Source organism: Sinohyriopsis cumingii, chromosome 5 (assembly GCF_028554795.1).
Source record: "Sinohyriopsis cumingii isolate HCF-2022 chromosome 5, ASM2855479v2, whole genome shotgun sequence".
Taxonomy (NCBI): Eukaryota; Metazoa; Mollusca; class Bivalvia; order Unionida; family Unionidae; genus Sinohyriopsis; species Sinohyriopsis cumingii.
This window is the reverse complement of record NC_142965.1, coordinates 121,764,070-122,050,116: the sequence shown is the minus strand read 5'-3', so window position 1 is coordinate 122,050,116 and position 286,047 is coordinate 121,764,070. Positions and strand designations below refer to the sequence as shown.

General features: G+C 36.5%; 5 protein-coding genes and 1 pseudogene across 11 annotated transcripts; all 6 read right to left on the bottom strand.

Moving 5' to 3' along the window:
- Nucleotides 1-54,103: 54,103 nt before the first annotated feature.
- On the bottom strand, nucleotides 54,104-68,755 carry LOC149800096 (protein timeless-like). Its single transcript, XM_089959664.1, has 3 exons — nucleotides 68,561-68,755; nucleotides 66,559-66,691; nucleotides 54,104-59,493 (listed from the first exon to the last, which is right to left on the bottom strand). The coding sequence occupies exons 1-3, from the start codon at nucleotides 68,751-68,753 to the stop codon at nucleotides 59,388-59,390; spliced, it is 432 nt and encodes a 143-aa protein (XP_089815790.1). The 5' UTR covers nucleotides 68,754-68,755; the 3' UTR covers nucleotides 54,104-59,387.
- A 1,656-nt stretch (nucleotides 68,756-70,411) lies between these two features.
- On the bottom strand, nucleotides 70,412-80,689 carry LOC149800095 (uncharacterized). The gene is made up of 6 exons (XM_089958351.1): nucleotides 80,504-80,689; nucleotides 77,011-77,212; nucleotides 75,569-75,640; nucleotides 73,720-73,879; nucleotides 72,637-72,693; nucleotides 70,412-70,497 (listed from the first exon to the last, which is right to left on the bottom strand). The coding sequence occupies exons 1-6, from the start codon at nucleotides 80,608-80,610 to the stop codon at nucleotides 70,412-70,414; spliced, it is 684 nt and encodes a 227-aa protein (XP_089814477.1). The 5' UTR covers nucleotides 80,611-80,689.
- Nucleotides 80,690-80,826: 137 nt separating this feature from the next.
- On the bottom strand, nucleotides 80,827-170,307 carry LOC149800094 (protein timeless homolog). The gene is made up of 15 exons (XM_089958350.1): nucleotides 170,208-170,307; nucleotides 141,887-141,978; nucleotides 138,715-138,776; nucleotides 132,143-132,311; nucleotides 128,419-128,555; nucleotides 122,583-122,643; nucleotides 117,227-117,280; nucleotides 114,170-114,612; nucleotides 109,038-109,107; nucleotides 105,861-105,970; nucleotides 98,100-98,213; nucleotides 96,173-96,279; nucleotides 89,968-90,160; nucleotides 84,695-84,890; nucleotides 80,827-80,946 (listed from the first exon to the last, which is right to left on the bottom strand). The coding sequence occupies exons 1-15, from the start codon at nucleotides 170,305-170,307 to the stop codon at nucleotides 80,827-80,829; spliced, it is 2,028 nt and encodes a 675-aa protein (XP_089814476.1).
- A 25,572-nt stretch (nucleotides 170,308-195,879) lies between these two features.
- On the bottom strand, nucleotides 195,880-219,003 carry LOC149800093 (toll-like receptor 2). The gene is made up of 2 exons (XM_089959663.1): nucleotides 218,823-219,003; nucleotides 195,880-203,002 (listed from the first exon to the last, which is right to left on the bottom strand). Exon 2 carries the CDS (start codon nucleotides 202,963-202,965, stop codon nucleotides 200,764-200,766), a length of 2,202 nt encoding a protein of 733 aa, XP_089815789.1. The 5' UTR covers nucleotides 202,966-203,002; nucleotides 218,823-219,003; the 3' UTR covers nucleotides 195,880-200,763.
- A 9,038-nt stretch (nucleotides 219,004-228,041) lies between these two features.
- On the bottom strand, nucleotides 228,042-236,954 carry LOC149800092 (toll-like receptor 2). Of its 6 annotated transcripts, XM_089959661.1 has the most exons (4): nucleotides 235,793-236,020; nucleotides 234,525-234,597; nucleotides 232,505-232,609; nucleotides 228,042-229,859 (listed from the first exon to the last, which is right to left on the bottom strand). In XM_089959661.1, the coding sequence occupies exon 4, from the start codon at nucleotides 229,174-229,176 to the stop codon at nucleotides 228,448-228,450; it is 729 nt and encodes a 242-aa protein (XP_089815787.1). In that variant the 5' UTR covers nucleotides 229,177-229,859; nucleotides 232,505-232,609; nucleotides 234,525-234,597; nucleotides 235,793-236,020; the 3' UTR covers nucleotides 228,042-228,447. The 6 variants fall into 6 exon arrangements, with proteins under 6 accessions (XP_089815787.1, XP_089815785.1, XP_089815788.1 ...); XM_089959659.1 differs by lacking the exon at nucleotides 235,793-236,020 and adding an exon at nucleotides 236,769-236,954 and having other exon boundaries at nucleotides 228,042-232,609; XM_089959662.1 differs by lacking the exons at nucleotides 234,525-234,597; nucleotides 235,793-236,020 and adding an exon at nucleotides 236,769-236,948.
- A 9,056-nt stretch (nucleotides 236,955-246,010) lies between these two features.
- Nucleotides 246,011-254,118, bottom strand: LOC149800091 (toll-like receptor 2; annotated as a pseudogene). The gene is made up of 2 exons (XR_016421319.1): nucleotides 253,813-254,118; nucleotides 246,011-250,629 (listed from the first exon to the last, which is right to left on the bottom strand). The product of XR_016421319.1 is annotated as a toll-like receptor 2 (transcript).
- Between the last annotated feature and the right edge of the window lie 31,929 nt (nucleotides 254,119-286,047).

Here is a 286,047-nt window from a genome sequence, read left to right as displayed (position 1 = left end):
TATGGATCGACATGTTAGGAACTACAGTTTTTGCCGTTGTATTGGCGTTATACACAGGTACATAGGTTAGAACATATACGGGTACTTGTCTCGTCCGTTCCTATCAGACAAACAGGATACAGGACAGTTTGCAAAACTTGATTTGGCAGAAAAACATAAAGGCTGAGAATATCCTCAATCGTGAGTACGTACGCTTGCTAATGCGTACATTAGTCCTACAATGTAAGACATAGCACATGTTGGTTTTGTGTTAGTACTATGTCTTACTATCTAAATAACGACCTTGTATAGCGTGTTCCGATGTCGTTGACATCGGAACGAGTAGTCAAATTTTCAAGAATATCTCATACGTTTGGCAACATATATCGACACTCTTCCAAAAAATTTATGTGTTATTAATATACTTACTGTGCTGTCTTTATCCTGGCGGAATGAAAATATGACACTAGCAAATGGACTCATTTTCATGTTCCGTTGACATACATTTGAATTTGTTGCAATGCGACGGTAGTCGAGGTATGCCGAAGTATGTTTAAGTAGGTTCATGTGGCGGACATATTTCAACTTAACCCGATTTCGGTATTCCCGGCTTTCATCGAATTTCCAGTCAACTGAAATGCAGGCCAACGAAACTTGAAAACAGGTCCATTTCTTTTGTGAGAATTTGAATTTATTAGAGAAAAGACACCAGGGTAAGTAAAGTTTGACAAAAACATTATAACTTTACGTAGTTGGAAATCGTTGTTTTTGGTTGCCAATTGTGTGTGATATTTCTGAACTTTGACTTTCGTTATACTGTTAGTCGACATTACACACGCTACACATCGCCGAGTCATACGAAAGGCTTATAAAAATGGTACAAACAGCTGCCTTGCTTGGCGATCAGCATTAAGAGGTTAGTGCAGACTGGTCGGCCTGGTGTCAGGATAATGTGACTGAGTGGGACATGATGCTGGATGTCTGCGGCATGATGTCCCAGTGCTAGACATCACTATAAACTACTGCATATCGTAGCGATATGACTAATAAATTGTTAAAGTTACGTTAAAAAGCCAAATTACATCACATCACAACACATTCAATGTCAGTGCAATGTTTTATTTCACAGTAAAGTGTAACCATAACCATCTGAATGCCTAGTTTCCTTTTAATGAAATTTTTTCCATCTCGTGGTATAGCATTGATACAGCGTACATACAATACATATTATATATATATATATATATATATATATATATATATATATATATATATATATATATATATATATATATATTGCAGAAATGTTGATAAAATTATAACTTTGTGGGAAGAAGACACATTCATAAGTAACTATGTTAAAATAAAAGTGTGTCAACGAGCTTCCTCACTCTTACAAGATATAATAAATTAAAAACCCCACGTCCTGATGTAATTACAAATAAATTCAATGAGCCGTTTCCCCCTAATTTGTGTCCTTCACGTAAAGTATGAGTAAATATGATACATATGGCTTTTGCGATAACAAAATTAGCTTCTCTCTTTGGCAAAATTAAAAATAAATAAAATTACCGGTTAAAAAGGCTGTTTCAGTTTGTGCAAATCTTTGATCTAATTGATGCACCAATTTACTGAAAAACTACCCTTCCTAATAGCGTACACAATGATGTCAAAGACCAATTTGCAACGTCATCCGGATAATTTGTCTATATTAGCAACTGTGAGATTGAAAATTACAAATCTTGTTACTCAAATTGTTGCAATTCAGTTGTCTGATATTATTTATTGATTTCAATTACCGGCCGATCCCATTAAAATGTATTTGACTAAATGACTTAATTAAGAAACGATCTTCTCAAGGTGTTATTTAAATTTTTCAAGAACTTACTGGTGTACTCGTTCGGAACTAATTTCATATCGTTCACCAAAAAGTAGAGAGTAGACGAACTGACTCCAGGGCTTAACGGCAGAAATGGAAGGGGGTGGGGGGCATTAATTGCATAATGCAGAGTAATCTTTATGTTTCAGAAATTTGTCAGTCCAGATTTTCATTTAGTTATTGTGTGTCACAACTGAAATGACTAATAAGGACATTATATAAGCTCTCCCTAGATAAATAAATAACGATACATTGGATATATTGTTGTTCGATCACTGCGATTCGGCACAGAGCTGGGATATTGTCATTGCTCCCGTGCGACAGTCTGTCCGTCTGTGGTAAAGAATGGCATCACTTCTCCTCCCATAATGCTTAGGGGATTTATTGTGATAAATTATGCTGAATACTTGGTTGATGTAAATGAACAAATATCGTTACTTGTTTCCGTCGGCCTCGTTAACGATATGTTTCTGAGAAGAAAAAAAGTCACAATAGAGGTTTCTGGAGAAATCAGATGTTTGGAAAAACCTGTCATCTCTTCTCCAATACTCAAAACAAAACTAAATTTAAACATTTCAGGCCTTTTAAATAGTAGAGTTAATGTGAGAAATATATTTTGTTGTCTTTTTTATCTTTCTCATGGTTTGGAAAATGTCTTGAAAATTATCAGAAAAGGAGCATTCTGGGAAGATTTAGGATTAATACGTCTCTTTTCTCCGTCTAGTGAGTTGCGTGAAGAATTTTATGATAAGCGTATAAATGAAAGATGTGCAATAACGTCATGCTTTTCTTTTCCGTCGAAGTTGGGCACACAATACTTTATTAAAACAATGTTTTCTTACAGGAACTTCATAAGGCAAAACAGTGGCTGGTGAAATAAGATTATATTTGATGTTGTATCTTTGTCATATATTTGGCAATTGTCTGCATACAAATGTCCAGAAAAATGAGACAAATGCTTGCTGTCATATATTGTCATACACGTCTGGAAGAGATGCATATAATGTACGTATTACATATCAGTAGATCTCTCTGTTCGGTGACTTTGTTTCTTAATTTCTTAAAACTTTGTCTAAAATGAGTTTTTTCTCCTCTTCAAAACACCAGTATTACGTGGAAGAAAACGTGTATGACTTTTTGTCGGCTACATAAGTACTTTATTTCAGTAAAGGAAAATCAACATGAAAAAAATGCGTGGAAATGCATTATGCATATTTTGTGGTTGCGTTTAATGAATATATCTTGTATGCAATTTATCGTTCTTAATGTTTACCAAGAATATTCACCAGATTTCCTATTCAGCATATCAACATTTGTTTTGTGTCACATTTAAATCAGTGTAGCATGCAAATAAAACACGTACATGCACAAATTGGTTTAAACATATTTTATTATTATCTATACAGTACATGAGACCTGAACAACAATTACCTCAGCAAGAAGAAGAAAACGATCTAAAACTAATTAATTTTAAAAATAAATTTAAGCCTGATGGTATTACAAAAATTATTAATTTAAACCACAAACAATTATTAGATACTGCTGCATCTGGCGGCTTTGCAACAAGAAAATATGTAAAATCTGGATATGTAAATGATTATTTGATAGACGACAATGTTTGGGTTAAGGATTTATATTCTATGCATAACAACATTCCCAACGATAAGGACCAACTTTTATTGATTTTGGACATGATTTAGACGTATAGAAAAGACAAGCAGAGGAGCGAGGAAAAGAAATGAAAGAGATAGACGAGAAAAACTAGCAGCACAAGTAAAACCTTTTTCTTCTTCCATCGTCAAACAAAAAAGAATGTACTATAAGTGGTTTTTCTGCTCAAGGAAGTGGAGTAGGAATTAGTCCTGACAGTGTTCTTGCCGATGTTGGCCGACTAGAAAGTCTGATCGAAGGAAAACATGTAGGAAATAATTATCCAGTAATTAATAATGAAATATCAGATATTTGCCGAAGATTGTGTACAGGCGGTGTTATGGATCGTACTATTTATCATTCTCTCATTAATGACTAAAGTCGTGCACGAGTATACAAGTAGCCGTTAATAGTTTTAAACAGATCTTAAAGTATAATGGTTGATATTTACGGAAGATCTTCTATCTGACACAAGAAATAAAGATGATATTGATTTGTCAAATTACGCGACTAAAGACTAACATGCCGATATTATGAACCTCTCTGGAGTTGACCGTGAGGAAGTTGTTATTTTTCAAGGTAAATAATGGTGGTTTAAAGACGGGTAATATTAAATGAATGAAATCATTTGTTGAGTTCTCGGTGCTGCTACGGATATCAATCCAGTATTTACTGACGGTGGTAAAATCAGTGACTCAAATACATCAATCGCAACTATTAGAAATGAAATTGCACAAAGTGTTGCAAATCGTTTACGATCTACTGGTGATACAACGACAGGTCAACTCAGCACGAATGGAAATGAAATAGTTGTTTTAAGAGATCCAACAGCTGATGAACATGCCGCAACAAAAATACGTAGACAATAACTATAATACAGTAGATACTAAAAAAAACCAAGCTGCTAGCTGAATATGACGTTCACGTTAACATGTCAAATCTTCGTAGAAATTTTCAAAAACTCATTAAAATCACAGGTGATTTTTGTTAAAAGTCCGTTGACTGATGACGTAAAATACGGCGATAGTAAAACAGCTATGTCAAACATTGAAACGATTAATACACGATTAGGTGTTATCAGAGATCCTAAATCATTTTTAGAGCTAATCACGATAGCAACGAGTAATATCGATGATATTAGAAGGAAAAAAAGAGATGTCATCAGTGGAATTCCTGATATCGTTACGAAATTTAATCTGATTAAAATTCCTCACAAACAGATTATCAACGTGGTATATACAGTGTCATCAGGATTATCAACATGGTCACATCAAAAATATAACACTATCAAACATACTGCAGAAGTCATTGGTGTGTAAAGGCTGTCCATGTTCAACGGTACAAAATTTAGTATATTTACCACGTATCCCTGGCGTCAGTCAAAGATAGTTTTTCTGGAACCGTGTCTATGGTGTTAAATAAAGAAGACGAAGAAACGTTTATGCTGTAATCATCTGATACAAACATTGACTGCAGTGACTTACTGGTGGTGTCTGAAATTTGTCGCTGAAGACCTCAATTAATTACTAAATAATTAAAATATAATGAGCATTCGAATCAACGTTCAACGTTTTAGATATAATCAAGCACGTGAATGGCAAATATAACTAAAAAATATCGTTGACGAATATACAGTAAAAATAAAAAGTATCGCAGACGTGTAGTTGTCGTTGACATAATTGTATATTTGGCGTCTGCTGTTAGTGCTGGAACCGGCATAGTATTAACAACAATTACACCATCGCAATTGATGGTACCAGCAGTTGTAACGGTTTATGTTTCAGCTGCAACAACAATTGCTGACCTTCTTAATGTTATTTCAAAAAAAATATGTACATGCATGAATGCAAATATGTATGATTATATAATAAAATTGCATCCAGCGTCGTTAGCATACTCCAGATTATCCTCGTTATTAGCAACAAGCCTTAGTAATATAAAAATGTCAGATTTTGAGTACAAAGAGATGATCAAAAGCTACATTGAAGCAATGACTGTGATAGAATCCACGCCTGATTTAAATAATAATAATACTAATAATAATAATAATAATAATAATAATAATAATAATAATAATAATAATAATGTCAAATCCGAACGAGTTACTACAACAGATTGCCGTTTATATAAATTCGTCAAAAACAACGATGATATCGATAAGCTTAGATAATCCAGAATGTAGTGCTAACTTTCCAACTGAAATTCCAGAAATAGAGCTAGCACAATTACGAGTATATTACAGCTGGCCTGATATCAGATCAAAATCATTATGTGAATTACAGGCGATTTCGCTTGTATTTGCAAATAGAAATAAAGTTGATCGAACTCCAGTTTGGCAAGTTGTCAGAAGTCCAACAGGTAATTATCAAATTGAACAAATCAACAATAAATTTTAGCGCAAGATAAAATCTAATTCCGAAAGAGAATCCAAAAGAGCGATTACAGTTCACGAACCAACTTTATCAGCCGCGACAGAAATATATCTGCAAAACAGATCTGATTGACGATTGATAAATATCTACAACATGATCTGTTTTAGGTTGGCCTGAAATAGCACCAGAACATCGTGGACAACCATAATCAAAGTTTAATGAATTCCTTACAGACAAAAATATATTTATAACAAATCCAAAATATCGAGAATTTTCGTGGTGATCTGTGGTAAGAGGGAGAACAAATTTCCCAGAGCATCTAGAATATATTGAAAACTATTTTGCTGCAACTGATGGCAAAAAGTTTTTTAAAAAATGTAGAACTGTATATGATATAGATCAAGAAAAACCTTTTACATATATCGGTAATTTTATAAAAACTTTTCCTGATGAAATTAAATTTGAACATGCACGCGTGCTTAACAATTTACAAAATGTATTTTCTAGCATTATGCAATATTATAGTAACGATGTAAAACAACAAATCATTGAAACAATACGACACTTAATAAAATTTTATCAGTCACTGAATATGTCAACTATCTTATTATTGAAGAAGTTATTTTTGATGAAAAAATAAGTCAAAAATACAGTACAGAAACAAGAAAAATAGATTATGATACTACACTAAAGCACGTATTTCTCACTGATTATAAAATAACTGATGAATTAGAATTATCAAAATTTGCAATACCAGAATTTAGAACTAACAAACTAGAAAAATCGGTCAACGATCTTATTAATGAAAACTTTCTAAACATTGTTGAGTCATGGAGAAAACTAGACCTATCAGCATCTCTTCTCAAATATAACGATGACCCGTACGGTGGCGGCAGACATACTTCACCAGGAATTGTAAATATCACACCAAGGATTGCAGTCAATCTTGTATGTGATGCAATTGATGGCAGTTATCAAATAGATCTTTAAACATCTAGTCAGGCTGAACAAGGACATATTTTATATACATTTACACCGCAAGTACCTCCTGGATATTTGATTGTACAAGAGCCTATTAATCCTGTTTTTCTGCGTTGTCATACTCCGTTATTATCAAGAATACATTTCAAACAAACTTAAAATCCAGACACATTAATTCATTTAAGAAATTAAAACTTGATTGTAAATCAAATTTACGTGCCTGCAGTAATTCAAAATCACAAATATTTTTTTCTAAATCAAGTTGAATCTTTATGACGTCTTTTTAATTTTGTAAATGCAGAAATAATATCATTAATAGTTTTGTAATCGATTATATAATACATATATTTAAATTATATTCCTCAACCAAGACGACATAATACAATTTTTTTAATATAACGCAAAACTCAAGATCTATATTATTAAATAAACATTCACTTACTTCTGTTCACTCCCAATGCATTTCCAGACTGACTGGGGAGAGTGATTCTGTTTCTTGTGTTCCTTCAACAATAAAAGTCTCAAAATTAATAAATAACCTTATATATATATATATATATATATATATATATATATATATATATATATATATATATATATATATATATATATATATATATATATATATATATATATATATATATATATATATATATATATATATATAATTCCACCAGTGAATAGAAGTCTCAGAATGAATAAATATTTGTCCTATCAATAATTAGTCTAACAATGAGAATAATGAAATAAAAATTAAATAAATAGTAATATAATGCGAGTAACAAGAAGCGAGTAAACTACACTGCCGGAGATAGCTTAACAGATTTATCTCCCTCCAACGAGACTGAAAAATTATCTTTCGTTTATATTTCTTAGAGAAAGCAGATCTGGCGATATTATTTGCGACGAGCTGAACCGAAGGCATGCAAAATATCAAAATATTTGCCAGCTGCATACATAGGTGAAAAATAAATTCTTCACCTGTCCCTGTATTTATAGATTTAACAACCCTTTTTGCAATTGTTTTTAAGCATACCAGTATTTTGAAATTTACAACTCTCGCTCTATGAAAGCTCGCAAGTTACACAAATCATTATTTTTCTTATCTGAATCAATATGATCGAACACAAGACCGTCTTCAATTACCCCCGAAAAAAAATCGTAAACAAATTTATGAAAGTAATATTTTTTCTTCCCATCAATACCAAACATTAGATAACCAGTATTAGTGACAAAACCGACTGTGTTTTCGACAGTTCCTGATTAAACCATCAAGGGATGCTTCATAATTCTTAATTATACAAATCTGGAAAAAACACAGAGATAAAGTGAAAAAAAACTAACCCAATTAGAGAAACTCTCGGTAAGTCAGCGTCTTTGGTTTGGCATTATTGACCTTTTCTCTCTACATATTTTTCGTATGATTTTTTTCTTCTTCAAAAATGACGTTTCAGCAAAAGGTCTGTTCACATCCTCTGCTGCTTTTAAAAAAGATAAAGAAAGAAAAAGAATGGGAGGGGGAGGGCGTAGACTTACATGGGATTCTGTAGCAGGTTTTGGAGGGCTTCATGCTAGTAGGTAGTCTTCCTTTGACGATTGGTAAAACCTTTTAGTATCTTTTGGAAAAGTCTGGAAGATTTCAAAGATGCGGGCATTTGTGTCACTTGATATCTCAGCTGATCCAAGCAGGTGTATAATAAGTCAAACAGAGATGAATAATTGGTTTAGGCATTACATATGTCTTAGTCTTTGTACTGTACATTTCTTACAAATAGAACTACAATGATAGGCATTCTCTAAATGCGCACATTGGCTAAGCTGTAATACAAACTGAAAATAAATCAATATTTAAATTTCAGCAGTTGTTTATTGTTGTTGTTTATTGTCATAGATTCTAATGATGATGATTTCGAAATGCATGTATGCTAATATAGAATGGCATTTTCTGGTGTAGGTGAAGTTTTACGTTTAAATATTCGATAATCTTTGTCATGTTTTATTGGATCCGGCAGTGTTGAAAACCCTTATTATGGTAGCTATATGGGAATTTCTGGAGATTTCTAATCTAGATTGTACTTGATGATAATTATGCCAGACCAGTGTCTTTATGATGCTCAGTAAAATGTAGAAATTCATTTTCGTACTCAAGCTCTGGATAACCTGAGCCTAACTTGTTGGAAACAAAAACTTTAACTTCGGTCTTTGAATGGTTAAAATTTACTTGCCATTTTTCGACTGTTGGTCCATTTTCAAGATCTGAATTTTCGATTTAATTGGTACTAGGAGTAATATAAGGAACTATTATCAGCAAATAGTCTTGGGACACGTTATCCACAATATTGTTGATATAAGATATAATAATTGACCAAGAACAGATCATTGGGGACTCCAGCAAACAATTACCTTTTTGTTCATTCAGAAGTATTAAAAAATACTTTGTGAAGTCGGCCGGAAAGAGAGTTGTTTAGCTACGTAATTAAATGAGAGACTATTGCACATGTTTTCAATTTAAGGAGCAGATCTTTACGTCAGATGTGAAAAAAAGACACCTAAACACAACACAATACTATGCACACATTCCAGTGTTTGTCTACAGCAGTGCAGATGCTATGGACGATAATTCAACTGAAATATGGTGGAAATGTAGGAAAAGAAAACCAGACTGATTTTTATAAATGAGATTTGCTGAATTGAAATGGTTGCAAATAAATTTAAATATAATTAGATCCATTATTTTCCCCGACACCGAGTAATAGGGCTGTAGTTTGAAGGATAGTTAAGATTACATTTGTTTTTAGAGTTGGCATGACACTGGCTTCTCTCAAAAATATTTGGAAACATTTGTTCTCTATAATTTATTCATTACGATGCGTAGAGGTCTGGCAATGTCTGAGAATGCATCTTTTAGCATTGGATGACTGATCTCATCAAGTCCACACATCTTTTGGTTGGTGTACATTTTATGATATATACATTATCTCGTTGTATAGTCGTTATTGCTGTTTATGTTTCATTCATCGTGTAAAATATTTGAGGTAGTTCGACGTTGGTATAATTAGCATTGGATATTGTAGTAAATACATTACTTAAACTTGCTTTTTCTCAATCAAAGATGGTATTAAAGTAGCTGAATGTTTTCTGATATGGATGTCATACAACTCCAACTAGCAGTTGAGCGAATTTTCTTGTAGCATAATTAAGCTATGTTTATTTATTAGACTTTCGTCCGAAAGCTAATTGTCATCATTAAGATATTAAACTAGATTTTGCCCCCCCCCCAAAAAAAAGTTCTAAAATGGGTCAAGACATTCAATGCCTTCTAATATAAACTTAAGCTAATGTTAATTATCAAAGAACGCTTCTTAGAAGCTGTTTTCTCGATAATACAGAGACTGTGAACACCGTATAATATAGGTTGGTTCCTTTTTGTTTACGAAAGCCATGTAGAATCCTTTCTTTAACTGACGGTGATTGGCTGAGGCAGGGCTCCGAGTAATATTTTTTATGCTACTGGAAACAACAGCGGAAGAACAACGATGACTGCTATTAGTGCCGCAATAGCCCCAATTCCTGAAACCTAAAGTTGCAAGAATGTTTCGATACTACAGTGACACAGCTGGGAATTTTGTTTCCTTCTCTCCGTGTGTTTAATATATATTAGCTACACTAAACAAATTCAACATAAATTGGTTCATCTACCACCAAACAAGTTGATGAGAGAAATGCGAGCCACTTGCATCATGCAACATATTTTATAAAAATAGGCGTGGTCTTATGTGCACATTCTTTTAAATAAATCAGGTTTGCTTATTTGCAAAAAGTTTGTAGCATTCATTTAGAGATTTTAAATCTGTTGCCACAAGATCGTTTCCTATTTCTTTCTCTGTGCTGTATATTTTGAAATAGTAGGCGCAAAATTACTATGTAATACAAGGGTATATTGCTTGCAAATACATTGAAAATCTAAGCAATTACAATCTTGTTGGTAGTTCACACCTTTGTTATATCGCTAAGAAAACAATTTGTAAACTAATGCATGATTACAACCTGAAACAATTATCCCGTCATTCGTGAGTGACATTAATGAAATTCCTCGCCAGCTGACATGGAGTGTAGCTAAAACCAACTCCAAGCAGACGGTATTGTAGTTTCTTGTACCTCAGTCCGGTGGAATATTGATTTTATTGATTTTCAAAATACCCAAAGCAGTGCTGTCTAGAAATTTTCTATTTTGATTTTAAATTTTTTAGCGTCTTATAGAGGACTTTAATACAAAACTAAACATAAAATTGTTTACAGGTCTTCCACACATATGCTGCTGCAACTGGAAGACCTCCGTAGAGTCATAGGGTTTGTGTCATCTATAATTCGTTTTCCACAATATTTGTGAACTTAAGGTCTTACCTATCAAAACCAGATCATTGTGCCCTTTTATTTTCCTCAAGTGAACGTTCGATCTGCAAAAGCAGACACCAATGACTTGCTTTTTAGTAGCTTGGTTATATTTGGAGCAAGTACTACGTCAGTAGTGAAAGGGGGCACTTTACGGACAATGGGAATTAGCATTACAGGGACCCCTGGGTCACTTTACGGACAATGGAAATTTAACATGGCGAAAAATCGTGGGGCACTTTACGGACAAGGGGAATTTAACATGGGAATAAATCGTGGGTCACTTTACGGACAAGGGGAATTTAACATGGGGAATAGAGTTTGGGCTTGTTTAGGGACAAGGGGAATTTAACATGGGATTTTTTTAAATTTAAAAATTTTAAAAAAAGGGGTAGGCAATTCAAAGGCTATCTCTTTTCGAGATATATGGGGGCCCTGAAAAGGGCCTTTGGGTTTTCTTCTTCTAATTTCTTCTTTTCCTCCACCAACTTCTTATTTTATCTCCAACACTCTTTCTCTTCTTTTTTTTCTCCTTCTCTTCTTTCTTCTCTTCCTCCTCTTCTTTCTTCCTCTTCTCATTTTCCTCTTCTTTTTCAATTTTTTCGTTCCATGTTCTTATTCTTATCTTTTCCTCTTCATCCTCCTTCTCCTCCTTTATTTCCTTCATCACACCACTAATCTTGTCCTTTGCTTTTCTTAAGTTGTTAATTTCCATCTTTACACGATGGGGACTATAGGAATAATGGTCTTCAACCAGTCTTATTAGCATTTGTTCCATTATTCCTAAGTTGTCTAAAACGTCTTGCAAGGTTTGTATTTTGTCCATTTGGTTTGACGCCATCTTCTTTTTATTCTTTGCAGAATGGTTTGAACGACGAGCACTGTGGGTTCTTATAGTGAAAGCGCGAACGTGAAGGAAAACATCCCCCTAAAAACATAAAATGGATCTTACCTAGATCATGACCCAACAACGCGCGGACGTGAAGGAAAACATCCCCACTTTTCTCATTTCATATAATATAACCCAAACTATACTCTCCACTTACGCTAAGAAACAATAAAGAAACCCATAATCTACTATTCACACAAACATACCTCAGCTCTTACTAACACAAACACACAAACACATACACTTCCACTATTAATAAAGAGTTAGTGTTTATTTTCACACTACTCTACTTACACACATTGGCAAATGGATCGTTATTTCTTTTCTAGAGTATTGGGTAGCCCTGAAAAGGGCTGTTTTGTTTGGAACTTCATGGACACCTGGTTAATGGTGGCACCTTCCAGGCCTGGCGCCACATACACATCTTATCCCCCAGTTACTTTTTACCTTTTGGGGGGAGAGAGCAGAGGCAGGATATGTCGCTTCAGAATCCCAATTTTCGCTCTCTGGGATTTTGAAATTTCTTCTCTCCTTTTCCTTCTCCTCTTCTTTGTATCTTCTTTCCTCTTCTTCTTCTTTATATCTTCTCTCCTCCTCTTCTTTGTTTCTTCTTTCCTCCTCTCTTATCCTTCCCTCCTCGACAATGGCTTCCGCGGCCAGTTCATTTAATATGCGCCTGGCATATTCCAGATGCACATGAAGCTCCAACAGTTTCTCAAGTCTCGTGTTCATTTTTTGGTGTTGATCAATCAACAAGGGTAGCTGGACTGCCGAACGAGTTTCAATTTATACTGAAAGCGCGGACGTGATGGAAAACATCCCCCTAATAACATAAAATTCATCTTACCTAGATCATGACCAAAAAACAACAACGCGCGGACCTAAAAGAAACACTCACTCACTTTTTTATGCTACCCATCACTATTGTAAATTTTTTTATAAATCACTTCAATAGACTATCCACATACCCAAATCAATCCAATCTAACCCCAAATATACACCTCTAACAGCCAAAAAAACAAACATCATTTTAATCTACTATGCATACCAACTTACTTGATTACTTACTAACACACAAACACACAATCCTATACACAAACACATTCCCTCACATTTTTTAATAAAGAGTTAGTGTTTATTTTCACACTACTCTACCTACACGCATTGGCAAATTGATCGTTATTTCTTTTCTAGAGTATTGGGTAGCCCTGAAAAGGGCTGTTTTTTTTGTTTTGCTATGGCATTCTTTTTTAGTTTCTAAGAATGCGATGTCCTCTGAGGATAGACTTTCTGGCGATAGGTCTGCTTCTTCGGAAAGAGAAGAAGAACTCTTTGGTGTCGATACGACAATCGACAAAGCCTCTGTCAGGTTCAGGTTGCTGCTGCTGCTGTTGTTGTTGTTGCTGCTGTTGCTGCTGTCTCTGAAGTCTGTACTTCTCTGTCCATTCTTCTTTTTCCCTGTTCATTTCTTCTCTGAAGAGCTCTTCTATCAGGTCTTCAGTGACTTTTAACATTCTCACATTCTCTATTTCTTCTGGCTTCGGTATCAGACTGTGTCTGACCCTATGCAAATTCACGTAGGCTTCGTTGAGCTTAGCTAGTTTGGAGCACATCTTCTTAGGAGGATGAGTCGACAATGGATGGTTAGACTGGGAACAAACCGGTTCTTAAAGTTAAAGCGCGGACGTGAAGGAAAACATCCCCCACACGGTTTTTTCGAGCCGCAACGTTCATGAGAGGGATAGTAAGAAATGAAAGAGCATCAATCCAACATTCTTATAGCTAAACAAACCACAAAAGCATTTTTTCAAAACACAACATTTTTTATTCAAAAATCACTTAACACTAAACAATAACATTTCTAACATTTTTTAACAATAATCCAACACTATAACATCAAACAATTTTTTTTCAAAACACAAACATTTTTATCTCAATTCACACTCTACTTTTGAACAGGGCTGACAACGTTGTGAATGAAATTGTGATTTCCACTGTTGGAAATCATTAGGCCATTGATGGACACTACGTTTCCTAGCTTGAGACAAAAGATAAGCATAATGGTCACAAAACCATCGATCTACTTTCACATCGTTTCTAGCAGAAGAACGAGGATCGAAATGAGTCACTAGATGTTCTAAGGAATAGCCCAGGCTGCGATGATGCAGAAAATACACACAATATTGTCCACACACCAAGGAATCTGTGCCTTGTAATTTCACGTTATTGAATCGGGTGGTTTGAGCATTTCTTCTCATAAAGTCGATGATATCGTCTTCCAAAGGGGGCAATCCGTACGAATCGAAATATTCCACACAGCCTTCTTGAGGAAAGTAGACGGCTACCCAGTGGGTTCCTGGGAGATGACTGTCGTCCGTGTTGATCACGTAAGCTTGATGGTCTTTAGGTTTGCGATGAGGGAGTTCATCTTTAGCACAGACGACAGGATTCCAAGAAGCCGTATACGAACTGTGGTTCAAAAGGTAATAAAGTTCCCAGGTATCCATTGATTTGTGTTTCTTTTCTTCTTCACAGGTAATAATACGTCGTCAATTCGATCCTGACTTTTTGCTTGAAAATGTCTGACGAATAAACGGTTATTCGTTCTGTTTCCTCACTCTGATTCAGGAGAGCTTCGATACGATGGATCTCTTGAGTGGTTAATGGTGGACAAGAATGTTCACGCAAGTCTTTATACCACTGGTGCAACACGTCTTTGTTCGAGATGAGGCTCCAAGCTTCGTCCAGATACTCGTCCAATTTTTCTTCTTGACTCAACATCAGGCATTTATCGTGTTGAATTTGACTGGGATGATCGTTTTGACATCCATAACAATTTTTCTTGATCAATTCCGTCATTTTGTCGACCAAGTGTTTGGCAAAACAGGAGACTAAATGGGCTTCTTGTTCTGGCCATCTCGACTTCATCATGACAACTTCTTCGTCTTTATCTTGAGATTCTTCTCCTTCCACGGTCTCCTCACATTCCATCTCCAAAGTTTCTCCACTAGGTAAAGAGGGATAACAGTCTTCCATGATTTCTAGTAATCTAGAATGACTTCTCTCAAACTGTTGATTTCTATGGTATTATCGAATTCTGCATACAGGATGACGTTCACTGTCTGTTTCAGTGTTTCTGCAAACTGAAGTTCCACACGAATCTGGCCAGATTTTATAGGGTGGAAATGTCCCTCGTCGCTGCCTTGGTCTGGAGTGAAATCGAAAGCCCACAAAGCATAGCCTTTTGCATAATCTTCATACTCAATGCCGTGACTGGTGTTGGTTCCTAACTGGCCGGTGGCTTCGTACAGGGACAAGTACGATCTCAAGTAATTTTTGTTGGCAAAGTCGGGTTCGAAAGGTCGGGTACACAAGGTCTTGCCATCCCGACTGACTTCGATTTTCTTCACGTTGAAGTGATGAAAGTGGAAAGGATTTTTAGCGATGGCTCCGTTGAAGGCTGAATTCTCGACCATACCAAGGATTAAACGCTTGGGTAGCTGTCCTTGAAACAGATGATCTTCGGTTATGGATTGCAGTCCACTGGGAATGGTGAACGTTTTCACTTCCACACGTCGTATGGGATACTTGGCGGTCGTTCTGCTCAATGTTTGACTGATTTCGTTACCCACTTTAGGTAACACTTCCACACGTCGTACGTAGAGCCTGGCTACCTCGATGTCAGTTTTGCAAGTGGTACTACCTATCAAATGGAAAGCGGCACTGCTACGATTCAGTCTCAGGCGAACATTCACCCCGTTTAGCAAATATTTCTCTTGCAACCACATGTCCAAATGCAAACGATCCATCAGTTCTAAACTTTTGTTTTCTATGATTCTCTTTCTTCGTTCTATAAATCCCTCATTGTTTTCTTTGGCTTTTGCATCAGTTTCGAAATTTTCAAACTGCTCTGCTTCGTCAGCTTCCCATAGCACACAGGCATTGAGATGAGTGTTCTTGGCGTCTATTCCGTACGTCAAGAGATTTTCCAGGTACGCTCGATAAGGGTAAGTATCCATGCTGCTGCTGACCAGTTTGTTGTTCAAGTACAAGTCCACTCCGCTAAACAAGGAATGCATGAAATTGTTGACGGGAGCTATTACCTCATCGCCATCTAGGATCGTATTATCCTCATCGACAACTTTGACTTTCAGGTACAAGTAACTGCTATTCAGATCGATGTAATCTTCGGGCTGTCCTTTGATTTCAAACTCGATGGGAGCTGAGGCTGTCAATGAGGAGACGGGATGAAATTCCACCCATTGGGATTCTTGCATCGTCATCATGGTGGGGGGCATGGCAAACAGATCCAGTTCCGTCTTGGAACAAGCGCAAGACTCTCGGTGCATCATTTTTTGTTGTTGCTGTGTCTCAATAATCGAAAACGTCTAAGTCTCGAACGGTTCTTCTTTTTTTGGCCTTTCTCGCTTGAAGTCTGGTGAAAGGGTGTTTTCTTCTTCGTCGTCTCTTTCTGCCTTGTCCTTGCTGAATGCTTGACTCGGTAGCGTGCAGGGCATTTATAGGTGTGTCTCGTCGACCCAAAATGTCTTTGCCCGTTTGCAGCAAGACATTTTTGCCAGCCCTCATGAAGGCTTCTTTAGGGTTTTGTTTGTCGATGATCACATTTTGGAGAAATTCTTTGCCTTGCGTCAGTGCCGCATCTTTCAAGGCGTGCAATCCGCGTGTCACCATCGGTTTCAACACCGGGGCCACCGAACGAAAGGCCGATTTTAACATGTCTCCTAAACCGTGTCCTCGCTGTCGAGCAACCCCTCGGTACACTGGATACATGACTTACTTACTTACGAGTCGTGAGAGAACCGTTTTCGAAAATGGAGTTTCACCGTGACTTTTCCTTTGGTGAATGGAATATTTTGTCCCAGATCTCCTTTTATAGCAATGTTGACTGTGTCCAAATAAGACTTGCTGACAGGCAAATAGTGAGGATGGACAAATTCGCGGTGGATGTGGTAAGTGTTTCCACCTTCCTCGTCAGTGACCGTGACAGAATTTACTTTGAAAGGAATGACACGCAGTAACGGTACGGAGGTGTGTCCCACCACGTTGTACTCCACCACATCGGAGTACACGAACATCAAATTCAGTCCTTGGTTCAGTTCTACCGGGAAACGAAAATACCTTGCAAAATGCATGTCGTTGTCAATCTCTGCCATTTTAATAATTTTTTTGGTCTGCTTATCCGTGACCATATTGAGGTCTCCACCCAAAATGTCATACAATTCAGGGCAAAATTTAATACGTATACTTCTTTCCTCACTTTCAAATTTGATGAGTAGACGGTGAGACTGTTTGTGGTACTCGATGGTGACACGTTTTTTTGCTGTGGTCAGAACTTTGTCAAAGGTTGCATAGAATTTGTCAGCGATGGCTTCCACCAGATGTTGACCACTAAAATAATGGCCTGAATTAATTTTAAAGTGATAAACGAAAAGAGGAGGAGAAGAGTCACTGCTGCGGGGTAATAGGTCCTTTGCAAGATGTGATTTATGTTGAGGACTGCCCGTTATCTGTTGCTGCAGTGCTGGGTCCAGAATTTCGACGTCAAAAGTGTTTTGAGTTTCAGTGATGTTTTTGATTTGTGTTGGGTGAATCATTTCTACTAAAGCCACTTCCCAATGGGCTTCGTGATCTAAGGGGATGGCTTGAGGTAATTTGGCCGTGTAACAGCACAACGTGTTGTGGGGAAACACCTCCATGGAACTGTCACTGGGTAAAGTTAAGTAAAATTGGTTTTGGTGACTCATAATTCCAGAGTTCTGTGGCTGTCCGAGGGGTTAGTGGACGTCAGAGGCGTGTCTCCGTCTAAAATGGGGTTCTGATTGTGGTTGTTGGAGTGGTGACTGACACTGGCGCTGGACACAACGTTCCCGTTCGAGGAGAATTTCAGGGAGGGATTAGGAAGCAGGTAACCGATGCAACTGCTCAATAAAATGGTCCACAATTGTTTGTCTCCTTGTTGCAAACTCAAATTGGCGATGGCTGCCCCGATGACACAATACACCACGAAGATTTGGCAGAAAAAGACGATTTGCGTTTTAGGCACACGTTCTCCACACCACACCCACAAGGGTTGTTTTTGTAAATCTTGCACAGAAGAACTAGGGGAAGAAGGACTGGTCGACGTAGCTGCGTCTGCTGCTGTGTGAAAGGGCATGATGGTCACTTCTTCTTTTTATAGTCGATGACTTGCGAAGCGTCGATCCAAGAATCGAAACTGGGTGGATATCCTTTCCAACGTACTTTGACTTCTTTGACACGTCGTTTGCCCACTTTACGGGTTCTGCGTTCGAGAATGCTTTCGATGTCGTACACGTCGTCTTCTTTTTTGGTGACACGTTGTAACTCGGGCAAATAAAACGTTCCTTTGAGCACTTCTCCGTTCATGTCTTCCAATTTATAGACGGTAGGATGACGGCCATGCACTCGTCCAGTGACGCGAAGCAATTCGGTCGTCCAGTTAGGTAAGTAACCTTTGTCGAAAGTGCGTTTGGTTTTGCCAATGCGCACCCAATCTCCTACGGTCAACTCTCCACTTTTCTTAGGGACAGCCCTCGTCGGGGACGTACCGAACAGGCGCTCAAACACCAGCACTTCGTTGTCGGGAGTCACGTCTTGCGGGGCACGTCCGATGCTTCGATGGTAAGATTGGTTGTACGCTTGCACCAGGTGCGGTAAGATGTCGATGTACTTCAGAGTGTGGTGATGCGTAAAATATTTCCACATGCGTTCTTTCAAAGTGCGTTGAAAACGTTCCACGATGCTGGCTTTGGTTTCGGGATTCTCGGTGGTAAAAAAATGAATGTCACGTTTCTTTAATTCTTTTTGGAAAGCTTGGTTCAGAAATTCGGTGCCTTTGTCCGTTTGCCATCGAAGAGGGTGACGACCGCTTTGTTTCAACACCCGTTGCAGGGCTCGCACTAACTCGCTGCTCGATTTGGAAGTCAAGGGCACGACCCAGGCAAATTTGGAAAAGACGTCAATGACACAAAACAAATATTTGTAGCCACGATTGTAGTTGGCCAAATGAGAGACATCGGCTAAATCGGCTTGCCATTGATGATCGATGCCTTCCACTCGGGTGCGACTTCTGGCAAACTTGCGTCGAATGGGTTTGTGTAAAGTGTAGGTAGCTTGTTCTTGTAACCATCGTTGCACTTGAGGTAAACGGAGACTTTTCAGTCGAGTTTTGGCAGCACGATACAATTTTTGAACTCCTGCGTAACCTGCAGGATGGGAGGGATCGTAGTAAATGCTGGCTAAGACTTTTTCCATTTTTTATTTTGTGTTGGCGTGTTAATAAGCCACCCACTCTTCGGTGATGCTACTTTGGGTGGGTCGAAAGGGTGGTTTGGAAACGGATTTACGTGTCCGATGGGCTACGGGAGTAGAAGTCGAAGGTAGTGGTGGTGGTGGCAATGGAATGACTTTGGTCTTCTTTTCTTTTTTCGCTTCTGGTTTCCCTTCTTTCTTTTTCACTTCTGTCGAAGGAGGCGTGGACATCATCTTTTTAACCCAAGCTTTCATTTCTTCTCGTTGGGGTGTAGGGGACGGGGTCAACAAGGATGCTGCAATCTTACTCGAAATGGGAGCTGCTGACGGTGTTTGAAACACTTCGCGCATCTCTTCTTCCTCAGGTCTTTGTGGGGTAGCATCTCTGGTGACCCTTGGGGATGGTAGTGGTGGTGGTAATGATGATGATGGTGCTGGACTTTTCATCAAGGTCTTAAAATCTTTCAGAGTGGGTAAAGCTGTTTCGTCTAAAACTTTCTGGTGAAAGAGTTGCAGTCGTTGCAAGAGTTGACCGTACTTTTGCGATTTTTCTGTTTCGGACAAATCTTGGCGATCCATCAAGGACTGCAATTCGTGTTGTAACTGGGACATCTCGCTCAAATGGGGATTGGGAGGTAAATGCGGGGTGCGTTGTTCTTGCCACCGATGGTATTCCATCCATCGTTTGTAAGGCACTAAAGCTAGTTTTCGTCCTTCCATGGGGTTGTCAGGGGTGAATTCTGAGATCTTGGGACTTCCGAAGGCCTTTTTATCTTGCTCCCATCAGTCCTCCCAACATGGTTCCCAAGACTCCTTTTAGTATGGGGCCTAACAAGAGAGGTAAAATGCCTCCACGTTGGACCAACATCTTCTTTTTTTGATCAATGGGAATTTTCTTTTGAACCATTTTCCGAAGAACGTGACGATGTTTGCCTAAGCATTGTTTCTGGTGTTTGGACAAAGGGATCGTGCCTTTCAAAACGTTCAAACAACATTCGCACACGGTATCGATGACCTCTTTGGAGGCCGTTTGAATGAGTTTTTTTCGTAGGGGTGGAGAAGCTTTGGACAGGACAGATAACAGGTCCCCATGTTTGGCTAAACGTGGTGGCAGTCCTTTCCTTTTTTTTCCTTGGGGTTTTCTGGAGGGTGACATTTTTGCTTGTGGGTTCCGGGACATTCACCGAACAGACACTAACGTCGATGACTTAACGCACACCCTTTTATCTTTTTTTTTTGGGACTATCGCTTTGTCATAAAGGTGACAATGTTTTTCCGAAAATCGCCAAGGAATCCTCCCCTTTGTTGGCGCCTCTTTTTCTTGGAACGACTGTGTCTTTTTTTAGGGTAACGTCGATGCTTGGCTAAGCGCTTTGTCGGATGACGCGTCTGCCTTTGTCTCTTTCTTTTGTGGCTTCTTGGAGGTGACATCTTTTACAAGTTCACTGATACCCCCGACTTGGTCACAGGTCTTTTTATACTGGAACGCGTCGCCACTGATTGTCTTTACGTTTTATCAGTTTGAGGACAGGCATGACACGTCGTGCAGGGGTACGTAACGGACTAAATCGAGCCAGTTCTTGTTTGGACAAATCCAGTAAACTTTGTAACATGCCCGATCTTTCTTGGACTTTGATTTTGGGAGAAGGTACTTTGTGAGCAGCAGCCACTGCCGCTAAATGGGAAGGTCCTGCCACTGGGGAAGTTCTTTTGGGGGTCATCAACGGAGAAGTTCTTGGTGTAATCAACGTCTCCAAGTACTCTTCAGTTCCTGGTGACATCAACGGAGAAGTGGACAAACGTGAGGCTGCCGGAGACGCTGTGGCAGGTCGTGGCTTGCGAGTGTAAGGTTGCGTCCTGGCCGAAGTGCCTCTCTTGCGACTAGTTTTCTTCTTCTGTGGACTTTTCTTTTTCTGGGGACTTTTTCTCTGTTTCTTTTTCTGGGGGCTTCTTTTCTTTTTCCGGGGTGATGGTGGTGGTGTCTGGTAAGAGGAGGGTCCTGCCACTGGAGAAGTTATTCTTCTTGGGGACCTGGTCTTTTTCTTTTTCTTCTTGGGGCTTCGTTGGACTTTTGTCTTGGGGATAACTTTGGGGGCATTAGGATCCCATCTTAAGAGTGAGCGAATGATGACCCCTCCTAGAGTACCGCTCCCTCCAGGTTTCAAAATGATTTGTTTTTTGGTTTGAGTGTCGATGCGGGGATCGGCCAGTTGGACCAAAGCGACTTTGTTTCGATCGAAAAAGCGTTGGGTTTGATGAGGAATCTGAATGATTCCTTGGAGTAATTGACGTGGCGTCACCGTGAACCATCGTAAGACTTCTTTGAGACTAGCTTCTAAGACACGGGCTCGTGTTTGTGGATCTTTTTCTCGACTGATGCCATACAAGGCACGAATCAATTTGACGGGAAGATGCGACTGAAGGGACGTCATGTTCACACTGTGTGAGACAGACGAAAAAGGGTCTGAGGTTTTTATAGATTTTTTTCATGGGGAGTGAAATGAAGTCGAGGACGGAGACGTGTACAGGACAGGCCCTCCGTCTTGGCACCAGTGGTGAAACAAGTGGGTACGAAATCGCAAATCCTCGGGGGTCGTAGGTTTCAAATCGACGAGTAAATAGGCGTGTGGCGTTTGAGTGGCATCGTCGTACGCCTGAGTCAGCCAAGGCGTTCCTAACTGTTTGGCTAAGACTTGCACTTGCGATTTATCTCGAGGGCTTTTAAACAAGACCACGTAATGCGCATTGAGACTGATGGTGCGATGGGCTTTACTTTGTTGAAACAAATTTTGGGTGATGTAAATGACACTGGCATTACGGTGATGCCCTTTGCGCGTGAACCACAGTTTAATTTCTTCTTCGTCTTCTCCTAACATGTCGTCGAAAATGACCAAATGGGTTTGACGGGAGTCAGAGACGATGCCGTCGTCTTCTTTAGGAATGCCTTCCACAAACACGATGGAATCGCCTTGACTTTCTCGCAAGAGGCTGTACGCCGATTGCCACTCTTTGTAACACCACACGATTCGTTTAGGGGGTCGATCGATCAAATGATGTTTATGTTCGATCAAACGTTTGACGAATTCGGTTTTGCCTGAACCGCTAGGTCCAGCAATGAGCATGTTAAAGGGATGGCGAAGATACAAAGCCTCCCAACTGGCACGATCTAAGTGTTCGTCGATGACTTTGACAGTAGAGGAAGAGGGAGCAGAGACAGTAGAGGTAGCCATGGTGTTAGAAATGTCACTTGTGACACGAAAACAAACAAGACAAGAGTTTATATACTTTTTCAGAACACGTTTATTGAATGTTTTTTATCAAACATGAATACGAAAGACAAAAATACATAAAAGCCAAAGGCTTAAGTACAAGAATAAGAGGCACATGATAACGATGAACGTGGAATAAACACAAGTGTCTGTACAACAATCACATGTTTTGGGTAATGTTCTAACTAGTTCAACAGGGGGTAAAGTCACACAAGTGTCCTCCCGAAAAGGTCTTTCAGGTCTGTCCACGACAGTCCTGTCTTGGGTGACGGGTTCTTCTGGCACCGTCACTAACACGGGTTGAAAAGTAACTTTTTTCCTTGAACAACTCTCGTGCATACTGGGCCACTTCTTGGGTCCAAGCCTCAAAATCCCATTCTTTCCAGGCACGGACATCTGTCCAATGGGGATGTAAGTCACAAGCTACACACACATCGTCATACACGTCTTGGGTAGCTAAAAGTTGACGAATCTTTTTTTCCTGTTGAGGTCGAGAAGTATCCAGATGAAAACGCAAGGCTTTGAGCAAAAGGAGTTTTTCGTGACCATTTAAGGCCATGGAGGTGGTAAGTACTGATCGTAAAGAGTCCACAAAGAATCGGCTGGTAAACGAAATCCCAAAAAACAAGTCACTAAGACACACACCACTTGTCGTCCCAAATTGAATGGATACAGTTCTTGTAATAATCGATGGTAATGATCCACGGTTTGAATATGGTCATTGAGTTCCTTCCACGGAATCTGTTGGATGACATGTGACATAAGTCGTGGCATGGCAGCCTGTTTTTATAGTCTCTTTGTTTCGGAAACAATACACGTACTTTCTAGCCAGAGATCTTCGTTCTCCAGTAGGGAATCTAAATCTTGCATACTGTAACCGAAACTTCAGAGTTCGTTTAGAAGTTTCCTCTTCCTCTAAGTAGATTCCACGTAAAATATGTTGATAATCCTTTAACTTCTCTTCCTCAATGTATTGCTGTAGGTGAATCTCGAAGTAACCAAAATAATGAACATTTCGATCATTCACTAACTCAAAGTGTTGAACAAGGTCTGACCACTGAAACAATTTCTGACGAATCAGTTCTCTTATACCATTCAGGTACCAGTGGTTAAAGATCTGGTGACGTAACGGATGCAATTGTTCTTTACGTTTGACTTGTATTTTCACCAGCTCTCGGTAAATGCGTTCTCTCAACTCCACAGGCAAAGCACGAATGTTCTCTAGCAAAGTATCCATGAATAGGTCATACTAAATCCTCTTTGGTCTGACACAAGAAATGTACTCTTTGCACAAACATGGTTTCACTTCAGTGTCGAATTTAAATCGTTGAGTCACTAATCTACACATTACAATTCGTTCAGAAGTTTCCTCTTTCACTAAGTTGACATTGTGTTCAAGATGTTGGTAATTCGTTAACTCTTCCTCTGGAATTCGATGCAGTACGTTTACAATGATGTAACTACAATCGTCCATACCAAACCAATCCTTTTTAAAACTAGAGGATCGTTGATCAATGTCTGTCCGATGGAACACTTTCAATTGAATCAATCCTTGTATAGCCTTCAGGTACCAGTGGTTCAAACACCGGTGACGTAACGGATGCAATTGTTCTTTACGTTTCACTTGTATTTTGACCAGTTCTCGATAAATACGTTCTCTCAACTCCACAGGCAAAGCACGAATGTTCTCTTGTAAAGTATCCATGAACAGATTATTATGGTAAGAAGTTACTTCAATGTCTCGGTCCCACTAAGGGTAAGTAATGACAATTCGGTGACCATCGAGCATGTTCTACGTAGGCCGAATCTTGCGGTTCCCAGTGGTGAAGTGACACACCGCAACTGAAGCACTTGACTTTATCTCCTTCGCCCAAGTAGAAAAATCCGGCTCTGGCTAATTCTTCGGGGGTCGGTCCTCCCAGATACTTTGGCCATTTTCCTTTGAACGATTGAAGACGATTTTCAAAGTCGCAGTATTCCGACAAACGCACAGGGAACGAATATTCGTCTTTCACAGGTTCGTTTCGATGAGGGTTGGGTGACAGGAACAGGAGTTTGCTCAGGGCTGGATGACATCCGTAGGGACGTAAACGTGAAGGTTGACATTCCCCTTTAAACCCGGTAAAATGTCTAAGAGGACGAGCGGCATCGCTTTCGCATCCCTCAGGTTTGACACGCACAGCATCACTTTCCATGACAGGGGCAGTGAGAACAAAGTTCCCATGATGCTTTACGGCATCGCTCAGGTCACAACGTACAGCATCGGTCCCATCGCAAGGCTCACAATCGCACTCGTCTGCAAACTCCGTTACGCAATTACAATGGTAACCACATGGACAATCGCAGTTTCCTTCCGGACATTTTCCGTCGCAATGCCTGGGTCTTATCCATCCAATATTAGTCACACTAGAGGAAGATACAACTTTTTTACAATCCCCAAACTGAAACGATGTCTTTTTCAAAGTATTCATCTTGTTCGCTCGGTCTTGGTAGTCACAATGAACTATCGATCTTGACCATAGCCCCCTTTTTATACTAGTCGCAATGCAGTCTCCAGCTTGTACATCTTTCCTTTTTTACGTTTTTTATGTCTTGTTTCGGAAGGTACCGTCTCTAAGGTACCGTCAACATTGTACCGTAGTGTGATGGGTGGAAAGGCCATAGAAAGGTAAGGGCAGTGCGGAGACCATCGAGTATGTTCCAGAATAGCTGAATCTTTATAGATACATAGATCCATTCGTAACTTCAGTCCGCAAGCAAAACACTGTACCTCGTATCTCAATCCTGACTCAGGTCCCAAGTAGACAAATCCTGTTCTAGCTAAAACATGCGAAGAAGGTAATCCTTCCCTATCCGTAGGCCATTTCTGAAACGTGTCCAATCGACGGGCACAATCACAATAGTCAGGTAAGAAGACTGGAAAATGGTAGGGTTTGAACTTGGAGTTCTCATCGGGTTTCTCACTCGATTCTTGCTGTGGCGAAGTCATCTTTCTGGTGGGGTAACTATCTTACAACCAATGTTTTATACCAACGTGTCCATACGGTAAGGTGAAATGATTGGGAAGTCGAACTCGCTTCTGGTACACGATTTGATAGACTTTTTCCAAGGGTCGACTGACGATGTGGTGAGTGGGTAAACGTACAATCTTGTTCGGTTGATAGGTGGTCACTTTAAAGTTTCCATCCTCTCCCGATTGCAAGGCTTCTTTCAATACCCCAAAGTTGACCACTCGACTGGTACGATAATTCAGAGTCAGTCCTTTCACTTTGCACGTCGTGTGCACTTCTCCTTGTTTGTCCCGGTATTCGTAGCCGTAATTTTTGGGACCGCCACTGACGAAACTTAGAATCTTGTCGTCGGGATGCTCGTCTGTCCAGGCTCCTAAACGGTCTCCTTCGATGTTAGGGTGATGTTGAATCGGGTGATGGATGTAAATGCAACTGTCCGTGTCAAAGTACAGGACGCGTTCTTCTAACAGTTCTAAAGCTTCGTACAATTTTAAGCGAGCATAGGCTGTCACGTAAGCCGCAATGATGACATTTCCAAAAGGGTCGTCTTGTACAAAGTCCAGATCTTCTTCGTAATTGACCAAGATCAAATTCTCTCGAACGACGTCCACGTGTTTCATGTATTTGGTTTTGTCGTGAATCATCTGGAAGTAGCGGGAAGGTTCTGTCAAATATTCCGTCTTGGGTAAACACGGTCGTTGTGCCATTTTACCCCACAAGCAATTTAACATCACTTTGGCAAACGATCGCCTGCCTTCGTTTTTCTCGATGTGGTCTAAAGTGATGCCTTCTTGTTCGTAGTATTTCTCTTTGAATTTTATTTGGTCTTCGGGAGTGTGACACCACGAAGGATAGCCGCTGGCTTCTTGCTTCAGTTTCAAAAAGGCATCCACGTAGTCGGCGAAAATGCCTTTCTGACTGGGGTCACCCTTGCGGTATTGTTGTGTCTTGGGAAAGTGGCAAATTTCGTACACTTCTAACAGTTGGTATCCCATGTCCAGAGCTTTGAACAATTCTACGCTGACCCACGTTCCCGTCAAGGCCCGTTCTTCTTGGGTGTGCTGACAAGGCTGATCTTGGTTGCACGTTTCGGCACAAGTACGGCACAAGGGAAACATTAGTTTGCCTTGACAATGGTGAGGTAAGACGGGATGGTATAGGTTCGTGGGAGGCAAAACTTTACACTTGATCAAGCCTTCGTATTGTCGAATGTTTTTCAGGTCGATGTGTTCAGTTAACAATTGCGGGTGCCCTACAGGAAAGCGACAATATTTGCACACGTAGGGATACAGCGAACACACGTCCAAGTATTTGATTTCTTCTCCTTTCTCTTCGTCGGCTTGGTACAGCAAACAGGTGGCATTGGTCCTTCCTCCGTACAAACTATCCCTCGGGTTCAGCGGGTCCATGAACTGGTAACTTTCCACGAGGCGTTTAAACTCGGGATCGGTTTTCATACGGTGATCGTACTCGTGTTCCCACATTTCCACCACTTGGTATCCTTGCTGTTCTAACTTTAGGCGTCGCTGACAAGTGTCCTGGTACAAGTCTTCCATGGTTCGTTGTAAAAACTGATTTTTAGTGCCACGGTCAGGGTAACAGACGGGACATCCGTGAAATAAGCAACCGTTAAACTCGTACACGATCTTGGGGTTTTCTAAGTCCCAGCCATCGACCGAATACGTTCCGATGGTCTTTTCGCCCCCTCCGTTGCGGGCATGCTGAATCCACTTGTCTTCCTTGTCGCACAAGTAATGTAACCAACGTAGGGCTTTGACCGAGTATTGACGCTTGACAAAGTGGGTCGTTTGAGGGCTAATGACAGCCACGGTGTTTTCAGGCATGAATCGTTGTCGATACACTAGGGAACACGCTTTGGCAATGGTGCAAGCTTCTTTCAAAGGATCCACCCCTCCGTGTTCCATGAACAGTTCTCGAAATTTTCCACAGCAACGCCGTAAAATGTCCACGTCGGAACGACAATACTTTAGCATTTCTTCCTGAAAGTCGAAAGGGTCCGATTCGTGAGCCTGGTACCAAGCGTAGAAAGCTTCTCGTTGTTCGGTACGCATGTTGTCGGGGTCGTAATAGTGAGCCTCAGGCAAATGGGGTAGAACGGCGTGTTGATTGGCTTCCGTATTGAAAAAGTGTGGAAAGTACCCTTTAGCCATTTCTGTCATTCCAAACGTTTTAGGCATTCGACTCAAAGGCATGGCCAAATAGCTCATCGAATCTTTAAACTGCACTTGTCCCACTTGCATGAAAATGATTTTGGCTCCGTTTAAAGTCACTTTAGGACGCTCGGTGCCTTGTTCCGTATAGTATCTGAGAAGAAACTGTCCATCGTATCCGGAGAAATTGTGAGCCATCACTGTGGCATGGCGATGACAATCTCGGTAACGTTCGATGTCCTCTTGGCTCCACGTCTTGTCGACGGGGTCTAAGACCCATTGGGCAAAATCGGCTAACGTGTTTGGTCCCCGAAAGATTTTTTCACGCCCTCCGGGAATCTTGCTACAGTGAGGGCAATGACTGAAGATAGGTTCTTGAATGCACTTCTCGCACGCTCGATGAGCCACGCAGAAATTAGGAATGTGAATGCCAGTCTCTTGCATGCATTCGAAATCGAAAAAGATGAAATTGCCTTTCTTCTTGTGACCGTCCTCTTTCTCTGGTGGGGGTTGGTATTTTTGCACGTAACATTCGTGTTCCAAGTCCACGATGTGGTGACAAATGTGACATTTTTTCTTTCCTGAACATACGTGTGCCTTGGTATTATTGGTACGTATGCCTTGTCCACACGTAGGGCACAATCTCAGGAGTTGACAAGCGCATTTCTTCTGTGAACCTTGCGTCTTCAAATGTTGTTGGTAACAGGTAGGGCTGACAAACGTGCGCAGACAAGTGGAACAAGGCACTGGTTCTTCGCTCAGACAGGGTTGAGAGGCCAAACATCCTGAGCATTTCCAACCACAATGTTTGTGTTGCTCTCGATTATTATAACCATAGTCACATTTCTCACAATAATAAGCATATCTCAGGAATCCAGTGATACTGGTAATGGTATCGAAATGGTCATCGTGATGATAAAGGTGAATGTATTTTCGGTCCTTAAAATCTTGGCCTCGAAACAAAAGAGGTCCGCGCACTTCTTGAGGGTGCACTTTCAAGGTGTAGCGTGGAGCTAGGGCATCTTGCAATTTTTGCATCTCAGGAATGCCACAGGGTGTGTCTTTGGGCAGTCCGGCTTGTTGTAACAGGAGTTCTGCTTCGTTTCGTTGTTTGGCTCGGTCGGAACGTTGAATAGTGTCCCAGGTTCTTTTCCATTCTACCGTGTCGTTCTTGTTGGCATAGGTTCGTCCCACCACGATGGCACGGGCTAAACACATCTGGTCATGAGGGTTGTTAATTCGGACGAGACTCTTTTTGGTGTTGCGAAGGTCGTCCACCAATAACATCTTTTTGCGTCCTGTCCCTTGAGGAGGAGAGACGTGGGTCATGTCCAGTGTGGCTTTACCATCGGTGATGTCAAACTGATCATTAGATTGTTGTACGTGTTGAATCTTGTCCATGACTTTGGAAGCAGTCAATTCTGCAGGGGTGCTAAACTCGATCCAAACAGGGGATTTCAAACCGTCGTGTTGTATGGAAAGTCTCAAGCGATCGTCTTCTTTGGGTTGACATTGTCGCTTGAGTGCAGTGAGCAAAGAATCCCACACCTCGGTGATGAACACTTCTGCTTTCTCTAACGGCACTTCAGCTTTGAAATCTTTAAACTTCACCGTGTATTTGTAAGCCGTGGTTCTAAATTTTCTAGAGGAGCGCTTTTCCGTCTCTCGAATGGAATAGTACTTTTCAGGGTTGACTAAGGGTGGTGAACTTGGTTTAGAGGGTTGGGATTCTGGTTCACTCATGTCCTCTTCAAAATCACTAGCATGAATTTGTGCCAAGATTTCAGCCCTGGTACGAGGCGATAGATCACGTTTCTGCCTCTTACTTTCTTCTTCTTTCTTCTCGAATGAATGGGATCGTTTCATCTTGAAAGCAAAAAGTCAAATGACTCAAGTTCAAACACCATAAACTACTTTATAGTCATAGCAGACCAGCGTATATAAAAGGGTGTGTGTCTTGTCCTTTCACTATTCATTTCACTCTCAAGCCGAGCACAACGATGGAAGAGACTAACCAGATGGAACGTTTCGTCAGAGCTTTGCGAGGGGTCATTAGAAAATTCTCTTCAGACCAGCCTACGGACTACTCTCCTTCCTTTAGAGATAAAAGTCAAGATACTTGCTATATCTGTCAGAAGAAAGGACATTGGTCTTCAGAGTGTCCAGACCGTCAAAAAAGAAAAAAAACAGGGGATAAAAAAGACAAAAGTCAAGATACCTGTTATTATTGTCAAGAAAAAGGACATTGGTCTCCAGATTGCCCAAAAAAGAAACAAGAGGAGTCAGAAGAAAAGAGGAATTCTTCAGAAGAAGAGAGGGATTCTTCTGAGGAAGAAAGAAGACAGGTGAAGAAAAAGAAACAGGAGCAAAAAAGAAGAAGGGAAGAAAGCAAGGAGGAAGAAGAAGAGGAAAAGAGTGTGACGGTGAAGAAATTCAAAAAACAGAGAGACTAAACAAGGAGGAAAAAGGGATCAATGAACTTTTTATTAAAGTGTTGTGTTGTGAATTGTGAATTGGATTGTAAAAAATGGAGAAAAGAATAAATGAATGATATAAGGTAAGAGTCTTTGAGTTTTGATTTTAAAATAAGAAGCTACACTCACGCACTCATACACAGACACGTACTATAAGGGTAAAATGGGTGAGTTATTTTTTTTTTTTTTTGAGTTATTGGCAAATTGAAATTGTATTTCTTTTCGAGAAATGTGGGTGGCCCTGAAAAGGGCCTTTTTTCTTTATGGTGTAGGGGTGAGTTTAAGCAATCAATTTTAACTGCCTTAAGCCTTTGCCACGGCCAAGGCCTACTTCTGGACTGCGTAATGATGATAATGATTGGGTTGAAATCACTAAGGGTGGTACGGTAGGCTTAGTCACAGGGTTGACATGTTTGGCTCGGGAAGGTCGTATTCTCTTCGGTCGTGATAAAGAAGTCTGATACATTTGTTTCAGACTTCTTAACTCCACTAAAATGTCCAACAGTACCGTGACCGTTTGATTTTCACCCTCTTGTTTCTTTGCTGCTACTTCTTCTTGCTGTTGTTTTTTTCTTACCTCTTCTTCTTGTTGCTGTTGTTGTAGGAGAAAAGCCTGTTCCGCTTCCTTTTGTCGTTGTATAAATTTCTCCAATTCTTCTTTCTGTCTCTGTCTAAAATTCTCCACTTGCGGTAATGAAGAAGGTAACGAAGGTTCCGGAACAAATTCTTGCGAGGAGAGAAAATCCACAAAATCCCAATTCACCTCTTCTGAAAGTAAGTCCGGGTTCCCTTGGGCGGTCTCCCCTGCTGGTGCACCCCACTGGATCGTTTTCTGAGTTTCCGTCATGTTGAATCACTATCGCATAGATTGACTGCACACAAGCGCTAGCGAATCTATATTGACTACGTGACGTCACAGACTGCTCTCTTCGGATTGGATGCGGACTGACTGAATTCTGTAACGCGTGTTCGGATTGGTGAATGAACTCAATCCGTTTCAATCCTTTCTGTCCCTATAAATAAGCGCCGTTCACTGCATTGATTCACCTATTCTCGGAGCCTCAACATGTGGACCGACGTTGAATCTTCAACCCTTGTGTCAACAATGATGTTCAGGACGGACATGCTCATGTATGTCCGATCCAAGTGGACCGTTGTCTACAGGACCAACAGCAGCCTGTGGATAAGAAGAGTCTATATAGAGAGACAAGGTTGCCTCAAGAGGACTCTGATGTATGGCCCTGCTGTAAGACGAAGTTTGAGGACAAGAAGATGTCGCAAATGCCCTTTATGTTAAGGGCATATTAACATAAACCAAAGGCCCTTTTCAGGGCCAGCCATATATCTCGAAAAGAGATAGTCTTTGAATTGCCTACCCCTTTTTTAAAAAAATTTTTAAAAAAAAAATCCCATGTTAAATTCCCCTTGTCCGTAGAGTGACCCACGATTTATCGCCATGTTAAATTTCCTTTGTCCGTAAAGTGACCCACGATTTATTCCCATGTTAAATTCCCCTTGTCCGTAAAGTGCCCCACGATTTTTCGCCATGTTAAATTTCCATTGTCCGTAAAGTGACCCAGGGGTCCCTGTAATGCTAATTCCCATTGTCCGTAAAGTGCCCCCTTTCACTACTTACGTCCTTATTTTGTCACATAACCATATGACCCTGTACCCGTCTGTCGTAAGGACCCTGTACCCGTCTGTCATAAGGATAGCTGGCTAATCGGACACAACGTAGGTATTATTTTTGTTTATCTCGTTAGATAGATATACAACAAATTGTATGCGTTTCTCTCAGTATAGAAAAGAACTCCAAGAATCCTGTAAGAAATTGCGTTGATGAGCCACACAGTGCATGCACTACATGATCGTTTTACCTGACGCCACAGTAACTATGTTTCAGCTGAACATCACATTTGTTTCGATGATATTTTCGTTACCAAGTCGGCACAACTTTCAATCATAATGATATTTCACTAATATTTATCTGAACGTGTATAGTGTGATCCACTGAAGTGATATAGTAGGTGCAATTGAAAGTTTGTCAAAATATACTGTAAATATCAACTATGATTATAACACGTCAGATGTAAAATAGTGATAAAGAAGTTTGAGGTAGGTCAGAAGAGAATAGAATCTACTCTCGTTCATTTTGGGAAGATTACGCAATTAAATGTGTTTTTTTATATCATCAAACTTCTGTAGTTGGAATTGGGTGAACATTAGTTCTAAATTCAAAGTAAAAAAAAGTAATTTTCATGGCTGTAAAAAATCTTTAAAAACTTGGATTATATAACTTTTCTATCAATACTACATGTACTTATTTATAAGACGAGCCCAACTGCAAACTGCACAGACCCAGATCTACCGTTGCATAATGCGCCGGCAGATCTGGATCTGTGTAGTTTGTAAGGAGAAATCAGTAGAACAAATAATATAGATCCTGACCTATTGACACATTAATGCTAGGGTAGATCGCGATCTGTGTTGTTTGTAGTCTGACTCGACCTATAAGCGAATAGAAAACAGTAATAGTTCTAATACGTATATCGATCATCTAATAACCGCGCTAGACGAAGTCGTAGGTTCACCATTTTGATTATTCAAACAACAAGGAATGAAAAGTTTAAATTTCCTACATCCATCAGAGCTCGTATCTCAATATACCATATATACTCGTTTATATGGGTCTGAACAGTTTGCAGTAGGACTCGACTTATAGGTAAGTGTATAGGTACAGATTTACATTTCATCTGCATATGAACATGATATTCATAACAATCTGATAACGTTTGTTCGACTTTATTTATCTTACTGTGGCTTAAAAACGACACATTTCCGACGGTTTCTTGAATATGACATGTCAAGGACAAACATAAATGGATAGGTTGATTAAATCGACCCATCGTGATATTTTAATTATATTTTAATTATATTTTAATACATCTTAGGGTATCAGTAGTTTTTAACAACAGTTTCGTTTTTTATATAGGCGTTAATGTTTATCATGGTCTAATGCAAAATTATGAAAACGTCATATGTGATAAATACATATCGGAAAATGTCATTCATAACGGAAAAATGTTCTGTGTTTTAACCCAACGTCTGATTTCTCTTCATTTTATAACGGGTAAAAATTGGATAGGATTAATGAGACTAAGCTGTGAGTCTTGTTCATGGAGTAGCTATGAAATAAGGCAACTTAAATGTTATGAATAACCAAAAGAGAGTTTTAAATAGGAGTAGGATTGTACCTGAATAAAAATGTGAGAACTAAAGGTTTAGCCTTGTATTTAAACATATAATAGAAAGACAAGTACAAAGATGAATGGACGGAACAATAAATTACATGCGTTCGTAGTCTAACATGAAAGTACATATGTTCGTAGTCTAAGAGTCTCGAAGTTAGCTTAGATTACACAAGCAATTTGACGAGAGAGATGCGTAAATTAAATCTTGTTCATTCCCGGCTCTGTGTAAAATGTTCTTTGTGGCTTTCAACATATGCTTCAGCAGTCATTAACATGGTTCTAAAGATGGTAATTCTGGAGAAGACACGGAGGCATCGGCAGCACATATGCTTTTAGCTGCTTATGTGTGCTAATCCTAAACGGACGACACTGAGAAATATAATGTTTGATCTCCTCACAGGACGCCATATTGAGCATTATAACTGACCTTAAGAATCAACCTATGAAGGTCTATCCGGATAGCTGGTAAGTATGCAGCCAGATAGCTTCTCTTTTTGCTGTAATCTTTTCTAACTGTACAAAGGTTAAACCTGATACCTTTAGTACTGATCTCCAGTGTCGGAAAGTTAGAAAGCCTCGAGGTCATGGCCTAGAGTAACTTTGAAAGATCCACGTCGTACTGTTGGTATCATCGCCTAATGGTCGACAGCACTTGTGTTCTTTCAGAAATGACCCTCCTTTTGTGCGTGAGTAGGCAGATGGAATCATCTAGATGCGACTGAAGGAGATGACTTTACGTCCTTTAAAGCCTTCTGCCTGGACCGTCGTTTAGCCACTTTGGATGGTTTCAATGCTTGCATGAGTGACTGCCTTGTAGCCTGTCTGAATATTTTTCGTGGAATATGCGTATGACTTTGAGTGCCCAGGAGCCGGTATGGGCTTTAAGTGACTAGAGGGTTGGAGTTGGTCGCTGCCCGACTGTTTTTTGCTCCCGTTCTTGGGCAGCCATTACTTCCTCTAGTATATTATTGTATTTGCTCTCTGTGATTTTCTCGTTCATGAGTAGAGCATTAATTCGCGATATGATAGACACGAATAGTAATCGTTAACCTATAGCCAGATGATGTCTCTAACTGGGATTTTGCGGACCCACCCCTACTCATCCTATGCCACCATTACCGCCAGGGGCCCACATAGGCCCATATTGGGTCCCAATGACTTGTAGTCTAGTGGGGATAGCAAATGTGATGCATGTTGGTGACAAAACTTCATTATACTAAAAGCTATAACAGATGTTCAGAACTTTTCAAATGCCCCTCATTTTAATTTGTTTCTGGAAGTTGGACATTCAAACGTAAATATTGTGCAACTACAGTTCTCATACTTTTCTTGCAAAATGACAAAGTCATATCCCAGAAATAATTGCTATAGAAGAAGATGGACATTTGACAATGATCAAATAAACAGTTGTAGCGATGAACTGGTTACTGAATGCATGATGTTTCAATTGCTGACACATGAGACTGATACTTCAGCTTCGTAACTAAAGTTATGCCAGAAATGTTTCGCTTTCTTCTCCTCCTCGTTTGCGTTGTATCAATTCTTAAATTACTAAAGATTATTCGCCATGTTTTGGTTTAGAATATGAACGTATGTAATTTCTTGTTCCGTCCATTCATCTCTTTCTATTCGATGTGTGAATAAAAGGCTAAGCCTTTAGTTCTCAAGTTTGAATGCAGTTACAGTCATACTCCTACCACCTATTCCTGAACAAGACGTGGACGATGTCACTGATGATATGCACAAATTGATCGCTATATTGTCAAACGAAACTCATTGGATCCGAAATAAAAGACGTTGGAATCAATGCACAGTAGTGGGATCTTCATTTGTGTTATCTCATGGCTTTTAGCAACTTCGAGGCGATTTGTCAATCACACAAGTAAACATTTCTGAGCTTGAGCCTGAGGAAAGTATGAATCTCGCGTAAAATGAAGAGGAACGAAAGTATTTAGAGAATCAGCTTGCCGATAAGGTCGAAAGTCACAGCAGAAGGTTTTATAGAGGTTAAACTTTAAACATAGGACAAAGTTGACAGCGATAAGGGAAACGTTTTCTCAGATTACTGTCGCAGACTTAAACCTAACATAAATAATAAAGGTTTATCATAGCACGATCGTGCTCGTGGTCACTGGAGAAGGTGCAGCTGATGTCACGCCAGCTGTAGTTCCTCCCCCCCCCCCCCGTACCGACCTCCCCCACTCCTCCTCCTTCGCCTGCAGCTGGCGGAAGAAAGGAGTTGATTAATAAGGCATTTACTTACCTGGTCATGTAGGATCCCCAATTTAATTCTTACTAAAACTGCAGAGTCGGCTGGAAACGTGCCAGTCCTGATTGTAGCTATGATTCTTGACTTTGTAGCTGTTGTCAAGCGAAGGGTGACACTCGTCTTATAACTATATAGGTATGAGGACTCGGGGAGGCGATGAGAAACTTTGTGCGTTCACACTATTTTTAACATCCATGGTTAAACCCTCGGCGATCAGAAGTTCAATGTTGTATTCTCCGTAGGTGCACCTACCGTAAAGTCGATAGGATATTGGTAATGAATTTGATGTTTCCTTGATGCGACATAATACAAGTGTCAATGCAGATGTTACCCTCAGAACAGGGACAACCCTTGGATATTACAAGGTTACAAGCAGTACAACCTTTCATGTTAAAGTTCTAGATGAACCAAACTCACGAGTTTCACATAAGATTGATACGAATCGTGTCGTCGCAACAGGTCTACTATGTTTCGGTTAAGTTGCTTGTCGAAGAAATATCCAAAGCAATTGAAACACGTCCTATAATTTTATATTATAACGTGTAATTATTTTTCTAGCGTGATATTTGAGGATAACCGCATAACTGAAAACATTTCGGTGATATCAAGGCCCAGCTCAAGACTGAGCTCAAGCAACGATGATGTAACGTCGTCCTCTTAGTACGAACGGGGGGGGGGGGTAATTGGATTTGGCTGGCGTTGTCTAGAGGATTACCTCCCTCGATATTATAGCCCAGTGGGAGTGGATCTATAGAATTTCAACAGAGAACTAAGCAAGACTAATGGGAAGAAATAATGCAATACGAGCCCCCTTAGACAACAGTAATATCAAAATTTAATCAACAACAATTAATATGAGCAACTCCGAATCAATCTAAAGTATGTCAACAGAATTTTATATCAGTGTCTAATATGGATTTATTTCATCATCATAACGAGTGGTGAAAAGAGCGCAATGTCCAGGACTGATTTCATCACCTTCCTCCCTTGACCATGTATCCATGTCTTCCTATTTCCTCGAGCCTTCCTATTCTCTACATTTCTCCCTTTCCTGGACTTCCTAGTCATTCATTCTGAACTCGTCACTCCTTTTTTCGGACTTCTGTGTTCCGACTGTCCCGTCTCTCCCCAGAAAGCTGTGCCTTAAAGGGCAAAATTACCCTTAAATCTCTACATGTAGCACTTTTTACAAGTACATAAATTCCCTCATTTACGTTACTCAGAAGCATAACAGCTATCCACACTGCATAAATTCTGAACTAATCCGACAGAGCATCAACCTCGCTTCACAATCACCAGCCATAATTAACACGTTAGCGGTATATCTAACGTTACCGTATCACTTTACCTACGCTACCACATGCTCGATTACTATTGCATACAATTCACACACTTCTAGCTCACAGCAATCCCTAACTTACAAGATTATTTAAACATTACAAAATCAGATATAAATTTGCGATTATCGTAAACTGACGATAATCAGTATCGTCCTGACAGACAAAGAAACTTTTTTCATATAACCCTATGAAATCCTAAACGTGTAAAGACTTGGATAGTATGCAATCTTCAATGCTATCAATGAACTTTGTAACTGTAAAATTAAATAGATAAATTACATAGCAACTCTAGCATTTACAGATTTCCATGAAATTGAATAAACTATACATAATATGCATCCTAGTCATATCAAACACATTTGCATACAAAACAAACAATCAAAAAAGAAGATTACGTGGAAAATTAAAATTGTTTTCCTTACTGCTGTTCTCTTTCAGAAATTGTGCGCCCTATCACTAAAACCTGTCTTTTCTTACAAGATAGCCACCTGGTCCCATATTCTTGTTTAACAAGGAAAGCACTGTTATTTTTAGACTTAATTGGAGACACTCTTCCTCTCTCAAGATTTCAGACTAAAGAATTTTGACTAAGATCGTCACTTTAAATTCCCATTACTTTCAATGTGTACTCCTTTATTTACTCTGCCCAAGCAGCAGTTCCTAAAATATCCCAAGATAATCATTTCTTTTGTCAGATTTAGACAGCCCAGAATATGTGAACTACGGTGCACATCAATTTCTTTTTGAAAATGATAATTTGACATGGGTTCCTACCAAGCGTTTATGGTTGGTAGCTCAGATGTTTACTTTTTAAGGACAGCGTTGCAATGCCCTGGTCAAATCTCACTTTGCTATAAATGCTAGCCTTTCAAGTTTTAACATTCAGAAGAGGGAGAAAAGAAGAAAGGTCGAATTGACCATTCACAAAGACCTTACTGGCTTAAATATGATAACATGTTAATGCTCCATGCATTCAACTTTAAGGTTCAATACAATTTAAAATTCGACACTTTAGAAGATGCTCTCTGCAAATGTATGTGTAGGCTGTTAACATGGTCTATAGTATGGTGGCATCGTCTAGCACTGTAGCCATATGTGCCGGTTACCACCCTGTAGACAGACCATCTCTCAATTCCTTTGGAAGGCATATCACTCATGTGTAAATTTCTCTCTGGTTGGATGATTAACCGCCTGTCGCCCAAGAGCCAAGGTTCATAAGCCCGGTCAAATTCGGGTCTTGACAGAAGGTAAGCTTAATTCTATCGCAGATTTGGTCTGGTGGGTCATGTGTGGATGTCTCCCTATCCGAGGATGAGTTCACTCTCATATTGGGCAACATGAAATACGACTCCTAAAAATATCATTACGGTCGGCCGCTAAAACGGCCGTATCGCGGTAGCCATTACAGAAAATGTGTTTTTCTTCTAGGGTCGATTTATGACTTCCGCTGATCTCATAAACTTAGGCGAGGGCACAGACTAAACGGTGTAATTTATTCTTCATCAGGCATTGGTTCATACTTTTCTGAGCTGAGAGCTCAGCTATCATATGAACCTTACAGAAGTTCGCTGGCTCTTTTAAGTTGGCCCGTTTCATGCAGGTGACTGAATCCATCTACATTGACCATAAAATTTTCTGAGAGACTAAAGTATTTCACGCAGTGTATCTATGGAAGAAGGAGGATGAGGAATGGAGTATCTCCATTGTGCAAGGTAGCCTTCTGTTTAGTCATACAGGGTAAGATCCGTATTTCCAAGACACGTCAGATTAATCGTATGGCCACTCGAAGAAACGTATCAAAATTATAGTGCAGTTCTATGTAATCCTCATTCCTCTCGCACACAAAGTAATTTCTTCGTTCCTTCATTTGCCTTCCACCTCGCTGTCTGCAGGAGCAGCGAGCTTTAGGCTAGTCGTGATGGCGGATATCCCATATTTAGGACACCTTCTATTTTGGTATACTGGTTATATTTGCAGGATAATCACGCATAGTTAGACCCAAACCTATCATTATATATGGCACTTGTTCTGCCGTTATTGGGTTAAAATCTATTGAGGTTCTTGCCCCCATACTCTTATAAAATCTGATAATTTCGTCATATACTGCCATGCTGCTCTTTCTGGACCAACCCCAGTCCCTTTCAAAGTTAATTCCTCTTAAGATTTGTTTTCTTAATATCAGGATGGAGGGGTGATCCTCTACGGAATGGTTATGTCTAAGGGTGTAGTCAAATCCCTTTAATCGGGTCTTAGTCAATAGTGCATGTATCATAGTCATATTGCCATATTTATACTTGTTCTGTACAAAATGGCATCCTTTTCGACATATATCACAGACCGATGCTGGCATTGAATGTCAGCTTCATTAGCATATTGTACAGATGCTGATGAGGAAAAGTGTTTTGGTATTGCATGGTCTATCATCTCTTCGACTGATGTTTTGATGATCCATCGCAACGCCACCTGTGCTATCATGACTGCCTTGACCCCCCGAACTGAATAACAGTGTAGTGGAGATAACAAGTGTGATCCAGGGTGGAGCCGAACCCCATTATACTACTACCGTTTTGTTTCTTTATTTGACCAGAATATATACTTATTGATATAATCAGACTATATGCTTATTACTATTATCAGAATATATACTTATTGCTATAATCAGACTATATACTTATTGTTATATTCATAGTAAATACTTATTGCTATATACATAGTATATACTTGCTTTGACCAGAATATATACTTATTGATATGATTAGAATATATACTTATTGCTATGATCAGAATATATACTTATTGTATGCTCATTTTTTCTCCGTTAACTTTATATTGTCAGAATCGTTCAATATTACCCGATACTGAACTCGCGTGCAAATGCACATATTGCATTCACGTGCATAAAGGAACTACTTCCTATTGTAAACAAACAATTGACGCAGACGCCAGCACTTTTGATTTGTAAACTAACGTTGTGGTTGTTTAAATTTGTTTCTGAATGAACTAAAACATATGTTTCGTGGACTGCCACATACCAGCTGCTTTGGCACATTCCGCGTTAAGTTTGTTGATACAATGTTTCGGATTTAGGCTAGCTACAGTATACAACAGACGCTAGAAAGAGTCCTCACAAATAATATACAAGTGACAAGTCATATACCGTCTTCTTTAGCGCGTGATAAAAATGGCCAAAAAACTATACTTACAGTTTTACATCCTGAATTTCCTCAAAATGTACTTTCTTAATTCTGCAAATCCTAATTACATGAGCCATGTCATAGGTCTCAATCTGGATTACACATTTCGAAATTGTACTGTAATTTCGATGATAAGTGCAATTACATCCTCCTTACTGCACTCAAAACGAAATAAGCATTAAATTCCATAGCGTTCTTTTGATAATTGCAATTGAAAGACTTGAAAAGTAGTTGCAGTGCGCATTCATTCACAATATGACTCCAAATTTCAATTTTAACTAGACACGCCATTTTCTTTCGAAAGTTATGTCGAGCGTGCGACTAAGTTCAAACTTATCTGGGCGGAGTTATGTGCGCAGTAATAATGTTGTTGTGTAATGATGAATATGCGCGTGTGTATTTAGTTTGGAATGCGGCATACATTCAGTTACTTTGTTTCGTTTAGTGTATTTTGTTAATATACTTAAGCATTAGATATATATAAAAAGGTTACTGCATTTGTATGGGAAAATATGAACTCGTTTTGTCGGATGGACATACTTCACTCCCAAGTTCGTGCAGTATTTCCATTCGAAAAACTCGTTCATATTTTTCCATACAAATGCATTAACCTATAATTATTGCTATAATTAGAATATATACTTATTGCTATAATCAAAAAAATACTTATTGCTATGCTTTTTCGAAGTAATTCGCGAGATTTACTTTAGAGTATATACTGATTGCTATAACCAGACTATATACTTACTGCTATGATCAGACTATATACTTACTGCTATAATCAGACTATATACGTATTGCTATTATCAGAATGTATAGTTATTGCTATTAGAATGTATACACATTGCTATAATCAAAATGTATACACATTGCTATAATCAGAATGTATACACATTGCTATAATCAAAATGTATACACATTGCTATAATCAAAATGTATACACATTGCTATAATCAAAATGTATACACATTGCTATAATCAGAATGTATACACATTGCCATAATCAGAATGTATACTCATTGCCATAATCAAAATGTATACACATTGCTATAATCAAAATGTATACACATTGCTATAATCAAAATGTATACACATTGCTATAATCAGAATGTATACACATTGCTATAATCAGAATGTATACTTATTGCTGTGATTTTGTAGTAATTTCCGAGATTTACAATCTTCTGTCACTTTATGCGTACATAAAATTGCAAAGTATTCCGATTCAGCGCTCTATATTAAAATATAACTCATATGTTCCAGAGGTAAGCTGCATCATTTTAATTATTGCACAATATTTTATCGAAAACATATCACACACTAATTTGTATTCACCGCTTGATATCACAATAATTTCCAAAATAAACGGTCGCGCTGTTATGCTTGGTGATTTTTGTCATTCCCGTTTATCAAATAAAAAATATTTTCAGTACCTGATTATTCAAATTCATCGTGCAGAGAGCGAGACAGATAAACAGACGGACCGAAGAATATATAGTACTCAGAATTACCAGCCATTATTTTCTGGTTTTATAACAATAAAGTTTTATATTTATTTTGCAGCCACAACATTAACACACGGATTACAAGTTTAATTTTATTACGTATTTTCTCAATTAATTCAATGCTAGAATGATTGTTAACGATCTTGAAGTTACTGTATGCGTCATAATAGTCTGATATTTCAATCCTTTTTTGAATTAGTACTACCCCATGGACATATATACCATAATTTGGTACTAAAGAGCGATAAGAGTATATATTTTGAACTAATTAATTTTATCTTTATTCATTCAATATATTGGATGCAAAATTATTGCTTGTTATAAATAATTTTTATATATCCTCGACCTTATCAACCCTTAGTTGGGTTCACAGATTAATATTCTCTATTCGATATAGCCCAAACTTGTTTTATGGTTTTTGAACTTCAAGATATAAACCAGTGTGTGTTGCTCTTTGATTATTGTAGAACCAGTCAAATGGGGCAGCATATTCAAGCTCACTGCAAATGAAGCTCATAATGACTACTTTCAGCAAACATATAAAACTGAGAAAAAAAATGTTTTTGGATCCACTCAACTTAAACAAAAATAGTCTGTTACCTCGAAAATTGGAAATTTAGACCAATTCTTCATGAAATAAATTAAGCAATTTATTTCAGTATTGTTTTATATTAGGTTCATGGACAACGAAATTCATAAGCTTGTGTTTTTTTTTGTATGTACAGACGAAAGCTCCACGCCATCACGTCTACAATTTCAGTCAACGTCACTTAGTTGTTCATTATAAAAAGAAAGCTTCGGGTCTGAAACTTGTACAGCCTTGATGAACGTGCCCACATCCGAATGGATATTTCCGGCGAAAACATACCAGACAAATTTGATATGAACACGTATCACGGATAAGTTTCTTGCCTAAGGACAAGGTAATTATTTTTAATCACCAGTGCTAAGTGGTGATGATCTGCCCACTTGGATATTAAAATTTGCCTAATCAGCGAAAACAATGGTAAAGCGGCACTTCTGTGGAGTTTTCCACCCTTGCCAAATAGGTGACCCAAGAAAAGCAACACGTTTCTAAAAATACATAAAATATAGTTTTTATTGCTGTTGTTTTTTGTTTATTGCTATTTCTTAGCACAGGATAGGGTATACATGGCGGCCAGTAAAGCTGGTGGAGGAAGAACCCGGGAAAATCCCGGTAAGAACCATCAACCCACGTGAAGTAACTAGCAGCTTTCTCATATTGGCCAAGACTGAGACTCGAACCCACAGGAACTGAAGTGAAGTGGCAGCGATCGGCAAAGACACGCGCTTTAGACTACTCGGTCACCCGGTGCCCCATTAAATATTTTATTAGCATGCGATTTATATATTCTACTTGACATTGTGAGTATAGGTATAGTTTTTGTAGTTGACTGTTTTCATGTTATATCTACCTGCTTTTTATCCTGATTCAAAGCTGTATAAAAGATGTTTACTAAAATTTAAGTTCTATGCCTGGCCATGCGTAAGAGTTACTTAAATTTTCATAATAGTTTTTCAGAATATATATTCAGTCAAAGATCAAGTGATTGATTGTATATAAAGAGATTAGGTAAACAATTGTTCATTCTTAGTTCATATCAGTAGTTCAGAATCTATTATCAGAGTTTATAGCTCTGTTCCAATATAATTTGAGAGGAATCATTGATTTGAATTATTCATTGGAATTACAAAGTACTCACTGACTGTTTTGACCAAATCACTAATTTTGGATTATTGTGAATTTGTTCAGAAACATTCTGGATTATATCATTGTGATACGCCAAGAGTATTTATACATCAAAACATTCAAGATTATTAGAATTCATTCAGAAAATTCTATACTTATGGACTTGTGAGAGAACATTTTCACTTATTGGGGATTTAAATGCAATGCTGTAACTGTCTTTTGACGTTTTACTTTGTATTCGTGGGGAATAATTTGTTTCTTGAATTTTACTCAAACTTGTTGGATTTGCTTCCTTCTTTTACTTTGTTTAAGACCATATAATCCAAACAATATTTTTATAAACAATGTATTTCATCAGCAAACAGAATTTAAGTTATGTGAAAGGAAGAGTTGCATGATCAGTTTGAGGCAAACAAATGCATTATGCTGGAAGAAAATTATAATAGAGACAACTTTGCACGTTATGTCACCAACAAAATATATGGTCGTTGGAAGAATCCATATGTAGCAATGAAAATCTTGTCGGCCTATGCAGAGAATAACGAAAGACATCAATCAAGCAGAGATCAGAGGTGCTCCACGAAATCACGTGGCGGTGTGTGATTAAGCAAGGTACGTGGAGACAACCATATCCCATGTTTGCTGCAAGATCATGTGTCTCGATACTGCGGCGCGGTTCGATTTTAATATTTTCTTTGATATCTCTGAAACGTATCGTCGATATTGAACAACAGAAACAAAATTGTTTAATCATTTGTATCGTTTCCTAGACATTTGGGTAGAAAATGATTTCATTATGCGAATAACGAATCCCAGGAGTGGGTGCGACATCAACAGTCAGTTTGGTGGATGATATCTCAGTTGACTCTTATTAATGCATATATTTTATCTTAAATCGCCGTTAAATTTTTCACGATGATGAAAATATGAATGTCCTATTCGTTTTGTTGCTGAAGCGTCCACATTTTTCTAATTAATCAAGCGGTATCATCATCTTAACTGATTATCTTACTTTTAAATGGCAGTTATCAAAATTCGAGTAAAAACTCTACTCTAGATTTACAAATTTACTGCTTCTGTCCTTTCAAGTGGCAGATCGAATGATTTTTACAACTTTACTTTTCGTTCTGCATTGCGTACAGCCTGCAGAATCTGCGATGGCATTGCACAGTTCGTCTAAATTCTCGTAAAATGCGATTACCCTGCCATCAACATCTCTAGACGCTATGTTTTCCGTATACAAAAGCAGGCATACATCACATGGTTGATAACGGCACGTGCAAACATTTGGGTACAATCTGTCATCAGCTTCTAAGCTAACAGCAGTAGTTGTAGTCTGTGTGCGCTGTTATAGTAAATGTTACATATATCATTTATGCGCATGTACTCATTTTAAATTAAATATCAATTGTTTTTTTTAAAATTTAACACTATTTTTTAAAAACCAAAATCTGTTCAATCCTGATTATCGAATACTATGCATCTTAATGTCATCAAGTAAATTACAGACGAAAATGATCGATCTCTGGTCTTTTACAATGAAGGTCATGAACTAAACTTTGGTCAAGAAAAGAGCATATCGAGTGGAATCGTAACAAAAAAGGGTAGTACAAATTTTTTTTATATTATCAATATGCGTAGCTTTTATTGTGACACCACTGCGCACGACATTCAATCCAGATTTTACTGAATCACACCTTTAGATTAATTTCGTCAAAAAATGTATACGTACTTTAACATTGATTTGGCCGTATGCACTTTTCGGGGCGTCTAAATAATAACCTTTATGTGGATGAAAAAGAATCCAAATGAAGTCAAGCAATATCGACACTTTTAAAATGGAACAGTTTGACTTCGACTATCGGTGTAAGAACAAATGTTTTAACATGAACATTATGTGTCCGAATGTTACGTTTACACAAGGCAACGATTTTCTCCTTCAAAATGTAGAAAATTGCTTCTTTATCACTGGCTTTCACACTTTCGAATAAAAACAGTGTCAGAAACTCGGTTGTATACTGATTTACAACATTTAGACGATATTTTTTTAAATCGTTGAGACTGGTCAACTTCCTGCTTTCACGGCAGCCAAATCTAGCATATTCCACAATTTAGTAGTCCACCAGCCAACTCCAAGCATCTGCATCGCTAAAACTATTCAAAATGGAAGTTTTCGATGCTGTGAAAGAACTTTTTAATGCGTTGCCGGTATCAGCAGTATATAGGCTAATGCAAATAGCAAAAAGAACTTTGGTTATTTATTTACTTATTACGTTTTCTCACAGGGATCTGGCAGCAGCCGAAGCCGATCAATAACCATACACATGATTTATATTCATATTCATGCAAAAAGCAATATTCACAAGAAATCAAAATTGATTAAGTAATGTGCACAAAATTATAAATAAGTAGAATGAAAAGATTTATTAATCTGCGGTAAGAAATGATGAGAAACACGATTGGAGAAGTGAAGTTGTTTATAGTATTTACCTTGTCATAACCCCAGCCGATTCAAAGTAAAGACTTACAAATACATGGTACTAACAGCTGACACGTCTGCGGCATGATGCCCTAATGCTAGACATCACTGTAACCTGCCACACTATAGACATTGTAGCGATATGACTGAAAAATTGTTAAAGCTACGTTAAAAATCCAGATCACGCACACACACACACTTGTCACAATCTTTCAGCATATTACACTATTTTTAAATGTCTTTTTTAACTTTAAAAGACTGGAGAAAATCATAAATGCGGATTAATTCTTGGTGTATTAGCCGACTCATCTCATTTTATACCGCCATTCTTAAGGATGCGGCTGTGTACGGTCTGGGTTACTTGTGCGCACTGCTCAACCCACAGATGCAACACGAAACAGCAAATTTGCTTACTGACCGAGTAACCATCTCAGTTTGAATTTCTCTAACGGGTAAATGAAATCGCAAAAAGCTAGTAGAACTGCCTTTTGAAAGGACAGAGACGCATATTTTGTAGTCTAGAATGACTTTATACCAAAATACCGATATCCGCATTTTGAACGCAAAATAATATTTTCAGATAATGATGACGATTTAATGGTTACAAAAATATAGATGCTTTATCAAAAAACGAAACTGCATCTTGTTTCGCTGCCATGCAAACTTTAGCACCATTGCATCCTGATAGTTCAACTGACGTTGTGAATGGTATGTGACATAATAAAGTAGCAAAAGTTAAATGGGATTTATTTACTGAGAACATAAAATGCTTTAATATTTTTTAAATCATTCCCGTGAAGCGAAAATTAGATTTTCAAGATAGAACATTATGTTTATATTTTCTTTATAAATTCAAAACCCCATAGGTATCAAATCATCGGACCGCTACTTTTACAGGACGGCAAGAGTAATCTGTAATGCTAAGGAAATAAATGGTGTCGTACATTCATTCCATACATTAGCTGCAATGAGTATCAATATTTTTCTTTTGTAAAGCCTTAAACTATACAAAAAGAAACTTTTCTGCACATTTGTTGATTTTAAAAGTGCTTTTGATAGTGTATGGAGAGTTGGATTATGGCATAAACAGTACTCGGGAAGCATCAAAGGGCAATGCTTTAATGCTATGTTCAACATTTATAATGATATCAAATCATGTGCCCTTGAAAGCAATGAATTTTTTTCCTTCATGTAAAAAAGGTGTAAGACAAGGGAAAAATTTATCTCAATTATTGTTCTTCTTATTCCCCAAATACTCTTTTTTACTAGTAAATGTGTGTAGATGATCCACTGTATCCTCCATGCAAACTTACTCTGTAAATATTTTAAACGTTATGTTACTTTTATACGTTAATGACAGTTATTTTTATACGTTAATGACAGTTATTTTTAAAAGCAAATGATAGTTACTTTTATACGCTAGTGACACTATACTTGTCGCATATAATCCTGCAGATATTCAATAGACTCCTGATATGTTTAGCAGATATCGCGATAATCGGAAACTTACAATAAATATCGAGAAAACATACATTATCATATTTGATTAAAAAAGAAGCAAACATATACATTTAAGGTATGCAATGCTGATATTGATGTTGTTGATGAATATCAGTATTTTGCCCTTATATTTCACAAATTTCACAGGAATGTAAAACTCATTAATGACACCAATAATCGTGTATTTGTAACTAATAAGGGTATTCATTTACTTAAAGGCGCATACACAATTCATATTTGCCTATTGATTGTCAGCTGAAACTGTCTGACCAAACCAATATACCGACTTTAACATATGCTTGCGAAATTTGGGGATTTATGAAATCTAATAATGTCGAAAAGTTCATCCTTCTTTCCTCAGAAGTATATTAAATGTCAGTAAATGTACCCCTCTATATATGGTATACGGCAAATTTGTTTCCTCTTTATTATCAACATTAAAAGTCGCATGATAAACTACTGGACAAGACTGGTTACTGGTTATGATGACAAAATATCTTATCGTGAGTGTTTTCTCTAATGCAAACACTTTGGTGACAAGTCCTATGACAAGAAATATTTACCTGAAGTAAAATCTATACTAGATTATGTTGGGTTAAGGTACGTATGGAGAAATAAATGTTTTGGGTCAGTTCAATGGTTAACAAATTAAGTACAACAACGATTAAAAATCAATACATAAAAACTTGGGCAGCTAACATCATACGTCATCTAAAGGTCCTAACTATAGTTTATCTAAACCTAGTTTGGATTTAGAAAGAAAAAAAATTATTTCTCATTACTAAATTAATATATCTAACAACTTAACTAAGCTTAGAAGTGCATATCATAGGTTTCCCATTGAAATTGGTAGATTGGCTAATATTCTCTGCAAGTCTCAAGAAATAGGGGATGACAATCTGATTAAAATCAGTCTCCACTGTCCTACGTGAAGTTATGACAGTGACCGCTAAGGGGTCATGTTCTGGTGACTTAAGTTATTACCATAATCACCAATTCAATCAGAAGTAGCTGAATACCTTCGTGTTTGGGGGACTAGCACTATGGCTGAATATTATCAGCGTGTGCCGAACGATTTGATTCACGAGTCATTTTTCTGAAAGCTGCTTTTTCATTGGCTAATTCAAAGGTCACAAGAACATGACCCAAAGCGGTCACTGTCAGATCTTCACGCAGGATAGTGGAGATATGATTTGAATCAGATTGTACGTGATGAATCTTGTTCTTATTTTCGCGAAGAAAGACAAAAATGTATACATCATTTTTACATCTCCAGGACTAATGTTTATAAATATAATCAATTAATAAATACATACAACGTACGACTATTAAAACTATTTGCAGGTTTTTAGATTGTGTTTTCCGAATTTTGTAATTCTTGTTAACCATTGTGTAATAACATCACACGCTATATTCATGTTATTTTTCTTACATAACTCGTATGTTGTAAACTTTACAAGCGGAGTGCAATAAAGTCTTGTCTTGTCTTGGCATTGTCTAAATCGATCTTATTAAGGAACATACAATACATCACCAGTCACCAACTACAACTGTTCACAGACAATTACTGTTTATTACTTTAATCTCAGTTCCAACTGGCCGCTAGCAATCTTCTCCCAGACAACGTGTGATCTGTTATAGTTAAAGTCATACAGGTCATGTAGGCGTTCAACACCGATTATTTCAGTAATGCGTGTCTTTTTTCAGATTGATTCTACATACTTTTACATGGCAATTATTCACTTTATTTGCATCATAATACAGTCATAATCGTTTGGAAGGCCATTATTTACACGCCCCGAGAAGTAACTTGTTTAAGTACGCGGACAGTTTAGGACGAGACCAGTCTAAAGGTGTGATCCAGTACAATCCGTATTGAATGTCGCGCACTGTGATGTCGGAATGAAAGCTACGTATTTTAGTGATCAAATTCACACTACCGTATATTGTGACAATTAGATTCGACGTGCACTTTTCTTGATCCAGTTTAGTACATGGCCACCACTGTAAAAGTCCAAAGTGATCGATAATTTTCGTCTGGAAGTTTGATAACAGTTAAGATGCATATCATGTAATAATCAGGAGTGGATTCAGTGGCGTCGCTAGGGGGGTGCGCGGGGTACGCACCGCACCGGGTGACACCATCTCAGAGGGGTGACACCAAAATTAAAATTTGCAAATTTTACAGAGAACACACTGCTCGGTCTAGTCGGATTTCATAAGCGGATAACCGATCATAGTTAAATACATGACTAGCAGGCACAGCAGTGGCGTCGCTAGGAGGATGCGGGGGGTGCGGACTGCACCGGGTGACACCATCAGAGGGAGTGACACCAAAATGACATTACTAAGGATTCTGTATGGTCTGTTACGGAAGGAGGACCATGGGGGTGACACCATGAGCTACCGCACTGGGTGACACCAACCCGACTGACGCCACTGAGTGGATTGACTTTGGTTAAGATAAACTGGTATTACATTTTAAAAGAACAATTTATATTTAATTTGATTCAAGGCATATACATGACCTGCACTACTTTTACTATACATGATTAAGTCTGTTGCGCTAAGCCCGCTAGCCTTAGACGTCTGTTACCATATTGGTTAAACACATAGGCAGCTAACACTTCATGCCATGTGTAAATTCAATGTTTAATTACTTCGTTACTTTTCATCAAAACTGAGTCAAAGTTTCCATAGTAACCGAAAATATATTTCTGAAAAAGTGATAAAATGTTATAATAAAAATTTGGGTTTACGGAAAAATATGGATTCTTGAGAAGCGTAGTTAAATCGATCACATTTTTTGTGAAGAAAAAAAAATTGTTTTAAAAACTAAAACAAACGATACCAAATTTACATGTCCAATCTGCTGCCGATAAATACTGACAACTCCGTACTAAAGCGCTCTCCGTCACGGATCACTGCCATCTCACCTATGTCTGCGTGGGTTCGAGTCTCGGGATCGGCCTTATGTGGATATGTGAGAAAGCTTGCCGGTAGCTTCTCGTGGGTCGGTGGTTCTTTCTGGGGGTTTTCCCGGGTTTTTCCTCCACCATTAATACTGGCCGCCATGTATAGCCTATCTTGTGCTGAAAAGTGGCGTTAAACCCTATAACAACAACAACAACAACAACAACAACCGTAATTGACACCAACTCCTTCGCATAATACTCAAATACCAGTAGATATGGGCCTAACTTTAAAGACATGGGTGCGCATTCTAAATGGATAATAATAATATGATACTTCTCTGTCAGAGATACTGATTGGTGTAGTGTTTAAAAAGATAATTACAACTATTTGTTCCCGTCAACAATGTTATTTGAAATTAGCTCTATTCATTCATTATCACTGTAATAAAATGGAAAAAGTGTTAGGAAAGCAGGAATGAAAGAAAGAATTACTATATTGGTTTTGATTTATGTAAATACTGATGAAAAACATAAAACATAATTTCTATGCATTCTTCTGTGTGTGTGTGTGTGTGTTTATATCAATTTCAGAAAGTAGATTAAAAATATACAAAAAATTCAGTTTTATAGACAAAAGCTACACGGGATTGGTTAACAAGTACCAATCTACAGACAGTGAAATGCATTAATAGAATACATCGGTAGAATACAAAAGACGATCAGACAAACTTACATACATCCATACATACATCCATCCATACATACAAGCATACATACATACATACATACTACATACATACATGCATACATACATACATACAATACATACATACATACATATATCCATACATACATGCATACATACATACATACATACATACATACATGCATACATACATACAATACAATACATACATGCATACATACATACATACATACATGCATACATACATACATACATGCATACATACATACAAGCATGCATGCATACATACATACATACATACAATACATACATACATACACACACATACATACATACATACATACATACATACATACATACATACAAGCATGCATGCATGCATACATACATACATACATACATACAATACATACATACATACACACATACATACATACATACACATACATACATACACACATACATACATACATACATGCATACACACATACATACACACATACATACATACATACATACATACATACATACATACATACATACATACAAGCATGCATGCATGCAGACATAGAGACATGCAGACAATAAAAGATGGTTGAACTGATGAAGGGAGAAAGACCCGATACATAAACAAGTCATGTCCAAAAATATCTATCACTGAGGTCTACACCGTCTTTATAAATACTATTTGTTTACCTGGTAATGGCCCAGAAAATGAAATTTCCGATGTCTCTTGTATGTAAATACAATCAATCAAATTTATGGCCATTCGAGGAAGTACAATATTACTCCATGTCGTGGCCTAAGGCTCGTGATTATAGAAAAGAAACACTAAGGTATGGTGATTTTATTTCCAAGCCAACGTTCGAGACAGGTGTTGTTACTTTATTTCTACAAATTCCTTGCTGTATTTCGTGATGATCCATCCGTACAAAGTATTGTAAAAGACTTGTACAATAGGGTAAACTCAACTACCTTGTCGAATGTCTGTACGTGTGAGATGCCTTATGATCGCGTAATTTTAATTTTATTTTACCGCTGACTGTTCCAGATTTTACCAGGAATGTATCGACTTCGGATGCGATAGTAACCACGGACTATGAAAATATCCCTAAAATCGCCCGTGATGTTTCTTGGCGGTGTGTGTGTGTGTGTGTGTGTGTGTGTGTGTGTGTGTTACTCATATGATGAAGCTGTGAGTTTGATTTACAAAGAAATTTGCTGTTTCATATTTTATTATACTCTATGTCCCATAAATATCCTTGAATACTAGGTCCCCTATTTTACTTTATGGAAGGCAAGCTGGCAGCTGCTCATTCAACCAAATTGTTCAACCAGACATGTAGAGAACTGCACACACAAAAAATACTGTAACATGAACGAGGCCCAAGAGAACCTCTCTACCGAGTGAATCTAGTCACACCTGCTGAGGACTGGTTGATGTTGATCTTACCAGGATTCCGTGTGCATCAAGACAACAGCGATCAAAGGAAGGGTTCTTAAATGCACTAATACAACAAATAATTTTCCTCTTATCAATGGCCGTATATATACGAGACCCTAATTTCACGCTTGCACATTTGTTTTCTTTCTTTCTTTTTTGTTCATGCTTCACGTTTGTATGATTTATCAGTATGATTTCCTAACCTGATGATCGGTATTTCAAGCCACAGACCATCAAACATTACCCAGAGAATTATTCCTATCTCAATTAACCTAACACTTTTACGTGAGAATATTCAAGACTTTCTTCAATAAAGAAATCAGGGACCAATTACAATGTTATTCCATAAAGTCTCGTAAAAACTGTGCTGTCTGTTCCAAGTAACTGGCTGTATTAATTCGCTGCTTTAATTACGAGCGCAAGTACTGATACAGTGGATACTTTCGGGTTGTTATTTCCCGTTATTTTGACTTTTGTTCAATGTCGTTTCAATAAAGACAAATTGTGTTCCATATGTAAGATGTATAATGTTACCATGGACACCAATGAGATGTGACTCGTGTGTACTACATTGCGCATCATTTTCATTGTACACCTGTGTATACCGAAGATGACAATGCCAGGGATCCTCTGGTGGTAACCAGGTTAGAAAATATACACTGATGAAGAAAAACAACAACATGTTTTGTGTAATTTTTTATATCTCTGATACTTTTCATTTTTTTTAAATTTGTGGGGGTACAAACAACCGGGAGGTTAAGCGAATACTACAGCATCATTGGCGGCAATATTGTATGTAACATTGGCAGCAATTTCATCTACGACAAGCTAAACACCGTATATAATATTAAAGTGAAAACCCAATGTTGATCTGTCTTTTCGGGGAGAGTAATGATAACTGGATTCTCTGATGGTCGCTGGGTTGCCATTTTCATTGTCCATGTGGCACCGTATCCATTTAGGACCAACTAGACAATGTGGTAAAGTTTCATGGCAATCCTTAAAGTAGTTTTGGATAACTGCGATAACAAACGTTTGTTCCAATGACAGAAAATTTAAAATCACATCATCCCAAAGACTCTTCTAGTCAATGAAGCATGATGCATAGCCATTGGTGTTCGATATGAGGACCTTAAAAACATCTTGACCACAATTGTACAAAGTTTTCAATGGAATATAGCTTCGAATTTAGATTCAGATTCGTAAAGGTATAAAATATGAATTGGTACCTAAATCACTCCTCTAAATTCCAAACTGGTAACTAACAAACCTGAAAATGTCAAGTTAAGGAAAGGTGTTACCTATGCGTGATTCTTTATAGTACAAAAAAAAAACTGATTTAAACAGAAAGCAATTAGATGACAAGATGAACAAGGTAATGCAACATGCCCTACCTGTGGCAATAAAATAACTCTTCAAAAACACGTTTTATTTTTCAAAGTTCCATTTATTACATAAAACAATAACCATAGACTGAATTCATATAAACACTGCATTCACAGTCAATTTTTACAAACAATTTACAACACTTAAAGAAATAAAATAACAATGTGGACCATCTCAAGATTATTTAAGATTGATTCACGCCAACCAGACTGAAACAAATAGTCTTCAAACATGACCACAAAAATTAACATCACAACAAATTTATACCCAAATATCTATAAAAATGTATTAAATGAATATAACAATGAACCATGTATCATAATTCACAATACACAAATATAAATGTTCATGCATCTAAGATGATTTTAGTTCCATCTATCTTGTCTATTTGTGTGATAACAGATGCAAATAAAACCGACGAATATAAAATGTAGTCGTCCACAATATATTTGTCAAAATTCTGCAACTGCTCTTTGATCAGTAAATAGTTTCTCATAACTAAACGTTTTTACATGGTCAACAAAAACAGAGTTTACAATAAACGTAATAGTCATCAATGACAAAATACGATCTTGATGACGTTAGAAACTTTCTACTTTGCTACTGATATTAGATACAATTTTTCTTAAGATAAAACTCTGAATTATGTCCCTTGAGCTGTGCCGAGTTCCTTCATGCCATCTACACTAGCACAAAATCAGTTCTGATAGATCCTTCTCAAAACTTTTGACAAACTTTGTTAAATACAATTACATTTTATGTTCTTCTATAATTTAATACAATTCAAAGAATTTTTTTAGAACAGATTCCCAACTGTTTATGTTCATACCATCTAGTCATATCTTTCTGTTTTTCTGACAAATTTATATTGTAGAATACTATACTTACTCTCATGTCGAGTCCAAATTCAAACGGCACAGGCACAGCACTGTCATCACATAATGTACCAGCAGATCTGGGTGTATTCAGTTTATTAGGGTAATCAGTAGAACAAACAATATCAACCCTGATATGTCAGTGCATTATGAAACAGATCATAGTCTATGTTGCTTTAAGCTGGATCCAATTTATATCCGAGTAGACAATGATTATGATCATAATGAGAAATTGATTATTTTCCACGAGATCTGTCCTGTAATAATTAATGTAATACTGATCCACCATAATGTAACAATGATCCACCACAATGTAACAATGATTCACCTTAAGTGAACTGTGATCCATTGCTACATTTTTAGGCTCAAATAAACAGTAACACAAGAAAGAGTAAAAACAAATTTTGAAAAATATAATGTAATAATTTATTTCCCTGGAAAAGTTCTGTAAAAATGAAAATATTAACTTACGGTTTTAAGAATCAATTCAAAAAATAATACAAGAATAATCCATGAATAAAATTTTAGAAGTCCTAATGATAAAATTTTCTAATGATTTCAAGTTCGAATCCCAACAAAGTATCCAAGATGGAAGACGATGATGTATGCTGTAACATGTAGTGTGTTGAAGTCTACAGTTCCTTGTAGAAACAAGAAATATCACTCGTTTTGGAAATCCGAATAAATTTTTATAAGAGCTGTCTTTGTTCATGAATTTCATATGAGCACACATACTTTCCAGAAGAATTTTTTTTAATCATTTTGAATCCAAGTAAATTGAAATAACTTTAAACAGCACAACATATGCTTTCCAGTGTAAGATCCCAACTAACTGAGAATATGTATCTAAAACACAGGTTATACTGTATTCTAAAATGCAGTTTTGAAAATCCCCAATTGCAAAATCAAAAGGGGGGTCACATGATCATGTTTATATCATGTACGCCTAACATGACCTTGATGAAAACCAATAATTTTACCCTAAGAAATAAATTTAAAGAAAATGTTTACTCTTAAATCACACAGTCCCATCATGACCTTGACAACAACCAATCATTTTAAAATAAAAAAAGAACTTATTTATGTGGCTGCTACTAAAAGGGGTCCTGAGTGGCCGAGTGGTCTAAAGCGCTCTCTGTTATGGATCACTGCCATCTCACCGCTGTCTGTGTGGGTTCGAGTCTCAGATTCGGCCAATGTGGGTATGTGAGAAAGCTCGCCAGTAGCTTCTCATGGGTCGGTGGTTCTTCCTGAAGTTTTCGCGGATTCTTCCTCCACCATTAATGCTGGTTACCATATATAGCTATTGTGAGATGAAAAATGGCGTTAAACCCCACAACAACAACTAATTTTAAAAGGTCAAAATTTGGTTGTTTACAAAAGAATGATTCAGGTCAACTGATTTTCTGGAAAATATCATCTCCAGTGAATAAATTTACATTATAACAGCATGTAATGGAAAATAATTAAAAAAATAAAACTGACAAACAAACAATTAGATTAAAATAGATGTATATTAAATCAAATATAATTCAATCAAATATACATAACACCATCTTAATGTAATATAGTGATCCACCTTAATGTAATAGTAATGTCATAATGTAATAGTGATCTGCCTTAATGTAATAGTGTTCTGTCTTAATGTAATATTAATCTGTCTTAATGTAATAGTAATGTCTTAATGTAGTAGTGATCTGCCTTAATGTAAGTGTTCTGCCTTAATGCAATAGTGATCTGTCTTAATGTAATAGTAATTTGTCTTAATGTAATAGTCATCTGCCTTAATGTAATAGTGACCTACCTTAATGTAAGTGTTCTGCCTTAATGTAAGTCTTCTGCCTTAATGTAATAGTGATCTGTCTTAATGTAGTAGTGATCTACCTTAATGTAATATTGTTCCATCTTAATGTAATGATCCACCTTAAAGTAAGTGACCCATGTTAATGACCAACCATAATGTAATAATGATTCACCTTAATTATGATTAACATTATTGTCATAATTTTAATGTGTGAAACCCTTCTTTGTCATTTTCATGTCCTCAAAAAAAAAATTCTTCTTAAAAGAATGACAAATAAAGTGTAAAATTTTTATTCAGAGATCATGCTGGGCTTTGCCAACATCCCATGTTGTAATTTATATTCCTTACTGGCAACAAAATATACCATCTGGTGATTTTTTACTTAATATTACTGACTGCCTAAACTTGCAACGTTGGGTCTGGAATAAAGAAATTCAGTGGAATAATGAAAGAAAGCAGCAAACTTGATATAAAATGCACTGGAATTTATCTGTTGTTAGATAAACAAATTCTTAGTTCATATTGACAAACCATCATAACAATGCATTGTTATATCATAATCAGCTTATTATGACATCTAGCCCAAGTACTGTATGCTATGAGATCTCAGCATCAGGTTTTTATTTAAACATTTTTGGTAGCTAAGATCACCAGATGAGGCATTATCTTATAATGGATCTTTTGGACAAAATACTGTCAGATTATTAACCGCTAACTAGTAATTAATATATTTATTTTGACTGACCTCTGTATGTGGATGGTAAGTAAAATTCCTCTTATTTTCACTCATACAGTTAAACCCTTCAGAACAGAACAGAATACCTGTGTATTCATCATCTGTTGGGCCTTGTAAAAAAAATAATTCTGATGCATGCATGGAAGGCAGCATCACTCTGCTATCAGAAATATCACCCCCATCCCATATGGAGATTTACTTGTTGGTCTCCTTATGCTACTGGGACTGGCTACAATTGACAAATTTGTGAATTTCAAAGGTGATCAGTTTTCTTTGAAGTTTCAGCAAAATTATCAAGTTAACCGAAGATAGGGTATCTTGCAATGAAGTTTGCTAAACTTTTTAATTTGTTCAAGTTTTCAATTCCCTATCAATATCCTCATCTCCTGGGTAGCCTCGTCAAGATGATACTATCTCCAGCTGACCAATTTAAGTACAATATACACATAGCATGTAAACAGCAATAGCCTTGTGCTATTTGTGACAAGTGTGACTTATTATGTGATAATTGGATATTGATCAAAACAAAGATTACAATTTGTAAAAAATAATGTTATTTGTGTTTTCTAAGGGGATGTGAGTCATACATGAAGCTTATAGCATGTGATATATATACTTGAATTCAAAGATTTATTAAATACAAGTACAGTACAACAGTTATGGATTGTACAACACAAATTTAAGTTGTCAATATACAAGTGTTTTTTTAGAGTAGTTAGTCAAAAGCACTTTTTTTGCACCCACTTTTATTACCTCCCTACCCCCCCCACTATATGTTAGGTAAATGTATCATTTTCTTCAACTGACTGACTTGGCTGGTTATAACATGGCTCGGTCTATAACACGGTTGGGTTCAAAGGACCCCAAATATCCTGTTATAGCAGGGTCACATTGTGCCACAATGATTAATATCATACTGCATTCATTTGATGTAACTCTGTCCATCATAAATCATTCTAATGAGTTCAACAAGTGCTTATCCAATGAACATATATGAAGATTTAGTTATAAGTAAGAGAAATCCAAACAATAAATTACCATTGGATTTGTCATGGTGTTAACCTCAAAGCTGGCCATCAGGAACCATGGTAGATCAGTTGATGCTGTAATACAAGGGTCATGGGTTGGTACCCACCAAGCCCCTTAGGGTCCATTTCCTTTGCATGACATAACCAGTACTGCTTTAAAGTGCCATTAATACAGATCAACCAACAAAATGACGTTTTCCATCGCAAACACTATGACAGCACATACTTTTACCAAAACCAAAGGGTGGCCCTAGTGGGGAGGTGATTAGTCAAATTCACTCGCCTTTACAAATCACTAACATTACATCTCTGTACAAATAGGTTTGAGTCTTGGTTCAGTCAACAACGGTATTTGAAACAAAAGGCTTGACATCTTCGAACACACTGGTGGTTCTTCCAAGTCTTTTTCTGGGTTCAACCTCCACCAAACATACTGTTTTCCATGTGTAGCCTATCATGTGCTGAAAAATGGCATACAACCCACAAACACCAAACCAAACAGAACACAAAATCTTAAATCGAAGAAATATGTTGGCATGTGAATAACTAAGAATTATCCTTTGAAGGAACAATGCACAATTAAAGGTATACAAATGTAACCAGACATAAACTTAAATATTAGCATGATCATTTAAGGAAGATAAACTCAGTACATTAATGCATATGACGACACCAAATAACACAATGTACACAAGTATGTACCATGTAAAGTTTCCAAAAATATTCTACAATTTAACGACACTAAAATTGGTCCTGCTATAAAACTGTAAATTCAATGTCTTCATGATGATTTTCATGAGATGTAATGCCTCTTGTGGATCCAGATTTGTGATTAATGAATCATACTGTTCCACTCTGACTTAAGATAAATACTATAAAGCAAGCTTCTAGCAGACCTTAATGTCTTTGGACACATTGCTTACAGTTGACTGGCCATTGTAGCTGTTAATGAGCTTCATCCAGCTGAACTTAGTAACCTTGCCATTTTCTTCTCTGAAACAAAATAAAACAAGCAAATATACCAATCTACATAAAAGACATGAAATCAAGAAGTAACAGACACATTCCTATCCTGTTCACACACATATATGTGTTGCAATAACAAATGTCAGATTCACTGGTCTATGGGATGAACATGTTCAATTTGATTGAATTCTATAACACTGTTTCCATTTTTGATTGAATCTCGTAAACTGTCCATTTGTGACTCAATTTTGTGACAATGTTTCCATATTTTTGACTGAATTTTGAAACAATGTCCATTTGTGACTCAATTTTGTGATAATGTTTCCATATTTTTGACTGAATTTTGAAACAATGTTTCCATTATGACATCACCAAAATAAACCCAAATGTTAATTGACACAATGCATGCTTTCTTTAAAGCTCATTAACAGTTCAAATAACTGCCCTACTACCAAAATCTACCTGAATTATCTAGTACAGTGGTCTCCCTCTTATATGGCCACCCCTTCTGCACTGGGAAAGTGGCCTTTATAAGATGGATGGCCTTTCCAGAGAGGGACTTTATTTGTGAGATGTGTATGGATATGTGTATATAGTAGGAAAGCTATATATAGGTTAAGGCAGTTAATATGTTCTATTAAAAGTAGCATTAATTATTAAAATGTTCTTCTTGTCTTAAGAGCAGAGTTATTTCAAGGTGACATAAAATTAATAGTTCTTATTCTTAGGTGAGAAATGTGAGTGGGATATTGTTGGTATACACATTACAAAACCATTGAAAAATGTTATTTAAATCTTGGCACATGTGTTGTTTCGTATTTAAAATAATTCTCTTTCCATTTACTCCATTTTTTCACTGCTACGGAATATTCTCCTTATCTTTTACAATCTTTTTTATTTGAATCTTGCCAAAACAAAATCTTTTGGCAAGTGAACTCTCCTTATTGTCGTCAAGTGTAATAACTTTTACTTTTCCTTCTAAAGTGTTCTTTGTTTACGTGATGACATGTTAAAGTTTTGTAATGATTTATTCCTATGTTGCTAATTGTACAGTACTGCAATTTATTTTTGCAGAAACTTTTGTAAATGAAAAACCTTGTTATAAAGGAAGTGATATGTGTACTGTCATTGATTTTTTTTGGTCTTGTCTTTCTATCTGACCATGTTATGTTCTTGACAATTATGTCCGGTCATAATTGGCAATTAAAAAAACAAAACTAAACAATTACTGCATGAAGGCCAAAGCTCAATTATTGTTGTTCATCCATTGAGTCGACAAGGATCACTCTAGTCATCCGAGGGTTGGAGGGGCTGGTTCTGTTCTGTGCGTGTGCAGGTGGCTGATGAGGCCAATCCTTGCACGGAATGTTCGTTTGCACACGGGACAAGGGATGAGTTGGACATCTCTAGGATGGCACGCCTTTTTCTGGCTTGTCTCTTCAGCTCTGCACCTGTTGTCCTGCTAGATTTGCACAACTTGGAGCCTTTGTCTACAGAGTAATGCCAAATGATTTGATCACTTGCTGTTTAGTTCCAGGAATCAGGGTTTATGTTGAATGCTTTCAATGCAGCTTTCAGATTGTCTCTGAGTGTTTCTTCTGACCTCCGTGGAATAGCTGTCCTTGCTGTAGCTCATCACAGAACAGTCTCTTAGGCAGCTGGTGGTCTGGCATGCGTACAACCTGTCCTGCCCAGCATAGGTGGGACTGCATACAGATGGTGTGGATGCTGAGGAGACCTGCTTGGGCAAGCATGGTAGTATCTGGAAACTTGTGTGAAAGTGGTTCAGCTTCCTGGTGTGGTGTTGGTACACCGTCCATGTTTTGCATGTGTGAAGTAATGTCGGGAGCACAACTGCCCTATAAATTAGTTTGGGTCTGTATGCTGATGCCTCTTCTATTTTAGACGTTGGCATACAGTCTGCTGAAAGCTGCACTCTGGTAATGTGGAGGTTTATATTGTCATCAATAGAATTGCTCTGTGACAGTGTGCTGCCAAGGTAGGTGAAGTGGTTCACTATGTCGAGTTTTTGGACATTGATGGTGATGCTCAACATAGGGCTTCCCATGGACTGACTGATGCAGGACTTCACTCTTCTTGGTACTGATGGTGAGACAGAAGCTTGTGCAGGAGCTGGGGAACTTGTCAACACTGCAATGCAGGTCAGGTTCTGAGCCAGTGTTGAGGGCACAGTCATCATTAAATAAGAATTCACTGATGGTGTCTGTTACAACCTTGGTTTTCGCTTAAAGTCTCCTGGGTTGGAACAGTTTTTAATCTGTACGGTACCTGATGCCGACTCAAACATCTCCATCTTTGAAAGCATTAGTCCGAACAATAGACTGAACAGTGTCGCTGTCAGAACACAACCCTGCTTGACGCCATTGGTTACTGGGAATGGCTCAGATGTCTCTCAATCATCTGGGACTCATGCCTGCATGATGTCATGGAAATGCTGCACCATGGATATAAATTTTCTCAGCCATCCTTACTTGTCCGTTACTTTCCACAAGCCTTCTCTGCTGACTGTATCATTTGTCAAGTCAATGTAGAAAAAGTCAGCATTTTGCTCTTGTAGCAAACACCATGTCGATAGTCCATGCTCTTTCCAGAATCCACACTGGCTTTCTGGCAGGAGTCCCTGGGCAAAGTGCATAGTGAGGCAGTTCAGTATGATTCTGGCAAGTATTTTTCCTGCGATAGAGAGCAAGGATATACCCCAATGTCACAGGCCTGGCAGTTTCCTTTGCACTTATACAGGTAGATTATGGAAGCGTCTTTGAATACCACGGGGATCATCTCTTGCTGCCACATCAGTAAAAGCAGTTGGTGGAGCCTTTCTATCAGGGCTGTGCCCCCTTCCTTGTAGACTTCAGCTGGGATGGAGTCTGAACCAGGGGCTTTTCCACTGGAGTTGACGTATCAATTTCTGTGTCTCGAGCAAGGTTGGAGAGTCATCCAGTTCTTTGTTGATGTGTAATTGGGGCAGATGACTGACGGGTTCGTCATTGATCAATGAAGGGCAATTCAAGACAATGTCAATGTGTTTAGCCCATCATTGAAGAATCTTCTCTTTGTCAGTAATTAGTGTGTTCCTGTCTGCACTGAGAAGGGGGGATGATCCAGAGGATGTAGATCCATACACTTCTTTCAGTGCATTGAAGAAGTTCTTCCTGTCATGCCTGTCTGCATAGCACTGGATTTCATCAGCTTTGTTGCTCAGCCACGTGTCTCGCATCTGACGGAGTTTCTGCAGTACAGTTCTGCATAAAATTATATTGTTGTATGCATTTTTTCTGGAGGTGGACTTGGGGTTTATGAGGTAGGTTTGATGGAGGCAGTGTTTCTCATCCAGCAACTGCTTGATCTCATTGTAGTTCTCATTAAACCAGTCTTGGTGCTTTCCGGTTGAGGGTCCTAGGATTTCCAAAGCTGTGCTGTAGACCAGCTCTATGAATGCTGCCCAGTTGGTCTCCTCATTCTGACTGTCCAGAAGGGTGGCTTTCAGACATTCTTCCAGGGCAGCCAATGTCTGGTACTAGTGCATTTCAGCTTGGTGATGTTTTGTCGTTTAGAAGCCTTCTTTCCCTGAGGGCGTCTTTTGGGTTGAATGTGGATGTTGAGCTTGGTGATGATGAGGCGGTGGTCTGTTCAGCAGTCAGTGCTGCACAAGGACTTGGTCACATGCACATCCTGCCTGTCCCTTTTCCTGACAATGATGTAGTCAGTGAGATGCCAGTGATTAGAGATAGGGTGCATCAATGATGTCCGGTTATGGGTAGGGTAGGTGGAAGACTTAGTGATCAGCAACAGTTCATACTCGGTGCAAGTCTGGATTAAAGGAGACCATTTGCTGTTACATTGACCCACTCTGTGCTTTCCTTGCACTCCATCCCAGACAATGTGATCACAGCCTACACTTGCATTGAAGTCGCCAAGAATGATGAGCTTATCTGCCATTGTAATATTCAGCAATGACGGAGTGAAGATTGTCATAGAACTTGACTTAACTTCATCCGGGTTGGTCATGAAGCGTAACAACTGATAATGCTTTCTTCCAGACAAGAGTTTCATGGTCATGAGTCTGTCAAAACATTTCCGCAAACATCGGCATTAATGTTATAATAACCTTAGTAGTACATGTACTTTAGCCAACACTTCTTTCAGTAATGAAAACCTGACATCTGGAAACAGACATTGTGAAAGATAATTGGATTACTTACCTTACTGTAATCAAATATTGGTTCTGGACAAAAATTAATTATAAAACGTGGTTGCTTATGAGTGGTAAACTTTTTACATCTGTGCACTAATTTGTTGGCCACTGGTTACATTAGAGGTGTCACCTTTCTTGAAGGGTACTTTTGAACACAAACTTGTTGGTGCCAAGTGATTCTGGCTGCAAAGAGAGGGTGGCTGCTGGTCGGGTGGGGTGGGGGGGCTGTTCATGAGGGGGGCCACTGTACAGAGTTAGTAATAGTTACAATCAGTGACATAGTGGTTTTCAGATCTAAGCCTGTAAGCATAATTTGTTGTTTAGATAACTGTTTTGGTTTGCACAATTGGTGCCATAACATCATAAAGGGAGTTTTGAGGTTTGAAATTACAAAAGTGCAACTCATCGGTTAGTGAAACTGGGGAGTGAAAGACAAACTATAGAACACTCTTCTATTCCATCCTTTGGGTTTGAGTACATAATGGATGGGTTTATAGCTTTATGTTGACCATTTTGTCATTCTGATTATATATGCTTCATTCTATGCATGAATAGAGAATAACAGTGGCTCATTGAAGTCCAAACTCACAGGGCAGATGGGAATGAGATCTGTCTACATTCCACCTTGCCTTATCAATTGACACTATTATTTTTTCTTTCTTGATTGTGGTGTACATATGTGAAAAAAATTCATTAAACTTTGTTGGGGAAGGATGAATATCATGTCATTAAATACATGTATCTCTATTTACCATTCTTTGTGATTGAATACAGTAATAAAGTCATGCCATTCAATTATCACAATTTACCATTCTTTGTAATGGACTATAGCAGTAAATCATGTCATTCAGTTAACACAATTTACCATTCTTTGTAATTGATTATAGCAGTAAATCATGTCATTCAATTATCACAATTTACCATTCTTTGTAATTGATTATAGCAGTAAATCATGTCATTCAATTATCACAATTTACCATTCTTTGTAATTGATTATAGCAGTAAATCATGTCATTCAATTATCACAATTTACCATTCTTTGTAATTGATTATAGCAGTAAATCATGTCATTCAATTATCACAATTTACCATTCTTTGTGATGGACTATAGCAGTATATCATGTCATTCAGTTAACACAATTTACCATTCTTTGTGATGGACTATAGCAGTATATCATGTCATTCAGTTAACACAATTTACCATTCTTTGTGATGGACTATAGAAGTAAATCATGTCATTTAGTTAACACAATTTACCATTCTTTGTGATGGACTATAGCAGTAAATCATGTCATTCAGTTAACACAATTTACCATTCTTTGTAACGGACTATAGCAGTAAATCATATTCAATTATCACAATTTACCATTCTTTGTAACAGTCTATAGCAGTGAATCATGTCACTCAATTATCACAATTTACCATTCTTTGTGATGGACTATAGAAGTAAATCATGTCATTCAATTATCACAATTTACCATTCTTTGTAACAGACTATAGCAGTAAATCATATTCAATTATCACAATTTACCATTCTTTGTGATGGAATACGGCTTTGAGAGTCCGACTAAATGATCTATAATTAATGTTACTGGACTTTTTGTTTCTTTTTAAAGATGAATACTATTGATGTAAGGTTAAGAATTGTAAGATTTTTCCAACCAATCAAAATCCCCAATTCATTGAACATTTTGGATTCTATGTTTGATACACTTATATTGCAACTATTTACTGGCTGATCCAAATAATGACAATGGGCTGCAGTAATACCAACACATGCCTTAAAAATGCATACAAATATTTTTCATTAAAACTTACAAAACAAATCACCGAGACCACATTTCTCAATCCCTGTACATACCCAGAACATCCTGAATTTTTGGACCTTACTTATAAACGTCTGATATACCTTTGCCACTTAAATTATAATCAATATAAGGATTAATCTAAAAACACATACTTTTATTCAGCATGGATACAGAAGGAGGGATAATGCCCCTCCAAAATGGAAAGCTCCTAAATCAGACTAAGGGGGCACTCATCAGTTATCATGTACTTTTAAGAGAGTGACATATGTAAGGTGAAGTTGTCTGCATTTATAACATGCACAGTGGAGAGAATGTTGGCATACCTCTATGCTACTTTGATGTAATGTGTCTAATGATATTTTTTTGGATATTGTACTTGTGGAAATTGTACATGATCTAAGCATACTGCTAACTAAAATGACTGCTCCTTTGAGCTCAAAAGATCAGCCTGAATTAGTCTAAAGTACACTATCTGTAACAGCTATTAAAATAGGGAAAATGAATTTTGCCAGACTAGACAATACCAGCTTCTGAAAGTGTAATGAATGAATTACCAAATATATAAAATGTAAAAAAGTTATTGGCTCTTTTTTTTAATACAATTTACCACTGAAGTTCAGGAAGTGAAAATGACCACGTGGAGCTAGCACTTTTTTGAAAGGTGCACATCTGGAGTAAGGCCAAGCTGTACAATCTATAACCCATATTACACCCATCAATCATACACCAAAATAAAGGGAATTAAAGATTCTTTGAATTATACCTAAGATATACAATGTCTTTTTTTCTAAACAGCCAGTATAACCAGTGAGGAAAACTGGGGAAATTCTTTTCCTTTAAAATTCTAACCCTATGCAAAATACAAAACTGTTGAGTGCCACCTATGGGAATCTGCTCTTCCAATACATACTTGCACATTGGAGTCACTGAGGCATCTTTTTAATATAACCTCATCAAACTAAAAATATATAAAAACTATTTTTAAGTGCACAGTGCATTTATTACACTGAACGTGGTGAATTAATGTAGCACTGGCTTCTGATTTTACTCAGATTAAGGATACTGTACCTTGTCTGACAAGATCTGCCATTAGGTTTGAACTCATCTGCAGTGTATTTTGTAAGAGGATAATCTTCCCTATAAACATCTATAGATTCAAGGTCATTCTCTTTAACCTTGCTGGGATCAAATTTGATCTGACCTACAAATAGGAAAACACATATAAACAGATGCAGAATCAACGTACTGAAAACACTGTTGTGTGTGTGTGTGAGATTTGAACTTTTAACATAGCTTTGACAATTTTCAGTTATATCGCTACGATGTCTGCAGTGTGGCAGTTTACAGTGATGTCTAGCACTGGGGCACATTGATGCAGACATGTAGCATGATGTTACACCCAGTCACATTATTCTGAAACCAGGCTGACCAGTCCTAACACTAACCTCTTCATGCTGAGCATCAAGTAAGGCAGCTGGAAAACACTATTGTAATGATACACAAGTTCAAGTGGAAAACATAATTCAAGAGATAGTGGCATTCCTAGTCCATTATATTACCATAAACATACTGCTATAAATAATCTTTATATTTTTTAATTTTTTTTTATTCCACTCAAGAATTTATATTACTATCTGAAACATTAACTGAGAAATTAATTCTCATGACTTACTTTTCATATCATCATTTTCTATTATAGTTTCAAGAATTACAATCAGTGGAATAATAAAAGGGAGATACATATTATGGTTTACTCATTTGCCATCTTTGAGTTGCCTCCCTTGATACATTTAAAAAATTTTAAAAAAATATTATTATTTAAATACTGAATTCATTATTTTGCTGCTAATGTTTTAGTAAGATCATACAGTTTGTTACTTTTATTAGTAATACAAAATATATTTTGGTAAAAGAGAATGGATTCTATGCCACAAACATTAAACATTCATAACTCTAATTCTGAACATCACCTGAAAAACTTGCACAGTCCCAGAATAAAAACTTGTATTTTTTTGTAGTGCTTAAAACAACTGGAAATCTGAATCCAAAACGTGTCCACAGCACTGATATTTTTAAAATAGTGAAATCATTTTGTAAAACACATATTATCCAGAAAATTTGGTAATCAGGAAGACTGGCACATCATGTGTCATGGACCTGCAAACTTCACTAATCATATTACACTCCTGGGTGATTTTCTTTCCATGGAGTTTTCAAGGACCGTTATTATTTTGGCAATAAATACTGAATTAATAAGTTTCTGGAATAGGAGGTATGAACATAAGATTTATTCTAACTGGACCTAAATTGTTACTGTGTACATATATGCATCAGCTCACATATGATTGTAATTCAATTTATAACTTTTGAAAATGTTCTTTATCCACTCCAGACATGCTGATGCCATAAAATTGACATAAACATGGGATTTAAGACTGAAAAATATTATGTATTGGTTTCAAGGTAAATGTTAGCTTTGCATAGCAGAGAGAGAGAGAGAGAGAATAAAATGTGATGCAAAGTGGGGCAAAGTGACACTGTCAGCACTGTTGTACTTTCTCATCCTCCAGACATAGGTGCAAAACAGATTAATTACAAATGTAGTTCTGTAAGATGTATCTCTTTACATGATTTGAAATCTTGCTGTACATACAGACCAAATGCCTATGAAATGACGAATTCATGTTTTGAAAGTGGCGAATGCTAAATGCAGAATGACAAATGATAAATACAGAACAAAACATTAATGAAACTAATTTCAGGCTTTGCCAGAATTCCAGCCTCTTCTGACCTCTAGAGGTTCTGACCTCTAGAGGTCATACTTAAAATGCAAACATAATTCAAATGAAAAATGCAGATTGGTAAAATTACTGGTTCCAGGGTCTATATAATGAAATATTCTTATTTTCCTGCTTTGATGTTGATAATTATACAGGTAAAGATTTTTTTATACTGATGCTTATGTTATTTTTGTGATGTCTTTGCATTATACACCAACTATAAAGAAAGCTGATTCTTTTCTTCTATCTTGTTCTGACTTGTACTATATAAATTTTACTTAAAATATTACCTTGATCGATGTTTCCCAGAAGTGCTGCCTTTTCCAGCAATTGTTTGACAGACCAATGGCTTGGAATTCTAGGAAACAGAGGTTTGACATTCTCTTCCATGTAAAATCCTAAGAAATCTAGCAGGCACACGAATAACTGGTTTTTCATCAAGGATTCTTGTTCACTGCTGTATAACACCATTGGGATAGCCATCTTCTTCACTGTTATGAGAAAAACTGGTTTATCGTTTATCCAAAATGAGATGAACGATCCAAGTTTTATTATTGTTTTTCTATTGCAGCAGCATCTTACAAGTACTATATGAACAGCACTGTCATAATGTCATAACAACAGGATGAGAAAATAGTAGAAACAATTAAGAGGTACAATATGATTGTTAAATATAAATCTAGAAAACAAGAGTCCTTTCAAGGGACTGAAGGTCCATAAAGAATTTCTAGAAATTCAAGAAAAGGCCATTTCTTCTTTCTAACTGCTGAGTGCTGAAACCACCTCAAATATTCTTGAGCAATATGATTTTCAAATTAGCTGCTATGGCTGCAGATCAGCATCATTTCATCTAGGGCAAACTAGTAACAATCAGTAACAGTTTTGGTGCAAATATGATCTTTGTTACAGCCATACTGAATGTTTGCAGGGAGCCATTTTTATTTTCAATGGTGAAGACCCTTGTGGCGATATAACCCCTAATTCTGAAAAAGTTATGATAAGATTTTCAAGATGCACATCACAGTGGATGAATGTTGAAATGGCAACATTTCATTCAGAATGAATTAGCCACCATAAGAAGTCTTCTGGTGAAAACAACATCAATAATTTGACTTTCTATTTAGGAGCAGCAATACAATTTTCAAGATGGCTACCATGTTTAGCCATATTTGAGGTCAGATTACCACCATTTTCATTCAGGATCAGCTAGTTGTATGATGATTATTTATTTTCTGGTGAAAACTCCATGTCAATATGACTTTCCATTTAGAAGGAGTAGAAATAATACGATTTTCAAGATGGCCACCATGGTGAATATACTAGATGTCAGATTAGCATCACTTTTATTTAGAACCAACAACAACAACAACAAGGCATCATAAAAGATCTTCTGGTGAAAACCTAATGTCAAGATAAATTCCATCAAGTAGGAGTAACATTAAGATTTTCAAGATAGCCAAGAGATCACTGCAATTTTAATTTGCAACAAACTAGGCAATGTAAGTATGTTTGTAAAAATCACATGCTGATATGACTTTCCATTCAGAGAGGATAACAATAAAATGATTTTTAAGATGGCTGCTGTGGTGGTTGTACTGGATGTCAAATATGCACTACTTTCATTTATTCATGCACCATAAGATGTCTTCTGGTGAAAACCACATGTAGATATTATTTTTCATTTAGAAGAAGTAGTGATTTCAATATTTTCAAGATGGATGCCTGAGTTGAAGTATTTAATGTAAAACTGGAACCAATATTATTTAGGATCCAGTAGACATTATAAAGGCTCTTTTAGTTAAATCCGTATGTTGATAAGACCATCCAGTCAGAAGTAGTAATAACACCATAAACTGACTGCTGTGGTGGTCTGAGGGGCCCTGAGTGACTGAGTGGTCTAAAGTGCTCTCCGTTACGAATCACTGCCATCTCACCTCTGCCTGCGGGGGTTTGAGTCATGGATTCGGCTAATGTGGGTATGTGAGAAAGCTTGCCAGTAGCTTCTCATGGGTCGGTGGTTCTATCTGGGGTTTTCTCGGGTTCTTCCTCCACCATTAATACTGGCCGCCATGTATAGCCTATTGTGTGCTGAAAAATGGCATTAAACCCTACAACAACAACAACAACTGTGGTGGTCATATTCAATGTTGAGGAGCACCATTTTCATCCTGGACTTGTGTATGTAAAGTGTTATTGGCAATCCTCCCAAAAAATTTAGGAAGAGCTGCTATAACAAATTTGTAATAACAAAAAGACAGAAAAAAGATGATGGATAACAGGCCATCTGATAAAATCTTCTGGACTAAGGCCATTAGTGCTAGCCTGCAGTCCTCTTTGATCCTAGTCTATTATGGTTTAGTCTGCTTGGAAAAAATATATATTTGACTTACCAAATCAAATTTAAACCATCCAAAAGAGTGTGTGTGGGTTAGGGGATGGACCAGATATAAGAACTAGTATATGGGTCAGGGGGTGGACTGGATAGAAAATCTTACAGGAAGGGGAGAAGACCCAATCCAGTGATCAGGCTTGGCATGTCAGATCAGCTTTTGGCCAGTTTCCAGGACTATAAAAAAATGAAGTCTTATCTCACACACAATTCAATATTATGACATCTGAATAGTCTGTGATTTGAAATGAGCCAATCAAATATCAGCATTATTAACACATTAACCCCTAGCGACGACTTTGCGGGGCAGGAGGTAGTAGCCTACTGCCAAGCTCTGTAGCGTCATGGTCATGAATGATGCACTAAAGTGGGTGGTATTATAGAAAGGTAGACAGATGTAGCTCTACAATGATACCAAATAATCTGGAATATCTAGTTGCACTACAAAATACAGATAGAAAAACCTCATTTTTTGGACCCGACTTTTTTTTACCAAAATTTTCCCGTGGTCGGAATCTGATTTTGTGTCCAGACTTTTTGGTCTCAGATCTGAGGCAAACCGGTATGAACTGCAAACAGACAGATGAGCCTTTGCAAAAAGTAGGATAAGATGGGCATTTGGAATAAAGAAAGATATCCAACTTTTACCCTTCTGCTCATGCGCGAGTCAAATAGCCAATGAAAATCGATGTTTCTAACACCACTAGGCAGTATGTTATTGAAAGATGACCGGGGATTTGGTGTTTTCGAGTTTATTCAGAAATAGTTTTCAAAATGTGTTTCCTACTCGATTTTTAGGCAAAAATGACAAAAAGCTCCAGGTGTTAATGTGTTAAACAGTCCATTTTGACGAGTCACAAAATTTGAATATTCCTTGCGTATATAATCACTTGTGCATCGACATTGCACATAAATTACAAATTTAGCAATCCCCTGACAATTTGTAAAAAAAAGATTAAAAAAATACAAATTCTTCAGAAAATAACAAAATGTTAAGTTAAAGATGTCCTTTGATTCATAAGGCAATACTTAAATTTCACCGGCCATACTCCATTTTCATTTTACATCAGATTTGCATTACTTAATAGCTTACTGGGTACTTAATTTTTCATGGTATGAAGTGATCGAGAAGTCTCAATGGATGGCATGTCCGCTTTTAACTTTTTATCCCCCTCCCTTTTAATACTAACATACATTTACTACAGGGTTGCATCATGAGCATTTACCAGGTTGATTGATAGATAGATATTCAGTGGTATAAGAACATAGGATAGGTTATGTCATGCTATGGCAACTGCAGAAAACTTCTTGACAAGAGATGCATAGTTGCAGCTGACCCAACATGACATTGATTATTTTAAATTTAAAAAACTTCTGCTCACAAGTCACAAGTCCAGCATGCAAACTTTAAACACATGAAAGCCCTGAAGCAAACAAAATAAAATATGCATGCTGAAAGGCGATGACTACCTTGGGACTTGATCACATCACCCTGAATCCAGTTTCCAACACTAGACTACACTGCTTCCAGTCAATTTAAAGACATTAAGCAATTTCTGTATACCTGTACATGTATGTGTGTGTCTGTGTATGATTTGGATTTTTAACATAGCTTTATCAATTTTTCAGTCATATCACTACGATGTCGGCAGTGTGGCAGTTTATAGTGTTGTCTATCACTGGGGCATCATGCCGCAGACATATAGCATGATGTCCCATCCAGTCACATTATCATGACACCAGACTGACCAGTCCTAACACTAGCCTCTTAATGCTGAGCACTAAGCGAGGCAACTGTTAATACCATTTTCTTAAGTCTTTGGTATGACTCGGCCGCGGATTGAACCCACAACATCCCGCTTCCAAGGCGGACGTTTAAACCACTAACCACCACAGCAGTATTACTGTACATGCTATTATTATTATTATTATTATTATTATTGGGCAAATATGATACCATGTGACTGCAGCACTTACACATGAAGAATTTGCACACTGGTTCTTCAATGGGTACCTTGTCCACTTGACTAGGACCTGTCATCAGAAAAAGATATACAATATGGTATTTTTTCTGGAGCACAAAATTTAAGTTCTTTTGGCAAATTTTGTAAACCATTATATCAAAATTCAGCAAAATATAGTCTGGGTTAAAATACGACATGTCAAAGTTTCTTGCTGATAAATTGATTTTTCCACTATCATACTGGGACATCAGCAATCAACAAGTGCCTAAATAACCATCATCTGGGCAATAAGAATCAACACCATAAGGAAGTATACTCCATGGCTTCCATGCACTTAATTACAATAAGTACTGTATTTTCTTGTAAGATGGTCTCACCAAAAGGCAGTATACTCCATGGCTTCCATGCACTTAATTACAATGAGTACTGTATTTTCTTGTAAGATGGTCTCACCATAAGGCAGTATACTCCATGGCTTCCATGCACTTAATTACAATGAGTACTGTATTTTCTTGTAAGGTGGTCTCACCATAAGGCAGTATACTCCATGGCTTCCATACACATAATTACAGTGAGTACTGTATTTTCTTGTAAGGTGGTCTCACCATAAGGCAGTATACTCCATGGCTTCCATGCACATATATACAATGAGTACTGTATTTTCTTGTAAGATGGTCTCACCAAAAGGCAGTATACTCCATGGCTTCCATGCACATAATTACAATGAGTACTGTATTTTCTTGTAAGATGGTCTCACCAAAAGGCAGTATACTCCATGGCTTCCATACACATAATTACAGTGAGTACTGTATTTTCTTGTAAGGTGGTCTCACCATAAGGCAGTATACTCCATGGCTTCCATGCACATAATTACAATGAGTACTGTATTTTCTTGTAAGATGGTCTCACCAAAAGGCAGTATACTCCATGGCTTCCATACACATAATTACAGTGAGTACTGTATTTTCTTGTAAGGTGGTCTCACCATATGGCAGTATACTCCATGGCTTTCACATACAGTATTTTAATGAAAGAAGATTTTATCACTTAGATTATCAACATCAGTATCTTCTTAATTCAAAAAGCATCAACTCACCCAGTCGTACATAAGCTGCCTCACAAAGAACATTCTGCACCCATCTGAGATGATGTCCCCAACCCTTGTCCATAATTTTACTTATGCAGAATGGAATTATCTCTGCCTCTTCCAACTGACTGATCTTGCCTATCTCATCTACTTTTTCGGTCTTTGAACTCTGAAGTAAATATAAAAAAGCAACAAAGATATAAATACATGAAAGCATAAAATTCCAGCTCAATTTCAAGGATAAAATATTTTTTGGCAAGCTTCAACTTCAAAGTAAAATCACAGGACTTTCAGTATTTCCTTCCTACACTTGTATACTTATTTTCAATGATGCAAAATGGCTAATTTATCTGAATTTGGGGTATTTTGTTTGAATATCATACACAAACAATTTATGAACATTTGGCCTGTTATCATAAACACAGTGGTCTGGAAAAATTTGCATGCAAAATCAGTTTTGTTAATAGAAGGAGAAATTAAAAAGAACAATAATTATAATATCAAAAACATCAAAAATATGTTCAAAAATTTACTAATTCCAAGTGTTAACTGTCAGGTTCTTCTTTAGTGTTTTGCATGGCCCACCTAACCATCAAATGGCAGTAAAAGGTTCAAGTTCACATTTAAACCTCAGATTTTTGTCAACCAGTTACAAAGGACTTTACATTATAAAATGTTGCTTTTGATTAGATAAGAGTATAAACTTAATCTGTAAATCAAGGTCTGCATTTTAAAACATTTAATGTTATATTTAAACTTTTTTCTACCAGTGAAAGGTCTGCATTTTAAAACATTTAATGTTATATTTAAACTTTTTTCTACCAGTGAAAGAGTATTTTTCATTTAAGATACGCATGATATTCCAAAACACAAATGCAAATATCCCAAGTCTTGTCAAAATAAACTGGATTTAGTTTAGATCATAAACGGCACTTGAACCCATAAAACCATCTGCACACACACACAGGTCTGCACACACACACACACACACACACAGAGGTCTGCACACAGACACAAGTCTGCACACACACACAGGTCTGCACACAGACACAGGTCTGCACACACACACACACACACACACAGAGGTCTGCACACACACAGAGGTCTGCACACAGACACAGGTCTGGACACACACACAGGTCTGCACACAGACACAGGTCTGGACACACACACAGGTCTGCACACACACACAGAGGTCTGCACACAGACACAGGTCTGGACACACACAAAGGTCTGCACACACACACACACAACTACATATTATCATCTTACTGGGAGTAAATCTCCACTGGTATGTGAGGACTTGCCTTAAATTTCATATAAATATACTGTTTATACTCACTTATAAGTCAAGTCAAACAACAACAAGAGAGATCCTAATCTGTTGCAGCATACTGTGCTTGCAGATAAGGTCTCTTTTTTTGTTCTACTGATTATTCCTAACAAACTGCACAGAACCAGATCTGCCAGTGCATTATGCAATGGCAGATCTGGATCAGTGCAGTTTACAGTTGGAGTCTACTTATGAGTGAATAAATACGGTATGCGACAGATCACCCAAACAGATCCATGGGAGTGCCATTCCATTTCTAATTTGTTTTAAATAGACAAAACCTTATAACAAGTACCTGTTGGCCTTATTGGTGTCTGTCTGAATCAGTCTCCTGATCACCCAAACAGATCCACGGGAGTGTCATTCCATTTCTAATTTGTTTTAAATAGACAAAACCTTATAATAAGTACCTGTTGGCCTTGCTGGTGTCTGTCTGAATCAATCTCCTGATCACCCAAACAAATCCATGGGAGTGCCATTCCAGTTCTAATTTGTTTTAAATAGACAAAACCTTATAACAAGTACCTGTTGGCCTTGTTGGTGTCTGTCAATCTCCTGATCATTCATTAAACCAAGTTCCTGTAGGGCAAGTTGAATCTGAAGTGAAAGGGGAGATAATTTAGATAGAATTATACTAAATCAACTATTACAAAGAAAGGAAGCTAATAAAGGACATAAAAGCTCCTCTGTTTAAATGAAATGGAGAAAGCAACATCTTTATATATATAATGCAGACATTAGATTTGTATTTGTCAATGCTTGTTATCTGATAAGGACATCCAACCTTGCTTACACTGTGTCCAAGAAACTAACCAAACTGACCAGCACAAGTGGAAAAGTTAGTAGCCAATGAAGCATGCTACGTAGGCTACACAGGAAGCAAAAGACTATAATACTGACCTATACAAGAAAGGTTGATAGTGTTACAGAAGCTGGAGAAAGTATTTGCTTTTTATTTTGTTTTGATGGCTAATTAGCACTTTGAAGGTCATAATGTGCCACAGCAAATAGAGTATAGTGCCTTGCCAAAAGTCACACCATGGTAGCTCATCTGGGTTTATCTAATGGCGAGAATGAAACATCTACCCTTCTAATCATGAGTCCAATGCCTTAAACAATGGCATTTAGTGCAAGAAAGTAAATCAGTGACGGTTTCTGATTTGGTGATGTAATATTCCTCTGGATGAAGATAAAGCACGGTTCCAGAGAAACTGACCAAAACAGATAGGCTGACATAGTCACCTGAGACCAAAATAAATCAGTCACTAACTCTGGGAATGTTGGTGCACACACCTCAGTAAAGGTGAAATAATATTCAGGACACTGAGTGTAACGAACAGTCAGCTGAAAATACAGAAGTCACTCAGGGATTCAAAATTAAGTCACAGTGTCCTAATTCTGGTATCATAGGTTTCTATTCTTGATATGTATTCACAAAATAATGTTCATAAGTGTTCATGAGACGGTCTGAGATATGGTGTAATTCAATATTGTCAAGATAACAAACAAATGAACACATTACAACAACCTATGAACAGACAATATGCAATATACCCACCCAACTTCTTTGGCATGTGGAGACAAAGGGGTCAAATTTTATCAAAAAAAGATGAAAATTAAACTTATCCTACGTCTACCTGGTATTAGGACCGAGGCATTTTATTTCAGTCCATAAAATCCTTGTAATAAAACTGACATAGAGTCACAAAATTTGTGACAAATAGAACATATGTGATAGAATAATAATAGTAAAACTATAAACACCCTCAACAAAATTTGGTGGCAGTTTAAAAAAAAACCAAACAACTAAAATGTGTTCATGAAACACATATGCCCTACTACACATCCTGAAAAGAAACCTTAACACAAATCTTAACAAAGATGTGACGGACAGATGAACAGATAGGCAAGGTTAACATTATACTCCAACCATTAATGTGGTTGAGTGTTAAACCAAATGTATATACCTCTTTCTCAGATCTGTCAAATCCGTCCTCTCTGAGACGACATAAAATTTTATGCAGCATATCGAGGTCATCCTGAAACTCCAGATACCAGGTAAACAGTTTTTCATTTTCTTCAGCTGAAAGATTTAATGCATTCTTCTGACTCCCTGCCTTGTCTCCCTCATCCTTGTTCTCCTTATTTTCACTGATGTCTTCATCTATACTATAGTAAGGAATTAAAGATTTACAATTATATTTTGATCATATAAATTATTATTATAGTAACATTCATTTTTACAGCTCTAACACAGTCCTAAAAAGTTGTAAGTGCTATCTATTAACTTTCATAAGCAGGAAAAATTATCATGAATCACTTTGGATGTTGATATCCAATTTTTTGTAGTTTGATTGAAAAGACATTTTTGTGGGCATTTATTTTCATGAATTCCTCATAAAAATTTAAAACAAAAGCTCTGTAAGAGATTAGGCTACATGACACAAAACAGAGACTGATCTCCTGTATCAAAGATAAGACAAACATCCACTAACTTCTTTTTGGATACAGTAATTATTTGTAAAAAGTTGTTTCCCTTGGCATATTGGCTTGATGATATATAACTAGTGGTGATAATTTATTTAGTTTGATTTGATTCTAATTCTATTTCACAAAAAGCGAAGCTCCAAGATACCCTAATTAAATGATGTCTAATTTAGATACAGCTATACAATTTTTATACAAATCGAAGTTCATGTTTTACAGATTCACAATGCATACAAACTGCTTACACTGCATGAAAAGCCATAGCAAAGCATAATACATAATGTGTAATTGATTTTTTAAGCTACTTGACTTCATTAATTCTGTAAAATCTGAAGTTCAGTTCTCATAATTCTTTGTTGTTGTTGTTATTCTAGGGTTTAACACCATTTTTCAGCACAAGATAGGCTATACATGGTGGCCAGTATAACTGGTGGAGGAAGAACCCTGGAAAACCCAGGGAAGAACCACTGACCCACGAGAAGCTACTGGAAGGCTTTCCCACGTATCCATGCTCGCCAAGCCTTGGACTCGAACACACACAGACAGAGGTGAGATGGCAGTGATCCGGAATGGTGAGTGCTTTAGACCACTCGGCCACTCGAGGCCCCTCATAATTCTTTGAAAGATTGTTTAATATTAAGACTTGGTAAAATTGTGCAATTATACTTTTAGCAAACTGCTGTAAATCAAAAAATGTTAAGTGAACATACCTTTTTTTATTGTAATGTGGGCAAACTAATTTTGAAGAAAACTGTATAACCCCTAAATTTGGTCACGCAATTATGTATGTACAGTAAAACCTGTCTTGAAAGACCACTGCTATGTGAGACCACCTGTCTTGTGAGACCACATTCTCAGTGCACAAATTTATTGATTATATAGGATTGTGACCTGTTATGAGAGACCACCTGTCTTGAGAGACCATAATTTTTTGGCAAAAGAGGTGGTCTTTCAAGACAGGTTCTACTGTAATAGTCATTTCAGTGTCTACCCAACTGTTTATAAATCCAACTGCAAACTGCACAGACCCAAAATCTGCTGCTGCATAACATGCTGGCAGGTCTGGGTTTATGCAGTTTATCAGGATTAATCAGTCAAACAAACAACACAGACCCCAATTTGCCTGCATTTTATGTGATGGTAGACCAGGGTCTATGTTGTTTACAGTTGCACTTGACATATAAGTGAATATATATGGTATTAAATAACAGCAGTGGTCATATCAGTATAATATTCTATTTATTGCATGACAGCACAAACCTTGCATTGTCAGATGGTGTTATTAAGTGTATTTACCTGGATTTATGTCATTGTCCGGTACATAATACTTATCATACAATGTGCTGACAGATCTGGGCCGTTTTTCAGTTTGTTAGGAGTAAACAGAAAATTACAGGCCCTTATCTACTGGTCAATTATGTGACACCAGGTTAGTGTATATGTTGTTCACAGATCAATCTGACTTACAAGCAAGAACACAAAAGTTTTATTAGACAGGTACCATGTTATATTAAGGATGGATATCTGGATAATGCCTAGAAGAATATTTCTGATTAATATTTTATCTAGTATAGCGATACTTTGAAATTCCTAACTATTGGCAGTGATTCACATTCTACGCAGGTTTAATACCTTGTGCTGAAATACAATGATCACACTTTATTTCATGTGTTGGTACAACAATGCGTATGAATAGAGAGTATATTTAATTAGGTTAGGTACAATTACCACCAAAAAATATGTTGAACATTTCTGCATAATGGTAATTTGCTAAATTTTATCTTAATAGTATGCAAAATTAAAGATTTGCTAAAATATAATGATGCTAAATTGTCATGATTCATATCAAGTTACTCTTTCTACTTTAATTTAGATGTAAATTTTTTATATTTCTGCACAATTCTATTGGCACCTGACATTTCAACCTTCTTGTACTCAAGCTGACTTTAACTGTTTTCCCACACTGAAGAGTACCAATGTGCAATGAAGGCTTAATCTTGCTAATACTTTCGGATAATTTTAAGTTACAGAGTGTCCTTATCATATGATACAAGGCTAGAAAAAATTATTTTTTTCCCCACTTGCCCTCCAGGCAAGTAAAATTAAATTATACTTGCCCAGCAACAAGATCAGTGCGCTAAGCAACACTTTGTTCATAACAGATTATTTTTCATGCAATAAAAGTATAATTATCCCTTTGCCATTTCTGTCTCTGAAATTCACTAACATTAAATTTGAAGTACCTTTATTTCAAAACAATGTTTGAATGTTTCTGTTGGAGGCACCAACTTCACTCAATTTCCATCATAGATATTTAAAGAAAGTTGAACTGTTTATCTATAATAAATAAAAGAACTATACACATTGAAAATTTATCCACAACAATATAAAATAATTATTATTAACAAACCTTTGATTTGGTTCAATGGTTTTAGCTGTTATTGTTGTTTTTGTTGTTTTTATTATTTTCATTAATGTAGATAACAGTTCATTTGTCAACTTTCTGCTCATTTTTGTAATTTTGTTTGAATTCTTAAAACAAAACAAGGTAATGGAAACAAATATGTTTGCATAACCATCAGGATTGTTATTTCATTAACATTAAAAAGATTTAGTAGCCACAAAAAGATTTTCATATTAGACTTCATACACGATCTCTTCCCGAAAATGATAGTAAACCTTTACATGAAAAATACAAGAATATGAAGTTTGCCACCATCGTGTTATATCCGAGTGAATTATAAATATTTAAAACAAAATGATCCTGAAAATTTAATGTATGTTGAAGAATTTAAAAATTTTCATCCAAGTTTTAGCTATACTGTGTTTTTCTCAAGACAGATCAATACAGGAGTACAAACTATACTGGATTACAGAGGAAACAGTAATTCTTCACAAGAAACCATTTTATCATGCTCCTGATACTTCATGAGAAAACAGGGAGCTGTGTGTTTAGAAGAACATGTAAATTACCTGTCACAATCTCCCTCCTCATAGAACAGACTTTGAAGAAATTCTGGTGAACTGTTCTCTGACAGATAGGTAAACTTCCGGACAATGTATTCAATCAAATCTGCCATATCCTGCGGGAGGAAAAAAAAACAATTTAAATTTTCTTTTCATTTCATTCAAGATGAACAAGAATAACAATATAGCTTGTCTGAGGAACTTCTAAAATAATAAGGGTTTCAAGAAGAGGTGTAAACTGGTTTAAATTTAAAGACTGCCGACAAATTCAACACATCAAATCAGTCATTGAAGTTAACTGTTCTCTTCTATATGTTTTATTTAAAATGTCATTTTTGCATATCTTGCAATGTTTCTCTGTTCAAGGAATTATCTTTCATCAGGTTATCTTCCAAAAATTCTATATGTCTGGTGATCAACAACCAATGAAGAGTATTCGATACACTCACCTGTAAGTCCAAATGCTAACTCTATACACTCTAATCTGCCACTGCATAATGCACAAGCAGATATGGGTCTATGCAGTTCGTAAGAAGTAATCAGTAGAATTAACAGTGATCCTGATTTGCCAGTGCATTATGCCTCATGCCAGGGGAGATCAAGGTTTATGTTGTTTGCAGGTGGATTTGTGTGTATCAATAGTAAACATCTAAAATAGTTGAACACTGATCTTACAAGCATGTTGGGTTGCAATGTATTGAAAATGTTTAATCCAAGGTGTAAAAAGAAATAAAAAAGTATTGCAAATAAGAAACTTTCAATCATTTATTAGAAATTTTGAAATCATAACTAAATACATGGATATTTGGCTTTTCCAACCAATCTTTGATTATTTTGACTATTTGTATCACTGTTATTTCCTTGCAGCATGGTATAAAAACTGTGAACTACGATACAGTGTATATTCACTATATACGACTCACTAAAATTAAATGCATAACTTTAACACAGACTTTAAAGTCACAATCAACAGAAATGTGAAACATGATACCATCTATACAGACCCAGATCTGCTGTCTTATAATGCGATGGTAAATATGGGTCTGTTCAGTTTGTTAGGAGTAATCAATCAAAATAACAAACAACATAGACCCTGATCTGCAGGTGCATTATTCCATTTAAAATTTCACTACAAATTCAATTCCAAGAATGTTATTTTTGATGAGCACTTTGTATTTCCAGTGAATAAATAAAATTAACTAATGGACACAACAATAATAAGATTCTGCTCAGATCTTAAAGCATGAATGAATAATTTCTAGAAAAACAAGAATATAGTCCTCTACTTGACCTCAGGTCACAATTAGCATTTTCTAAAAATATAAATTACTACCTGATTGAAATAAACCTTTACAAGGTTCCTGTTGTTTACAAAATAAAACTTTGGTTGTAATTAGAACATAATTCATCCATACTCATTGGAAACTATGTTACGTATTGTTTGTGTACTGAAAAATAATCATTCAGGTCAAGTGAAAACAGAACTTGGTATTAGAGTCCAACATACAATTTTCCATAGCATTATAATGAAAATAAAAATAAATAAATTAAAAAACATAAACTCATAAACAATGCAGATTAAATATATATAATACAGACGACCTGTTAGTGATTTAATTCAGCCCTTCAGGTCATTTCAGCCTGCTCCATTTGTCAAATGACTCACCTTGGCCACCATGCCCTTTATTTATGAATGCCTTATAAATATCTTACAACCAATTTCATGTAAACCTGTAAGACATTATGGAATTATCTTCAAAACTTTAGAAATAGTGAAATTTTCCAGTACAAGGAAAATCTCATTTACAACAAATTCTGGTGTGGGAGTGGGGATGAAAAAATCTATTACACTATACTATGGGCACATTTTTTTTTTGTAAGGGAAGAAGGTTAACTACTGACAACACCCACCCACCTTCTATATAAAAATTAAAAATTTACACAAGGAGACAAACTCATACTGTTTCAGATCTACCCTCTGCCAATTCTGTTCTGTTTCTCCCATCAGTACATTCAGCACTGATTAAATATCTCAGCATAAATGGAGAAATTCCATATTGTATCCCCATGTCCAAATTAAGTACTTTACAGCACACATTTCTGTTGCTTTGTCAATCACTACTTCCTGTGTCTCAGGCAGAAAATAAGCTACATTAAGTTCTGATTGGTGGTTAATGCTTACCCTGGACTGAAACCAACAATAACCACCAATCAGAATGCAATGCAACATATTTCACTGAGTGAAACATCAGAAGTGCAGCCATCACAGTTCTTGCTTTTTATGCATTTTGCACATTAAAGGAGGAAAACTGTGTACCAAATAGACAAGATATACAAAATAACTGAGTAACTCATGTGCATCAAATTTGTTATTAAATGAGGAGTAAAATTTTTAATTAGACATGGAGGACACATTTGGAATATCTCTCTTTTGCTCGACATACAGATGACATAAAATAATTAGCATGGAATCAGTGAGGTGGGGAGGGGCATTATGAACCATGGCTTTGTGTTAATTGTAGAAGGAAGTGTGTTGTCAATAGATCATTTTGCAGACAGAAATGAATGTCTGTGCCTGCAACATCCATCACAGATGAATTCTCAATTTAAAGAATACAAAGGTAAATGAACTAACCATTATTCGTGACTGATGAATATGAAAGTATAGGGTATGTATCATTTGGATCGATTCTTTTCCTCTTGTATTGATATATGTATCAGTATGGCAAAAGTATGGATGCATCGATATATTAATGAATTATTTCACCTCTAGCATCAACATTTATTGTGATGGAGCATAAAAATTAAAAAATCCTCATTTCCATTAACTCTGAATTAGATATAATGGCTGAAAATCAAGGATTCCACAAAGTAAAATTTACTGTAAACACACGCAAGCTTCACACTTTTATCAGCTACTGGGTCAAGGCCTTGTATTCTTGAAGATTTCTGAGCATTAAAACCCAAGCCACAGACATAATACTTATTGTGCACCTAGATTGTGGAAATTTGAAGAAAACAAGACAAATATGAATGATCTACAGTTCTAGATTTTGTACTAATTAAAAGTATTGTCCATACAAAAGTTTTGACACCTTGAGTTTGAATTTCTTGCTCTAAATGTTTCAGGAATATGGATTCAGATTCTCCTGCAGATTCTGGATCAATGCTGTTCATTCTACACATGATTTCAAAGAAAACAGAACAGCTGGCCCTACCCTGCCAGTTCAATATACAATCCAATCTTGTCTCCAGATAAACAAGGAAAATTATAACGACAGTAATAGATGATCTGGCCATTTGAATATCACAGTCCACATCTTTTAGTGGAAACTTCACGTCAATACAACCCTCGGTTCTCAATGAGGAATGCTAACAAGATTTTCAAACTGTGGCAACCACATTAGTTGCTCAGGGGCATTTCTGATGGGCACCATTTACATTCAGGACTAAACAGATATCACATTACATTCAGGTGGTATAGGGATCACAAAATTATCCAGCTGACTGCCACGGTGACCATAATGGATGTTAGATTGGCACCATTTTTATTGAGAATCAACTAGACATCATAAGTAGTGTTGGTGAAAACCACAATTTTACTGTATCTGGGATCTCCATCCGTTCAAAAGCAGCAGTAAATATAAGTTTCTTATGACTGGATGTCTGAAGGGCATCTTTTCTTTTAGGGCTATGAAGACATAAGAATCTCATAGTGAAAACTCCATTTTGGTATGACTATTCATTAGGAAGGAACAGTGAAAGAAAATTTTTAAGATTGGTTGTTGTGGTAGCCATATTGCATGTCTGATTGGCACCACTTTCATTCAGGAAAATGTCAACAGCTTTTGTTTGCAATGTTTGGTGGTAATCTTCCCACTAAATTAGAATGAGCAATAATAACAGGCTTATTACAATGCATGATGGATGATGAACAGTGCTGGATGAGAGAGAAAAGACCATCAAATAAAAATATGGATAAAGAAAACACTAAGAAATAGACGTTTACACGATTTATCAAAGATGAGGCCAACATTTAAACTAAGGCAAGAAGGAGCAAACAGGCACCTCAGTCATTAGGTTTTGTCGAAGCTTTAATCTTATGTAATTTCTGAGTGAAAATTAAATAATGTCCACCCAATTTTTGATTAATTTATACATCTACTTTATTATATTTTCAACCTTTTAATTACTTACAGGAGTCAAATGTTCTGATTCACACAGCTGAATGAACATCTTGAGAATTGAGGCTTGCATCAAACACTGTGGCTGTTCACAGTCACCAGCAACATGGTGCATCATGGTGAATATGTAGTCATTCACTAAGGGACTGTTGGAATAGAAACTCTTCAGAACCATTCCATATTTATGCATCACCTCATTTGTAGCAAACCTGTGTTAAAAGAAGTATAAAATGCACACTCTGTGGCAATGTTTACAGTACCAAATTTTGTATGCGTGAAGTGTAAACACCCACTGATGAATGAATGGCCTAAAGCAGTGCTGTCCAACCTTTTTGACACCATGAGCCATTAAAAAGTGTTTTTCTTGAGGCCAAGGGCTGCAGCAGAAAACTAAAAAGCAACAACTATATAGCTGCTCGAGCTCTGGCGGGCCATTAAAATCAGCCCGCGGGCCACGGGTTGGACAGCACTGGCCTAAAGGGTTCCTCAATGACACTCGAAGTGATAGGCTGGAATCAAAATACTAGCAATATGTACCTTCTCCCCACCCCATCTCCAACTGATATTCAATTCAAGTACTGCCCAGTGATCTAAGTAATACAAATTTACTTATGATCAAATGGAAAATACTCAAAATATTGCTGTTTTTATCATTCTTATTGTCTTATGTTACGTGTTCAAGCTCGAATAAACAGTAACACAAGAAAGAGTGAAAACAGCAAGCTTTGAAAAATACAATAATTTATTTACCTGGAAAAATCCTGTAAAAATGAAAAAATATGAACTTATGGTTTCAAGAATCAAATCCGAAAATAATCCAAGAATAATCCAAGAATACAATTTTAGAAGTCCTAATAATAAAATGTTCTAATGATTTCAAGTTCGAGTCCCGATGAAGAATCTAAAGTGGATGACGATGGCTTATGCTATAACCTGTAGTGTGTTCAAGTCTAAAGTTCCTTGTAGAAACAAGAAATATCACTTGAGTTTTGGAAATCTGAATAAGAGCTGTCTTTGTTCAAGAATCTCACATGAGTACACATATTTTGCAGGAAAAAAGAATTAATCCTTTTGAATCCAAAATAATCTGAAATAATTCCAAATGGCACAATAGTCACTTTCCAGTGTAATACCCCAACTGTGTTTACTTTTCTAATATGACTGTTGAAAACTTGAATTTTACACACACACCTAAGGGTTATGTACTCATGTTTACACATTAAAAAAAATCATTATTATAGTTTCCATATTTTCCTTTATGTCTCGCTAGAGAATTTATATTTAAAACATTATCTGAGGAACTACTATACTAGTTTTCTTTCAAAATCATTTTCAACTGCTGTTGCAAGTCTTTGAGTTGACAAGGGAGATAAATGCAACAAAAACTAATGTATCTGAATTTAAGTTGCTTCCCATTCCATAAAAAAAAAAAAATTCATGTGAAAGAGCTGTGCAGTAGTGGATCTATACTTCTGTTCTTAATTCAGTAACACCATACAGTTTGTTACTGTCAGTAATACAAATTGTGCTTGGAAGATGAAAAACATTATTATGCCACAGACATGCAGGGACTGAAATCCCTCCAAGCTAAAATCAAGTTAAAATATTCACAAGAAAAATAAGGTGACTATGAAGTAGACAATGAAACTTTTCACAGATTTGCAGTGCTGCAGAAAATACTTTACAAGGGATCTATTAAACAATGATGCAATCTGTTAGATTATATACCTGTGCAAAATGTAAATACAAAATTCTAAATTTGTTGATAATAACATTTCAATCACTGTACTGATGCAACTCAATCTCCGATATAACACTGACAAGAAAATCCAAGTCAAACCCAGACGATCCTCATCTTCAAACACATGTGAGGAATATGATTGTTATTCCATATATAATTGTTATTCCATATATATTTGTCATTCCATATATAATTGTAATTCCATATATAATTGTAATTTCATATATAATTGTTATTCCATATATTTGTTCTTCCTAATTCAATTGTAGTACATAATCAAGAAGCTTTCTAAATGAATTCACATCAAAATAGGACACGGATCCACCATTTGAAATTCTTTGGTAGCAAAACAATCTTCAAGCAGATTTTGACTTGCTGGCAAAGGTACAGAAAAAGAAGCAAATCTGCTGTTTTACTGAATATTTTCAACACAGACCGTTAGATGAAAAAAGTCTAACAAAAAATGTCTCTAAATTCAACCCTCACTTTTAGTTTGGAGTTTACGTTTTCATCATTTGTTTTGCAATCTTTATCCCTGACAAAATTTAGCAACTATCATCATGGAAAATTATCAGCATCATGGAAAATTACTAGTACACTGCTCCCTTGATAACTCGCGCCCGGATAACTCGTGATCCTGCTTTTAATGCGGTGTCTGTCTTGGCTCCCAATTTTTTCCAGAGAAAATGTATTTAAAATGTCTTTAAAATATGCTGAACATGAAAAAATTACGACAAGAATTGGTAAATTAAACATTGATACATTGCTTGTTTTATCATTGAAAATGGTGATTAATACCAGTAAAAATATAATCCATATTTTGAAATTTGCAAGTTCTAAATAAGAATTAATTTCATAGATCTCGAAAACGCTTAATTACACATATTTGGACGCCAATTTTTGATCTGGGACGCAGAAAATCACTGAGGCAGGAGTCCTCCGTATGCATGTAATAGGCGCGTGGGAAAATTCAAAGATTTGCCAGTCCTGTTTCAGCCACCTGCTTTGTGGGAAAATGTGTTGATCAGTTAACTGTGCTGATAATTACAATGACAGAATTCAGTGACTGAAAGATTCCTTGATGTACATACATGTTGCCATTTTATTAGAGTACATAAAAAAAAGAACATGATGCAATAGCTAGGCAGCTAGTTCAAAGGCTCTGACTGGCAGCCGGGTGAGAAAATGTACTGATATTTAGTAATTGAATTCAGAGGCAAAAAGACCCAGTTTTAAAATCCAAGTGAGACCTCTGTTTAAAAATATCATATATTATGTAAGTTTTTATTATAAATAGTTGTCAGTATACTGTAAATAAACAGTCTGGTGAAATAGTGATCAATGAAAACTTCTGGTAAATACTAACAGGTGGCAACAGAGAATGAAATAAACACCAATTAAACATCTTCCTGTGTGAAAGTCACGTTTTAATCCTTTAATTCCGTTTCAGAGTAAACATTATAATAGCAACATATTCTGTTCATTGAAAACATGAAAAGAGTCAATCAACCGTCAAATCGAAACCTGTGAGTACTTTTGTGAGAACCTAATTACATGCTGGCTTTGTTTTGATCAACAACTTGGGGAAGTGTTTGTTGCATTAAAAAATCGATTACAAGAGACCTGGGGTGCAGGATTAAGGGTCTTGGAGCTGTCTTTGACATAAAGGAAAACAGTAACAGAGACAGCAACGATGATAGTGACTTCGAAGGTTTCAGTGAAACTGATGTCATTAATGCCGAGGCTGTTTGGGAGAAATTCGTACAGACTCATGGTCTCGAGATGGGCGTTTCTCTTGATGATATGGAGGAGTGGATTTGTGCTGACAATGATTGCCCCACAGCCGAATACATGTCAGATGAAACAATAATTAATTCTATAACGAACAAATTTGCAACAGAAGACGATTCTAACTGGATTACCACAAGTGTTGAAAGTGATGCAGATGCAGATGTTGTACCACCTCCCCCCTCTGCACATGAAGCAATCAAATCTTTTTATATTGCCATAAGGTGGCTGGAGACCCAAAATGTTGACTACATAAAGCTCATGCAGTTGAAAAATCTGAGGGATTTTGCTCGGCGGCAGAGAACCAAGGAGTAACACACAAAAAAATTAACTGATGTTTTCAAAAAGTGAATTGATATTTGTCAAGCGTGGCACAAACAGCAAGTACTGACTTGTTCTAATTTACTTTGTTTTAAATTTGTAGACCCATTAAATATATTAGTACTGATTAACCCTTGTTTTTTGTTTTCCATTTTACTTCTATCGCATTCAAATCTATCTATCTATCTATTGTTCGATCAACACTGTTTCTCGAAAAGAGTCAATCTTTTGTATATAAAAAAAACATCTAATTTGGATCAAACAATAAAACTAGAATGTATCCAATTCAACATAAAATTAGTGACATAGTACACAATGTGTGAAGTGGTAAATAATAAACAAAGTACACCGTTATGAAGATATATATATATTCACAGTTAATCTCAACCCGATTATAAAGTGAGTATGCAACACTATAATCTGCCTACCCCCTCCTCCTTATTTTTCCTTTATGTCGTCGATCACTTTATTGGTTTTGGGCTTATTTTATAGGTCCCTCGATAACTCGCACCTCACTTATAGTGCGGTCGATGTTTCTGGACCCTGATGTGCGTGAGTTATCAAGGGAGTGATGTATTAGGGAAACTTACTACCATCATGGAAAATTACTACCATCATGGAAAATTGCTAACATTATTGAAAATTACTAGGATCATGGAAAAGTACTAGCATTATGGAAAATTACTAACATTATGGAAAATTACTAGCATTATGGAAAATTACTAGCATCATGGAAAATTACTAACAGTATGGAATATTACTAGCATTATGGAAACTTACTAGCATCATGGAAAATTACTAACATTATGGAAAATTAATAGCATTATGGAAAATTACTAACATTATGGAAAATTACTAGCATCATGGAAAATTACTAGCATTATGGAAAATTGCTAGCATCATGGAACATTACTGGCAGCCCCCAATCACAAATTCTCTTATAGGTTAAATACCTTCTTACATTCAAATAAATCCAGAGTGTTTCATAATATTTCAATGGATACCAAAGATTTTACAAATTATTATGTAAAATTTATTTAGTTCTGGTTATATATATATATATATATATATATATATATATATATATATATATATATATATATATATATATATATGTATGTATGTATGTATGTATATATATATATATATATATATATATATATATATATATATATATATATATATATATATATATATATATATATATATATATATATATATATATATATATATATATGGGGCATAATTTTCCATTTGCTAGAGCTGCAAACAATTCCCCGGTAGCCAGGGACAAGTTAAACATTATGCAACTCCAAAAGCTTTCTAAGTCAAGGATTTTATTTAAAATTTCACCGAAACACTAGGTATGTGTGCATTTTGTTTTAACTTTCCAGCCCATAAAAGATGTACAGGAAATAAGTACTGTTGTTACTTACTGTTTCACATGATCAAGCATACTGAATTTATCACTGCAGGATTTTCTGGTGATCCATTCCTCCCAAAGTAACAGACACATGTGATTAGTCACGATTATGTCTGTCAACAACATTAGACTGTGGACATTTGGGTCATACTGACGAATCAACAATAGGAAACACTGCCGCAAGTCACCCATCTGTGCTAATTCACCTGTTTTAAATAAAGATCACAAATAAATGCTACATAACAAGAGGCCCAAGTTGGCCAAAGGTCACTCAAGTGCCTAGCATTTGCCTATTAAGAAATGTATTAGCAGGTGAACAGTAAATTTAGGCCCGAATGCTTAATTTCTTCCTACTGACTGCATATGTTTTACAAGACATCTTGGCATGATATAAGTACATAGAAAGTTTCAGGTCTTGTAAAGATAGCTAAAATGGTTAAGGAGTTATGAAGTGAAATTTGTTTTACAAACACTGGGAGGTAGCTAAAAAAGTACCGTATTTTCTGGCCTACAAGTCGATGCGGAGTATAAGTCGAATTGACCAATTCTGTAAATTTTCCATCCTTCGTCCATATATAAGTCGATTCGGAATATAAGACGAGGCCAGGTCAATAACTTGGCTTTGTATTTTATACTAGTAACTTCCGGTTGCATGAATAGTGATGATATCGTTGTATGGTATTCCATATTACTGGCAATCGTGAAATTGCATTACCGATGCTAACATGCTTGTGATTTTACTTCTGAACTGCTATATTTTGTTATCAATTGACACAGCTGAATAAACAGTCCATGCTTGTTTTATTATAATTGAAAGCACATCCATGTTGTTGTTCATTTTATTACCTGTAGTTACGAAGGTAACTTATACAAACTTGTCATTTTCTATCGTAAGTTTGAAAGTCACGGACTCCGTTAAATCGATTCGTATATATATATATATATATATATATATATATATATACATACCGGTATACTATTTTTTAAGTGTTTGTTCTGTTTGGACTTGGATATAATTAACGTTTTATTACTAATCTATTCAATGATATACCCCACTATTATCTTTATCGGCGAGTTCGAATACAAAGTAATGGGTATGATCTCTTGTCCTTATAACAAATTTTGTATGGACAATGACTTCAATAAAACGTTGACAGATTTTCATTTCCCTAAAAAAAGCCTCATTTCCCTACTGGCAGCCTCGCTTATTTGACCTATTCTGTCGATTCTTGCCCTCAATCTGGTTTCAATTATAGCCAAAGCGCTAAGCATGTTTAATTACCGTGTAAATAACACTGCATAGCCATGTGGTTGTTGTGACAATGTACATCGTAATTAAAACAAGAATGAATTGTTGATTTAGAGGTGTTTATTGATAATGGAATATAGTAGGCTCGTAATACATGAGGATTATCACAATCGTCAGGTAACTCAAAATACCGTCTTTTTTCTCTTTGCAAAAGCTACAAATAAAAACCGCCCTGAATAAAAGAACAATCTTGTACACGGACAATTTTTTTCATCTCTCACTCTCTCTCTCTCGTGCGCACACACACAAGCATGCGCGCACTCACAATATATCTGATTTTAGTTTAGTTTAAACCATATCTGTTTTAATTATGATATCCATTGCAACAAGAGCCTTCTCGTGGGTCGGTTGTCGGTGGTTCTTTCCGGGTTTTTCCCGGGTTCTTCCTCCACCATTAATACTGGCCGCCATGTATAGCATATCGTGTGCTGAAAAATGGCGTTAAGCCCCAAAACAACAACAGCAACAAGAGCTACGTGGCTGTGCATGCTATGATTATTCCTTCCAGTTGAAACCAATCTTGAGTACAAAATTCAACAGATGAGATAAACTCAGTGAGGCTAACAATAGGGAAATAAGGCAATTCATAGGGAAATCAGAAATGTGAAGAAAATGAGGAGACAGAAAACAAAAGTTGCAAACAAAATATAAATAAAAATACTTTTTATTATACTTTAACATATCTGTGAAATGCAGTATCAAATTTACACAAATTTACAGTTTTATAATACATATTATTAAGAAAATAAAATTAATCATCTCCAATATCTGAAAATCCCTTGAAGTCTTCGTCTTCCGTATCGGAATGAAAAATGGCAGCTATATCGGGGCTCATATCATTAGAAATGTTCTCATTATCGTCTGTCTCCATCTCATCATCCTCATCTGGCTCATCATCCTCATCTGGCTTCTCTATCCTGCTCACAATTTCTGCTTTAGCAAAGCCATTTACAATAGCCAATTCAGGAACCCTGTCCCATGCATCCTTAACCCAATGCGCAACCTGGCAATATGTAGCGTGCCGCATACGTCCTGTGTTTGTGAAACTGTGGTCACCTGCCATCATCCAATGTTCCCACAATTTCCGAAGCTCAGCCTTGAAACATCAATTAACGGAAATGTCTAGTGGTTGTAATAACTTTGTCATACCACCTGGGATGATGCCTAATGATGTGTTCTTGGTTTTAATCTTCAACTTTGTCTCGGCACTGATGTGTGCATGCACAGAATCCATAATGAGGAGAGACTTCTTAGTTTCGAAAATCCACCAACTCGATGTGCGAAACATTTATCTAACCACTTCCCCATCATGGTATTGTCCATCCATCCTTTTGGATTTACTTCAATCATTATTCCACTGGGGAATTTCTCCTTTGGCATAGTTTTTCTTTTAAAAATCAGCATTGGGGGCAACTTTCCGCCATCGGCACTACAGGAGAGAACTACAGTGAAGTTTGACTTCTCATGACCTGTTGTCCTAATAGTAACAGTCTTAGATCCTTTAAGCTCAACTGTTCTGTACATTGGAATGTCAAATGTTAACGGCACTTCGTCCATGTTTATCACGTTAGACATTTCAAAATTGTCAGTCTTAATCTTGTCTTGGACATACTCATGGAAATTGTTCAATTTTTCCAGAAAGTCTACTGGTAGTTTCTGTGCCATAGTAGTGCGTTGTCTTATACTAAGTCCCCTTCTTTGCATGAACCTATAACACCATGACACACTTCCACTAAAACTTTCAATTCCTAATTCAGTTGCGATTTCCTTTGCCTTGAGTCTGAGATCAACAGAGTTCATTCCACGACACGCGGGCACGTTGTGTCAAAACATATTCTTCTAATTTATCCTCATTATTAATCCATCTTGCTTTGCAGCCACGATTTGCTTTCTTTGTTTTTTTTGTAGTGCATAATGCAACCTTAGCTTTACGCCAATCCCGGACACATTTTTCACTTTTCCTGTGAGCAGCCATATTCCCACCTTTCTTTTCAGCGAACTTTACAACTTCCAGCTTAAAAGCCGCTGTGTAAGACTTGCGTGATTTGATGGGAGGCATTGTGAGATAAGTTGTATGATTTGTACGGGGATATTTATATGAATGATTATGACTGAAAAGATTGATCAAAATATACTGAACTCATTAAAATGTGCCCGTACTATAGCAATGAAAACAACGCCCATGGCTAAATTCATTATTTACATCTAGAGAAGGGAGTGGGCATCATTTCCTGTTGTACTTAATCCCATTGATATTAAAAACGGGTAGCATAATTGATGTGGATTAATGATAAAGAACAATGGGGTACCGGCAATATGGTAACTAGTATCGGTAGCTAAAGCCAATATCAAGGTCTAAACAATTGCGGCAACTGGCTTTGACTGTTGTTGGAAACCAAAGACCAATTTATCAACAACCGGTATAATCAAAGAGAGACACCGAATCATCAGCTGGTTAAGAATGTATATAGGTGAAGTGTTGACATTACAATTTGCTTTAAACTGAATTGCGAAACTAAAAATCATGGATCACTGATGATCTATGAGTACTGGTAGTCCATCTATATATCTGATTTTAGTGTAGTTTAAACCTAATTTATTTGAGAAACTTTGTCAAATACAATTAGAAACATATGATTTGGGGGATTCAGTAGAATGCATGATCTACATTATTTTATAAATAATCATAGAACGCTCGAGTTAATATGGATTACATCCCTTTGTAGGATCAATTGGATCAATGAAAAAACTATGCCGGTAATTGCTCATATGTGTCCAACATTATACTGGAAAATCAAATATTAATGGACCAGTTATTTCATATCTTTTTTTTCAGGAACAAACAATATGCTTTGAATTAGTACAGTACACTACAGAGTATAGACCGTAAGTGTGCTATGCGGCCCGATGAAGTTTTTACCGGTAAGGTAAATTGTTTTCTTTTATTTTATGTTTGAGAAATAAGAAGAACCAGGCAGAATGCAAAATAAATAATGACAAAACTTACAAATATAAACGCAGTCATATTAGTTTATGACAATTTATTGACATAGTAATTTAACATGAATTTGTACTTCTGTGTGACCTGTTTTCAATTATGCCGTTTATACAGCAATGTCAATAGCATACCGGATACTGTAATCCATATATAAGTTGATGCAATTTCAATGACACAATCCATATATAAGTCGATTCGGAGTATAAGACAAAGACCGAACTTTCAAGTCAAAAAGTATCGACTTATACGCTGGAAAATACGGTACTAGTTTGAATCTTAAACTTAACACTATTGTCATAAAATTCATGTATACCAGGTTTCATGAATATTAACTGGAGACAAACTGGTTGGATGAATGGATGTAATTTATAATATAAGTGGATATTACTCTTAAAATGCCACTTAGACAAACTCCATCTTCATAAAACATAGTGTTTAGTTGTGATGCAAAAGCACATATTTTTTAGGAGATATTAAATTAAATTATTAAGTGTGACTGATGGATGCAATGACAATGTGACTCCAACAGCCGCTCCCCACTTCATTTGCTGAATGGGGGTGGGGAGAAGGGAAGATAAACTAATCCAATCTCAATGGAACATCAAGTCAAGTCATAGTGACCTATTTGTCTGGCTGCCATGATGTTGTACTCACCAAGAAATATCAACATACCAGGCTGATTATCTCATGGGCACAAAATGCATGAGAAAGTGACTTAAAAGCAAAATTTAACTGAAGCTGTTATTCATTTAGATTTGTGCTCATATATGTGTGGCATTGTTTTCACCATACAAGTGATGGCTGTTTGAATCTTCCTAGTTTATTCTTTTGTATTCTTTATTTTGTGTAGGTAAAACCACTAAATTAAATATCTAATACGAAAACTTTGACAGGCAAAACCATGAATGTAAGTACACACAATTTTTTTTCTTTCATTTACAAAATGATAAAATTAAGCCCCATGAAAATAAACAATGATAAAGAAACACAAGAAGATGGCCAAGGCCTGTATGTGAAAACCTGCACACAAGCTCTATTCTATATATAATTGCAATGGCAGTAGCTGGTACAGGAAAGTAACATTTCCATTGGTCAGAATGTTACCAGGTGATCAAAATGAATTGCGTTCATTTCTGTATGAACTGTAAGGAGAACTACTTTTCCACTTCTATAAATAGAGTCATGTGTACAGCATAAGATAAACACTGCCAGTGAAGGCAGACACAAAGTAAGCATTAAAGGAAAACAACATTCTTATATTTTTTTAAACAAATAATTGAATAAATTTGGCTTCCATTGGTTGAAGGACTGGTATAATGATGACCTTATTACGATCAAGCAGGACAATCCCAAGTGCTATAAATAGCTACACGTAACAGAAAAACCCCAAATGTATTACTACACTCAATTAAGATTTCTATTTTTTAATGATGCTAACAAAATAACATAATGAATAATTGAAATTTCAATTATAAGAGTTTAACGTTTTTCTGAGTTTATTGTGGTATAAACTGTCAGTTGCCGACTCACACAGTTTGCTGTGTCAATTGGCAACTGACAGTTTATACCGCAATAAACTCAGAAAAAAACGTTAAACTCTTAAATGAAGAGAGTTAGATAAAAAGAAGCAAATAGCTTTAAAACTGAGGTTAATCTAGAGAGTGGATGGATATAAAGAAAGACGGATGCTAAAGTCACTGTTATGCTCAGCTTCCACCACAACTTGTTTGACAAATGTATCAGTTTTTACAAAGCACACTTTTGGTGCTTTATTTAATACTTTGTAACTTATTATCATGATATGATTTGTGGACTCTGGCTTCATTACATCCAGAGTTTACAATATACAAGATTAAATGAAGTTTATAAATTAAGATTCACATTGAAATAATGAATTAATTTGTGACTTACACTGTAAACACTCCAGATACAGCTTATCATGCTCCTCCAGATTCTGTTTCTTGAAGTACTGTAGTGTTCTTATCATCTCTCGCAGTCCAATAATGGCCAAGTGTAGCCTAAAGCAAAAGGATTTTTAAAATTAAAACTCTGAATTTGGCATGGATCAGTGTGTGTGTGATTAGGCTTTTTAACGTAGCTTTAACAATTTTTCAGTCATATTGCTACAATGTCTGTAGTGTGGCAGTTTTTAGTGATGTTTAGCACTGGGGAATCATGCCACAGACATGCAGCATGATGTCCCACCCAGTCACATTACCCTGACGCCTGGCTGACCAGTCCTAACACTAACCTCTTAATCTGAATGCCGAGCGAGGCAGTTGTTAGTAGCATTTTTTTAAAAATCTTTGGTATTACTCTGCCAGGGTTCAAACCCATGACCTCCCACTTCCAAGGCAGATGCTCTAACCACTAGGCCACTGGTGCGGTAGGGCTAGGATCAAAAACACTTGGCTAACTAGACCATGCATTTGAACATTTTTCTGACCAGGCTTCAGACTTAAAGATAAAAACCTGTCTGACCAAGCTTTAGATTTATGAAAACAATGTCTCACCAGGACTCAGGGGCCCCGAGTGGCCGAGTGGTCTAAAGTGCTCTCCGTCCCGATCACTGCCATCTCACCGGTCTGCGTGGGTTCGAGTCTTGGGCTCAGTTAATGTGGGTATGTGAGAAAGCTTGCTGGTAGCTTCTCGTGGGTCGGTGGTTCTTTCCGGGGTTTTCCCGGGTTCTTTCTCCACCATTAATACTGGCTGCCATGTATAGCCAATCTTGTGCTGAAAAATGGCGTTAAACCCTATAACAACAACAACAACTCACCAGGACTCAGAATTTAAAAAAAAAAGAACTTGTCTCACCAGGGCTTGGATTAAAAATCTTGTAGACCATGCAATTAAACTTGAGCTGAACTCCCCATAATTGGATATTAAATTGAGATTACATATATGTCAATGAAATCATGCATAAAACTTAAGAACATTTTTGAAAGTTTTACCATTCTACCATTGTTTTAAAATAGTTTAGAGATTGTCAAATACTTTTTGAGTTTATTCTCAAAAAGCTTTAAAAATTAAGGGCCATATAAACAAAAGATGACAGATAAGCAGGAACATTAGTTCCACAGAATTGTTTGACCGCCCAGGAAAAACTATTCTTAATTTAATGTTCTGAGTTATGAGTGATATTATCAGTACCATAACGTTTTATGCAAGTTTTGGTTATGTAAATTTGCACCATTGTTTTTTTTCTACTAATAGTGACCCATATTCCACTGATAAAATGCTTGGTTATTTTCGTCGATTCTATCAATTCCTCACCATCACAAAAAATGAACATCTTAATCAAACTTTTGACACAGCTTGACAAAGAAAGGGAAGATAATTCAACAATTACCAAGCAGAACACTGCAGTTATGTCAGGACATTTAAAGGAGTGTTCCATTATTTAATGTCTCAAATCCATGGAGTTTATTCTCATATTGTTTCTGTCTAGAAATGTTCTGAAAATATGTCTTTCATATACTTTGCTTGCTAAATCACTCTACATAGAAAGACAGAAGATACATCCTTAAAGGGTGCACTGATGAAGTCACAACAATTTTGTCATTCTTTCCAACAACTGTCATGATCATTTACTTTTATAAACATCCATGACTATAATGACTAGGTTCAGTACTTGTCATTTTAATTTATTAAATTTCCACAAGACCACTGTTTGTTTCATACTGCAAGCAACCTTCATGAAAATTCATAACAAAATATTTCTGTTCAAATAATAAAATGTCTACGAGGCCTGATCTTAAGTAGGTAGCAAATTTTAAAGCAGCTGAAATGCATTTTACCTGTTGATAATTTGTACTGGTCAGTAAATGGTCAGTCTTACCTTCTTAAGATGAGTGCTCTTTTATTTGGGTCCTTTTGAAAAACTAGAAGCTCTTCATTGCTCTTGACTGCCTCAAATACTAAGAAACCATACAAGTCACTGGTAAAAATTGGCCTAAAAGATAAAGAAGCATACAAATAGTTTCTGTTTAATTCAATAAATCTTAAGCTTTTGAAGGAGAAAAAAGGTTGATGATTTCAAGTATTACAACATGAGGAAATGGTTGTCTGAGATCAACCACTTGGCCGACATTTGAATGAAAAAGTAATGCAATAGCCATTGGCCAAGAAACTGTCCGCAGGATGCTTGATGTATATTTTTCGTGGACATCTGCATCATAATCATCTGCATCATTTTCCCAATACTGAAGGCATTGATTTGATGCAAGGAGCTTAAATTTTTGTATGTATTTGGCAACAGTAACTATACTGGATGGCAGATTGGCATCATTTCTAAAAAAAAGAATACTTTTTGTCAAATTTAGAAGATTCTGATCATTATTTTTTGTGAGGTATTTTAAGTGTCTATATTTAGTAACAGTAGCCATATTTAATGGCAAATCGGCAACATTTGAACAAAACATGGAAGTCTTTCATGTTATTTGCCAAATTTGGTTACCAGTAAATCAAGTTCTGTCAATTTTAGAAAATGCCTTGCAATGGTTATTCTTGTTGTAGCACTGGTGGCTATATCTTACATTGGTTTTGGAATAATTTGTAAACAATCGCAAAGCCCTTTACAACCCTCCACACTTGCAATTAGTGAAAATGGGGATAAAATTAAGTGAATTCTGATGTGAAGCAATCTTCAAGTCTGGGAATATTTGTCGGAACAAATGTTTAGCATAGTCTCCAGCTGATAAAGGTAGATTGTGTTCAACATGAAAATTCACAAACAATGCTTCAGTGTTAGCTTGCAGGTCTTCCATCAATGGCTCAAAATATTCCAGAGCTAAATCTGCTGCGAGTTCTTAATTTTTCCAACCTCTATGTGCTTTTTGCTACGAATGTGCTTCCTCACATCATCTCTGCCACCATGCCCAATGCTGAAATCTGTGGCACACTGTGTGCAAAAAGCATGATGTATATCGGTGTTTGATGGCTGAATGCACTGACAATTTTTTGTGTATTCCAAACTAAACTTCACTTTTTGTGTAATACATTTCTTTTTCCTTGTTGGTGAAGACATTTTCAAGATGCAATGCTGAATGGTAATTCAAATCAGTGTTGCAGCGCATGTGCAGAGCAAAATTCTGGTTAGGCCCCAGTTTCTCTCAAAAGCATTTGTACAACTATTCTTATACATATAGATTAAAATATGCTAAAATGCTTGCTACTGGGCCAACTGTACCAATCAGCTATACTTCCACTAATACTGCGACCAGCACTACCGGACCGTTTCAGCAACTGCCGATATCACGACTAGCGCTTAATGGGAAATCAGTTATTTTATTAAATTTTAAAATAGTTGAGAATTGGAGAAATCATGTTTTTTGTGTGCATGGGGCATGAATCTGTGAATCGCTGAAGAAGTTGAGAAATTCATGCCAAAATCGTGACAGTTGGCAGCTATGCCTTTATGCCAAGATCCTTTCTCTCAGATATGGTCCAATTCTGTTCAACAGTTTATATGAGTGTGTGTGTGTGATTTGGATTTTTGTGTGTAGCTTTAAAAAAAATTCAGTCAAATTGCTGTGATGTTATCAGTGTGACAGTTTATAGTGATGTCTAGCACTGGGACATCATGCTGCAGACATGCAACATTATGTCCCACTCAGTCACATTATCTTGACACCAGATCAACCAGTTCTAACACTAGCCTCTTAATGCTGACCGCCAAGCGAGGCAGCTGCAAGTATCATTTTTTAAATAAGTCTTTGGTATGACTTGGCTAGAGTTCGAACCTGCGACCTCCTGCATCCAAGGTGAACAATCTAACCACTCAGCAAATGGATTGGTACAGTTCATTTAAATTTGTGTTGTTGTTAGCAATGGTGACCTTATTTGAATATGGATTGACATCATTGGTATAAACTTGAAAACCCAAGAGGCTGTCTACCAAGTTTGGCTGAAATTGGTGTAGTGCTTTCTGAAAGCATTGCTGATGGGTACAAAGAGAACAAAGGACTATAAACAACAGACACATTGTCACAGCATCAGGTCACTTACAGCTAGGTGAACTAGTAATTATAGCTAGCCATAAAACTTTAGGAAGGGGGATGCCAGTGCTAACACCAATGCCCTCACTTTTCTTTAGTACTTGAGCAAATGCTCATAAATCAATGAAAATTATATTTTTAATGATTTCTGAACTTGCACACTACTGCAGTCAATGTATACTATTATCTTTAATCAAAGATCTTCAAGACCATTAGTGAAACTCCATCTCTTGACCTATGCAATTTCAAATATCTGTTTTACCAGGGTATTATGAATTACTGTGTAATTTCATGACCAATACTGGGGCACAAAATATCTTTGCCATTTTAAAGCCTTATGGGGTCTTGATATAGTCCAGGCATGTTGCCTTGGACTAGGCTTACTGAGTATAAACCATTGTTTTTGTATCCAATTGACCTACAATACGACCTCTAAACCATTATTTTGGTATCAGATTTACATACACCATGACCTTAAACCTTTACTTTTGTATCAGATTTACCTAAACTGTGACCTATAAACCATTCTTTTTGTATCAAATTTAAATACACTGTGACCTGTAAACTTTTATTTATGCATTAGATTTACCTACACCATGACCAAAAACCTTTACTTTCGTATCAGATTTACCTAAGCTGTGACCTCAAAAGCAATTTTTTGGTGTCAGATTTACCTAAACTTGTGACCTCTAAACCATTATCTTTGTATCACATTTACGTACACCGTGACCTTTAAAGCATTATTTTTGTATTAGATTTACGTACATAGTGACTTCTAAAACATTACTTTTGTATCAGATTTACCTCCACTATGACCGTAAACCATTATTTTTTGGATCAGATTTACCTACACCATGACCGTAAACCATTATTTTTTGGATCAGATTTACCTACACCATGACCTTAAACCTTTACTTTTGTATCAAATTTACCTACACTGTGACCTCTAAACCATTATTTTTGTATCTGATTTACCTAAGCTGTGACCTCAAAAGCATTTTGTTGGTATCAGATTTACCTAAACTGTGACCTCTAAACCATTATCTTTGTATCAGATTTACCTACACTGTGACCTTAAACCATTTCTTATGTATCATATTTACCTACACTGCGACCTCAAAACCAGTTTTCTAGATTTACCTACACTGCGACCTAAAAAACCAGTTTTCTTATCAGATCTACCTACAAAATAACCTTAAACCATTATTTTTGTATCAAATGTACCTACACTGTGACCTCCAAAGCATTATTTTTGCATTAGATTTACCTACACCATGACCTTAAACCATTAATTTTGTACTAGATTTACCTACCCTATGACCTCTAAAACATTATTTTTGTATTATATTTACCAACACCATGACCATAAACCAATATTTTTGTATCAGATTTACCTAAACCATGAAGTTAAACCATTATTTTTGTATCAGATTTACCAACACTAAAACCTTAAACAATTATTTTTGTATCCAATTCACTTACACCATGACATTAAACCTTTATTTTTGTATTAGATTTACCTACACCATGACCGTAAACCATTATTTTTGTATCACATTTACCTACAGTGACTTTAAACTAATATTTTTCTATCAAATTTGCCTACACCATGACTTTAAGCCATTTCTTTAAAATCAGATTTCCCTATACTGTGACCTCTAAACCTTTATTTTTGTATCAGATTTACCTACACAGAAACCTTTAAAGCATTATTTTTGTATCAGATTTACCTACACCATTACCTTAAAAAATTATTTTTGTATCAGATTTACCTATACTGTGACCTCTAAACCATTATTTTTGTATCAGATTTACCTAATAATAATAATAATAATAATAATAATAATAATAATAATGCTTTATTTATAGAGGGTGACTCATTAGTCAAGGACTATTCTGCCTTGAGGCCCTCTAAGGATAGTATAACAATGCACAGTATATGAAGATAGCAATAATTACAGTTTATTTTAACATGTTTAGAATTAAAATACTAAATTCCATTATCTGTTAGAAACACATACATGCTCATGATATCTCTTCTTAAATGCTCTAATATTTTCAGCGGAGTGTACATGTAGTGGAAGCTTGTTCCACATAAGTGTACCAGAGTCCTGGAAGCTCTTTTTAAATTGTTCTGTTCTTGGTTTTGGTGGCAGAAGGTTTCCATGTGATATTGATCTCAACTGGTATTATGTTGAAAAAGGTCTGAATAAGTCCTGAAGATACTCTGGTGCAGTTCCATGTAGACATTTATATAAAAGAACTGCCTTGTGAAAATCTATCCTGTCATATATTGTGAACCATTTGAGTTCTGTAAATAATGCTTTTGTGGGATGATCAACATATGTATCTAAAATTATGGGTGCTGATCGTTTCTGAAGTTTATAAATCCTGTCAAGCTCAGATTTAGCTGTTTCCCCATACATCTGAATAATAATCCATTGTTGAAAGAATATATGACTTGTAGTATAGATTTCGAGTTTCCATAGGTAAATATTTCTCGATTCTGCTAAGTAGGGCAATTTTAGATGACAGTATTTTACAAACCTTATCAATATGGTCATTCCATAATAAATTATTATCTACGGTCACACCTACAAGCTTTTCATTTTTGACATTTTCTAATGGATGTTTATTTATTGCATGAGATAGTTCCCAGGGTTTCCTGATTTGTGTAGCTATTGTGATGTCCCCAAAATCAAACATTTTGTTTTACCTTCATTAATTACCATCCTATTTTGTTGTGCCCAGTTTTGGACTCTAATAAGGTCTGAGTTTAATCTCATTTGGATAACTTCAGTATCAGAACTAGATGCATACAAGGTTGCATCATCTGCAAACAAATCTGTATTTGTGGATTCATTAATTAATGGTAGATCATTGATATAGATAAGGAAGAGGAGAGGGCCCAAAACTGAGCCTTGAGGGACCCCTGAATGAATTGAATGAATTGTTTGAGTTTGAGAGCTAATATTACCCAATGCTTACTTGTTGAGACCTTTGGTTTATGTATGATCTAAACCAGTTTAAAGAAGGATTGTCAAATCTGTAACAGTTCAACTTTTGCAGCAGAATTTCATGATCAACAAGATCAAAGGCTTTCTTGAAGTCAAGGAGAACAATCCCAGTCATAATAATAATAATAATGAGGACCTTGTATAGCGCCTAATCTTTAGAAGCTCTAAGCGCTTTACAACATTAGACAACACCTATAAGATAAAAAACATATAATGATTACAAAAACAAACACCATGAAATTAGAAAACATTAAAAAACATGCTGAGAATATTTAAGGTAGGAAACATTATTAGGTCTTTAAGTTTGTTCTTGCAGTCGAAATAAGTGAGTTTTGAGAGCCCTCTTGAATGTGATCACTGTGTCTTTGTGTCTAAGTTCAGTGGGCAATTCATTCATATGTCCATTATCAATTTCCTTCAGCCAAAGATCAATTAATCTGGGAAGCTCTGTTTGGCATGAGTGGTACTTTATAAATCCTGATTGTGCTTTATGAAATAGAGAGTATGTTTCAAAAAATCTATGGACCTGAATGGCTAAATGCTTTTCAACTAATTTTGACAATACAGATAGAATTGATATTGGTCTGTAATTTCCCGGATCCTCCTTTTCTCCTTTCTTAAAGATAGGTGTAACCTAAATTGCACATTTCAGTGCTTCTGGAAAATTACCACTCATTATACTTAAGTTAATGATATGCGTTAGTGACTTTGTTATTATTGGTGCAGCAATTTTAAGAATTTGTGGACCAATACCATCCAATCCAGAGGATTTATTAATATTCAGCTTAATTAGCATATCAAAAACATCTGCTTCACTAACATTAGCTATTGACAAATATTTATCATCAGGAATTTTAGCTCTTATAAATAACAGAAGAGCATCAAGTTCAATTGGGATGTTAGTCTGGTTCTCAATACTGTTACTGGAGATGCTTATGAAGAAATTGTCGAACATTTCCACAATGTCTTGTACAGATGTTGCTATATCATTATTTTGCTTAAGTCTAGGGGGAAGACAACTGTTACTGGGTGGGTTCAGCTCTTTTAGATGCTTCCACAATGTATTGGTACTCTTACTTTCATCAATAGCTTGTTTATAGAAGTTCTCATTTGCCTTATCTATCAGGTGCTTAGTTTTATTCCTCCACTTTGTATAGCTTTTCATGTCTTTTTTCTTGTGGAAATTATCTCTTAGGTGCCTAGCCTCATTGACCTCAGGGGTAATCCACTTGGGTGTAATTTGGTGTTTAACCCTTTTTGTTTTAATTGGGGCATGCTTGTCTAAGGCTGCACTGAACATCTGATACCATTTGTCTAAAGCAGTGTTGACATCAGCTATGTTGCAGACAGATTGGAAGGGTTTGCAATCTAAATCATTTAAGAACATTTCCTCATCAAACTGTTTGAAGTCCCTGTATTGTATTTCAATGTGTTGACCATTTTTAGATGATTTCAGAACATGTCTAGTTATACAGACTGGGTAGTGGTCACTCAGTGCATATACTGGCACATTAATTTCACTTATGTTTTCAGGTTTATTAGTATATGTATGATCAATGATAGTAGCACTTTTATCTGTTACTCTAGTTGGGGTGTTAATTAATTGAGTAAAGTTGTAAGTTTAATAGTTACTTATCCATGTTAATGGTGGAGTTTTCATGTAGTTAATGTTAAAATCTCCTAATATGACAGTTTCTAAATTTTAATTTTGTAATGCTTTTTGAATTTGCACCTCAAATCTATCAATCCAATCAGCTGTGGATCTAGGTGGCCTGTAAACTGAACATTAGAATATTGGCTTTGACTGGGCATGGGTTACTTTGATCCAGATACTTTCTACCCCTATGGCCTCTAGATCAACACATCTGTTACAACTAATGGAACTGTCTACATAGACAAGAATACCCCCATACACTGTGACCTCCAAAGCATAATTTTTGTATCAGATTTATTTACACAAATGGCCTCTAAATTTGAGAGAAATTAGTTATTTAAATTATTTACTGGAATTACTAAGTGCTCATTAACTTTGGATTAGCGCATTATTCTGGAATTACTGAGAACTCTTCAAAGACATTCTGAATTGTATCAATGTGGAACATCAGGACATTTAAGACTACTGGAATTCATTCAGAACATTGTATATTTTTGGACATGTGATAAAAAATGTAGGGTTATTTGGGATTTAAATCACAACACCTTGTATCTTAAATTTTTCCTCTGTAACTTATAAGAATAAATTGTTTGTTGATATTACTTAAATTGTTGGTTTCACTGTTTCTGTTACTTAATTTAAGACCTCAAGTCATAACAAAAGTGATACCAATTCTTGCAATCTGATTAAATTTAAGACACCGTATGAGGTCATGTGACCATTATATTCACTAATCAGAAAACATCTTTTATATTTATGAAAGTAAAAACAGTCTTACAATTTTTAACACAAAAAAAATGCGGATCAGAATACCAAAGGTCAACATGAACCATTATTGGTGTCTGTCAGATGTAATGATAATAAGATGTAAATTTTAATCAGACTGCCTTCTCTTGCTGTTTATGAACACACATAAAAAAACTGTTACTCACTTGATATCTAAGAAGGAAACATTTTTTCTGGCAAACTTGGTAAAAAAGCCAATAGCCCATAGTACATAGGTCTCATCTACTGTCACTTTGCAAGGGGAGGCAATAATATGCTGCAAACGATATAAATAGACTTCTATTAACTGTTTCTGTTAACCATCATATGGCATTCCCTCATTATAGGTCCCATCATTGCAAGGTGGGCATGGTAATGGAACCAAATCTGTATAATAAAAATATCTGCCTAGTGTACTTCATTACAAGACATTTTCATTCTTAGGCTGTATATTCTATGTCTCTAATAGATATTGTTATAATGAGTACTGTATTTACACACTTTGAAATGAACTGAAGACTATATTCTTTACCTCCAATAGACAGTGTTATTATGAATACTATTATTTTCACTCCTTGAAATGAACTGAAGACTATACTCTTTACCTCCAATAGACAGTGTTATTATGAATACTATTATTTTCACTCCTTGAAATGAATTGAAGACTATATTATATACCTGCAATAGACAGTGTTATTATGAATACTATTATTTTCACTCCTTGAAATGAACTGAAGACTATATTATATACCTCCAATACACAGTGCTATTATGAATACTATTATTTTCACTCCTTGAAATGAATTGAAGACTATACTATATACCTGCAATAGACAGTGTTATTATGAATACTATTATTTTCACTCCTTGAAATGAATTGAAGACTATATTATATACCTCCAATAGACAGTGCTATTATGAATACTATTATTTTCACTCCTTGAAATGAATTGAAGACTATACTATATACCTGCAATAGACAGTGTTATTATGAATACTATTATTTTCACTCCTTGAAATGAACTGAAGACTATATTCTTTACCTCCAATAGACAGTGTTATTATGAATACTATTATTTTCACTCCTTGAAATGAACTGAAGACTATATTCTTTACCTCCAGTAGACAGTGTTATTATGAATACTATTATTTTCACTCCTTGAAATGAATTGAAGACTATATTATATACCTGCAATAGACAGTGTTATTATGAATACTATTATTTTCACTCCTTGAAATGAACTGAAGACTATATTATATACCTCCAATACACAGTGCTATTATGAATACTATTATTTTCACTCCTTGAAATGAATTGAAGACTATACTATATACCTGCAATAGACAGTGCTATTATGAATACTATTATTTTCACTCCTTGAAATGAATTGAAGACTATATTCTATACCTCCAATAGACATTGTTATTATGAATACTATTATTTTCACTCCATGAAATGAATTGAAGACTATATTATATACCTCCAATAGACAGTGCTATTATGAATACTATTATTTTCACTCCTTGAAATGAATTGAAGACTATATTATATACCTCCAATAGACAGTGCTATTATGAATACTATTATTTTCACTCCTTGAAATGAATTGAAGACTATATTCTATACCTCCAATAGACAGTGTTATTATGAATACTATTATTTTCACTCCTTGAAATGAATTGAAGACTATATTATATACCTCCAATAGACAGTGCTATTATGAATACTATTATTTTCACTCCTTGAAATGAATTGAAGACTATATTATATACCTCCAATAGACAGTGTTATTATGAATACTATTATTTTCACTCCTTGAAATGAATTGAAGACTATATTATATACCTCCAACAGACAGTATTATTATGAATACTATTATTTTCACTCCTTGAAATGATTGAAGACTATATTCTATGCCTCCAATAGACAGAGATATAATGAGTACTGTATTTTCACTCCTTGAAATTAATTCAGAGATATATACTCTGCCTGCAATAGTGTTCTAATGAGTACTGTATTTTCACTCCATGAAACCAGTTAATTGATGTATACTCTTTGCCTCCAATAGACAGTGATATAATGAGTTCTGTATTTTCACTCCTTGACATGAACTGAAGACTGTATACTCTGTGCCTCCAATAGACAATGTTATAATGAGTTCTGTATTTTCACTCCTTGAAATGAACTGAAGACTGTATACTCTATGCCTCCAATAGACAGTGTTATAATGAGTACTGTATTTTCACTAATTGAAATGAATTGAAGACTGTATACTCTATGCCTCCAATAGATAGTGTTATAATGAGTACTGTATTTTCACTAATTGAAATGAACTGAAGACTGTATACTCTATGCCTCCAATAGACAGTGTTATAATGAGTACTGTATTTTCACTAATTGAAATGAATTGAAGACTGTATACTCTATGCCTCCAATAGATAGTGTTATAATGAGTACTGTATTTTCACTAATTGAAATGAATTGAAGACTGTATACTCTATGCCTCCAATAGATAGTGTTATAATGAGTACTGTATTTTCACTAATTGAAATGAACTGAAGACTGTATACTCTATGCCTCCAATAGATAGTGTTATAATGAGTACTGTATTTTCACTCCTTGAAATGAACTGAAGACTGTATACTCTATGCCTCCAACAGACAGTGTTATAATGAGTACTGTATTTTCACTAATTGAAATGAATTGAAGACTGTATACTCTATGCCTCCAATAGATAGTGTTATAATGAGTACTGTATTTTCACTAATTGAAATGAACTGAAGACTGTATACTCTATGCCTCCAATAGACAGTGTTATAATGAGTACTGTATTTTCACTAATTGAAATGAACTGAAGACTGTATACTCTATGCCTCCAATAGACAGTGTTTTAATGAGTACTGTATTTTCACATTTTCCAATACAGACCTGAACTATCAATTAGGCAAATTTAAAGTACTATAGTCCTGGTTATATCTGAATGATTTTATAATCGTTATTTTATCTTTTATTTTATATATACATTGCACAGAACTTTAACTTCTTATATTTCATATTTTCTCTCGCTGTACTTCATGCTTACATACATTTTGGAATCGCTTATCTTTCCAAATTTTTGTGAAATCTTTTTTCACATTTTTAAAACTTTATGTTTAGTTGGAGCCATACAGCCACTATTTGTGCTAAGGTGCAATAAATGTAAATGCTACATTATCACACACACACACACACACACACACACACACACACACACACACCCCCCACACACACACATACATACATATGTATGCACATCCGTCCATCCAAAGATATACAAAAACACTGAAACAGTTTCTATACATACCATGAAACTGTGGGCAAGACAGGGAAATCCTTTAGCTGTAAATCGAATTGTGAATGTGGAGATCTTTTCTCTGAAAAACGTGAGATTAATTCAAATTTGTTTATTTCATGGCATGAATAAATGAATGTTCATAGTTCAATCTAGGCTGTTTACGCATCACCACTGCAAACAAATTATACATGGCCGACTCAAATATGAAAGATCTGTCCATATGATGCATTGTCAAAATAACAAGCAAATATTTCACAAATATCAATGCCTGTCACATCTCCTGGTTGTGAATTCAGCCATTTTTTTGCAATATGCATCATACAGATGAGTATCTGACTTAAAAACTGGTATGACTGGTTACACTGCATGTGCTGACAAATTCATAATTAAGATTGTGATCAAAAACATTAACCATTCATACCAAATGCACACAGACACCCTCACAAGAGGTGATTCACAAACAAGATGGCTTTTTGTGATACTGTCCAAATGAAATAGCCCTATTCATTTGGGCTTTATTTGGTTCACATTCAGAACCAAATAAAATCAACATTCCGAAAGAAATCCAAGTGGAAATAAAACCAGCAGTACACACACCACTGTCTTCTCTGACCATGGCATGAATGTTGACAGAGCCAAAATTTGTATCTCTGATTGTCTCTGCCTACAGGCAGTATAATAAAGTAGTGGTCATTTTAAAACTATTACCCTCTACATAAAGTAGTTCTTATTCACGTATCATATGCTTGCTTTATAACACTGACTATAAATGCCATTTAAAAACTTTGAATAAACAAAAGAATACATCAGGAGTTACAACTGACCACAGCATACACTGATAAAGTCCTTTAGAAAATCCCCATGATCGTCCATTCGTGATGAGCTATTTTAATGAGAGTGTTAAGATACCTGCCATGGCCACATTGGATGTCCATTTATTTTATTTAGAACCTACTATACATAATACAAAGTCTTCTGGTGAAAACAGTTTGTATGACTTTCCATTCACTAAGATTGGTGATAACAAGATTTTCAAGATGGCTGCCATTGTAGCCATACTGGATATCATATATATTTTCAAGATGGCTGCCATTTAGCCATACTGGATATCAGATAGATTTTCAAGATGGCTGCCACTGTAGCTATAATGAATATCAGACAAGCATCATTTTCATTTAGAATCAACAACAAATGATAAGAAGTCCTGACCTGCCAATGATAACAAGACTTTATCAGTAAGGCATTCAATATTTTTCCATAAATAGGAGCAATTTTCATTAAGGACTGGTGACTTAAAAATATGCTTTAAACAGGTTGAAAGTGTGATCACAGGATGATAAAGAGAAAGGTAAAAATAATGTTCAACTAAAACATGTGAAAAGTACACCTAGGCCATAATTAAACTAAAGCTCCAAACTTCATGGAACTCAAAGGGTTTTAGCTTATTTTCCCAACCTGACATACTCTTGGTGCTTATCTTGACGTTTGATGTTGTGAGAGTTATCATCTCTCTTACCACGAGTCATACTCAAATCAACATATGATGTCCAATCAAAATAATTATTATCTTTCCTGCCTTTTAACCCAAGAATCTGGATGATTTTTTTTTTTTACTTCTGTGCTGACTGTTTAAACTTTTAAAGAGGCTTATCATCTTTCTTCATCTTCAACATAATGGTTTCACCTAATAGATGCCATTTCTTGATGATGCTGCATAAGCAACAGTTTGACACGATTGGCAGTTTAAAATGTCTGAGGTAATCCTGCCTAGTTAAACTGGTTCCCTGATGAACTCTACTGAATCTAATATGAGATCTAGATCTGGATAAAACATGAGATCTGGATCCGGATCAAACATGAGATCAGGATCTGGATCAAAAATGAAATCTGGATCTGGATCAAACATGAAATCTGGATTTGGATCAAACATGAATAAGCCAGCATCAAGATTGACTGTAAAGATATATTTTCAAAATGTCTGCCATTAATTCATACGTCTGTAACTTAAGGATCATTTCTGTAAGACTTGCAGTCAAATCATAAGTTTCAGCAGGACTGGAATGTCTTTGATTTAAAACTATGGCTCAATATGATCATTCATTCATTCAGGAGGAAGAGTGATAAAATTTTCAAAATAGCTGGATATTAATTTCTGAGCAACAGTATTTTCATTCAGGACCAACTAAACCATGGAATAAAGGTGTGTGTAAAGTTTTAGAGCAATCCTAAAAGTAATTCATTGAAAAACAGCCTTAACTTGTGCAATGGACACACAATAGGCCATCCCATAAACATTTCTGGTCTAAAACCAGTAGAGTTAAAAAAAGAACAATAAAGATAATGACAATAAATAAAAAATAAGACTGAGAAGGATTATAACATCAAATTAAGTTCATACATTAAGATTTACAAAAAATAAAACTACTGCAACTTACAGAGTAGATGATTCCTACATTATTATTTTGATAAAGCCATAAGAAAAATATGTGTTTCCAGTATGCTGATTGTCCTTGTTTTTTGTTGCCAAACCTAGCATTTTCCCCCCCAAGGGAATCTTTACAAAAAATAAAAAATTAAAAAATTGTGAAATTTATTTGTACATCTAATTGAGCCAGTTTGTCCCAGTACATTATATATACTAATCATAACATATATTGTTTTTTTTGTTTTTTTTTTTAAATTAAAGATACCTCCCTACCCTAATTTTAAAGTCAGTGCAAAAGGAATCACACATCTTTTATTGGCCTAATTGTATATTTGTAATAACCATATTACCTTTAGAATATTTATTTCCCATTAAAACATGTTAGTTTTTCTCTACTTATTAATATCATGATGCTGTAAATTAGATAACCCGAATACTTATAGTCTTGTGTAGTAATTTCCTTGTAACCAGAAACATTATTTTACACCTACTCCAGACCAACAGTTTAAAAAACATATGGTGAGAACACAGCCTAGGTAGTTTGTTTGGTTTAGTGTAGTGTTTTATGGCCAGGCAGTACAAGAACATCATATAAAAACACCTAAAGTGAAGAAAAAGTAATGAGCACAGGGACATAGCACAGTAGTTGATCCAGACTTGGTCTGATGCTAGGATTTAAACATATTCTCTTCTGGCAAGAAGTCCATTATCTTTGAAGGACCAAAAATGAGATGATTCTTGCCATGTGATGGCTTACAAACTTGAAATGGTCTTCAAAATAAAAAATTACAATGTTCTGATGAACATGTCTTTTTAAAGGTAACTAATATAACTGAATGTCTTTTTAAAGGTAACTAATGTAACTGAATGTCTCTTTAAAGGTAAATAATATAACTGAATGTCTTTTTAAAGGTAACCAATATAATTTAACGTCTTTTTAAAGGTAACTAATAGAACTGAATGTCTTTTTAAAGGTAACTAATATAACTGAATGTCTTTTTAAAGGTAACTAATATAATTTAACGTCTTTTTAAAGGTAACTAATATAACTGAATGTCTTTTTAAAGGTAACTAATATAACTGAATGTCTTTTTAAAGGTAATTAATATAACTGAATGTCTTTTAAAGGTAACTAATATAAATGAATGTCTTTTTAAAGGTAACCAATATAATTTAACATCTTTTTAAAGGTAACTAATAGAACTGAATGTCTTTTTAAAGGTAATTAATATAACTGAATGTCTTTTTAAAGGTAACTAATATAATTTAACGTCTTTTTAAAGGTAACTAATATAACTGAAAGAAATTTCCATGAGTATTATTTATAAATCAACTTGATGATTTGTGCCCTGTGCAATACATTGGATTTTTCCCAATTTGAGCCTGTTCTTAACAGTGCCATGTGAGATATCGAACTTGTGCATACTTTGAAGAAAACAAAACAATATTTAACATCAAAAAGTCCACTACATGGTCCTTTTAAGGACAAAACTGGATATATTTCACTATTCTTTTCACACTATACATTTGTATTTTTGTCTTCAAATTTATATTTGAAAGTGCCTAAATTTAAAACAAAATGTAACAAATTTGAAGTGGCTGATTCCAACTTTCAAGCAAGACTTGTATTATATTGGTAACATAATGTATAATGAATGGAATTCAGGTACAATATTGATTTTTTGTGGAGTGGGGTACAAAACATCTGTGGACACTTGTAAAACTTTTCAACTCAAAAACATATATTTAGTGAAAATCTTTAACACACGTTCCAAGCAAAATCATTACTTCCAAGGTGTAAAACTATGTCTGATGATGAATTATCTTAATCAGCAAATTGTGGTTAGTCAAAATTCATTCATATTTGTTGAATGTATCATGCTCACACACACAAAGCTTTGAATCCAAACATAAAAGATGCTGCCACTAGATACAAAAATGCCATTTTTTTTAAAGTTCAACCCAAACTGGTAAAACATAATGCCACTAGATACAAAAATGCCATTTTTTTTAAAGTTTAACCCAAACTGGTAAAACATAATGCCACTAAATACAAAAATGCCATTTTTTAAAAGTTTAACCCAAACTGGTAAAACATAATGCCACTAAATACAAAAATGCCATTTTTTTTTAAAGTTTAACCCAAACTGGTAAAACATAACGCCAATAAATACAAAAATGCCATTTTTTTAAAAGTTTAACCCAAACTGGTAAAACATAATGCCACTAAATATAAAAATGCCAAGTTTTATCAAAATTTAGAGTGAAGTCAGTACACTTGACAAAAATGTGTTCTGCTGGTCAGTTGCCACTGGTATGGTATGTAATCTGGTCCAAGTTCATCATTCATGTCACAGACACAATATATCATCACCTCAGCTGCATTTTGAACGTAACGAATACTACTTTTCAATAATGTGTTTGATATTATGAAATTCGTATAGTTTTCATTCCACATATTTTGCCAAGTATACTGATTATCCCGATTTCCATAATGAATAAAGTTAGCACACTGAATCTTCTCAAGGAAAACAAGGGCAGCTTTGGTTGCTTTGCCTCTTCTTGCATTACCTTTTATAACAATGTGACATGGTGTCCTACAGAAGAGTATAGTTTATAACCTTCCTCATTTACAACATAAAAAAATCACATAAAGTAAACTAACTCTCTTTTTGAAATGTACTTTTTACATTAAATGTGGGGAAAGAACTCTTACTTGTAAAACGTGATATTAGAACATGACTCAGTGTCATGTGACTCAAGATCTGAATCACAAGATGACTGTCTGAGGCAAGTTCCCTTTTCAGACACCCTTTTTCTGGAGCCACTTATTGAGACTGATGTCAAAAGGTTGTCCTCTTGATCCCTGCCTGAATACTCAAGTTCCCTGTAAAGCTGGCTATCTTCCATCTCATCTAATTTATAGCAGTCGGTTTTAAATCCTGCCACATCACTCTCCATTGACATAGAATCTACAGAATTCTGCTCCTCTGGCTGAGAGGTTGAGGACTCACTATGGAAGGGTGAACCAGAACTCTCCATCTCCTGAGTTCCAGATGTGATTAAATCCTCACACGTGTCATTGCTTATGTCCGAGTTCCCCAAAACACCGATATCCAAATCCTCATAATCTTCATCATGATTGGGAAAATAATCCAGCTGAAAATAGGTGAATAGATAATGAACTCTTTAGACTTGTTATCACTGAAGTACTGAAAGCAAATAAAGGTCTGGAGGGTTGCAGCAAACTAAAACTAATATATATACAATCAAATGGAAGAGCATAAATTCAGTAATATTGCTAAACATGGTCCTTTTTTCATTTCTAAACATACTGCTCAAAATATCTTTTTAATATTCTTCAACATTTTCCTTTCTTTATATGTCATTATAGAATTTTATATTTACGCTGGAAACATTTTTTGAGAAATTATTGTGATTTCTTTTTTAAAAGCATTTTCCACTATTGTTGCATTTAATTTAGTGGATCAATATCTAGCAGAGATAAAATAAGTACACTCAGATCTAACTATTTACATATTTTTAGTTGCCTATCTGGACATTTAAAACTGATCTGAAAGGCCAGTGGATCTATACTTTGTTACTAATTTTATAAAGACCTTGAAGTTACTATTATTAGCAATACAAACTTAATCAGGTAAAACTGAATGGACACTTTACCATTTACAAGAAATGGTTGAAACCCATGAAGCCAAGAATCACTTAGTACAGGCTACTAGCAGTCATAAGCACCTAATCACATCTAGAGTTGATTTATCACACAACGTTTACTTTGAGAAAGGTTGTCATATCATAAAAATGACTTACCAGACTGGGATGTAGCAATAATTAGTATTCTTAAAGCATTTTATGATAACAATTACCCAATACATTATAAGTATCACAAATATCTCTCAAATTCAGCCTTACCAAGCTTGCTTTTATCAATAAAAGTGTGTTAAGTTTGCCCACCTGGGAAGGATTAAAACAACAGTGGTCTCCCCCTTTGGACAGAAGAATTACAACCATCTCCTGTCCATACTTCAGTTACTCCTAGAGCAGGCACACACTTTCTTTCAAAGTAAGAACGCAACGGCTTTTATAATAAAATGGGTAAGTATTAACAAAGAAACATTTTAATTCAAAAATGTGTTCCTACTTCAAACATATTATCTGGTCAAAATTTATTAAGAGAATCAGTAAGAGGTAGAAAGAGAGTATAGTTTGCATCTCACTATACCCAGAAATGGCTTACAGAGTAAAATTTCACCAAATCCTATAGTTTGCATCTCACCATGCCCAGAAATGGCTTACAGAGTAAAATTTCACCAAATCCTATAGTTTGCATCTCACCATACCCAGAAATGGCTTACAGAGTAAAATTTCACCAAATCGAGCATTAAGTGTTCATGTCAATACAATGTTGATTAACATCCCGACAAAAGAGCCCATTGTGCTGATGTTTGTTCTAGCAGGTCAAACTGTGCCCTGAGATGAAAGATCTCTGAAAAAAGTTTTTTTCTTACTGCCTCCCACAGTCTGGATAATGATGGTTCGAAAACATTTTACACATGAACACCATGCTTACAGTACTGACATTACCTTGTTAGCTCATGTGTGCAAAAAAATTAATTTTTCTGGGTAGGTTTTTATACACAGAAACATAAACGATCATATTACGATGTCAGAGCCCGAAGTAAGACACCATCCTTTCCTTCTTCTGACAGTAGAGATCATCAAGATCTCCCCCCTCTCAATGTCTCGGTCCATTTAAACCATTACTGGGTTCTGTAGACCATCCTGAGGCAATGGGTCCAACAGGGAAAGAGGTCTCACTATAAAAGACTGGTGTCCAGTGAGTGGGATCCTGAGCCCTTAAAAAGCTGGAGCCATCATAAATGAAACTGAAGCATTGAAACAAAACAGCAAACAATTTGGATTAACCATTATGTGAGTATAAATGGTAGTTCATTTTGATGTGTGCAAAAAAATTAATTTTTCTGAGTAGGTTTTTGTTATACACAGAAACATAAACAATCATATTGAGATGACAGAGCCCGAAGTGAGACACCATCCTTTCCTTCTTCTGATGGTAGAGATCATCAAGAACTCCCCCTTTTCAATGTCTCAGTTCATTTCAGGTACCCATTTAAACCATTACTGGGTCCTGTAGACCATCCTGAGGCAATGGGTCCAACAGGGAATGAGGTTTTACTATAAAAGACTGGTGTCCAGTGAGTGGGATCCTGAGCCCTTAAAAAGCAGGAGCCATCATAATGAAGCATTGAAACAAAAGTGCAAACAATTTGGATTAACCATTATGTGAGTATATATGGTAGTTCTACTTTATTTAGTGAAGGTACCTTGTGGAAGTTGTAACCCTAAATCAACCAATGAAAGGCAGGCACAATGTCTAAAGATCTCTCGTCAATTTGGTTCAGCAAGGTTCAAACGAGACTGGACTTTTGTATACACTTAGCTGGGGAGCTGATGGACTCTGTGTTCATCATTGGCTCAAATCCTGCCCAGGTTAATTGTAATGTTAAGGTATACAGGCATTATTTGGCCTTTCATGTGTTGTGTCATTCAACACCCAACAAAAGAAGAAGAAAAAAACACCAAAAAACTTCAAACAAAAGTAACCACATAGCTAGGGCATTGAATACACTGCAAAATCATGTTCATACAAAAAACATTTTGAGAAGCGGATCTCATGGCTTACTTCATAACAAACGTGATGATTTTTAAACAGTCATGGGTATGCATCACTTACATAGTTTTTATAGAACAACGAGACGAGCTGGATTATACAAAGACTCCAAAATTCCTGAAAAAGAAAATGTTAATCATGTCATAACATTCTCAATTAACATAGCTACAATTACATACTATCATAATTTCTGATATCAATCAGATTTTAATGATGCGGGAGGTTGTGGGTTCGATCCCCAACCGAGTCAAAGACTTACAAAAATGGTACTAACACCTTCCTTGCTAGATGCTCAGCATTAAGAGGTTAGTGTTAGGACTGGTCGGCCCTGTGTCAGAAGAATGTGACTGGGTGGGACATCATGCTACATGTCTCCGGCATGATGCCCCAGTGCTAGACATCACTATAAAATGCCACATTGCAGACATCAAAATTGTTAAAGCTAAGTTAAAAATCCAAATCACAACACAACAACAACAGATTTTAATGTAAGAAGACTCCTATGGAAACTTAAGGCTCAATCAAAAGATGGTCCCTCTTTATAACACTGTGATATGGTCATGTGCAGATAGCGTATCAAAATACAATAATTTGAGCTCACATTAAAAGGAATTCCAACAACCTGGAACCAAAACAAGGTGGAACAAATAAAGTACCAATAATGAAACATAATCTAACCAAATGAATAGAATCCACAACCTTGCTTGTGTCATATGAGGTGCTTCGATGAGTGTAACAGTATCACAAAGTCACCAGTTTTTAAAACATTTTTATCATAAAAATCAAACACAATAACCAAAGTTTATCTAAGATACTTTAGAAAAAAATGTATTCATGTATTTCAGCAGGCAAGTAGAGGAAAAAAGGAATGAAGGTTAAGAAAATGCATAATGTTCTATGACTTCTATTGGAAAAATCAAAGTTATAGAGTGCCGAGTCAGAACTCAAAGCGCACAAACTGATGTTTCTTGCTTAAGAACTTCCAAGAATATGCAACCAGGCTCTAAACATTTTGAGCATAAAACACAAGCTAAAATCTCCAAATAAAACAGAATAATTGCCCTGAATGCATCAAATTCACTACAAAAAAATAAGCATATAAGCTGAGATACTAAAGATTAAAAAATCATAATAAATCTATGATCACAAATGTCTTATCATTAATGTTAGAGACTGTCAAAATTGTAACTTTAAGCTTCAGCTTTGTTTTAAAAAGTTGTTGAGAATATAGTGATAGGATTATTGTTCAATGGAGAAAAGCATTCCAAGAAAAATTATCGATACTGTGAAATGACTGAGGTAAAAATAATTATAGATTTTTATCAATACTGTGAAGTGACTATGATAGATTTTATTTGTGCTGCTCACCACAAATAGAAAAACAAAATGATCCATATGGAGAAACAATGGAATCCCCTCCTTTATCTACCTCTTTTTAGTACTGACAAAAAAATCTTTGCTTTTTACTGAGCTACAAAAATTTATAACCAGAAACACATATGAAATCATAGTATTTCGCTACTGATTATTAGTCTAAGATGACATTTACTTGATGGCAACATAACCAATGACTAATTGTTAAAGGAGAAAGCTCCTGAAAAAAAATGAAGCACAACTAAATGGGACATGATATCCCCATCTAATGACATTGACCTTGGAGCTAGGGACTTAATGACTGTATGACAAGGTGAGGACCTGAGTAAAAATTCATCAAAATATTTATAGTTTTATAGAGTGATGGCCTAGACAAGGAAAAAGGTATACGACTTACATATCCTTTGTTGGGACCTTAAACATGAAATCTGGGGTCATGACTAAATACATGAAAACCTGTCAAAATATCAACAGACTAAAGTATCATTAAAATATCATTATTGGTTCAAAAGTGATAAAAGTACATGGATAGAGGCAATTGATACATATTTTTCCTGCCATGACCTGCCTGGTCATGATATATAACTGGTTAAAGTTTAACTGATATATCTACAGTGGCACCAAAAGCTATGGTCAAGACATGATCAAAGTCATATACATTTTCCATTGCTGTGGTCTTCACCTAGATGAAGGAGGCATGGCTACAAAATACAGAATCAGATAATTGGCTTACATTTCATCACAATATCTTCAGTGGTTCAAAAGATACTCATAACAAGGATAAATAGCACAGAATTACATTTTTTCTGTTGTGATCTTGGCTATGAGGCTGTTAAAGTTGCCATGGGACAAGTCACACTCTTCAATTATCATATATGTTTGTGCAAAGCTTAAAGAAACACTCTCCATCCATGGTACACAACACAAGATAAATGCTTGGGCATGGTTTCATTCAAATATCTTCAGTGATTCAAAAGTTAAACTCTGTATGAGATACATTACATAATTACAGTTTCGCTTGCTGTGACCTTGACCTTTAGGAAGATGCATGCTATGACCATGACCTTTAGGTATATGTGACACACCACCTAGTCCTCACTGATATATACTTGGACAAAGTTTCATGAAACTCTCTTCAACTGGATGGAAAAAAACATACTTAAGATGGGTGTAAAAAATGCATCTCAAATTGGCTTCACTCAAAGAAGTGCTTATATATTTAAAAGAGTTGTTGTTGTTGTAGGGTTTAATGCCATTTTCAGCACAAGATAGGCTATACATGGCGGCCAGTATTAATGGTGGAGGAAGAACCCGGGAAAATCCCAGAAAGAACCACCGGCACATGAGAAGCTACTGACAAGCTTTCTCACATGCCCACATTGGCCAAATCCGAGACTCTAACCCACGCAGAGGTGAGATGGCAGCGATATGTAACGGAAAGCGCTTTAGACCACTCGGGGCCCCAATTAAGAGAGAACTGAGCTGACATTTTAAAGAAACCAAGCTTCTCCCCACCCAATAATGCTAAATATTTCACTTGTAACATGTAGCATAGTTAAATTTGGTGAAGTGATGAAGCCAAGAGTAATATGATTAGAATTCTATCTCCACTGTTCTATAAGAAGATCTGACAAAGACTGCTTAGGGGTCTTGTTCCGGTCACCTATATTATAACCATAATCGCTAATTTTATCAGCCAATTAGATGAAGTCTTATATCTTCATGTTTGGTTGAATAAGCAGTATGGCTGAAGAGGATCAATGTGTGCCAAATGGTTTGATTCGCTTCAAGTTTTCTGAAAGCTGCATTTCCATTGGATAATCCAAAGGTCACCAGAACGTGACCCTTAAGTGGTCGCTGTCAGATATTCAAATAGGACAATGGAGATCTGATTTTAATCAGACTGAAGCCAACAGCAGCTGCAGAATGGGATTAGTGCAGTAAAAATATTTCCTATTCCTGCCCCCATAACATGATATCATATGCAAAATACAGAAGTAATACATATCACTATGAAATTTTTGGTAACATATTTCAAACTTATCCACAAGTACATCAATTAGGTCAATTAATGCTTTTGCTGAGACTTATTTTATTATTTTGAAATTATTATTTTAATATTATTTCATTCTTATTCGAAGTTTTGACCAACATTTATAGCTATGAACAATTTAGATGCAAGTCTGCCAATGAACAATGTATTTGCAGATTAGGGTCTAAAATGCATTGGCAGATTAGGGCCTACAATGTTCATTCTGCCTATGAACTCAAACCAAAAGTGTGATTTATGTGGCAGAAAATCTGGCTCCACATTGCAGACCTGCCAACCCTGACTAGACCATCTCAGTAAGGCAACTTATTTTTTCTGTAAGCTTGACCGGTTTTCAATAAGGTGTAATAAAAATATCATAAACTGCTAATGTGAAGCTGGAAAATATATTTAAAAGTTTGATATTCGAAACATGCTGCAAAGGTAAACATTATGCTCAACTGAAATGTTTGTAAAATACATGCAGACCTTATTTACCACTAGTACAGTTGCACAAACTTCAGTTCCAAACACTATGCAGCTCAATGGCTTGTTGCTATATCTCAACTTGATGTCATTCTTGGAAATTTGTTTTATTTCACATGACTATGACAATCATATCTCCCGCCAAAAGACATATTCAAACTGGCATGTGATGTCCAAAAAACCTTCCTGCTTTTATTTACAAGAATCTGAATATTCCTTTTTATTCTTCTGTGTTGATTAATAACACTTTTTAAGAGGCTTATTTTCCCTTTCATCTTCAACATGCACTGCATACTGGATGCCATTTTTAAAAAAGCTTTGCACGACAAAAATATTGCAGTTTAAAGCATCTGAGGTGCTGCTGTAAAGTTAGTCTGGTTCCCTGACGATTTTCACTAATTCTAATATGAAACCCAAATCCAAACCAACATGGATGAACCAACTATCCAGATTTTTTGTCAACAATCATTTTTGCATAGTTTTCACTTTTAGCTGCAAGTCCTATTTAAGGGTAACTTTCATAAGACTTATGGCAAAATTGTAAAGGTTGGCAGGTCTGACACTGTCTGGAGTTTGGTATCCAAGTAAATATGGTAGCAAATGTCATCCAAGGTCAGAGGTTTTTTGGTTTCCTCCCCCTGAAGGACTACCAGCCAGGCAACATCTGGGAGTACTTGACAATATGTGTATTAAACAGTTAGATGAATGACACCATCTTAAATCCAATTACCATTACATAATCAAAGATATAAAGAACACATATGCAAGAGCAGAAAATCTCATTAAAGACCTTTCCTAAAGCAAACAAGCTGTATAAACCATTTAAGTCACAAGTTAATGCGCAGAAAGACTTTAATATGGCATGCTGTCAACTACTGTATTCAATGTAAAATCAACACATACTTTCAAATCTGCCCTCATTTCAGTCGAAACACCTAAAAATAATCTCTAACTGAGCAAACTTGTCTCAATCCCTGCATGCCTCAGGAGATAGAAGTGGGTGCTGAATTCTGCCAACAATATATTGTAATTTTCTTGAAACTTGATATTATGTATGTCTAATTTCTTATTACCACATAACGTTGCAAGCCAAATCAGTCTAAAAAATGAATCTTGTTCATGCTTTATTTAGCTCAACCATATTAAGAGAGACAATGTACCTCCAAACTGGAGATCTTGCAAAGAAGGAAAACTCTATAAATTTGTACTTTTAAAATGTTAATTATACTATTATTAATATATGCTTAGTATGACCCAAATAATAATTTCTTATGTGCACAATGTGGGCATATGTTAAATATGGCACCACAAACACTAACTTACAAGTCAAGTTCAACTGAAAACAACAATGACCCTTACTAACTGTTGCATAATTTGCCAGTAGGGTTCATTTTGTTTGTTCTATTGATTACTCCAAAGAGACTGCATAGACCTAGGTGTGCTGGCATCTTATGCAATAACAGATCTAGATGATTTGAACAAGTATATAGAAGCAAGTATATATGGTACTGGATCAAGCAGTTTTCTTACCCTCTGTGGCATCGACATCAAATGAAGAATAATCTCATCCAATCCACTTTGAAAAAGGTATCTGAAACCAAAATAAATGAATGAAATAAAAATTAACACGGAAAAAAATAGTGAGTGTCTAAGAGTGATTATCAATGTGGATTTAACCAATGTTTGACAAACATCTTGTTACAGTTACCATGGAGATTTATCTCCCTTTAGAAAGTTGCACCACTCTATAGGCATTCAATCATTACAATTATAGTTTAAAAAAATGGATGGCACATAAAGTGAAAAACTATCTGGTCATAAATGGGACTAAACAATAAGGGACAGATAACTCAATGACAAACTCATTACAAAAAAGCTATCAAGGTCTTGAGTGTGTGGCAGAATTAGCAAGGGATCTGAATAGTCAGTGACTGGATTAAACAGGCTTTAATGCATTATATTAGTAAGCAATGTTTATTTTTTTCTTCAAATTATTAACTTTCAAGGATTAAAGTCTAAGAAAGCTAGAGAACTTAAATACAAAGAGGCTGTGTGAATTTATGTCTTTCATTTTGTCTTACCACTAGGGCCTAACCGGAAATCGCCTTGGACATTCACCTCGGCCGAATATCCCGTTTTTCAGTGCTATTTGGAAGTATTCGTCTCGGCAAATAATACGCGCACAAATGGTTACAAGTAAAATAATTCAATAAATATCGAACTTTAAAAAAAAAGTTTGTTAATACATAATAATTTAGTTAAAAATAAATTATAATTACACAAACAGTTAACATTTAAAGTTTAAGCTTTGCATACGATAATGAAACAAACAGTACTCTCCGGAGTTGCACCTACTACTCGGTTCATGCCTGGATCTGGCAAATAGTACATCCAAATACTCAGATTCGGTACTCTGTGAAAATTATCTACTCGGCTAGGCCCTACTTACCACTACAACTTCACCACACATCATTCCAGATTACTCACCCCACCCCACCCCATTAATTCCATATATCCGTTTGTCATACATTTTTGTTTTCTACTCAACAAGTTTTCAAAAAACATAAGGGAATGAAACCAAATGTTAATATGAGGCTTTATATGAATAAAGATCAATGTCAAACTAGGTTTTCAGCTAACACAAACATCAACCAGTGTTGCCACTGGACAGGCGGACAGAGGGGCAGGCATTGAGCATCTTAAATAGGACACAAAAAATAAAGCCTCAAATATCTAAAATGGGAATATATAAGGTCAATAATACCGTTTGTCTTTTCTTTTTGTTTTTATATTGAAACGGAAATACAGCCTAATTGTACTGATCTTTCATTTATCCAGGTACATCACTCCCTTATTATAACACTTCCTCATTCTAATGCAAATAATGGCAACCACTGAGTAGACCACCTTAAAGTGAGACTGCCTTATTTATAATGAGACAGCCATATAATTAAATACATTAAACAGACAAGTTTATTAGTACTTAATGAGATTGGATCCATCCTTATGCCTCGTCTTATAGTGAGTGCTGTATTAGAGATTACAGTCTTTATGGAAGATGTTTCACACAGTTTGGTTGTAACATATAACTGCAACCCATCAGTGAGGCCAGTAAAATAAGTATCTGCAAAAGTTAACCCATCAACAACATCCTGAAATCTTCAAACACAAGACTGATTATCCCCATTTCAACACATTGTGGAAAATTAAATTGAAATTTTAAAAATAAAAAAATAAACAATTTTTTCTAACAATTTTTATGTTTCTTTGAGAATATTTACCTTGAGAATACTTACCCAATCATAATACCTTAGGAGAACTACTACTACCTTGGAAATCCAGCCCTCCCAGATAATACTTTTAGCTAACAGAATCTAAGACCTGCTCACCTGGGTGATGGTCAAGTCAAGTGATCTCCCCTTGGTATAGCAATTTGTGCCAAATTCCGTGAATATCTCGGTTATTACTGGAGCATAAGACATGCTCTCTGTGTGGATGTAATTGTGGGGAGGCTGGGTCGGTGTATGTGTATTATGATTGTGTAAGTATCCTCAAAGAAACATATTTTATTAGAAAAAGTTGGTTTCTTCTTAAACCTTTGTTGTCATAGGAAGAAAGAAAAGTTAGAAACTGAAAGGGAGTAAACTTCATGTTTTTAAGTCAAGATTCATCCAACTTGTAAGTGCAGAACTTCCTGAAGCTTGGTAGTGGGTCTTGAGAGGTCTCTCTTGATGAGAGCATGTTGCTTGGCATGAGTGTAATAGAATCTATGTTGGGGTTTGCACTGAGACAAGGAAATCCCAGTCAAGGGATTCCATTATTTGTCTCCTCTTGAGACTTGCCAAGGGGGGAGACATATAATGTAACCCCGTGACTGGGATTTCCTTGTTTCAGTGCAAACCCCAATATAGATTCTTTTTCTCACTCGATAATTTCCTTTAAAGTAAAAAAAGAACTCACTTGTGCAATATAGTTCATGCGCAAGTGTTTACATGCGGTGCATTAATACAAATATATTAATGAGTACTGTGGTGTGACTGTGTAATCCAAAGTACACCGCTTTTATGCGTGAGCCTAAAAAATTACAACATAAAACGCTGCATAGTACTGAGGTATTATCACATTTAATATATGGATCTTATATGAAATTAACAGTAAATAATTAATATTTATTACAAGAAAATGTTTCATTTTCATCAGTTCTAAATTAGAAAATTATATTGTAAAGAATGAAATGATACTGGGCCCATACCTATGTTGTAGTGTATAGGCTATTATTATAACGAAAAGTTACATGTAGCATGAGTGTCCATGCTTGGGTTATTCACGGGTAATTAGAGATCCAAGTCACTATCGTATATAACTCTCCTCTTTGGTGGTGGTGAAACAGTTTGTGACATATTTTGTATGTAATTAATATTGATTGTAAAAATACCACCCTGTATGAAAGACCCTCCAAATACAGACCCTAGCTGATAACCATGTGATGAAGTTTTCAAGTTCACGATTTCTTGGAAAATGTTTATTTTCCTTCTTGGAAATATGGCGAGTGTTGCTATTAGTAGTGGAAGGATCTGCTAACAGGGAAATTTGTTTGTGGAATAACGTGTCGATGGATAAATGATTCCCTCTGGCTGGTAAGTGCATTATTTGTCACCAAAGATTGCATGCACATGTTTGATTCAACTGGGGCACACTGGGGATGTTTAACAAAATTAGAAGAAAGGATGCTTGACATAACACATTTCTGGCTGTTACTAAGTTGTTAAGAGAGTTGGGATTTTTGTGGCCAGTGATGTGTTTAGCCCAAGTGTTTGGAACAATGTTTTCTATTAGTTTCTGACATAGATATTTTCTCATACTAGAGTTTGTAATGTGTTTAGAAGCCAAATCAGGCAAGTTTACTTTCATAGCTATTTTTTCATTAGCGAGTTAAGCTTTTGAGCACCAACTGGTGCATGGAAAAAACATTGCTCATTTGGCCTAGGTGCATGCACATAAGTTGCAGAGGCAAGGTAAAATGGATGGTCAGGGTTACAAAAATCACTTGGACGTTTGTTCATAAAACATATGTAGATTGTTACTGGACATCTATCGGGAAATAGAGGGTTAGCATACATCTTCGGTTTTCATTTCTTGCGTTTTTTATGTCCTCTCCTGTCCCCGTCTTCATCTGTCTTTTGTTAGACTCTAAATGTTCTAGCTTAAGTTCACAATCTTGCTTTAATGATATGTCTCTCCACTTTATGTTTCTATGTTCTTCTCCCTCTCCCCGTACCCCAAAGTGCAAAGTATTATTAAACCATAAAGTGTTCAGTAAACTTGACAGTGTGCTTGGGCCCAAAAGCGAGTATTCATAGTTTTGTTATGTCATCATGAGTTATGGTATCATCAGTTTTGGGTTTGTTTCCTTTCCCTTTCTTCTTCAAATCTTTCTCTTTATTTTTTAGTGCCTCTCTTGCTTGATAAAATTCAGGGCCATAAACCAAGCTGCAATTGTATCTGCTTCGTCTCATAGTTCAAAACTTTCAATCATACCATTAAAAAAAAAATTATTAATTATAAAAAGCCATGTACCTAGAGTAAAAAATCTCTCTGTTTTTTTTATCATTTGTCATCCATGTTGGGTAGGGCCTAAATTGATATATCAGTCAAGTTCTTTAATTTATAAGGTAATTTACCAACTCAAACTATGAATAAAATTCTTGTTCATTATATAATATTTTTGGGTAAATAGTTATTCATTGTTGCACTCATTCAAAAATTAATTTATGTTTTAACAAACTGAAAGTATATCAGTTGCGCTATGTATCATTTTATTTGTTCATACATTATTATTTGAATTCAATTGATGTGTTATCAGTCAATATGTATGCCAATTTTTATCTCTCAATGTTGTCAGCTCGTATTCACTTCCATCATTCTGACGAAATGAAATGAAAAATCTTGAGAGAATGCTGTTCAGGGCAGGTGCCGGCACTACATGTATAGGGCGTGTCTCATTGTTTTTCTAAAGATATTCTAGTAGTTTTATGTGTCCCAATGTCTTGCCTTTGATATTCATATTTTCATGCTCTAAAACAAAATTTGTGACATATAGTTTGTCCACTTCTGTAAATCTACTCTCTTTGACCATTTCAGTGTTTTTTTTATTTCCACTCCTGATTTTGTTATTTTCTCTGATGAAAGTTGGTTCGGTTTCAGAGACACATTTATTTCATTTGTTTCCCAGTCATCAAAAAGAAAGGAAAGATCCTCTGACTCTGATGCTTTGGTGAATTTTCTGAAATTACTAGTTCATGTTTATCATAATTTGTGAATTTTCCATCGTCCAAAAAGCATACTGTATACATGGAATAGGTACCCAGTGGGTGGTAAATGGAATAGGTACCCAGTGGGTGGTAAACATTTAAGATTTTTGTTCTCCTACCTTTAAGAGTCAAGATGTTTCCAAGCATGTAGTCTATTTTCTTTATTGTTTTCTTTCTAATCTTGTTTTTGTTAGTTATTTTTTCTCTCCTTCAAAAAATTATTTTGTTAAATGTCCCAAAGTGTTAGCATTTGTTTGATCAGAAAATAACTCCATCAGGCCAAGCATAAGACAACAATGGTTGCATCCCTTGATAAATTAGTCCATAGAGCGTGGACACCATGAATGAGACGATTGGTCTGAGATGACTAGACTGAGATACGAAAAGTTGGGTTAGCAAAACAGCTCGATTTATCTGTTGCATGGTGAGTATAAGTAGTAAGTGAGGTATACTTGGGATTTTGGTGCCATTTTCTATACCAAGGGCAGATCACTCTGCCCACCGCCACCAAGACCTAGGTGGGCAGATAAATTTTAGCTTCTTGTACCTAAAGGTGTTATCTAAGAGGGTTGGATTTGTGAAGTAAGAGTAGTTCTCCTAAGGTATTATGATTGGATAACATATTTAAAGAAGCCAGTTATGAATTCACAATAGCTTTGCATCTTATTCAACACATTCCCAGCTGAGGTCAAAACAAACATTAAAACTTTAATCCAATGAAACCAACAATGAATCTACTTATGAAAAGCTTCCAGTACCCTGGTATGGTTCTGTGAAATAAGCTACCATTCCATCTGCAGAAAATATTACTGTATTTAAGACTGGATGTCCCTCAAAACAAGTGCCTGTGTCTCAAGGCAGAAATGGCAAATCACTTATGACAAGTGGCAGTGGTTACACAGAGAGCATTTTTTTTCTGCACTGAGATGTTGACAGCCATATGTCCTCATTCATCAGGTGACAAACTGTAAGTAACTGAATCAAGACAGCATCTGGTAAAGAAGAGCACCAAGCAGACACAAGCATGAAGATCCAGACAAGTAGATAAAATTTACCTCATCAACTGGAGATGTAACCCATTCTCTCCCGCTTGTAGCTCATCAGGATCCTGGATGTACAGAATGTTACGGAAAAGCAGTAGGCAATAGTTGATAGTGGTGCACTGCTCGTATCCAATCATTCCATTTCCATTCTGAAAGTATATTATAACACAATTAATGTCTTATATTTGAAATGTATGACACATGACCAACTGCAATCAGCAATGACCTGAAGCTACTGCTACTAGATGTGCCAGCAGAACAGGGTCCATGCTGCTTGCCCTATTATGGTCACAAGAGAAAAGTGTCTAACTAGTCTGCTGTTGTTGTTGTTGTTGTTGTTGGCTAAATGCTATTTGTCAGCACATGATAGACTACACATGGTGGCCGGTACAACTTGTGGAGGATGAACCTGGGAAAAAACCCCGAAAGAACTACCAAAAACACGGGAAGCTATTTGGCAAGCTTTATTACATACCCACAGATGCCAAACCCAAACTCGAACCAAAGCGGACATGGTGAGATGGAAGTGATCAGTATAGGTGAGCGCATTAAGCCACTCAGCAGCCTTGCATTATGTGATGTCCTTAACTAGGTATATGGTTTAAATCACATGTCAGCACAATCCTGGCTTGATAGTGCCAATTATTTATTCATTTTGATCATTATCAATATAAAGGCATTATAAATGTATGTCACTCTAGGGTACGCGTTGTTGAGTATAATTTTTGTGCCAGTTGGCAATGAGTTGGCAATGAGATTAAGTAAAGTTCACAGTTGTTATTGCCAAATGCCCAGCTTGAACTAAAATAATTCTGCATCTTCACCTGTTTGGCAGTTAACAAAATAATTCTGCAGAAAAACAACTATTTCATGGTCCATTTTTCTATTGACCTTTTGCACATTTGGCTCTTGCTTGATAGATTTTAACTACTGTCATTTCCACGGTTTCAAAATATTCTGGTGAAATGTTTGCCATGCAAAGTGTTTATTTAGGCCAAACGAAAAAAAATGTTTCCATTTGGCCAAACAACCCTCTTTCTCACTGCTGACCCTAGCACTTTTTTCCCCATAGTATTAAAAAATGATCCCTAAAAAATCACATTAAATGTTTTTTTTATTATAAAAAAAAGACCTGGCTACCCTAATTTTAATACTAGTGTAATAGGAAACATATTTTTATTTGGCCTTACAGTTTCTCCGGCAACTTACATCAAAATATCTACATGCTGATAAAGTAAACTACAATGCATTACAGACTGTTGAGTTTCATCCAACAAGGTGCATATCAGCACACAGACCGTATCTGTTATTATTCAGTGCCTTTACAGTATTCAAGATACTTGATTCCTATAGCCAACACATCAATTATTCTTGCTGTTTGCTCCTAAATACTCAATAATTATAGACAATAAACTCATTCTTTGGAAGTTGTTGCTGTTGTAGTGTTTAACGTCATTTTTCAGCACACGATAGGCTATGCATGGCGGACAGTATTAATGGTGGAAGAAGAACCCGGGAAAACCCTGGGAAGAACCACCGACCCACGAGAAGCTACTGGCACATTCTTTGGAAGTACAGACAGGATATCAAATACAAAGGTTATTTTATTATAAATTTCAATCTGACCCCAGAAGCCAACTTTGGATTCTTTTAATGTGCCATTACTTTCTTTAATATATGAAGTCTGCCAACATAGGGAAGCTAACTTTGGTTCCTTTTTACTGGTTTTCATGGTAATTTTGAACAAGAATTGAAACAAAGGAATTTTTTAAGCAGCTTAATCTAGTGCTTCATGCATGGACATTGATGACCCAGCATCTCCCAGAAGATTTGGAGGAGAAAATAAAATCATTAGATGAATTCATGAAGGCCAGATGAGAAGATGATGTTCTTGTCATCAATAAGATTATTAACATAGCTGATACTCAGGACATCTCATTCCTGGATGGACTATCAATAAGAAGGAGGTTAAAAGTGTGAGAAATTGCATGACTGGTGCAGTAAAAATCTTACTTTAGTCCTTGCAGTTTCTGCAGCAGGAAATTTGTTTTCTCCAATTATAATTTTTACGGCATGAGGGAGCTAAAAAAATATTCATGCACCGAAAGGATGAATTGTACAGATGCCGGAGAAGGGTTGAGTTGATGAGGTGATACTGCAGTGTATTAAAGAGTTTTATCTCAAGTACACAGTCAAATAATTTTTTTAATAAAATTTAAGCTTGGGTGCAGTTTTTGACAGGTAATTTTTGAATGATTTAAAAGGTGTCTCACAACTTATGATTAAAATAACAAACGATGTGTCCCAGAACATACAGTGCACACAAAAAAATTACTTTAAAAATTAATTGATTTTGTCACAAATATAGTCTCACAATGTATGGGTAAATATGGTATCCTGGATACTTAATCCTTATTGCCAACACATCACAATACCCTAGAATACTTGACCCATAATGTCATCACATCACAGTATCCTAGACATTTGATCCCTATTGCCACACATCACAATGCCCTAGATATTTGATCCATAATGTCATCACATCACAGTATCCTGGACATTTGATGCTTATTGCCACACATCACAATACCCTAGAATACTTGACCCATAATGTCATCACATCACAGTATCCTAGACATTTGATCCCTATTGCCACACATCACAATGCCCTAGATATTTGATCCATAATGTCATCACATCACAGTATCCTGGATATTTGATGCTTATTGCCACACATCACAATACCCTAGAATACTTGACCCATAATGTCATCACATCACAGTATCCTAGACATTTGATCCCTATTGCCACACATCACAATGCCCTAGATATTTGATCCATAATGTCATCACATCACAGTATCCTGGATATTTGATGCTTATTGCCACACATCACAATACCCTAGAATACTTGATCCATAACGCCATCACATCGATGTATCCTGGATACCTGATCCCTATTGCCAACACATCACAATACCCTATATATTTGATCCATAATGTCATCACATCACAGTATCCTAGATATTTGATCCCCATTGCCACACATCACAATACCCTAGATATCTGATCCCTATATTCAACACATCACAATACTCTATATATTTGACCCATACTGCCATCACAACACAGTATCCTGGATACCTGATCCCTATTGCCAACACATCACAATACCCTAGATATTTGATCCCTATATTCAACACATCACAAGACCCTAGATATTTGATCACTATATTCAACACATTACAAGACCCTAGATTCCTGATCCATACTGCCATCACATCACAGTATCCTGGATACCTGATCCCTATTGCCAACACATCACAATACCCTAGATATTTGATCCCTATATTCAACACATCACAAGACCCTAGATATTTGATCCCTATATTCAACACATCACAAGACCCTAGATATTTGATCCCTATATTCAACATATCGCAAGACCCTAGATATTTGATCCCTATAATCAACACATTACAAGACCCTAGATTCCTGATCCATACTGCCATCACATCACAGTATCCTAGATGCTGGACCCTTATAACACAATCAAGTGGCCATCCAACCAAAGTCATAGATTTTTGTCAATATTCTTTGCTTTTCTCCACCTTAAAACAACACCTTGTGCTACTATTTAACATGCTGGATTACTTCATATTAGTGTTGTGACAACTTGTTGTTCAATCAAGTAAAATGAATCAAGTACAAACTTGTGTATTATCTATGCAACTCACCTCTTGAAGGATGGTCTTCATCTCACGGCAAATGCTAGTGACAAGGGTGGGATTGGCGCAGAATGACTTTGCCAGCTGGAGAAATGATTCCTGATGGTGAGGGTGAGAATGCTGCTCCCCTTCCTTGCCATTCTGCATCATTACTGGCTGTGTGAGCAAGGTCAGCAATCTAAAAGGGAAATGAAGAAAATACAAAACTGGTTAATGATGTTCCTAGATTCATCTTCATCTAGTTTGGCAGTCACAGCATTTATATTTGCTCTAATACACAATGGATGCTGACAATGTCTGACTTGAATCTCTGCTAATTAAGAAGTATAAGGAAAAACTCACTTAAAATTGCAATCACGTAAACATTCAACATTTTAGAATATATTGTTTTCTTTTCTAGAAATCAATGATTTATTTTCTATTAAATTATTGTAAATCATTAACCTAACTGACAATAATTATCATTCTCTTTTTTTCTTTTTTTTCCTTCAAAAGAATGCAAAACCAGTGATGACTTAGATATGTTTTTTAAGCTTTCATTTAAAAATCTACAAGTAAAACATGCATCAATAATAATTGTAGCTTCAAAAATTATGTATCTAAATGTTCATGACAGGGAATATGAGCCATATCATTTATGACTCAAAATTACATTTACATATTTATAAAAAAAGGAAATATATTGTAAAAAATGTGGTCGAAATATGTGAAAATAATACATGATTTCTTAATTTCATTTTCTATGAGGAAAAACTAATAATTTTTCTCCATACAATCTGTTTCAAGAACAAAAATAATTGTTGTGCAAACCAACTGATGTAAATGCTAAAGCTTTAATCTTCAAATTTTAGAATTGAAGAAAAATATTATTGCAGTTTGAATTTTACAAAACTCACAGGCACCTGAATGCCTCTGTGAGAATATCACTTCTGATAAGGTTTAAATGTGACAGGAACCAATGAAAACCTCACACTCTTGTTATTCTGCATACCCTGCACACAGGTATGATCATAATACAGTCAGCTGTCTTGTTGCATTATGTCCCAAGATGCAAGGGTTGACACTGTTTGTAGAAGGTACTGGCTGAAGTAATGTAGAAGTGATTCTTTAACAGGGTGCCTATTTCCTAAATCTGGTCTGGAATGATACAAGCCAAATCTAATAAAATTATCTGGCATTGCACTGTGACCCAATTCATTGTTGAACTCATTTTCCTGAGATATAATTCTTTGGTCAGATGGGTCAGTTTCTGTATAATCTGAAGCATGAGACACAGTTGTAGTAAGAATTGATGTCAACTAGTTTCCATGTTCCCAACGTCTCAATCTTGAGGTCCAACTGAATTGAAGAAGCATCCATTGAGTTGTGGTTGCAATTCTCTTTTCTTTAAAGGTCTTTCTTCCATGTGTATGTTTTACAATGTTTGCAATAAACTTTTAACCTATCTGATTTTATAATATTTGTATGTCACTCAAGAGATTGGTGATATTTATACTTTGCTATTTAAACATGACATCCTCTTTGATGTGCATAGGTTGTGATGCAAACGATCATGTCATGGTACATGATGTCAGTATCACAACATGAAGACAATAACTGAAGAAGTAAGTTTCCTCAGAAAGAGTTTGTAGAACTCCAGCAAAAGACACTGGGGAGTTCTCTTTGAGGAAATATAATAAATCAAATTAAAATTTTTGTTTTAATCTATTTAGTTCATAATTTAGCTGTCTTGTTACATTATGTGTCAACAGACAAAATCAATGATGTTGGTAACTTAGCTGCCTTGTTACGTTATGTATCGACAGACTAAGATCTACAATGACTGCAAATTAGATGTCTTGTTACACTATGTGCCAACATATTAGAACCGAAGATGTTCTTAAATTATGTCTTAAACATCATCAAATTTGAGCAAATCATTGTCTAGAACCTTGGCTCTTGTTTTCATGCAATATCCAGATCTGCAAGCACATTATGGAACATGAGAACCGGGCCCTGTATTCTCTAAACCTTTTTAGCGAAAAAACTCAAGTGAAAGCTAAATGCACCAAAATCAGATGATACTTAGGGAGTAGTTATCAAAGTTTGTTATAGTCTGATTTTGCCTCCTCATTAATGTTTGTGCCAATTTCAATAATGAAAAGCATAAATTTGATCAGAAATGCACAGAACTTACTCAGTTCATTCATTGATTTAAAATTTCTAACCTGACTGTGATCAGGGAGGCCCTGACACCATCATTGTCTGCACACTTCATGATTAATGAAGTTTTAAATATCAACAATGGCCATGCTCGAGATCCATTTCCAGTTCCTGGACAAGTCCATTTTCAGCAAAGGGGTGTAAGCACAACTACACATGTATGTATGTAGAAGGAAAATACTATGTTGTCTGCTTCTAATATTTATAGTATCAAATCAAGCAAAGGAAAAGAATGACAATTACAAATCTGTCTTTCAAGTGGATTTAACAAGTGGTGTAATTTCTACGTACATGGGTGCAAAGGATATAACTCTAAACTCTCAGCATTATGATAACTTATGGAATTATCAGGCAGTTGCCAAATAGGATGCAATAGGTCACAATGTTGTCTGAGGAAATCAACTTGCCCACAGTGTATGCAACATGGAGCCGTATTAGTAAGGAAAGCCTGTTAAGCATGAAAGAGACAGAGAATGCCAGTGTTAGGGCAATTCTGGTCACATTTAGTTTAGAAATTATAAATTAATGAATGATTTGACTGAGTTCTGTGCACTTTTTATCACATTAAAGATTACTGTTATTGAAATCAGTAGGAGATAAAAACAAACTGAGGGTCCCAAGTTAAACAATTACCTCTGATTCTAGCTTAATTTGAATTAAAGTTAAAGACTGTCAATTTATATTACCGACTGTAAATTAAAGTTACAGACAGTTAATTAAGTTTGCAGACTGTCAGTTCGAGTTACAGACTGTCAATTAAAAATTATGCACTGTCAAACTTTTCCTATCTTGACCTGAGCTTGAGTTTGTTTTTCAAAAGTTTTCAAAAACACCATGCTCGACCCAACATTCATACAATTTTAAAACTGAATACATGCTCCGTTCAAAATTTTTATGTCAAAAAAATCTCTCAAGAGGCAAGTTTTTGGTCTGTACTTCAAAGTCAAACCTCAAAATTACCAGCTTGTGAAACTTTACAAATAATCAGCATGCAAAACTTGAGAAAGTTTTATACACAGACTGTGATGATTTATCAATGTGGGACCGTTACCTCATCTTTTCACCAATGCATGCCTGTAAATGAGGTATTTGCAAAGCTCTAGAAATCAGGAAAGGATATTTCCTGGTTCTGACATTTTATCCAGCGTTTAAGAAAGTTGTTGCTGTTGTTATTGTTGTTGTAGGGTTTAACACCATTTTTCAGCACACGATAGGCTATACATGACAGCCAGAATTAATGGTGGGGGAAGAACCCGGGAAAACCCCGGAAAGAACCACCAACCCACGAGAAGCTACTGGCAAGCTTTCTCACATACCCACACTGGCCGAATCCAAGACGTGAACTCACGCAGACAGAGGTGAGATGGCAGTGATCCGTAATGGAGAGCGCTTTAGACCACTCGGCCACTCGGGGCCCCCATTTAAGAAAGTATCCTGATTTAATGACAAAACTGACTCCATGTAAATTCTTGGATTTCCTATGTACAAGATGCAGATCAAGAGATTTGGTATTACAAGAACAAAATATCAAGAACACTGATAGCCAAGGGGGTTGAAATGATACTAAGTTGCATAAAATCAGAACTCCATAAATATATTCATAGTTCCTTCATTATAAACTATTCTAAATACACCAATCACTCGATAACACGTGCCCTGATAAATTGCAAACCTGCTTATAATGCAGGGTCAGGCATGGATCCCATTTTTTAAACCAGAAAATACCAAAAATCTGAGCCCTATTTGCTTAACTTGAAGAAGATGGCTATCAAAATTGTAACAAAATTTTTTATATATCACTCATTTTATCATCAAAAACGGTCAAAAGGACCTGGAAATTTTAATCAACATTATGAAATATGAACTTTTAACGAGTCATAAAATTTGTAACATCTTTCCTTACAAATGACTTTCTTAGTAACCATAATTAACGATATTCAAGGAAAGTTTGATCAATGAAAACATAATACCTAATGGAGATAGTACTTTAATAAATATATAAAATAAATAACTTTTTTCTCAACTGAAATTTGTGTTCTAGTTCTATCTTTTAGTTCCTTTTAATCATCATAAATGCAATGTGACCTCTTGTAATTAAATGTAAAATGTATCAATCTACAGTAACAGCTCTGTCCACAAGTGTTTCTTGGAGAACCTAATTAAGTGCCACCCATGTTTTGATATTTGACTAGCAGAAGCATTTGTTGTATTGTTGCACTAAACAAAAAGCATGCCTCCTTTTCTATTATCATGTTAATTACATATTTTTAAATCAAATAAATAAGATTGAATAAAAATGTTACCGGTACAAGGCCTACAAATCCTACATGCTTATGAATCAGAGACCCAGTCATACGTCATGTAACTTATTTCAGTTTTTGTTGTTGTTGAGTTTAATTAATGTGGCATGCGCACAATTGTGCATGTGCCACTTTTTTTCTGACTACACTGCAGCCTGCTAGTTGTTCCTGTGGAAGGGAATGGTGCCACCTCCCCCAGGCTTTTATGGGTTCAAGGAACCCTGATAGTTTGGCCACTAATTTCAGTCGATCAATCAAACACTGTTATAAATGATATTGTGAACGTAATCTAATTAAACTACCTTAAATCAACCTACACAATCATAACTGTGATTAAAGAAAGCAAGGCAACCAAGCAAAATGAGTACTTTGCAAAATAAAGAGCTTTGTTTCAATGACCTGGACCCTTGTGGGGAAATGAGTTTCAGTGAATTCCTGAATTCGCACATAGAGATATCCCCAAGGATGATAAGAAGTTTCACTATTACTTGCAATGAAATCATGGCATCAATATTTTACTAATTTAACAATTCCAAGATTGAGTTTTGACTACTGTCTCGTTAAATTAATTGTAGTGTGTTTTCGATAGAAAGGAATCGTGTTTGGTAGTGTATCAATAGTTAGTCTGGTTCCCTGCTTCAATAAGTCCTTGTTTTGCAAAATACTATTATACACCATTCCAGGAACCAGACTAATAAAAAAAAAAACATAATACACAAATGTTTTCAAGTATCATATTGGTTGTTGAAACCAGTTGGACATTTTGAAAATAAATGTAATTCATAAAAAATAACGAACAACTTCATCAGAAAAAGTGCTTTATTAACAATTATTCTTGATGCGATTATAAAACGAGGACTCAGTCATTAAACAGCCCAGCCCACCACCCCCACCCATTGGTTCTCTGGATCATCTAGCGGATTTTTTGGATGTCCCTCAGTAACTCGTACTCTCACTTATAGTGCAGTCTATGTCTTTGGATCCCGTGATGTGCATGAATTATCGAAGGGGAGGTGCAGCCTCTCAAATATTTTGTAAATTTTCTTCTTTTTTTTAAATCACAAGAGAATTTATAATAATAACTGAAACAACACATTTGAAGAAATATGATTTTTTTTTTATTTACTGGGTGATTTCCTATTTAAAGCATTTTCAACTATTTATACTACATTTGGCGGTGGTGTGTGATGGTGGGAAGAAGAACAATATACAAGTTAGATGACTATTATAGGTCTAAATCATAAATTTTAGTTGCCTCCCCTGGCATAAAACTGAGATAAAAACCAGTGGTTCTGCTCTTTCTTACTCATTTTCATAACAACAAAACATTTGTTGCTATTATTAGCAATAAAACCATATTTGGTATAAGAGAATTGACACTATGCCATTGAAATATAGTGTCTGAAATTTCTCAGAGAGGATTCAAAGCCTTCAAAGTCCCCAAAATAACATCAAAAATGTTCTTTATTATAATTAAGTAAGTGACATCACAATGAACATTCAAAGTCTTCAAATATTTACTTCAAAACAGCTCTTCATGATGAACCATTATGAAATATCTTATGATTCTTGTTATTTTGCAGTCAGCTTTTGTTTCTTTCAATGTGTAACGAAACCTATAAAGAACATTAAAGAGACCACAAAATCTTTCCTCTTTTGAAACAGTATTCTTTATATGCAGGTAAAACATCGTATGAGAATAACAAAAGGAACCAATAAACCCTTTAAATTTGGTGAGGTAAACATAACATTTGATTAGCAAAAGGGGGCCTATAAACACTGTTCCTTTATGGGCAAGTGTCCTTTATGCAGAGTTATCCACTCTTGTATATTCCACTACAATATTCTGTATTAAGCTCACCTGGGAGTCACAGTAGCTCACTTGGTACACTGTCAAATTAATGATACAATGTTTTGACTTCTATATCCACAAAGGACAGCTACCTGTGTTGTTCAGAAAAGGCAGTTAGCTCCCCTTTGCATCAACATGACATATCCAATATTATATTATATGAGCTGAAAATAAATCGTTCATTAACAAAATTGGTTGATTATCATTAATTCTTTAATAATACGTACATGACTCCATTTTGGAATACTGTAGGGCAGTCCTCTAAATAGCACAGCAATGGGATTAAACCCTACAAAAGATCGATGAAAAAATAAGCCACCCATAAAACACTAATGAATAATGAGTTCAGATTTACTAGACAAAGTATACTAACCATTAAACTTAAGTTATAAGTCACATCCAAAAACAAAATGTCATCAAACAATTAAAAAATCCCCCAGAGATAACTAATTACTGTGAATTTAAAACCTGATGTCTGAGGGAGGAACCATTTTCATTTAGGACCAACTAGACCTTTGGATGAAAACATTGTTAAACTTTTGCGGCAATCCTCTAAATTTAGGACGAGTTCAGACATCAAACTTGTGCTAAGGGACAAAAGACAATGGACATGAATGAAAGGCCTTTGGATATGCTCTTCAGCTAAAGTATCAAATGAATTATCTTTTTCAGTTTCGTTACCATGTTTATCCATATATAACACACCCCCCACAGCAAACCCAGATTTATCATCACATAATGTGCTGACCTATCAAAAGTCAAGCAATTCACTGTGTGTTCTGTTTAAGTCTTATACAGACAGAATTACACATGGCTAGGTTGCAATACAAATGTTTGGTAAAAACTAAGTTTACCCAAAATAGAGTACAGAAATAGATCTAATTTGCTAATGAGATAATGTGAATAATAGGTTGTTGTGATGATGAGATTACATCATTTTCAAAATACACATGGACAGTTTCAATGGTTGACTGAGACATACATTCTATGCATCTCATTTACCAAGTGATGTTCAACAAACTAATTTTAAGATTTCCACATACTTTGGTTTGATATAGGAATAAGTATCATTTTAGTTTCATTTCTACAAAGTTTTTCAAACTGTATTCTCTCAGTGACAGATACCAATTTTATCAAATCTCACACAGTTCTTGAGACCATGGTTACACAAGACTATTTTTACACATGATAATGAAATGTAACCATGATCTTCCAGTGGGCTGCACATAAGACAATGTTATTCTGAGACCACAAAAGAGGTCATCTGTATGTACTCAAGCAATGCATTCAACATATTTGCAAGTGAAAAACAGTAGTTTAAAAGCACAATACGCCATGCACTGAAACTCAGTATGTAAGACTGGGTAGCCCCAGAGAGGGCAGTGCATCACTTAGGAAGGGCAGGATGTGACACCCTCCTAAAATGGCAGCTGTGTGTCTGCAAAGTTATCAGATGGAGATATGTGTCAGTGTAACTGTCTAACTGTGGTTGCAAGCAATGGCCTCAACAGATATGTGTAACAAATCTGGTAGTCTTGAGTTCAAACCCACAGGTGAAATTTTTATCAAAGCCTTAATTACAAAATGGATTTCCAATATTAAAAACAACAACAAAAATTATAACCAGACAGGACATTTGTCTTCGATATCAAAGATCTTCACAGGAACAGAGAATTTACTGCATGAGTTATATTGGAAAATAAATATCAGTTAAAAAAACACCACCAATTAAACTTGACATAAGTGCTGACACACTCCCATAGAGACCGGATAGATGTGCTTTCACTCCCAAATAGACTCTGGATAGAAGTGCTGACACTCTCTCATAGAGATTCTTGACAGAAGTGCTGACACACTCACATAAAGACAAGATAAAAGTGTCAACACATTCCCATCAAGACTCTGGTAAGAACTGCTGACACACACACATCTACAAGCTGTAACAGCTGTATATATGATTTGTCTAACAGTCATTCTTAAACATCTATAAGCTCTGATAGCTGTCTGAGACTATGACTTGTCTAACAGCTATTCTTAAACATCTATAAGCTGCAATATCTGTCTCTATGACTTGTCTAACAGCCATTTCTTAAAGATCTATAAGCTGTGATTGCTGTCTCTATGACTTGTCTAACAGCTATTCTTAAACATCTATAAGCTGTAATAGCTGTCTCTATGACTTGTCTAACAGCCATTTCTTAAAGATCTATAAGCTGTGATTGCTGTCTCTATGACTTGTCTAACAGCTATTGTTAAACATCTATAAGCTGTAATAACTGTCTCCATGACTTGTCTAACAGCTATTCTTAAACATCTATAAGCTGTGATTGCTGTCACTATCTGGGATACCAAGCAATATTAAATGAAAATCTGGAAAGCTTAATGGATTTCTTTACTTTCTAACATATTCTAATGCATTAAATGTGTTTGCTTTCATAATTAAAAATCATAAATGGAATGATACTTGACATGACAGGATCCAGTAGAAATCACAGCTATATATTGATCATGATGGTCTCTTAACAACCTTAATGCATTTCAGGAACTGCTGTAATTTAAACCAGTGAGAGAATTAAAATACAAGTCACAAGGGTCATGAAGGTATTCTACACCGACTATTACAGTATTGGTTGTCATTTTGTAGAATTGTATTCACTTGATTTGGATTCATATACATCCATATTCCTTTGGAAGGTCATTATTTAGATGCCGTGAGAGGTGCCTACAGCAAAATCAATGTTAAAGTACATCAACATTTTTGGATGAAATGAACCTTAAGGTGTTATCCAGTATAATCCAGACTGAAGGTTGCACGCTGTGATGTCACAATGAAAGCTACTCTTATTGATAAAGAAATGTGCCCTCAAATGTGACAATTCCTCTCGACACGTTCTTATTTTGACCCAAATTTATCCACCATTGTAAAAGCCCATAGCGACAGATGATTTTCATCTGAAGTTTCTGGTGACAGTTAAGGTGCAGAGCGCATTGAATAATCAGGATTGAATAGACTTTGGCTGCAGAAAATTAGTGTTACATTTTAAAAGAATAATTTATATTTAATATAAAATGAGTAAATGCCCATACATGACCCATGTTACTTGTACTATAGCAAAATACATTTATAATAAAGAAAAACCTGTGACATCTAACCCCTTTTTAAATAAGAAAAATTTGTGACATGTAACCCTTTCTCGGGGTCTTACACGAACCTGCACCAATAAAACTACCAGTAAATCAGTTAACATTTTAACCTATGACTCCAGATCTATACTACAATGAGGTATTATTTGGGTCAAGACAATTCTGTCAGAAAAGGAGATGCTACTGATGAAAAAGGATTTCATTTTAAAAAAAGAATAAAAAATACATATTTATATCATCCATGAAAAGACACACCTTTTCTATGATTTTGGAACTGGACAGCTGCCTCCAGACTTGACAAGTTCTGTTTTCTGTCTGAAGCTGCCTTATCAGATCTTGTAATTGCTCTGAAGAAGAAAGAGATTTATGATAATTTAATCTAGTTTATAATTTACCAAGGGAATTTTTAGAAAGTGAAACAAGTGAGCATTGACAACTTTAAAAGAGTTTATAATTTAACAAGGGAATTTGTTGTAATTAAGAAGTTCATAATGCACATTTTCTGTGCCCTGTAGTACTACATTCCCCAAGTTATCTTGCTGAAAACATTTTATCCGATGATGTCACTACTGATTTCTACAAAGGCTGTATCTAATAAACTGAAAGTTGTCTGCAAGAAATACAACTCTAATCGATTTTTATAAAACAACATTTATCTTGGAGTTGTTTTGAAGTTGAAACTTTCAAAGACATGATTTTTGCATAGTAGGCAAACTCATGTTCTCACATGCACATCATCCTTCACAAAGGCATGGAAGTTACAATCAGTCTGCTACAAGTACCTTAATTTAATGAACCTGTCAAAGGAGGTTACTGATATTGAATAAATATTTATTTAAAATTATCACCCTCACTAAACTTTGTATCAGCGTCTTTTGGTGTACCATGTTGAATAGAATAAAAAAAGAATAAAATAAAATAAAAAGTGAGGTTTGATGAGGATTCAGTTTCCCTTCAGCTCTATACAAAAATGGTTGCACAAGTTAACCCAAATACATTTGTATATTAATACACAAGTTAGGAATCACCTGTATGTCTGTGATAAGCATGGATACATGCTACATTATCAGACAATACTACAACTGGTCCTGGTGCCAAGTGCAATTTTATGTTATAATTTTGTGGCTCAGAAAATAAAATCAAGAAATCCCAAAGCCAGAGTTATTTTCCTAATATTAAAAAAAATTATAGTTTAGTGTGGGAAAGCTGAAAATAGAGAGAAAAACGACCTCTGAGGGATTTCAGCTCTATAGCTCTGACACACTGACAATTCTATCAACTAATTGTATATGCTTGCAAGTCGGATCCAATTGCATCAGCACAGATCTAAATCAACTACTGCATAATGCAATGGCAGATATCGGTTAATGCAGATTATCTAGATTAATCTGAAGAACAAGCAAGACAGACCATGATATGCCAGCACATTATGCAACTGTAAATCAGAGTCTATGTTGTTGGAAGTTTCTCCCGACCTACAAGGGGGTACAGATGGTAGCTAATGTGAATATCTATCATCATAATAGCATTTTTGATCTGATGTGTGTGTGTGTGTGTGTGTGTGTGTGTGTGTGTGTGTGTGTGTGTGATTTGGAATTTTAATGTAGCTTTACCAATTTTTCAGTCATATTGCTACGATGTCTGCAGTGTGACAGTTTATAGTGACGTCTAGCACTGGGGCATCATGCCGCAGACATGTAGCATGATGTCCCACCTAGTGACATTATTCTGATGCCAGGCAGACTAGTCCTAACACTACCTCTTAATGCTGAGCTCCATGCGAGGCAGCTGTTAGTACCATTTTTGTAAGTCTTTGGTATGACTCGGCCAGGGATTGAACCCAGGACCTCCAGCATCCGTGGCAGATGGATACAGTCTTCAATTTGATAAAACACCTTATTTATATGCAGCACCTCCATAATTTATCCGTCAAATAAAAATATTTTAAATCAAATTTTTCTGACTGTTCAGAATCAGAAAGATGTGAATGTACTAACTTGAACTCTGTGCGTCTGTAAATATCCAGAAAATCAAAGAAAATTTGAATAAAATCACTTATTCTATTGCTCTGGGTGGTGCTCAAGCTATGTTTCAATTGGACAGTTTCTTTCAAACAAATTATTTTAAAACGTATTTCACAATTTATGCAAATAACACTAAAAGGTTTGTCTTTTCAATACGAAAAAGTTTGAGGTTAAGAAACCACCCTATTTTGGGACAAATGCCCATTATATTAAGCCTTGTCATTTTTCCATTATCTGATCCAGAATTTGATGGCATCCAGTAGGTTACATTGGTAGATCTTGCTACTATAAAAAAAATCACCCCCCAAGGACAAAAATTCAGTTTGTGCTTATGTAGTTTGCGGTTAGCAAGAATGAGGTAACATGGCAACTTTTTACTTAAATTTCAACCAAATTTTATCAAGTACGCAGGAAGGGTGTCATTCAGTGCGGCCGTAATGCAAAAAGGGCCTCACACAGGGGGTGTCATGATTAACTGCCATTATAATTAGTTCTTTATTAAGAGAACGGTTATTTACATTAAAACTCACTAAGAAAGCATAATAACTAACTTACAAAGTTATCCAAGATTCTCAAAATAAAATAACTTTCAAATAATCTGTCCCCTTGTCTGGGATGAAACATTTTCCAAATTTTGTATATCAATTCAATGTCCGAGTTTTTCATCTACAAATCATATAAAGATTGGTAGCAATGGAAAAAAATAGTGGACAATATCCACATGAAGCTGTATTTATTTTATGACACATACATGCTACCCATTTATGACAGCCTGATGTCCTACATACATGTATATAAAGCCAAGTGGTTTTTCTGACTGGTAGATGAATGGGATGCACAATTCCAATTGACATGTTTCATGTATTTTGGTGGGTATTCTTGTCGAAATGGTCATGGTGTACCAACTTTTAGATTTTCCAGCAATTCACTACATTTTTACACATTCTTAAGATTTTAAGTGTAAATGACACTTTTTGATAATGGATCAAGGATAATTTCATAACAGTAATTCTTTCCCGAAAAGAGAGAGTTCTCACATGCAATCAATACTTGTACAAAGTTACATGCATATTAGAAAGCTCAGAGGCAACATATATCATGGCATCAAGTCCATTATCACGTCTGTTGTCAAACTTTAAAAAAAATCTAAATAAATTCTTTTGCCACTGGTTTGAGGATCCATACAACAGAAGTAATTATGATAAGAAAGTTGAAAGACTGCTGTCACATTTAATTGACTTATGTAGCAGCAACTTATTGATTTCATATGAAGGTAGCCATGATGTTAAAGAGCCGTAACCAAGGAAATTCAGACGCAGCCGATCTGAGCTGGACTGTGTGGGTATTGAACTCACAACCCTTAGCTGACGAGTCCAATGCTCTACCAAATGAGCTACAATACTTGCCATCATGATTTGCCATATTTTGCTAATTATCTCTTCACAAGGCCACCAATAAAGGCCTATTAAACCAAAGAGTGAAAAATTTGCGCTCCCTCATCCAGTCTAGTTTTGTGATTCATTCAAACAAATAAATCCATAATCAGATATTGGGTCAGTTACTCAGAATTATACTCAGTTAAACTAATGAAGTGGATTACAATTACAACTAGCCACTTTTGGTGGAGTAATTGATTAAACTGCACTATTTTCTCTATCTAATCACATACAATTCATTAAATATTTTGGCAATATTTCTAGTATAGCTATATTAAATATCACTGTAAATACTAATTAATAATGCAAACACAGGATAGCCAGCAAAGTGGGGGCATGAAAAAAAGACACTGTGAACACTTCATAGAAAAGAATGAACTTAGAACAAAGCACACAGAACTAACACACAGCACATGATACCCACATGATATCTGAGCGGGACAGGGTGCTTGCTGCTGACAAAATCGACTCGTCTGAATCCAAACTGATCCAAATATTGCCGAGTTACTTTGGTACAGATGTGCAGTTGACAATACACCTAAAGGGTTGGGTATGTATGCATTGAAAATGCCTCTCATCCACACAAGGCATGCATTCAAGACGTATAAGTACATTACTATTGTTATTCTAATTCCATATTCTTGGCAATCTTGACTTGCGTCGAAACTGAAAATGCTAGTCAAATTGATTGCCAGTAAATAATTTTCTTTTATAGAAGTAGATAGAAAATCACGATTTTGTACGAAAAATATCACCATATGATAACCTACTTGGTTTTTTTCTGAGCTAGAATATGACATTTTTCCACTAGAACATTGTGAGCTTGTGTGTGGGATTTTTGAGGGTTTGTTCAAAGATTGACCATGTTTGAAAGTTTTAGTTTCTTCCCTTCAATTTTCACCAAAACCATATTCTCTCATCAACAACACCTCTTTTAGTCTTGAGGATAATATGTGCCTGACTCATAAGGCAAAAAAGTTTCTGGTTGGACGACCATCCCTGTTTTTGTTTTTTTTTGGCTCACCCTAGCAATTCCCACCCCACCAGGGTAAAATCAAAGTTCAAAAAAATTCCCTAAATAGATTTATACATGTAATTGAGCTGGTTTAGCCCAGTACCTGAATTGTTTAGTACATTATATATACATGTACTAATTACTATATATATATATATATATATATATATATATATATATATATATATATATATATATATATATATACACACACACACACACACACACACACACAGAGTAATATTTTTTTACAAATACCTATCTACCCTAATTTTAAAACCAGTACAATAGGAAACACACATTCTTTTTTTTTTTGCCTGACCAAAGGGGTGTGGGTTCAGGTCACAAAACTGCATCAGCATAGTTGAGCTACTGTTGTGTGTCTGTGGACAAGACATTTTACTCCAATTGCCTTGTCACTTTATAACATACATGCTGCCATGCTGTTCAGCGAACCAATTTCCTCTTCAACAGCTCCCCTGTAGTCTGATCTCTGTCTTTACATTGCATCTTTCTTAATCATGAGATATAACGTACATCTGAGAGACTGTGAAGGAAAACCTATTAACTTGCACTGACTAAACTGTGTGCTTTGTGGGGTTTTGACATCATTTTAAAGTACATAACAAGCTACACATGGTGTAAAGTACATCTGGTAGAGGAATAACCAAGTATGACCTCAGGAAGAACCACTGACCTAGGGAAAGCAACAGGCAAGCTTTCTTATTACCCATCTTGGCTGAGGTGAGACTCAAAATCATGTTGACAGAAATGAGATATGTGAGTGATCTGTAAAGTAAAGCCACCTGACCTCCTGTGACACCTGGCCAACTGGCCTCCTGTAACGCCTAGCCTTCTGTGACACCTGGCCTTCTGTGGCACCTGGCCTCCTGTAACACCTAAGATCAAATTGATTTATCTGCCTTACAGAAAGCCATGCTAAAGAGTCCTTGAAAATTAGAATATAAATAAGAGCTGTCAGAAGACAACATAGCTTGCCTGCACAACAATCCCAAACAGTTATATTTGACAACGATCTAATTGCTCCAATTTTTTTTTGTGGCAGCTTGCTAAGTGATTCCTTTTTCCTGATTAATGGTTAAGCAGCTTTTTATTTTCTATGGTGGGAAGACCTGTCACAAAAGCTTTTTAAGTATGATATTGATGGAAAGTTATTTTTGAATTACAGTAAAACTTGGCTTTAAAGACCACTGTAAAAAGAGATAGCTTTTCTTGAGACAAGATTCTCAATGCACTGATTTATTATCAAGTGTTTTGACCTGTCATGTTGTTGTTTTTGTTATGGGGCTTAACGCCATTTTTCAGCACACGATAGGCTATTCATGGCGGCCAGTATTAATGGTGGAGGAAGAACCCGGTAAAACCTTGGGAAGAACCACTGACCCACGAGAAGCTACTGGCAAGCTTTCTCACATACCCACATTGGCTGAATCCTAGACTCGAAACCACGCAGACAGAGTGAGATGGCAGTGATCTGTAACGGAGAGCGCTTTAGACCACTCAGCCACTCGGGGCCCCTGACCTGTCATGACAGACCACATGTTAAGAGAACCACCTGTCTTGAGAGACAATGATTTTGTGGCAGAACAATTATTCTTAAAAGGTTCTGGTGTGATTTAGAAGAGATATATATATATATATATATATATGCCAATGTACAATGTCATGTATTATACTCAACAATCGACAAGCTGCTTTTCCATATACAATTGTGCTCTCTAAAAAAGGATAAAGTCTCTTTGCATTACTTTTGTGCTCAACACCTTTTAATAGGTAATAGAATGAAATTCAAATTAATTCTGATGGAGTGGATATGGATTTTTGTGAGGGAAAAGTCATGGAATGCGTTAAATAATTATTCTATATGCAGAAAATACTGTTATCAGATAGCAAATAAAAACACACTGAAAAATTAGACTGCTTTTTCTGCTACTACAAGAAATGGAAATTAAATATCAAATATAGGAAGATTAAAGTAATGGTCTTTGGTGCTTAATACAACAAATGAGGTAAGTTATTTTTCAGATGGGAATGGTTTAGAATCTGCAAATCATGTTAAATATCCTTGTCATTTTAGCTTTTTCTTCTTCATAATCAATCAATTTTCTAAGAAAAAGCACTTTGGCATCCACACACGTGTGTGTGTATGTGTGTGTGTGTGTGCGTATGTGTGTACTTTAAACAGAATTTGTCCCATAATCACTTCAAATCAATATCAAAATGCAACTGAATAATATTTAAATTTCTCTTAAAACAGAAAATTAAATAAATTATAAAATATTGTGTACAGAATGATGTTTAGATGAAAACATGAAAATAAATCAGAAATGGTGATAATGAAAAGTGTCAGTATGGTTAAGTAATAAAACTTGCAATATTGTTTCAACAAGAAATCAATCAAAATGCACTTTGAGTCTAGCAAAAAGAAACAATAGATGTCTATTGTGGCAAAATTATGAAAGTGCAAAATGAAAAATTTACCAAAGAAAGGTACTATTAAGAATAAGGTGTATACTATATGAAAATTGTGTAAAAAGTTTAACTTTCCAATTTTAAAATATTGAACCTCATCTCACAAACTACTGGATGAAACAAACCGAGGGGGGTAATATTCCATATGAAGATAAAGAATGTTTAAAATAATGCAATAAGGAAAACAATACAGGTCACAGTTACCTTCTTTTGGAAATACAAAAGTGCTCTCATAAAATTCTTAAAGACTGTTGACATATCAGCACATTGCAGGCCATACCAAACATGTAATTGCCTTAAATTTTGGACATGTTTGGGACTTGAACTGAGTTTTATTCAGGACATTTTATTACTAGGTCTTGTGTCTTTAATTCTTGGATTATTTTTGGATTTAATTTGCAATACCGCAAGTTCTTTTTTTCCTCACTTATCACTCTGTAATCTAGGGGAAATAAATTATTTATTAAATTTTACAAAGCTTGCAGTCTTGATTCTTTTCTGTTACTTATTTTAAGAGCATAGCCTCATAACAGGCGATACATGAAATATAGTTCAAAATGATCTACTTTGATGTGATGATGTATTACAAATTATAGTAGATCCACATCATACCAAACTCTAGGTTGTTCATGTATGTTGATTTTCAAAGAAATGTTCAGCACTTTATTTGTTTGCATCATCCTGAGGAAATGGAAGCTAAATACCTGTCCAAGGACACATTAAGGTATTCAACCCAGGATGGCCTAGGTAAGTGCTAATCCAGTGACCTCAAATTACAAGTCATTAGGCTCAACAAACTTGGCTACTGCAGCTCTTGTTCCAAGGTGAATATTCTCAAGCTAAACAATGAAGTACAATATGCATAGCAACCTGCTTTTAGCATGACAGTTTAGTTCTCTTTAAGTTGGAAGCACAAACTAAACTACAAAACCCAAATGTACAACTGAGGCTGTCTGCAAAATTGACCCAAGTAATGAAGAACTACACCAATGTACAATGCAGAGAAATATAGACAGGTGAGATTAATGCTACATGCTCCTTTAACATTTATTGTTGGTTGTTTGTGTCCACTGAAAGCAAATAAAAAATTTGGCCTGAGGAGAAGACTTAAAACAAATTTTAATATAATCTTTCCTAGTAAAGTAAAAGAAACTTTAATATCATCTTTTTTTAGTAAAAGACAGTAGTAGTAAATATAAATCAAAATTATTTGGAGTGCAAACGAACAACAAAAAAGGAGTCCGAAAATGATTTCTTTTTTTGTTATTTTTATCAACATTTTAAGACTTTATTGGCTGAATCACACTAAGAAATGCCATGGCCTTAAAATTGCTGTCAAGTGTATATGCTCACTTAAAAGTCGGATCCAGTTTTATGATGCAGATACCCTGGTTTGCTGACACATAATACGATGCTAGATACGAGTCCATACTCTTTGTTAGGAATAATTTGTAGGACAAGCATATCAAGGTCAAGGTTGTGTACAGCTGGACCAGACTAGCAGATGGCACATATACTGTAACAAGAATCATATATATATATATATATATATATATATATATATATATATATATATATATATATATACCTACATACATACATACATATACTGTAACAAGAATCATATATATATATATATATATATATATATATATATATATATACACACACACATACATACATACACACACATACATACATATGCTGTAACAAGAATCATATATATTTATATATATACAAACATACATACATACATAAATACATATACTGTAACAAGAATCATATATATACATACATACACTGTAACAAGAATCATATATATATATATATACTGTAACAAGAATCATTTATATATATATATATATATATATACATACATTGTAACAAGAATCATATATATATATATATATATATATATATATATATATATATATATATATATATATATATATATATATATATATGTTAGGCATAAAAAAAATGTTTTTCTAGTGAGTCAATTGTCCCTTTTTTCTGATTTTTTCAATGTCGACCATAGCCCTTTTTTCCTTTCCAGTGTAAAAAAATAAAAATGCCCTAAATAGATTTGTGCATCATATTGAGCCAGTTCAGCCCAGTACTGGAAATGCTTGGTACATTATATACACTAATCATTATAATAGATATATTATGTTTTAAAAACAAATTTAAAAAATGTTTAAAAAGATATAAAAATATTTAAAAAATTAAATTTAAATTAAAAAATAAAACAAATTCTTTAAAATGATTTGTGCATCTAACTGAACCAGCTTAGGCCAAAACTTGAAGCAATTAGTATATTATATAACTAATCATTATAACACAAATACGATTTTAAAAAAAACATACTGTATCTACCTAGTCTTAATTTTAAAACCAGTGAAACAGGAAATACATACCTTATTGGCCTTATATCATATCCTAAATCCTACTGCTACATACATGTACAAAATGAAAAGCCAATGAATAAATGCAACCCGACATACTCTGCTAACATGTGCATGCTATGTTTCTGTAGGAGCTTAAATGACAAAAAAGCCATAATTTAATATCATGCATAAATTTACAGCATTTGGATGCATTAGTGTATTTTGAACTTCCACTCAGTCATGTGACAGTCAAGATATGTAAATATGGCAGTGTTGCCTGGTTGCAGAAGAGCCAGAGCCAGAAAAATCAATACTGTCCATAAAATTGACCAGTATAAATCTGTCACAATAGCAATCATCCGTACAAACACGTGTTTTACCTTCACGTGTTTTACCTTCACATTGTCTGCTTAAACAGTGCTGGTGTCAACTGCTCTCTGATCACATGATTCATATATCTTGCTTTATAAATTTACTCACTTACCTGTACTGTAAATATTGTGGGACAAACATTTATTTGTGGTTCTTTAATAGGTCTAATATGTGATTAAAGTAACCAATTTTCATGATTTTAAAGCCTAATAATAAAGACACTGACAATGAGGAGGAGGAGGAGCAAAAAGATAATTTGAAAAATCAATGCATGCCATAGAAAACAGATATGTATGTCTATGTCTGTAAAATCAATGTATTCTTTAAAAATGAGGTATCTTTCTGTCAGCATGCATGTATGTACATCTGTCTCTTTAATACTACATGTATGTGTAAGTGTTCTGTCGCCATGCATAAATGTACAGCTGTCTCTTTTCAATATATGTATGTGTAAGTGTTTTGTCAGCATGCATGTATGGAAATCTGTCTCTTTAATACTACATGTATGTGTAAGTGTTCTGTCAGCATGCATGTATGTACATCTGTCTCTTTTTAATACATGTATAAGTGTTCTGTCAGCATGCATGTATGTACATCTGTATCTTTTTTAACCCTTTACCTCATAGAGTATATGGCTTTTTAGGCCTTTGATACACATGTAGCAAAGTTACCCAGTGCAGTGCGCTATAAACAGAACACCTGTTACCTATTTGACTCCATACACATCGGCCTTCCTGTTAACTGTTTAGCAATGTAGTGTACGTTACATTTAACAGCAATTTTAACTATTTTACAGTAAAGTCCAATCGCTATAGCTGTGGAATTATTTTTCACAGAAGAATTTTTTATGTGCTTCAGAATCTAGAGAGAACTTATTCAAGTCAGTGAAGCTGCGTGACCAACTGCAGCTGCCATTTCTCATACGCGTCTATATCACTAAGTCATCTGAATTTGATAATTTCTAAAAACTAATTGCTGCCTAGTACATCAATATCAGAGCCTTTACCTAAGTAACTGAATCTTTCATAGCTGTGATTCTAATCATGAAAACTTTGTAAGTACTGAATGAAATCCATGACCTCGATTTTGGAGAGTGGAGAATATGACCCAGTTATATTAAATATCAGATTTTGACCAGACCATAAACAGTGACCAATAAATGTAGTATCTAATAGGGAGTTTTCCTCGAAGGTGGCACTATGAAAACCCGCTTAAAAGGGCTGATGTTTACAGCAGGTGTCAAAAGGCACTTCCATGCAAATGGAGTAGAGGCATCCAAAGGCGCTTGCATGAGGTAAACGGTTAATACATGCATGTGTAAGTGGTCTGTCAGTATGTACATCTGTCTCTTTTTAATACATGTATTTTTAAATGTTCTGTCAGCATGCATGAATGTACATCTGTCTCTTTATTAAAACACATATGTATAAGCGTTCTGTCAGCATGCATGTATGTACATTGGTCTTTTTTAATACATGTATTTTTAAATGTTCTGTCAGCATAAGTGTATGTACATATGTCTCGTTATTAATACATGTATGTATAAGTGTTCTGTCAGCATGCATGTATGTACTTTGGTCTTTTTTAATACATGTATGTACAAGTGTTCTGTCCATATGTACATCTGTCTCTTCTTTAATACATGTATGTATAAGTCTTCTGTCAGATTGCATGCATGTACATGTCTCTTTTTAATACATGTATAAGTGTTCTGTCAGCATGCATGTTTGTACATCTGTCTCTTTTTAATACATGTATATGTAAGTGTTCTGTCAGCATGCATGTATGTACAGCTGTCTCTTTTTAATACATGTTTAAGTGTTCTGTCAGCAAGCGTGTAAGTGTTCTGTCAGCAAGCATGTATGAAAATCTGCCTCTTTTTTATGCATATATAAGTGTTCTGTCAGCATGCATGTATGTACATCTGTCTCTTTTTAATACTTGTATAAGTGTTCTGTCAGCAAGCGTGTAAGTGTTCTGTCAGCATGCATGTATGTACAGCTGTCTCTTTTTAATACATGTATAAGTGTTCTGTCAGCATGCATGTATGTACAGCTGTCTCTTTTTAATACATGTAAATGTAAGTGTTCTGTCAGCATGCATGTATGTACAGCTGTCTCTTTTAATACATGTATAAGTGTTCTGTCAGTAAGCGTGTAAGTGTTCTGTCAGCAAGCATGTATGAAAATTATGTCTCTTTTTTATACATGTATGTGTAAGTGTTCTGTCAGCATGCATGCATGTACACCTGTCTCTTTATAATACATGTATATGTAAGTGTTCTGTCAGCATGCATGTATGTACAACCGTCTCTTTTTTATACATGTATATGTAAAAGTGTTCTGTCAGCATGCATGTATGTACATATGTCTCTTTTTATACATGTATATGTAAAAGTGTTCTGTCAGCATGCATGTATGTACATATGTCTCTTTTTATACATGTATAAGTGTTCTGTCAGCATGCATAAATGTACAGCTCTTTTTTAATACATATATGTATAAGTTTCTGTCAGCATGCATGTGTGTAAATCTGTCTCTTTGTTAATACATGCATGTTTAAGTGTTCTGTCAGCATGCATGTGTGTAAATCTGTCTCTTTGTTAATACATGCATGTTTAAGTGTTCTGTCAGCATGCATGTATGTACATCTGTCTCTTTGTTAATACATGTACGTGTAAGTGTTCTGTCAGCATGCATGTATGTACATCTGTCTCTTTTTTATACATGTATATGTAAAAGTGTTTTGACAGTATGCATGTGTGTACATCTGTCTCTTTTTTATACATGTATATGTAAGTGTTCTGCCAGGATGCATGTACGTACATCTATCTATTTTTTTAATACATGTATGTATAAGTGTTCTGTCAGCATGCATGTATGTACATCTGTCTCTTTTTGTATACATATATGTATAAGTTTCTGTCAGCATGCATGTGTGTAATTCTGTCACTTTTTTAATACATGTATATATAAGTATTCCGTCAGCATGCATGTATGTACATCAGTCTCTTTTAAATGCATGTAAGTTTAAGTGTTCTGTCAGCAAGCATACATGTACAAGTCTGTTTTTAATACATGTTTAAGTGTTCTGTCAGTATGTAAATCAGTCTCTTTTTTAATACATGTATGTATAAATGTTTTATAAGCAATTCATGTATGTACATCTCTCTTTTCAGATATGTATATGCTTAAGTATTCTGTCAGCATGCATGTATGTGCAACTGTCTTTTTAATGCATATGTGTAAGTGTTCTCTCAGCATGCATGCATGTACAACTGTCTTTTTAATGCATGTATGTGTAAGTATTCTCTCTGCATGCATGTATGTACAACTGTCTTTTTTAATGCATGTATGTTTAAGTGTTCTGTCAGCATGAATGTATGTACATCTGTTTCTAAAAAAATTATCATTTAAGTGTTCTATCAGTATGTAAATCTGTCTCTATTTTCATACATGTATATTTGAGTATATGTACATCTCTATCTTTTTTATACATGTATATGTAAATGTTCTGTCAGCATGCATGCATGTACATATGTCTCTTTTGAAATATATTTATGTATAAGTGTTCTGTCAGTATGTATATCTGTCTCTTTTTTATACATATATGTGTGTGTTTGGTCTGCATGCATGTATATACATCTCTCCTTTTAATACATGTAGAAGTGTTCTGTCAGCATGCATGTGTATACATTTTTCTCTTTTTTAATTCATGTATGTGTAAGTGTTCCGTCAGCATGCATATATGTAGATCTCTCTTTTTAATATATGTATAAGTGTTCTGTCAGCATGTATGTGTGTACATTTTTCCTTTCTAATACATGTATAAGTGTTCTGTCAGCATGCATGTACATATGTCTCTTTAATAATACAAATATGTTTAAGTGTTCTGTCAGCATGCATTGATGTAAAGTCTTTTTTTAATACATCTATATGTAAGTGTTCTGTCAGCATACATGTATGCACATGTCTCTTTTATAATACATGTATGTTTAAGTGTTCTGTCAGTATGTAAATCTTTCTCTTTTTTAATACATGTATGTTTAAGTATTCTGTCAGCATGCATGTATGTATATGTCTCTTTTTAAATACAAGTATGATAAATGTTCTGTAAGCAATTCATGTAGGTACATCTGTCTGTTTTTAAATACATGTATGTTTAAGTGTTCTGTCATCATATATATATGTACATCTGCCTCTTTTGAAACACAAGTATGTTTAAATGTTCTGTAAGCAATTCATGTATGTATGCCTGTCTCTTTTTAAATAAATGTATGTTTAAGTATTATGTCAGCATGCATGTATGGACATCTGTCTCTTTTTAATAGAATGCATGTTTAAGTGTTCTGTGAGCATGCATGTATGTATATCTGTCTCTTTTTTAATACATGTATATGTAAGTGTTCTGTCAGCATGCATGCATGTACATATGTCTCTTTTGAAATATATTTATGTATAAGTGTTCTGTCAGTATGTATATCTGTCTCTTTTTTATACATATATGTGTGTGTTTGGTCTGCATGCATGTATATACATCTCTCCTTTTAATACATGTAGAAGTGTTCTGTCAGCATGCATGTGTATACATTTTTCTCTTTTTTAATTCATGTATGTGTAAGTGTTCCGTCAGCATGCATATATGTAGATCTCTCTTTTTAATATATGTATAAGTGTTCTGTCAGCATGTATGTGTGTACATTTTTCTCTTTTTTAATACATGTATAAGTGTTCTGTCAGCATGCATGTACATATGTCTCTTTAATAATACAAATATGTTTAAGTGTTCTGTCAGCATGCATTGATGTAAAGTCTTTTTTTAATACATCTATATGTAAGTGTTCTGTCAGCATACATGTATGCACATGTCTCTTTTATAATACATGTATGTTTAAGTGTTCTGTCAGTATGTAAATCTTTCTCTTTTTTAATACATGTATGTTTAAGTATTCTGTCAGCATGCATGTATGTATATGTCTCTTTTTAAATACAAGTATGATAAATGTTCTGTAAGCAATTCATGTAGGTACATCTGTCTGTTTTTAAATACATGTATGTTTAAGTGTTCTGTCATCATATATATATGTACATCTGCCTCTTTTGAAACACAAGTATGTTTAAATGTTCTGTAAGCAATTCATGTATGTATGCCTGTCTCTTTTTAAATAAATGTATGTTTAAGTATTATGTCAGCATGCATGTATGGACATCTGTCTCCTTTTAATACAATGCATGTTTAAGTGTTCTGTCAGCATGCATGTATGTACAGCTGTCTCTTTTTTATACATGCATATGTAAGTGTTCTGTCAGCATGCATGCATGTACATATGTCTCTTTTGAAATACATTTATGTATAAGTATTCTGTCAGTATGTATATCTGTCTCTTTATTATACATATATGTGTGTGTTTGGCCTGCATGCATGTATATACATCTCTTTTTAATATATGTGTAAGTGTTCTTTTAGCATGCATATATGTACATCTCTCTTTTTAATATATGTATAAGTGTTCTGTCAGCATGTATGTGTGTACATTTTTCTCTTTTTTAATACATGTATAAGTGTTCTGTCAGCATGCATGTACATATGTCTCTTTAATAATACAAATATGTTTAAGTGTTCTGTCAGCATGCATTGATGTAAAGTCTTTTTTTAATACATGTATATGTAAGTGTTCTGTCAGCATACATGTATGCACATGTCTTTTTTATAATACATGTATGTTTAAGTGTTCTGTCAGTATGTAAATCTTTCTCTTTTTTAATACATGTATGTTTAAGTATTCTGTCAGCATGCATGTATGTATATGTCTCTTTTTAAATACAAGTATGATAAATGTTCTGTAAGCAATTCATGTATGTACGCCTGTCTCTTTTTAAATACATGCATGTTTAAGTATTATGCCAGCATGCATGTATGGACATCTGTCTCTTTTTAATACATGTATGTTTAAGTGTTCTGTCAGCATATATATATGTACATCTGCCTCTTTTGAAATACAAGTATGTTTAAATGTTCTGTAAGCAATTCATGTATGTATGCCTGTCTCTTTTTAAATACATGCATGTTTAAGTATTATGTCAGCATGCATGTATGGACATCTGTCTCTTTTTAATAGAATGCATGTTTAAGTGTTCTGTGAGCATGCATGTATGTATATCTGTCTCTTTTTTAATACATGTATATGTAAGTGTTCTGTCAGCATGCATGTATGTAGATATGTCTCTTTTCATACATGTATATGTAAGTACTCTGTCAGCATGCATGTATGTACATCTGTCTCTTTTTTATACATGTATGTGTAAGTGTTCTGTCAGTATGCATGTATGGAAATCTGTTACTTTTTAATACATGTATATGTAAGTGTTCTGTCAGCATGCATGTACATATGTCTCTTTTTTTCACATGTATATGTATGTGCTCTGGCAGCATGCATGTATGTACATCTGTCTCTTTTTAATATATGTATGTTTAAGTGTTCTGTCAACATGCATGCATGTACATGTCTCTTTTTGTATACATGTATGTTTAAGTGTTCTGTCAGCATGCATGTATGTACATCTGTCTCTTTTTTATACATGTATGGGTAAGTGTCCTGTCCACATGCATGTATGTACATCTGTCTCTTTTTAATACATGTATGTGTAAGTGTTCTGTCAGCATGCATGTATGTACATCTGTCTCTTTTTTAATACATGCATGTTTAAGTGTTCTGTCAGCATGCATGGATGTACATTTGACTCTTTTTTAATACATATATGTGTACTCTTGTGTTCTGTCAGCATGCACATATGTACATCTGTCTCTTTTTTATACATGTATGTTTAAGTGTTCTGTCAGCATGCATGCATGTACATCTGTCTCTTTTTATACATGTATGTTTAAGTGTTCTGTCAGCATACATATATGTACATCTGCCTCTTTTGAAATACAAGTATGTTTAAATGTTCTGTAATCAATTCATGTATGTACATCTGTCTCTTTTTAAATACATGTATGTTTAAGTATTATGTCAACATGCATGTATGTACATCTCTTTTTTAATATATGTATATGTAAGTGTTCTGTCAGCATGTATGTATGTACATATGTCTCTTCTTATACATGTATAAGTGTTCTGTCAGCATGCATGTATGTAAATGTCTCTTTAAATACATGTATGTTTAAGTATTCTGTCAGCATGCATGTATGTACATCTGTCTCTTTTTTTAATACACGTATATGTAAGTGTTCTGTCAACATGCATGTATGTACATATGTCTCTTTTTACACATGTATGTGTAAGTGTTCTGTCAGCATGCATGTATGTAAATGTCTCTTTAAATACATGTATGTTTAAGTGTTCTGTCAGCATGCATGTATGTACATCGGTCTCTTTTTTTAATACATGTATATGTAAGTGTTCTGTCAACATGCATGTATGTATGTATGTCTCTTTTTATACATGTGTAAGTGTTCTGTCAGCATGCATGTATGTAAATGTCTCTTTAAATACATGTATGTTTAAGTGTTCTGTCAGCATGCATGTATGGAAATTGTCTCTTTTTAATACATGTATATGTAAGTGTTCTGTCAGCATGCATGTATGTACATATGTCTCTTTTTATACATGTATATGTAAGTGCTCTGTCAGCATGCATGTATGTACATCTGTCTCTTTTTTAATACATGCATGTTTAAGTGTTCTGTCAACATGCATGTATGTACATGTCTCTTTTTGTATACATGTATGTTTAAGTGTTCTGTCAGCATGCATGTATGTAAATGTGTCTCTTTTTTAATAAATGCATGTTTAAGTGTTCTGTCAGCATGCATGTACGTACATCTGTCTCTTTTTATACATGTATGGGTAAGTGTTCTCTCAGCATATATGTATGTACATCTGTCTCTTTTTTATACATGTATGTTTAAGTGTCCGTCAGCATTACACGTATGTACGTACATGTCTCTTTTATACATGTATGTGTAAGTGTTCTGTCAGCATGCATGTATGTAAATCTTTCTCTTTTTTAATACATGTATATGTTAAGTGTTCTGTCAACATGCATGTATGTACATCTGTCTCTTTTTTTAATACATATATGTTTAAGTGTTCTGTCAGCATGCATAATAATAGTGCTGGGCATGTGACTAATGGTGTTTTCTTGTTTCTATAAATACGCGAATATTCTTTGACATCATACATATGTATAATTCCAATTATTATGAATGGACTTAAGTTTCTTCAATCTGATTGGATATAAGCAGCCATGTGTTACTGGTCAAGAATTTTTATACATCGGTAAACTCTGCTGACTACTTTTGGTTTCCAGTTATTGGGTAATTTTATGTGAAGCTTTTTCAATTTCACCATAATAATAAGTCCTACCCACCCACCATTGTGATTTCCAACCAAAACATGCAACTCCATGATTGAAATTGCCCATTAAAAGTTAAAACAATGTAACTGCACAGTCATTCCTGCATTCCAAATGTCATCCCTTTTGTCAAAGAAAGCATATGGCAGGCTTTACAAGCCAATCTTGAGAAATCATTGCATTTTGCTTCAACAATGTTTGACTGGCTGTTATTCAAGATCAGGGTCATATGTCGAGCAAAGGATCTCACTAAAATGGATAGAATTTTGCTTATAAAAGATCTACACGCGTAGAAAACAAGAACAACGAAAGCTGTAACAACAGGTGCCATATGCAAGAGAAAAAAAGGAATAGCCTGGATTAAACAGCATCTAAAAACTTTTTTATATGTATTAAAATAATTATAATAACATGCTCCTTGTATGACCAGCATGATCACTCTGACATTCCCCCTTACACTATGATTGGAATCCCCCAATCTGACATTCTACCCAATATAGCTATTGGCATGACCCATTCTGACACTCTACACTACATTACTATTGGTATGACCTGCTCTGACATTCTACCCTAGATCACTTAATTGGCATGACCCATTTTGAAACTCAATCCTATGTTGCTGGCCCACTCTGACACTCAACCCTATATTCCTATTGGCATGACTCACTCTGACATTCTACCCTATATTACTAATGTCATTACCCACTCTGACCACTCGGTGGCCTAATGGTTTGAGCGTCCACCTCAGATGCGGGAGCCTGTGGGTTTGATCCCCCGCTGAGTCATACCAAAGACTTACAAAAATGGTACTAACAGCTGCATCGCTTGGCGCTCAGCATTAACAGGTTAGTCCTAGGACTGGTCGGCCTGGTGTCAGGATAATGTGACTGGGTTGGACATTGTACTACATGTCTGCGGCATGATGCCCCAGTGCTAGGCATCACTGTAAACCATCACACTGCAAACATTGTAGCAATATGACTGATTTTTTATAAAGATGCATTAAAAATCAAAATCACACACACACACACACACACACACACACACGCACATACACACACACATGACCCACTCTGACCTTCTACCCTATATTACTATTGGCATGACCCACTCTGACATTCTACCCTACTACCCTATATTACTATTGGCATGACCCATTCCAACCTTCTACCCTATTTTACTATTGGCATGACCCACCCTGACACTCTACCCTATATTAATATATAAAGAATCCACGACTCTTGGCTGATGAAGATCAAGCTATGTATTCAGCTGCAGTATTGAGGCAGATGAAGAAAAAAATCAGTTACCTAAAAGTGACTGCCTTGTTGACGAAATCTAATTATATGATGACAGAAAGGAAGTACATTGGAATCATTAGGATTTAATGATCATGGTTAGTACACACACACACACACACACACACACACACACACACACACACACAAAACCAATATATACCTTTCTTGCTGTTTGGTGCTTGAACCAGTAAGAAGATGTTTACTATGTATCAAAAATCCATATTTTGGTACCTAACGTCCACCAACCCTAACATTTTCTCCAATGTAACCAGAACCACACATTTTTTATTTATTTTAGCCTTAGTAAAAGGCACCTCCAGACTTTTGGTCTAATGTGTGTATGAAGTCTGATATATTATAAATCCTTTGTAAAATTTACCCTGACAAAGAATGTGTAATGATGACTGAAGACAAATTGATAAAATTTGTAAAACTATTGCAACTAAATAATTTTGAAGAATAAATAGCGCATCAACACTACTAGTTCGAGAAACATAAATTTTCACTGATGCATCTTTGGTGGTCTAGGAGGTTTTGTGGTTTAGGAGTTTTTGTGGTTTACGAATTTTGGTGTTTTAGGAGTTTTGTTGGTTTAAGAGTTTTTGTAGTTTAGGAGTTTCGGTGGTTTAGGAGTTTTGCCCGAGAAATTTAATTATATTTATAGATGGATGGCTAAAATGACACATAGCTGAAAACACTAACAATAAAGAAAATGAAGCACTGCAAAAAGCAAAAGGCACATTGATATCCAATAGTATGTGTACCAAAAGAGATATCTAGATCCAGTACCCAAATATGTACATGTATCTCAATATGTGTACTGAAAGTGATATCTCAATCCAGTACCCTAATATGTGTACCAAAAGGCACATCTAATACCCCGATATGTGTACCAAAATGGATATATAATACCCCAATATGTGTACCAAAAGGCACATCTAATACCCCAATATGTGTACCAAAAGGGATGTCTAATACCCCAATATGTGTACCAAAAGGGATATCTAATACCCCAATATGTGTACCAAAAGGGATGTCTAATACTCCAATATGTGTACCAAAAGGGATATCTAATACCCCAATATGTGTACCAAAACGGATATCTAATACCCCAATATGTGTACCAAAAAGGATATCTAATACCCCAATATGTGTACCAAAAGGGATATCTAATACCCCAATACGTGTACCAAATGGGATATCTAATACCTCAGTGTGTACCGAAAGGGATATCTCGATCCAGTACCCAAATATGTGTACCAAAAGGAACTTCTAAATCCAATACATGTACACTAATATATGTACCAAAAAGACACATCTAGGTCCAGTACACTGAAATGTGTAACAAAAAGAAACTTCTAGGTCCTATACACTAATATGTGTACCAAATGACACATCTAGGTCCAATACACTATGTGTACCAAAAATACACATCTAGGTCCTATACACTAATATGTGCACCAAAAGACACATCTAGGTTCAATACACTAATATATGTGTACCAAAGCATGTATATACAGTATGTGTACCAAACCATGTATATATAGCACGTGTATATAGAGTATGTGTACCAAAACCATGAAAGCTACGTTAAAAATCCAAATCACAACACAACACCAAAACCATGTATATATAGTATGTGTACCAAACTCATGTATATATAGTGTGTGTACCAAACTCATGTATATATAGTGTGTGTACCAAACCATGTATATATAGTGTGTGTACCAAACCATGTATATATAGTGTGTGTACCAAACCATGTATATATAGTATGTGTATATATAGTATGTATATATACAGTATGTGTACCAAAACCATGTATATATAGTATGTGTATATAAAATATGTGTACCAAAACCATGGAGGGGGGGCCCCGAGTAGCCGAGTGGTCTAAAGTGCTCTCCGTTACGGATCACTGCCATCTCACCTCTGTCTGCGTGGGTTCGAGTCTCAGGTTCGGCTAATGTGGGTATGTGAGAAAGCTTGCCAGTAGCTTCTCGTGGATCAGTGGTTCTTTCTGGGGATTTCCCGGGTTCTTCCTCCACCATTAATACTGGCTGCCATGTATAGCCTATTGTGTGCTGAAAAATGGCGTTAAACCCTACCAAAAGCATGTATATTTAGTGTGTGTACCAAAAGCATGTGCATATAATATGTGTATGTATAGTATGTGTATATATAGTATGTGTATATATAGTATGTGTATGTACAGTATGTGTATGTACAGTATGTGTAATACACGTGTACCGAAAGCATGTATATATATGGTATGTGTATATATAGTATGTGTATGTACAGTATGTGTAATACACGTGTACCAAAAGCATGTATATACAGTATCTGTACCAAAAGCATGTATATATAGTGTACCAAAAGCATGTATACATATAGTATGTGTATATATAGTATGTGTATAAATAGTATGTGCACCAAAAGCATGTATATAGTGTACCAAAAGCATGTATATATATATAGTATGTGTATAAATAGTATGTGTATGAATAGCATATATATATATATATATATATATATATATATATATATATATATATATATATATATATATATATGTATATAGTGTATGCCAAAAGCATGTATATATAGTATGTGTATATATAGTATGTGTATATACAGTATGTGCATATATAGTGTGTATATATAGTGAATATATAGTGTGCATATACAGTATGTGTGTGTGTGTATATATATATATATATATATATATATATATATATATATGTATTGTGTGTGGTGTATATATAGTGTGTGTACATATAGTGTGTATATATAGTATGTGTATACATGTATATAGTGTGTGTATATATAGTATGTGTATATATAGTGTGTATATATAGTATGTGTATAGATAGTGTGTATATATAGTCTGTGTATATATAGTGTGTATATATAAAGTATGTGTATATATAGTATGTGTATATATAGTATGTGTGTATATATATATATATATATATATATATATATATATATATATATATATATATATATATGTAATGGGGGGAGAATTGTCCCTGGTGGGTGCCCCACCAAATTTGGTTTTTGTTATCTAGGGGTTGACCGCCCTCGATGTTATTGCCCGGTTCGAGTAAATATAAATATAAGTGGTGAAACTTATATGTGAAATAGATTGAGATCTGAGCAGGTATATAGAACAAACCAACACGAGCCCCCATACATGTAAACAAACAATTTAATCAATTACATAAAAAACACTGTGAAAATTCATTACATCAGGAATATACTCTGCTTTTAGAAATTTAAACTTTCACCAAAATACAAAGAAAACGCAAATAGATTTAAATAAAATAGCCGATCTGATAGATTTAGTTCATCATTGCATCGAGTGAACAATCGAAGTCAACGTCTTGTACAATTGCATAACCTGTTCGTCCTCAGTTGTTCTGCTGCCACTGTAGCTGTTCAGACCCTTGGATCTCAGGATGATACTTTCCACCATCCGTCTCAGGATACTCTCAGAATACATTTCAGAAATTAATATGTCGCAGGATTGCGTCACAGGATTATACGTCTCACTGCACTTCTCTCTATACTTCTCAGTATACGTCTCAGAATAACATCACATCATACGTCCCAGCATAAATACGTCTCAGGATTATATGTCTCAGGAACTATTTTCTCCCTTTGAAATAAATATAAATAGAGACAACCTAAATTTCCCGTTATTTATGAAACAGTTAATTCTTCATTGTTCTCCCTCATTATCAGATTTTATTATCAGTGCTCAACAGATGCTAAGGCTATCAATCGACTCCACATGTTCTATAATGACCCTAGTTAGTCAAATGGCTAATTTGTTACACCTTGACCTTACACATTAACACATATGCAAGGCCTGGGGTTCTGAGCCAGCCTCAATTTACACAGCGAATAAATAGGATACATCACATCAATCAATTACTAAATCATTTCAGTCAATACACACTTATTCTTAATCATACGTGAAATCTTCTAAATTCGGTGAATTCACACGGATTCTCGTAATCAAAGTAACTAATGTAATGTATTAATTTCTTAGAACATAATTCTTATGTAAACAAGACGACAAATTCAAACAATTCATCAAACTTATCTAAAGAAGATTAATGTATGACTTCCTATGCATAAACTCAACACAGTTATACTTCATAAAGCAAATTATTACACAAATGTAGAAAAAAGATTCATGCAACTACAAGTAAATAACCTCAACAAAGCATTATATATGGCATCAACAAATTACATGGAATTGTCACACTACCTTTGCTTTCAACGTTCCTCCCTCTAATTGGCAAATTAGTTCGTCGGTTCCTTTCGACAATAGTCCCCTTTGGACAACAGTTCTTTTACGAGGAATTTCTTGCAAATCCGCCGGAGTCCTACTTTTTGGGTTTCCTCTTATAAGAAAAGCTTAGACTGATTAGAATTTCCGATGTGACAATTTTAAAACCTAGAAAATTTTGTGTGGGAAACACGCCCCTTATTTAACATAACCAATCAGAATCAAATATCTCTGCCGCCTTTTTCCAGATTCACCAAAGTCAGGGTCAGCTTGACCTGGTAGTTTGAGTAACAGAGTTTCTGCGATTTCTCAATTGTGACAGCTTTACCATGAAAAATGAAGTTTTCCTTGTCCCCAATAGTCCGCCTGGCTGCTGTATAAACAAATGCTTAATTAGGAACAAAATTCTCCCTCTAAAGGACATTACCGTACATGGTAGTATGGCGATATGATACGCACCTGTCTCAATAAATCTAATTAATGGTTCTCAACTAATGTATTCTTGTTAGATCACCAGAAATTTGCCATTTCACAATATAGTATGTGTATATATAGTATGTGCACCAAATTGACAATCTAGATCTGATACTCCATACCTGCCATATTCCCAGTATTGGGAGCAGTTTTTAAGACTGAAAAAGTTTTTCCTGAAGTTCCATGAGTGAGTCAGTGCAAATGACCAAAACAAAAAGTAAAAATGTCCAAATGGGAATAAGCTCTCTTTTCACATAAGCCTACAGAAAATGATTGGAAATTCAAATCTGAATTAAAAAATTAACTTATCTGTTGTTTATTTCCAAAGCATTTAATAAACTTACATGAAAGAAACAGTTGTCAGAGTTAGCATTGTCAAATATCAATGATATACACACATATACATGTGCGTAAACACTCACATGATAACAACTACACGAACAAATGACGAAATGAAAACATAAATCAAATTCCCATCTTTAAAATCCATTTTAGTTTAGTTTGATGCAGTCTTTACTGCTTTCAATAGTTCAGTTACAGCGGGTTTGAAGCTAATGTAAGTGTGATTAGTGTGCATCGTTGCACTCACAAGAGACTAGTTGGTATAGCTATTAAAAGGTCCCTGCTGGATTCTCCGAGTCAATCCTGTCAGAACTGAGTTGTCCTTGATGTTCAAAACATTAGCATTGTCAGAACTACACATCTTATGAGGTATACTTCATTAACACAAATCAAGCGTGCATGCATTATGGTCAATATTGTCTATAAATCAATAAATTTCATGGCTAAAATTATCTTGAAAAGCACACGTCAATTAATAGCTAGTATTTTAACTGATTAAGATAACGAATATAAAGAGAATTAATCTGAATATTCAATTCAGCATGTCGAATATGCTACATACACATGGTACTCCTGTTTTGACAGATGTCATATACCTCATGTAAAGTGTAGAATTTTGAATAAGTGATGAACCTTACAGTTGAATGCACTGAGCATTAAACTTTTATCACATTTAAGCCAGAAAAGTCGACCTGTCTTCTTTCCTCCCCCCCATGTCAGTGTTAAACTTGAAAGACAATCATCTATGACTCACTGAGATTTGACCGGGACATTGCAACGCTGTCCTGAGAATGTAAACATTTGAAATACCAACCATAGCCACCTAATATGAACCCATGTCAAATATTCATTTTCAAAGGGAAGTTAAGGTGCAACGTTGTCCAGAGAGTCTAGGTTGTCCAAAATCTGACAAAAGAAATGATTATCTTGGAGAATTTATTTTAAGAACCGCTGCATACGAGTGGTCAGAGTAAATTAAGGCGTACATTTTGGAAGTAATGTGAATCTAATGTGATGACCTTGGTCCAAATTCTTTAGTCCAAACATTCCTGAGAGAGAAGTTTTGCACTGAGGAAGCCAAACAAGAATAGTGCTTTCATCATTAATAAAAACGGGACCAGGTAGGTGTCTTGTAATAAAAGACAGATTTTAGTGCTAGAATGCACAATTTCTGAAAGAGAATATCATTAAAGTACTAAATTTTAATTTTTCGTGTAATTTTCTACTTTTGATTGTTTGTTTTATGCAAATGTGTTTCATATGACTAGGATCCATATTATGATTCATTTATTCAATTTCATGGAAATCTGATGATGTTAGAGTTGTTATGCAATTTATCTCTTTAATTTTACAGTTACTAGTTCATTGATAGAATTGACAGATTGTATGCGATCCAAATTTTCATATGTGTAGGACTTCAATGGGTTATATGAAATAATTTTCTTAGTCTGTTTGGACAATACAGATTATTGTGAGTTAACGATAATTGCAAGTTTATATCTGATTTTGTAATGTTTAAATAATTTTGTAGGTTTGGGATTGCTGTGAGCTATAATTTTGTGAATTTTATGCAAATGTAATCAAGCATGTGGTAGTGTAGGGAAATAGATATGGTAATGTTAGATACTCTGCTCACATATTAATTTATGGTTGGTCGCTGTGAAGCTAGAGTGAAGATCTATCGAATTGGGTCAGACTTTATGCAGTGTTCAGATACCTAGTTATGCTTCTGAGTAATGCAAGTGAGGGAAATTTTTGTACATATAGGAAGTGATACCTACAGAAATTATGGCGTAATTTTGTCCTTTAAGGAAACAGTTTTCTGAGAGACAGGACAGTCCGAAGATGGAAGTCCGGAAAGAGATGACATGTTCAGAATAAAAGATTAGGAAGTCCAGAAAGAGATGAAGCATTCAGAATAGGAGGACTGGAGAGAATAGGAATATATGTGAAACACAGGTCAAGAGAGGAAGATGATGCAATCATTTGTGGACATTGTACTCTTTTTACCACTCATTATTATGATGAAACAAATCCAAATTAGACACTGCTATCAAATTCTGTTGACATAACTTGGGTTGAATTGGAGCTGCAGTTATAAATCTTTGTTGATTAAATTTTGTTACTCTTCTTGTCTAAGGGGGCTCATATTGCATTATTTCTTCCCAATATTCTTGCTCAGTTTTCTGTTGATGTTCTATCTATCCACTCAAACAGGGCCATAAAATCAAGGGAGGTCATCCCCTAGATAACGCCAGCCAAATCCAACTAATCACCTCCTTACAAAGATGGCAATGTTACACTTCAGAATAACTAACATCAATGTGATGTTCACAGCAGCTGCAAAGAAATAAGTACTCCATCTTGCTGCTGTGCTTGACAAATTAAAACTTTGTAAGTCTGGAATTTTGAAATTCATTTTTGCTGGGCTTTGCTTCCTTTGCTGATAGTGTATTGCTTCCAGAATGATCTTCAAAATGAATCACACTTGAACACTATTATGACAACTGAAATTATCATGCTTTGCATTTTATATAATTATTGATAAAGACAAAAGCCCAGTCTTATTTATAAGGAAAAAGGTCCAGTATTATTTATAAGGATAAAGGCCCAGTCCTATTTATAAGGTTAATGTCCCAGTCTTGTTGATAAGAATAAATGTCTGGTCTTGTTTATAAGGATAACAACCCAGTCTTACTTATAAGGATAAAGGCCCAGTCTTATTTATAAGGTTAATGGCCGAGTCTTGTTGATAAGGATAAAGGCCCAGTCTTATAATAAGGATAAAGGCCCAGTCTTATCTATAAGGTTAATGGCCGAGTCTTGTTGATAAGGATAAAGGCCCAGTCTTATAATAAGGATAAAGGCCCAGTCTTATCTATAAGGTTAATGGCCCAGTCTTATTGATAAGGATAAAGGCCCAGTCTTATAATAAGGATAAAGGCCCAGTCTTATTTATAAGGTTAATGGCCCAGTCTTATTGATAAGGATAAATGTCTGGTCTTGTTTATAAGGATAACAACCCAGTCTTACTTATAAGGATAAAAGCCCAGTCTTATTTATAAGGTTAATGGCCCAGTCTTGCTAATAAGGATAAAGGCCCAGTCTTATAATAAGGATAAAGGCCCAGTCTTATCTATAAGGTTAATGGCCGAGTCTTGTTGATAAGGATAAAGGCCCAGTCTTATCTATAAGGTTAATGGCCCAGTCTTATTGATAAGGATAAAGGCCCAGTCTTATAATAAGGATAAAGGCCCAGTCTTATTTATAAGGTTAATGGCCCAGTCTTATTGATAAGGATAAATGTCTGGTCTTGTTTATAAGGATAACAACCCAGTCTTACTTATAAGGATAAAAGCCCAGTCTTATCTATAAGGTTAATGGCCGAGTCTTGTTGATAAGGATAAAGGCCCAGTCTTATAATAAGGATAAAGGCCCAGTCTTATCTATAAGGTTAATGGCCCAGTCTTATTGATAAGGATAAAGGCCCAGTCTTATAATAAGGATAAAGGCCCAGTCTTATTTATAAGGTTAATGGCCCAGTCTTATTGATAAGGATAAATGTCTGGTCTTGTTTATAAGGATAACAACCCAGTCTTACATATAAGGATAAAAGCCCAGTCTTATTTATAAGGTTAATGGCCGAGTCTTGTTGATAAGGATAAAGGCCCAGTCTTATAATAAGGATAAAGGCCCAGTCTTATCTATAAGGTTAATGGCCCAGTCTTATTGATAAGGATAAAGGCCCAGTCTTATTGACAAGGATAAATGTCTGGTCTTGTTTATAAGGATAACAACCCAGTCTTTCTTATAAGGATAAAGGCCCAGTATTATTTACAAGGGAAAGGCAGAGTGACATTTATAAGTCTTATTAATATAGATAAAGGCCAGTCTCAATTTCAACTGAAAGAAATCACTGCCAAAGGAGAATTACCATTGTCAATCTCCCATGATGAAATAATAAAGAGCCATGTTAAATAACCTGAAAACTCCAAACTTTGAGGACCTGGATGCAAGAATTGATGTCAGGACATCATATAACTGGATCAGATCAAAATCAAAAGTTAAATCTTACCCTCGCAATCATCAGCAACTATATACATGCCATTGACCAGTGCTCCAAATCCATGCTGCACACCATTGGCACAACCAACGTTCATAATATTCCACTCCATATTAGCCTAATTCAGCACAACACTGAAATTACGAAAAAAATATGTGTAATTGATGATGGTTCTGTTAATAATGATGAAAACTTTCCCATAAAAGTATTAATTAAACAACAATTAACAAAATCTTGAAATTCTGACTGGTTCATAATAGATGTACATTGTTTCCATTATAGACAAAAACGACACAATGATAGGTAAAAACCAGGTGTGCGTGTGTGATTAGGATTTTTAACACAGGTTTAACAATTTTTCAGTCATATCGCCACAATGTCTGCAGTGTGACAGTTTATAGTAATGTCTAGCACTGGGGCATTATGCCGCAGACATGTAGCATGACGTCCCACCCAGTCACATTATCCAGACTCCAGGCTGACCAGTCCTAACACTAACCTCTTAATGCTGAGGGCTAAGCAAGGCAGCTGTCAGTACCATTTTTGTAAGTGTTTGGAATAACTAGGTTGGGAATCCAACCCATGACCTCCCGCATCTGAGGTGGACACTCTAATAGGCCACTGGAGAGAGGTGAAAGAGATTAATTTATGTTCTAAAGCTCACCAGGTCAAGACAAATAACACAGAGTACAAGTGAAATTTCATGCAAACAGACAAAGTTTTACATTAAAAAAGAATTTTTGAAAAACCTCAAATTTCAAGACCATTTTCACCCACCTCATTCTTGCTGGGCTAGTGGGTTCAAACTGGAATTTTCAACCAATACAGATAGTACAGTATAATGTAGCAGATATAGCTCAGTTACTGTGCTGTGATAAAAACTGTGATGTTCTAAAGAACTATTTACAGCAGAATTACTGTATATACTGTACTCTTATATAAAGTCAAGTTCAACTGCAAATGACATCGACCCTGGTCTGCCATTGTATAATGTCTCAGCCATTTAGGGTCTATGCTGTTTGTTCTGATTACTTCAAACAACTGCACCGACCCGGATCTGCCAGTGCACAATCTAACAAAAAATCTGCAGCTGTGGAGTTTGCAGTTGACAAATATTTGCTATACATTAATTTACACCAGTATATCCCCTAGGGTAAAAGATCAAGAGTCAAAAATCCCTTTGGTGTCAAAAATGGGGTTCAAATTAAATATTTGGTGGTCTCTGATGCACAAATGAGGGTAAATGGAAACACTGTAAAGTAACATTTGTTGAACATTGCTAATTTATTTGAAAATCAATATACTTGTGTGCATTAATTCGCCATAATAAAGAGCTGCCAAGACAACAACAGAAAATTTGAAAAGCTGTGGCAATTCATAGCTGCATTATGTACTTCACATTACAACCACACTAAATCATTTTACAAGGAGGAATAAATTTCCAAGCTTAAACTAAATGCAGCAAAGCACCACTATAAGGCTCTTCATTATAACATGGTTCCTATTATAAGGAATACTCACTGTAAGGCTCTTCATTATAACATGGTTCCTATTATAACGAATATTTACAGTAAGGCTTTTCATTATAACATGGTTCCTATTATAAGGAATACTCACTGTAAGGCTTTTCATTATAACATGGTTCCTATTAAAAGGAATACTCACTGTAAGGCTCTTCATTATAATAATAATAATAATAATAATAATAATGAGGACTAATCTTTAGAAGCTCTAAGCGCTTTACAACATTAGACAACACCTATAAGATAAGAAACATAATAATATTATTACATAAACAAACAACATGAAATTAGAAAAACATTAAAAAATAAAAAACATGCTGAGAATATTTCAGGTAGGAAACATTGTTAGGTCTTTAAGTTTGTTCTTGCTGTCGAAAGAAGTGAGTTTTGAGATCTCAGCCCTCTTGAATGTGATCACTGTGTCTTTGTGTCTAAGTTCCGTGGGCAATTCATTCCACGTTGCTGGGCCCTGGTATGCAAAAGAACGCTGTCCAAATGACTGTTTTCATAGTGGGAATAACAAATATATGATTGTCAGAAGAGGAGCATAAGTATCTTGCTGGTGTGTACACATGGGTGAGGTGAGATAAGTACGTTGGACTAGAGTCCGACAGTGAAATGTAGCAATGAGAACAAACTTTGTGTTTGATTCTGGATCGAATGGATAGCCAGTGTAGGGTACAGAGCAGCGGGGAGGTGTGCTCTGATCGTGGAACTTATGAATAGTGAATCTGGTGGAAAGCCAGAGCCTCTCAGCTTTACGGCGGTCTCTTTTAGCAGTGTGAAGCTGGTCCCTAACACTGCTATACCATGGAGAACACTTTTGAATTGATACTCTGGACTTGGTAGCTGGGGCATGTTTGTCAAGTAATGAACGCAGACAGTTATTGAGTTGTTCTGTGGTAGGAGGTAAGCAAGTTGTTAGGTTAGCTTGGATGTCGTGCATTAATTTGGTTCTATTTATCATATGGAGGTTTCTCTTAGTAGCAGATAAAGGTGAAGGGTTAGGGTTATAACATGGTTCCTATTATATGGCATTCTCACAGTAAGGCCTTATTGCTCTTCATTATAACATGGTTCCTATTATAAGGAATACTCACAGTAAGGCTTTTCATTATAATATCGTTTCTATTATAAGGCATTCTCACTGTAGGGCTCTTCATTATAACATGGTTCCTATATAAGGCATTCTCACTGTAAGTCTCTTTATTATAACATGGTTCCTATTATATGGCATTCTCACTGTAGGACTCTTCATTATAACATGGTTTCTATAATATGGCATTCTCACTGTAGGACTCTTCATTATAACATGGTTTCTATTACATGGCATTCTCACTGTAGGACTCTTCATTATAACATGGTTTCTATTATATGGCATTCTCACTGTAGGACTTTCCATTGTAACATGGTTTCTATTATATGGCATTCTCACTGTAAGGATCTTCATTATAACATGGTTTCTATTATATGGCATTCTCACTGTCGGACTTTTCATTATAACATGGTTTCTATTATATCGCATTCTCACTGTAGGACTTTTCATTATAACATAGTTTCTATTATATCGCATTCTCACTGTAGGACGTTTCATTGTAACATGGTTTCTATTATATGGCATTCTCGCTGTAAGGCTCTTCATTATAACATGGTTCCTGTATAATGCATTATCATTGTATGGCTCTTCATTATAGCATGGTTCCTATTATATGGCATTCTCACTGTAGGACTTTTCACTGTAACATGGTTTCTATTATATGGCATTCTCATTGTAAGGATCTTTATTATAACATGGTTCCTGTAAAAGGCATTCTCATTGTATGGCTCTTCATTATAACATGGTTTCTATTATAAGACATTCTCACTGCAGGGCTCTTCATTATAAAATGGTTCCTGTATAAGGCATTCTCACTGTATGGCACTTCATTATAACATGGTTCCTATTATAAGGCATTCTCACTGTATGGCACTTCATTATAACATGGTTCCTATTACAAGGCATTCTCACAGTAAGGCTCTTCATTATAACATGGTTCCTATTATAAGGCATACTCACAGTAAGGTTCTTCATTATAACATGGTTCCTATTATAAGGCATACTCACAGTAAGGCTCTTCATTATAACATGGTTCCTATTATAAGGCATACTCACAGTAAGGCTCTTCATTATAACATGGTTCATATTATATCGCATTCTCAATGTAAGGTACTTCATTACAACATGGTTCCTATGTTAAGACATTCTCAATGTAAGGCACTTCATTATAACATGTTTCATATTATAAGGTTTTCCCACTATAAGGTTCTTCATTATAACATGGTTCCTGTATTAAGGCATTCCCACTAAAAGGCACTTCATTATAACATGGATACTTTTATAAGGCATTCCCAGTAAAATGCACTTCATTATAACATGGTTTCTTTTATAAGGCATTCCCACTAAAAGGCACTTCATTATAACATGTTTCATATTATAAGGCATTCTCACTATAAGGCTCTTCATTATAACATAGTTTCTTTTATAATGTGAGTATGGTATTATTGCCCATTTTATTAAATGGTTGTAAAATTATATGTATGCTTATCATATACTTGATTACGAGGCAGTATACTCATGGATAGAATTATAAGAAAGGATTGCTGTAATTTATCACGGATATCACTAGAAACAACCCCATAATCTGATAGTTCTGTAGCGCTTCTTGCATGTTGCTTTGATAACATTGTGTATCTGTATCTTTGAGTAAAGAAAATTTAGAAAAAGAAAGATGTCAACATATTCTTTAACAAATAATGGCAATAGTTTCATCAATTCATCTGTCTACGTTTGAAGCAAATGATGATACATAAATACAAGAGAGGTCTACGTCTGAAGCAAATGGTGATACATAAATGCAAGAGAGGTCTACATTTGAAGCAAATGATGATACATAAATGCAAGAGAGGTCTACGTTTGAAGCAAATGGTGATACATAAATGCAAGAGAGATCTACATTTGAAGCAAATGATAATACATAAATGCAAGAGAGGTCTACATTTGAAGCAAATGATGATACATAAATGCAAGAGAGGTCTACATTTGAAGCAAATGATTATACATAAATGAAGAGAGGTCTACATTTGAAGCAAATGGTGATACATAAATACAAGAGAGGTCTACATTTGAAGCAAATGGTGATACATAAATGCAAGAGAGGTCTACATTTGAAGCAAATGGTGATACATAAATGCAAGAGAGGTCTACATTTGAAGCAAATGATGATACATAAATGCAAGAGAGGTCTACGTTTGAAGCAAATGGTGATACATAAATGCAAGAGAGATCTACGTTTGAAGCAAATGATGATACATAAATGCAAGAGAGGTTTACGTTTGAAGCAGATGGTGATACATAAATGCAAGAGAGGTCTACGTTTGAAGCAAATGATGATACATAAATGCAAGAGAGGTCTACGTTTGAAGCAAATGATGATACATAAATGCAAGAGAGGTCTACGTTTGAAGCAAATGATGATACATAAATCACAGAGGTATATAAAGAGGCTGGTGATACATAGATCCAACAAAGGTATACGTGCAAGTCTGAAAAGACGCATGTTAAATAAATCTCAAAGAGTGTGGTCTACCCGATCAACAATTAGAAGCAGAATTTACTAAGTACAGACAGTTAGAAACAGAAGTTACAAAGAACATACAATTACAGACAGATAAGTTAAAATAAGTTACCAAGTACAGACAATTGGAAGGAAGAAGTTAGCATAGTTAGTTCCACAGTGTTTCAAATTTGATCCTATCTGTAACTCACTAAATTTTCAGGTCAGCATCATTAAGTGTAGCTAAAAGTAACTAATTCATTTTAAATATTTTGTGTGAAATGAATTAGGTATTTTTTGGCTACATTTTATGACACTGCCATGAAAATTTACCAAGTTACAGAGGATAAAATTTTGATGCTGTGTAGTACAAACTATAGTGTTGTACAGACAATTAGAAGCTGAGAAGTTAACTAAGCATACATTACAACATCATTAAAGGCTGCATTTATTTCAACAAAGACAATAATGTCAAATGTTTCTAGTCTGATGTTGGGTTATGTAATTCATACTGGTGACCTCTTTTAATGCTATCAAAAAAAACATGTACATTCCAAAAACTAATTAGGGCAGCAGAAGGAGCTAGTTGCTCTGGAAGATTTAGGCAGGTAAATTACTTAGACACAGGTACTTAAGGAATGCTGTGTATACAAAACTGAAATAGTGCCATTTTAAAAAAAAGAAATCGAAAGTCAACCTTTCTCCAAATTTACTACCAGTCATTTGCATTTAAACTACTGAGAATGTGCATGCCACATGGAGTTCTTGTGACTGTTTCACTGCCGTACATCTTTTAACTCTTAAAGTCTTATTATGGCATGATTTAGCTGAATATATGAAAAATGATGTAAAACTTGATTAGGATAACTTGGATACCGTTTTAATGCAATATATGTTTACATGATGACAAAACTCATTACCTGGACATCCACACATAGCACCAATGTAGGAAACTGCAGCGACTTTCAAACTTGAAAGTTTTTCTTTAAAATAAAATTTTACTCATCAAAGCTTCAGTTGAAAAACATGTTCAAAAATAAATAACTTATTCTTACAAATTTTAATGACAGCAAGATGAGAAAATGAACCTGACTTTGTGTAAAGTGCTGAATAAGCGATTCTCACCAACTCAGCCATATCTTACTGTCACATCACTGCAATAGTCTTTCAATAGTTTTTTTTTTAAGCAGAAATGTGGAAATATATAATTTACTTGAAACTGGAGGTCCCTATGTCACTGATAATCTGGTGCATGTTTGTTTACATGTGTACATACCGCTTTAGTGTTTACAACCTGTAAACTAAACCAAGCCGTTTATATGAGTAAACATGGCAGTGCTTATTAATCATCATCGACTATATGACCTTTCTATAACCCCTAGGACTCGTATATATATATATATATATATGTATATATATACTCATAATTGCACTTTTATTTTATGGTAATAACTTTTTAATAGCGGTGGTTGGGGAGGTAGCTGAGTTTTTGCTTTTGAGCTGGGATAATTTGTTCTTGTTTTTTTAATTATGGACTAAATACCATATACACTCATTTATCAGTCAAGGTAAGCTGGAAACAACAAAAGCTCCTGATCTGTTCCTGGGCTTATGTTGTTGGATCCACTGATTACTAGACAAACTGCACAGTCCCAGATCTGCTGGCGCATTATGCGACTGCAGATATGTTCCTGTGCAGTCAGCAGTTTGACTTGGCTTCCCAAAAGGTGGTGCAACAGAACATCGCAGTCCCAGTATTTGGTTCACTCTCTTGTACTGTATTATCATTTGCCTGAACAAATTATAATCCTTGTATTATCCCTAAAATGCATGATTCACTGTATATGTATCAATTTTTTATAAAAATGTTTTTTGATTCTGAGGTGAATCTAAGGATACACCATATTAACACAAGAAGATATTAAATTTAACTGTTATATCAAACTTTAATTCTATTAACTTCAATTTCTCATCTGCAATTGTTAGTAAGGATAGGGAAGTTCATATTCCTTCTTATCCTCTTCATGGGAGAATGTTCTATATAAACTGTAAACTGTAATGTGCTGTTATGCTGTTAAATCAGGTCAATTATAATTAAGTAAGAGAATACATGTATGGGTTTAATATCAAATTCATAAATCTATTTTAAACAGACCGCTCTGGTGGTCTAAGTGGTTTGAGCGGCTCATCATAAAACAAGGTATATTTCAACAGATAATTTATTGGGATCTTAAATGCAATTTAAATGCCACAAAAATATCAAATCTAACAATGCATGCATTTTATTATTCTGAAGATCTACAGCATTAAAAGATCTCTAAAATAAAATTAATTAGTTTGGTCAAAATCAACGTCACATTGTCTTCATTGCAGTATTTAGGAAAGAGAATTCTCTAACTCTCAATCATTTACATCAGTGACTGATACATTATGTTCTATTATTTATTTTTATTTTTTTGTCACCACCGGCACTTTTTTCTCTCAAAGGTGCTTGATATGAACTTGATGTTTATCATTAGTTTCCGCTTTTTTTTCTGAAAAAAAAAAACAAGTGGATGTTGTTTGTCGTTTCAAAGTAGAATTATTTAAATCCATCTGATAGTTTGAAAATCTCAGTGGTTTTGATCAATTTGTGTGTGTGTGTGTGTGTGTGTGTGTGTGTGTGTGTGTGTGTGTGTTGGTGGGTGTGTGTGTGTGTGTGTGTGTGTGTGTGTGTGTGTGTGTTGGTGGGTCATACAATAGAAAACGTTTCACATGTTATTCATGTTTTAGGGCTCCCCTCCCCCAACAAAAATATCGGATGACGCGTCTTACCAAGTATGACTTGGGGGGGGGGGGGGGGGCTAATTTATCTTATGAAACAACCTCCGAACAGGGTTCCGTCCTGAAGAGTTCCAAAATACGGAACATGTATGCGCGATTTGAGAACCAATATGTGATAATGATACTAATAAAAATAAATGAAACTGTACTTGGCATGTGGACGATGAGAAGAATCATAATATATTATTTAGAAGAAAACGACATTTTTCAGTTAGAATTGATGATGGTGATATCTTAGACAGTTACAGTAAAAACGTGAAATTTAGAAGAAAAGACAAAACTCATAAAGTGCACCTTACCTTGAATTAGAAAAGGTTCTTGCACACTATATCAAACGCATGCTATTAGGAAATATTTGCCTCTATATCGAACTGCTTCAATTCTTATCCGGATTTTGTCAAAAATGCATTTCCATTTAAAGCTCTGATTTCGTCGGTTTTTATGGTGTACATGCATAAAACACAACACTCGTCAGCCTCAAAACACGCATACATCTGCTGATCGATACATGACCTATATCATCTAAACATCAGCCAATGGCCCTAAGTATATACCCATATTTTGATGACGCCTTTTTTTTTTTCTCCTCGCATTCCTCGCTTGGTTAGCACGCGATTCTGACAGAATTAGCCGCGATTAGAATTTCATTCAATCGAACTTTCGCGCAATGGTGTCGTAAACTATTGACTTGGTCTGATAGGTTTAACACAGTTAATCAGCACATGATAGGCTATACACGGCAGCCTTTATATTCGGTCGAGGAAAAACCGACCCACGGGAAGATATAGCTTATCTTTTTTCACATACCCAAGTTAGCCGAGCCGAGACTCAAACCCACGCGGACAGGGGCGAGATGTGAGTTATCTGTAATGACCATTTGGCCCTTATAGTGTGGTAAAATCCAATACCAGGCTCCGAAACTATCAAGAAATCTCTCCCTATCGAAATATGTTTCCAGCTTTATTTGCAGGATATAATTTCAGCAGTCTGACTGAAATCAGTTCTCCACTGTTTTATGAGAAGTTGTGACAGCGACCTTGTATGGGTCTTTGTGTTTGTGGCCTATCTTATTACCATTATCGCTAAATTTATCAGGCAATCAGATGAAGTCTCATCTCTTCTCGTCTGGGAGATTAAGCAGTATGGCTGAAGAGAATAAATGTGTGCCGATCGATGTGATTCAGTTTCAACTTTTGAAAGCTGTATTTCAACTGGCTAATTCAAACGTCACCAGAACATGCCATCTAAACAGTCGCTGTCACATCTTCACGAAGGAGAGTGGAGTTCTGATTGTAATCAGTCTGTAATTTCAAAACACTGCTAACGCAGGCGTTGTTGTCTTCAGCAGCCAATTAAAATGTCCATATGTGTAATGGTGCAAAATTTTGAAGAGATAATTTCGCAGGACATTATGTCGTGGTCAGCGTGACACGTAACCACTACGGCTGATGTATGGGCAAAGCTCGTAACATATTTCTGCCTGCGAAGGATGGGATATGCTCTTTTTGGAGGTTTAGTGAATTTTAAATAGAGTCCGTTCGATAACTGTCACATAAATAGAAAAGGCACATGTTAACGTAAGGTCAAAGAGAAGAAAATGAGAGAGTTGAGACAAACCAGAGAAAATTTTAGGATATCTTTGGCCATTTAAAACAGGTGTCATACAATGATATTTTCCAGCATAGGTCTAGAGAGAATTATTCTATTATTCTGACTTCGATGGGAGTGTTCAAATATTTGGCGGTTAGAGAATGTAATCCCGATTGGCTAAGCTAAACGAAGTGGAGATGATCACGGAAGAAATTTCATTGTTTTAGTAGTATGAGACAGCTAAGTTCTGATTTGTAGCTATCTAATTATATATATATATACACACACAGGCTACAACCAGACAGTTGATGAAAAGTATGGTGAGAGACAGAGAGAAGGAAGGAAAAGAAACACGGCAACGTTTATCAATGACTAACAGTGATTTAGAAAAGACCGGAAGCAACGAGGTGATGCAGACATGCCGGGAATTTGAATTTGATCCGTCACTCGATTATATGATTAAATTTGTTTTATCACTTTAACAGAACAGTTAATTGAATTTCGTGTATATTTTGTAAATCTGTTTCTAAGAGAAAGTTAACCAATCAAATGTCATGTTCAATTTCACTTTGCTTATGTAATTGATTAAATTTTTATATTTTACATACTGAGAATCTTGTTGTTCCGTTCTATATCTCTGCCCATATGTATGTTATTCCATCCATTAATTTCACATTTGTTAGGGTTTACTCGATCCGGGAAATACCGCCGTGGTCAATCATCTTCTACATAACGATAACTAAAACACCATACGGAGTGAAAGATCACACATCTCCCATCTCTGACAATATGTATGACATCGTCTTAGTATCACGATTATATAAGACGTCATCTTGTGCTATCAGCAACTCGAATAGTTACTCAGTCTTTCTGGAAAATAGTATTATGGCATTGCGAGAACAGCAGAAAAACATCAGTCTTCTTCATCTTACTAAAATTGCTGAACCGAGCAGATATCAGGCTACTTGTCAATCACTTCATTTCAATGCGAAGGTTCCAAACTTGTCGTAATGGGAACAACGTCTATGTTGTTTCGAAGTATGTCCCTCACTAACCAATTGCGAGAGACATATTTTACTAATCAATGCTGTATGAAAAAGTCTTGCCAAGTTAGACCCTGATGCGGCAATTTTGTTTCACTCCCTCACCATACAATTTTTGTATAAAAACTATTATGCATGGATAGAAACGTATAAAATCTGATCAAAGGAAATAAATTAAATTAATAGCTACTCTCGTCCTGCAATATTGTATCTGTATTGAAAACTTGTCTGGGAAAATGCGGCAAAGAGCTGCACCAGTTGTTTACAGCAAAATGATATACTTTAATCTCATCTATTAGGTAACAACGTCATTTACGCTCGGCAATGAAACTTGTCTAACGGCATTCTGACACATTTTTACTTTGATTTACATTAAAGATGTGAAATAGCGTGCTTTTTTCATTATTGCATTTAAACGTTCCTTTCTTAACACCCACGGCGTCATCATGTGCCCCTCCTCCCTCCATTTTTGTAGTCGCCTCATTTTCATTGTCCCTTCCCGTTTAGGTCGAGGCCATTACGTCAGGTGTCACTGATTTTCTAATATAGTAAAATGATTGTTTAATATTTATATTAAAATGCAATAAACGGACCAGTACATCATCAATTGTCTCATTTCATCCAGTTTCATAATTTTACATTGTTGTTGTTGTTGTTGTTGTAGGGTTTAACGCCATTTTTCAGCACACTATAGACTATATATGGCGGCCAGTATTAATGGTGGAGGAAGAACCCGGGAAAACCCCAGAAAGAACCACCGACCCACGAGAAGCTACTGTCAAGCTTTCTCACATACCCACACTGGTTGAATCCGAGACTCGAACTCACGCAGACAGAGGTGAGATGTCAATGATCCGTAACGGAGAGCGCTTTAGACCACTCGGCCACTCGGGGCCCCATTTAACATTGTAGTGAAAGCGCTAAAATATTGCAATATATTCTCAAGTTTAATCAAAACCGAGAAATATACTTATAATAAGTAAATCCCACTGACACTAACAAACGTTTGCAAGCCGGTGACCTTTGTAATATCCAATCCATTTATCTTGAGTAACATATCAAATTTAGTGGTACATTTCGTGGTATTAAGAGTTATCTTTAGAAACAGTATGTTCCGAATATTTAGTTTCACTTTAATAAATGTGAAACCTGTAATCTGACTGGTGAATCGAAAGGTGAGCAGAACTTGACCTAGTATCGGTGACTGTCGGATCTTCGATATGTCGGACAGGTTTTAATTATACTGTAATTTTGGTTAAGCGCCCGATCGCATTTTTTTTTTGACGTTATTATTCTTAATTTCTTAATCTAGCTAATTTTGTTCTTTGTCAGGACAAGGAACAGGAAGAAAAAATCTCTTTGAAGATGGTAATATCGTGGTGCTGTCTTCCAAAACACATACTAGGTGGAATAAATAAGGCTACAAATGCAAACTGACACACGAATGAAACCAACTTTAAATCTTACATCGTCCAAATATAGCTTAAAAAGTTCACACAACTGTATTTGCCATCTTTCCATCAGACATCTTGCTTTTATCATACGACGAAGATGTAATTCATATGACAAGATTATCTTAAAACATCTGTATTCTCTAGTAAAGAAAGACTTAACTATAACGTTTCTATCATAGCCATACACAAAATATCATATGCCACAAGTATCTCTACGGGTCCTGAATTTGGATTTGCATTTTAGTCTCAACCATATGACGTAAACAAAAGTTGCGTACAGAGTCGAGGACTACTACTGTCACAAATGTGTATATGACACGTAAATTGAATGATTTTACATTTGTTGTTATTTTGGCCGTTTCTTTGTCCCTTTTTTGTATTTATTGCCAAAACCAAAGAAAGATTTCGGATATCTTCAATTTTATCTATCAGGTCAATCACTTTAATAATAAAATCTTCACACAAAAATGCTTTACTCAACGATAAACATACGGTACAGACCTTGCCATGTGTTTGGCGTTCACGTGTTGCAACGAACAACAACAATCATGTCCCCTAAAAGAGAAATAATTTCAGATTAGCCGACGTTCTGTAATCTTTCACAATATAATTAAAGAAAAGTTGCATAACTGATGTACTTCTTTCTAAACAGGAATCTCAAGCCCTCGTTATCCTGTTCTGTTATGTAATCCAGTCTATTACGGGCGTTTCACGTGTCGTTCTCTCCATAAGCCGATCATTTAAATAATTTACGTAGTACAACAAAACTCGTGTACTCTTTTTGCAGTCGAAATCTAACACACGTGATGCATTATATAAATGTTGCGTGTGTGCAAGGTATAAATTTTATTATGATTTTGTTATGAATGAATAAATGAAAATCTTTAATACATATAGAAGGTCCGTATTATATACTGGATAGACAAAATAATGAACTATGTGTAATCGATTGGACTTTATTTAGAAAAGCTGACTTTTCCACCGTGTAATCAGTTGTGACCCTCTGCATAATTCTAACAGATCAAACTGCGAAATAAATTTATCACGAGAAGACACCATGTGTGCGCATAATTCCACAAGAAAAAACATAACAAACAACAACAGACCCCCCCCCCAAAAAAACAACAGTACGAGATACATGATTCCTCCTCATTTCTAATATTACTCGGATACGATCAGTAAAAAAAATGTATGATGGATCATAAAGGTTATACAATTTATATTTTATTTCTTTTTTTTAATTTTTAATTTATTGATTTCTTTTAATATAAAGAAGGGTTTAGTAGTTAAGTTTCAATCACTATTTTACAGTGATTAGAACCAGGTATGCGTGTAAAGTGTTTTATGCCACTTGTTTGGGCTCGAATAAACAGTAACACAAGAAAGAGTGAAAACAACAAGCTTTTAAACAATGCAATAATTTATTTCCGTGGAAGAAATCTGTAAAAATGAAAATAATATTAACTTACGGTTTTATAGAATCAAATCCAAAAGTAATCCAACAATACTCCGAGAATAAAATTGAGTAGTCCTAATTACAAAATATTCTACTGATTTCATGTTCGAATCCCGACGAAGAATCCGAGATGGAAGACGATAACGTATGCTGCAATCCTTAGTGCTGAAGTCTACAGTTCCTTATAAAAATAAAAATTATCACTCTAGTTTCTGATATCTGAATAAATCTTTATTAAAAAATTGTTCTTGTACCACAGTATTACATGAGCACACGTATTTTCCAGAAAAACAACAGAATTAATACTTCTGAATCCAAGTAATTTGAAATAACTCCAAAAAGCACAACATACAACGAACACTTTAACGGCCCAACTTCTACTGAGATTAATTCTCCAAAACATGGAATATTTGGCTTTCTAAAACTTAAACAAGGGTCACGTGATCATCTTCTGGTAGTTTATAGAAGCAAGTACTTGTTACAGATCACGTTTACCCAGTGTGACCCTGACGAAAACCAATCATTTTTACTCTCAGAAATAAAAAATAAAATATAAAAAAAATTGTTTATATCTTAAAGACAAGGTCCAATCAAGACATTGAAAACAACCAATCATTTCAAAATAGCATAGAACTTGTTTACGAAGGCTGCTAAAAATTCTGAAACAAGGTCAGGATTTAAATCAACATCTGGTGTTTATAAACTAACAGTCAAGGTCAAACTATTTTCTAAAAAAAGTATCATCTCTAGTAAATAAATTTACGTTACAATATCATTGTAATGACAAATAAAAAGATGTAAAACTGACAAACAATTAAATTGAAATAAATATATATTAAATCAGATATAATTAAATCAAATATACATAACAGTTGCCCATATCCACATCTCTACCGCGCATTACCAAAAAGTTGTTGTTGTTGTAGAGTTTAACGCCATTTTTCAGCACACGATAGGCTATACATGGCGCCCAGTATTAATGGTGGAGGAGGAACCAGGGAAAACCCCTGAAAGAACCACCGACCCACGAGATGCTACTGTCAAGCTTTCTCACATACCCACATTGGCTGAATCCGAGACTCGAACACACGCAGACAGAGGTTACCAAAAAGTAATGCTAAGAAGTTGCTGACATTGGAATTCGTGCGTAGCAGACACACATATCGAACCAGTAATTAATTCTTATCTATGTACTCATTTACTCCGCATTCTAACGACATAAATCAAGGTATATTGATGTTGTTCTAAAACAAATGATGCCACAAAGTCGCCTTTTTCGTGATGGTTCAGATGGTATATAGGAGTTGATGCTTACAGGGAGCTATTCCAATTAAACAGCCACCCACCCCATGTTGATATTGATGGACGATATGTAAGTTTGATGTCAACTATTTATTAAAATGTGCAATTCTGCTGCGTGGGGTGGGGCACATTCGCAAGAACTTACAAAAGTGTGTGTGTCAGTAGTATAGGTAAAGGGTGAAAGGTAAACACCATGTCGTTATGACAAGAGCACAAAAACCTTTCGCCGTTTAATCTGGGAGCACAGACTACGATTGTTTTTATCACGAGATACAATTTCGCCATGAGAACATATCAGAGAAAATTCTGCTATTGGAAAAGGTTTTGCTGTTGACTTGTAGTAACGCACGAGATGCCGTAGGCATTGGATAATAATGATGCTTAAATATTGATTTCTTCTCTGAATGCATTCCCCAATCACATTACATTAGAAACATTAGCCCGATAACTCGTGAATCCAGACGTACTAAAATAACCAAAATCTCCTTTTCCAGTCTATTTCAATCAGACAAAGAACAATAACTTTTTGCCTATTACCCCACCCCGTTAGCACCGCCATGTGTCTCAAATTGGTAGCTTCGCTGCTGTACTGGGCACATCGTACAGGTTATCCTCTGACAATCCAAGCCATATGTCTGGTCTAATAGGCCACTCAAATGTTCCTTTTGGATCTCTTTTGAGGATTTATCAATCTGCTGCAGGATGTATACATTACATTTTCTGCCGAATTTGAGTGATTTTGTCAACTTTCAGGGCTGCGTCTTTTTAAGGACCTGTCCCACCACACTATCGTTGACTTACTACAAGGTTATTCCGAGTTAACGCGACTTTGACTGTTTTTGCTTACTCCGTTTCTAACGGAGCTTATATTCACGATTTCTAATGTGCTGCATTGATAATTTATGCTATTTTGATATAATTTTGTTAGAATTATTAAACTTAACACTTTGCTAGTTCATAGCTTGCTGTAGGTTTCTAATACGTCACTTTTCACTTTTCCGTTAGTTGCGATTTTGATTAAGCGAGTTATTAAATTTTAAATGCATTACTAGTTTCCTCTTTAACTTTATTTTCTTGTGTTGTTTCAGTCGAATCTCATCTAAGTTAATAAAGTGTAAAGGTTTTTTTAAAGCAAGAGAGGATAAACACGATTCCTGCATTGCCTGTACGCAATGTACATCGTCATCAACATGCAACATATGTAACACGCGGTCGGAAGACACCTAGGAGGTAGTGATCCAAAGGCAGCTAAGAGGAAGGAACGACAGACTAAATCATGGACGGAAAGCATTGAACTTCTCAGCATTTATACAAACTCCACCTCCGTTGCAAGTCTTGTGGGGCATGCTGAGGTTCGTAGGATGCAACCGACGGCCACTGTTGCATCATCAGCAAATGAGGAAGAAGACGCGGAAACGGTACAGCCGTCTTCAAACAGATCCTTCGTCAGGTACAGTCGACGACGACGCAACTCCTGACTTCAGGGCCAGTTTTACCCCTTCCTTCCTCGCTTGCTACCGAAACCTTTTCTGACTCTTTTTGTGTAGTTATGTGTGTTGGGGTATTCCCCCAATTCTATGGAACCCAGTTGGCGTACGTCCCTCAGAAAGTCCGAGCATGACCTTCGGGCCAGTAAGTCAGGGCGCATGGGTTTACATTTAATCCAAGTCTTAATACACTCTCAACGTTACCAGGCATCCAACCGTCACCGTCCGCACAGCCGGCATCGGCAGTCCAGCCGTCGCAGCAGGGGGACCTTTTCGTCGAAACGGTTTAGCCAAATACATCGTATAGATCAGTCCGTCTAGTCGCACCATCTGCATCTTACCATTCTTATAGTGGAAACTTCTGTCATAACCTGTTCGTTCAGTCAGGCATTTGGAGTTGCCCTACCGGTGATAGCCGGACCATGTTATATATCGGCAGCATCCTTGCCGACCGTACGGTGTTAACACCTGCAAGCAGTGCCGACGCTGTCAGACTTCATATTGTTCACTACTACCTCATGGTAGAGCTAGTGACAACTCCAAATACGACCGGCCAGAGTCATCGATGCCACCCAGTATGACTTATCCACATCTACAAGCTGACCGAGAAGGGGACAAAACACACAGTGAGTAAGAAGCCGCCAAATTAATCTTATTCTAATCCGAATGTGGAACGGATCGAATTCAGCTTTCAAGCCGCCATCGAGGAAATATATTTGGTGTTTTTCCAATTCCGAATGCCCTCCACAGTCTACCCTACCTAGTATTACAAAGCCAAGGCGTCGGTTGATTTTGGGGAGGAAGAGACACCATCCTTCTGGTTCCTTCCCCAATCGACAAAGATTAAGGAGGGTAACGACCGGCTTTCGGGTCGGATTGGTCACCCGGGCAACTCTAAGCGTTCTATTTGGATAGCCACGTTCCAGCGACATTTTCCTTTCGCTGATATCATACGCACTTCAACGTCTTCAGTACGGATCTTCCGGTTTTGACAAGAAGTTATCAGTCGTCCACATGTCGGCTCCATTGTACTACAGAGTGGATACGAATGTATTCCATGACACGTCCAAGCAGGTTTGGAACATTTTGGCGACATTCCCTGTTAGATTTGGCCTCATTGATAATCTTCCATCTCGTCAAACAATCCAAAAATAGCTACGCGTGGGGTCTTGATGGTCAGGATCTCTAGGGCAGCTCACCATACTAAGGCAGATGGCTTGACAGCTTCGGTTAACTTAGATATAATCCGACTGGTTGAATGTATGCGGTCCGAGTCGCTCAAACCGTATCATGCTCTTGCTTGAAAGACGATACCGTTTCGGTCTCCATTGCTTTTTTGAGTACGAATTGAAGTAGTTCTGAGACCTTCAGCTCAGGAACTTGCCCTCCACTTAGCCGGTCGAAAGCAGCAGTCATGCACGATCCTGTTTGCGTTCTCTAGCACTACTTTAAACACGCACGCACGCCTCTTCCTCCATCTGAAAGCTGGGAAACAGGACATCACCCCTCAAGCCGTTGCTTTGTGGCTGTAGTAGGGTATACGCGCAACGCACTCTGAGGTATTTCAAGATCCGAGTTGCCTCATGAAGATTACTACTAATTTGATTAGAGTCATCTCTGTGAGCCTAACTTTCGAACGTAACGTTTCGATCCGAGATATAATGGAAGCTGTTGGCTGTCATGCAGAGTCGACCTTCTCGAGTTTTATCGTAAAGGTTTAGCTCCGCAGAGACATTTTTGAATGTTATAGGCTCTGTGGCAGCAACATAGAGGGCCCCCAGACCCAGCTAAATCAATAAACACAGGTCGTTGGCTTCGCTGGATTCGCCAGTGAAAGTTCGTAGCTAAGAAGGTGTCAGTCTTCATCTTCGTAACTGTGGATACGGTTTGCACGTCAAGTGACCATATTCTGTGTTGCTTATGTAATTAGGAGAACGGGTTACCATTCACATGTGGAATCCAGCTGTTCTTGTCTAGAAGGATACCCACGGTAGAGGTCGGATGTTCAGCATTTCCATCTGCTATTACTTATTCTCTTAACGTAAAGAGATTGGGGTCGTAATCGAAAGAGAAAGCAAAATTGTAAGTAAATTAAATATTTTGTTATTAGGACTTCTAAAATTTTATTCGTGGAATATTTTTGGATTTGATTCTTAAAACCGTAAGTTTATATTTTTGTTTCTCATTTTTACAGAGCTTTTCCAGGGAAATAAATTATAATATTTTTCAAAGTTTGTTGTTTTCACTTTTTCTTGTGTTACTATTTATTAGAGCCTAAACACATAAGATTAGAATTGGGTTGCTCGTCTAAAGAATAATTTGAAGTTTGGCTAGAATATTTCAGAAACATGTGTATTTTGAAAGTTGAATTCCCCATGTTTTTGAAATTTTTAGTCAAATCGGCAAGCTTGTTTTAAAATGTCATAAAAATGTATTTCAAATTCTACCCAGGAACAATTATATTTGTTCAAAAAAGATGAATTGATTCATCTTGCCAGAATAAAACGATCTTTCTGAGGAAAAGGCTTCCCTAACGAAACAGCAAATAAGAAATATTTTGGTCCAGTACTTGGATGAAAAGAATGTTTTGGATAAAAGTGCTTTGGTTTCAATCAGTAAGTCTTTATCAGACTCTGATATAAAAGTGAAGGAATTAGAACTAAACTATAAGATGGATGTGGAGTTAAGGAAGCTGGAACTTCAGAAGAGAGAGAGAGAGAGAGATGCAAATGCAGTTACAAGAAAATCAAATACATTTACAAGCGGAAGAAAAAAAGAAAGACAAATGCAGTTACAAAACGAACAAACGCATTTACTAGCAGACGAAAACGAGAAAGAAAAATAGAAGCAAATAGTTACAGAATGAGCAAATGCATTTACAGTTGGAAAAAGAGAAACAAGATAGAGAATATTAATGTAGAATGAAAAAAATGGAACTGGCAAGTGAAAAGCACATTCATACTTCAAATCGAGATTTAAGTTTTGATCTTGCAAAGAGTATTAGATTAGTGCCCCCTTTCAGAGAAAAAGAAGATACATTGTTTCCTTATTTTGAAAAAGTTTCTGAAAATTTTAAATGGCCAAGGGAACATTGGACTCAATTATTACAATGTGTACTCACTGGTAAAGCTAGTGATATTTACCGTTCACAGTCAGTTAAAAAAGTGATGACTGTAATATGGTCAAAGAATGCATCATAAGGGGCTATGAGTTAGTCCCTGAAGCTTGTCGGCAAATATTCAGGAACTATAGAAAAGAAGCTCGACAAACTCATGTCAAATTTGCTAGAGAAAAAGAGCAATTATTTGATAGATGGTGCTTAGCCAAGAAAGTTGAACAAGAGTATAAAAGTCTCAAACAATTTGTATTACTTGAAGAGTTTAATACATTAAGTCTTACCTTGACGAGCATCAGACTGAAACCTTGGAAAATGCTGCTCGAACTGCTGATGAGTATTCTTTAACTCATAAAGTGTCTTTTGTAAATAAGACTTCTACTCAACAGTCTTCTGGCAGAAAAGTATTTCAGCCTAATACAAGCCTTTTTATAACCCAGACTGGTACAACTTCTGAAAATCAAGCTTAAGAGAAGCTTGATTCAAGATCCTTGTCTCTTCCTACGTGTACCTATTGCAAGAAAAATGGACACGTTATTTCTGATTGCTACAAATTGGAAAATAGGCATCGGAATCAAGACATACCTATTCCAAATGCTTTTATTTCTGTGAGGTCAAGGTCACAGTCATGTATTGAAAGCAATACATTTGTTGAATCTAATAAACCCCAGTCTGATTTTATTATGGAGAATTATGAACCATTCATATCGAAGGGTTCTATATCACCCTTGGGTGATTCGGCCAATCCTATCCCTTTAAATATTTTAAGGGACACATGAGATTCTCAGAGTCTTTTATTGTCAGGTACTTTGTCTTTCTGAGAAGTCTTCTTCTAATAAGTGTGTTCTTATTCAGGGAGTAGAGTGCGGCTTTGTTAATGTTCCTTTCCATTGTGTAAATATTTCATCAGACTTAGTCTCAGGACCCGTGACAGTCGGAACAGTCTATATTTTACCCGTTGAGGGCATTCATTTATTACTAGGCAATGACCTCGCTGGAGACAAGGTTGTGGTTAATCCACCTGTAACTGACAAGCCTTATTTGGATCCGAATGTCGATCCAATTGAAAAAGAATTCCCTGATTTATTCCCAGCTTGTGCAGTTACTAGAGCTATGACAAAGACATTTCTTGAGAATGATGTAGATAAGGAACGTATTCCAATAGCTGAAACATGTATTGGCCAGGCTTTCAATGAGATCACTTTAACTCCTTATTTGGATCAATCAGAAGGTATTGATCACAGTGATCATCTTTTAACGACTAGTTCTCTTTATTCTAAGCAGGGTGATAAACGACAATTCCTTGTCGTCGAACAGGAAAACGATCATGAGATCTCCAGTTTATTTCAAAGAGCCATTAATGAAACTTAAGCTACTGAAGTTTTTGTCTGTTATTTCATTAAAAATGGAATTCTTATGAGAAAATGGAGACTTCTCGAGGTACCTGCTGATGACGAATCGTCAGTGAACTATCAAATTGTATTTCCAAAACCTTACAGACAGGATATACTTAGTCTGTCCCATGAAACTCTTTTGGCTGGTCATTTATGGATCAATAAAACTTATCACCAGATCTGAACTCACTTATATTGGCCAAAAATCAAATGTGATGTTGGCAAATACTGTAAATCTTGTCATACCTGTCAAATGGTAGGAAAACCAAATCAGAAAATTCCCAAGGCTCATCTACAACCTATTCCTGCCTCTGACTTAAACATTTAGTATAATAATTATGGTAGATTGTGTTGGTCAGTTACATAAGACCAAGTCAGGTACATAAATACCTATTGACCATTATGTGTGCGTCAGCAAGTTTCCAGAGGCAATTCCCTTGGGGAATATAAAATCTAAAATAATAGTAAAAGCTTTGATTAAGTCTTTTACTCACTTTGGCCTTTCCAAATCTATCCAATCGGGGCATGGGCCAACCCATTTACTTTCATCAGCAAGATGTAAAATAAAATCATAGATTATTAAGGTGAGTTTGTTATTACAGGAATATAATCTTGACTTCAAGACATCAAGGGAAAAGAAAATTGGTATTATTTTATGTACACTGTGTAATTTATATGAGTTCTTTTTAACCTCAGGTATAATTAGTCTGTGGTAAAAAGAAAGCTTTATCGTATAAATCTTTTTTTCTTTTTGGGTGAAGTGTTATTTATCTTTGGTTTAATTATATCTGATTTAATATATATTTATTTCAATTTAATTGCTTGTTTTGTCAGTTTTAATTATATTTTTTTCATTACATGCTATTGTAATGTAATTATATTCACTGGAGATGATACTTTTTCCAGAAAATAGTTTGACCTTGACTGCTCGTTTTGTAAACACCAGGTATTGACGTAGATCCTGACCTTGACTCAAAATAGTAGCAATCACGTAAATAAGTTCTATTTTTATTTTAAAATGATTTGTCGAGGTCAAGATGAGACTACGTGGTTAAGATTAAACAATATCTTTATGAAAGTTTATTTCTTAGAGTAAATTGATTGGTTTCGGTCAGTTCCACACCGGGTGAACGTGTATTTTAACAAGTCAATAATTTCGAATAGGTTCTGGAACATGACCACGTGATCCCCGTTTTTGCGTTTTAGAATACGATATAACCTTTGTTTTGGAGAGATTCTCAGTAGTTGGGCTCTTACACAGGAAGTTGTACGTTGTGCTGTTTGGAGTTATTTCAAATTACTTGGATTCAGAAGGATTGATTCTTTTTCCCCCTGGAAAATACGTGTGCTTATATGAAATTGTTGAACATAGTCACATGAAATTGTTGAACATGGACAGCTTTTATAAACGTTTATTCAGATTTCCAAAAACCAGAGTGATATTTCTTGTTTCTGCAAGGAACTATATACTTCAGCACTATAGATTAAAGGATACTTCATCTTCTTCCATCTTTGATTCTTCGTCGGGACTCGAACTTGAAAACATTAGAACATTTTGTTATTAGACTTCCAAAATTTTATTTGTGGATTATTCTTGGATTATTTTTGGATTTGATTCTTAAAACCGGAAGTTCATATTTTTGTCATTTTTACAGAATTTTTCAAGGAAAATAAATTATTATATTTTTCAAGGCTTTTTTATTCTCACTCTGTCTTGTGTTACTGTTTGTTCGAGCCTAAACACGTAAGAATTGTCCATAATGTATCCACCGCCGCGATTACTATCTTTGTTTCATTTGCTACTCTCGACATCATTTCATGAGCCAGAAATTATAGTTTGCAGGATTGCTAAGTTTTCATAGCGATTATCCCGATTTAATCCAATGGACGTGCGTATCGAACAGTACAATTACCGCTGTTTCCTTGGACAAGCCTGTTATCAAAGTGAATACTTAGTCATATGGTTATCTTAAATCATTGTATTCGGGGTTGCTTAGTATGTTTTTCTGAAGTTAGTGATCTAGTATTTCAGTGATTTCATTGTCAACTGTTATGCCAATTTTGATGGCTTGATTGCTCACCCGAACCCTACATCATTAACGCCTTCAGGGCTAAATTTGTTAACACTGTTAAGGCCTTTAGGCCTTTAGGCCTTAACAGCGTATACTTATATAATGAACGATATACGTTATATGCCTCTATGGCTCAATATTGTTAACTGCTAGTGGGAATGCTGTTAAGCATGTGCATTTAGTCCTAATTTGGATACAGACAATCCCTTTTTGTTAATGTATTTATAACCTTATATACAAATGGCAACTTAACAACAGTTTCAATTTCGTCTGCAACGTACTGATTTGATCACATAACTAAAAGCGTTATTTTCATTGACAGGATGGTTGAGATAAAATAATACGAACATGCGTCCGAACATTCCTACTGATAGTTAAGAATGTTAAGCTATAGAAAGTCTACAGTCTCTCCTGCAGATCTTAACAGGCGCGTGAACCGAAAGTTTTGCTAACGCAGGCTACTTATTTCGCACGGGCGCACGAAAAGTTCGTGACGGCTTCCGATACAGAAGAGACACTTAAGAAATGTATTTATGTTAAATTTCATTGTCAAAGCCTCGAAAGAGCCTGTGGATTTTAGTTGTCAATGAAGAATTAAATAATGGTACTGCAGTGTCATTTTGCTACAGACCTACTATAGATGATCATTGCATATGCTGGCAGATGGAAGCTACTCTCCTACAAGGCTTCAGATGCCTGGGTGGAATCTGGAAGAAATTATTTTTCATTATAGGTTCTATCATGACATCAAAAGTTCCGTTAGAAATGAGCAACAATAAAAGTAAAGTCTTAGTGACTGTAACAAGCACTGGCCAAAATAAAATAGTCAGATACAAAAGTAAATCCTTGCAGCGACGTTTGTCATTAATCCAGTTGCAACCAGAAGTAACGTTCGAATTTCATAAGTTCTAGCTGGAGCAAATCACTGTTTTACTTTTGGATAAGAAACATGGCGAAAGTTTGTACAAAAAAACATTTGGGGTGGCATAATAATTATCCAGGCACCAGAGGGATTTAGAATTTTGAGCAATGTTAATTTGAAGTTAGCACAGCAGGTGTTGACTTGAAGAGTGTAGAATTAACAAATGTTGCCGTGCCATCAGACAATACAGATGGTGTCAACCCCCTCCCCCACCAAAGCAATGAAACAAGCAATATGTTAATATCAAGCCGATATAATAGCAAAACACAACTTTACTCCCACGTTCCAACGCTGTTGTCAAATACCACTTTGTTAAGTCCGACACACAATGTTACATTACAATGCCATGTCATGAAATAAAACAAATAAAAAATAACTAACAAAGATGCACATTAAATATACATAACAGCATGCAAGGAGGGTGGCTTAAATGGTCTCATGTCTTGGCAGAGAGAACAAAAATACCATTTATGTATTTGGGGTTTCCAAATAATTATAGGTAACAATATTACAGGGGCTCCGAGTGGCCGAGTGGTCTAAAGCGCTCTCCGTTACGGATCACTGCCATCTCACCTCTGTCTGTTTGGGTTCGAGTCTGGGATTCGGCTAATGTGGGTATGTGAGAAAGCTTGCCAGTATCTTCTCGTGGGTCAGTGGTTCTTATCGGGGTTTTCCCGGGTTCTTCCTCCACCATTAATACTGTCCGCCATGTATAGCCTATCGTGTGCTGATAAATGGCGTTAAATCCTACAACAACAACAACAATGTTACAGTATACTTAAAAAAATAAATTACTACAAATGCTAACTTTATCTCTTTTCCTTTTGATAATGTTAAGTGCAAATAAATTTAAATGGAAAAATTTAATCATTATTTTTATGAACTGATGGTGCATGAATAAAGAGGTATAACAACAGTGAAGGCAGTACAATATGCCAATATTTATCGTTAATATTCAGTACTGAAAGATACTGATATCTTTCAGGGTTGTTCCAGTTTTAAGACTGGAAACATTCTTAGGTCAAAACTAACAAAATTCAAAGCTTGATATAGCTAGCATTTTTTGGATCTCTTTTCAGGCATGGGTTCTCTTTACTTATGCGACATGGTGAGAGATACTATTCGATATTTCTCTTAATCAATCTTTAACATTATTTTTAATTTTAGTGCATTTGTGAATAGGTTAATAAAACTCATTATTTTATTGTCTAGTTAATGACTACGTTCGGTACCTGAATGATACAAAACTCACTGATAGAGGCACAGTGTGTGCCACCTTGTGCAGGACACTAGTTTTCTTTCTTTCTCTTACACTGGTGGTGTTTATATATGCTGGTAAGGCATGTTTGACATACCCTGCTATATACACGGAGTTATACGCTGTTAATTGGGAAGATAAACAATTTGGTAGGTAAATATTTAAATCTTGAAACAAAATTAAGTTTACAAATCCAGGATATTTCACCGATGTATAATCCAATGATAAAGTTCAAAGTTTGTACAATACAAAATAACACCATCAGTTCTTACTAAGACTGCAATCACAAAATGGTAAAAATTACCATTTGAAAATCATTCCTTTGCTTTTTCATTTCAAGCAATAGCCTATGAACCATCTCAGTCTTAAAGAGCTCTAACAACATTTGTCCAATGATTGCAACTAATGACTTACTTTATATTTGTACTGAGAAATATTGATATATGTGATTAGTTTTTAATTAAAGCATATCTTATAACCATATATAAAGTCTTCATTTTAATTATTTGTTTTAAGAAAAATATAATTAAATAAAGAATAAAGAGAAATTACAAGTGAGTATTTGAAAACAAAGCAAAGAATTCAATTGTTTGGGAATTGAATATTCACTTCAGTGACATGTAAAAAAGAAATAACAACAAAGAAAAGCAAAGACGTTCATCAACACTTCATTTGTTTTAGTATCAAATCTGAAGAACAAAATTACAGTTGATACTTAATTAAGCTAGAACAAAAGTAAAATGTCGTTTCAAGAGGCCAGAAATAAAAGCAGAATGCTACTACTTTAGGTTAGAAACGAAAGTACAATGTCATTTGAGGAGGCCAGAAACGAAAGTACAATGTCATTTCAAGAGGCAAGAAACGAAAATAGAATGCTACTTCAATGAGCCAGAAACGAAAGCAGAATGGCACTTCATTAGGCTAGGAATAAAAGTAGAATGCTACTTCATTAGGCAAGAGCGAATATTGGTTTGATTTTATAAACACATCAAATGAAAACTCGGAGTTTGAACAGGTTTCACAAGTTACAAATAGTGCATAGGAATAATAGAACTGCAATACAAACAAAATAACAACATACAATTCACGTTTGGAGAAAACAGTTTTCTTGTATTGTCATGTACATCTAGACTAATTATAGCATCAATAACCAATCAAATATTGATTTCCAATCAATTTCTCTAAGTCAGAGGTATCCTAGTATCTTTGCTCACCAAACAGCATTTGACGAAAAACACTTTCTCAACAAAGCACAACTTATGGTAATGAATTATGACCTCGACACGAATTACCTGTACAACAAAGCTATTACTGTGTATCTAAATTTGACCCAGTGTTCAAATGCTCTTCAATTTTTTGTAGCTCTCTAAGCTCAACTTATTTATTATGCCTGGTCGGTGACGAATACTTAAAAATAAAATGTCTGAAAATGAACAATCTATACAGCCCGATAAAAAAAGAGACAACAACAACAAAATGCAAACAAGCATGTTTCTCCACAAAACACTCAAGAACAAAAAGTACAAAGGAAAACCGAACACAAGCAACACAAATAATCGACGTTCATATCTAGAACAATGTAAAATTCACTTAGTCATAAATGTATCGGTAATGCACTTGATTTATTGTTTCGCTTAATGACACATAGTATACATTGTGTTCATACAGAAAAACTTACTTCCTTCTGTATTTTTCTGCCCGGGTTTTTTCGTCACTTCCTGAAAGTAACAATCTAGACATGTCGCCAATTGTTTGAAATGTTTGTTGACAATATTCAACTATTTAAAACATCGGGGTGAATGCGATTTTAAAATAATATAACGTTTAGAATTCCTTGTACGTAAGGCATGTCACTTAACACAATAATTTAAAATGTGTGCAGTACAAGGGAAAGAGCTGGGCTGTTAACTTTCAAATTCCATACAATACCGTTTGAAATGCAATATGAACGATGACATATTCGTTTTCAGCAGGGAAGTGCTTGAACTATTGCAATGGTGCGTATTTTGCAGGTCTATAATGAGCACTAGTATCAACCCTAAATATTGCGTAATACATTTTACACATGTAAATCTGTCTTGTTAAGCCTAGCTATTATGTAATACGTTTATACACGTAAATCTGTCTTGTCAAGCATAGTTATTGTGTAATTCAGTTACATCTGTAAATCTGTCTTGTCAACTCTAACTATTGTGTAATACATTACACATGTAAATCTGTAAATCTGTCTTGTCAAGCATAGTTATTGTGTAATTCAGTTACATCTGTAAATCTTGCCAACTCTAAACTTGTGTAATACATTTACACATGTAAATCTGTCTTGTCAAGGCTAGATATTGTGTAATACATTTGCACATGTAAATCTGTCTTGTCAACTTTTAACTAATGTGCAATATATTTACACATGTAAATATGTCTTGTCAAGGCTAGATATTGTGTAATACATTTAAACATATAAATCTGTCTTGTCAACTCTTAACTAATGTGCAATATATTTACACATGTAAATCTGTCAAGGCTAGATATTGTGTAATACATTTACACATGTAAATCTGTCTTGTCAACTCTTAACTAATGTGTAATATATTTACAGATATAAATCTATCTTGTCTAGACTAGCTATTGTGTAATACATTTACACATGTAAATCTGTCTTGTCAAGCATAGTTATTGTTTAATACATTTACACACGTAAATATGTCGTATGAAACCTAGATGTTGTGTAATTCATTTACACGTGCAAAATCTTTCTTGTCAACCCTAACTATCGTGTTATACATTTTCACACGGAAATCTTTCGTATCAGGTTCAACTATTGTGTAATATATCTGCATATTTAAACCTGTATCCAAAATGAAATATTAGCTGCAATGTAAAAGCTGTTGATACCAATATTCAAAGCTTCAGATGGATGGAATTTATCGCCTTAGACCAAAACTTGTATTACTAGCAACTTATCCCACGAAGCACTCTAATAGGAAACACAACAACTTTTGATAACAGGTAGGGATGGACGGGTAGGAAAATTTTGCTGAGCATGCGACTTGTTTGGTTTTACCAGGTCGGACTTCTCCCCTCCCGTTTTGTCCGTTATCCAGTCTCTCACTACCATTTTTTTCAACGTTAAAATAACGGTTTTGTGTTTCGGTCATGTTATATTACTGCCAGGGGAGTGGGCCGACCCGGCAAGTTAAGGGGTAATTTTAAAATCCGGTCAAGACAGTTACTTCCTGATAGTACAAAATTCGGCCTGGATCCGGGTAGCGAGGTCTGGTACCCGTCTATTAATGCGTAGTTGCGAATAATGGAACATTTCAGTAACTAACCTTTTAATACACTGATCTTTAGAGTAAGGTCAGTATATATAAGGATGGTCATATTTGGCAAAGGGTTACAGATTACTTAGAACAACTAGCTTACCACAGTAGTTCTTTATTATCAGTAAACTGGAAACCAGTGGTCATTTGCAGGGAACTTTGACCCATAAACGTGTAACTTGGATATTCATGAGTTTGGCTAAAACTAATGATACATTCTGTTGAAAGCTATTCCGGCGAAGAAAAAACCCAATGTAGTCGTAATAAATAACATATTTAACAGAAACTATCAACACACACACACACACACACACGAGAGCGCATTAAAATCAACTAAAATCAATTGAAATCAATACGAGAAACATTCATAAGGCAACTGACCTATTGACAATGGTCTTCGTCTCTGTAGCTAGTATGTACAATCTAATGTATTTTGTTTCTGGGGAGGGTTGATAATTTTACGAACAATTAGTTGCAAATAATTAGCAATGTCAATGGTATGAACCTGAATATATTGTTTAATGGTGTCATAGGTTAAAAAAAATAAACACGCAGTGCATATGTGATTATTTCCATTATTTATGGGACCACAAAAACTAACATATCGGCTACTGTCATTGACCACTGGCCAATTATATCATCAGATTATTGAACAAAAATAAAATAAAATAAAATGAATGCAAAACTTGCATCCTGTGATTAATAACGGTCATACTAATATGCTGTATATTTGTGCTAGATTATATGTTCAATATTGGAGAATGATTGGCAGTTAGACGATTGACCTTGACTACAAATTTAACACGTTATTGGCTATGCCTTTCAGAAGACATGGCAACTAAGTGCCTTATCCGATTACGTGACTGTTGGATTACGAGCCAAAGGTTCTACCAGCTGAGCTCCAAATGCTCCCCGTAAGAAAAATGATAGATCCTTTTACTAATAATTATATATAGTTTTCAATAATTCAATAACTTCTTTGAATTTCAAGCAAATACGACCAAAACAAAATTAAATTAAGAGGTACAATATATTATTATCAATTTCTTCATTAGTAATTTCAAGACTTATTGTGTCTGAGCATGACGTTTTAGAAATTTATTTTGAATGACTCGTAAAGGACCAGCTGTCAGCTTGTAACAAATATATAATCAACTGAGTCTAAAATTGTGGACACCAAGACCTTACTGAAAAAGGCATCTTACCCTGAAAAAGTGTAATGCTCATATATAAAGTAATTGGCTACATATATAGGAAAAGAATAAACAAGAGAACAAAATAAAATTGTTCAGAGGCACCATCTCTTCATTAGTTATCCTACCGAACACCCAAATTCAAGATGGTTGATTACACTTAACGAAAATATAATAAACACTAAACACTTAAATGTTGATGTTTTCGAACGAAATCTTCTTAAGCCTAATAATCTATTGAATATTTGGAATGTTTCTAAAGATTGATAAGAGATCGGATCTCGGTATCAACATATAATTTTATTAAAACAATCCTTTTAGAAAGTAAAGTTTAATTCTGCTGTTGCTGAGATCCGATCATTAACATTGCAAAAGAAATGTTTACGAAGCTGATACAAAGCCTATATTAATATATGTGACGTATTTCTAAATGGACGTGGAAATAATTTTATGCAATATTTGCTGTGGTCGAAATAATTTGCAATTACAGAAATAGGTAGTGAACATCAGAGTTAAACCAGATTATTTAGTCCAAAAATATGAATGAAACAAACGTTTCGTGAAACAAACCACTCTCAATCAATCGTTGCAGCTCCTGCCAGGAGCCAGCTGAAGAAAAACATTGGCTCATGTTGAAGCTTTCAATTTAGATTCCGTAAGATTGTACAAATATATCGTGACATGTTATTGGCTAAAAAGACCCTCTGATTCCAACCAATTCTCAAAACTTATAACACAGCTTAGGATGGGTAAGCAAGAAATGAAATATTTTATACTGAGACCAGACACAAACATGTTTTCACTGAAATAAGTTTTCAAAGAGTGCATGCGGCAAGTAGGCATTGGAAGATTTTACATTTGGCTTCTGCATACAAGTGATATCTTTAAATGACAATCAGAGACTCAATGTATGATGTTCAGTCTTAGAATTATCAGTCTGAAGGCAGTTATTTGTGTCTTCAGAGATAAAGTGAAAAGGGGGCTAGAATCCAAGCCAAGAAGTTCATTCTAAGAGATCCCCGTTTCTTATGTGTTTATAGAACCGTATCCGATGCAAAAGGGCTGATAAATTGACTCTTCGAATTCCTGGATTATTTCTGCATCTAGTGCAGTCTTTAGTTCAGACCAAAAAAGCTTGTTCTTTGTGCTCCGTCGTGCCCACTCAATAGGTTTTGAGGTCCTGAAAAGATGCTGCGAGGATGTCTTCATATGATTGATGCATATGCCTTCCAAGAGGACCGGAATCAAGAATCGTGGACCTAAGTTGACGGCTCGAGCTTGGGCTACATTTAATTGGTAGTTACACCATTGGCATGCCATAAAGTTCTTGGACAAGACAAGGATGACTGTGTTGCTTTTATAGATGTTATCAACGATCTCATCACATCTTGCTACGCCCGGGACAGAAGAGCGATCTCTGATGTAAACATTGTATTTACCTTCTTCCAATTCTTTTAAAAGGTCGTGGATGACCCAAGCACTATCTTTTTCAGCATAAGCCACGTACGTGTCGTATTCGAAGATGTATGTTAGTGGATGGTATCCATCGTGCCTTTTTTGACGCATCTTGTGAAGAAGCAATTTGATTTCCCATCTGTAGACGAAGGCTACAACAAGGACCACTGTGAAAACCAAACAAATAATGGCAGAACAGACAACGCTTAGTACAAGTTGATCAATTTTACAATTGTTTGGTTCAGCGTCTTTCAAAAGCACATGATAGAGCGACTGAGGCTTGTAACACCGATAGCCATCAGGATATCGAGATAACAGATTCTGCTTGTCCGGGTCGCTTAGCAAATCGTTTATCCATTTCCGCAACTTGACTATCTCACAGTCACATTGAAAATAGTTGTAAGCAAAGTCAAACCTTTTCAGGCTCTTAAGTGTGGCTGGAGGGAAAGGCGGTACTGGGAAATTGCTGATGAGATTGTCAGATAGATTTAAAAATGTTAATTTTGTGAGGTTCTGAAAAGCATTGATTGTAAAATGTTCAATCTTATTTCTGTATAAATTCAAATGCTTCAGATTAGGAAAGTTTCCAAGAAAGTCGTCTGGTAATTGACTGAGATCAACATGTTTCATAATCAACGTCTCCAAGCGGGATAACTTAGTTAGTTTTTGGGCGCCAACTTTACCGAATTCATTATCAGACACATCTAATAACGTTAAGTTAGGTAAATAATCGAAAATATCATTGTCGACTTCCTTATGGTCTTCGAAGTTCAGCCCATTTCTACTTAGATCCAAGTGCTGCAGTGAATCGCTTTTGAGTGCTTTGTTTCCTATTTTCCGCAAAGAGAAATACATTTTACTCAAGGTTAAATATTTCAAGGAAGTCAAGCTTGTAAAAGTGTACATTTTAATCTCTTCCATGTCGTTTCTACCCAGTTTGAAGGTTTCAAGCGTTTTAAGGCAGTTCCAGTTGGTGGAATAAGGAACAATTATTTGATTCCAGGACAAATCAAGTTTCTTTAGATTGTTGTAACGCGATGTTCCAGTTTCGTTATCACAGAAGTTTGGAGGAAAGATATTAAACTGGTTGTGGGAAAGGTCGAACCACTCTAAAGTCGGAATACCTGAACTAAGGTCAATCGTATGGATCCAATTATGGTGCAAATTAAGATGGACGAGTTGCGTGAAATTTTCTAAAATTTTGTCTTGGAATGACATTATTTGGTTTATTTGCATGCTGAGATAGGTAACGTGTCTACCTTCGAAGTATTTAAAGATTTCCTGCACCTTATTCCCTATCCAAAGACGGTCTAACTTTAGTGTTTGAAGTGGAGCTCTGTTAAGACTGCCGAGGGCTCTTTGAATTGATCTGAGGTTTTCCTTCATGTGTATGAAAATTTCGTTGACACTCAGATCTAGAACTTTCAGTTGTGTCATATTAGTAAATACATCCTCCTCTAGCTGCTCAGTTTTGCAGTCCCTCAGGCTCATGTATGATAAAGTCTGAAAAGAACAGGTAAGATTGCTGATTTCATTCATGCTCAGTGTTCTAACGTTACTGTAAGAAAGGTGTAAACGTTTTATGCCACAGGGAATGCGTGGAATATATGTTAGATTTCGATCATGACAGTGGATGCTTTCTTTCGTGCAGTTGCAGTGTCTTGGACACTCCACGGCTTTGCAATTACTTTGGAGAGGACTGACCTTGACGGTTTCACTCTCTTTGTCGAAAATGAGAATCATAGTGGCAACAAAAGATACCAGAAGGTACATTCTTTGGTCCCTCTTCTACTGCTTGTTAGACCTTCGTCTAGAAAAAAAAAAAAGAAAAACTTTCAAAATGTATATTGGAAAATTTCGTCCAGTCATCAAGCTGTAATGCAATATTCAGTAAAATATTTTATTTAATTTCTATAGAGTTTTCAAGACTTTCTAGAAGTAACATTTTATTTACGGTGATAGTTTCTGTCCTATACACATAATTGTACTTTTCATAAATTTGTACAATGCTCGTGCAAAGACCTTTGCGCGCCCAAGTCATTTTGCTAACTGCTTACAGGCATTTTTGTATGCATTGTATTTTAGAGTTCGTATGTTACGTGTTTATGCTCGAATAAACAGTACCAAAACAAAGAGTGAAAACAACAAGTTTTGAAAGAAAAAAATAATTTTTTCCCTGGAAAAACTCTGTTAAAAATGAAAAAATAAAAACTTGCGGTTTTAAGAACCAAATCCAAAAATAATCCAAGATCATTCCACGAATTAAATTTTAGAAGTCCTAATAATGAAATGTTCTAATGATTTCAAGTTCGAGTCCCGACGAAGAATCCAAGATGGAAGGCGATGGCGTATGCTCTATAATGTACAATGTTGTTGTTTTCAGTTCCTTGTAGAAACACTTTAAATAAACCTTCTGTTTCGGTAATCCAAATAAATTTTTTAAGAAGTGTTTTTGTTCAAGAATTCTGTATGAGCACAAAAATATTTCCAGAGAAACGAAATAATTTTTTAGAATCCAAATAATCTGAAGAAAAATTAACATATAACTAGACCCACTCGACAGTTTACATGGAGGTCTCACGAATGCCACATGCTTTCTTTGCAATGCAGAAGAGGAAAAAGGAGAAAAAATCTAGTACCTGTACGTGTGTTTGCACATCATTGTAACAAAAGGACACACAGTAGGGCATCTTTTCGGGCTACGTTAATATCTTTTTGAAACCCAAACAAGAAGCCTGCGGCAATCCTTCCTGCAATCAGACTCCCGATGACCAATACAAATTCAAGGAGTGTCTTTCCAAATAAGGCATCACTTTAGACTACGTCTTGAAAAAATCGAAGGAATACGCTCGCTTGCCAAAACCATGATGAATTTCTTATGGAGTAAAATTGCACAAGGACCGTCTTTACTCAAGACGAAGTACTTCGCAAATCCCTACTGCTATTACGACATGATTTACGACAAAGGAAAATATAAGATACAGTGGACGTAGTTGGATAAGATTTGATTGTGGTGAATTACAAAGAAGATGCAGAGTTTGTGTTTTCCGACGAATTTGCAAATGCCATCATTGCTGCCTACGTGACGCTTAAACTTGTACGAAGCCTTATCCTTGTTAGGAGATTGTGTTCTGCGCTGTGACACGAACAGTTGCGTTTACATTGATCACCATCATTATTCTCACCCAGAGATCGAAGACCATTTAGGAACATGGACGAACGAAGAAGATTTTGTATACTGCTTGTGGAGGTCCCAATAATTACTGCTACGAATACCCAGACCCACAGAATGAACTGCATACCTGCTGAAAACTCAGAGGACTGACGCTGAACTATTCAACTAGCAAAATGGCCAATTTTAATTCTGAAAGAAGCTCTACAATCTGGAAACAATCAACTCTTTAGCGTGTACATCAGAGAGCCGAGCACAATTATGTGGTTTTCGCCTTTGGAAACTATGTCTCAAATCGTCTACCGGAAGCGTGCGTGACTTCCAAACCATTTCAACTTACCGTATGGAAACGCAATATTGCCCGGTAAAAAGAAAAGGAAGACTTCCAAGACCGACACTTCATTACGAGGACAAACGCCGATCGAGAAAGACGAATCATTCCATACAGAAACTCGCGAACGAGGGGTTCGAGTTCAGTGATAAACTCGAGTGCGATGCTGTGCATTGCGATCGCATCAATGCCGTACCCTGTGTCATCATTGATGTAGCACGTCATGGTGACGTCTCTACAACTACCACAATAGAAAGTGTGCGTGCACCACTGTATGGATACAAAATGGATGCCACTCAATACGTCCTCCTTGTCTCGTTACTAGATTTCTTATTCTACGTGATACTGTGCGTCTACCATCCTATGGATCTCATCCATGCTTGTGCAGACAACTTGAAATATCACCACCACCTCATTAAAATGCACACGTAAAAGCAGAACACACGTTACCGGTGGTTTTGCCTGGTTACTGCGACTTTGAAAATAGATTCTAAACCTTCAAGGGGAAGTGGCATAACTATCTTGGAGGACCTATACCAGAACAATTAGCCAGAGCTAGATAAAGTAAGTTGTTTCAGTTTCTGTGTGTTGCTTCACGACTGAGAACAGAAAGTCTCGGCTTACCTGTAACATGCTCTATGTTCTCCACACTGTCACTACCTTCCTTTGGTGAGAGGCAAATGATATAAGTGTCATCGCACATTTTGCATTCCATGTTGTTTAAAAAACGAGATTGGCTCAGAGTGAAAAGTTGGACAGCATTATTTACTAAGTGGAGTCTAGTATTTAAGCCAAATTTGAAAATTAATATTCGATGATTGCCAATAGAATTGCAGGAGAAGACTAATAATGATGACGTTTAGATCGGACCTTTAAGAGTAAAAGATCGATTTGTGACTAGAACATTTGTGTCATGAAATACACGCAAGGAAAATGAAGAAAGTGAGGATTTGCAAAATTTTAAAAACAAGTACTATTTCCCTTGAATTTCGAACACTATGTGGTGTGTGTGTGTGTGTGTGTGTGTGTGTGTGTGTGTGTGTGACTACATTTCTGGGATTTCGTTTACCATTACATTCCTTTTGGGCTATTTACAAACATTTCCTGCAAAGACATCATGACCTGTTATAATTTATATTTATAAACAGTGCATGCAAACGTATCATGTTTCAGCCCCGACTTAAATGTGCACGAGAGACCAATCCTGTAAAAAGCGTTGCGCTTTCATATCGATATTTCTATACCTCTGATACTAATTTGATGCTTACGAAGATATGTGTATAGCTTGTTGGTTAAACGAACATTGGAGAGATGTACTGACTAGAAAAGAAAGTGCTGACTTCGATGCTTGGACGCAAGAAGGTACTGACTATACCAAATATTTGTGTAACTTATGCAAGAAAAGGAATTGGAATTGACTTAAAACCTAAACTGAACAATGTGACATTTAAACTGGTGTCAGCAACAGTGGCAGATGAACCCGACGCATAACCAGACCAGAATCGGGACAGCATAACCATCGTCGACATCGACACAAATTAAATTCCGTTTTGGGAAGAAATATTAGAGAGTGTTCCTGTTGTAGATGCTCAACGAAAATTGACGCCGCGTGTCCATTAAAATTATAGGGTACATATGAATGGAAAATGATGTACATTTACTTATTTGCATTCCGCTTTGGTCATCTTCGTTTGTAGCTTACTGATGTTCATAGTTATTTTGCTCTTGGATATTTTTGTGTTTGATGCAAAGTTGAATTTTAAGCACGGAATAAACGTGTCCTGAAAGTATAAAGTCTCTTGTGTTGTCTATGTCATTTTCAGAATTTGCAACATTTTCGCTATAATTACATCTTCCTCCTCTACCTCTTCATTTCCTTTTAAAGTCATTGATGAAACGTTAGATCGTCCACGTTGGGAGGCACTGTATATTCGTTATCCCTTTAATGCGTTAACTGCTGGTTCAGGCAAAACCGAATTTGTAGACAACGAAGAAATTAAGCTCCAGTTTACACGTAAATGGTATCATCGTAATGCCAGTATCATTTGCATTACCCAAAATTTGTTTTAAAAATGTAGAATACATGGGCTCAATCTAAATCTAAAGTGCGAGTGTTTTCCAAACAGTTAGGAACTCATTGGCTAACTTACGCGCACGACAATACCACTCAAACACTTCACACCTGTTACCTTTTAATGTAAAACTCACTACAATCGATTCTTTGCGATTTCGTACCCATCAGTTTCAGAACCGGCGCAATTTACACGTCACCATTGGCACGAATAATCTATAAAAACTCCTACACTTTTGTCTTTCTCACAGTTGCCAACATTCTTTCAATCTCATGTCCAGCCAAATTGATTCGCGCCCTGTAAGAAAAACCCCACTAGTGCATGCCTGTGTTAGAAGCCAGTCTCAGAGAAATCTTAAAATGGTCTACGGTAAATGCACGTCAATTACTTTAAGGTATCATTCATATCCCCCATCAAACCAAACGCTTTTCTGACAAACATAAAGTGGCCTTGTCACAATTGGCAGATCTCAGAATCGGTACTCTTCCAAACAAATGTCAGATCCCAGAATAGATACTCAAACCAAAAGAAAATCATTTTGAAACCTGGAGTCATTGACTCTCTGAGAGGTGTTATCATTCGTCCCCTCTCAAAATGGGACCCTAATATCATGCAGTAAGTAAGAAAAAATCCTCTCCCCAACGACATCCAAAGAAGAAGGGTAGCACGACAAAGACACAACCTCCGAAAGAAAACGACAAGTCCCAAGAGGAAGGAAACAGCTTCTACTAGAACGAGAGACACTGATGCTGAGACAAAACCATACTCCACCAAACCACGTCCCTCAGTGAGCGTGTCGCATTTGCTCGTGATGCTAGCCAAACTTGATTTAAGACGCATCTTTCCCAATTTAATGAAAATTGGTTACCTGTTTCAACAGGAGCTGCTGAAGTGGCGACACAATCTTCTTTTTACGATAGAGGATCCAGATAAAAACGTACACTCCCCTAAGATCAAAGTCCAAGAGAGATCGGGAATGATGCTAAGTTTACTGGATATACCCAAACAATAGCTGTCCCGATTTAGCCCGTTGCAAACCCCTCAATGTCGAGTGATGCACATCGTGTAGCGGACACGACTGCACCGACAGTCAGTGGAGACGAATTCCAGTGTAAATAGACGTGTGCCTGGCTTCAGTGAATTTAACCCCGGAAGAAAAGATGTTACCCTTCCAACAGTGCTCATCACTTTTCACACAAAAATGGAAAAAGGAAGGGACTGCATTCTCATTTGACGAAATAGTTCATTCAAACTTCCTCTAAGGAAATCATCGATATCGTGTTGAATGTAGTTTGAATGTCTTGAAATGAGCCATAACTTTGTCCAAGCACCAGAAGAAAATGCTTAGGAAATGTTCGGAACGTTCTTCTCCAACACTGCCCTGGACGCCATCCCAGATCTGTCAGTCATGGAGGAAATAGACATACCGACCACACTGGAGGAGCTCGGAAAAGCCAATGATTGCCTCGCTTGTGTGAAGGCTCCAAGGGGCGACGACATCTCGCCTGAAGTCCTCAAGAGCGGGAAATCAGCACTGCTCTAGACCCACGCACGTACATCTTTGCCTCTGTTGGGAACAGGCATACATCACTCAGGACATGCAGGACGCTAACATCTTCACCTTGTACAAGAACGAAGGAGACCGTAGCGACTGCGCCAATTACCGGGGCAATTCCCCCGTCGACATCGTCGGAAAGACTTTCTCCCGTGTTGCCATGGTGCGCATGCAGACCCTAGCCTGCAACGTCTACCCAGAGTAGTCCCAGTGCTGTATGGCTTCCGAGCCGGCCGGCCATCTGTAGACATATTCTTCTCACTACGTCAGCTGCAAGAAAAGTGTCCTCAGAAGGCGATGCCCCTCTACATCACCTTCATAGACATGACGAAGGCGTTTGACCTGGAAGTCGGAGCGGACTCGTCAGGCTTCTACAGAAGATTGGTTGCCCGCCCCCCCCCCCCCCCCCACCGACCGAGCGCTCTTGTCACGCCGTTCCACGAGATCATGCTCAGTACAGTGTCATTTCAATGGCGCAAAATCGAAGGCCTTCCCAATCAGCAGCGGAGTGGATGCGTCCTTGCACCGACGATTTTTGCCATCTTCTTCTCCATGCTCCTTCAGTACGCCTTCAAGGACTGCAGAGAGGGAATGTGCATCCACATTAGGGCTGACGGCAAGCTGTTCAACATCGCATTCTTTGTGCTAAGACTAAATTCATAGAGGTTCTCATCCGTGAATTTCAGTTCTCAGCTTTGACATAACACACGGAAGATGAGCTAAAGCAGCTGGTATGTCACCTCTTTCACGCCTGTAAGAAGCTTGGACTGTCCATCAGTCTGAAGAAAACGAACGTCATGGTGCAAGACGCATACTCCCCTCCTATCATCGCCATCGACGGGTAAAACCTGGAAGTTGTTGAGAACTTCACATACCTCGGGTCCACCATCTCCAGCTCTCTATCTCTCCATTGATGCTGAGGTGAACGGTAGGATAGCCAAGTCATCAGTAGTTATGGCCAGACTAAACCAGAGGGTCTGTGACAACCCCAATCTCACTGAGAAGACCAAATTGCGTGTCTGCCAGGCCTGCGTGCTTAGCACACTCCTTTACAGCAGCAAGGTGTCGACCACTTATGCGAACCACGAGAGGAAACTCAACAGCTTCCACCTGAGTTGCATGAAACGCATTATGCACATCCAGTTGTAGGACAAACACAGAAATTCTAGAACGCGGCAACATGAACAGCATGTTCTCCGTTCTTAGCGAGAGGCGCCTTCGTTGACTCGGCCACGTCAAGAAAATAGACCCAGGCGCATTCCCAAGAACCTGCTATAAGGCGTGCTAGCTGAGGGCACACTACTGACTGGACAGACACGTTTGTGTTACAAAGATGACTGCAAGAAGGAAATGAAGACGGCTAACATCAAATGTCAACGACTGGAAAAATTGTGCTGACGACCTCTCCACCTGACGCTTTGCTGTCAGACGGGGCGTTCAGAAAGCCGAGATGGCAGGAAACACAAACCTCGCTACAGAGAGAGCCAGGAAGAAGGCTAAAAAACAACAGCCTCAACAAGCATCGACGATCACCTGCAGCAAGTGTTGTCACTCTAGGGTCAGACTCATCAGCCAGTCGCGAAGGTGCAGATAGGACACCTAACCTGAAGCTACACCGTCGTTTTCCGAAAACGGACGGATGCCAATATATATATATATATATATATATATATATATATATATATATATATATATATATATATATATGACTAAATGATCATGGTTGGGTATTTGTCGATGTGAAAATTTTACCTAATCACTCACAAAGTAAATAAAGTACGAAGGACTTTATGTAAACTTTGTGAGTGATTAGGTAAAATTTACACATCGATAAATACCGAAGCATGATCCTTCTATTCTTATAATTCCAATTTACATCCTTTCTAACATTAGATCAGCAGATTTAATCAACAAAACAATCACTTTGATGTACATCGACATTTTCTTTCATTGGCCTCTTAACTGTGATATAATACATAGCCCTATCTTCCCTAGCCATGATTCATCTATTCTTTATACAGTGATACGGGATAGAATGTCATAGCGGGTCATGCCATGTATATATTGTTATGATCATTTTTTTAACATATATAAAATGGTTATTGCGGTTAAACTAGGAATAGTCTTTCTTTTTTGTTGAAAATTACGCTTGCGTATGGCACGTGTTGTCATAGCAACGTCGTTGTTACTTTCTACACATTTCGATCTTTCAAAAGCAAAATGGTGTCCATTTTTAGTGACATCCCTTGGTTGACATATGACCCTGACCTTTAATAACCGCTGCTGTCGAGGTGAAATGCAATAACTTCAGAAGATTGGCTTCTAAAGTCTGCCATATGCTTTCTTCGGCAAAAGGGGTGAGTTTTGGAGTGCAGGAAGGTCTGTGCAATTACATTTTTTAACTTCTTATGGTCGATTTTAAGCTGTGGCTTGTCTTTTTTGATCGGAAATCACAGGAGTGGATGGGTGGGAGCTTGTTGTTGTTATTATCATAAAGGTATAAGGCGTTGATATTGATAAAACTTCACATCAAATGATCTAGTAACAGGGAACCAAAAGTAGCCCGCAGAATTTATCGATGTGTAAAACAATTCCAGATCAGAATCATGTCTTCTCTGTTTTCACTACAGATGTATTTCTCATTTAATATGCATCAATTCAAGATGGTAACTGTGCCGACGAAGCACGTATTTTACCGCCTGCATATATTACCCACCAACCCACATTTTTTTTTGTGGGTGGGTGGGTGGGAGATCATTTTCTTCAGCTTACTGACTTGATTGCATATAATACGGTTCGGTATATAACGCAGTCGAGTGTTATAGCGGGGTCACACTGTATATATATATATATATATATATATATATATATATATATATATATATATATATATATATATAAAGAGAGAGAGAGAGAGAGAGAGATGGGCGGGTGCGTTTGTGTGTTTTTTGTTAGAGGAATGGAAAGAGAAACCTAACTGATATTCGTTCAATATGCATCCATCAGGATATATTCCGAATCCATAAACTCAGATTGTAAGGGGGAATCTAATTATTTTAATTGACCTTCTGAAACTATACGTAGAACACATAAAAAGTGTCTAATAACGAGTAAAATATATTTTCAAAAATAAGAAATAAAACTGGCAAAAAAATCCAAGGATGAGATATGTGTTGATGTACCTTCACTTTGATTTACATATTATTTACTTTCTATTCCAACCTCTACATACTCACTCCAGTCATATACTCTCGAATTTGTTTGTACATGCTCGTTGACAAGAGCCACATTTAATGTACGAAAAACTGGGGTACTTGATTAACGATGTTACACAAGAGTTATGATGATTAAGAGACCTTTCAAAATTATCCGCCAGAGTTTAACAAGATCTTCCTTTGCATGAAAGAGTCGCTGTACATTTACATGATTCATGGGAAATCTTCAGATATGGTTTTCATATTATGAAACTTAATCAATTTCTCGTAAACAAGTTAATTAGCTATCTTGAAAGTCTGTATGCGATAAAATGATTCGAAAACCAACAACCCTACTTTCTGTATTTTACTCGGCTATTGTTATTTTAACTATTTGTTCAGCACAGTTCCGGACGTGAATTGTTCATATTTTGTTGCGACAGTATGACAAAAATCACATTTGATATTCTCTGATAGAGAAAACCAGACAGTTTCGGAAGGGAAATTACGTCATTGCTCACTGTCCATACGCTTTATGTCGAGTAGATAGATAGATAGACAGATGGATGGATGGATGGATGGATAAAAAGATAGATAGATAAATGGATGGATGGATGAATGGGTGGGTGGATGGATGGATGGGTGGGTGGGTGGACGGACGAACGAATGGATGGATGGATATGTTATATGTAAGTACCTACGTTCTTACTCCATCACGGGACACTCTCCCTGTACCAGGAAAAATAGCATATGGATATTGGTTAATTATGGGCAATAAGGTTATATCCATAAGGTATTCCTTGATCTGAAGCCATTATTTTGATTTCACATAAGCGTGATAGTCTCTTTCTGCACAAAGGTGCAGATTAACAAGAACATACCCTACCTCGGTTGCACTTACAGTTAACGTGCTCGTAATTTAAAATGCAGAGAACGTTTGTCAAATGTGAAAATAATATTAATTTACTGCTCTAGAAAGTAAACAAATACAATTCAAAATTAATACTGGAAGTTGCAGAAATTTGTGTACATCAACCTCAAAATGTCGACATGGGATGGGGGATTGGAGTTGGGTCTATTCTACTAGGTCCATTTTGAAAATCTAACCACTCCATCCACCTACTAAATAACTACCGGTAAATAATGCCTAACATGGAAATATAATGAACTGGTGATCGGAAGTAAATAAGTAAACAACCTTTAGTAATAGACGAGAGCGATCACGGGCCCTGAGGTAAGAAACACTCGGGTCTCTGCTAGTTCTTGTTCAAACAAAATTTTTCTTTTATAATATTAAAAAGTGTTATTCAGCTGGGGCCCCCGTAGGGGTCTGGGCTCCCTCCCCCCCCCCCTTGCCGGCCATAGGCTCAAGACACAACGTGTCAAAAGAAATTCTGAAGACGGCTTGGATAGCAAACAAAAATTTTCTTTTATAATATTAAAAATTGTTATTCGGCTCGGGTCTCCTTACGGGCCAGGGCTCCCTTGCCCCCCCCCCCCTTGTCGGCCCTAGGCGCGAGACACAACGTGTCAAAAGAAATTCTGAAGGCGGCTTGGATAGGTGACGGAGAAAAATTCAACCACATGAAGAATATATTGTTCCTAAATCTGTGTATGTCCTACAGAACAACTACCATCAGATAAGCTGGCAAATTTCGTACCTATTGCACATGATTTACTGTGCAACAGTCTCTGTCCTGGAACGGACACCAATAGCCGAATAATAAACTGAGACTGAAAAGAGAAAGGAATAGTTACCTACAAAGGATATTGATGTGAAATTTGAGGTTGTAATTTGTTAAAAATAAAATATGTTGTTGTACAGAAGGTCCTTATTTCATTGACAAGCTGAAAATTACAAGACACATCAAGTGTTTGCCGTACGGAGTATAATAACCTAATAATCTAACATTTCTTTTCATAAAGACACATACCCTACGTTTTTCTCGTATTTATATATCGTTCACTAGCGATTGTATAACATGGTCTAAAAGCAGCCTAATTACCGCATACATATGAAATCACACATAAGAATAAGACACTACATGTAAAGACAGTGGAGCAGGGGCAGTATTTAGGTGTAACTGCACTATCTTTCGCATCCATAATTAACAATTCCATAGCTGTTTGTATACAGACTTTGAGGCAGTGTACAGCAATATAGAGTCCGTATGTGGTGAAAATGAAATGCCACTTACACTTATGAATAATCCGTTTAGAGGTAAGGAGACATGGATTTTGAATACCATGAATAACAACATAATTTAAATCGAAAACATTATGAAGTTCCACAAAATTAAGAATCTGGAATATTAGTATTCTCTTCCCACGTGTCTTTCTGTACATGATGCACTATCTATTGTACCACAGTTGGTAATTCTGTTTTCTAAACTTCATTAATCAGTGAATATTTAGCTCGAATCTCTAAACACATTCTTGGCATTTTAATAATGCGTACAAAACAAAATGTACACAATCTAAGAAGTTCTAATATTTCCCTTCATATAGATTGCCAACCGCATTAAACTGCATCCTTGTATCCTGGTTTCTAAAACACCTATGTCTTTGCAAATGACTACACTGACCAACGATAGGAACTAATGTATCCAGTCCACTGGAATAAAAAGTAACACAAATAGCTAGCTATCACAGATACATAAAAAACGTCACTAAATCACCACTGATGTGTGCATATTTGTACAGTTAAGTGTAAATTCGTTTTCTGTATGTGGCGTATTCGACACACCGTACAATCCAATGTAGAAAAGCACATGGATACATACATAAATACTTGTCATATTCAAGGTCATTACACATGTTGCTCTATACTTCGTTTAACCTTCAAGATTAGCGACAATCATGACAGCTACCAGAACTGAAAGAAGTACGATCTTGTAAAATATTCAGCTGCTAGTATAAATAACATAACTAATCAGTTCGTGACTTTGTTAACATTTTCTTTTTCTAAAATTTGATTAATAATAATAATAATAATAATAAACTATCTTTAACGAGGATAACACATTTGGTCATGACTGACCCATCTGCCATGTGGTCCTCAGTTTTTGTAATAAAATAATAAAAATAGAAGTTCATGTATATAACCATATATCGTCGCACACTCATTTGTACATTATTGACATGAATGACTATGTGTGACTATACTGGGAAACATACAAATATATATCAATTATGGATATGATTTTAAAGTTTTCTATTCAGAGCTTTTAATATATCATTCCAGCTGGTCTAGAAAGAATTTCTTTAATGATAATTTAAAAGAAGCAAGGGATGTTGTATTACGTATCTTCATTGGTAAGGAATTCCATACAGTAGGTGCTGATACAGAAAATGAGCTTTTGTAATGATTGGTTTTCGACCAAGGAATCTGGAGATCGTTGTTTTGTCGTCGATTGGAGATTACGCTCAGTATTTGATCATCTTAGTTCAATTATGTTAGACATATAATCTGGAGAAAGACCGTTTAAAGACTTGTATGTCATGAATCCTTTAAAATAAAGAATACGTTTATGTATAGGTAGCCATTTCAGACGTGAAAACAAAACATTTGAGGGAGTCACAACAGGAAGTTTCAGTATTATTCGGGCTGCCCTTTTCTGGAGTCTATCAATTCTGGACAGATTATAATTTGATGTGTTTCCCCATATGGTACAGCCGTAATCTATCAATGGTAGTATATAACCCGAAAAATAAATTTCAAGTGATTGTGGAGGTAGAAATTTTGAAAGTAATTTTAATAGAGTTATTCTTTTGACTACCATTGCACATAAGTGATCGATATGCGCATTCCAGCTGAGGTGTTGATCAATGTAGATACCAAGAAGTTTTTGATTTTTGACAATAGATACGTCAAAGCCATTTTGAGTTAGAAGTAAATCCATGTTAGTGGATAGACGCTGCCTTGTTCCAATTGTCATACATTTCGTTTTAGAGCTGTTAATATGCATTTTGTTTTGATGACACCAAACTGATATATTGTTGAGGTCAGTTTGAAGTTTATTTTTAATGGAGTCTAGAGATTTATCAGATAAATGCAATGTCGAATCGTCAGCGAAAACATCTGTGTTAGCGTGCGCTGGATACAAGGCTAGGTCGTTGATAAATAGTAGAAAAAGAAGAGGCCCTAATATAGATCCTTGAGGAACACCACTTAAGATGTGACTTGGTTCGGATATATGTTTACTCGTGCAAAAAACCTGGTGTCTGTTTGTAAGATACGACGTGAACCAGGCAAATGAGTTTGGAGAAAACTTGTAGGCTGAAAGTTTTTTAATGAGCACCGAATGGTCAACCAAATCGAATGCTTTTTTAAAATCAATGAAGATTGCACCAGTAAGTTCACCTGATTCTACTGCTAGTAGCCATTGGTCTATAAGTTTTGTCATTGCAGTCTGACATGAATGATTCTTTCGAAAACCTGATTGTGATCTATGGAGGAGTTGGTACTTGTCAAGATATCTGAAAATATGCTTGCTGACATGTTTTTCCATAATTTTTGAAAGTACGGATAGAACAGATATGGGTCGATAGTTGGATGGGTCATTCTTTTCATTTCCCTTATAAATTGCGAATACTTTTGCTAACTTCAATGACTCCGGGAATTTATTGGAAGTGATACTACAGTTAATTATTTCTTTCAACGATTCTGAGACTGATAAAGCCGACATTTTCAGAGTTTTGGGGTGAATTCCATCTAGACCAGCTGATTTGTTTGTGTCAAGTTTATTTATAATATCAAAAGTGTCATTTATTGTTATTAAGGGAATGTTGAAACTAACATGATCGGGTACCCTTTCATTCACGAATTTAGTAAGTTTGTCTAAATTAGGCTCTGTATTCTTAGACCTGTCAAGCGTTTGGGAGATATTAGTAAAATAATGGTTCAGCTGGTTTGCAATATCGAGCTCTTTAGTATATTTAGTGCCATCGACTATAATATCACATGGAGCTAGAGGCGCAGGTTTCGTTGAAGTCAGGTTTCGTAAGTGATTCCAGGTGGATCTGTTATCGGACTTTGATGTGATGGCTTCTTTGAAAAAGGAGCGTTTGTGTTTTACAATGATTGATTTGACTTTGTTTCGCCATAAACGATAGTTTGTGAAGTCTTTATGTTTATGGTAGTAGTTTCGTTTGCGTTGTGCCTCTGCAATTTCATTAGTATACCATTCTGGTTGTTTTGATCGTTTAATTCTCCTGATGCGTATGGGGGCATGTTTATTTAGGATAGTAAGAAAACAGTGATTCCAGTTAGACAAGTCATAGTCTGGGTCTATGTTAGGGAAATATATTGCGTTAATGTCTTGTGATCGTTCGGAGAGAAATTCATTTTCAGAAATGTTTTTGAAACATCTGTATTGCATGTAGGAGTGTAAGTTGTTTTTCTTTGCGCTCTGTTGCTTACGAGTTGCACATATAGGATAGTGATCACTAATAGGGAAACATGGTACGTTTATCTCGTAGAGATTGGTTGGATGGGTAGTATAGATGTGGTCGATCAGAGTAGAAGTACAGGCTGTTACTCTTGTTGGAGCATATATTACCTGTGTAAGGTCGTGCAGTTGTATCATATGTAGCCATTTAGTGTTAGTATCAGAGATGAGGTCAATATTAAAGTCTCCCATGATAATTACTTCATTGTTGGAAGATAAAGCAGCCTCTAACTCGTGTTCAAATTGGTCAGTCCATGACGAGAGGGATTTTGGGGGTCGGTATGCTGAGCAGATATAGAGTGATTTGCTATTGAGGAAACTTAACTCGATCCATATTGATTCGATAGTAGAATTTTCAAAATCTGTTTTTCTCTTGTATGTTATTTGAAACGTACATGACTATCCCTCCTCGTATGCCTTGTGATCGATCTCGTCTTTCCAAAGAAAAGTTGCTAATAGAGATAACACTGTCAGGTACATTACAATCTAGAAAGGTTTCGCATAGTCCAATTACTGCAAGGTTGGGCTCATTTTGTATCGTTAGTCTTAGTTCATCGATCTTTGGTAAGATGTGTCTTATATTGATATTGGTAAGTTGCAAACCTTTCTTTTTCAGACCAAAGGATGTACAGTTTAAATTTTTCTTAGTTGTTGTAGGAATGAAGACAGATTTATTAGTTATTCCCGAGTCCGTAGGAGAGACCTCATAACCTTGGCATGTACAATTAGAATTTGCACTTTGAACAGAGATGCCGTCGGAACAAATATCTCCAAAAACATGATGCTTATTATTGGTTGAGGTGTATGTATAATAATCATTGTATCTAGATGGACATACCTAATGGTTATAATTATAGTTTGGTACCCCACGTCTGTCATGTGCGTACTGTTGTATGATCGAAGTGTCACTTTTCCACGCTTCACGATTCACGCTCTTGTTTTGCGGGAAGTGCCTCCTCACAAACTAGCGCAAATTCAAACCACAACTAGAATAATTTTCATACTTGCAGTCGAATTTAATATGCAGTGACATCACACTTATGCATACATTTAAGGTTAATTTATGATAAGTAGCTAATGGCAAGTATTGTTCTTTATCTCTAGACGGGTTTTAAGTCAAAAGACTGATAATACCTGACGATATAAACTTTGGCGGATTAATACTTAGATGCCGTGAAATATGTGATGAACCAATGTAAAGTGTAAAAACAAACACATAAGTCATTTTATAGTAAATATTTCAGGAATGTTTTGCAATTCTCTTTGATATCATCAGTACCGACCATAATAAAGTTACTTTCAATACGGAAAGTGAAAGTCATAAAGTTATAGGTATGCGTGTAATATGACTGCCAGTCAAGGGACCGGGTTGACTGTAAGAAGACCAATATGGAGCACCCATCGCTTGGCATCGTGAAGTTTGCCATGTACATTGTACGCAAGGCCCGGTGTATGTGATAAAAATGTAACGCTCGTTGGGTCTTGATTAGTCTTTATACTAGACTATAATTACAATGCAATAGCTCAATATTATCCCAATGAAGTGATCTATTGCGCGTATAATACAATGTTATGTTGACTATTTTACCTCAAATAAATACATAACTTTAAACTCAGTAAGTACTGCACGTGATATTTGACTATACCACACCCACCCACCCGTTAAGCCAATTCGTATTACCAATAGCCATTAAATAACTTTACCTTTTGTTATCAATGATTATATTTCTGAACTCCTCTCAAGTAAATGTTCACATATGACAAAGCAAAAGAACTGCACCGTCTTAGACAATTCAGTATCATACTAGAACACAGTCGAGCTTTCCATGAGTTTTAAAACGAACCATAACACAAACCTTTCTTTGGATGAATTCATAAGATGTCTTGTAGAGTCGGAAAAATAAAATGCACTGATACTGGTTGACAGTTCATCAATTTCGTTTCATAATGCCTTATTGGGGTCGAGCCAGTTTTCATTTTGTTGGAGTATCAAAATGCACATGTGTTGCTTACGGACACAGAAAGTAAATGAGGCAACATCCTTCTCCAGTGGATATTTTAAGTATTCACATGACCTACATTCATTGTGTTGTGTTCTTAATTTGATTTCAATGTACATGGCGGTTTTACTGTTTTTAAGAATGAGAGTGCTTGACTTGAATACTCCCTTGCACGTTGATATGAGGAAGTTAATTAATACCTTGATATATGGCGACGGAAACAGTCTTTTGTTTCTTCAGCCAAATAGGAAATCATCATCAACGCATATTCTTTGGCATCTTTAAAATGAAATCACTCTTACGTGAATGAGGTGTTGAGTGTACGTGAAAACAAGAATTAGTCGGTAATAGTCGGTGTTCATTACTTACAATATGATTATGTTTGATATCGGATATTACTATATCCATACGGCATTTACCCGAAATTTCCTAAGCAAGCGACGTTACAATAGTCTACATAACGGCTGATCCAAGTTGTTAACAAATTCGAATGGATCATTCGAATTTCGGTGTTCATCGTTATAAAAAAGAAAAGCAAACACAATGTTAGTTCTTAAAGTCACGTTTTGGTCAAAGTTTGCTATTATCATTATAATGGTGCTGGTCTTTTCTATCAGAACATAACACATATAGTAAATCTAGAAATAACTTTTTGTTGTATTTCATGTGCCATTCCAAGGATACACCGCCGAAATAAAATAACGAGCTTTCTGAGACACCTTCAGATAAGATAGATCAATAAGTATATTTGCATACAGTAAAACATAGGACACCTACATGAAAGTCTGTTCATGTTTCGTATAAAAAAAAATGTTAATCGTTTTACCAAAGATAGATATGTCATAATTCGGGCTCCAAAAGCTATGGAAGCTGGAAATGTATACATAAATTAACCGGTTGACTACGGGAATCTGCACTGATTCTTCGAATTTCTAACCAAGATACTTAGATCAGAGTGCGGAACTCCGAAAGGATATGACTGAAGCAGCACATGCCGCGTCACCGGAAACGAAACAAAATGTACGAAATATGAATGGTGATTTAGCGAAAATGCATTACTATAAAAATAAAATGAAAATGGAAATGAAACCGAAGACAAAGGAAAATAAAATAATATATTTTATTTCTGAAAATAGAAATTAAACGGTTACCTAACAGTACTTGAATAATATTCATCGCGGTTTTTATGAGGTATTAGGAAATATAAAATATAAATATAAAAGAAATATTAAAGATGAGTACACTATTCAGACAATTTAGTTGGGTTCATTGGTAGTGGGGTGGTGAGCTTTTAAGGCGTCGTTGGGGAGGACTACATGCCTACAGGTGTCCGACGAAACTGTCCAGCTACGTTTTATACATTTTCATGATGATGACCAGCAGCAACTGCTACAAAGGTTTCATCTTCATAGAATGTTAACATACGTCGCTGGATCAAATAAGAATTTGCACATTTTGAAATATTTGAAGAAAGGCTAATTCCATGAACCACCTCCACTTCTAGGTCACGTGGAGTACATTTATATTGATTGTCATTTGTAATGTGTTATCCATGGTAAGACTGCACGTGAGAACGCTGTCACAACAAAGAAGCAAGGAAGCAAGGTTTTATAAACCTTGAATATTACGTATTGTTATGTGTCCGTTGACAATTTATAGCAAGCAAGGCCCAAATAAAAGAATAAAGATTTATTTAAGAAATATTACAAAGCACAACAAATTTTCTTCGTTGTATTGGTTGGTAAGTCAGCATGTCAGTTTTAACTCAGTTAATCCAGATCACATGCTGTATTCCTCACAAGATCACATGATGGTATAACTGACAGACAAACCGACCAACAATATTATGGTCATCCCCTTTATCTTTGATAGTTGGCAAGAACACTTATGCACGCACATTGAAGAATACATACATACATACATACATACACACACACACAAACACACACACATACATACATACATACATACATACTTACATACATACATACATGCATGAATACATATACACATATACATACATACATACATACACACACATACATATATACATACATACATACATACATACATACATACATACATACATTGAAGAATACATACATACATGCATTCATACATTGAAGAATACATACATACATTGATACATACATACATACATACATACATCCATCCATCCATCCATCCATCCATCCATCCATCCATACATACATACATACATACATGTGTTTCTACATGTGCCTGAGTACATATCTATGCATAATCTGATGAACCCTTTTCAAACATTTTATCCCAAATTTTAACTCCTGGGCCGAGTTGATCATCCCAATCATAGACTGTATGAGGATTACGAACCAATATGAATCGAATGCCCCACCCTGAATTTCATCTCAGCGTTACGAAATCTCGCTGATCGGCAACAAAACTGGTCTACCACTTCCTAATATTTCCTGACCTTTAATACAAATATTCACCAAAGTCCTTTTCCTTCGCTCGATATGACACATGTTTGAATTTCTCACTCGAACAGAAAATATACTAGATTATCTAAATATATTTATTTTCCAATGAAAATGAGAGATAGTATTGTTATTTGTCCGTCTTTTCTTTGCTCTTTGATAGTTACTCTTTTTGTAGACGTATCTTGGTAATACATTTATGATGAAAGGATATTACGTTAACACAATTAATATTAAGGATAATTAACACTACGGATGTTTAAAGCTAAAAACACTATTCTAGTTTTTACAGTTTCTCGAAGTTCGTTTGTTTGATGGTTGATGGGTGTCTTGACAAAGGACAAAACATGGTTGCCGACTTGGCCTGGTCAAGATAAGAGTCTGATCCACACCCATCTGGCGATCAAGAACTCAAGCACATCATGGCTACGAACTTGGCCTAGTCTAGAGAGGAATCTGATCCGTACCCTTCTAGTCGTCAGAATGGCAAGCAGTCCATCGAGCCACAACGGCTCTTTTAATGCAAAACATTTTCGTGATTAAAGATATCTGTGTCACTTGCTTATTTTTTTAAATCTTAAATTTATAAAAAATCAAAGTCATGCGATCTAGAACAGAGGTTCTCAAAATGGGGTACGCAGACCACTGGTGGTCCGCGTGATTTATCCAGGTGGTCGGAGGAGAGGTTGCGGAACACTTGAGAACCTGATCTTTGATACAAAAAACTTCAGGTTCATCCATCATATTAGAAAGGAAGGACCACTGATATTAAACTACGAATTGTATGTTTTTATTTTGGAACTAAAAATGTCAATTATTATTAATATTTCTATTTATAGTTAGCTAACGGTCCACTCATCATTAGGAAAGATCGTTAAGTGGCCCTCCCAGATCTTCAACAATGTTCAAGTGGTCTGCAAAAGAAGTTTGAAAACCATTGATGTAGTACATTACACGTCTAGAAAGGTTACGATTAATAAATCGATTTAACATAGTATGCACAAATTAAAATAGTTGCATACGCATGTGGTAAGGACGATTCAAGAAATAAAAGCAATAAAAGCAATAATAATAATAATAATAATAACTACTTACCAGGGACAAGCGACTTAGCAATCGGATATACAAGTCGTATCATGACCTATGTTGAGGCAAATATCTGTTTACAGGAGAGGGGTTTAATGTAAGCCTATTTAATACAAGGCCCACACATATATGTTCTTCCTTGTTCTCTCACGACGAGTTCCACGAACTAGTGTCTGACTCTGAATATTGCTATTGTAGTGATGCTCAGAATGGTTCGTTTTGCATAAAAACGGTGATTTCTGTCCCACCCCACCCATCTCTGTCTCTGTCTATCTATTTGTTTGTCTGTCTGTCTCGTCCACAAACAACATACATCCACACAAAGAAAGAAAGAAAGAAACAAATCCTTATTAAGAAAGAAGCAAAGAAACCCATCTTTATGTAGAAAACAAGAAGAGTTTTGGGGACTATCTCTTTTCTACATACATACATACATACATACATACATACATACCGACCTAATTGCTTACAATTACACCAGTCATTAATGAGAGCTAAGTCAAGAACAAAACTGGACGTTATACACACTCGCGCGCACGCATGCACACACAAACACACATAAACTTGCAAAATAAAGCAAACATTTATAAAATTGTAAAGAAAAGTTAAAACAAATTAAAAATGTTAAACAATATAGAGCAATTAAAATATTTTAAAATATGAAAGGCACATAATTACAAACCAACAGTTTTATCACGAAGGGAAAACGAAGATCTTTGCTTAATAAATACAATCCAACACCTAACTATGGATGGTTGCTTGGCAGATGATATATATTGCTCACAGATGCATATATGTACCAGCAAACACCTACATTTACAAGCAATATGGTGGAAAGGGAGTTATTTAATGGTTACTAGTACATATAATTACAATCCAACACCTACCCTTACAAAACAACACAGAGGAAGGAAAGAGGATTGGTGAGATCCATTCAACATAACTATCGTCAAACAAATACACCTCCTTATTAACAGACAAATCAAACACCATTCTTAGTATAAAACATGCAAGGGAATAGTTATAGCTGAAGACCATTCACATTTATTTATATAGAAACAGGCAAATACATCCTCAAAATCCAACACCAAACATGTAAGCAAAAGAGGATGGAAAGGGGATAGGTGAGATCATTCAACTTAGTAGACAAACAATCAAACAAACAGGTAAGAGAAATGGGAAAGAAAATGTCATCAAAGTCAATGGAACATGTTACCTGGATAACTTCTTCCACTGCCAGTGACTGCTACTTTTGTAATACAGGTGTCATGTTTATCAAGTTCGGTGCTGATAGAATAACCAATTTATTGTCTTCACAGCCTGAAGCCTCACATGGCAGAGCTTATTAATTTGGAGATGCTCTTCGGTCAGGAGTTTTTATTTTCATTTGACTATGGAGTATAAAACATACAGGTGCTAGTAGTGCTGTGGAATGCATTGTTAATCATTAAAATATTCTTGACATGGGATTGTTATTATGATTTCATTTATGAGATCTTCTCTATTGCATGGGACTCAAATACGCGATCCGTGGAGCTATTTCCTGCGGCCGGCAACGACACCGACATTGGTTGGATCAGAATGCCCTTATGTGGCAGCTCATTACCAAGACCTGTTAATGGTGGATGCATCGCAAAGAGCTTCCTTCCCCACAATTTAATTCATAGGCTCAAAAACGCGATTGAGACTGTGCGTAGCCAAAATCCATCGGTTGATTTAATTTCACCAGCACGTTTTTATGGTTCTGTATATTCAGATGTATGCGGATATGAGAATAAAGACCACGAATTAGTTTGAGAAAGATTTTTAAAACTAATGAATGTTGACTTATTCGGCAAGAAGAATGAAAATTTACGGTAACTGATCGAAGTCGACCTTGTTCTTGACAGTGAACAAGATAGGCCATGAAGGCTGGTATTTGAATCTCGAATGATCTTTCATTGTAGACTAGTTGCCGTTCACAGTGTGATGTGTACGCAGAAATCGCTGAACCATGTTCGGTGAAAGAATATGATACCAGCGGGACCCCGCTCCCCCCCTAAAAAAAAATCATATGTGTGCAATGCCAACAGAAAGGTTGTTGGTAAGTTAAAGGATGTGGTTTTGGGTAAATCAATCGAAGAGTATGTGGGACTGCGACCTAAAATATATTTGATTGTGGATGGACAAGAAAGAGGCCTTACTGGTGGAGCTGAAAGCCGTATAAAAAGGGAAAAGGCGTTGTACGGGTTATTGCGTAAAAGGATGTCAGACACGATATGTACGTGGAAAGTCTTCAACACCAACGCGAATTCGCACACACGGCAAATGTGAAACATCTCAAGGGGTTTCTATCGATGCACTAAAGTGCGTTTGTCACCTTTTTATACCAAGCGAAGTATACTCCACGATGGAATTACCACTTATGCGCTTTGTTATTGTGCGGTTGTGATGCAATAGTAGATTGTGATGCAATAGTAGATTGTGAATCGCAAACGGATACAGCAGCTTATTAAAATAGATCTTTGTAGCAGTTCCATATTAGCTGGAAAGACTTGCAATTCCTCTTGCACAAATGTTCGTAAATTTTACTTCTCAATGCGCCGACCTCCCCGATCTCTGCGATATGTTCTTATATGAACTTGCCAATGACTCTCTTTGCTACCTGCATAATATTACTTACTAACTGGATTTCTTAGTAATCAGAAAAATACAAATTTTCTCGCATTGCAATCATATAATCTTAACATATTTTGTCCTAATTTCATAACATGGCAAGTCAGTGTCCTTGAGCAACAGCTGGACTTGGTGGCCCTTTTCCATCTTCATCGTATATGATAAAAGTCACACATAAGAATGTTTGAAATGCTAAGCGCGGCGAATCGAACATTAATTAGCTTATTTAGTTTCACTGTACTAAGGATCGTGACAAAGTTCTAATGAAAAATGTCATGGCTTGGCCACTATCATTACCCACTATGTAGTTAAACAGTTCCATGTTGATACACTTCCTTGATGTTTTCCATAGTTTTTCCAAATACTGAACTATTCATAGACAATACAGAGTCTAATTAAAAATCATTTGTTGCCGCCTGTCGCTTTGTCTCGTTGAACTCAATATAACACTTTATGCAAGCTGCCTGACTAGATTCAACACAAGGTGAATTTTAACTAGTTCCAGTTCCAAGTCTAGACAGTGTATCGGAGTTTTTTTCGCACAGTGTCTGCTCGCAAATCCAACACGATGTAGATGCCATAAAGTTCTCTCTGTTTTACGTCAGATTTTTGTGTGTGTCGGTGGAATGCGACTCGAGTAGCTAACGGCTCCTAGCAGACTCTATGAAATGTTCACCGCGATAAAGTTTCATTGATTTGCTTTGCTTATTGTTATGACAAACGACTCTGTAATTGTAGCCACATGGGGCATGCTCCTGATATTTTCTTGTTGATGATGTTCCTGGATTGCTATAAACACCTGATATGGGAACAAGCACTGACTCATAGTCAGTGTGAATTATAATTGGCACACGTGCCACACGGCTGAAGATTTCAAATTTTAAACCGTTATTATTTTTATCAGGCATGACAACTATCATGAAGTTGGCACAATCGTTGTCATGTGCACTAAGATGTTTATCGTTAGAAAAAGCGTAGACACTTTCGGCAATAGTACATGTTGCACATGTGCTGGTTGAGTTGGCGAGTCATCAACCCTGCGAAATGTTTGATTCAGCGGCAATGGGCATCCTTTTACCGTCAAGGATGTAGAACAAGTCAACCTCGGGTTCAGGTGCCAATAAAGAGTAACGTAGGGAATACTTCCGCTGTTACTAAGAATGAAACTATGTACTGAAATATTATTTAGGCTCTGAGTTTTGATACTTCATTCACTTGAATTGGAAAGCTATCCGGTAAAATTCAACATATATTAATGTGCGACATAATTGATTACTGTTAGGATTTTCTGCTTTTGGATAAAATATAGATACAATGTGCTCTACCCGTGATGTTGGAAACAGCGGTATTGCAAGAGTACGACGAATATAAGGCAAAAACGTGCATGTTGTTTACATCAAACGTTTATATTTTGAATTTTGATCTCATCCCTAAGGTATCTACGATGTCATCGAGATTGTGACGCAGAGCCTCCAAAATGACGCTAGGTAAATAAACACTAAACTAGTTATTTACGTCCTTTTGTCCATGATATTTAAACACCGGATAAATTAGATTTTATCGTTTTAAAGTGTATTTTTTAAAAAAAAATTGTTACTTTCTATTTTTATTCACATTTTATTAAATCAGTATAAGACACACTCATGATTTAAACACGAAATGTGGTTTTTATGAAGAAAGCAGTGCACTACAAACACGGTTAGCTTCTTGTACACTAAACCTGAACTGTCAGGCATTCACGTACTGACATACATACATTAGCGTGGAATAAAAGCTAAGCGAAAAGACGATCGAACAAGAGGTAATTGAAACATTGTAATATATTGACAGTTCATCTAAGTCATTATTCTGCTTTAATTAACATTTCTAAAGACTACAATATTCTCTCTCAGCATTTCCCTCCCTCTGTCTGTCTGTCTTTCTCTCTCTCTCTCTCTCCTTTGGCCGGTTTGACTAAACTTTGCCATCATTCATAGGTCCAGAGACATCGTCGTATGACACAAGCGAAAATTCCCAACCCTCGTATTTTCGTGGATTTTCGCCCGTATCTAGCTACGATAATACAGAGAGATAAAGAAAGAGAGGGTGGGCGGAGGCGACCGTTTCGACATTTTTATATTTAATAATTAATAATTGATTTTTAGAAGATTATAATAGGTTTAAGAAACAACAACAACAAAACATTAAATACGCTACAGTATGTGTGCCTCGTAACCGACAAATTTAAGATATAGGCCTAGTGTCGACTGGCTATTGCAACAATGTATAATTGATATTATGAACACTGTATATATATATATATATATATATATATATATATATATATATATATATAAGCAATTTCAAAGTTGCATGTTTAAATCTTGAACTAAAATAAAGTTTGCAAAAAGTGGCTTTTTAACCAATATATAGCCCGATCATAAAGTCTCAAGTTTAAAAACCACAAAATAACATCTCAAATGCTCACTAACATTGCACTCAGCCATTTAAAAATTGTAAAACGTACAATTAGAACATCATTCCTTTTTTCATTCTCGGAAATCAATTGCTTGTGAACCATCTATCTCACAAAGGGCTCCAACAACATGAGTCTTGATGTTACAAATCATCGAATACAACTAATGACCTAATTCAAGTTTGTACTGAGTAATATTCGTATCAATCATATGTTTCAAACTGAAGTACATCATATAACCTTATTAACATGATCTTCACTTCATAAGAACTTTAAGGAAAATAAACGAAAATACTAAAATAAAAGAATAATCTCCAGTGAATATTGTGAAACCAAATCAAATCATTAAACGTTTGGGCAGAAAAACTCACCTCAGTGACATTTATAAAACATCACTAGAAGGAAAATTGAAAACTCTCATTTTCATTTGATCCCTTTATTATCAAAGCTGAAAAAGTAAAAGGTATAAAATTCCAGAAATGAAGGACAAAAGTTAAATTTGGGCTTCGTTAGGCTAGAACGAATTCTCATTTGGTTTTAAAAATACATCATTCAAAGTCTCTGCGTTTTGCACTTGTCACAACTATCAGAATATGGCATAGGAAAATAAGAATTCTGCTATTAAAGCAAAATAGCAACAACACACATTTCACTTTCGGGGAAAACTGTGATTTCGTTTTCATGTACAGCATTACTGATTACAGCAATACTGATTACAGCATTACTGATTACAGCTATATTGATTACAGCATTACTGAATACAGCATTACTGATTATATCATTACTGATTACAGTATGACTGATTACAGATACACTGATTACAGCATTACTGATTAATGATTACGGCATTACTGATTACAGATATATTGGTTACAGCATTACTGATTACAGCATTACTGATTACAACATTACTGATTACAGCATTACTGATTACAGCTATATTGATTACAGCATTGCTGAATACAGCATTACTGATTACAGCATTACTGATTACAGCTATATTGATTACAGCATTGCTGAATACAGCATTACTGAATACATCATTACTGATTACAACATTACTGAATACAGCATTACTGATTACAACATTACTGATTACAACATTACTGATTACAGCTATATTGATTACAGCATTACTGAATACAGCATTACTGCTTACATCATAACTGATTACAGCATGACTGATTACAGATACACTGATTACAGCATTACTGATTACAACATTACTTATTACATCATTACTGATTACAGCTATATTGATTACAGCATTGCTGAATACAGCATTGCTGAATACAGCATTACTGAATACAGCATTACTGATTACAGCATTACTGATTACAGCTATATTGATTACAGCATTGCTGAATACAGCATTACTGAAAACAGCATTACTGATTACAACATTACTGATTACAGCATTACTGATTGCAACATTACTGATTACAACATTACTGATTACAGCTATATTGATTACAGCATTACTGATTACATATATATTGATTACAGCATTACTGATTACAGCTATACTAATTACCACATTACTGATTACAGACATACTGATTACAGCATTACTGATTGCAGATATATTAATTACAACATTACCGATTACAGATACACTGATTACAGCATTACTAATTACTGATTACAGCATTACTGATTACATGTATACTGATTACAGCATCAATAACCAATCAAAAATTCATTTCGAGCCAATTTCTCTAAGTCAGACATATCCTGGTCTCTTGGCTCATCAAACAGCATTTGATTAAAAACAACATTCTCAAGAAATCACACCTTATAACGAATATTGATCTCGATACGAATTACTTGTAAAACAAAGCTATCGCTGTGTACCCAGACGGAACCCAGTCTTTAAATATATTTCCATTTTGTAGCACTTAACGCTGATATTTATTATTATGCGTACTGTTTTCTGAAAATTAATATCTGTACACTCCCTTCAAAATATGAGACACAGCAAAAACAATAAGGAAACAAACACGCCCTTTCCATAAAAAACCGGTAAAACCCCCCAAAAGAAAGCAAAACAAATGCATCATAAACAAGCGATATTCATATACAGTACAATGTAAAATGGCCTTAATCATCGGATAGAACGAAAATGCAAGCGATTTCTTTTGTTGCTTAGTGAAAATAATATACATTTTGTTCATACAGAAAACTTTAATTCTTTTATGGCATTACGTCTATGTTTTCATCTCGGTTTTTTATCGCCTCCTGAAAAAATATAAGGAAACATAATCTGCTTTTATGAAATATTTGTTATGATAGTATCCAACAAATTAAAATACCAGGGTTAATGGGATTTCAATTATATTATAACGTTTCAAAAATCCGTGTTCATAATATATGCACTTCAATGCATTGATTTTAAACGCGTGCTGTACAAGGAAAAAAGCAGGACTGCTTTTAAAGTTTGCTATTGTCGACTTTTAATTCCTAAAACAAATATTTCTTTGAAAACTTTTAACTTCAACATTCTTACTCAAAGTGTAATAATAAATATAATTCAATTTAAAGTTCTTAAATATAATAATAAATTGTTTCCACCATGGCGGCAATGGAACATAAACGATGAAGTTTTCGTTAACTAATGTTAAGGAGCTTTCCAGTAGGACAGTACTTGTACCACAGTCTGAAAACAGTTATATCCACGGATATTTAGTGAAAACGGGGCTTGAACGCCGACCAACAAATACATTGCAAGAGATCTATATTTATTATGTGTCTATAGAAATGTGTCCTATGCCAAAGGACTGATAACCTGTCTCTTCGAACTCCTGGATTATTTCTGCATCCAGAGCAGTCTTCAGTTCAGACCAGAACAGCCTGTTCTTTGTGCTTTGTCGTGCCCACTCAATAGGTTTTGAGGTCCTGAAAAGATGCTGCACGGACGTCTTCATATGATTGATGCATATGCCTTCGAGGAGGACAGGAATCAAGAATCGTGGACCTAATTTGACGGCTCGTGCTTGGGCGACATTCATTTGGTAGTTACACCATTGGCATGCCATAAAGTTCTTGGATACTACTAGGATGACCGTCTTGCTTTTATAGATGTTATCAACAATCTCATCACATCTTGCCACACCAGGGACAGAATAGCGATCACTGATGTAAATATTGTACTTATCTTCTTTCAATTCCTTCAAAAGGTCGTGAATGACCCAGGCACTATCTTTTTCAGCGTAGACTAAATAAGTGCTATATTCGAAGGTATCTCTTAGTGGATTGTATCCATCGCGCCTTTTTTGACGCATTTTGTGAAGACGAAATTTGATTTCCCATCTGTAGACGAACGCTATAACGAGGACAACTGTGAAAACCAAACAAATAATGACAGAACAGACAACACTCAGCACAAGTTCAGCGTAGCTATTTTTGCAATTGTTTGGTTCAGCAGTTTTCAAAAGGACGTGATTTAGCGTATCTGGTTTGTGACATCGATAGTCATCGGGATATCTAGAGAACAGGTTCTGTTTGTTGGGGTCGCTTAGCACATTGTCTATCCATTTCTGCAATTTGACTATCTCGCAGTCACACTGAAAAGAGTTGTAAGCAAAGTCGAACGTTTCTAGGCTTTTGAGCGTGGCTGGAGGGAAAGGTGGTGCTGGGAAGTTGCTAATTAAATTGTCAGACATGTTCAAAACTTTTAACTTTGTGAGGTTCCGAAAGGCATTCATCGAAAAATATACAATCTTATTTCTATATAAATCCAAATGCTTCAGGTTCGGAAAGTTTCCAAGAAACTCGTCCGGTAATTTACGTAGAGAAACATGTCTCATAATCAGCGTTTCCAATCTGGACAACTTACTTAGTGTTTGGGCGCCATCACTGCCCAATTCATTATGAGAAACATCTAATGACGTTAAGTTAGGCAAATAATGGAAAATATCATTTTCGACTTCCTCACGTTCTTCGAAATTCAAACCATTTCTACTAAGATCCAAGTGCTGCAGTGAATCGCTTTTGAGTGCTTGGTTTCGTATTTTCCGCAGGGAGGATTTCATTTCACTCAAGATCAAAGTTTTCAAGGATGTCAAGTTTGTAAAACCATAATTTCTGGTCATATCCTCCATGTCGTTTCTACTCAGATTAAGGGTTTCGAGCGTTATAAGGCAGTTCCAGTTAGGGGAATAATTGAGAATTATCTGATTCCAGGACAAATCAAGGTTCTTGAGATTGTTGTAACGTGTTTGTCCAATTTTGATATCACAGAAGTTTGGAGGAAAAATATTAATCTGGTTGTGAGACAGATTGAACAGTTCTAACGTCTCAATTCCTGAAGTAAGATTAATCTTATTGATCCAATTGCCGTGCAAATCAAGATGGATGAGTCTCGTGAAATTTTCTAAAACTTTGTCGTCGAATTCTATTATTTGGTTTTCACGCATGCTGAGATAGGTAAGATTTTTACCCTCGAAGTATTTAAATATTTCCTGTACCTCATTCTGTATCAAAAGACGATCTAACTTTAGTGTGTGAAGAGGAGCTCTATTAAGACTGCCAAGGGCTCTTTGAATTGATTGGAGGTTTTCCTTCGTGTGTAAGAAAATTTCGTTGACACTCAGATCTAGAACTTCCAGTTGTGTCAGATTAGCAAATACATTTCCATCCATGTGCTTTATTTTACACTTTCTCAAGTTCATGTGTGATATAGTCTGAAATGAACACGTAAGATTGCTGATTTCCTTCATGTTCAGTGTGCTAATGTTATTGTTAAAAAGGCATAAATATTTTATACCACAGGGAATGCGTGGAATATAGTTTAGATTCCGATCATGACAGTCAATGGTATTATTTGCGCAAATGCAGTTTGCTGGACACTTGACATTTTTGCAATCCCTTTGGTAAGTACTGACCTTAACGGTTTTACACTCTTGCACGAGAAAGAGAATCACTGTGGCAACAAAAAATCCAACAAGACACATTCTCTGACGCATCTTCTACGGCTTGTTTGGTTTCACCTAAAACGAGAAAGAACGACTTTACAAATGCATATTAGAAGCTTTCCAGCAGTCATACAAAGTTAAATATGACTCAAATATGACGATCTTGTTAGACTGGCAGACAAATACACGGTTGCTTAGACTGCCTGACAAAGACAACCACAGTTTGAGAAAAAAAAATAGGACGAACGAACAGACGGACAGATAAATAGATCGACAGGGAGAGAAAGAAAACGGACGGCCAGACAAAGAGATGAACACAAACAAACGAATAAACTCAAATTGTAAGGGGGAACCTAATTCTTTTAATTGCCCTTCTGAAACTATACGTAGAACACATAATAAGTGTCTAATAACGAGTAAAATATATTTTCAAAAATAAGAAATCAAACAGGCAAAAAAATCCAAGGATGAGATATGTGTTGATGTACCTTCACTTTGATTTACATATTATTTACTTTCTATTCCAACCTCTACATACTCACTCCAGTCATATACTCTCGAATTTGTTTGTACATGCTCGTTGACAAGAGCCACATTTAATGTACGAAAAACTGGGGTACTTGATTAACGATGTTACACAAGAGTTATGATGATTAAGAGACCTTTCAAAATTATCCGCCAGAGTTTAACAAGATCTTCCTTTGCATGAAAGAGTCGCTGTACATTTACATGATTCATGGGAAATCTTCAGATATGGTTTTCATATTATGAAGCTTAATCAATTTCTCGTAAACAAGTTAATTAGCTATCTTAAAAGTCTGTATGCGATAAAATGATTCGAAAACCAACAACCCTACTTTCTGTATTTTACTCGGCTATTGTTATTTTAACTATTTGTTCAGCACAGTTCCGGACGTGAATTGTCCATATTTTGTTGCGACAGTATGACAAAAATCACATTTGATATTCATTGATAGAGAAAACCAGGCAGTTTCGGAAGGGAAATTACGTCATTGCTCACTGTCCATACGCTTTATGTCGAGTAGATAGATAGACAGATGGATGGATGGATGGACAAAAAGATAGATACATAGATAAATGGATGGATGGATGGATGGGTGGGTGGGTGGACGGACGGACGGACGAATGGATGGATGGATATGTTATATGTAAGTACCTACGTTCTTACTCCATCACGGGACACTCTCCCTGTACCAGGAAAAATAGCATATGGATATTGGTTAATTATGGGCAATAAGGTTATATCCATAAGGTATTCCTTGATCTGAAGCCATTATTTTGATTTCACATAAGCGTGATAGTCTCTTTCTGCACAAAGGTGCAGATTAACAAGAACATACCCTACCTCGGTTACACTTACAGTTAACGTGCTCGTAATTTAAAATGCAGAGAACGTTTGTCAAATGTGAAAATAATATTAATTTACTGCTCTAGAAAGTAAACAAATACAATTCAAAATTAATACTGGAAGTTGCAGAAATTTGTGTACATCAACCTCAAAATGTCGACATGGGATGGGGGATTGGAGTTGGGTCTATTCTACTAGGTCTATTTTGAAAATCTAACCACTCCATCCACCTACTAAATAACTACCGGTAAATAATGCCTAACATGGAAATATAATGAACTGGTGATCGGAAGTAAATAAGTAAACAACCTTTAGTAATAGACGAGAGCGATCACGGGCCCTGAGGTAAGAAACACTCGGGTCTCTGCTAGTTCTTGTTCAAACAAAATTTTTCTTTTATAATATTAAAAGGTGTTATTCAGCTCGGGCCCCCTTAGGGGCCTGGGCTCCCTTGCCACCCCCGTCGGCCCTAGGCGCGAGACACAACGTGTCAAAAGAAATTCTGAAGGCGACTTGGATAGGTGACGGAGAAAAATTCAACCACATGAAGAATATATTGTTCCTAAATCTGTGTATGTCCTACAGAACAGCTACCATCAGATAAGCTGGCAAATTTCGTACCTATTGCACATGATTTATTGTGCAACAGTCTCTGTCCTGGAACGGACACCAATAGCCGAATAATAAACTGAGACTGAAAAGAGAAAGGAATAGTTATCTACAAAGGATATTGATGTGAAATTTGACGTTGTAATTTGTTAAAAATCAAATATGTTGTTGTACAGAAGGTCCTTATATCATTGACAAGCTGAAAATTACAAGACACATCAAGTGTTTGCCGTACGGAGTATAATAACCTAATAATCTAACATTTCTTTTCATAAAGACACATACCCTACGTTTTTCTCGTATTTATATATCGTTCACTAGCGATTGTATAACATGGTCTAAAAGCAGCCTAATTACCACATACATATGAAATCACACATAAGAATAAGACACTACATGTAAAGACAGTGGAGCAGGGGCAGTATTTAGGTGTAACTGCACTATCTTTCGCATCCATAATTAACAATTCCATAGCTGTTTGTCTACAGACTTTGAGGCAGTGTACAGCAATATAGAGTCCGTATGTGGCGAAAATGAAATGCCACTTACACTTATGAATAATCCGTTTAGAAGTAAGGAGACATGGATTTTGAATACCATGAATAACAACATAATTTAAATCGAAAACATTATGATGTTCCACAAAATTAAGAATCTGGAATGTTAGTATTCTCTTCCCACATGTCTTTCTGTACATGATACACTATCTATTGTACCACAGTTGGTAATTCTGTTTTCTAAACTTCATTAATCAATGAATATTTAGCTCGAATCTCTAAATACATTCTTGGCATTTTAATAATGCGTACAAAACAAGATGTACACAATCTAAGACATTCTAATAGTTCCCTTCATATAGACTGCCAACCGCATTAAACTGCATCCTTGTATCCTGGTTTCTAAAACACCCATGTCTTTGCAAATGACTACACTGACCAACGATAGCAATTAATGTATCCAGTCCACTGGAATAAAAAGCCACACAAATAGCTAGCTATCACAAATACATAAAAAAACGTCACTAAATCACCACTGATGTGTGCATATTTGTACAGGTAAGTGTAAATTCGTTTTCTGTATGTGGCGTATTCGACACACCGTACAATCCAATGTAGAAAAGCACATGGATATATACATAAATACTTGTCATATTCAAGGTCATTACACATGTTGCGCTATACTTCGTTTAACCTTCAAGATTAGTGACAATCTTGACAGCTACCAGAACTGAAAGAAGTACGATCTTGTAAAATATTCAGCTGTTAATATAAATAACTTACCTAATCAGTTCGTGACTTGTTAACATTTTCTTTTTCTAAAATTTGATTCACACTCTTGTTTTGCGGGAAGTGCCTCCTCACAAACCAGCGCAAATTCAAACCACAACTAGAATAATTTCCATACTTGCAGTCGAATTTAATATACAGTGACATCACACTTATGCATACATTTAAGGTTAATTTATGATAAGTAGCTAATGGCAAGTATTGTTCTTTATCTCTAGACGGGTTTTAAGTCAAAAGACTGATAATACCTGACGATATAAACTTTGGCGGATTAATACTTAGATGCCGTGAAATATGTGATGAACCAATGTAAAGTGTAAAAACAAACACATAAGTCATTTTATAGTAAATATTTCAGGAATGTTTTGCAATTCTCTTTGATATCATCAGTACCGACGATAATAAAGTTACTTTCAATACGGAAAGTGAAAGTCATAAAGTTATAGGTATGCGTGTAATATGACTGTCAGTCAAGGGACCGGGTTGACTGTAAGAAGACCAATATGGAGCACCCGTCGCTTGGCATCGTGAAGTTTGCCATGTACATTGTACGCAAGGCCCGGTGTATGTGATAAAAATGTAACGCTCGTTGGGTCTTGATTAGTCTTTATACTAGACTATAATTACAATGCAATAGCTCAATATTATCCCAATGAAGTGATCTATTGCGCGTATAATACAATGTTATGTTGACTATTTTACCTCAGATAAATACATAACTTTAAACTCAGTAAGTACTGCACGTGATATTTGACTATACCACACCCACCCACCCGTTAAGCCAATTTGTATTACCAATAGCCATTAAATAACTTTACCTTTTGTTATCAATGATTATATTTCTGAACTCCTCTCAAGTAAATGTTCACATATGACAAAGCAAAAGAACTGCACCGTCTTAGACAATTCAGTATCATAGTAGAACACAGTCGAGCTTTCCATAAGTTTTAAAACGAACCATAACACAAACCTTTCTTTGGATGAATTCATAAGATGTCTTGTAGAGTCGGAAAAATAAAATGCACTGATACTGGTTGACAGTTCATCAATTTCGTTTCATAATGCCTTATTGGGGTCGAGCCAGTTTTCATTTTGTTGGAGTATCAAAATGCACATGTGTTGCTTGCGGACACAGAAAGTAAATGAGGCAACATCCTTCTCCAGTGGATATTTTAAGTATTCACATGACCTACATTCATTGTGTTGTGTTCTTAATTTGATTTCAATGTACATGGCGGTTTTACTGTTTTTAAGAATGAGAGTGCTTGACTTGAATACTCCCTTGCACGTTGATATGAGGAAGTTAATTAATACCTTGATATATGGCGACGGAAACAGTCTTTGTTTCTTCAGCCAAATAGGATATCATCATCAACGCATATTCTTTGGCATCTTTAAAATGAAATCACTCTTACGTGAATGAGGTGTTGAGTGTACGTGAAAACAAGAATTAGTCGGTAATAGTCGGTGTTCATTACTTACAATATGATTATGTTTGATATCGGATATTACTATATCCATACGGCATTTACCCGAAATTTCCTAAGCAAGCGATGTTACAATAGTCTACATAACGGCTGATCCAAGTTGTTAACAAATTCGAATGGATCATTCGAATTTCGGTGTTCATCGTTATAAAAAAGAAAAGCAAACACAATGTTAGTTCTTAAAGTCACGTTTTGGTCAAAGTTTGCTATTATCATTATAATGGTGCTGGTCTTTTCTATCAGAACATAACATATATAGTAAATCTAGAAATCACGTTTTGTTGTATTTCATGTGCCATTCCAAGGATACACCGCCGAAATAAAATAACGAGCTTTCTGAGACACCTTCAGATAAGATAGATCAATAAGTATATTTGCATACAGTAAAACATAGGACACCTACATGAAAGTCTGTTCATGTTTCGTATAAAAAAAAATGTTAATCGTTTTACCAAAGATAGATATGTCATAATTCGGGCTCCAAAAGCTATGGAAGCTGGAAATGTATACATAAATTAACCGGTTGACTACGGGAATCTGCACTGATTCTTCGAATTTCTAACCAAGATACTTAGATCAGAGTGGGGAACTCCGAAACGATACGACTGAAGCAGCACATGCCGCGTCACCGGAAACGAAGCAAAATGTACGAAATATGAATGGTGATTTAGCGAAAATGCATTACTATAAAAATAAAATGAAAATGGAAATGAAACCGAAGACAAAGGAAAATAAAATAATATATTTTATTTCTGAAAATAGAAATTAAACGGTTACCTAACAGTACTTGAATAATATTCATCGCGGTTTTTATGAGGTATTAGGAAATATAAAATATAAATATAAAAGAAATATTAAAGATGAGTACACTATTCAGACAATTTAGTTGGGTTCATTGGTAGTGGGGTGGTGAGCTTTTAAGGCGTCGTTGGGGAGGACTACATGCCTACAGGTGTCCGACGAAACTGTCCAGCTACGTTTTATACATTTTCATGATGATGACCAGCAGCAACTGCTACAAAGGTTTCATCTTCATAGAATGTTAACATACGTCGCTGGATCAAATAAGAATTTGCACATTTTGAAATATTTGAAGAAAGGCTAATTCCATGAACCACCTCCACTTCTAGGTCACGTGGAGTACATTTATATTGATTGTCATTTGTAATGTGTTATCCATGGTAAGACTGCACGTGAGAACGCTGTCACAACAAAGAAGCAAGGAAGCAAGGTTTTATAAACCTTGAATATTACGTATTGTTATGTGTCCGTTGACAATTTATAGCAAGCAAGGCCCAAATAAAAGAATAAAGATTTATTTAAGAAATATTACAAAGCACAACAAATTTTCTTCGTTGTATTGGTTGGTAAGTCAGCATGTCAGTTTTAACTCAGTTAATCCAGATCACATGCTGTATTCCTCACAAGATCACATGATGGTATAACTGACAGACAAACCGACCAACAATATTATGGTCATCCCCTTTATCTTTGATAGTTGGCAAGAACACTTATGCACGCACATTGAAGAATACATACATACATACATACATACACACACACACAAACACACACACATACATACATACATACATACATACTTACATACATACATACATGCATGAATACATATACACATATACATACATACATACATACACACACATACATATATACATACATACATACATACATACATACATACATACATACATTGAAGAATACATACATACATGCATTCATACATTGAAGAATACATACATACATTGATACATACATACATACATACATACATCCATCCATCCATCCATCCATCCATCCATCCATCCATCCATACATACATACATACATACATACATGTGTTTCTACATGTGCCTGAGTACATATCTATGCATAATCTGATGAACCCTTTTCAAACATTTTATCCCAAATTTTAACTCCTGGGCCGAGTTGATCATCCCAATCATAGACTGTATGAGGATTACGAACCAATATGAATCGAATGCCCCACCCTGAATTTCATCTCAGCGTTACGAAATCTCGCTGATCGGCAACAAAACTGGTCTACCACTTCCTAATATTTCCTGACCTTTAATACAAATATTCACCAAAGTCCTTTTCCTTCGCTCGATATGACACATGTTTGAATTTCTCACTCGAACAGAAAATATACTAGATTATCTAAATATATTTATTTTCCAATGAAAATGAGAGATAGTATTGTTATTTGTCCGTCTTTTCTTTGCTCTTTGATAGTTACTCTTTTTGTAGACGTATCTTGGTAATACATTTATGATGAAAGGATATTACGTTAACACAATTAATATTAAGGATAATTAACACTACGGATGTTTAAAGCTAAAAACACTATTCTAGTTTTTACAGTTTCTCGAAGTTCGTTTGTTTGATGGTTGATGGGTGTCTTGACAAAGGACAAAACATGGTTGCCGACTTGGCCTGGTCAAGATAAGAGTCTGATCCACACCCATCTGGCGATCAAGAACTCAAGCACATCATGGCTACGAACTTGGCCTAGTCTAGAGAGGAATCTGATCCGTACCCTTCTAGTCGTCAGAATGGCAAGCAGTCCATCGAGCCACAACGGCTCTTTTAATGCAAAACATTTTCGTGATTAAAGATATCTGTGTCACTTGCTTATTTTTTTAAATCTTAAATTTATAAAAAATCAAAGTCATGCGATCTAGAACAGAGGTTCTCAAAATGGGGTACGCAGACCACTGGTGGTCCGCGTGATTTATCCAGGTGGTCGGAGGAGAGGTTGCGGAACACTTGAGAACCTGATCTTTGATACAAAAAACTTCAGGTTCATCCATCATATTAGAAAGGAAGGACCACTGATATTAAACTACGAATTGTATGTTTTTATTTTGGAACTAAAAATGTCAATTATTATTAATATTTCTATTTATAGTTAGCTAACGGTCCACTCATCATTAGGAAAGATCGTTAAGTGGCCCTCCCAGATCTTCAACAATGTTCAAGTGGTCTGCAAAAGAAGTTTGAAAACCATTGATGTAGTACATTACACGTCTAGAAAGGTTACGATTAATAAATCGATTTAACATAGTATGCACAAATTAAAATAGTTGCATACGCATGTGGTAAGGACGATTCAAGAAATAAAAGCAATAAAAGCAATAATAATAATAATAATAATAACTACTTACCAGGGACAAGCGACTTAGCAATCGGATATACAAGTCGTATCATGACCTATGTTGAGGCAAATATCTGTTTACAGGAGAGGGGTTTAATGTAAGCCTATTTAGTACAAGGCCCACACATATATGTTCTTCCTTGTTCTCTCACGACGAGTTCCACGAACTAGTGTCTGACTCTGAATATTGCTATTGTAGTGATGCTCAGAATGGTTCGTTTTGCATAAAAACGGTGATTTCTGTCCCACCCCACCCATCTCTGTCTCTGTCTATCTATTTGTTTGTCTGTCTGTCTCGTCCACAAACAACATACATCCACACAAAGAAAGAAAGAAAGAAACAAATCCTTATTAAGAAAGAAGCAAAGAAACCCATCTTTATGTAGAAAACAAGAAGAGTTTTGGGGACTATCTCTTTTCTACATACATACATACATACATACATACATACATACATACCGACCTAATTGCTTACAATTACACCAGTCATTAATGAGAGCTAAGTCAAGAACAAAACTGGACGTTATACACACTCGCGCGCACGCATGCACACACAAACACACATAAACTTGCAAAATAAAGCAAACATTTATAAAATTGTAAAGAAAAGTTAAAACAAATTAAAAATGTTAAACAATATAGAGCAATTAAAATATTTTAAAATATGAAAGGCACATAATTACAAACCAACAGTTTTATCACGAAGGGAAAACGAAGATCTTTGCTTAATAAATACAATCCAACACCTAACTATGGATGGTTGCTTGGCAGATGATATATATTGCTCACAGATGCATATATGTACCAGCAAACACCTACATTTACAAGCAATATGGTGGAAAGGGAGTTATTTAATGGTTACTAGTACATATAATTACAATCCAACACCTACCCTTACAAAACAACACAGAGGAAGGAAAGAGGATTGGTGAGATCCATTCAACATAACTATCGTCAAACAAATACACCTCCTTATTAACAGACAAATCAAACACCATTCTTAGTATAAAACATGCAAGGGAATAGTTATAGCTGAAGACCATTCACATTTATTTATATAGAAACAGGCAAATACATCCTCAAAATCCAACACCAAACATGTAAGCAAAAGAGGATGGAAAGGGGATAGGTGAGATCATTCAACTTAGTAGACAAACAATCAAACAAACAGGTAAGAGAAATGGGAAAGAAAATGTCATCAAAGTCAATGGAACATGTTACCTGGATAACTTCTTCCACTGCCAGTGACTGCTACTTTTGTAATACAGGTGTCATGTTTATCAAGTTCGGTGCTGATAGAATAACCAATTTATTGTCTTCACAGCCTGAAGCCTCACATGGCAGAGCTTATTAATTTGGAGATGCTCTTCGGTCAGGAGTTTTTATTTTCATTTGACTATGGAGTATAAAACATACAGGTGCTAGTAGTGCTGTGGAATGCATTGTTAATCATTAAAATATTCTTGACATGGGATTGTTATTATGATTTCATTTATGAGATCTTCTCTATTGCATGGGACTCAAATACGCGATCCGTGGAGCTATTTCCTGCGGCCGGCAACGACACCGACATTGGTTGGATCAGAATGCCCTTATGTGGCAGCTCATTACCAAGACCTGTTAATGGTGGATGCATCGCAAAGAGCTTCCTTCCCCACAATTTAATTCATAGGCTCAAAAACGCGATTGAGACTGTGCGTAGCCAAAATCCATCGGTTGATTTAATTTCACCAGCACGTTTTTATGGTTCTGTATATTCAGATGTATGCGGATATGAGAATAAAGACCACGAATTAGTTTGAGAAAGATTTTTAAAACTAATGAATGTTGACTTATTCGGCAAGAAGAATGAAAATTTACGGTAACTGATCGAAGTCGACCTTGTTCTTGACAGTGAACAAAATAGGCCATGAAGGCTGGTATTTGAATCTCGAATGATCTTTCATTGTAGACTAGTTGCCGTTCACAGTGTGATGTGTACGCAGAAATCGCTGAACCATGTTCGGTGAAAGAATATGATACCAGCGGGACCCCGCTCCCCCCCTAAAAAAAAATCATATGTGTGCAATGCCAACAGAAAGGTTGTTGGTAAGTTAAAGGATGTGGTTTTGGGTAAATCAATCGAAGAGTATGTGGGACTGCGACCTAAAATATATTTGATTGTGGATGGACAAGAAAGAGGCCTTACTGGTGGAGCTGAAAGCCGTATAAAAAGGGAAAAGGCGTTGTACGGGTTATTGCGTAAAAGGATGTCAGACACGATATGTACGTGGAAAGTCTTCAACACCAACGCGAATTCGCACACACGGCAAAAGTGAAACATCTCAAGGGGTTTCTATCGATGCACTAAAGTGCGTTTGTCACCTTTTTATACCAAGCGAAGTATACTCCACGATGGAATTACCACTTATGCGCTTTGTTATTGTGCGGTTGTGATGCAATAGTAGATTGTGATGCAATAGTAGATTGTGAATCGCAAACGGATACAGCAGCTTATTAAAATAGATCTTTGTAGCAGTTCCATATTAGCTGGAAAGACTTGCAATTCCTCTTGCACAAATGTTCGTAAATTTTACTTCTCAATGCGCCGACCTCCCCGATCTCTGCGATATGTTCTTATATGAACTTGCCAATGACTCTCTTTGCTACCTGCATAATATTACTTACTAACTGGATTTCTTAGTAATCAGAAAAATACAAATTTTCTCGCATTGCAATCATATAATCTTAACATATTTTGTCCTAATTTCATAACATGGCAAGTCAGTGTCCTTGAGCAACAGCTGGACTTGGTGGCCCTTTTCCATCTTCATCGTATATGATAAAAGTCACACATAAGAATGTTTGAAATGCTAAGCGCGGCGAATCGAACATTAATTAGCTTATTTAGTTTCACTGTACTAAGGATCGTGACAAAGTTCTAATGAAAAATGTCATGGCTTGGCCACTATCATTACCCACTATGTAGTTAAACAGTTCCATGTTGATACACTTCCTTGATGTTTTCCATAGTTTTTCCAAATACTGAACTATTCATAGACAATACAGAGTCTAATTAAAAATCATTTGTTGCCGCCTGTCGCTTTGTCTCGTTGAACTCAATATAACACTTTATGCAAGCTGCCTGACTAGATTCAACACAAGGTGAATTTTAACTAGTTCCAGTTCCAAGTCTAGACAGTGTATCGGAGTTTTTTTCGCACAGTGTCTGCTCGCAAATCCAACACGATGTAGATGCCATAAAGTTCTCTCTGTTTTACGTCAGATTTTTGTGTGTGTCGGTGGAATGCGACTCGAGTAGCTAACGGCTCCTAGCAGACTCTATGAAATGTTCACCGCGATAAAGTTTCATTGATTTGCTTTGCTTATTGTTATGACAAACGACTCTGTAATGGTAGCCACATGGGGCATGCTCCTGATATTTTCTTGTTGATGATGTTCCTGGATTGCTATAAACACCTGATATGGGAACAAGCACTGACTCATAGTCAGTGTGAATTATAATTGGCACACGTGCCACACGGCTGAAGATTTCAAATTTTAAACCGTTATTATTTTTATCAGGCATGACAACTATCATGAAGTTGGCACAATCGTTGTCATGTGCACTAAGATGTTTATCGTTAGAAAAAGCGTAGACACTTTCGGCAATAGTACATGTTGCACATGTGCTGGTTGAGTTGGCGAGTCATCAACCCTGCGAAATGTTTGATTCAGCGGCAATGGGCATCCTTTTACCGTCAAGGATGTAGAACAAGTCAACCTCGGGTTCAGGTGCCAATAAAGAGTAACGTAGGGAATACTTCCGCTGTTACTAAGAATGAAACTATGTACTGAAATATTATTTAGGCTCTGAGTTTTGATACTTCATTCACTTGAATTGGAAAGCTATCCGGTAAAATTCAACATATATTAATGTGCGACATAATTGATTACTGTTAGGATTTTCTGCTTTTGGATAAAATATAGATACAATGTGCTCTACCCGTGATGTTGGAAACAGCGGTATTGCAAGAGTACGACGAATATAAGGCAAAAACGTGCATGTTGTTTACATCAAACGTTTATATTTTGAATTTTGATCTCATCCCTAAGGTATCTACGATGTCATCGAGATTGTGACGCAGAGCCTCCAAAATGACGCTAGGTAAATAAACACTAAACTAGTTATTTACGTCCTTTTGTCCATGATATTTAAACACCGGATAAATTAGATTTTATCGTTTTAAAGTGTATTTTTTAAAAAAAAATTGTTACTTTCTATTTTTATTCACATTTTATTAAATCAGTATAAGACACACTCATGATTTAAACACGAAATGTGGTTTTTATGAAGAAAGCAGTGCACTACAAACACGGTTAGCTTCTTGTACACTAAACCTGAACTGTCAGGCATTCACGTACTGACATACATACATTAGCGTGGAATAAAAGCTAAGCGAAAAGACGATCGAACAAGAGGTAATTGAAACATTGTAATATATTGACAGTTCATCTAAGTCATTATTCTGCTTTAATTAACATTTCTAAAGACTACAATATTCTCTCTCAGCATTTCCCTCCCTCTGTCTGTCTGTCTTTCTCTCTCTCTCTCTCTCCTTTGGCCGGTTTGACTAAACTTTGCCATCATTCATAGGTCCAGAGACATCGTCGTATGACACAAGCGAAAATTCCCAACCCTCGTATTTTCGTGGATTTTCGCCCGTATCTAGCTACGATAATACAGAGAGATAAAGAAAGAGAGGGTGGGCGGAGGCGACCGTTTCGACATTTTTATATTTAATAATTAATAATTGATTTTTAGAAGATTATAATAGGTTTAAGAAACAACAACAACAAAACATTAAATACGCTACAGTATGTGTGCCTCGTAACCGACAAATTTAAGATATAGGCCTAGTGTCGACTGGCTATTGCAACAATGTATAATTGATATTATGAACACTGTATATATATATATATATATATATATATATATATATATATATATATATATATATATATATAAGCAATTTCAAAGTTGCATGTTTAAATCTTGAACTAAAATAAAGTTTGCAAAAAGTGGCTTTTTAACCAATATATAGCCCGATCATAAAGTCTCAAGTTTAAAAACCACAAAATAACATCTCAAATGCTCACTAACATTGCACTCAGCCATTTAAAAATTGTAAAACGTACAATTAGAACATCATTCCTTTTTTCATTCTCGGAAATCAATTGCTTGTGAACCATCTATCTCACAAAGGGCTCCAACAACATGAGTCTTGATGTTACAAATCATCGAATACAACTAATGACCTAATTCAAGTTTGTACTGAGTAATATTCGTATCAATCATATGTTTCAAACTGAAGTACATCATATAACCTTATTAACATGATCTTCACTTCATAAGAACTTTAAGGAAAATAAACGAAAATACTAAAATAAAAGAATAATCTCCAGTGAATATTGTGAAACCAAATCAAATCATTAAACGTTTGGGCAGAAAAACTCACCTCAGTGACATTTATAAAACATCACTAGAAGGAAAATTGAAAACTCTCATTTTCATTTGATCCCTTTATTATCAAAGCTGAAAAAGTAAAAGGTATAAAATTCCAGAAATGAAGGACGAAAGTTAAATTTGGGCTTCGTTAGGCTAGAACGAATTCTCATTTGGTTTTAAAAATACATCATTCAAAGTCTCTGCGTTTTGCACTTGTCACAACTATCAGAATATGGCATAGGAAAATAAGAATTCTGCTATTAAAGCAAAATAGCAACAACACACATTTCACTTTCGGGGAAAACTGTGATTTCGTTTTCATGTACAGCATTACTGATTACAGCAATACTGATTACAGCATTACTGATTACAGCTATATTGATTACAGCATTACTGAATACAGCATTACTGATTATATCATTACTGATTACAGTATGACTGATTACAGATACACTGATTACAGCATTACTGATTAATGATTACGGCATTACTGATTACAGATATATTGGTTACAGCATTACTGATTGCAGCATTACTGATTACAACATTACTGATTACAGCATTACTGATTACAGCTATATTGATTACAGCATTGCTGAATACAGCATTACTGATTACAGCTATATTGATTACAGCATTGCTGAATACAGCATTACTGAATACATCATTACTGATTACAACATTACTGAATACAGCATTACTGATTACAACATTACTGATTACAACATTACTGATTACAGCTATATTGATTACAGCATTACTGAATACAGCATTACTGCTTACATCATAACTGATTATAGCATGACTGATTACAGATACACTGATTACAGCATTACTGATTACAACATTACTTATTACAACATTACTGATTACAGCTATATTGATTACAGCATTGCTGAATACAGCATTGCTGAATACAGCATTGCTGAATACAGCATTACTGATTATAGTATTACTAATTACAGCTATATTGATTACAGCATTGCTGAATACAGCATTACTGAAAACAGCATTACTGATTACAACATTACTGATTACAGCATTACTGATTACAACATTACTGATTACAACATTACTGATTACAGCTATATTGATTACAGCATTGCTGAATACAGCATTACTGAATACAGCATTACTGATTACAGCATTACTGATTAATGATTACAGCATTACTGATTACATATATATTGATTACAGCATTACTGATTACAGCTATACTAATTACCACATTACTGATTACAGACATACTGATTACAGCATTACTGATTGCAGATATATTAATTACAACATTACCGATTACAGATACACTGATTACAGCATTACTAATTACTGATTACAGCATTACTGATTACATGTATACTGATTACAGCATCAATAACCAATCAAAAATTCATTTCGAGCCAATTTCTCTAAGTCAGACATATCCTGGTCTCTTGGCTCATCAAACAGCATTTGATTAAAAACAACATTCTCAAGAAATCACACCTTATAACGAATATTGATCTCGATACGAATTACTTGTAAAACAAAGCTATCGCTGTGTACCCAGACGGAACCCAGTCTTTAAATATATTTCCATTTTGTAGCACTTAACGCTGATATTTATTATTATGCGTACTGTTTTCTGAAAATTAATATCTGTACACTCCCTTCAAAATATGAGACACAGCAAAAACAATAAGGAAACAAACACGCCCTTTCCATAAAAAACCGGTAAAACCCCCCAAAAGAAAGCAAAACAAATGCATCATAAACAAGCGATATTCATATACAGTACAATGTAAAATGGCCTTAATCATCGGATAGAACGAAAATGCAAGCGATTTCTTTTGTTGCTTAGTGAAAATAATATACATTTTGTTCATACAGAAAACTTTAATTCTTTTATGGCATTACGTCTATGTTTTCATCTCGGTTTTTTATCGCCTCCTGAAAAAATATAAGGAAACATAATCTGCTTTTATGAAATATTTGTTATGATAGTATCCAACAAATTAAAATACCAGGGTTAATGGGATTTCAATTATATTATAACGTTTCAAAAATCCGTGTTCATAATATATGCACTTCAATGCATTGATTTTAAACGCGTGCTGTACAAGGAAAAAAGCAGGACTGCTTTTAAAGTTTGCTATTGTCGACTTTTAATTCCTAAAACAAATATTTCTTTGAAAACTTTTAACTTCAACATTCTTACTCAAAGTGTAATAATAAATATAATTCAATTTAAAGTTCTTAAATATAATAATAAATTGTTTCCACCATGGCGGCAATGGAACATAAACGATGAAGTTTTCGTTAACTAATGTTAAGGAGCTTTCCAGTAGGACAGTACTTGTACCACAGTCTGAAAACAGTTATATCCACGGATATTTAGTGAAAACGGGGCTTGAACGCCGACCAACAAATACATTGCAAGAGATCTATATTTATTATGTGTCTATAGAAATGTGTCCTATGCCAAAGGACTGATAACCTGTCTCTTCGAACTCCTGGATTATTTCTGCATCCAGAGCAGTCTTCAGTTCAGACCAGAACAGCCTGTTCTTTGTGCTTTGTCGTGCCCACTCAATAGGTTTTGAGGTCCTGAAAAGATGCTGCACGGACGTCTTCATATGATTGATGCATATGCCTTCGAGGAGGACAGGAATCAAGAATCGTGGACCTAATTTGACGGCTCGTGCTTGGGCGACATTCATTTGGTAGTTACACCATTGGCATGCCATAAAGTTCTTGGATACTACTAGGATGACCGTCTTGCTTTTATAGATGTTATCAACAATCTCATCACATCTTGCCACACCAGGGACAGAATAGCGATCACTGATGTAAATATTGTACTTATCTTCTTTCAATTCCTTCAAAAGGTCGTGAATGACCCAGGCACTATCTTTTTCAGCGTAGACTAAATAAGTGCTATATTCGAAGGTATCTCTTAGTGGATTGTATCCATCGCGCCTTTTTTGACGCATTTTGTGAAGACGAAATTTGATTTCCCATCTGTAGACGAACGCTATAACGAGGACAACTGTGAAAACCAAACAAATAATGACAGAACAGACAACACTCAGCACAAGTTCAGCGTAGCTATTTTTGCAATTGTTTGGTTCAGCAGTTTTCAAAAGGACGTGATTTAGCGTATCTGGTTTGTGACATCGATAGTCATCGGGATATCTAGAGAACAGGTTCTGTTTGTTGGGGTCGCTTAGCACATTGTCTATCCATTTCTGCAATTTGACTATCTCGCAGTCACACTGAAAAGAGTTGTAAGCAAAGTCGAACGTTTCTAGGCTTTTGAGCGTGGCTGGAGGGAAAGGTGGTGCTGGGAAGTTGCTAATTAAATTGTCAGACATGTTCAAAACTTTTAACTTTGTGAGGTTCCGAAAGGCATTCATCGAAAAATATACAATCTTATTTCTATATAAATCCAAATGCTTCAGGTTCGGAAAGTTTCCAAGAAACTCGTCCGGTAATTTACGTAGAGAAACATGTCTCATAATCAGCGTTTCCAATCTGGACAACTTACTTAGTGTTTGGGCGCCATCACTGCCCAATTCATTATGAGAAACATCTAATGACGTTAAGTTAGGCAAATAATGGAAAATATCATTTTCGACTTCCTCACGTTCTTCGAAATTCAAACCATTTCTACTAAGATCCAAGTGCTGCAGTGAATCGCTTTTGAGTGCTTGGTTTCGTATTTTCCGCAGGGAGGATTTCATTTCACTCAAGATCAAAGTTTCAAGGATGTCAAGTTTGTAAAACCATAATTTCTGGTCATATCCTCCATGTCGTTTCTACTCAGATTAAGGGTTTCGAGCGTTATAAGGCAGTTCCAGTTAGGGGAATAATTGAGAATTATCTGATTCCAGGACAAATCAAGGTTCTTGAGATTGTTGTAACGTGTTTGTCCAATTTTGATATCACAGAAGTTTGGAGGAAAAATATTAATCTGGTTGTGAGACAGATTGAACAGTTCTAACGTCTCAATTCCTGAAGTAAGATTAATCTTATTGATCCAATTGCCGTGCAAATCAAGATGGATGAGTCTCGTGAAATTTTCTAAAACTTTGTCGTCGAATTCTATTATTTGGTTTTCACGCATGCTGAGATAGGTAAGATTTTTACCCTCGAAGTATTTAAATATTTCCTGTACCTCATTCTGTATCAAAAGACGATCTAACTTTAGTGTGTGAAGAGGAGCTCTATTAAGACTGCCAAGGGCTCTTTGAATTGATTGGAGGTTTTCCTTCGTGTGTAAGAAAATTTCGTTGACACTCAGATCTAGAACTTCCAGTTGTGTCAGATTAGCAAATACATTTCCATCCATGTGCTTTATTTTACACTTTCTCAAGTTCATGTGTGATATAGTCTGAAATGAACACGTAAGATTGCTGATTTCCTTCATGTTCAGTGTGCTAATGTTATTGTTAAAAAGGCATAAATATTTTATACCACAGGGAATGCGTGGAATATAGTTTAGATTCCGATCATGACAGTCAATGGTATTATTTGCGCAAATGCAGTTTGCTGGACACTTGACATTTTTGCAATCCCTTTGGTAAGTACTGACCTTAACGGTTTTACACTCTTGCACGAGAAAGAGAATCACTGTGGCAACAAAAAATCCAACAAGACACATTCTCTGACGCATCTTCTACGGCTTGTTTGGTTTCACCTAAAACGAGAAAGAACGACTTTACAAATGCATATTAGAAGCTTTCCAGCAGTCATACAAAGTTAAATATGACTCAAATATGACGATCTTGTTAGACTGGCAGACAAATACACGGTTGCTTAGACTGCCTGACAAAGACAACCACAGTTTGAGAAAAAAAAATAGGACGAACGAACAGACGGACAGATAAATAGATCGACAGGGAGAGAAAGAAAACGGACGGCCAGACAAAGAGATGAACACAAACAAACGAATAAACTCAAATTGTAAGGGGGAACCTAATTCTTTTAATTGCCCTTCTGAAACTATACGTAGAACACATAATAAGTGTCTAATAACGAGTAAAATATATTTTCAAAAATAAGAAATCAAACAGGCAAAAAAATCCAAGGATGAGATATGTGTTGATGTACCTTCACTTTGATTTACATATTATTTACTTTCTATTCCAACCTCTACATACTCACTCCAGTCATATACTCTCGAATTTGTTTGTACATGCTCGTTGACAAGAGCCACATTTAATGTACGAAAAACTGGGGTACTTGATTAACGATGTTACACAAGAGTTATGATGATTAAGAGACCTTTCAAAATTATCCGCCAGAGTTTAACAAGATCTTCCTTTGCATGAAAGAGTCGCTGTACATTTACATGATTCATGGGAAATCTTCAGATATGGTTTTCATATTATGAAGCTTAATCAATTTCTCGTAAACAAGTTAATTAGCTATCTTAAAAGTCTGTATGCGATAAAATGATTCGAAAACCAACAACCCTACTTTCTGTATTTTACTCGGCTATTGTTATTTTAACTATTTGTTCAGCACAGTTCCGGACGTGAATTGTCCATATTTTGTTGCGACAGTATGACAAAAATCACATTTGATATTCATTGATAGAGAAAACCAGGCAGTTTCGGAAGGGAAATTACGTCATTGCTCACTGTCCATACGCTTTATGTCGAGTAGATAGATAGACAGATGGATGGATGGATGGACAAAAAGATAGATACATAGATAAATGGATGGATGGATGGATGGGTGGGTGGGTGGACGGACGGACGGACGGACGAATGGATGGATATGTTATATGTAAGTACCTACGTTCTTACTCCATCACGGGACACTCTCCCTGTACCAGGAAAAATAGCATATGGATATTGGTTAATTATGGGCAATAAGGTTATATACATAAGGTATTCCTTGATCTGAAGCCATTATTTTGATTTCACATAAGCGTGATAGTCTCTTTCTGCACAAAGGTGCAGATTAACAAGAACATACCCTACCTCGGTTACACTTACAGTTAACGTGCTCGTAATTTAAAATGCAGAGAACGTTTGTCAAATGTGAAAATAATATTAATTTACTGCTCTAGAAAGTAAACAAATACAATTCAAAATTAATACTGGAAGTTGCAGAAATTTGTGTACATCAACCTCAAAATGTCGACATGGGATGGGGGATTGGAGTTGGGTCTATTCTACTAGGTCTATTTTGAAAATCTAACCACTCCATCCACCTACTAAATAACTACCGGTAAATAATGCCTAACATGGAAATATAATGAACTGGTGATCGGAAGTAAATAAGTAAACAACCTTTAGTAATAGACGAGAGCGATCACGGCCCCTGAGGTAAGAAACACTCGGGTCTCTGCTAGTTCTTGTTCAAACAAAATTTTTCTTTTATAATATTAAAAGGTGTTATTCAGCTCGGGCCCCCTTAGGGGCCTGGGCTCCCTTGCCACCCCCGTCGGCCCTAGGCGCGAGACACAACGTGTCAAAAGAAATTCTGAAGGCGGCTTGGATAGGTGACGGAGAAAAATTCAACCACATGAAGAATATATTGTTCCTAAATCTGTGTATGTCCTACAGAACAGCTACCATCAGATAAGCTGGCAAATTTCGTACCTATTGCACATGATTTATTGTGCAACAGTCTCTGTCCTGGAACGGACACCAATAGCCGAATAATAAACTGAGACTGAAAAGAGAAAGGAATAGTTATCTACAAAGGATATTGATGTGAAATTTGACGTTGTAATTTGTTAAAAATCAAATATGTTGTTGTACAGAAGGTCCTTATATCATTGACAAGCTGAAAATTACAAGACACATCAAGTGTTTGCCGTACGGAGTATAATAACCTAATAATCTAACATTTCTTTTCATAAAGACACATACCCTACGTTTTTCTCGTATTTATATATCGTTCACTAGCGATTGTATAACATGGTCTAAAAGCAGCCTAATTACCACATACATATGAAATCACACATAAGAATAAGACACTACATGTAAAGACAGTGGAGCAGGGGCAGTATTTAGGTGTAACTGCACTATCTTTCGCATCCATAATTAACAATTCCATAGCTGTTTGTCTACAGACTTTGAGGCAGTGTACAGCAATATAGAGTCCGTATGTGGCGAAAATGAAATGCCACTTACACTTATGAATAATCCGTTTAGAAGTAAGGAGACATGGATTTTGAATACCATGAATAACAACATAATTTAAATCGAAAACATTATGATGTTCCACAAAATTAAGAATCTGGAATGTTAGTATTCTCTTCCCACATGTCTTTCTGTACATGATACACTATCTATTGTACCACAGTTGGTAATTCTGTTTTCTAAACTTCATTAATCAATGAATATTTAGCTCGAATCTCTAAATACATTCTTGGCATTTTAATAATGCGTACAAAACAAGATGTACACAATCTAAGACATTCTAATAGTTCCCTTCATATAGACTGCCAACCGCATTAAACTGCATCCTTGTATCCTGGTTTCTAAAACACCCATGTCTTTGCAAATGACTACACTGACCAACGATAGCAATTAATGTATCCAGTCCACTGGAATAAAAAGCCACACAAATAGCTAGCTATCACAAATACATAAAAAAACGTCACTAAATCACCACTGATGTGTGCATATTTGTACAGGTAAGTGTAAATTCGTTTTCTGTATGTGGCGTATTCGACACACCGTACAATCCAATGTAGAAAAGCACATGGATATATACATAAATACTTGTCATATTCAAGGTCATTACACATGTTGCGCTATACTTCGTTTAACCTTCAAGATTAGTGACAATCTTGACAGCTACCAGAACTGAAAGAAGTACGATCTTGTAAAATATTCAGCTGTTAATATAAATAACTTACCTAATCAGTTCGTGACTTGTTAACATTTTCTTTTTCTAAAATTTGATTCACACTCTTGTTTTGCGGGAAGTGCCTCCTCACAAACCAGCGCAAATTCAAACCACAACTAGAATAATTTCCATACTTGCAGTCGAATTTAATATACAGTGACATCACACTTATGCATACATTTAAGGTTAATTTATGATAAGTAGCTAATGGCAAGTATTGTTCTTTATCTCTAGACGGGTTTTAAGTCAAAAGACTGATAATACCTGACGATATAAACTTTGGCGGATTAATACTTAGATGCCGTGAAATATGTGATGAACCAATGTAAAGTGTAAAAACAAACACATAAGTCATTTTATAGTAAATATTTCAGGAATGTTTTGCAATTCTCTTTGATATCATCAGTACCGACGATAATAAAGTTACTTTCAATACGGAAAGTGAAAGTCATAAAGTTATAGGTATGCGTGTAATATGACTGTCAGTCAAGGGACCGGGTTGACTGTAAGAAGACCAATATGGAGCACCCGTCGCTTGGCATCGTGAAGTTTGCCATGTACATTGTACGCAAGGCCCGGTGTATGTGATAAAAATGTAACGCTCGTTGGGTCTTGATTAGTCTTTATACTAGACTATAATTACAATGCAATAGCTCAATATTATCCCAATGAAGTGATCTATTGCGCGTATAATACAATGTTATGTTGAATATTTTACCTCAAATAAATACATAACTTTAAACTCAGTAAGTACTGCACGTGATATTTGACTATACCACACCCACCCACCCGTTAAGCCAATTCGTATTACCAATAGCCATTAAATAACTTTACCTTTTGTTATCAATGATTCTATTTCTGAACTCCTCTCAAGTAAATGTTCACATATGACAAAGCAAAAGAACTGCACCGTCTTAGACAATTCAGTATAATACTAGAACACAGTCGAGCTTTCCACGAGTTTTAAAACGAACCATAACACAAACCTTTCTTTGGATGAATTCATAAGATGTGTTGTCGAGTCGGAAAAACGGAATGATACTGGTTGACAGTTCATCAATTTCGTTTCATAATGCCTTATTGGGGTCGAGCCAGTTTTCATTTTGTTGGAGTATCAAAATGCACATGTGTTGCTTGTGGACACAGAAAGTAAATGAGGCAACATCCTTCTCCAGTGGACATTTTAAGTAATCACATGACCTACATTCATTGTGTTGTGTTCTTAATTTGATTTCAATGTACATGGCGGTTTTACTGTTTTTAAGAATGAGAGTGCTTGACTTGAATACTCCCTTACACGTTGATATGCGGAAGTTAATTAATACCTTGATATATGGCGACGGAAACAGTTTTTTGTTTCTTCAGCCAAATAGGAAATCATCATCAACGCATATTCTTTGGCATCTTTAAAATGAAATCACTCTTACGTGAATACCTCATTCGTTGAGTGTACGTGAAAGCAAGAATTAGTCGGTAATAGTCGGTGTTCATTACTTACGATATGATTATGTTTTATAGCGGATATTAATTTGTACATACGGCATTTACCCGAAATTTCCTAAGCAAGCGATGTTAAAATAGTCTGCATAACGGCTGATCCAAGTTGCTAACAAATTCGAATGGATCATTGGAATTTCGGTGTTCATCGTTATAAAAAAGAAAAGCAAACACAATGTTAGTTCTTAAAGTCACGTTTTGGTCAAAGTTTGCTATTATCATTATAATCGTTCTGGTCTTTTCTATCAGAACATAACCTATATATAGTAAATCTAGAAGTAGTGAAGGGGGGCACTTTACCGTCAATGGGAATTAGCATTAAAAACACCCCTGGGCAAGATTACCGTCAAGGGAAATTTAACATGGAGAAAAATCGTGGGTAAGATTACCGTCAAGGGAAATTAACATGGAGAAAAAAAAATCGTGGGGCAGTTTAGCGTCAAAGGAAATTAAACAGGGTGGGCCTTTATAGCGTCAAGGGCCTTCACTAAAGTGGGCCTTTATAGCGTCAAGGGAAATTGAACATGGGATTTTTTTATATTTTTTTTAAAAAAATAAAAAAATAAAAAAGGGGTAGGCAATGGAAAGGCTATCTCTTTTCGAGAAATATGGCTGGCCCTGAAAAGGGCCTTTGGGTTTATGTTAATGTATTCATTAACATAAAGGGCACCGTATTGGTCTTCTTCTTGTCCTTAGGCTGCGTCTCACTGTTGGTCCGTAAACCAGCACTCTTTTCAGGCATCCTTGTCTTTCAACGTAGATCCTACGTATCCACAGGCTGGTGTTTGTCCTGTGGACAACGGTCCACTTGGATCGGACATACATGAGCAAGTCTGTCCGAAACATCATGGAAGACACAAGGGTGGATGACTCAACTGTGGTCCACATCTTGAAGCGACGAGAACAGGTGAATCGATGCAGTGAACTGCGCTTATTTATAGGTACAGGTAGGATTGAAACGGATTGAGTTCATTCACCAATCCGAACACGCGTTACAAAATTCAGTCAGCCCGCATCCAATCCGAAGAGAGCAGTCTGTGACGTCTGTTGGTCTATATAGATTCGCTAGCGCTTGTGTGCAGTCAATCTATGCGACAGTGATTCAACATGACGGAAACTCAGAAAACGATCCATTGGGCTGCACCAACAGGGGAGACTGCCCAAGGGAACCCGGACTTACTTTCAGAAGAGGTGAATTGGGATTTTGTGGATTTTCTCTCCTCGCAAGAATTTGTTCCGGAACCTGCTTTACCTTCTTCATTACCGCAAGTGGAGAATTTTAGACAGAGACAGAAAGAAGAATTGGAGAAATTTATACAACAACAAAAGGAAGCGGAACAAGCTTTTCTCCTACAGCAACAGCAAGAAGAAGAGGTAAGAAAAAATCAACAGCAGCAACAGCAAGAAGAAGTAGCAGCAAAGAAACAAGAGGGTGAAAATCAAACGGTCAATGTACTGTTGGACATTTTAGCGGAGTTAAGAAGTCTGAAACAAATGTATCAGACTTCTTTATTACGACCGAAGAGAATACGACCTTCCCGAGCTAAACACGTCAACCCTGTGACTAAGCCTACCGTACCACCCTTAGTGATTTCAACCCAATCATTATCATCATCAACATTACGCAGTCCAGAAGTAGGCCTTGGCCGTGGCAAAGGCTTAAGGCAGTTAAAGTTGATTGCTTAAACTCACCCCTTCACCATGAAGAAAAAGGCCCTTTTCAGGGCCACCCACATTTCTCGAAAAGAAATACAATTTCAATTTGCCAATAACTCAAAAAAACCCCACCCATTTTACCCTTATAGTACGTGTCTGTGTATGAGTGCGTGAGTGTACGTTCTTATTTTAAAATCAAAACTCAAAGACACTTACCTTATATCATTAATTTATTCTTTTATCCATTTTTTACAATCCAATTCACAATTCACAACACAACACTTTAATAAAAAGTTCATTGACTTCTTCTTTCTCCTTGTTTAGTCTCTCTGTTTTTTAAATTTCTTCACCGTCTTTTCCTCATTTTCTTCCCTTCTTCTTTTCTTCTTCTCCTGTTTCTTTGCCTCTTGTAAATATAATTGTCTTCTTTCTTCCTCTTCTTCCTCTGAAGAATCCCTCTCTTCTTCCGAAGAATCCCTCTCTTCTTCTGAAGAATCCCTCTTTTCTTCTGACTCCTCTTGTTTCTTTTTTGGGCAATCTGGAGACCAATGTCCTTTTTCTTTACAATCATAACAGGTATCTTGACTTTTGTCTTTTTTAGTCCCTGTTTTTGTTCTTTTTTGACGGTCTGGACACTCTGAAGACCAATGCCCTTTCTTCTGACAGATATAGCAAGTATCTTGACTTTTATCTCGAAAGGAAGGAGAGTAGTCCGTAGGCTGGTCTGAAGAGAATTTTCTAATGACCCCTCGCAAAGCTCTGACGAAACGTTCCATCTGGTTAGTCTCTTCCATCGTTGTGCTCGGCTTGAGAGTGAAATGAATAGTGAAAGGACAAGACACACACCCTTTTATATACGCTGGTCTGCTATGACTATAAAGTAGCTCATGGTGTTTGAACTTGAGTCATTTGACTTTTTGCTTTCAAGATGAAACGATCTAATTCATTCGAGAAGAAAGAAGAAGAAGAAAGCAAGAGGCAGAAACGTGATCTATCGCCTCGTACCAGGGCTGAAATCTTGGCACAAATTCATGCCAGTGATTTTGAAGAGGACATGAGTGAACCAGAATCAGAACCCTCTAAATCAAGTTCACCACCCTTAGTTAACCCTGAAAAGTACTATTCCATTCGAGAGACGGAAAAGCGCTCCTCTAGAAAATTTAGAACCACGGCTTACAAATACACGGTGAAGTTTAAAGATGTCAAGGCTGAAGTGCCGTTAGAGAAAGCAGAAGTGTTCATCACTGAGGTGTGGGATTCTTTGCTCACTGCACTCAAGCGACAATGTCAACCCAAAGAAGACGACCGCTTGAGACTTTCCATACAACACGACGGTTTGAAATCCCCTGTTTGGATCGAGTTTAGCACCCCTGCAGAATTGACTGCTTCCAAAGTCATGGACAAGATTCAACACGTGCAACAATCCAATGACCAGTTTGACATCACCGATGGTAAAGCCACATTGGACATGACCCACGTCTCTCCTCCTCAAGGGACTGGACGCAAAAAGATGTTATTGGTGGACGACCTTCGCAACACCAAAAAGAGTCTCGTCCGAATTCGCAACCCTCATGACCAGATGTGTTTAGCCCGTGCCATCGTGGTGGGACGAACCTATGCCAACAAGAACGACACGGCAGAATGGAAAAGAACCTGGAACACTATTCAACAATCGGACCGAGCCAAACAACGAAACGAAGCAGAACTGCTGTTGCAACAAGCTGGCCTGTCCAAAGACACACCCTGTGGCATTCCTGAGATGCAAAAATTGCAAGATGTCCTAGCTCCACGATACACCTTGAAAGTGCACCCTCAAGAAGTGCGCGGACCTCTATTGTTTCGAGGGCAAGACTTTAAGGACGGAAAATACATTCATGTCTATTATCACGATGACCATTTCGATACGATTACCACTATCACTGGATTCCTGGGATACAGTTATTACTGTGAGAAATGTGACCATGGTTATAACAATCGAGAGCAACACAAGCATTGTGGATCGAAATGCACAGGATGTTTGGCCTCTTCACCCTGTCTGAGCGAAGAACCAGTGCCTTGTTCAACTTGTCTGCGCACGTTTGTCAGCCCTACCTGTTACCAACAACATTTGAAGACGCAAGGTTCACAGAAGAAATGCGCTTGTCAACTGCTGAGATTGTGCTCTACGTGTGAACAATTCATACGTACCAATAATACCAAGGCACACGTATGTTCAGGAAAGAAAAAATGTCACATTTGTCACCACATCGTGGACTTGGAACACCATTGTTACGTGCAAAAATACCAACCCCCACCAGAGAAAGAGGACGGTCACAAGAAGAAAGGCAATTTCATCTTTTTCGATTTCGAATGCATGCAAGAGACTGGCATTCACATTCCTAATTTCTGCGTGGCTCATCGAGCGTGCGAGAAGTGCATTCAAGAACCTATCTTCAGTCATTGCCCTCACTGCAGCAAGATTCCTGGAGGGCGTGAAAAAATCTTTCGGGGGCCGAACACGCTAGCCGATTTTGCCCAATGGGTCTTAGACCCCGTCGACAAGACGTGGAGCCAAGAGGACATCGAACGTTACGGAGATTGTCATCGTCATGCCACGGTGATGGCTCACAATTTCTCCGGATACGATGGACAGTTTCTTTTGAGGTACTATACGGAACATGGCACCGAGCGTCCTAAAGTGACTTTGAACGGAGCCAAAATCATTTTCATGCAAGTGGGACAAGTACAGTTTAAAGATTCGATGAGCTATTTGGCCATGCCTTTGAGTCGAATGCCTAAAACGTTTGGAATGACAGAAATGGCTAAAGGGTACTTTCCACACTTTTTCAATACGGAAGCCAATCAACACGCCGTTCTACCCCATTTACCTGAGGCTCACTATTACGACCCCGACAACATGCTTACCGAACAACGAGAAGCTTTCTACGCTTGGTACCAGGCTCACGCCTCGGACCCTTTCGACTTTCAGGAAGAAATGCTAAAGTATTGTCGTTCCGACGTGGACATTTTACGGCGTTGCTGTGGAAAATTTCGAGAATTGTTCATGGAACACGGAGGGGTCGATCCTTTGAAAGAAGCTTCCACCATTGCCAAAGCATGTTCCTTAGAGTATCGACAACGATTCATGCCTGAAAACACCGTGGCTGTCATCAGTCCTCAAACGACCCACTATGTCAAACGTCAATACTCGGTCAAAGCCCTACGTTGGTTACATTACTTGTGCGACAAGGAAGACAAGTGGATTCAGCATGCCCGCAACGGAGGGGGCGAAAAGACCATCGGAACGTATTCGGTCGATGGCTGGGACTTAGAAAACCCCAAGATCGTGTACGAGTTTAACGGTTGCTTATTTCACCGATGTCCCGTCTGTTACCCTGACCGTGGCACTAAAAATCAGTTTTTGCAACGAACCATGGAAGACTTGTACCAGGATACTTGTCAGCGGCGCCTAAAGTTAGAACAGCAAGGATACCAAGTGGTGGAAATGTGGGAACACGAGTACGATCACCGTATGAAAACCGATCCCGGGTTTAAACGCCTCGTGGAAAGTTACCAGTTCATGGACCCGCTGAACCCGAGGGATAGTTTGTACGGAGGAAGGACCAATGCCACCTGTTTGCTGTACCAAGCCGACGAAGAGAAAGGAGAAGAAATCAAATACTTGGACGTGTGTTCGCTGTATCCCTACGTGTGCAAATATTGTCGCTTTCCTGTAGGGCACCCGCAATTGCTGACGGAACACATCGACCTGAAAAACATTCGACAATACGAAGGCTTGATCAAGTGTAAAGTTTTTCCTCCCACGAACCTATTCCATCCCGTCTTACCTCACCATTGTCAAGGCAAACTGATGTTTCCCTTGTGCCGTACTTGTGCCGAAACGTGCAACCAAGACCAACCTTGCCATCACAGCCAGGAAGAACGGGCCTTGACGGGAACCTGGGTCAGCGTAGAATTGTTCAAAGCTATGGACATGGGATACCAACTGTTAGAAGTGTACGAAATTTGTCACTTTCCCAAGACACAACAATACCACAAGGGTGACCCCACGCAGAAAGGCATTTTCGCAGACTACGTGGATGCCTTTTTGAAACTGAAGCAAGAAGCCAGCGGCTATCCTTCCTGGTGTCACACTCCCGAAGACCAAATACAATTCAAAGAGAAATACTACGAACAAGAAGGCATCACTTTAGACCACATCGAGAAAAACGAAGGCAGGCGATCGTTTGCCAAAGTGATGTTAAATTGCTTGTGGGGTAAAATGGCTCAACGACCGTGTTTACCCAAGACGGAATATTTGACAGAACCTTCCCGCTACTTCCAGATGATTCACGACAAAACAAAATACATGAAACACGTGGACGTCGTTCGAGAGAATTTGATCTTGGTCAATTACGAAGAAGATCTGGACTTTGTACAAGACAACCCTTTTGGAAATGTCATCATTGCGGCTTACGTGACAGCCCATGCTCGCTTAAAATTGTACGAAGGTTTAGAACTGTTAGGGGAACGCGTCCTGTACTTTGACACGGACAGTTGCATTTACATCCATCACCCGATTCAACATCACCGTAACATCGAAGGAGACCGTTTAGGAGCCTGGACAGACGAGCATCCCGACGACAAGATTCTAAGTTTCGTCAGTGGCGGTCCCAAAAATTACGGCTACGAATACCGTGACAAACAAGAAGTGCACACGACGTACAAAGTGAAAGGACTGACTCTGAATTATCGTACCAGTCGTGTGGTCAACTTTGGGGTATTGAAAGAAGGCTTGCAATCGGGAGAGGATGGAAACTTTAAAGTGACCACCTATCAACCGAACAAGATTGTACGTTTACCCACTCACCACATCGTCAGTCGACCCTTGGAAAAAGTCTATCAAATTGTGTACCAGAAGCGAGTGCGATTTCCCAATCATTTCACCTTACCGTATGGACACGTCGGTATTGGTCTGTATATAAAAAAGGAACCCTAGGCATGATCGATAGTTCATTGTGACTACCAAGACCGAGCGAACAAGATGAATACTTTGAAAGAGGCATCGTTCCAGTTTGGGGATTGTAAAAAAGTTGTATCTTCCTCTAGTGTGACTAATATTGGATGGATAAGACCCATGCATTGCGACGGAAAATGTCCGGAAGGAAACTGCGATTGTCCATGTGGTTACCATTGTAATTGCGTAACGGAGTTTGCAGACGAGTGCGATTGTGAGCCTTGCGATGGATACGATGCTGTACCTTGTGACCTGAGCGATGCCGTAAAGCATCATGGGAACTTTGTTCTCACTGCCCCTATCATGGAAAGTGATGCTGTGCGTGTCAAACCTGAGGGATGCGAAAGCGATGCCGCTCGTCCTCTTGGACATTTTACTGGGTTTCGTTTTAAAGGGGAATGTTCACCTTCACGTCTACCCCCCTACGGATGTCATCCAGCCCTGAGCAAACTCCTACCCATGTCACTCAACCCTCATCGAAACGAACCTGTGAAAGACGAATATTCGTTTCCTGTGCGTTTGTCGGAATACTGCGACTTTGAAAATCGTCTTCAATCGTTCAAAGGAAAATGGCCAAAGTATCTGGGAGGACCGACCCCTGAAGAATTAGCCAGAGCCGGATTTTTCTACTTGGGCGAAGGAGATAAAGTCAAGTGCTTCAGTTGCGGTGTGTCACTTCACCACTGGGAACCGCAAGATTCGGCCTACGTAGAACATGCTCGATGGTCACCGAATTGTCATTACTTACCCTTAGTGGGACCGAGACATTGAAGTAACTTCTTACCATAATAATCTGTTCATGGATACTTTACAAGAGAACATTCGTGCTTTGCCTGTGGAGTTGAGAGAACGCATTTATCGAGAACTGGTTAAAATACAAGTGAAACGTAAAGAACAATTGCATCCGTTACGTCACCGGTGTTTGAACCACTGGTACCTGAAGGCTATACAAGGATTGATTTAATTGAAAGTGTTCCATCGGACAGACATTGATCAACGATCCTCTAGTTTTAAAAAGGATTGGTTTGGTATGGACGATTCTACCTACATCATTGTAAACGTACTGCATCGAATTCCAGAGGAAGAGTTAACGAATTACCAACATCTTGAACACAATGTCAACTTGGTGAAAGAGGAAACTTCTGAACGAATTGTAATGTGTAGATTAGTGACTCAACGATTTAAATTCGACACTGAAGTAAAACCATGTTTGTGCAAAGAGTACATTTCTTGTGTCAGACCAAAGAGGATTTAGTATGACCTATTCATGGATACTTTGTTAGAGAACATTCGTGCTTTGCCTGTGGAGTTGAGAGAACGCATTTACCGAGAACTGATCAAAATACAAGTGAAACGCAAACTCAAAGTCATTCGTCCGTTTTTAAATTATGCTATGTTCCAAAGTACAAGAAGACTGATTATGAGTGGATATTACATTAGGCACAAAGTTAAACGAGGCTATTGGCCACCACCCAACGATTCCAAAAACAGTGTATATACTTATGGATACTTTACAAGAGAACATTTTGGGCTTGCCTGAGGAGTTGAGAGAAAGGATTTACCGAGAGCTGGTGAAAATACAAGTGAAACGTAAAGAACAATTGCATTCGTTACGTCACTAGATCTTTAAGCACTGGTACCTGAATGGTATAAGAGAACTGATTCGTCAGAAATTGTTTCAGTGGTCAAACCTTGTTCAATACTTCCAGGCCCCCGATGATCTACGTGTTGATCATTTTGGTTACTTCGAGATTCACCTAGAGCAACCCATTGAGGAAGACGAGGTAAAGGATTACCAACATATTTTCCGTGGAATCTACTTAGCGGAAGAGGAAACTTCTAATCGAACTCTGAAGTTTCGGTTACAGTATGCAAGATTTACATTCCCAACTGGAAAACGAACATCACTGGCTAGAAAGTACGTGTATTCTTTTCGAAACAAAGAGACTATAAAAACAGGCTGTTATGCCACGACTTATGTCGTATGTAATCCAACAGATTCCGTGGAAGGAACTCAATGACCATATTCAAACCGTGGATCATTACCATCGATTATTACAAGAACTGTATCCATTCAATTTGGGACGACAAGTGGTGTGTGTCTTAGTGACAAGTTTTCTGGGATTTCGTTTACCAGCCGATTCTTTGTGGACTCTTTACGATCAGTACTTACCACCTCCATGGCCTTAAATGGTCACGAAAAACTCCTTTTGCTCAAAGCCTTGCGATTTCATTTGGATACTTCTCGACCTCAACAGGAAAAAAAGATTCGTCAACTTTTAGCTACCCAAGACGTGTATGACGATGTGTGTGTAGCTTGTGACTTACATCCCCATTGGACAGATGTCCGTGCCTGGAAAGAATGGGGTTTTGAGGCTTGGACCCAAGAAGTGGCCCAGTATGCACGAGAGTTGTTCAAGGAAAAAAGTTACTTTTCAACCCGTGTTAGTGACGGTGCCGGAAGAACCCGCCACCCAGGACAGGACTGTCGTGGACAGGCCTGAAAGACCCTTTCGGGAGGACACTTGTGTGACCTTACCCCCTACTATAGAACTGGTTATGACATTACCCAAAACATGTTGTACAGACACTTGTGTTTATTCCACGTTCATAGTTATCATGTGCCTTTTATCCTTGTACTTAAGCCTTTGGCTTTTATGTATTTTTGTCTTTCGTATTCATGTTTGAAAAAAAACATTCAATAAACGTGTTCTGAAAAAGTATATAAACTCTTGTCTTGTTTGTTTTCGTGTCACAAGTGACATTTCTCACACCATGGCTACCTCTGCTGTCTCTGCTCCCTCTTCCTCTACTGTCAAAGTCATCGACGAACACTTAGATCGTGCCAGTTGGGAGGCTTTGTATCTTCGCCATCCCTTTAACATGCTCATTGCTGGACCTAGCGGTTCAGGCAAAACCGAATTCGTCAAACGTTTGATCGAACATAAACATCATTTGATCGATCGACCCCCTCAACGAATCGTGTGGTGTTACAAAGAGTGGCAATCGGCGTACAGCCTCTTGCGAGAAAGTCAAGGCGATTCCATCGTGTTTGTGGAAGGCATTCCTAAAGAAGACGACGGCATCGTCTCTGACTCCCGTCAAACCCATTTGGTCATTTTCGACGACATGTTAGGAGAAGACGAAGAAGAAATTAAATTGTGGTTCACGCGCAAAGGGCATCACCGTAATGCCAGTGTCGTTTACATCACCCAAAATTTGTTTCAACAAAGTAAAGCCCATCGCACCATCAGTCTCAATGCGCATTACGCGGTCTTGTTTAAAAGCCCTCGAGATAAATCGCAAGTGCAAGTCTTAGCCAAACAGTTAGGAACGCCTTGGTTGACTCAGGCGTACTACGATGCCACTCAAACGCCACACGCCTATTTACTCGTCGATTTGAAACATACGACCCCCGAGGATTTGCGATTTCGTACCCACTTGTTTCACCACTGGTGCCAAGACGGAGGGCCTGTCCTGTACACGTGTCCGTCCTCGACTTCATTTCACTCCCCATAAAAAAATCTATAAAAACCTCAAACCCTTTTTCGTCTGTCTCACTCTCAGTGCGAACATGACGTCCCTTCAGACGCATCTTCCCGTCAAATTGATTCGTGCCTTGTATGGCATCAGTCGAGAAAAAAATCCACAAACACGAGCTCGTGTCTTAGAAGCTAGTCTCAAAGAAGTCTTACGATGGTTCACGGTAACGGCACGTCAAATACTCCAAGGAATCATTCAGATTCCTCATCAAACCTAACGCTTTTTCGATCGAAACAAAGTCGCTTTGGTCCAACTGGCCGATCCCCGCATCGACACTCAAACCAAAAAACAAATCATTTTGAAACCTGGAGGGAGCGGTACTCTAGGAGGGGTCATCATTCGCTCACTCTTAAGATAGGATCCTAATGCCCCCAAAGTTATCCCCAAGACAAAGGTCCAACGAAGCCCCAAGAAGAAAAAGAAAAAGACCACGTCCCCAAGAAGAATAACTTCTCCAGTGGCAGGACCCTCCTCTTACCAGACACCACCCCGGAAAAAGAAAAGAAGCCCCCAGAAAAAGAAACAGAGAAAAAGTCCTCAGAAAAAGAAAAGTCCACAGAAGAAAACTAGTCGCAAGAGAGGCACTTCGGCCAGGACGCAACCTTACACTCGCAAACCACGACCTCCCACAGCGGTGACTGCGTCTCCGGCAGCCTCACGTTTGTCCACTTCTCCATTAATGACACCAGGAACTGAAAAGTACTTGGAGACGTTGATCACACCAAGAACTTCTCCGTTGATGACCCCCAAAAGAACTTACCCAGTGGCAGGACCCTCCAATTTAGCAGCAGTGGCTGCTGCTCACAAAGTACCTTCTCCCAAAATCAAAGTCCATGAAAGATCGGGTATGTTACAAAGTTTACTGGATTTGTCCAAGCAAGAACTGGCTCGATTTAGTCCGTTGCGTACCCCTGCACGACGTGTCATGCCTGTCCTCAAACTGATACGACGTAAAGATAATCAGTGGCGACGCGTTCCAGTATAAAAAGACCTGTGACCAAGTCAGTGAACTTGTAAAAGATGTCACCTCCAAGAAGCCACAAAAGAAAGAGACAAAGGCAGACGCGTCATCCGACAAAGCGCTTAGCCAAGCATCGACGTTACCCTAAGAAAAGACACAATCGTTCCAAGAAAAAGAGGCGTCAACAAAGGGGAGGATTCCTTGGCGATATTGGGAAAAACATTGTCACCTTTATGACAAAGCGATAGTCCCAAAACAAAAGATAAAAGGGTGTGTGTTAAATCTTCGACGTTAGTGTCTGTTTGGTGAATGTCCCGGGACCCACAAGCAAAGATGTCACCCTCCAGAAAACCCCAAGGAAAGAAAAGGAAAGGACTACCACCACGTTTAGCCAAACATGGGGACATGTTATCTGTCCTGTCCAAAGCTTCTCCACCCCTACGAAAAAAACTCATTCAAACATCCTCCAAAGAGGTCATCGATACCGTGTGCGAATGTTGTTTGAACGTTTTGAAAGGCACGATCCCTTTGTCCAAACACGAGAAACAATGCTTAGGCAAACATCGTCACGTTCTTCGGAAAATGGTTCAAAAGAAAATTCCCATTCGTCAAAAAAAGAAGATGTTGGTCCAACGTGGAGGCATTTTACCTCTCTTGTTAGGCCCCATACTGAAAGGAGTCTTGGGAACCATGTTGGGAGGACTGGTGGGAGCAAGACAAAAAGGCCCTCGGAAGTCCCAAGATCTCAGAATTCACCCCTGACAACCCCATGGAAGGACGAAAACTAGCTTTAGTGCCTTACAAACGATGGATGGAATACCATCGGTGGCAAGAACAACGCACCCCGCATTTACCTCCCAATCCCAATTTGAGCGAGATGTCCCAGTTACAACACGAATTGCAATCCTTGATGGATCGCCAAGATTTGTCCGAAACAGAAAAATCGCAAAAGTACGGTCAACTCTTGCAACGACTGGAACTCTTTCACCAGAAAGCTTTAGACGAAACAGCTCTACCCACTCTGAAAGATTTTAAGACCTTGATGAAAAGTCCAGCACCATCATCTTTACCACCACCACCACTACCATCCCCAAGGGTCACCAGAGATGCTACCCCACAAAGACCTGAGGAAGAAGAGATGCGCGAAGTGTTTCAAACACCGTCAGCAGCTCCCATTTCGAGTAAGATTGCAGCATCCTTGTTGACCCCGTCCCCCACACCCCAACGAGAAGAAATGAAAGCTTGGGTTAAAAAGATGATGTCCACGCCTCCTTCGACAGAAGTGAAAAAGAAAGAAGGGAAACCAGAAGCGAAAAAAGAAAAGAAAACCAAAGCCATTCCATTACCACCTCCACCATCACCACCACTACCTTCGACTTCTACTCCCGTAGCCCATCGGACACGTAAATCCGTTTCCAAACCACCCTTTCGTCCCACCCAAAGTAGCATCACCGAAGAGTGGGTGACTTATTAACACACAAAAAATGGAAAAAGTCTTAGCCAGCATTTACTACGATCCCTCGCATCCTGCAGGTTACGCAGGAGTTCAAAAATTGTATCGTGCTGCCAAAACGCGGCTGAAAAGTCTCCGTTTACCTCAAGTGCAACGATGGTTACAAGAACAAGCTACCTACACTTTGCACAAACCCATTCGATGCAAGTTTGCCAGAAGTCGCACCAGAGTGGAAGGCATCGATCATCAATGGCAAGCCGATTTAGCCGATGTCTCTCATTTGGCCAGCTACAATCGTGGCTACAAATATTTGTTTTGTGTCATCGACGTCTTTTCCAAATTTGCCTGGGTCGTGCCCTTGACTTCCAAATCGAGCAGCGAGTTAGTGCGAGCCCTGCAACGGGTGTTGAAACAAAGCGGTCGTCACCCTCTTCGATGGCAAACGGACAAAGGCACCGAATTTCTGAACCAAGCTTTCGAAAAAGAATTAAAGAAACGTGACATTCATTTTTTTACCACCGAGAATCCCGAAACCAAAGCCAGCATCGTGGAACGTTTTCAACGCACTTTGAAAGAACGCATGTGGAAATATTTTACGCATCACCACACTCTGAAGTACATCGACATCTTACCGCACCTGGTGCAAGCGTACAACCAATCTTACCATCGAAGCATCGGACGTGCCCCGCAAGAAGTGACTCCCGACAACGAAGTGCTGGTGTTTGAGCGCCTGTTTGGTACGTCCCCGACGAGGGCTGTCCCCAAGAAAAGTGGAGAGTTGACCGTAGGAGATTGGGTGCGCATTGGCAAAACCAAACGCACTTTCGACAAAGGTTACTTACCTAACTGGACGACCGAATTGTTTCGCGTCACTGGACGAGTGCATGGCCGTCATCCTGCCATCTATAAATTGGAAGACATGAACGGAGAAGTACTCAAAGGAACGTTTTATTTGCCCGAGTTACAACGTGTCACCAAAAAAGAAGACGACGTGTACGACATCGAAAGCATTCTCGAACGCAGAACCCGTAAAGTGGGCAAACGACGTGTCAAAGAAGTCAAAGTACGTTGGAAAGGATATCCACCCAGTTTCGATTCTTGGATCGACGCTTCGCAAGTCACCGACTATAAAAAGAAGAAGTGACCATCATGCCCTTTCACACAGCAGACGCAGCTACGTCGACCACTCCTTCTTCACCTAGTTCTTCTGTGCAAGATTTACAAAAACAACCCTTGTGGGTGTGGTGTGGAGAACGTGTGCCTAAAACGCAAATCGTCTTTTTCTGCCAAATCTTCGTGGTGTATTGTGTCATCGGGGCAGCCATTGCCAATTTGAGTTTGCAACAAGGAGACAAACAATTGTGGACCATTTTATTGAGCAGTTGCATCGGTTACCTGCTTCCCAATCCCTCCCTGAAATTCTCTTCCAACGGGAACCTTGTGTCAAGTGCCAGTGTCAGTCACCACTCCAACAACCACAACCAGAACCCCATTTTGGGCGGAGACACGCCTCTGACGTCCAGTAATATTCCCTCGGACAGCCACAGAACTCTGGAATTATGAGTCACGAAAACCAATTTTACTTAACCTTACCCAGTGACAGTTCCATGGAGGTGTTTCCCAACAACACGTTGTGCTGTTACACGGCTAAATTACCTCAAGCCATCCCCTTAGATCACGAAGCCCATTGGGAAGTGGCTTTAGTAGAAATGATTCACCCGACCCAAGTCCTCAATGTCCTTCCCAATCAAAATTCTTTTACGGTGCAAGTTCATGACGAGCAAGTGCAACAGTGGCTGAATACCCATAGCAAATATAGCAATAAAGCCCCTAACAAAGAAAATTCAAACTGGACCGACTATCACTTGTCCATTCTCCCAGGTTATTATTTCAGTGGTCAACATTTGGTCAACACCATAGCCACCAGGTTTAATGGTGTGTTTCTGAAAGCTTTGGAAAGTACCAAAAAAAGTGTTACCCTGGAGTACCACAAAACAGCTCGTCGCTTCCTGATGAAATTTCCTGTGGGGCCTAAAATCATGTCTTTCTTATTTTGTCCTGAATTGTTTGAGATGTTGGGCGGTGACATGGAACTGAGGAAGAAAGTAGAACAACTAAAAAAAGAATCATCAGTCATTTCTGACAACGACAGTTTTGGCAAGTTTTTTCGTACCCCAGTAGAACTGAACCAAGGACTGAATTTGATGTTTGTGTACTCCGATATGGTGGAGTACAACGTGGTGGGACACACCTCTGTGCCGTTACTGCGTGTCATTCCTTTCAAAGTGGATTCTGCCGCAAACGCTGACGAGGAAGGTGGAAACACTTACCACGTCCACCGCGAATTTGTCCATCCTCACTATTTACCTGTCAGCAAGTCGTATTTGGACACGGTCAACATTACTATAAAAGGAGATCTGGGACAAAATATTCCATTCACCAAAGGAAAAGTCACGGTGAAACTCCATTTTCGAAAACGGTTTTCTCACGACTCGTAAGTCATGTATCCAGTGTACCGAGGGGTTGCACGACAGCGAGGACACGGTTTAGGAGACATGTTAAAATCGGCCTTTCGTTCGGTGGCCCCCGTGTTGAAACCGATGGTGACACGCGGATTGCACGCCTTGAAAGATGCGGCACTGACACAAGGCAAAGAATTTCTCCAAAATGTCATCATCGACAAACAAAGCCCTAAAGAAGCCTTCATGAGAGCAGGCAAAAATGTCTTGCTGCAAACGGGCAAAGACATTTTGGGCCGACGAGACACACCTATAAATGCCCTGCACACTACCGAATCAGGCATTCAGCAAGGACAAGGCAGAAAGAGACGACGAAGAAAACACCCTTTCACCAGACTTCAAGCGAGAAAGGCCAAGAAAAGAAGAACCGTTCGAGACTTAGACGTTTTCGATCATTGAGACACAGCAACAAAAAAATGATGCACCGAGAGTCTTGCGCTTGTTCCAAGACGGAACTGGATCTGTTTGCCATGCCCCCCACCATGATGACGATGCAAGAATCCCAGTGGGTGGAATTTCACCCCGTCTCCTCATTGACAGCCTCAGCTCCCATCGAGTTTGAAATCAAAGGACAGCCCGAAGATTACATCGATCTGAATAGCAGTTACTTGTACTTGAAAGTCAAAGTTGTCGATGAGGACAATTCGACCCTAGAAAATACTGATGTAATAGCTCCCGTCAACAATTTCATGCATTCCTTGTTCAGTGGAGTGGACTTGTACTTGAACAACAAACTGGTCAGTAGCAGCATGGATACTTACCCTTATCGAGCGTACCTGGAAAATCTCTTGACGTACGGAGTAGACGCCAAGAACACCCATCTCGATGCCTGTGTGGTATGGGAAGCTGACGATGCGGGCGAATTTGAAACATTCGAAATTGATACAAAGTATAAAACTAAATTAAGAAATGATGGATTTATAGAACGAAGAAACAGAATCATGGAAAACAAAAGTTTAGAACTGATGGATCGTTTGCATTTGGACATATGGTTGCAAGAGAAATATTTGCTCAACGGGGTGAATGTTCGCCTGTGACTGAATCGTAGCAGTGCCGCTTTCCATTTGATAGGTACTGAGGCTTGCAAAACTGTCATCGAGGAAGCCAGGCTCTACGTACGACGCGTGGAAGTGTTACCTAAAGTGGGAAACGACATCAGTCAGACGTTGAGCAGAACGACCGCCAAGTATCCCATACGACGCGTGGAAGTGAAAACGTTCACCATTCCTAGGGGACAGCGATCCATGATCGAAGATCATTTGTCCCAAGGACAGCTACCCAAACGTTTAATCATTGGTATCGTCGAGAATGAAGCCTTCAACGGAGCTTTGGGTAAAAATCCTTTCTACTTTAAACACTTTGACGTGTCCAAGATCGAAGTCAGTCGCGATGGCAAGACCTTGTGTACCAGACCTTTCGAACCTAACTTTGCCAACAAAAATTACTTGAGGTTGTACTTGTCCCTGTACGAAGCCACGGGACAGTTAGGGACCAACACCAGTCACGGCATTACGTACGAAGATTATGCAGGAGGGTATGCTTTGTGGGCTTTCGATTTCACTCCAGACCAAGGCAGCGACGAAGGACATTTCCACCCTATAAAATCCGGCCAGATTCGTGTGGAAATTCAGTTTGCAATCAAAGCCACCGGTGCTGAAGATAATCCAACGTTGAACGTCATCCTGTATGCAGAATTCGATAATACCATAGAAATCAACGGTTTGAGAGAAGTCATTCTAGATTACTAGAAACCATGGAAGACTATTATCCCTCTTTACCTAGTGGAGAAACTTTGGAGATGAAATGTGAGGAGACTGTGGAAGAAGAAGAAGTGATCATGATGAAATCAAGATGGGCAGAACAAGAAGCCCATTTAGTCTCCTGTTTTGCCAAACACTTGGTGGAAAAAATGACGGAATTGATCAAGAAAGAGTGTTATGGATGTCAAAACGATCATCCCAGTCAAATTCAACACGATAAATGCCTGATGTTGAGTCAAGAAGAAAACTTGGACGAGTATCTGGACGAGGCTTGGAGTCTCATCTCGGAAAAAGACGTGTTGCATCAGTGGTATAAAGACTTGCGTGAACATTCTTGTCCACCATTAACCACTCAAGAGATCCATCGTATCGAAGCTCTCCTGAATCAGAGTGAGGAAACAGAACGAATAACCGTTTATTCGTCAGACATTTTCAAGCAAAAAGTCAGGGTCGAATTGACGACTTATTATTACCTGTGAAGAAAAAAAAAACATGGATATCTGGGAACTTTATTACCTTTTGAACCACAGTTCGTATACGGCTTCTTGGAATCCTCTCGTCTGTGCTAAAGATGAACTCCCTCATCGCAAACCTAAAGACCATCAAGCTTACGTGATCAACACGGACGACAGTCATCTCCCAGGAACTCACTGGGTAGCCGTCTACTTTCCTCAAGAAGGATGTGTGGAATATTTCGATTCGTACGGATTGCCACCTTTGGAAGACGATATCATCGACTTTATGAGAAGAAATGCTCAGACCACCCGATTCAATAACGTGAAATTACAAGGCACAGATTCCTTGGTGTGTGGACAGTACTGTGTGTATTTTCTGCATCATCGCAGCCTGGACTATTCCTTAGAACATTTAGTGACTCATTTTGATCCTCGTTCTTCTGCTAGAAACGATGTGAAAGTAGATCGATGGTTTTGTGACCATTATGCTTATCTTTTGTCTCAAGCTAGGAAACGTAGTGTCCATCAATGGCCTAATGATTTCCAACAGTGGAAATCACAATTTCATTCACAACGTTGTCAGCCCTGTTTAAAGTAAATTGTCAATTGAGAAAAAATGTTTGTGATTTGAAAAAAATTTTTTGATGTTATAGTGTTGGATTATTGTTAAAAATGTTAGAGTTGTTGTTTAGTGTTAAGTGATTTTTGAATAAAAAATGTTGTGTTTTGAAAAAAAAATGCCTTTGTCTTTTGTTTAGCTATAAGAATGTTGGATTGATGCTCTTTCATTTCTTACTATCCCTCGCATGACACTCACTGAACGTTGCGGCTCGAAAACCGTGTGGGGGATGTTTTCCTTCACGTCCGCGCTTTGACTTTAAGAACCGGGGTTGTTTCCAGTTTAACCATCCATTGTCGACTCATCCTCCTAAGAAGATGTGCTCCAAACTAGCTAAGCTCAACGAAGCCTACGTGAATTTGCATAGGGTCAGACACAGTCTGATACCGAAGCCAGAAGAAATAGAGAATGTGAGAATGTTAAAAATCACTGAAGACCTGATAGAAGAGCTCTTCAGAGAAGAAATGAACAGGGAGAAAGAAGAATGGACAGAGAAGTACAGACTTCAGAGACAGCAGCAACAGCAGCAACAGCAGCAGCAGCAGCAGCAGCAGCAACCTGAAGCTGACAGAGGCTTTGTCGATTGTCGTATCGACACCAAAGAGTTCTTCTTCTCTTTCCGAAGAAGCAGACCTATCGCCAGAAAGTCTATCCTCAGAGGACATCGCATTCTTAGAAACTAAAAAAGAATGCCATAGCAAACAGAAAAAAACAGCCCTTTTCAGGGCTACCCAATACTCTAGAAAAGAAATAACTATTAATTTGCCAATGTGTGTAGGTAGAGTAGTGTGAAAATAAACACTAACTCTTTTTTAAACAATTGTGAGGGTATGTGTTTGTGTGTTTGTGTTAGTAGGTGCTCAAGTAAGTTGGTATGGGTAGTAGATTAAAATGATGTCTTTTTTTGGTGTTTGAGGTGTATAATTGGAGTTAGATTGGATTGCTTTGCGTATGTGGATAGTCTATTGAAGTGATTTATAAAAAAATTTTAAAATAGTGATGGGTAGCATAAAAAAGTGAGTGAGTGTTTCTTTTAGGTCCGCGCGTTGTTTTTTTTTTGGTTATGATCTAGGTAAGATCAATTTTATGTTATTAGGGGGATGTTTTCCTTCACGTCCGCGCTTTCAGTATAAATTGAAACTCGTTCGGCAGTCCAGCTACACTTGTTGATTGATCAACACCAAAAAATGAACACGAGACTGGAGAAACTGTTGGAACTTCATGTGCATCTGGAATATGCCAGGCGCATATTAAATGAACTGGCCGCGGAAGCCATTGTCGAGGAGGGAAGGATAAGAGAGGAGGAAAGAAGAAACAAATAAGAGGAGGAGAGAAGATATAAAGAAGAAGAAGAAAGAAGATATAAAGAGGAAAGAAGAAACAAAGAAGAGGAGGAGGAAAAGGAGAGAAGAAATTTCAGAATCCCAGATAGCGAAATTTGGGATTCTGAAGCGACATATCCTGCCTCTGCTCTCTCCCCCCAAAAGGTAAAAAGTAACTGGGGGATAAGATGTGTATGTGGCGCCAGGCCTGGAAGGTGCCACCATTAACCAGGTGTCCATGAAGTTCCAAACAAAAAACAGCCCTTTTCAGGGCTACCCAATACTCTAGAAAAGAAATAACTATTAATTTGCCAATGTGTGTAGGTAGAGTAGTGTGTATATAAACACTAACTCTTTTTTTAAAAAATGTGAGGGTATGTGTTTGTGTGTTTGTGTTTGTATGAGTAAAGGTATGTTTGTGCGAATAGTAGATTATGGGTTTCTTTATTGTTTCTTAGCGTATGTGGAGAGTATAGTTTGGGTTATATTATATGAAATGAGAAAAGTGGGGATGTTTTCCTTCACGTCCGCGCATTGTTTGGTCATGATCTAGGTAAGATCAATTTTATGTTTTAGGGGGATGTTTTCCTTCACGTACGCGCTTTAAGTATAAGAACCCACAGTATTCGTCGTTCAAACCATTCTACAGAGAAGATGGCTTCGAACCACCTAGATAAATTTCAAACATTGCAAGACGTCCTTGACAATTTGGGAATGATAGAACAAATGCTCGTACGACTCAATGAAGATCACTATTCTTATAGTCCGCATAGAGTAAAAATGGAAATTAATAATTTAAGAAAAGCAAAGGATATGATAGTGGTGTGATGAAGGAAATAAAGGAGGAGAAGGAGGATGAAGAGGAAAGGACAAGGATGAGAGCATGGAATGAAAAAATTGAAAAAGAAGAAGAAAATGAGAAGAGGAAGAAAGAAGAGGAGGAGGAAGAGAAGAAAGAAGAGGAGGAGAAAAAAAAAGAAGAAAAAGAGTGTAGGTGAGAAAATAAGAAGTTGGTGGAGGAAAAGAAGAAATTAGAAGCAGAAGAAGAAGAAGAAGAAAACCCAAAGGCCCTTTTCAGGGCCAGCCATATTTCTCGAAAAGAGATAGCCTTTCCATTGCCTACCCCTTTTTTATTTTTTTATTTTTTTAAAAAAAAATATAAAAAAATCCCATGTTCAATTTCCCTTGACGCTATAAAGGCCCACTTTAGTGAAGGCCCTTGACGCTATAAAGGCCCACCCTGTTTAATTTCCTTTGATGCTAAACTGCCCTACGATTTTTTTTTCTCCATGTTAATTTCCCTTGACGGTAATCTTACCCACGATTTTTCTCCATGTTAAATTTCCTTTGACGGTAATCTTGCCCAGGGGTGTTTTTAATGCTAATTCCCATTGACGGTAAAGTGCCCCCCTTCACTACTTCTAGAAATCACTTTTTGTTGTATTTCATGTGCCTTTCCAAGGATACACCGCCGAAATAAAATAACGAGCTTTCTGAGACACCTTCAGATAAGATAGATCAATAAGTATATTTGCATACTATAAAACATAGGACACCTCTATGAAAGTCAGTTCATGTTTCGTATGGAGAAAAAAAAAATTGTTAATCGTTTTACCAAAGATATGTCATAATTCGGGCTCCAAAAGCTATGGAAGCTGGTCATGTATACATAAATTGACCGGTTGACTACGGGAATCTGCACTGATTCTTCGAATTTCTAACCAAGATACTTAGATCAGAGTGGGGAACTCCGAAAGGATATGACTGAAGCAGCACATGCCGCGTCACCGGAAACGAAACAAAATGTCCGAAATATGAATGGTGATTCAGCGAAAATGCATTACCATAAAAATAAAATGAAAATGGAAATGAAACCGAAGATAAAGGAAAATAAAATAATATATTTTATTTCTGAAAACAGAAATTAAACGGTTACCTAACAGTACTTGAATAATATTCATCGCGATGTTTATGAGGTATTAGGAAATATTAAATATAAATATAAAAGAAATATTAAAGATGAGTACACTATTCAGATAATTTAGTTGGGTTCATTGGTAGTGGAGTGGTGAGCTTTTAAGGCGTCGTTGGGGAGGACTACGTGCCTACAGGTGTCCGACGAAACTGTCCAGCTACGTTTTATACATTTTCATGATGATGACCAGCAGCAACTGCTACAAATGTTTCATCTTCATAGAATGTTAACATACATCGCTGGATCAAATATGAATTAGCACATTTTGAAATATTTGAAGAAAGGCTAATTCCATGAACCACCTCCACTTCTAGGTCACGTGGAGTACATTTATATTGATTGTCATTTGTAATGCGTTATCCATGCTAAGACTGCACGTGAGAACGCTGTCACAACAAAGAAGCAAGGAAGCCAGGTTTTTAAAACCTTGAATATTAAGTATTGTTATGTGTCCGTTGGCAATTTATAGCAAGCGAGGCCCAAATAAAAGAATAAAGATTTATTTAAGAAATATTACAAAGCACAACAAATTTTCTTCGTTGTATTGGTTGGTAAGTCAGCATGTCAGTTTTAACTCAGTTAATCCAGATCACATGCTTTATTCCTCACAAGATCACATGATTGTATAACGGACAGACAAACCGACCAACAATATTATGGTCATCCCCTTTATCTTTGATAGTTGGCAAGAACACTTATGCACGCACATTGAAGAATACATACATACATACATACATACATACATTGAAGAATACATATATACATGCATTCATACATTGAAGAATACATACATACATTGATACATACATTGACACATACATTGATACATACATTGATACATACATACATACATCCATCGATCCATCCATCCATCCATACATACATACATGTGTTTCTACATGTGCTTGAGTACATATCTATGCATAATCTGATGAACCCTTTTCAAATATTTTATCCCAGATTTTAACTCCTGGGCCGAGTTGATCATCCCAATCCTAGACTGTATGAGGATTACGAACCAATATGAATGGAGTGCCCCACCCTGAATTTATTCTCAGCGTTACGAAATCTCGCTGATTGGCAACAAAGCTGGTCAACCACTTCCTAATATTTCCTGAAGTAGTGAAGTGGGGCGATTCAGCGTCAATGGGAATTAGCATTACAGACCCCCCCCCCCCCCCCCGGGGCCTGTTTAGACACAAGATGGCGGACAAGGTGGACGTAATGTATTCAAGCTCTGGTGAATTATGGACGCCTGTAAGATAAAAGAGAAGTGCTTTTCATCCAGTGTTGAAATTCTGCTGTGTGAACACTTTGACAACAGAATGGCATGTGTATCATAATTTTTATTTAAACTAAGCTACAAGGAAATTCGATGAAATTCAATTTTCCTTTCATACTTCTTTTCGCGCCATTTTCATGTATCAGGCTATGAAAGGGTTTGTCGTTATCGTGTATTTTCTGGTGAATCTTATGTGGTGTTGGAAATATGTTGAGAGACATGTGCTGTTGGAGACATGTTGTGAGGATACATAAATTCCGCTTGTTGCTATTGTGGCATAAATAATATTTATTTTAATAAATAATCGCATTCTCATGATGTTGTGACTCAAGTACTCGATTCCGTGATCAGTGCATTTTGATTAACTTGCACACAGTTTTGTTTAACTTTGCTGTGCATAACTGATGTGAATTATATGTGAATAATATTTATATTCTGGACAAAATTTATATTTTGTGGATTTGAATTTCTTGGATTATTCTGAAAGATCTTCTTGGATCAATGGACGCAGTGGGTGAGTGTGACACTCCATTTAATCATGTAACGTGTAAAAAAAAATAGAATGCATATTTGTCTTGGTCGTCAACAATGTGCAAAGGGATGAAAAGCTGAACATAGTATTCTAGTTTTCATGTGTAATATATGACGTTATAAATGGCAGAGATATCCTGATAGATGTATATATATATATATACGTTTAGTGCTCTTTTATGTTGTGTGCGATTGTTATTGCGAAAAAAGGAGCTGAAATCCGTACAAGATCTGTGATTCGTACAGGTTCTGATTTAGTGCTCATAATTACTATATATGACGATATGCCATATACATGTCAGAGATTTGCCATCTACAGTCAGATTCTAGATAAGATCTAAATTCACATTGGGGCATTCGGATCAAGATGTTGGAAACGTGATGTGTGGGTATGTAAAATACATTAAATATCGTTGTTAAATACTATATGTATTTTGTGAGATGCTTTCGTGAACTGTTGTTCACGTTAACTCATTCCATTGTAAATGTGTACTCAGTCCTAGTGCCAGTAGTTATATCCTTATATGTGTTATATATTTAGTTTTTTAGTAAGTAGATAGTGAGCAAATCACATATGTACGAATTCAAAATATTATGGTAGCGGATGCGTTAGCTTTGGTACCGTTACTATGTGTTAATTCTGAGTTAAGTTCTGAGTTAGACCAAATATCATTCATCATTCGAACAATGAGAACAATTTCAGTTAAGTGATTCACGAGAGGTAACAGAACATACAACTGTTACATATCTGTCCTAGCAGAAGAGGGCTCACATTCGTTAGTGCAAGTGCGAGCGATATATAACAGGTTTTAACCTATTTATCAATTGTATACGGACTTCACTGTAAACCGTTGAACATGGATGACAACCTAGAAATAGATGAGCGTTACAATGGTGATGAAAGGTCCGGTTTAGAAGAAGACTTAATAGCAACCCAGGCCGAAAACAATATATACCTTCAAAATGATTCGAAATTTGGAACTCTGGACAGAGATGAATTTAAAAAGAAGATGTGTTTGGAATTGGATGTACAGAATTTAAAAGATATAAGACTATCACTTCACGACCTGGCTAAATTGGAAAATGTCAATTATCCTGTGACTCGTATAGTTGAGAGGACAGTAAGATGTGATAGTGCTCCTCTAGAGGAGAGATTAGCTCAGGATATATTTATTCTATACCATTTCTTAACAGGAGATAACAACTTATGTGAAGTGAAAAGCCTTGCGTCGAGACGGAAGGCGAGCACGGGCACGATTGATAACAGTACATGCGTGAGTCAAGCATCTAAATGAAAAGGATCAAACAAACAGTCTCAGCGATCTGAACCAAAACCAGAACAGGTGATAACGTTATCACATCACAATTCAGTATCATCACTATCAAATGAGAAAAATGAAATTCAATAACAACAGAGAACTTATACAAGATAATAGACCTAAAACATTTTATACAAAGCAGTATTCAACAAATGAAAGATGACATTAGAAATGAATTGAAAACTGAGCTTGACAAGATACGTAAAGAACTGCTCAGTAGAGATTTTAACTCGACTAGGTTACAATCAGAATTAGGAAGATGCAAAGAGGAAGAGAAGAAGTTATCACAAGACGACCTGGCCTTGAGAATCTCACTCAGGGAGAAGAATAACCGGCTGGAAACTAAAAATGCTTACCAGCTGTTTCTACACCAATTGCTCGGTGATAAAGTATATAATAAGGCTAAAGAAAATGTAACTTCAAAATGTGAGGCAGAAACTCAGACATTACTAGCTGATATAGTGCGTATGGGCAATCATTCAAATGAAACACAAACGGAAAAGAGGGCTAAAGCGATAAATGCCCTGGACTCTGATTATATCAAACGGCGGAAGCATTTATCGGATCAAACGGAATATACAGCCAAGTCAACTGACTCAAGGGAAGGAGTGACGTTGACACTGTCCACCATACTCAATACCTCCAACGAAGAACCTACATTAGTTAAAGATAACGGTATACGTGATTATCACCAAGATCAGAAATACTCGGTACGAGTACACACAAGGAACAACGATAGGGAGAGAAGGTCACCATTAGCAAACAATCCGGGCACCTCATCGAAGGACACTGATAAAGTAAACAAACCGATTGAAGTTATCACAACCAACAGAAATTACAGACCACATAAACGTATGAGGAACTCTTATGAACGTCGAGTTCTAATGTCAAGAATACCAGTTGATAGAACAAGAGAGGAGATGAGAACTTGTATAAAAAGGACGCTAAAATTAAAGGGATATAAGTAATTGACTCTCAAATATTAAAGCATTGGCGAGTAAGAGGAGGAAAGGACACTTTTACTGTTTTAATCACGATAGATAAGTTAGACTTTGAAAAAGTTTTAGAGGAAGGTTTCTGGCCAAATTTTGTATGGGCAAGAGAATGGTATGACGACTATGGTGATAAGGACACCCAGCAGTACTGGCGTAAATAAATAAAGGAGCAGTAAGTAAAATACATATATTATGGTAAATTGCTATATAGTCTTTGCAATACCTGTGTTGAAAATCTATTTTTCGTTAAGTCAACTAATGTCTAGTCATTCATTTCGTCTGTTGACGTGGAACGTAAAAGGAGTCATGTACGGGTCACCTTACTTGTATTCTTTGCTAAGTGAGGCAGATGTTGCTGTATTTACTGAGCATTGGCTTCTCCCGGAGCAGCTCAATTTCATAGATAATATACATCCAGATTTTAAATCATTCGCACGCTCTGACAAAAGGCTAGCAGTAAATTTCGAAGAAAGGCTAAGGCATACGGGGTTCGGGGGAATAGCAGTCCTTTATAGGAAATCACTCCGCTTTAATCCCTTGTCGAGCGCTGGCAGTGACAGAGTTTTAGGGATAGAGGTAAAATGTAACGATAGACTTAAATATTTTATATTCGGGGCACTATTGCCATCAACTAATTTTCCTATTACAATTTACAAGTTACTCCGAAACAATAGAAGAACTAAAGGATCAGTTTGATATTTTCTGCAAACAAGGCATTCCCGTACTTGCCGGAGACTTCAATGGTCAGCTAAGTTCACTGTTTAGCTCCAAAGCAAATTGTCTAACATCAAACGCTAGAGGCACTATTCTGGAAAAGGTTCTGAGCGATAGACATTTAATATCTGTTAATAGTCAATCCATTTGTGAAGGGCCAGATTTTACTTTTTTCTCAACCGATGGCAAATCAAAATCTTTGATAGACCATATACTATTGCAAAAAAGTAAATTCGATTTAGTGGTTAAGGCAGAAATAATAGATGATCATCCTTTGAACATTTCAGATCGTCTTCCTGTTAAAATAGAGTTGGTCATACCTTTAGTACATAATGCAACAATGGCTAACGAGCATATCATTCATTCCATAAATTGGAAGAAAGCCTCAGCAGAACAAATAAATAGATATAAGGAAGCAACACGCAATGAATTGTTAGCGCAAATGCATAAAGCAGAACTAGCGACGAATGTCGATATTGAAATTATTATTCAAGACACCGTAAAGATTTTACATGAAGCAGCTTCTAGGTTTCTCCCCATAAAGAGGTTTTGCCCATACGCTAACCCCTATTAGAAACTATTAAACGTAAAAAAGTTTCACACGGAAATGCGGCTGAAACGCAGGGTATGGATTTCTAATGGTAGGCAAAGAGGCTAGGAATATATATCATATGCGAACTATAAGAAGGCGAAGAAATTGTTTGCAAAAGAATTATTGAAAGCAAAAGAAATATACGATAGAGAACAATTTAGTGAGCTTGAAAAGGCTGCAGAGATCGATATTTCTACTTTCTATAAGTTTATACGGAATAAAAGAAATAAACGCGATTACATTCACGAAATCGAATCAAACGGAAAAATTGAACGCGATCACGACTCTATTAGAGAGTTATGGGCAAATCATTTTTCCAGTTTATCACTGCCTGACAATACTTATCTGTACTATGAAAATCATTACCAGATGGTCTTAGCAGAGGTCAGAAAACAAGCTAAAGAAACCTATTCACACTTTGATGAAGTTGTTGATAAAATTCCCACTAGAGACGAAATCAGTAGTGCAATTAGCTCTCTCAATAAAGATAAGGCATGTGGCCACGACGGTATTGTTGCTGAGCATTTACTGTTTGCGGACCCTCCAAGCAGTGTACAATTACTTGAAATTATATTCACAAAAGTGTACGAGGCCGAGAAGTACCCGTGCCACTTTAAACAAGGTTTGGTTATACCAATATTCAAAGGAGGAGGAAAGAACAAATTAGATATGAATAATTGCCGCGATATAACTATAATTCCAGTGCTTCAGAAAGTTCTAGAACAAATTATATGTAGTAGACTACTTATATTTTCTAAGCAGATTTCTTTTCCAAATCCATTGCTACAGGGTTTTAGAAATAATTGCGGTAGTATCACTGCAGCGTTCTGTATCAAAGAATCTATATGCTACTATTTGGATAAAAATACTCCTGTCTATGCTACATTTCTTGATAATGCTAAAGCCTTCAACACAGTTTGGCATAACGGGTTATTCTACAAGTTGTACAGACTTGACATCAAAGGGAAGACCTGGCGCATCATGAAAGATCCGTTTGAGAGAGTAACAAGCTTTGTTTTATATGCGGGCAAGCTGTCCAAACGCTTCGATATTAGGCAGGGTGTAGGACAGGGCCGTATCTTGTCTGCCTGGTTCTTTCTTGTAATGATAGATGATTTGATCACGGAATTAGATCACACTTTGCGAGGTCTAAATCTTGTCGACCTCCACCTGCCTTGTGTCTTATTAGCAGATGACACAACTGTAATGTCTAACTCGCCTCATTCAATGCAACAGCTGCTTGATACAATTTCCGACTATGCGAAAAGGTGGAGATTAAGATATAATGCAGATAAAAGTTGCACCATCTTGTTTACTAACAAAAGAACGACTGGTATACCTTCTTTTATGCTCGACAAATCTCCAATTCCGGCAGTCAAACGTAAGAAGTATGCCGGCATACCTCTAAAATACAACTTAAAACCAAACGACGCGATAAAAGAAGCATGTGATAAAGGCAAACACTTGTTAAACTCTTTATATTTTATTGGTATCAGAGATGGAGGAATGAACCCTCTAACAAGTCTGAAGATTTGGAAAAGAATTATTCTACCGTCGGTCCTATATGGATGTGAACTATGGTCAGGTATCACAGACTCGAATATAGAAGAATCTGAGTTATGCCAGAGATATGCAGCGCGACGTATGCAAGCTTTCGATAAATATTCGCCTACGGAGGCAACGAGTAGTACCTTAGGACTCTGGTCAATGGAAGCATACATAGATAGGATGAAATTGCTCTTTTTCAACCGATTGTGTAAGGGCGATTGGACTTTTATCTGGAAAAAGATTTTCATTATGCGCCTGTGTCAGTATCTGAACAACCCGCTAAAACAGACGGGATTTATACCTGATATTGACAGAATAACTAAGAAATATGGTATGGGAAGTGTTCTTTTAGACTATGCAGCAAGAGTACAAACTAAAGAAAAACTCGTCTGGAATCGACATATTATTGATATTATTCAAAACCATGAAGAAACTACCTGGAGAGCAAATATGGAACTAAGGGGTGACTTAATTCACTTCAGAAACATTCATTTGGACTTAAAACCAAGTAATATATGGTTTCTTTAGCGTAAATTTCCATCCATGTTATGGCCTTTCTCTGAAGTAATAAAACTATATATCATGCCTGTTGGTAAAGTTATGGTATGCAAACTCTGTGGAAAAGAGACTGACGACAGAGCGAAACATCTTATTTTAGGCTGCGAAATGCTGCTTGAGGAACGAAACGTTTTCTTTGAGAGAGTGAATAACTCTTTAGAAGTGAGAGACGGGGTTAACTTATTCAATCAAGAAGACGATATATTGTTGGAGACACTTCTTGGAAGCAGGGTTGACTGCATGTCGTCTATTGACGATGATGTATCAGATAGGCTCGTGCTGGTGACCGCAAACATCATAGCTTCATTCTACAACAAAATGTGTGCCCTACTATCAACAAACATGCTCTAACATGATATAAAAAGTAAGTAGTAAATTAACATTAAAAATAAACAATTAAAGGCCAAAGTCTTCTTGTCAAATCCGCAAATTTTGTTGTATGACAGCTGTTTGTGTGTGTGTTTATGTATTTGTTTATGTATTTGTTTATGTTTATTTCCAAGAGATTTCTATATGGTTTTCTGTATTTATATATCTCATTTTGTAAATGCATTAGTTGACGATGTATATATCATGCTTGCGTTCTCGTCTATGATGTGTCTCATAATCCTATGATATGTATAATATGTATCTTAGCAACCTGATATACTCTTTGTTGAAGAGGTAACTAAGTCATTTAGACAGTCAGTCATAGATAAATACATGCACGCACGCATACGCGCAAACAAGTATATATATATGCATAAATACATGCGTCATATGAAGAAAAAAAACTACATATAAAATTACACTGTTATAAGCTTTTCATTTCATTTTCATTACTATCTCGAACTTAATATTAAGCACATAACACTATAGACGTATTAACTTTTCGAAATATTATCATCATCAAGCAACTGTTAAAAGATTAGTGCCTTGCTCCACCAAATGATTGCAGATTTGCATAATTGCAGGTATTGAGATATTTCGTTTTGTCAATACGGTAGCTGACACAGTATTACTATTGTATTTTTGTCAATTTTCTGTTCTATTTTATGATCTTGTATTATCATGAATTTGTTTAATCTGATGTAATCTCTTTTTTAAGAGGAAATAAAGTCAGTCAGTCAGTCAGTCAATCATACATACATGCATTCATACATTGAAGAATACATACATACATTGATACATACATTGATACATCCATCCATCCATCCATCCATACATACATGTGTTTCTACATGTGCCTGAGTACATATCTATGCATAATCTGAAACCCTTTTCAAATATTTTATCCCAAATTTTAACTCCTGGGCCGAGTTGATCATCCCAATCCTAGACTGTATGAGGATTACGAACCAATATGAATGGAGTGCCCCACCCTGAATTTATTCTCAGCGTTACGAAATCTCGCTGATTGGCAACAAAGCTGGTCAACCACTTCCTAATATATCCTGAAGTAGTGAAGTGGGGCGATTCAGCGTCAATGGGAATTAGCATTACAGACCCCCCCACCCCGGGCCTGTTTAGCGTCTATGTAAATTTAAAATGGGAAAAAATCGTGGGCCTGTTTAGATTCAAGGGAATTTAACATGGGAAAAAAATAATCTTGGGCCTGTTGAGCGTCAAGGGAAATTCAACAGAGTGGGTCTGTTGAGCATCAAGGTCAAATGCAACATGGGAATAAATCGTGGGCCTGTTGAGCGTCAAGGGAAAATGGAACAGGGTCGGGACCCTATTTTAATACGGTCCCGACCTTATGGGTCTATGGAAATGGAACAGGGGAGAGGGATAGAACACACGTACACACACACACACTCGCACACTATAGACAACAGATATTTTTTCTTAGAAAAGGGGTAGGCAATGAAAGTCAAGGTCTTTTCGAGATATAGGAGTGGCCCTGAAAAGGGCCTTTGGTTTTATGTTAATATACCCTTAATATTAACATAAAAGGCATCTGTGAGATCT

Coding starts and splice junctions, on each gene's coding strand:
- LOC149800096 (XM_089959664.1), bottom strand. CDS start 68,753: ATGGCTATCCCAATGGTGTTATACAGCAGTGAACAAGAATCCTTGATG. Junction 66,692..68,560: donor TCTGGGAAACATCGATCAAG/GTAATATTTTAA, acceptor TCCTATTTGTAG/GTCAGATCAAATTTGATCCC. Junction 59,494..66,558: donor GGCAGATCTTGTCAGACAAG/GTACAGTATCCT, acceptor ATTTTGTTTCAG/AGAAGAAAATGGCAAGGTTA.
- LOC149800095 (XM_089958351.1), bottom strand. CDS start 80,610: ATGGCAGATTTGATTGAATACATTGTCCGGAAGTTTACCTATCTGTCA. Junction 77,213..80,503: donor GAGGAGGGAGATTGTGACAG/GTAATTTACATG, acceptor TCCTTACTATAG/TATAGATGAAGACATCAGTG. Junction 73,880..75,568: donor GACACCAACAAGGCCAACAG/GTACTTGTTATA, acceptor TATTTACTTCAG/AGTTCAAAGACCGAAAAAGT.
- LOC149800093 (XM_089959663.1), bottom strand. CDS start 202,965: ATGTACCTTCTGGTATCTTTTGTTGCCACTATGATTCTCATTTTCGAC.
- LOC149800092 (XM_089959659.1), bottom strand. CDS start 232,585: ATGCGTCAGAGAATGTGTCTTGTTGGATTTTTTGTTGCCACAGTGATT.
- LOC149800094 (XM_089958350.1), bottom strand. CDS start 170,307: ATGGAGTGGAATATTATGAACGTTGGTTGTGCCAATGGTGTGCAGCAT. Junction 114,613..117,226: donor CGTTGTTCTATAAAAACTAT/GTAAGTGATGCA, acceptor ACCTATTTTCAG/CTGGATTATTTTCCCAATCA. Junction 90,161..96,172: donor GTATCTGGAGTGTTTACAGT/GTAAGTCACAAA, acceptor TATTTAAAACAG/GTGAATTAGCACAGATGGGT.